Raw genomic sequence first — 288,358 nt, 5'->3', positions numbered from 1 at the left:
AGTCCTAGTAATAAATACAACGTCATGATGATATAGGAACAAATTCTTGTACACTGTCTGCTTCATAGCTGAGTTCAAATCAGTGAAACTGGGAACATTTTGAGCAGCTGAGAATTTACTCTGTGATGCATAGGATTGCATCTCATCCAGGGTTTCTGAGGGAACCCTTAGCTTTTGTTCAGTATGACACAGTGGTGTAAATTAGTGTCTGCTTATGGCAAGGAGGCACAGGAGGAAAAAGCAAACTCAGAGGATGTTTACAAGTGACTCAGTCTTGTGGCACTAAAAGCCAAAGAAGCAACTTTCACTAGCCTTTATTTCCCATTACTGGTTGTGAGCTGTGGTGTTGCAAACATTTGCTCTCATGCTCTTGCAAATCTCTTTTTGAATGAATTAACAGCATTTTTTGAGAGTTGTAACACCACAGACACAAGCATAGTCATCCTTTATGACTCTCATTAGGGAGTTCATATAGGCCTGAGCCTGTGCTTTTGATTTGTTTTTGTAAAATTGAATTGACCAGCCCTAGGTGAATTCTTAATGCTGACAAACAGGAGCTGAAGTCTCCTGAACAAAAATTGTCTCAATTTCAATTGATGAGGCTTTTAATTGAAACCAAGAGACAGGCAGTTTTAACTGTAGTAGAGAGGGGCTTGGGTCCACTAAAAATAGCCAGCTTTAAAATGACATGTCAGTATTTTGGTGTGAGAATTTTGTGAATGTAGCATTCTGCTTTCAGAAACAAAAAAATATTTGGTTGAGCCTCTGGTTTGCAAATGAACCACCAAATTTGCAAATGGTTTGGTCAATACCAAACCTGGAGACCATTTCATGAACATGTTGCTCTGCCCTTATTCTGTGCAAGGGTGTCTCAACTCCACAAGAGGTAAGGAGTGGGATCTGCTTGTGGCCCCTGCCTCAGAAGTCTCTGAGGGAAGGCATGACTTTTGCTATCAGGGATCTTGTCTTAATAGCTCTCCTAAACCCTATTGTATGTTTTGTTGCATTGCCCAGGCAGCTGCACCTTTTCTATAGCAATTTCTGGACTCCTGCAGTTGACAGGCTGGCTGTTTAAGGCCCATGGGTGCTGTAGCTTTCTTTCCACATTAGACAGCAAATGGCAGTTGTTTAGAGCCTAATTCACAGCTGGTTTTAGCCATCTTGGTACATATCCTTTTCACTTGCACAGTAAAGCCCCAGGATTTAGTAGAGGCCATGGACACAAGCTCTTCACATGCTATCTTTGAGTTACCCAGTTGCAGCTGCCTCTGACCACTGTGCACTTAGAACAGCTTGTTCATGTGTATGTAAGAGAGGCTGTACTTGTCCTCCCACAGTGCAGCACAGAACTGTTCTTTGAAGTGTTGGTGATAAAGGCTCTGTACTTGGAGGAAGGATGAGCAATAAACACATCAAGCTTAAACTTGTAGAAAATGTCACCAGGAAGTGGGAAGAAAAAAGAAGGAAGTAAAGTGGTGAGGGAGGGAATCAAAGTAGCTCTTCTTTAAATAATAAATAGATGCTGCAGACAGGCATGAGACAATCTGGATTCTTAAACAATTGTCCCCCTGGTTTCTGCCAGGGAGGCAGCACAGCCTTTTCTAGAGTTCGTGAGGGTGTTGCAGATCTTGTGGTTAATACACAAACAGGCACCACATCTTCAGTGCAGGCTGGCTGGTCTCCTGAGTCATGCCACAGAGCATGCTTGAGTATGGGCAGTGGCTTGGAGGGGTGGGAGAAGCACCTATTGTATCATGAGCACAAGGGACTGGAGTGGATTTTCAGCATACTGAAGAAGTAGCATGCATTAGTGCTGCAGATCAGTTTTGAGATGCTGGTTCAGAGCTCAGGAGCATCCCAAATTCCTCAGCTAAATTTGCACTTACACAGATGTTCCCAAAGTATTTCTGGACTTGGGTTGTTGCACTAGAAGTGTTCTTCCTATTTGCTTTGATGTGTAAGGGGAAAGCTACTTCTGCTGCAGTGGCATGCATTAAGCAGAACATTTCAGGAACACTTCTATAGGAGTCATTACACTTCTATAAATGCAGATTTTAATAGTAACATGATGGCTGTGGACTGCATTTGGTTGCCTTGCCAAGAGTGGCCTGCAGCCAGAGCACTATGTGTTTGAGGCACCAAAACAGTGAACAGAATTTTTTCAGAGGTAAAGATCATCTGGACACCCCTTTTGTGTTCTTAGGTTTTGCTAGCTTCTTTTCCCTCATTTCCTTTTCAATGCAAACATGAAGTATGCTAAATCTGTATAAAGTTGGACTTTTTTGAAACGTTTGTGTGAAACCGCTATTCATCAAATGTTGCATTTCCATTTTTCTACAATGCATTCAATGGACCAGTTGGGTATGGATTCCATTTGCTAATATTACTGTAGAGAGATCTCTGCCGGTATGTATGCCTAGCCAGAACCTGTGACGTTGTTACTGCTTGTTTGGTTTTGGATCCCCTTCCTCCCAGCCCTCACTCCTTCTCTCTTTTTTTTTGTATTTTGTTCTTAGTGTCTTGTGAATGTGTTTGTGACTCGTGGATTTCTTATGTTGACTTTGCTTAATTTTAAAGGCGCATGGATATTTTTTTTTTTATCCTTTAAAGTTTCATATTTCTATATCTATATTAGTGGGAAGTAAGTGTCCCACAACCACCATGCTTAATAATCACCATCATTCCCTTCCATCCTTCCTCCCTCAGGTGAGAAGCCATTCAAATGTGACCAGTGCAGCTACGTGGCCTCAAACCAGCACGAGGTGACTCGTCACGCGCGGCAGGTGCACAACGGGCCGAAGCCTCTGATCTGCCCGCACTGTAACTACAAAACCGCTGACCGCAGCAACTTCAAAAAGCACGTGGAGCTCCACATCAACCCGCGCCAGTTCCTCTGCCCTGTCTGTGACTACGCAGCGTCTAAAAAATGCAACCTGCAGTATCACATCAAGTCCAGGCATCCCGATTGTTCTGACATCACCATGGATGTCTCGAAGGTGAAGCTACGGACTAAAAAGAGCGAAGCTGACTTTTCTGAGAGCGGTAATGACAAAGTGGAGAAGGAACCGACAAAAGGGGATTCAGCTGCAAAGAAAACGGAGAAAATTGTGAAGGTGGAGAAAAAAGATAATTCGGCAAAGGAAAAGAAGTCAGCGAGCAATGTTTCTGCAGGCCAGGTGACAACCAGAAGTCGGAAATCGGCTTCAGAAAACAAGGAGGTGGATATTAAAACTGAGAAAAGTACTGAGAAAACATGTAAAACAAAGAAGGTCAAAAGAAAGGCAGAGACTGAGGCAACTTCCTCAAAACAAGAGCCTGCAAATGATACCTCAGTAGTAACAAAAAAGAAAAAGAAAGTGGAAGCTAAACCCAGAGACTGCCAGGAAGCTCAGAAAAGTGATGTTGCACCAGAGGAAGAGCCTAAAAAGCAAAATTCTTGCCTCAAGAAAAACAGAAAAAAGAAAGCTCTGAAAATTAAGCACAGTAAAAAAAGCAGCAAACCTGATCAGGAGAAGATTGAAGAAGAGGAGATGCCAGATGAGTATCCTGTCACAAAAGAAGATGGAGGCGTGAAGCTGGACACTGAGGGCAGTGACCAGAAGGAGCAGGATCCCACTGACACAGTGGCATTAAACAACAACAGCGTTCATGTTCTCAGCGGGGAGAGCACTGATCCCAAAGGAAACTGCATCCAGGATCCAGGGCAGCTTTGTCTGCCAGCTCAGGATGCAAACACTGAAGGTGAGGTAGAGGACCAAGAAATGCCTGCGGCAGTAGGAGAGAGTGAAGACACCGGTGGTGCAAAAGAGGAGGAGAGACAGGCGGACAAAGGGGAAGACGCTTGCTCTGAGGAATCTTCCCATGCAGCGTCTTCTGAAAAAAGCGTGGATGTAGTCATGGATGTGGTACCAGATCTGGCACCTGAGAAGGAGCCAGAGGAAACTGTGGCAGAAACTGAGACTAACTCCAGCCCGATGGACCTGACCAAGACATGCCTGCCAGCGACAGAGTCCACAGGAGATGCTGTGCCAGCGCCTGTGCCCGCAGCAGGGTGTACGCAAAGCCCTGAAGTGGCTCTGTCCTTACCTCGGGATAGCACAGCCGTGAATGAATCTCAGGAAATGGAGGAGGATGAGGGCATCCACAGCCACGAAGGCAGTGACATCAGTGACAACATATCGGAAGGGAGCGACGACTCGGGGTTAAACGGCGCTCGCTCTGTGCAAGAGGAAACGAGTCCAAAGATGTCACAAGGAGCTCCGGACCCCGCCGTGGCCGGGGAGAACTATGTGTGCATTTTTTGTGACCGCTCATTTAAAAAGGAGGGTGAATACAGCAAGCACCTCAACAGGCACTTAGTTAATGTGTATTATCTTGAGAAGGCAGCAAAAGGGCAGGAGTAGAAATAGCTGTGGTTTGGGGAATCTTCTTTTGTAAGATCTCACACAGCTTATGTAAAAATACTGTAGATTTTTTTTAAGCACGGTTTGCTTTAGTGTCTGCATTGGTTTCTTTTTTGGTTTAGTTTTTTTTTTAAAGTTGAAAATATTTTTGACAACTTTATGTGTCATGGTGAACTCATTAACTATTGGATCTCTTAATTAGAGGAAGCAGGTAGGGTGTATCAGGTTGTGTCCTATAAAGTCACTGTAAGCTTCTAGTCTATTAGCTTTACAGCTCTTTTATAAACTGAGTTTTAGGAACAAGACTGGAGCTAGCAATATACAAGTTGGATGTTTATAGAGCCACTGGCATAAGTTGCTTTTTGTTCTAGCAGCCAACTCTCTTTCTCTCCCTTTTTCCCTTTCCCTTTTTTTATTTTAGTTCTTTTCAATGTATCTTGATGTTCAAAGTGTTAAACTACTTGATGGTTTTTCTACCAGGAAGATAGCTTCTATTACATAAAGAGCACTTTGTAAAAGAAATCAAAGTTGGCTAGTGATGAACATAAATGTTTAAGCTAATTACAATTATGAACGTACATTTCAGGTCCCCTAAGCGTGAATGATGAGCCAAAATTTGAGAGCAGTCCTTCCAACTTTTGATTGGAGAACCTCTGTCTTGATTAATATCTTAATCACTGATCTGTAATTGGCTTTGTTGTGGGGGAGCAAGTTTGTTATTTTTAATTCCTGCTTTTTGTTTTTTGATTGTGCTTTAAAGGCTTAAAATGTTGCACTTGTTTTTGATTTTTACCTATGCAGTTTAATCTTCTAGGAATAGTGCTTGTGCAGTATATGTACACTTTATATATGCATGTTTGGTTTTGTATGTGTAAGTTTTTTTTATTTGGAAACGTTCAGACTTGTTGCTTACAGTGGGACAGTTTTCTGTGGCAGTTTTCTGTGATGCTCCTTACTGCAGATTTTTCTTGTTTTCCTGGGGTGTGATTAACTGTGCGTGAAGTTGCTGAAATTATGAACTGCTTGGCTATGTATTTTTTACTGTGTTTAGAATTGTAGTGTTCTTGAGCAAAACAATACCAATGCAGTTCCAGAACACTTTTACGGGATTTATTCTGTCATGGAAATGCCACTTCTGATACTTTGAATACACATGCAGAGTAATAAATTGTGATTTACAATTTGGGATCACCAGACAGGAAAATAATCTCTCTCAGTGGAAACAGTCTGCAGATTCTGCAAGTTTGGAATTTTTTTTCCCTTCCATTTTCATTTTTGTGGTGGACAGCAGTCAAATTTCATGAGCTTTAAAAAAATGAAATAGTAGCAGTGATATAATCTAACATCTCATACACAAAAAAACCCAGCAAACAAATAAAGATGAATCAACTGGTAAGCAACAAACCTGGCATTTAAAATCTGTAGGAATTTCTGCTCCATATTAATTCAAGTTGCATTTAATAAAACCATCCTGCTTCCATGCAGAGAGAAACAGGCAAGTTACCAGATTGTCATCTCAGGTCTGCATGTCATACGAGGAGTTTTTAATTCTAAACAGATTTAATTTCCAGCACACACAAATGCAAGAGAGATTGCATACCTGACTGCTTGTAGCCAACCAGCGGCAAAATGTAAACAAAACCCAAACCAGCAGTGAAGAAGCAAAACCCTCCCAGTCCCATCTGTGCACTCTTCTGACTGTCACTAGCTGCTTTTCCAGTGGGAGCAGTTAGGGACAGCTCCAAAGAAGCAAATTTGGAGTCAGGTGTTACTTGGGGAGTGGAGTTGAAGAGCTCAGACAGCATTTGTCAGAGCACTTTATTGCAAGTAACTCTCTCTGTGTAAGCTCTGGAATAAACCCCATTCTTCATGGTGTTGTCCCCACAGCATCTTCCCCTCCAAACAAACCCACTGCTGTGAATGAACTGAGAGCAACAATGCTACATTGCTTCTGCTTTTGGGAGAGATTGGTAATAGGAGGCCAAAGATTTGAGAGGGAAGGCATCCCTCATGGCAGACATAAGTTGTATAATGTATAGTGAGTTTCTGTTTGCATAGATAGTGTTCAATCCTTACCTTGGCTGTGACAATCATTGTCAACTCAAGATCAAGTTGCAACTATATTTATGTTAAACATTAAGAAAACAAACCTAGTTGAATTGTTTTCCTAAACTACCAGTTGTAATAGTTTTAGATGTATTTTTTTTCTTCATAATAGTGTTTCTTTATATATAAATGTTGCCACCATTTGTGAGTGATGTGAGCAGATGCTGGGCATTCCAGTGCTGTGTAGAGATTTAAAGCTCCCTTCCTATCCTTGCGAAGAGCCTTTGCCATTTTGTGAGAGACTTCAAGGACTTTAGCTATGTTCAAGTAAACTCATGGACTGGCCTGATAATTTTTTCCTGTTATTTTTTTAATGGAAATGATGCTGTTAACTGACTTTAAAGTTCTCTCTGTGAGACAAAAGCAAAGGTGATTCTCTGAAATACTGTGCTGCACATTTCTGTGAAGTGGTCAAGGTTTCAATGCTTGATCTGACAAGAACTCTTCAAAGACAACAGTTGGCTCCTCTTTGGTGGAGTTTCCTACCTTCCTACAAGATGAGAAACTGAAAATAAATTATTAACATATTAAGAAGAAGAAAAGTTGATTTTTTCTATCTGAGACCCATCAAGAACATCCTGAACTAGCTAATCTTGGTGCAGAACTGTGTTGGAATTCTCTGCAGGGTTTGGGATTATGTTACAGTAAAAAGGCAAGGATGTATGCATTATGTTTATCTCAAATGTTAGGCACTGCTAATATGAGTATTTGAGGGGAGTGTGGGTCATGTAGCCCACCATATATGGTGGTCTTACATTGCTGTCTCCCTTTAAACAACGCCTTTTTTTTTGTTTTTGGTCTTTTTCAATATTGTTAAATTATTTTGTGTTGGTTTTGCCAATGCTAGCATGTTTGTGTTGTTTGGGAATAATACCTGTATTTGTGTTCAACCTCCAATAAGTGGTTGGAAGGATTAGCATGCTGATATACCCCTACACTGCCAGCCCTTGGTTGAGTCATGTGTTTTGGGCTTTTTCTGTATGAATCTATACACTCAAACTAACTGCCCCGAAAAATGGTCCAGAAATGGCTAGCTAGGCACCTAAAATCCATGGTTTGCAATTGATATTTCTGGATTTAGATGATCTAGGCTGGAACTTCAGTCATTTAAAGAAGAATGTTTAACAGCTGACAAGCCAGTTAAGATACAGTAAAGTAATTGATTTCAACTGATTTAATGTAGCTGAAAAGTATTAAATCAAATTCAAGAATTTTCTTGAATGTCAGTTGTGTAGATATGTGGCGTGGATATGATATTAACAGAATCCAAATAGCTAAAGAAATTGTTTTATGTGTACATATATTTTCCCCCCTCTAAAATTACACTAGCTAACAAACTTTTGTAAGCTGGCATGGAAACATGTTTATGATGTTTAGTTGCACCATGTTTGATGCTTTTACAGTGCAATACTTGTATTCTCTGAATTAAACCAAAGGTAATTTTTTTCATGCTCTCTACTGTAGTGCATGACAGTCTTTTCTGCGTTTGTAATAGATGTAAAACGAGCCAGATCATACTTCCTGTTTTTACCTAAATCATGTATAAGAAGCCTTTTGTTCAAAATGTAGTATAAAGTTAAACTAAATTGCATTATATTAACCCTTACAAGTGTATTTTCCTAAGCATAGTTATGATTAAATAAACTTTATTAAAGTACCTTCATCTTCTATCTTCCACTTATTAATGGCTGTGGAAGCCATTTTTAATTAGAGGCAGGAGCAGTGCCAGTGTCATCGACAGAGCTCCTGAAGACCTCAAGCCAGGTGAGCCTGGGGGAGTCAGTACAGAGATGCCAGACTTGACTGCAGACAGGGACAGTGGCTCCAGAAATATGTTCTTTTTCCTTTTCAGCATATTGTTTTAATTTCTCTGCCTGCTTTAGTAAGATCAGGGCACAAGGTGGGGGCTGCACACAAATGGACAAGGTTCAAATGCAATGCTGAACCTGTTTGTGATTTGGAAGGATGGGCCCTATGGGCATGAAGGGCAATATTCTCTGCTACCAGAGAAGAAGTGCAGCTAGATGGAAGCTGTGGAATTTAAATTTGAGTTTCAGAGGTAATGCAGGTGACAGTGGAAAGGTGGGCTTGTGAGCCATGCAGTTGCTACCTAAGCAGCAAAGAGCAGGGTGCAGTGCTGCCACAGGACACGGCCTTGGGGGCTGCAGTGTGGTGGGGCTGGCAGTGCCCAGACAGGGGGCAGGCTTGCCTTGCTGCTCCTCTAGGCTGCCTGTGGGCAGTTCATGGTATGGACAGGGAACGGGAGTGGTGCCTGGGCCCGCCCTCAGGCTGCAAGGGGCATGTAAGAGTGTGGCACAGGGGTGGCAGGGGCTGGGTACCTGGGCGCCTCTTTGCCTGTGCTGAGTTAATGATTTCAAACTGGATCAACAGAGAAGGCCCTGCCCTTTGTACCACCAGCTAGTGCTGCCTCCCACCCTCAGGAAGGTGTTCCTGGGACAAGCTGCCTTATCTGGAGAACCCAAGTGGGTTGGCAACCTGAGAAATCATTTTCCCTAACACCTGCAGTCAGGTCATCCTGATCTTTGACTAGCTCCTTGCAGCCTGGCAAAAAACCTGCTATCTTTTTCCCTGTAGTAAACCAGGATAAAAGCTGCTAGGCTGAAAACATGCTAGGAACCTGCTTTGTGCCAAGTTGTTTTTTAACAGAACCAGGTAGCAAAGCACAAGTGCATGGCTCTGCAGTACCTGCCCCCAAAAGGTGACTTGGCTTGTGTGAGGGATGGCTTCGCTTCCTCATGGCCTGTATGGGGAGACAGCAAGCTCATCTCTTAATTCAGCTGCCTTATTCAGGCTTTGCTAATGCTCTGAAGGAGCTGAAATGCTAAGTTCCTGATTTTGGTTTGGTGGTTGTCTTTTGTTTGTTTTTAAAGCTTAGCCATGCCGACATAAATTGCTTTACCACAGTTCTTGTGTACAAGTGTATATATGTATAATACAAGCTACATGTAGGCAAGGTAGATCTAAAAGGAGAGATCCTTCCCTTGCCCAGGTTGTGTTGTTAACCTTAGGAAACTGAGCTCTCTGCATGTGCCCCTTAGCTGGGAGCACCAGACCTGCAGCAGTGCACTCTGCCTCAGGCCAGGCGGCTGCAGCTGTCCCTTGCCCCAGGGCTGAGCAAAGGAGCCCTCTTGGTCTCCTTTAGCCCTGTAGAGGTCAGAGTGCTCAAGCTGCTGTCATGGGCAGCACAGGCTGTGCTGCAGCTGAGGGACAGGTCAGGTTTATTGCTGGGTTCATTTCCATCAAAAACAGCCAAAGCAGAGTTATGGCAAAACGTTGGAAGGGTAGTGATGGTCCCTTGGTGGGGATGCAGGGACAGGGATGGTGACAGTGCCCTGAGTCATTGCAGAGTGCAGCTGTCAGCTCATATATGGATGCCACTCAGCAACTTAGCTCTTCATGTGAGACCTCTTTGGATAATTTTAATAAAAATTCGACTGTGAGTAGGTGCTTAGTCTCTGGGAACTCAATGTCAACCTCAGTTTTAGCACGGTAGCAGGAAAAATGGAGAGTACCACACTTCTGCTCTCATCCCTTCCTATCTTCTCTGCCCTCAAATTCAAAAGAAAAAATTAAAATCCCCATGAAGTTACCAATAGCCTTTAAGTTCATTTTTAGGTGAATAGCTTCCCTACTCCCCATGGCAAAACTAGAGACATGTTTGTGTTGGTTTTTTTACACAAATCCGCTCTTTCTCTGTTTTAATTCTAGCATCCTGAATTCTTTGTCACAGAATTTTCATTCAAAGGTTTCTATGCCTTTTTTCAAGCATTAGCCAGCAAACCCTGGAAATGCTCTGACAATTCAGGCAAGAATTGCCCCTATTTTACACAACAGTCTATGGAGACAGGCAATGTAATTGAAGTTAAAATAAGAGCTTAGTAACTTACAGAACAGATCCTGAGTGACTCCTATTTGCCACTTCTGATTAAAAAAGCAACCACCAAACCCTGTCTTTTCTAGCAGTGCTGGTCCCTACAAAGTGTGTGCATTCCTGGGCTGCTCCTCCCAGCACCACTCCGGGGGCTGGGGGTCTCCTGTCGGTTCCCTGACATAACCCTTAGCCCCAGGCAAGCTTTCTTGTCCCAGCATGAACTTGCAGGGTCTGTTTCCTTCCCTGGCAAGGGCTGAACTCCAGTGAAATGCTCCTGGGCTGGCTGGAGCTAAGCAAACCTCTATCTAGGGGTTGTACCTTGCTCTGCACTCCATGGGTGTGACCCAACTCCTGCCTGGGAGCTGAGGGCACAAGATGACCTCATTTGGAAACAGATACCTCTCTCTGCAGCCAGCTCTCTTCAGGAAAAGTCCCCTGTTTTATCCTTGGGTCTCTGCAACCTGATGATCTTCTGCCTTTCCTATGGTCTTTAGTGTGTCTCTCACTGCTATTACTGCAGTGATGTGGCACTAGAGATCACCAAAACTCAGATCGCTGCTTAAGAAGAAGGAGCACAGAGGAAAGGAAATGTTTTCTTTTCAAAGTAATCTTGTTTTCACCTCCAATATCTGCCAGTGGATGAAAACAATGGGAGAAAAATTTCTGGTCAGTCTCAACACTTAGTTTCAACTCTGAGCCTGTCATGCAGTGGCAGTTCTGCAGTATCTTATAAAGAAAAAATATTTTTAAACTACCACTGTCTTTCAATTCCTCTAGAATTTTTTTGCCTGATTTTGATATTATAGACCCTAAAATGATCTTTGGATACCTTGATTAATTTTCCTCTAAAGGAAAAAAATATAACAGACTGAAAAAAGGGGACAAAGTCACAAAACCATCTCCTCCTGACAATGGGCAGCAAGAAAGAAAAGATGTGCCCAGCTTTGTGGGTGATACCAGTCCTCTGAGGGCTGAGCACTGCACTGTTTCCCTTCTGGTTTGTGCCAGTATGGAAGCAGAAGAGCAGGCAGGAAAGGCAAGGGACCACTTCAGCAGGGAGGAGAGAAAGCCTGGTGTCACCATGATATTTTCTGAAAAGTCCTTTTTGCCCAGGAGTTTCTCCTGGGAAGCTGAGAGGCCTCAGAAAAGAATGAAAACAATAATTGTCTGATTGCTTGGGAATGTGGTCTGGACATCATTTAGCAACAGGTGCATCTTTGATTGGTTCTGTGTGAATTGTTTTTAATTAATGACCAATCACCATCAGCTTTGTCAGACTCTGAGGAGTCATGCTTGAGCTTTCATTATTATTCTTGTGAAGCCTTCTGATGTATCCTCTCTATTTCTATAGTATAGTTTTAGTATAGCAATATAATACAATATAATATAATATAATATAATATAATATAATATAATATAATATAAATCAGCCTTCTGAGTACATGGAGTCAAATTCTGATCTCTCACCTTGTCCTGGGGACCCTCACAACGCCACAGCCTGGGGGTTTGTCCAGGTCTTTTTTTTTTTAACTGAAAACTCTGAATTTACAGAAAAATACATGTGGAAATGTGGTTGACTCTTCCCACTGCATCTTGCTTTCTCCAGTAAATACCACTCTGTTGTGCCCTGTAAACCCTCTGTAGTTCATTAGATATCCACCCAAATGTGACGCAGACTCAGATGTGTGCTTAACTCAGTGTTACATGGTGTGCCAGGGGAAAAGCCACTTAAAAATGGCCATGACAAGGATCGTATTTGTAGTTTAGGTGTCGCCAGAGATCTCTGGCGTCCTGAGGCAGGATTCCCGGTGCTCCAGGCCGAGGGCGCTGTGCGAGCCCGCAGGCATCACTAGGTGGTGCCGCAGTCCGCGGCAGCTCCGGGCTCGGGTGCTGCTCTGGGCACCTCGGCTGAGAAGCCCGGGTTGCTTTTCCGGAGATGAGAACAAGAATCAACTGCATTTTTCACAATTTTCCTAGTTAGTGAATCGCTTCTAGGCAAAAATCGTGCCAGAAATATGATCACGTTTTCAAGCAGCTGTAAAATTTTACACATGAAGCGAACGAGCAGCTCTTGGGAAAGGAATGACAGCTGCAGCAGAACAGGTAAATGACAGGTTTATGTGACACTGAGCCCTACGAACCCTCTCTGTTACCCCACTGTGAGGAGTCACAACGTGGTGCAGAGCACTGATGGTGCTGGTTTCTGTGTCCCCAGATACTCTGAAAAGGAAATGCATCTGGAACCAGAAACACTTTCTCTGAACAGCATTCTTCCCAGAACATCCAGGAAAACAGAGGCTGTCAAAGCTGTGAGCCAAATGACAACTCAGTTGGTTCTTACCCAATGGGTTTACTTCCACCTGATGAGAATTTGGTTATCAAAAAAAAAAAAAATCTTAGGAAGAGCCAGAGTAAAAAGTCCAGAAAGTCTGGACTTTTTTTTTCTTTTTTTTCCACCCCCTTCCTCCTCCTAAGGAATATTTCAACCATTGAGCACTTGTCTATGACCTGAAGTAGGATTTGAAAATGTCGAAAACTGTTGAAATAACATAACTTCATTGCAATTTCTCCCCCTGTGGACTTGAAATAATTACTGTAAAAAATACAATTTGCCTTTTTGTTGAAGTTGTTTTCCATTAGGGAACCCTCTGATGGATAATTTCCAGCTGGCTCTTGAGGTTAGATTTGTATGCCCTGCTTTCCTTTATCTCTTCCCTTCTGGCCTTTGCTCTCTCCCCTGTGCCTAGTCATTAATGGGTTATTATGCTGCAGATCATGAGCTTGCATTTGCATTGTAGTTTTTATAGCCTTCAAAACCACAATGTGTATTTATTTCAGAAAGTGAACAGATAAAAGCCTTGGTCAATAAGTAATTTCTTTACTCCATTGTGTACTTACCCCCGTATTTGTAACAGTAAGACAAAGGAAGAAGTTTTCCAGAAGTCTGCTGGGGCTGGCCAAATGTTTTCACTGGAACACTTTCACAGACACAATGTTCTTCAGTTATTCTAAACCCCCACAACCTTAGCACAAACGGAATTTGGACTTCTAGTGAAAATCCAGCAATATGTTTTCATATTTTAAATAGTTTTTTGGTTGAGCATTTTTAGAAATAAAAACAGTCTTAAAAATTATTTTACAGATTAGTTGACTTAATCTTCTATTGCTTACCAGCTGTCATCAAAACTGATAAGCTTATAAATCTCTTGGCTAAGTTTTTAACAAAGTGCAGTTCAAAATGAGAGAAAGGCCAACAGTGATCATGTTGAGGATTCTGGGGTAGCTCACTGAGCCAGCCAGTTCCAAAATTTGAAAGTCATCAAGTACCTGTATTATATGAACACTTTAACCACCTGAACTACGTGGCTCAATATTTCATACAGATTAAACTCCAACAGATTTTTCCCTTAGTAGAGGATCTGCCAATAGCAATAATTCCAGTACGAATTTCAATTGCATTTGTCCTACTTAGTTATAGTGGAAATGAGTGAGTTGGAAAAAAAAACAAGAAGAAAGGCAGAAGAAGCTCTAGAAATGCTGCACACATTCCAGGCTTTCTCTGTGTGGGTTAATTTCCCAGACTCTGGAATGGGATGACACTGCTTTGGTCAGCTTAGGTCAGAGATCTGTTCCCAGAAGGTAGGGCCAAAGGTCACTAAAAGCAATTTCTGAACAGCTGCTGGATGAAGAAAAAAAGGAAAACAGGCCTTCCATGAACAGGATGCCCTTGTCTTCCTCTGTCCTGGATAAAATTTTATTTACATACATACGTGCCAGCTGTGGCAACATCAGTGCCTTCACACATACAAAGTGTGTTCTGTTCACAGGAACATTCTCAGGGCACAGTGCAAATTAACCCACCTCAAAGGTGAAGCTGAAAGGGGCTGGATGCTCCAATCAGCAGCTGTACAGGAGAAACAAAGCATTTTGGATTCCCATGCCCATACTCTCCTCCTCCTGAGATATGAAAGTATTCTTTGGAGACTAAAAAGGGAGGTGAAATACCTGAGAAATCATTTCTGGGTCAGAAAGAGGATATGGTGCTAACACTCATTTTACCCTAAGGAACAAAACAAAGAGTGGTAATTTTTTTCAAGTCTCAGTCCTTTAGAATGCAGACAGAAACTGCTCACAGATAAAAACCAGCTCCTTGATTGAGATGTTTCATTAACTATATGAAATGGGACAAGGAAGAAACACTTGGGAAACCAGTGAATTCAAAGAGATTATTTGAAGGTTATGTGGTAAAATGCTTAGTTTCTTCAACTAATTAGGGCTGCTGGGGAATGTGCAGTTTCTAGGTCACACTAAGTGTAAGAAGCTTCCTACTTTAGCCAATTGAAAAATGAAGCTTGGCTGAACTGTGTTTGCAATGTAGTTTCTTTCCCCCTTGGTCATCTCTCTTCGTTTATTCATGACGTATACTCAGCGACCAAATAAAGTGGAGGGGGCAACCAAAACCTCACCAGTTAATTAAAACCTACAGTTCATATTTGTGTCCCATCTGGAAGATCCCCCAAGTAGTTTTGAACTGTAAAACTTCATCTATGGTGCTTAAAATGTTCTTCTTCAGCTGCACCTGATGATGGTGGTTGTTGCTGCTCTGAAAATATGAACAAAAAGTGCAGATGGCCCAGTCCTGTTTATCTTGAGAAGCTTATTGTCTTGGTAGAGGATGTTACTCAATATTTCTAAATGGGAAGGTTTTGTTTATGTTTCTTTTCTCCTGCTGCAGCGCTACAGTTGGTTGTTCCAGTCTCAGGACAGACTCTGTAATCTCAGCAGATCTTGCCATCCTCATCTTACACAACCATCTAGTGCCGCTCTGAGCAACAAATAATTTTCTTTTGAGCTGCTGTCAAGGCTGGCTCAACCATTCACACCTCTCTGCTCCACTGAGTTCCTCTTTACTTATGTATCAGCATCATTTTCTGGTTTTTGCAGGCATGGGGAATAGCCTGCAGACAGAGAAACGTCTGAGACAAAAACAGTGAGAAAATCCATTCCTTTGTATAAAATGAGGAAACAGTATTTCAGTTGGTTTAAGGTTTTTTAAAGTCTATGAAAAATATCACTGTTCTTACCTTTGTTCCTTAATCAGGAAATGAGCAGGTTTTTTTTCTGACAGTGGAATCTTTATCATCAACTGCTTCTGCAGTTTGGCTATTAATTTCTTTTTCTTGGGGAAGTTCAAAGTAAAGCTGGCATTTTCACCTTCTGTTTGTGTTTCATGCTGGATTTTAATAAGCAAATGAAAAAAAATTGCTATTTCATAATGAAATGGAAATGTAAATTCAGCTTGTAAGCAGACTTTTTTGCATTATCTAAAAACTTTACTGAAGACTCAAAAATATTACGTCATATTATGTAAAACAAAGGTCTTTGGGCTTTCAACCATGTTTCAGACTACTTAAGTGGAATCAACTCTCTGAGCCCCTGATTTCAGTCTCATTCATTAAATTATTGACACCGTTTATAATTCCAAGCCTTTTATTTAAAATTGAGGCTTTCTACTTCTTCGAAGTTCATGATGCTCATTTTCTACAACATCTGATTTTGCAGGAGCAGTACCCCTACCTCAAATACCTCAGCAATGAAGGGTCTATTTACTGTCTATTCCTCCAGTTTCTGCAGCGCTGCCTCCTGTGGTCTGGTGGCAGGAGAGGAAAGTCTCCTTTGGAGCAGCCTGGGATGTGATACAGGTTTGCACACTGTCTTCACACGCTCTTCCAGAACCCAACCCCTCTTTTTCTCTGTGCTGTGTCTTGAGGCACCAGTGCAAGACAAGGCCTGTGCTTACAAGGGCTGCCCACATTCAGGACCCCGGAGAGCCAACTAACTGGTCAGTGCCACGGAGATCTGGCCAAGATTTAGCTCTGGATTTCTCTCCAGGAAAAAACTACACATTGGAAGAAAGGGACAGCCCCCACTGTTTTCCAGCCTTTTTCTTTTGTGCCACAATGCATGAAAGACAGTTATTCCTTTCAGACCTTTTCCTTTTTCTAATAAAAAGCCTCATTTCCAAGAAGACTGGAGTGCAAATTACCTTCTCTATTCAATTACAAAATCCGATCACTGCCTTTTCTTTTTTCACCACTAATAAAAGCTATTGAAGTAAAGCACCCATCTCTCGCTATGGAAAAACAGGCAGTAAGTCACCTTGAGATTAAAATATATACTGCTACACAATTTTCTGGGGAATATAGAGCAGTAATTGCTTAAGACAATGACAACTGAGACTAGAGGGAACAGTGTATTTTTGTGGAACATTTCCAGGGACAATGAGGGAAATCCTTCACTGATTTAAAGTTCCACAAAGTTGCTGGTCTGGCTGATGTAAATTATCACGTCTTCATTGAGGTCAGTGTCTCAGCTCCTCCAGCTCTCACAGCTTGGGATGTTTCCCTAAATATGAACTATGATCCACTCAGTTTAGAGGAGCATGACAAGGCAGGTGCATTAGATCAGTAACTGGTGTTCCAGGCTGCCTGATGGGATGTGCCCTTAGGACAATACAGGAATTTGGCACAGCCTCTGCTATCCACTTAACAGGCTGCAAAATAGCCAAGAAAAGATGTGCCACATCTTCAGGTTGTCTTGCTGCCTGTCATGGCTGAAGTGGCAAATACCAGCTAATTACACTTACACTTTCTGGAAAGAAATAGAGAGGGGGTTGGGGGGGAGTTTAAGAGCAGCAGGAACTTGAATTAACAAAAGCTTTTCTAGTCTTTATGGTTTTGCTGCCGTTCTGTTGTGATCAAAGAATTGGTGAAGCAAAAGCTGGTCCCAGTGCCGTGCTACTAAAGCTTGAAGAAAAAACCCTAAGACTTTGCCCCTACAGGTACAAGCTAGAGATTCATGATAATACAAAGCAGAATCCAAGAATAGGTTAGGGGTAAAGTGTTACAATCAGATAATATCTGAAAACTCAATAGAGCATCCTTCAAAGGTCAGGTTGTCTTATATTTTATGTTCAGGGGCAGGAAAGCTCAAAGTAAAGGTTGAATGTTTAACCTCTACCTTCAAAATGTTCTATAGGCACCTTACAAAAGCAGACAGAATATACACACTGGTATTTCTCATGTCATATATGAAGGGAATTTTTTGTTGGTTTTTGATCCATATTCACACATTTTTTGTAGGTGTCTTTAAATATGAGATGCTGCTCTGTTTTGGCAACGTGTGTTCTTCATTGTATTTTTATGTGCATGGAACTGTTAGCTTCCAGACCTTACAGATCAGAAATGGGAATGACTTTGATAATTGTAGCAGTGTTAGCACGAGCAAAAATTAAAAAAGTTTAGCTTGAAGTCTGAGATCAGCCCCCTAGATTCAAATCCAGCCCTCAAACCTTACCATGCATTAACCTTGTCACATAATGAATGACAGAAGAATGAGAACAATTTTACTTTTCATGCTTCACAATAAATTCAGGCTCCCCAGGGAAGACTGACAAAGCTCCAAAAGTGCTTGGACAATGCTCTCAGGGCCATGGTGTGATTCTTGGGGCTCCTGTGCAAGACCAGGAGTTAGGCTCTACGATCCTTGTGCGTCCCTTGCAACTCAGCATGTTCCACAATTCATGACAAGCTTCCCATAGCAAACTTAAAAACTGAAGAGATCAAGCACAAGATTTAAGGCAGGAATCCACGTTGAATTTCAGTGCAGAAACACATGTAGTCAGAGCGAAACCATGAAAATATTTATGAATGTTTAAGCTTACATTTGTTTCCTTGGACTCTGGAGGAAATGGCGGGACATGTTGAGAGACAGAAGAGAATTTTTTTCCATGATAGAGGAGGCCGCACCAAAAGAGATAATTCTGATGGGGACTCTGCCTCAGCTTCTTTTAATATCTACCCAGCATGATGGTAGAAACCAGTGTCCTGCTTCTGAACACTGGCCCTGACCACCTCTGTAAGTTCAAGATCCATTTGCAGGCCTTCATTTTTTATTTGTCTGGTTTTAGGCTATTGTGCAGAGTGAAAGGCAGCTTAGGCCAGTCTGAGCTGCCACACACTGCTCCCATGTTGTGGGCCCTCATTCTGAGAGGGCCAGCTGCTCACCCAATGTCTTCCCAAAGTCACATCCACACTCCATTGGCATTAACCCTTCAAGCAGGGTTGGTGACCCCACCTGATCTGTGTTGTGTGCCCACCCTTTGGACAGAGCTGTCTGATACAATGCACCTTTTCCTTGGGGAGTTTTAGCTGCCAGGATGGCTAGCACAGGTGGAAACATTCGTGCAGGTTATCCTGACCCTGTGAAGGGGTCTGCTCTAAACTGAGGGTGTGGCCAAGTTTCTGCTGCTCTTGGGAATGAAAACATCACCCTCTCCTTGCCCTTCTCCAGTTCAGCTTCCCTTTTCAGGTGTGTGTTCCCAGCCCAGGCAAGAGAGGGCTGTTTTCATTTTGTGTGCAAGGCAGAAACGGCTACAGTGAAAAGTACTGGTTCTGGAGAAGAAAACACACACTCTCCTCTACATCTCCATTGCATTCTCAGCCCTGCAAAACTGAGAGCTGCAGTCAATCACGTTTGCAATGCATTTCCTCTTTTTTCTTTCAACAAAAGAGTTTGTGATCTGTATCACAAAGCAGCTTATTTTGTACTGAAGCTAGAACAGGTTAATTTGTTAATGAGTCTTTCTCTCTCCCTACATTTATTGGTATATAGAAGGATATACCCCATTTTGCTTTCATTCTGACTGTGAAGGTGAAATTGAAGTAAGGGTGGTCAGCCTCTCTTCTGCTGAAAGAGTACATTCATTCCTAAACAAGCAAACATTGTAGTTGTATTAAAAGTGTATCCCGAGCTTTTTGGAGATTGTCTGCTACACCAGTGATTTGAGGAGCAAGTGGACCAGTGCTGATGTTAGCATGTCAAGGAGGCTGCCCCATTTTCGCAGTGAAAACTATTTAAAGTTCTGTGTTTAATGGCGTGAGACTCCATAGAGCCCAGATTGAATCCTGTTATTCCAGATGTGCATTGTCTCTATAGGAATGCAATTTCACAGTCATCAAACATTTTAAGTTCATCAAGTGCTAATTATAGCAGAGAGCATGGCAGCAGAATCTTCAAAGCCCTGTGGACAGAAAAGCCTATTGATCATACAATTGATTTTTATCACTTGGTATTGAGCGGCAGGCAGGGCTGCCTGCTGCTGTATAATCTGTTTTAAATTTTTTCTTTTTTTTTTTTTTTTTTTTTTTTTATTTTCTTTTTTGTTCTTCTACTAGACTAATGAAATAGTCTGGCTTGTCCTGATGCAGGGCATGGTTTGTGTGGCATATCACCTGGGGTATTGTACTGCATTACTGCAGCTCTCCAAAATTCCTGTCTGTGTTATTTTCTCTTTTAAAGAATGCGCTGCTTTTTCTAGACCTTTCCCTTGGAGCAATATGTCCAGTGATGATGTCTCTGAGACTGAAATGAGCCAGCCTCTAGCTTCTGGTGGGCTGATGTCACTCACTTCAGCTCCATCCCCTTGGTGGGTTTCTGGTGTGAGAAGGGAAAGAGAATTTGGCAGTGTGCTGAGACATAGTCACTCACTGCAGTTTTGGTGTTGCTTGTGGGATTTACTGCATGTGATCTGAGTATTGACTCTCCAGGAGCATCGATCCATCACAGGATCAAGCTACTTTTTCAATAGAATATAAGCTGAGAAATGGTGTTTGCTCTACTGACTGCCACAGAGCTGTCAGCTTTCTGCCAAGCTCCTGGGGGACAGGCAAAAGTGAACAAGGGGTCCTGCCACTCCTGTAAGCTGCTTCCTCTTGTGACTTGCTGTGGCTGATCTCTCCCCTCTCACATTCTTTTCCCCACCCTGTGTCTGTTAGCTGCTGCTTGCAATGGAAAGATAAGCACAGATACCTGCAAACCTGCCAGCTGAGGAGTCACATGCTCACCGTGAGTTTTGCTGTTAATGAGCCACGCAGAGCAGGTAACAGGCAGCCCCAGAGGATTCACCAGGGGCTGGTGCCAGATACCTGTTGAAATAATTGGAAAGATTTCCACTGACTTCAGTGAGCTCTGGTTCCGTTCCTAATTGCACCCCCCTGTGTTCCTCAGGGATTTGAATCCAGGAAGCTGTGTGCTGTGCTTGTGTACCCACAGCTCCCTAATGTCCTTTCTGTGCCAGGCCTTTGGAGAAACAGGCTGGACGCCAGCAGCACTTTGGTCTTCTGGGTACATTAGTCACGGACCTCAGGGCCTCAGTTTCCCCATGGGAAAAGATGTAGATAATGACAACTGCTTCTTGGAAAAAAAATGCCTGAGGACTTCTCATTTGTTGTATAGAGGAGCTGGTTGTTTCCATGGTCAGTCTGAGTGACTGCACAGTGAGATGAGCCAGACCCAAATGGGTATGTCTGCTTTCAGGGCAGCCACACCAATGAACCTCTGAGAGCCCACCTGTTGTGGCAGCCAGGATCAGACCTCTGTTGGGTGAGAAGGGGTTAAGTTTAGCTAAACTGCCTCTTTGGTGTGAACGGCCTGTATTTAGGATGAGATCCTAAGATCTCATCCCAAATAGATGATTGCTGCCAAGATTGACCAAGTATGGCCACATTTGAAATCAAGTGCCAAAAATCAGCTGCATTAGGGAGGAATGTAGAGTACTACTGCAGACCTTTCTGGTAAAGAAGGTCCTGAATGCACAATCACTCTTTGGTTTAAAGGATGTTTCTGCTAGCTCCTTCTGACAGTTGTTTTCTTTAAGGATTCAGGAGAAAGAAAGAGAAGAAGAAGAAGAAGGGGCATTTAGGATGCAAGGAGACAAAGCCATGTTAAGTCTCATTTACAGAGATGAATTGGGAACAGGTGCTTCACATAACTGAGGGCCACCATTCTGTGAGAGAGCCCTTGAGAGTCAAGAGAAACGAATTGCAAAATGCAACAGTACATTCAGAAAGATAACTATAATCAAGCCCTTTCTATATCTATTAAGGGGAAAAGACAACAACCACAAATGCAATGGAGACATTAAAATTGACTTTGTAAAAAGCCATTTTTAATATATTTCTTTGTTTCTTTGAAATAATTTCAAACCCGAAGGCAGGAATAATTGAAGCATTTACAGAATATATCAATAATACCTCATTATCCAGCTTTGCTTCAATCCACTGATTTCAATTTTCTTTTGAACAAGCTGCATTTATCAGAGGACTTAGCATATGAATGGGGAGGGGGGAGAAATGTAAAATGCATGCTCTAGATTTACATGTCTTAGGATGCCAAATAGCCATCAAAACTAATTGTTTCTAAAATGCTTTATAAACCTTATCTCATGTGTTGACCCTAATCAGTGCAATTAATTTCATAATGAATTCTTTCTACACACACCCAATCTTATTATTATCCTTAGTCCAAATTAATAACATCATGATAATAATTAGTAGATATGAAATTGTCTCTTCACTGCTTCTCATAGCATGTGGGCTTGATAGAAAAGAGCAACGAGGATGACAATTAGAGTAAAACGTCAGCTGTATTGATTGTTGAGCACCTTAACCCTAGCATCTGCAAAATAAGCTTTATTTAAATCTGAATATCTTTTTATACTCTCCCTCCATTCCTCCTTCTATTTTATTTCAACGTTTTCCTTTCTGCAAGAGGCAACATCTCCTCCTCAAAGCTCACGACAAAAGCATTAAAGTAGAATTTTAGAGCCTGATTCTCAGTGTGCTGATGCCAGATTTTGTAGCAAATGAGCAATGGGAGATTTAGGAGAGTGTCAGCACCTAGAGAACCATCGGTATCCTTCTTGAGGTTTCAGTCTTCCAGAAGCCTCAGGGAAGGTGGACAGCTTTCTGTTTTGGATTGTGATTTTATGGCCTTGTTAAGACAAATGGATTTGAAGAAGGTGTTGCTTTCATAGCTCCAGGTCCAATCCTTGCTCTGCCTCACTGCTTAACCATGGGACGGGAGTGTGAGAGGGGAGTGGAGCTGCCCGTGTTTGGAGGGGCACAAGACAGACATGAAAAACATCTTTAACCCTTAACCTTAATTGCCTTTACTGAATACATTACTGTGTTTCAATCAATTAGTGTGTTTCTGGAATAACTCTCCATTCTCTGAAGGCCAAAATCTCTTTCCATGGGCATGGCTGTAAGATGATACTCCCTGTCAGTCCACAGCCCTGCCTTTAGGTCCAGTGCTGTTACAGCCTTAGAATTTCCACCCTCCTTTATTCAAAGTCACTTTTCTAGCTTCTGCAGTCACAAGAAAACATGGCACACCTGCATTGACAAATTATTGCCTGAAGCCAACAACTTGAAAAGGGACTGAAACAGGACAAGGCAGAAGAAAAATTGCTTCATAATGTTTTATTCATGCACCTGACTGATGATGTATGGGCTACAGCTTTATGATGACTGGAAAAAAAAGAGGGAAATTTGTTGTATCTTTTGGAGTTTTCTTTTTTTGTTTGTTTTATGTCCTTTGCTTTGTTTTGTTTATTTATTTATTTTTTAAAATGGTAACGATGGAGACTGTGGTATATGAAGCACAAAAGGAGAATGTTCTCTGAAACAGAAGGTGTTAAGTCACTTGGGTTCTTCAGTGCAAGAAGAAGAGCTCAAACCTCAGCTTCTCATTTTGGAAACTGAAGTTAGAAAAGCACATTCCCTTGATGCCATTTCAAAAAGAGATAGCTAGCACTACCCCTGCAAAGGGAGGTATTTTGATGTTTGGCAAAGAAAGCCTGTGACAGAATCACACCGCTGACAGTCGAGATGAAGGCACAGCTATCAGGAAATAAAGTCCCTCGTGTGTCTCTTTTTTTTCCCCTAAATCAGCTGTGAACAGCTTTTAAACGATCTTTGTATTTTTGAAACTAGCATCTTGAAGAGCTGCCTCTATCGCAAAATCTGCAATTCCGTGTGCAGGCTAAAATGTTCAGCAGAAAATGCAGACTTGATATTCAGACAGAGAATGTTTCTTTGTTATTGGCAGTACTAGTGCGAATTCTAGATCACCAAACCAGATTCACAGTGCTGCACACACAGAGAGCAGGAAAAATTCAAAAGCTCTCTGCTGTGCTCATGACAAGGGCATATCTGAGATGCAATCATCAATCATGACTTGCCTGATGCACCTTTCATCCAAGAGATGAGAGCCTACCAGCAACAGAGACACAGCATAGATCACAAACTCCAGAGCCTTAGCACTTCTATAGCAAGTGGTCACACAGTCCATTTCTGATTCACATATTTTGTCCTGGATATTTTTTTCAGTCTGCAAAAATGAAAATAAGATCATGGGTAGCCCAAAATTTACCTCAGAAGGTCTTGAAGTACTTCATTTTACAAACACCAAGAGAAATGTTTCCTCAATTCTACTCCTCATGCCAAGAATATTTGGCAAATCCTTCTGAAATTTTGCATTTGTTTTGGAAGAAGAAACAAAGTTAATTTCCGCAGAGTTCACAAACTCCTCCTTAATCTGTGAACAGCAGATTCTTTGGCATCCTCACCTCTTCCCTGTGGCACAGCAGCCCAGAGTCCAGACCTGCTGGCCATGGCCATTGTTTTGTATGTTATGTTACATGGCCTTGTAACAGAAGATGGCAGCAAAACTTACAGTGCTATCTGTGCTTGTAAAGCCAAATTGATTTCAATGTATGTAATATTCAGCCATCAAATACGTTCCCTCCTGTATTTTTTAATAACTCTGCAGTAATTAGTAATTCTGCACCTGTGATGTTTGTACATCGGAATTAGTTTTTCTTATGCTTTTTTTTTCACCTATGGCTTTAGTTCAGAGCACAGAGTTCACACAAGTGAGACTAATACAACACACAGGGCTCCTTCTGGTTGCTATTGACTGCTATGTAGCAACCAAAAGCCCTTTAGTTCTAATCAATTTTCCTGTCAGGTGAGGTTTGGACATTTTCCAAGGCACATCTTGTATCCTTCAAACAACAGGGACTGATCTTAGCCTCACTTTAACTCACTGACTGGCAATAACTCCAGCTTTGGCTCTGCTACTTGACTTTTGTGTATCCACAGGGATTTAAGCAGCCTGAAGGTCTGGTGCTCTTGGGACATGTTATAAAGAACTCAAGTCCTATTGAGGCACTTAAAATCTCTGAAAATTTGACATAATACGACACCGGTGGTCGCTAAAAACAGAGAGAGGAAATATTTTGGGGAACTATTTTTGGGTCCACAGAGAGGAAATATTTTGGGGAAATAACCTGTCCATAATCTTGACAACCCCAGATGTTCTGGTGGTGTAATGATACAGCCCATGGAGACGCAGGGGCTGCACTGAGGTGAGCTGCAAACGGAGTGCAGACTTCCCTCTGAGCCATGGATCAGGTCTGCCCCTTGGGATGGTCTCAGTGCTCCATAAGGGCCCTCCAGACACACGGGACCCCTCAGCAGCAGAGCTGTGGTGAAGCAGAGGGGCTGAGGAGCTGTGCCTGGAGCGTGTTTCTGCCTCAGCTCCACTAGAGAGCAGCTTTGCCACAGCCACAGCTGAGAAAAGCAGCTCAGACCTCGAGCGCTGCACCGAGCTCTCTCAGCAAGCCTCATCCCAAATGCTGCTGCCTCAAGGATGCAGGCCCTGCTACTTGGCTGTGTACAAACCCATATTAATTGTCAAGCAGATCTTATACTAAGGAATAAGAAGTCCTGCTAAAAGACAGACTTTTTTTTTTTAGTCAAGTCAGAGATTTTGATTATACTCTGAAATCCAAGTACAGCACTCGGACCTAGATAAATGCTTAATGTTTGGCATATGCTTAGTTGTACATGTTTGAATTTACTTCCTACATCAGAATATTCTTTAATATATAATATAAAAGAGGTAGGAAATTTGCTAGAAATGGGTCAGATATGGTCAGCTTTTGAGAATGCACTGTACATTGAATTATATTTACACTTCAACACAGAAGGCACAGCTAAGTTATTCTACTATGTATCTGTTCAATGAGCTCAGAGAAAATTCCAAAATGAGATTAAACTTTCGAACTTTCTGCAAAGGAAGAAAACAAGAAGTGCTTACATTCTGATACTTTATTAAAGAGGTGGTTGCTTTCCAAATACTGAATAATCAATTCTTGTAATGCTTTTGTCATCTGTCAAAAAAACCTTTGCCTTTCCTCCTCCAAACTGTTTCAAGAGGAGTATCTTTAGCTGCCCGTTTCACTGAAACCCACTGATACGTGCAGCTGTACTGTTTAGATTATATTTAAATTTCCCCTCTGAAAAATTTATTTTATGAGCTAGCCTCCTGTGGCCTCTCCACAGTGGAAGCTGCAGATTCTCCTTCCCTACCTTATGCACCTGGCCCTCTTGCATCCTTTTTATGCAGCACTAAATACTCTGACAAGTTCCTGAGGAGCAGACCTGGGCATTCATACTCTGTATAGAAAACTTCTGCACAAAACTTAGCTGGTACACATAGCTGAGACAAGTTGGCCAGGAAAACAAAGGGAAAAAAATTATAACTTCACCTGTCTCTCTCAACTGCAGAAAAGAATGACTGGCCACAAAAGATAAATTTAAATTAACCCTGGCTGATAAGAAACATTAATTTATTTAAGGTGAGCCATGAGGTCTCACTTCAGTTCATCTGAACCTGTCAGGATATTTAAATAGCTGTAATAAACACTGAAATAACCAGTGTTTTTCCAGGTAAAAAAAAGCCTGTAACTTCCATAGAAGATACAAATGCTGTGCCTTTAACTAGCTCTAAAATATTGTAGCTTACAAATCCAATAGTTACCAATGATTATGAAAGTGCTTAGGGAAATTTTTTACAGCTGCTTCTACTGAGGGCCATTAGATTTGTGCTAGTATTAACCATACCTATGAAACAATTTTTTCTACAGGCACACTTTAAAGAGCTGGATATTTTGGGAAAGCATTTGGATTGTCCTCACTTGTATCACTGCCTTCTGATAGATTGTCTTGGAACAGTTCGGCCTGCCAGGCACGTGAGAGTCAAAATCCCTTTTTGTACCCCCCATCCCTGCTCTTTTAAAGCTGTGCTTCTTTAGAAGCTCTGCTGTAGAGCCAGGGACTCAGAACCAGCTGCCAGCTGCAAGAACTGGTCACGGGATGAGCCGAGCTCCCTGCTCATGGAGAGCAGAGCAGGGCCTGGCTGGGCACAGCCTGCAGCATCCTCAAGCTGCAAAGAACCTTGGACCAGCTCTTCAATATTCAGGCAGCCAGAAACTCTTCCAAAGGATTTCCTGCATCAGGAATGCTGCCTGTGCTGCTCACATAGTTTTGTTTGCCTCAAGATAGTACCTCTGCTGGTTGAGGCCATTGCTCCCCAGATCCTCCCAGAAAAACCCAGCCTTAAAAACTGGCAGGTGAAGACAGGAATACCCTGAGGTCTTTGTTCAACAGAATATCTGCCAATTGAAACAGAGCACCTGAAAGCAAAAGTGGCTTCTTTAATAAATAGTAGCTTTTGTTATGCCTTCTAAAATGTTTTGCCCTCACCAGGAAAGGACTGGTGACTGTGACATTCATGGTACCCCAGACATATTACTGCTGGGTTTAGTTTGTGTACCTAATTAAAGCTGGAATGTCTCATGGCTCACTGCAGCTTTCCATCACATGAGGCCTCTTGACATTATTTATGCAACTGCTAAGTGACACAGAAACACATCCAAGGGAGAAGCAGAGAGGAACAAATGGCTAAAGAAAGGTCAGGGTAATACCACGTGGCTGCTTGGCTGCTTCCTAGGAGTGGAAAGAGAAATTCTGCTCCTTTTGAACCCCTCCTTTTCTGTTCTTTGTTAGCAAAATTAGTTTATGGGTTGTGACATTGAGGGCTTAATTTTCCTTTTATTGCTTTTGAGGGCTACAAATACACACAAAGCAGTAAAGGAGAAATATTAATGTAGATGTTCACGGTTAAAGCTGCCAGCAACTGGCTGTCACACAGACAGCATCATTTCTCTTTGTGCTTTATGCTGCAGACACACTCAGATCAGGTTAAGACACTTAAACCTATTCTGTGTGTTTCAGGAATATCTGTTGGCAAATTGTCATCAGAGAACAAGTTTGCCAACCCCCATCAGAAATGCCTTTATTATGAGCTTATGTCAAGAGCCCAGGCGTGCAGCAGGACCTCAGTGTTGACTTGAAGCTTGTGGGTTTTTGGTCAGGGTATTCCAACCTCTGAAATCTGACATGCAGGAAAAGGTCTGCAGTCTGATCAGTGGAACAGAACAGGTTTTGTAAGAGGAGCAAGGTAATGGATGAGCAGGTTTGAAGGAAATATGAGGAAAAGCTTTCTAATACAACATGCACCTAATCTGTAGAGCTTGTTACCACTGGATGGTGTGGGTGCTAAGAGCTTACAAAGGCTCAAAAAGTGACTGAATAAATTCAAGAGAAATAGAAAAATCACTGGAGAGTGCTAATCACATCAACACATCACATTCACGGGGCCTTATGCCTTGGATTAGTGTAAGATTTAGTGTACCTGGGAAATACTGCTTTGATCTTGCTATAGTCTTATCCTTGTACATCTGCTACTGGCCACTCTCCAAAAAACCCAAAAACAAGTAGAGTTTTTTGCATGACGTAGAGGAATAAATTTCACAGATGCTTTTTTTTGCAGTTAGATCCTTAAGACTAAACAAACACTCATGCAATCATTTAACATCATTTCACATACAGTCAATCAGGAAGTTTCCATCTAAACTGCAAAAATTGACAAGTGGTCAGCCCAGGATGTTTTATTTCTTTCAACATAACATAGTGTTTCCTTTAAAATCAAACACTTTATATCTTGTGAATAAAAAAAAATGTTGCAATGCCACAAGGATTTTCTGATCTGCAGGAAATTCCACCCAAAATATTCTCCCTGTCCTAAAAGGCTTCTAGCCTGTAACCGTTTAGCTCTTCAGATCTTTGACTCTTATGTAAGTTGGCACATTTGCTCTAGGTTGATATTGAGCAAAGAAAGACTGTGACAAAAGAATCTTATTTCTAAGAAGTCTATCATGAAAATGTAGATCAAGAAAAAAACTACTCTGTGTCTTCAGCTAAGGGCAGAAACTAATTAAATGAGATATTGAAGGGCAAAGTGAGAGCATAAAAGAAAATGAGGAGAGTGCAGGGAAAGAGTTCAGATGAGGTTAGAGATTTTTGGAAGAAGAAAAAAAAGAAGAAACAATGCATTAAAATCATACCATGAAGAAAAGGCCAGTGGCCTTGCTGACAGAGTTGAGGGTTCTTTGGGGCAGAGGTGGAACTATGTTATGCTTCACAGCCCTGACATGACCTGGCTGATTGGCAGTCTTTCTTTCAAATTTCCCAACCATTAAGGTTTTAATTTTGTTCATACTGCCTCTCTTCTCTTCTAAGTGTTCATTTCTTCCTATTTAGAAAAATGCCACATATCCTGCAATGGTATAAGAAAAAAGCCTGTGTTCAATTTTGCTTTAAAACACCAAAAATCCAGATTCTGATTGTTCATCTGCATTTCTAATCTGCACAATGAGTGCATCTTTTCTAGCAGTGAACTGACTTTGGCATGCACATTTTTTGCAGGACAATAAATAGTTTTTAGCTGTTGAGGATGATGTTCCTCAGAGTGTTAGAAAATGTGTATTGTAGAAGCCAAGTGAAATTTGAAAACATTGTGCTTGATATTCGAGGTGTTTTGAGGTGTTTTGATGCTTTTTTGTGCTGTGTTGACTTGCAAAGGTTCCAAGCCAGAAGAGGGCTTCATTGGGATAAAATTACCTTGATATAATTTGTTTCCTGGATGGTGTTTAAACTTTAGCAAGAGCTCTGTAAATCTGATGCTGGGCCCAGATAAATCTGGTGTGTGAGATCTTCCAAAAGTAGCATTAAATTCTCATGGAATTGTGGTATCAGCTTATATCCAGCCATTTTTATTCGAGTTTGAGAATGCAAACAAAGAAAGAAAAGTACTTGATCAAACTCGCGGATTTAAATGGTTCTTCTTTTGTTCTGAAACACAAACATCAGGTTTTGGACACCTGGTTAGCCTCTGCCACAATCATCTGAAATTAATCGTTTTTAATCTAATAGGCACTGTGAAACCAAACAGCAGTGCCTTACCATGAAAGTAAGGGAAAAATCGTTCTGGGATTTCCCCAAGTCAGTCATCTTTGGTGCAGCCTTTCTGTGAATCATGTAAACAGAATTAACACTGACTGCAGTGGAGCAGACCTCTCCATTAGTGCCCAACAGTGACAACCCCTGCTGACCTGAGCAATGGCACACACAGCCTGGGCTCCTCCAGCAGGAGTTGTTGGTGCATGTAGCTGTCAGACACTACATCTCCTCGCCTGACAGTCTAGATTAATTCTTAGAAAGCAACAGAAGAAGAAAACAGTCCCCAAGCTGTGAATGAAGTTGTATGGCTCACTGGTATCACCAGGATTTGATTGATGTTTCAAAACATGTGTGCCTGTGTAGAATTTATGGGAGCCAGTCACCTCATACTTCTGAAGAGAGAGTGGGCACTGCTAGGGCTTCCTAGAGCAGAGGATCAGAAATGCTACCCTCTACTGACTGTCATAGGTGGGTGGTCACTTCAGCCTTTTATCCAATAGTTTATGAGGTCTTTTAAGTCTTAAAATGTGCTTATGTTATAGCAATACCCAGAAGGAAGGACTGACTGCACAAAATAAAATGGAAATCTAGCAAACCCTTGCCTTGGCATTACTGGTAATTTCTTTGACAACAAAGCCATTCATATTTTGCAGGCAATAAAATCTCATTGTGTTCCCTCCCACTTCCTTCCTCTTCATCCTGCATGTGCTTGTGAGGAAATCATCCATTTCTCCTACCAAGATGTCCCTCTCACTCTGTTTTGGGGGAAATGCAGAATTGATTATTATTTTGTTTCCAGACCTACCATCTTATAATCTATAGCATGTTCCTGTTACGACTCTGTGGCCAAGCCTCTGAAGAACTCCACGACACAAGAGCTCTGTGCACCTGGATGCTTTGCAGGGTGCAGGGGCTGGTTCAGAGCTGCACTGAGACCCAAAGTGTCACCAAGGGGTAAAGCTCTTGACAGGGCACAGCACACAGGCCTTCTACTCCTTGCTGGAGGGATGAGAGGGGGGCTTGGGAAAGACACTTAATTTTAAACCTACCTCTAAGACAAGTACTTTTGCTGTGAAGAACATTGACATCTCCTCCTGGAAAGAGCTAGGTATTAGTAGTATTAAATAAGGCTTAAAGCCTTTGGCTCTTTCTTGTTTCCAGTTGCTTGAGCAGTAATATGTTCATCTGATGGGAAACTCACCTGTGGTTTTCCCATATGAAACTTAATATTAAGTTCTCCTAGGTGGATTCATAAGACATTCCTCATAATCCCCATTTATTTCAAGCCATTTTGCAGCTCTGAATAGTACAGTGCCTCATAAAGAACGTTTCCTTTCATTCAAAAACCATTTGCATTTTATTTGTGCCTCAGAGGAAGAACAATCCAAGCTGATTACAATCCACAGACACTGTACGTAATGAAAAATTAATTGCATCAATCTTTTTGCTGTACTGGTCTTAACAACTCATTTTGAACCGGTCATTTCTCCACCTGCTCACCGGGGCCCAGGCAGCTGAAGCAAGCCCATCCCTGACACTGACTGAATACCAATGAAGCCAAGGTCACCTAAAGCCAGGAGAGTGGGAGAACAGCACCCAGAAAAAGATGTCACTCCTGGACCAGCACTGTGTGATGGAAACGAGTAAGTCACTGGGACACAAATCTTACCTAAAGCACATTGACAAACACACCCGTGCAGGAGGCAAGGCGCAAAGGAGAGAAGGAGGGCTGTGTTGAAATGAGAACAACAAACAGAGGTAGTTCTGGCTGCCTCCATCACAACTGTCACCTGGCAGGCATTGATGGTGGTTGTAAATCAAGATTTGCATGCTGGCTCCAATGCTAGTGATTTGTTCTGCCAGGTAGAGCGCCCTTGCAGAATGCATATTAATCAGGACATGGTTGCTGCTTTCCACAGTCAAAGTTGCTGAAATACAAAGGAAAAGTATCCATTAAAAATCCATACTTTACAAAGCAAGAAGAAAAAGCAGGGGGTGTGTGGGCAGGAATGACACCTGCTGCCTGCCTGCATCAATAACTCTGCAAAGCAGTAATTTTTATCCCCTGCTTGCGCTGAAAATGTTCTTTGGGTGCAATTTAATGCAAGCCATAGGTAAAGCATTTCATGTGCAAGAACTATTCTATGTTGAACTGTGAAAAATTACCAGAACTGGGAAAGGAGTGTAATTTCTTGATATTGGTTGAAACTGTTTGAGTATTGCAAATTCTCTTATGACTTGATCAGAGCCCTCAGATAGCTGAATTTCAGCCATCTTGTGGAGAGTTTAGTCATCATCCACTGCCTGAGGAAATGGTTGGTATCATATTTCACCAGAGTTTGAGAATATTTTAGGAAGAGAAGTGTGAAGCAGAGTAGCCAAGAGAAGGGTCTCAGCCAGGTGGGACAAGCAGGACGGATGATTAGGAGGGGATGCATTGCTAGCACAGTATCTAAATATTGATAATACAGTTTCTAAATAACAACTAATCTATTACAGGTTTGCTGTCTTTGGCCTTTCAGAAACGACAATTAAAAAGCAGCAAAGCACCTACAGAGCTATTTTTGGATGTTCTCTCTGTCTTTGAGCAGCTCTTAGGGCTTTTACTCACAGCCTGGAGAGACTACTTTATCCCACTGGCCCATCAGGTTTTTATACCCTTCTGCAGGCCAATGTGCACCCAGGTCCATCACAATCCTCTGCACTCCCCCATCTCTGGAAGCATTAATTACATGAACATAATTAATACACACCTGGTGTTCTTAGGACAAATGACATTGGCCCTCAGGGACAGGAAAGGGAGGGAGTGTGTAACACACACACATGCCAAAGACCAGAATATCTTTTGCTTCACTCACGTGGTGTCCCATATTTCTCCAGTCACTTTTTCTATTTCTGCTTTGATGCATGCACATTCTCCACAGTAAACAAACCTGTGTTTTTGAAGGAAGATATATTACCTATTGGGATTCCAATGTAACATGTAGGAACTTGAGAAAAAAAATGCAAGACAACATTTGAAAAATATGTTCAGGTTCCCCATGTAGCAGAATTTAAATTGAATTTTTTAAATTGATTGTAATCATTACTTTTAATTTTCCTCTAGAAAGTGCTTGCCACAGTTCAATAATGGAGGGAAGAAACAGCTGGTCTGTGCATTTGTGAGTGAGCAGCATTTAATAAGGTAATATGTTCATTTTCTAGGTGTCAGGAATTATGAATTTATGCCAGGTCAAATTAGTGCACATGTTTTCACACAGCACAGCGAAGAGCTCCATAGCAAGCACTGTGGTGTTTAGGATGCTTGTGGAACATCTACTTCTGGAATAAGAGGAGAGCCTCTGTGTTATGGAGATGTTATGGAGATGCAGCCTTTTAGAACAGAAGTGACAGGTCACATTGAACTCACACCTCAGTATTCCCCCCAAATAATTGAAACAAGCACAAAGCTGTTGGCTGTAAAAAATGTGACTGGTGCACAAGCCTCAGGCTCCTATAATTTTCCTGCTACAAAGTGCCCCATAGCATTTCAGTAATATGAATAAAAACTAATTTTCCTTCTTCTGCCAAGATAGCACTATGATATTGTGTTTGTAGTGTAGATAAAAAACAGACATCAAACTCTATTAAACTTTGGGCTAGATTTTTTTGCTTCTTCCCATAACCAAATAGTAAATATTGACTGAAGTAAGTTTATCAATATTTATTTTGAGGGAAAATAAATCTTCCTGTTTGCGAAAGTGTAGAGCCAATTTTGTCAGGGAAAGAGATGACTCAAATGGTAAATTTCCCAATAATAATCTCAGTGGCTTTCAGCAAACAGAGGACATACACTGGGGAACATTCAAAACTGACTTCCAGAGGTAACCAGGTGTTAATGCCAGACGGGTGCCCAACAACAACTGCTTTTAGACACAGTGTCATTTTCAGAGTGTTCAGTAAACTTCTCCATTTAGAAGGTGATGATGTGCTTGTGCCTGCAGGGAGACAGGAACTGCATGCTCTGGGCACCTACAGCCCAGCCAGGACAGAGGAGATGCCTTGGGTGCAGGGTGTGATGCCAGTCCTGCCTGGAAGATGTTTACTTCATGCGCCAAACACAAGGAGAACACAGGCTTGTGAGGGAGAGGGAGAATGGGGAAGCCAGAACTTAGGTGGGCAGTGAAAATAATTTACTCTCAGCCCAGAGAGATCACAGAGGGACAAAGAGGTGTGAGACATGAATAGAAGGCAGTCTGCACTACTGTCACTGGGGAGAAAGCAACTGACCGTATCAGCTAATGAGATGTGAGCCAGTGCTCCTGCCAGCACAGGAGGGAAGGGACATCCCTGATCCTGGGGCACACTGGCAGCAGCATGAGCAGAGCAGGAGGGACACAGTCCTGTGCCATGTGCTCTGGGATGACCCTTCTTGAGCAGGGAAGGTGGAGCAGATGACCCACTGTGGTCCCTTCCATCCTGACCCACTCTCTGATTCTGTCACACAAAGGGCTGGAGCTCTTTGGCCTGGCACACCGCAGTCTGTGGGCAGGAGGTTCAGAAACCTGGCCCAGATCCCAGTTTCACCTCTTGTATTCTATTCTTTCCTGCTCAGCTCTGCTCTTTACCTTGTTGCCTGTGCACAAAGTCTTTGTGGATCTGTACATGGCAGGGGAAGGTCTGAGTCAGTCCTGAGTTTGCTGACCCTTGGCTAGGGGCAGTAAGCTGTGGCACTGAGCTAGAGACAAGTGGTGCCTTGTGCTTACTGAGGCTGGACCAGGACTTTGCTATCACTTGTTTTTCAAGGCTCCATCCAAGAGTAGAACAGCTTTCCCCCTTTCTTCCACCCTCCCACTTCTCCTCTCTCCTTACTCCTCTACCCCTTTCACTAGGAAGGAGAGAAAAGGATTGTCTTGAGACCCATAAATGAAGAGTTCTGCCAACATGATTTAATACTGACAGTATAAAGTGTCAATTATTAAATGTTCCATACCCAGTGATAGGGAAAGAAGGAGATGGATTACCAGTTCAGTGACACATTGGAAAATATGCTTAGCTGATATGAATACCCAAATTGTCAGGTTAGAGATTACTCACTGGATAAGACAGGAGCACCTGAAAAGGTGCAAAACATAATCCTTCATGAGGCAGGAGGAATAATTTGCCTAAAAGTACATCAACTAATAGTTTTGACTGATTATAAACTGTGATCCTTGAATTATTTTCTGTTGACCTTCAGGAAAGTACCTGAGTATCAGGAGGATTTGGGAGACTCCAAAAGCAATACTGTCACTTGCTTTGTTTTCAGCACAAATAAGTAAGCCCTGATCCCTTGGATATTACTCATTACATTATGTGCATCTGGGAGAAATGGTTATAAGAGGGCAACTATTTCCTTAAGAAATATTTTGTCTTTCGAAATTTTCTTGACTGTTTATATGAGTATAAAAGGTGCCGTGCTTTAATGGTGAAATCACTGCCAGCTCCTGCAGGGTTAAAAAACAGTCTATCAAAATCCAGCCAGGGGTCATCATCCTAAGATGTTAAGGTGGGCTGGATAGCCATTGTTCCTCATTCTCTGTGTCATCAGGAGAATGATGACCATTCTCATGTCTCAGTCTCTTAGTGCCTGACTGCTTAGAAGCCTGTTTGCATGCACACATCTTGGTACTGGTGAGTTTGTGCCATTACAGAGCTGATGTGGATCACCTTTCCTTCCTATAAAGTCTCTTTCTGACCTTTCTCACATTGTTGCTACAATGCTACAACATTGCTTCCTACCTCTTACAGAGGTGTTTGGGGGTGTGTGCTGCATGGGTGATGAGACAAGTCTGCAGCTGTAACTCAGCTCAGTCTCTCGTGCTAGGACAGTATGCTGGCTGGAGCCATCCTGAGGATGATGTGCTGGCTGGAGACATCCTCCTGACTCCCTGAAAGGGGAGGCTTTCTGTTTGCAGAAATCAGGTCTCGTCCCCTCTGCCTTCTTTCTACAGTGGTTGTTAGGGAGGCAGCTGGGGTGACCTTTTCTCCCTGTATGCTGTTGAATTACAAGCTTTTGCTTTCCTCATTTTCTCTAGAGTTCTAGCCCAATTTTCCCTCCTAGAAACCACACTGATTTTCCAAAATGCTTCCATTTATCAAACAGTATCCTGAGGTTTTTCCTAAGAAGGCTATCCAAGCCCAGGAATAATGCCTCAGACATTTGTGCTCCACTTCTAAAGTAGAAAAAGAAAGCAACATCATCCAACTTGCTATCCTTGTGCCATGGTTACTCTGCATAAAGATTGAACTGGCAGGATCTGCCCAAATTACCACCAGAGTGAGGACCAAAGAATAGCTAGAAGAAAAAGTAAATAGCAAATTTAGAACTAATATTGCAGTAAAAGAGGTACCAACCAAAGGGGAGGACCTTTAAAAACCAATGTTATAGAATGAAATCCAATGTTAACATTCCATACTGTTCAGAGGAGTTTCCTTAAGGCCATGTTCTGCCATGGCAGGATTTATCTCTGTAGGTGAATGGAGAGGAAAGACAATTGCCAAGAAGAACAGCCACAAGTGAGTTATTCTCTCTTCCTGTTCCAGCAGTGACAAGTGGCAGAAGAAAAAAATCAATCATCACTCTCCACATTGCTCTCCAGGATTTGAAGCAGCTTCATGCAGGACCTGGAGGAAATGGAAGATGCTTGGAAAGGTGATTCTAACAGCTAAAGGTTGCACAGCTTTTCCCCAAATGGAGGAACTTGTTAAGGACCCTTGAGTTTGTGGTTATCTAGTTTTTCTGTATGATCTCTAGCCCAATCCTCCTCAACAAAGAGCAGCTCTTCTCTTCTCCAGACTTTCTCTCTTGCCTCTAGGGTTTGGGATTCCTGAGGGCTGACCTTAGCAGTAAAGACTGAAGCAAAGAAGCCATTTAGTAACTCCATCTTCTCTTATCTTTTGTCACCTGGGCACCAATGAGTCATCTGTGAGTTCTCCACAGTGTTGTCCAAGTCAATGCCAGGCTTAACCTGTGCCAAAGAACAAAGAGAACCTAATAGTGAATGAAAATATCTTTTTTTTTCCCAATAAAAGTGTGAGGATGGTGGTGGGAGTGTTGTGAAGAAAAGGCTCTGGGGAATTATTTAATGTCATGCTTGTAGATCGAGGGCTTTAATAAAATAAAAAAGAGCAAAGAGGAGACTATGTGCACCCTGATGATGAATGAATATGCCTGCTTGGTACTTCAGGGATGGATTAAGCTGTTGAAAAAGCATTCAACATTGGCTAAAGAACTGTAATATATGTGAAATTCCACAGTTAATGCATCATTAAATAATTTGCTGGAACTGATTTATAGGTGCAATATACTACACCATGTCAAGCCGTGCAGGATAATAAATGATATCACAAAAATATACTATTGAAACTTTTGTTCTAATCAGTCTTTTGAGTTTTAGTAGAACATAGTTCTGCAGAATTGTCCTATTGATCCTGATAGAGTAACATGTAAAAGCTTCATGCTACATATATTTTAAGACCTTTTCTTAAGCAATCTGGGTTGTGGTCCAGTGAATCAGGCACTGGATTGTGACTTGTGGGACCTACACTCTGGTCCTTGCTCTGTCATTGAAACTCTAAGCTGCTGACCTAAGTTTTTCCAGGCTGAGTGCTGTAATTCCCACTTTGAGACCTGTGCTCTCTCTTTCCATAGACACAATGCACAATCACCCACCTGCCTGTATTGGACACACAGGGGCAGGGAAGGGAGTGATAACCATTGACCTATGAATCCAACCTTCATGGGACTTGGGTGACTTACTGCTTCTGGGGAACATCTTATCACTCCCCATATTCAGTGTTTGAAAAAGAAATGCTTGTTTCTTCTCTTCCAGAAGGGAATATTCAGGGCAAAAAACAATCCACATGTCCTATCCTGTTAGGGCTTCTTTTCAGTGTTAAATTCTTTACAGAAGAAGGAAATGGTCTTGGTTTACTTTGGATCTTGCCCAAAATGTTCTTCCCCTTGTCCTTCCACCCTCCACTTTCCAGAATGTCCTTAACCTCAGGGTTCCAGGGTCTTGCTAAGCAAGATCCACAGTCACTCTTACTGAAGGAATATTCTCACTTGTAGAAAACAATGATTTACTAGGCCAGATAAGGAGAGGAGTAGTTTGAGCTTGGAAAACTGGTGGTGAGACATTCATTTGAAAGAGGTCCTCTCTTCTAGTCCCTATAGGATGATGTCTGTACTTTGAAATGTCTCTTTTGGGACCAGTGTAAAGGACCCTGATGCTTGCTGGTGAATTTAGATGCACCACTCTAATGGATGAGCTAATTGTAATTAATAATTTATTTGATTAATTTAACCCCTTTAAGATTTTCTACTGTTCAGTTTGCAAACAAGACTATTTTCCCCCCTTCTTTCTAAATTATTAAGCAAGCATTTTATTCAGCTATATTTCAGCCTACTGGAAATAATTGCTAAGTTTTATTTGAATCTGTTGTTCATACTGTGTGATTGGTCATGCTGTAATTAAGAACTGTATTCTTTCACATTTTGTTGGAGTCCAGAGTTTACCAATGATCTCTAATTACAGAATCACAGAATATGCTGAGTTCAGCTCCTGTCCCTGCACAGACCCATCCCCAAGAGTCACACCATAGGCCTGAGAGCATTGTCCAAATGATTCTTGAGCTCTGTCAGGCTTGGAGCTGTGACCACTTCCCTGGGGAGCTGTTCCAGTGCCCAAAGGGTGAAGAACCTTTTCCTGACATCGAACTTAAATTTGCCCTGACACAACTTCAGGCCATTCCCTCAGGTCCTGTCCCTGTCACCATAGAGAAGAGATCAGTGCCTGCCCCTCTCTTCCCCTCCCCAGGAAGTTGTGACTGCAGTGAGGTCTCCCCTCAGTCTCCTCTGCTCCAGGCTGAACAGCCCCAGTGACCTCAGCCACTCCTCACACAGCTTCCCCTCAAGGCCTTTGCCATCCTTGTTGCCATTCTTGGCTCAGTCTCTAAGAGTTTCAGTGTCTTTCTTATATTGTGGAACCCAAAACTGCGCACAGAACTTGAGGTGAGGCCACCCCAGTGCAGAGCAGAGCGGGGCAATCCCCACCCTTGACAAGACACTTCAGCAGGTTCCTCCATCCTCACTGGCTGCCTATCGTCCAGGAGCTCCATGCAATCTCAAGCCCAGATCTTCACTCTTGGTCTGATCAAAATTCTAAGTGTCTGCGTTTCAGTTCTGCTCCCAGATTGTTGCTGGGTTTCCTGGTGTGACAGCTGACCTGACTTGTTACTTTCCCTTATGGTTTCTGGACTGCTGAGAGAAGATGTCACTGCCTCTGCTCTGCCTGGGCTGCCCAGCTCACACAACTCAGGGCCATGCCCAGTCACTCAGGTCACCCTCAGGGCCATGCCCAGTCACTCAGGTCACCCTCAGAGCCATGCCCAGTCACTCAGGTCACAGCTCAGGGCCATGCCCAGTCACTCAGGTCACCCTCAGGGCCATGCCCAGTCACTCAGGTCACTGCCCTGGGTCAGACACCTCAGGGCCATGCCCAGTCACTCAGGTCACAGCTCAGGGCCATGCCCAGTCACTCAGGTCACTGTCCAGCTCATGCTGCTGCCATCCTCAGCTCCCAGCCTGCCTTCCCTTGTGAGGTCACTCCAATCTTGCGGCTCTCTGGTAAATGTTTTTTACTGGAGTAATCCTGAGGAGAGTGTTTAGTACCAAACATAAGAAAGAATCTCTCTCTCTGCCTTGATTCAAGGAAGAATTAAATTGTCTTTTAGCAGTGATTTTGGCATTTTAGAGGAGAAGCTGGTTCATATTTTGAATGAAACTTTAAATTTCTCTAAGTGCCTGACTGCAACAGTGTTTGTAAGCAGTGATAAGGGAGAGTCTCACTATCTAAGAGAAAGATTTCCAAATGCATTTGAGTTGCACAGCACCCCCCTCCCTATGGGAGCAGCTGCAAAAGATGTTAGGAAAAGATGGTATTCCACTGGGGAAGGCGAGGCAGACATTAAAATGTTTGTTTTGGCCAGACTGAGCGTGGCAGTGCCCTTTCCAGAATATGTGCTGTACTGAAGTTGATGGGAATGCTGATCTGAATTACAAGAGGACCAAGAAGAACCAGGCACTCTAGTGAATTCTAGAGCACACAGGACTATTAGCAAATTTTTATAACATAAGACCAGCTCTCTGCCAGTGCAAATCAGCTTACTCTTGCTGAAATACATGATCTCAGTTGAAGCAATCAGTTGCAGTTATGCTACTTTACAACATATTCCAACTGAAAATCTGTCTGAGAGCTTGTGCTAACCTCCCTAATTGACAGAAAATGTTCCCAAGATTAAAAACTGACCTAAACATCACCATCATCTCTTTAATACCCATCTTTACTGTACCATATGCCTGATAAAATACAGCTACTGCAAAATAAGAAAACTGCTGCCAAGATAGAGAATCTGTTATGGGAGTCACTTTTCTTTTAAGCCTTGGAAATACACTAACTCTAAGAAAACAGGCACTTGGAGAGGACCTTGGTGGGCTATGGTCCGTTGTCAGAAATGTTGCAGCTAATTAGCAGCCAGAGTTTCCAGAGAGAACAAACCCTGACATGATGGAAAGGCTCCTTGCAGTGTCTCAGCCCCCAAGAGTTTTGATGCTGGCACAGTTACTGATGCAACTTCTACATTAAATTAATCTAAAGAGGGAGCCACAACAAAGGACTTCTAAATGAAGTGAATGTTCTGTAGCTCACGCCTATTTGGTACTTGCTTACTGACCGCTGCTTTTTCAATTGTAGCATTTTCAGGAGATGCAGTCATCATGGAAAACAAAATTTTATGGCCCTTCTAGTTCTGTAAGTCACTTACTACTATTATGAGTATTCTGTAAATTGTGTAAGAGTTGATAATTTTATTTTTCAGCATAGAAGAACTTGTTCTTCTGTCATAAAAGTATTTGCACTGAGTTGCCATAGTTTTCTCCACATGTAGTGAATTACCCCACCAATTCCAAAAAGCTTCTGTATTGTCATCTTCAGGATATCTGCTGCTGGCTCTCAGTGAGTAAAGATTCCAAACCACTGCTGTAGCAGGCAGCCTGAAGGGTCCTTCAGATCCTTCTTTACTTTTAACTGTACAATTTTGATGCACTTTCCAGAGAACAAGATAAGGAATCATGTAACTTGCAGTGAATCTCAGTGATGAAGCTATCCAGCATGGAATGAATTAGCTGCCACTATCTGAAAATCACTTGTGTGAGGTAAAAGCATTTTAAGTGATGAATTAAATATCATGACTCGAGTTGCATGAATAAGCAAATAAGAAAGAATGGCATTGCCACACAGCTTGGTGAATTTCCCAATCTTTCCCGTGTACAGATGTGTCATCTCAACAAAGGCCTCTTTGTTTGCTTTCAGTTTCTAATTTGTATTTCATCCTTGGAAGTGTTATGTGTAGGCACAACAGCCTTCCTCCAGTAAATACTCCTTCAGTATTATCCAAGCTGGATGTGATTCAGACTAATGAAGCAAAAATCAGCTTCTCATATGTGGGCAGAATGAGCAGAATTGCTTCCTTCTCCTGGCACAGTCTACCTCATCAGAGGTGCTTTTGAAGAAACAATTTTTTGTTCTTTCATGTTTCAGTTATTTTTTCTGCATCCAGGTCAGTCTGCACAAAAGGTGGAAATTGGGAATTAATTATTGCTACCTGTGTTCCTTTGAAGCTTGTTTCTGCAAATATTGTTACAGTCTGGATTCCATCCCTGCAATTTAAATGAACAATTGGTACTTTACTGACCCCATTTCTTGTAGCTATTTCAGGAATTAGAGTGCTTAGCAAAGACCTTGCTGGCAATAACAGCTGATAGTGCACGGCAAAATGATTACCCTGTTCATTCCCTGCCTGTTCTCAAACTGCAACTGTGTTTAAAGGGGAAAGAAGCTCCCTGAAATGTATTCAGGTTGTGTGTGCTTGGCTCAAGGGCTCAAGTGCAGGCATGAGGCTCAGAAAACTTCAGTCCATAGGTTTACCTCTGGCGATTCTCTGTGGCTCTGCTTTCCCAGGGACTCTGGTCACCGTCATATTTTCTGAAAAATCCCTTCACCAGGATTTCTTCTCCTGGGAAGCTGAGAAGCCTCAGAAAAAAATGAAAACAATAATGATCTAATTTGCTTCTCCTGTGTTTTGCTGTTTTGGAATGTGGTTTGGACATTGTTTACCAACTAGTCAATGTTTTATTGGTTTCATGTGAATTGTTTTAACTTAATAACAAATATACAAATCAATAACAAATAACAAGTATACAAATATATAATATACAATAACAAATAACAAATAATTGTCCAGCTGTGTCAAGACTCTTTTAGCCTTTTGCCTGTATCCATTCTCTATTCTTTAGTATAGCTTAGTATAGCATAATATGATATGATATATTATAATATAATATATTACCATAAAATAATAAATTAGCCTGCTAAGAACATGGAGTCAGATTCATCTTTCCTCCCCACGATGGGGGACCCCAGAAAATACCACAGACTATGGTCACTAGATTTTCCTTTTGTGCAGCAGTTCTTGGCGTCCCTTTGCATGCCACAGGGCCCATGGGGGAATGGGAGTGTGCCATGAAACATTCTCCAGAGCTGCTCACTGCACCTCCACAGCATGGGAAGCGTCCTGCTTCCCACAGGGATTGCTTCTGCAGTGCAAGGCTGCACACAGCATCCCTGCCACACTGGCCGCAGGTCAGAGACCTGGAGCTGAGCCCAGCTCCCAGATTAGCTCTTCCTCTGTGACTGCTCTCACCAGCTCCTGCCTGCTGTGGGAAGCCCAGTCAGCCTCCCAGACTCGCTCAGACTCTCAATTTCTGGACTGAGATTTCTGTGTGCTGAGTTTAACCAATTTAGTGGGAAATAAACCTGTGGAAAGCAGCTTCCAAAGCACTCTTCTGACAGTGTGAGATCTCCCCCTGCATTTGAACAAGCATAACAGATGCAGAAAAACCCCCTGCGTGTATTCACAAGTTTTGGTTTGAATACTCCTCCCATGAAAGAGGACAGCTATTCCTTTATAGAACAATTTCCCACTGAAGGAAGTAAAATTTAACTACTCACCCAGCTCATAAATATTAATTTGCAGTTAATAAGTCTTTTTTTTTGTGCTGATAATTTGAAATTTTGCTACAAATGTCTGGCCTGTCAAAGCCTGCATATTAATTATAAATAAACGTGACTCCTCATCTTTATAATGAAATAATAGTTTAATCTCAGGACTGCCACTTTTCATTGGGAATGATGAATGACATCTTGGGAATGACATTGACAGCAGTGTCAAACAGCTTATACTTCAAAGTGTCTCAGGTTTGGCTAATGGTTGAAACAATAAAATAAGGAGATTGGCAAACTAGAGAACAACTCCCTAGTTGAATTTTTCCCATGCATAATAGTCCAGGCTACTTTATGGAAGAATTTCTAATTTGTGTAGTGGTATAATTGAGCAGTTCGTTGTGATCCCTGCTTTTGGAATAAAATTATGGGCAGGTTGATATTTTTGATCAGTGTGTACATAAATGCAGTTTTTCCCAAATGCAGTTTGATCTGGAGTGAGGTTTCAGGAAGATTAACTTTCTACTATTGTTACTAACAGGCAGGTCAGCAAAGGTCCCCAGCACATGGTAGGTGTCATTTTAGGCACCATGCCTAAATGCAATGGACTTCTAAAAACATGATCCAAAACAGGGAGGATTTTTTCTTGTTTTTCTCACAGTACCTTTCATTGCAAGTCCAGCCAAGTATGTCACAGTTGGAGCTGCAGGAACTTACTTTCAGCAGAGATGTTCTTGAAAATGTGTCCCTATGATATTGGTTGAAGCTGCCTCTCCAAGCTCTCCGGGGATATGTCTACAAAACGTACTACAAACAGATGCAAGTCACTCTGTCACTTGCTCCAAACTGGTATGAAGCTGTGTGAGCAATGTTCACATGGCCCCAAGTGGGCTTCTGCTTCCCACCTTGCGTGCTCTCCCTCTCATTGAGGCTTGTTATCTCAATACCCTGCTGTCAGCTCTGAGCCCACGTGTTGGCAAAATATTATGTATAGACATCTACTGCCTGAGAAACAGCCTCCACAGGTCCCTGAGCCCAGAGTTTCCCCAGACTCTCATCTCCAACATCAGACTTTTTGTTCTCCCTGGAGGTGGAATCTTGCAGGTTTCCCACACTAGACCAGGGTTTGACTACCAGAGGCAAAACAGGTCTGCTGTAACCATTCCCTAGTATTTGCTGAGGTTATCACATGTGGAAACCTGTGCCTGATCTTCTTAAAAACAAAGCATTTTTGTTTAATGAAGCTTGAACTGAACTAATTTTTAAAAAACTCTAGTTACATCTAATCTGACACTTCCTCAAAGGCAAAATTGAATAAACTTGCCTCCTCTGTGTATGACCAAGATGCTATTGAGAATAACTAAACAACTTCTGGTCCTTGTTAGGACCTGAAAGCCTCCCTAAGCCAAATGAAGTCCCCATTTCTGATTATGGATCCAGCTCTCATTTGAGCTGTGTAAGCTCAAATCACATGCTTCTGAAGTTAATTCAGTATTAGAACCAGCTTACAGAGTAGTGCTGAGAGGAGCACCAGAACATACATGAGTATGTATCAGATAAAAGCAGTCACATACAAATTGCAAGAGGAATTGCTTTGGCAATAGGATCTGCCAGAAGCTTCCAGATATAAATAGGAGTGTTTCAGGTATGTACTCACTGCACCTAAAAAGCAGTGCACCTATAAAGATATCCACTTAGATACCTGTTACTCTTTAACAAAAAGAAAACCACTTCACACCAGTTGGGTACCTTGGTAGGTCATCCTTAAATATACAATGCCTGGAGAGCAGAGGCACTGTGCTGGCACTTGCTGCCACAGCACTTTGCTGCTCCTCTCTGCTCACACTGACATCCATCCCTGTAGATGATTTTGTTGTGCAGAGCAGCTCTGGGTTTCAGCAATCAAATAGTTCTAAAATAAACCCTATATATATACATATATATATAAACATTGGTCATTCAATGACATTTCACTCTAATCTGCCCCAAGGGGTCTATTAACAAGAATTTCATTTACCTTGCCTTCAGGGGTGGGTCTTAACATGAGGTGCTACAGTGCTGCTCTCACTGGAAAAGTATCTGCATCCCAGGCTTTGCTGTCTCCATAAAACCCTCCTTTTACCCCGTGCACAAGCTGTACCTATTGCCTGTTTAAATTAGGAGTGGATGGGCAGCAGGCAACCCTGCTGGCACTGATAGATCTTTATTGTCTTGACCAGCCTCTCCTGGGACTCTTTCCCAGTGCCTCTGTCCATGGCTCCAGGAACTCCAGTTCAGCCCAGTGCTTGCATCCCATTCCTGAGTCATGCTCTGGGCGTACTTTTCTTTAGTCCTGTCTTTGGATTTATCTTCTGCCGCTCCTGTTTGATCCCCTGAGAGGTCCACAGGACTGATTTGTGACTTTGCCTGCTAGAGAAACCTGCTGCCAGCTCCCTGCTCTGCCTGCCCCATTTGGGGCTGCTCCCTGGCTGGTGAGGTTACTACTCTGCCTGTGCTGTGCTCACCCTTGGCCCCTGGCTTTGTTTCTTTCACACACTGGGCTTCTCCTGTCAAAAAAACAGCAGCAGGCAGGGCTAGCAAACTGTGGGTGCTGGTAATATATCTCCTGGGCAAGACTGATGCAGGGCATGCAGTGCTGCTCAGAGATCATTACTTTTATGACTGCGGGGTCTAGAAGCTCCTGTCACTTTGGTAGCTTCTTGTGTGAGGCACTGCCAGTGGAGAGTGTCAGGGAATCCCATAAAATTGCCCTGTCTCAAGAGCCAATGTGGATGTTAGGGGTGTGGAGAAGGAAACAGGGGAGTGATTTACCAGTGCTGCAAAGTGGGACTTCCTATGCAAAATGAAGAAATAAGAGTTCAGCTTGTCAGGGACCTTGTCCTTTTCCTCAATAATCATGACATTCAGGGTATATGCAAAACAGCACAAGGCACCTTGACAGATTTATCCTGTAGTTATTCCACAGAGTTTCTGCTTCCCTTCTGTGTCTCCATAGTTAGAAGTTACTTGTGAAATATGTGGGTGACTACAGTGTCAGGATGAATGAACTGTCATGAAATCAGTAGGTATGTAATGGGGCAAAACCATAATAGGCAAATATATGGAGAGCTACTTAAATATTTAAAAGAAGGGTTGTGCATCTTCAGGATGGGACTCTCTTTTCAGCTTCACCATCTAAAATGTATCTGCTAATGCCCTGCTAATATAATTAGACATAGGAAAATAGCTATAGGTAACAAACATGATATGGCTTTGGAAATTTCTTTGTGTGACTTGTGGATGGGAAATCAGATTAGTTATTCAGCACCAACCTGGCACACATCTGGAAAGGAGAAAGATTGAAGTGACTTTAGGCTTTGCCTGTTTTTTCGCCCTATCTGAACATGATATGAAAGGCTGCTTCTCCATTCTGCTGGCAGAGAAAACAAATGGATTGTCCAAGAGAGCAATTTCCAACACATTAATGGTAAATTGAAGAAAAAAAGCATCAAAACAGGAGGCTTCACGTCGGGAACATCAATTCCCTTCACTCCCCATTTGGCCTTGGACAGCCTTTGACTGAAAGCATTGCACTGAAGTGAATGACAAGTGGAGAAGGGAGGTGATGCATAAAAGTAGTGTGGGAAAAGAAGGCAACCAATATTGGACCCTCACCAGGAGCCCATGTGTCTTGTTGCTGGGATACAGTGGAGATGGATGGGAGAAGGCAGGAAGAAGTCATCTGCTTGAGGAAGTTGCTTAATAGACAAATAGCCTAAGCAAAGGGACAATTTAGAGGCCTAATAGAGAAATATAATCAGATTCCCATCAGCTTTTTCTGGACAATAACTCAGGTGTGTGTTCTGGTATAAACCTGATACCCAGTGCTTTACACCTCATTCTTTCAGCCACATTTTCAGAGGTCAGAGTGCCTCCACCAATGTTTGAGAGCAGCAACTGTGCTGCCTTAGGACCTGGATGCTGCAGTGTTCCACAGAGTTAAGTAATAGACAATGCTTTAAGGAGAGTCAGGGAGAATTCAGGGTGTGCATCATCTTTAATTATTGTTTGTTTGGGAGATGCACACAGAGGGCCTGAAACTGGGAGGTTTTACACACAGAAAAGGAGTCCAGCTCCAAGACCCAGAGCTGAGTTGGTTTTCCCAGCCATCCATTGGGATTCAATAGGGGAGACAAGAATTTAATCCTGAGTTTCAAACCTCAGATGAATATTTCACCAAAAAGAACACTTTTTTTTGGTGTTTTTTCCTGAGGTGGTCAGAACTTCACCAACTTGATCTTGACTTCAGACCACTGCAAAGCCAAGGCCAGCAGATGAACCCTACAGAGACCAAGAAAAGCTGCATGATGGATCTTTTCAATTTCTTCATGCATCAAGATGAAAGTCAAGACAGGGTGACATGAACATTGTAAAGGAACATGCTTTTAGCCTGCAGTCTAACCTCCTGTTCTGGTTGTTTCTACTGCCTTTGGCAATTCACTGGTACAAAAGAAAATATTGATTCAGAGATCTGGCATAGCATTGTATCTTCCCTATTAAATACAGTGGGGAAATTGAGAATTCTGAGTATTGAATTTCAGAAACGAAAAATTTATCAGCTACTGCAGCAGACTTTTCCAAACCATAGAAAATACTATCAAAACATAAACATAATATCAGAGCAGTCATGTAATTGATTGGTTTTCTTCACTGCCTTTCCCATGCTCCCACACTACAGTCAGCATTTGAGCTCTCTTGGCTCAGAAGATGCCTGCAGCATGGAAGAATGATGTGCACTTCCAGCGGTGCCCAGCTGCTCTCCAGCCAGCAAAGTGCTGTGGGGCAGAGCCATTTTTTCAGATTTCTACCAGCTCCAGTATTGGAGGGTGTTGGCTTTCTGATAGTGTGATGTGCAAGCTGTAAGTTTTTAATTTCACTTCACAGCAACCCAGCCAGCCACTCTCCTCACATGATTAAATGTTGGTTTTTGCCTGTTGAGCTCTGGCAGAGTGTTCCATGAGTGCACTCATACCGGGAAAGCTCTCAGAGCAGTTGGCTGGCTCTGTAAGCATCCTGCCAATGAGAACTGGAAAGGCTGCAGTATTTATCTTGCTGATTTGTGGGCATTTAATTTTTCAGATGGGAGCCTTTGGTTGCAAAAAGCCATTGACAAAGCTAAAGCAGCTGCTGTGAGACTTTCTCAAAGGAGCCTCTCTCCTGGACTTCTCAGGGTATTTTTAAAACTTGGTGCACATGTGAGTCATAAAATCTCCCTGTATTATACAGATGCCTAAAACAAAGAGGAAAAAGAAAAGCACCCCCAGACTTCAAGAAAAGTTCTTCCTTAGTCTGGAAGGGACTGAAGGCTCTGGGTGATCCTTCTACGGTAGCATACAAGAAGAAGGAGAAAAACCCCAACTTAGCTTTGTTTAGAAAATAAGGTGGGTAAGAATTTATAGGCATTTCTGGTTTATTTGTAAATCTAATGGTGGATGATATCTGCATCAAGGGTCTTGAGAGCATGAGGTGAGATTGGGATGTAAAATAGACTCAGAGTTTTGAGGAATTGGGTTCTTGGTGTTGAGGCAAATCCTGCAGCGCCCGAGCATGGCCAGGTCTTACCAGGTCAGGTTTACCCTCAGAGGTGGCTTCGTGCAGCTGGAGATCCAATACCTCGTTTCTGAACCTTTTTAGAGAAGCAGTGACTCAGCTGGAGCTCTTGCAGCTGCTTGTGCCTTGAAATACGGATGCACTGGTTAACTTTTCCCTAAAGACTAAGAGGAAGCTGCCTTTTTAGCCCGCCTAATCTTCCTTTCACTCCAGAAAGCTCAGATTGGGTATTTAGTCCTGCTCTGCAGGATTCAGCAGCAGAGGATCACTTGCCTCACATTTGAAGGAAAAATTAAAAAAAAATTGTTACTCATCTGTCATTGTTGAGATCTTCTTGTAGAAGATGTAATTAGGGTTACACAAGGCTAAAAAATAATATTCTGTGTCTGAAAATGGAAAAAAGCAATCAAGAAGATTATGGCAGGGAATTAACTTCTCCTGTAACATTTATGTTTTGGAAGGTCAGTAGATAAGACATGTGAAAAGATCACTTAGAGATCACTTAGTTCTTACTCAAGCTAAATAAATTTAGCTCCAAACAGTGCTTTCTCTAGAAGCCCCTTCTATGGCAGCAGTGCATGCCAAGGCTGCCTCTCCTAAATCTGTGCTTGTGGCACCCTGTTGTCTTCAGCAAGGCCCCCAAATGTAAACCAGTCACCACCCTTGGGATACCCCAGGCTGAGGAGACATACAAATGAGCAGGAGAGTAGGGTCCTTCTTCAAAAAAAGCTTCCTGCAGATGACTGAGGTCCACTAAAGTCCTGCTGAGGCGTAAACCTTTCCTACACTCAGCACCAAGAGAGGAATGAGAGCGAGCAGTGATGTCCAATCTCAACAGAACAGATGGCTCTTGGCTCCCTTCGAGCAGACCTCATGCTGCTGCGTCTCCATCTTTCCAAAGCTGTTATTGAGTCCATCCAACAGCAGGACAGCAGCCTGTGCTCCTCTGGGATGAATATTTTCCTTAAAAAAACCACAGCACAGCTGGCTTCAACTAAACCAAATGATTGCAGTGAAAGCCCACTTGGGGCTCATTTCACGGCCTGGTGCTGTTGTCCTTAGCTGAGGTGGCCAGATTGTCAGAGGTGCTGGGCACAGGCACCAGGGAGTCTTTTTTCATTGCCATTATTTTAATTGGGTGCCTTGCAGGCAAATTGCTTCACAGGCTGATTAAATTTATGAATAATAATTATTTCATTAAGGTATACTGTACAACTAAGAACTTACCTTCTTATATACATTTTTTTCCTTTTAATCTTGTCACTTCATGCAGTATCTACAGAATTAGCCACAATACTTCTGTTTAGGAATGATCAGAGGCAAGCTGAAAATTAAAGCTAGAAAATATTGCAATCCTTCTGCTCCTAGAATTAAACTTGCAAATTTGCAATATTAATTACATGTACAGGTGTTGTGGAGCCCTTGTTACATTTGGTATGCTGCCTTAAGAACTGAAGAATTGTAGTTCTTTTTTTGGTTTACACCTTTTTCTTCTTAAGGAAGGTGCACATTAATCCGACTTTAAAATGTACACCAGTTTGGACTTATGAGGATGAAGCATACTTGAGCTCACAGTAATTCAAGGTTTTCACACAGATGTTGAAAGTTTTTTAAGAAGGTGAAGAAGACGAGAGCCAGTGCATCTCTTTTTGGTGTGCAAGTGCCCTTGTGTCCTAGGATGGCTCTGAGCTCCAAGTTCTGTGGGTGAGAAGAACTCTGCTGGCACAAGCAGACCACTTCAACAAGGCCCTGGGAAAAACATGGATTCAGCTTCTTCTCTGCTGTCAACATGAAAGAAATCAAGCATATTGTAAATCTTCAAGTAATTGCTGGAAAAACTAGCTGACAAAACAGAAGCATTTCTGATTTGGAGGGTGGGATAAAGAAAGCCACATTGTTGGCCTGGTTTTGGCCAAAACACCAGCACAAGGAGAGCATTTTGCCCCACACTAACACGTCCTTGTTTCTTAAATGGTATTCTTTATGAAGCCTCACCTTCAGTCCAACAGCAGGTACATCAGATACTGCCCTATTTGTGACTGCACAGCAGGACTCCGAACTCCCTTACACTTCTCAGAGAGTCCTGGGGCAAGCCCTGCAGTGTACACCTCCCTCCCTGTTCAAACACCTTCTAAGTGAGGAAAAGCGACTGTGCCTAAATTCAGCTGTGACTGATTTTATTTCTAGCCTGTGTTTCAGCTGGTGTTGCAGGTCTGTGCACTAATTTGGATCCTAATAGCCCAGGATTGGTGAATGTGTTCTCTGCTTGGCTGCATGAATGAGGTCTGATGTAACATGGCAAAACTGAGATTCTCTGTGTCAGGATGTTCACCATCAGTGATGGATGGCTGGATCTGTGTATTAATCTAGGTCTGGTAAAAACAGGCACAGGACTATCTATAAAGATTTTTTCCCAAGGATTGCTATCAATACTATTTATCAGCTTGATAGCAGGCTATAGGGGGAGGTCTGCTTGAGGCCTCTGTTAACTTTCAGCTCAGTGAGGCCCACAGCAGTGGGTGCTGGGGAACTTCTCCCTCCTGCAGGAGAGGCAGAGCGTCCATGAGGTACACACAAGTTGGCAATTTCACTTCAAGCTTCCCGTAAATAAGGCTCAGCCTCCTGCTGTATATCAGGGTGATGAAGAGGCAAAAGGTGCAGCTCGATTCCCATGACAGCCATTTCTTTTTCCTTTTGACTTAAAGAAATGTCAGCCCACTCTTGACACATCTGAAATATCTGCACCGTGGCCTGAAAGATCTGTTTCAGGACTTGTTAGAAGACATATTTCATGTTCTTATTTACTTTCTTTTTTTTTTTTCTGAGTCTTGGATAAACTGTTTGCTAATGATTTGCTTTAATGTTTCAGACTATATTGTAGAAAACATTGTTCTTAGTCATACAAAGTAACTGCCAAGTTCCAACTCTAATATTAATTAGCAAGGCTATCCAAGTGAGAACAAAATAATAAAGATCCTCTTCCCAAGTCCCCCACTATTATTCCCACATCACTCAATTCCATCTTTCTTTACCAGAGTTCATTTCTAAAATATACCCAAAAAGCACATTCCAGCCATGTCTGTACACTGAGAAGCTGTTCTCTTTCTCCATTTGTTTTACTGGAATGACTCAGAATAAAGCAATTTGTACAGGAAAAACACCACTCAGTACCTCACCCGTTAATATCTTTTTTTTTTCCCCCACACATGTCGTGGTTGGGCTGTGGGAGATCTTTTCACATGAAGGTATTTGCTGCCAGGGAATGCAGAGGCAATGCTGTTGCCTTTCCAGGGTCTCAGGTGATGTGTTGCTGGCCCTGCCTTGCTCCAGCTTCTGCCTTGGGCCAGGGGAGGTGATGCCCTGGTCAGCAGCAAATTTGGGAGCTGCCATAACAGCACCCAACCATGTTCAGAACACCCTCCTTCTACCTCAAATAATATGAATTGAATAAGAAAAATGGTTTTCCTCAGCAATCTGAGTTTTTTTTGAGCCATTTGCAAGCTCTTGGTCCCTCCCAAGCTGCCACAGATCCTGAGGGCAGAGGCAGCCTTACCAGTAGAAGGATTTTTTCTTTCCAGACACTGCTCAAGCAGGTTTCCCAGGGCCAGTGACGGAGCAGGTGAGACACCAGCTAAGAAAGACACAGCACTTTCTCCTCCCATCCCCATGGTTTCAGCTTGAGCAGAACCAGTGTCGTACCACAGAAGAGATGTCAACTATATTATACAAATTTATTTTGAGAGGGTAGAAAGTATTTTAACCAGATTTCTCTTACCTGAAAATATTATTTTATTTGTTATTTTCCTTTACTACTAACGTGTTTTAGACTATTGATCTTTGCTAATTGGAACTAGTCAAGGATGGCTGTGCAGTAACATCTGGGATGACAATCCCTGGGGAGACTGAACTGGGGGGATGTCTGCTACCAGTGAGAAAGTCACTTATTGACTGTGCTAGGGTCTGAGTGTTTGCTGTGTCAGCTTGCAGAGGAGACTCGTGCAGAGCTGGGGCAGGAGGGTCACTGCAGCTTTTACCCTCGGGCAGCACACTGGGCAGGGCTGCTCAGACACAAACTCAGAGGCTGCCTCAGGCACAAGCCCAAGGCAGCTGTCCTGCTCCATCCCAGGAAAACGGAGAGCAGGAGAGAAGAGAGGAGCCAAGTGCCAGAGAAAGGGCTTGTGAGTAACAGTGTCCTTTGTGCTGTGCTCAAGGGAGTCATTGCCCATCAATCCTACCTGAGCCCAAACATTCCCTGCACGTGCCAGGGCAGAGCAGGAGCTTCTCCAACCCACACTGCGAGGGAGAAATTGCCAACCATCTGAGAGCAGGTGGAGTAGTGTAAAAGGGAGCTGGATAAGGTTTAACTGACCTGCAGCAAAGGGAGAGGAAGAGGAATTGTGCTCCCTGCCACTGCACACAACAAGGAGTGGAAGAAGCTAAATGCTGAACATCAACATCATCTGAGGAGTGGATGTGGGACATGAACTCTTGGCAAAGGAATTCAAGAGGAGCAGCAGCAGCAACTCTTACAGGGGGATTTTTGAAATGCCAGTGCTATTTTTCAGAGTGAAACAGTTTAATGATGTTTAGAATTAGGTCACTGGCTGCCTTGGGAACTGTACCTTAAACTTTGATAACCCTCATTTTGGGAAGTAAGTGTCAATTAGGGTTTATTTAAAGGTGGCTGACCTTTTTAACCTGCACTGCTGGGTGAGAGATGGTCATGATCTATGGAGAAACTTGGGAAATGTTCTTTATTTGCCAAGAGAAAAAAAATGCAGAGAAATTCTCTTCGTTTTTCTAAGAGTCATGAGCCAAGATAAGGCTGAATGTTCCATCCCTGGAAGTGTTCAAGGCCAGGCTGGATGGGAACAAGTGGAAGGTGTCCCTGCCCCTGGTAGGGAGGCTGGAGATCTTCAAGGTCCTTTCCAACCTTCTATGATAATATAATTCTGTGTCTCTATGATTCTATTTTACTCTGTTTGGCCTTCCCAAGGCCAGTGCAGGTTTATAAAAACAAAAGCCCTCCTGCCTCTGAAGGCCTGTCACGGTGCAGAGATAGAGCCAGATGAAGGGAGATCCTAAATCCAGGTCCAAGCTGGTGGCCACAGGAATGTTCATCTTGGTTCCCAAGCAGAGCAGAGAGCCATCAGGTCTAGTCAGTTCCTCTGTCTGTTTCTGGGAAATAATTCTTCAATATAATGTGTCTTATTTTTATCCTAATTTTTAGTGAAACTAGTTATTAATTAAAGGAGGTTTTTGTATCTGTAGCTTTCACTCTGTCTTCTGAGACATATCTGTCCTGGTTTCAGCTTCCTAGTAGCTGGTGAAGTGCTGTGTTTTGGATTCAATATGAGAATAGTGTGATAACACACTAATGTTTTAGTTGTTGCTCAGTAGTTCTCAACCTAAATCAAGGACATTTCAGTTTCCCACACTCTAGCAGTGAGAGTGGGAGGAAAGCTCATGTCTTTACAAACAATTTGCTGGGTGAAGGTATGGGGTTAATGTCTTTGAAATGGGTCTTAATGTCTGTACTAACTTTGGGCAGCAGGTTTGTGGCAGAGCCCAGACAGCTTGGCTCCTGGAACACACAAGTGCGTCTGCACAAGTCAGAGTTTCTGAGCTTTGGGCTTGAGCAGGGAGCCCAGTTAGCACAGATGCTGCCTTTGGACCTTGCTGTCCCTAACATCCAACCAGCATGGCAGAGACAGCAGCCAGGACAGCTGGGCACGGGTGGACCCATCACACGCGGGCCAAGGTCTCCAAAGCGCCAGAGATCTGGACTTCTCAATGGGAAGAAAAGGACGGGAGACCCTGATAACCACGGCCAAAGACCTCTAGTGATTAATGGACTAATGAGAATTAGTCCATTAATGAGAACTGGCTACTTTATTCTCTGTATTTACTTGCCAGGGCTCCCTGAGGCGCAGCACAGGCCAAGGGGGCCGCAGCCCCTCCAAACCCCGCTGCTTCCCGAGCACGGACAGCCTTCCTCGCCCTCTCCAGCGCTGCTGGCAGCACCTCCCTCGGGCCCTACATCCACATCCGGGGGGGCGGAGGAAACAGGGATGACACGCCAGAAAATCCCATTTCTCCAGGACAACGGGCGGGAGCCAGGGTGCGACTGAAAATCCACCCAGGACGCCACGGAGGGGCAGCACCGACCGAGGGATGGCCTGCAGTGCTGGGAATCCCGGCGGGAACGGGGCGGGGAGAAGGGAGGAGACGGCCCCGTTTGGCCCCGTTTTGCCCCGATTTGCCCCGTTTTGTCCCTGTTTTCTGGGGCCGGCCCCGGGCCAGCGGAGCGGTGGGAATTTCCATCCCGAAAGAAGCTTTGCTTTGCCAGGGCGCTGAGGCAAGCTGGGACACAGCCCAGGCTGCCTAGGAGCGAGGCGTGCTGCTAGGGCGGCTTCATTTCCACAGAGATGGCTCTGGATGTTTTGTTGGGCTGTAGGGAACTCCTGTGGATATCACTCCAAGGTGATATCCTTCTCCGTGCTCAGGTGGAAGGAACACACAAAAATAACACAGTGTTATTTTTCCTCATCAGCATTAATATCAACTCAATTACAGCTGCCTGACACTGCAGATGTTGCAAATCACAAGATCCTATGGAGAATAAATCCACATCATCTAGCTTTAAATACCAAACAGCATAAACCTGCCAGGACTTCTGGTTTTTTAGTTAAACTGTTTGGAGTGAGATGGCCAGCAGAGAAACAGCTCCAAAACATCCTGCCCAAATGTAATAACATTTAATCTGAAGGGAGCTTGAAAGCCCAAAATGGCTTTCTCCATGCCACAGAGCTGTCCTTTGCCATCCCAGGCACATGGGACAGAGAATTGGGATGCTCTGCACCCCACAGGGCTGCCATGTTCTCTGAACTCAGTGCTGTGGCAGGGAAATTCCCACTCTCAGCCTGCTCAGCTCTCCAGATCTCCTGCCCCTGGGCCCATCCAGTGTGGGCAAAGCAAGCAGTGCCTAAGCGAGCAGCGAGAGGTTTCTGATGTTTATTTACACGGTTGGCTCTGTCTCACTGTATGGTTTCCCATCTGTTTGGCCATGTACACGTTAATCCCAGTGAAAACCAGAACCTGGCACATCCCACATCCTCACAGGCCACCAGCCCCTGAAGTTTTCATTGAGCATGTATAGAGCTACAGGCAAAATCTAAGCCAAGAGGTGTTTTTCCACTTGGGAAATGCATGGGAGTTTTCAACTTTTCTGGGACGTCTCAGACCTCCTTCTCTAGTGAAAAAAATTATTTTATGGGGAAACAGCCAATCCCCCCAGCAGCCACAAGGCTGGATATCTGCTCAGGGGGGTGGTAATGCTCCCTTGTCCTCTCATACCTGGAAGCATCACCTGGGGGTCCTGTCATTCCCCTGGGGATCATCTGTGGGCAGCAACTGCGTACGCTGGCAAAAAGCTGTTTTTGAGGCTGTGTTCTCACCTGTGCTTCCTCTGCCTACCCCTTTCATGCTCACAAACCCTCTTTGGTCTTCATTTAGGAGGCCCCAGGAGCTCCTGTGTTACCAGCAATACCAGTAGCACACCTGTGCTAATAATACGGAGCAAGGGGGATTAAACCCATTTTGAGCATTTTCCACCCTAAGCAAGAAGCTTGCAGCAAAATATTCTCAGATCCTTTATCTAAATCCATCATCCTTTCTTATCTGGTGGCTTCTTATCTGCAGGTACCAACCGGGATCAGCCTGAATGATTTTTTGGACCCTGTGTTCTTTGCTCTGTGCCATTTTTCTGTTCCTCTTGTCTTTGCCTCTCTCTAAAGGAGCCTTCTAATGGCAGATAGGAGGCAAAAATATTCCTCCTGAACATTCCTCAGTTTTGCAGGGATTGCTCTGGCACAAATGCAAATGCTGCTAATGCCTCCTCCTTCTCCAGAGCTGACATTTCCTGAGCAGAGCTCTCTTCTTTGACCTCCCTCTGTAAATATTGACATTGCATTCACAAGGATAATAGATTTCTGTCTACACTTACCACAGCTGAATGTTTCCACCGGGACTGTCACTGCTCCTTATGGCTGGAAATGCACCTGCACCAGCTGTGAGGCCCAGCAGAGCCCCCCTGCCAGCCCCAAACCCCCAGGCTCTGTACAGACCACCACTGCCTCAGCACCGCAAAGCCCTGGCTCATCCTGGGACAGTGGGAAAGGAATATTCTCCCGACCCTTTCTTTTTACAGGGTAAAGACAAAAACCCCATGAATTTGACTATCTTCCTCCTAAATCACTTCCTCTGTCCAAAGCACATGATCCCAGGGCAGGCATCCAGCATGAAAAATGACTTGCCTGTCACACATGACCCATGCATCCCTCCAGAACAATCCCACAGTGATGCCTGAGCCTCTCAAGGAATATTCCTCCCAAGGAAGAATATTTCCAAGGAGGAATATTCTGAGGTTTTGGTTTTCCAGTAACAATCCAGCTATTTCTCCCCAAAATGAGATCATTCCCCATCCCCATCGCCCAGCGATGAGCCTCAGCACTTGCTCTAATGCTTTGCCTGCAGCAAAACTTCACTGCAAAGCACTGCTTTGCTCTTTCTGCTCAGGGTGGTCTGTCTTGCCATGCCAGAGGCCTCCTTTAAAAGCAAAATGATTTGGTGAAGCCTCAAAGCAGCTTTCTAAGTCTCTGCTTTCCATAACATGAACATTTGGCAGGCTCTTGGAGGGCAGCTTAAGGCAGGGCTTCAGGGAGGCAGCGCTGACTGGCATGCAAGCACTGAGCAGCCCACTTGAAGAAGAGTACTCAGGAGCTGGTTTTGCACAAATACCTGTTTTCCCCCATTGCCTCGGCCCCTTTTCTGTCATATTCAGACCTTTGTTTCCCCCCTCTCTCCCTAAATGCATCCTGCTGTGACACAGCCACTGCCTCTCACAGGTCAGCACAGCCCCCTCAGGAGGGGCTTGGTGTCCAGCACAAGGGTGGCCACATGAGCAAGGCAATTTCCCCCTGGCTTTCCCTTTCCCTTGCTCCATGCTCCCTCCCGTGTGGAGGTGGTGTGTTATGGATGTGCCAAAAGCATCCTTTCCTTGCTGCCAGCTCTGGCTCATACACAGCAATAACCATCCCCCCCCCCTCCCCCTTTTTTTTTAGACATCTGGCATGCAGTGAGCAGGAAAAATATGGCAAGCTGGAATTTCCTTCACTGGGAGAAGTGCACACACTGTTCTTTGGGCCAAACCTAAAGTTTCTCACTTATGATTTTTGCATATGAATGGGAATTCAGGCTTGGTCCCTGGAGGGACCATCATTATATGCATTAACAGACAGCTGGGCTTTAGAAAAAGGGGGAAAGCAGAAAAAAATAGATGTTTATTCTGTACTTAGGCAAATTCATACGAGGGGAATCATCTCCCATTCTCGCTGCAGCACACTTTACTCTCTATAGACTCTGAATATATTCACTCATCAAGGCATATTGAGTAGCTGCTTATTAGCACAAGTTTGGTTCCCTTTCTGCATCCCTCAGACAAACACACACAAATACAAGTCCTCAGTGTGGCCCATCTGGAGTTTCTGTAGCTTTCTCTTGTCTGGGGGAAGGACAGGATCATATTTCTAGAACATTAAATTTGTTTTGATAAAGGCTTTTACATTTTTCAGTTTTTATTACACATATATTTTATATATTTTTTATAAATGTCCTCATATATTTTTTATAACCTCCCTTCATGCTGTCTCCTCTCAAACATGGGAAATTTGCACTGCCCTGTGCCCTTCTGGTGAATGTAAAAGGGCTTTGCTGAGGGTCAGATTCTAATGAAGGTAATTCCAATCAAATCAAATCACAGGGCTAAGGAAACAAAAAAAAAAATTAATTCTTTCATTCAACTCCTGATTTATCAGCTCCTACAAAGTCACTGCTTCATCAGTGGGATGTTTCTGCAGTGAGCACAGTGCCCTTTGTTTTCATCTCTCCTTTAGACAGTAAGATCTCTCCTCCCCTTGAATAGGTGAATAATATTGAAAAAAGAGCTTATACTGAGATAACAGTGCCATCTTCGGGGACCAGATGCCCATACAATGCCATCACTGATGGAGGCGTTTCACCTTGCTGCCTTTTCCCTTTTTTTGCCTGTTTTTTTTTTTTTTTTGTCTGTTTGCTTTTGTCTTTTTATTTTAGCTCATGGGGAGCCCATTGTGGCTGCACAGAAAGCCACAACTGGGTTCTTCCCTTCCCAAGCTTACTCAGGCTTTCCAAATTTACAGCTAAGTATCCCGGGATCACCGGGATACTTATCTGGCTTTTTCAAGCCTTATTTTTGCACCCAAGCCTGCTTCCAGTGATCAGCTTTTATCTGTTTTGGTTTTTCCCTCCCCTTTTCAGCGTTATTGGGATGTGACTGTCGCCAGACCAGCTTGTGAAACCCTGGGGCGCTTAAATCCCCTCTATCACAAAGACCTAAACAGCGGCACTTTGAAATAAGCTGAGCTTTTCAAGGGAAGGTCTGGCTTTAAAGAGCTGGGGTGCGGTGCCAAGGGGCCTCACAGCGTCCCTGGCTGGTAGCTGGGGGTCTCAGCCACTCCTTACAGGAATGTTTCTGCTCCCGAGGAAGCAGAGCTGTTTATCAGCTGCTTATCAGTTACAGCCATGGGGATCCCTGGAGCGTGGATGATAAACTAGCGGGAGGCAGGGCTCCTTTCTGCCCTCCTACCCTCTGCAGCCCCAGCCTGGATCTGAATGCGCTCTCTTGCCATAATTTATTTCTCCATTAAATTTCTGACCAGGGCTCTGGCTTTGCAGCTATTGCTGTCAGCCTTTTGTCTTTCTGATTATGCTAACAGCAGCACTTGAATGCTAATTGCCTTCCCCGATGAAGCAGTCACACAAATTCGGGGTCCTAGGGAGGGATGGACAGTGCACCGGGGCTTTGACCCTGGTGCAGGGGATGCAAATGCAGGGGCCAAGGATTCATGGTCTCTTTGGCTGCTGCAGAAAATGGGAGGCAATGAAGCACAGCTGGCAGGGATGGGAGAGGGATGGTTTTTGCAGGACTGATTTCTGTGCCCTGAAGCAACTATTCATGTTGATTTGGGACACTGCATCTCTAGCACTCCCCTCCCAAGGGACAGCCCAACTTTGCCTCTGCCAGAGCCAACAACCTTTCCCTACACAGAATATTTACAATTATTTTATTTGTTCATTTTATTTGATTGTTTTCTCTGGGATATGTGTAGTTGTGGCCACAAAAAGATTTTGGCTGTACAGCCCTGTTCTCCAAACCCTGGGTTTCAATGGGATGAAGGGACCACTGATGCTTCCCTTTCCCCTTGCTGGGCCAAGGGAAGGACTCACATGGGCATGTTCAAACCTAAAGTCACCCAAGCCCAGGTTTTAGCAGCTGCTGAGCAAGGCAGTCCTCATGTAGGGCTCAGTGTGTACTCAGCTGCTCACAAACTCTGGCTGTGAAACCCTGGCTTTCCACTCCAAAATATTAAAACCCCCCAAAAGGGTCACTGTTTCCAAGCCAAGTAAACTTTTTTTTTCCCCACCTGGGCACCATGGATTCACCTTTAGGTCTGTGAGTGCCTTTCAAGCCCAAAAGCAATGTCCAAGCCAGGATGAAAGCCATGCCTGTGGCTCCCCTCCATCTAATTTCTGCTAATTTCTTGCCAAATGCATGTTCCCAGCCACTTTATCCAGCCCATTCAATCTGCCCTTCCCTGCTTTGATGGCTGGTGACTGCCCAGTGGGGTGGAACTTGGGGGATTTTAGCAGTAGTGAGGACACCCATCCCTTCTGCAGCCTCCCTAGCACTGCCTCCCTCCTCTCCCAGCTGGGCCATTAATTCCTCCTGGGACAGGAACATTAACGAAGGCCAAATCCTTTCCAGTGCCACGCCTTGATCATCTCCATCTATCCCCCCCTGCCTGGCTGAAAACACTCTCTTCTGCCCAATCCAGTCTCACTCCTTGGTTATTTGCTGCCATTCACCATTTATTGGCCATGCCCTAATTCTTGTCTTAATTAAGAGGTGATCACCCAGTGCTTCTGCATATGTGTGCACAGGTAGCCATGCATCTCTATATATATTCCATGTTCCAACACATCTCATGGAAAGGGACCACAGGATGCATTTTGCCCACTGGATGGGAGAGGCTGCTCCCTATCTTGTTTTTCTTTCTTTTTTTTTTTTTTTCCTTTTAAATGAACATGTAATTTCCCTACCTTCTTCCTTTTCTCCCAATGAAATATTTTTACCTTGCATGCCCTTTTTCTCAGCAGCTCCACACATCATATTTCTTGAGGAGCAAATGATTAAATTTTAGAGCCTGTGGTTTCATGTTTAAATGTCAAGCTTGAAACACAGACCTCAGAAGAGAAATCCATAGGGTTTCTATTTTCTTGTAATAAATATGGTCTTTAGTGGGAGCAAACCAAGAAAACGGCAGGCAGCCTATCTCACAGTTTTTCTGCTTTTTTCTTTTTTCAGCTTGAAAGATTTTTCCTTTGGTTTTGTAGTTAAAAAATAAGCTTTGAGAGAAATAAGTCATCTTCACCAGCACAAATGCGTCCGCTGGCCATTTAAGGGAGAGCTTGAAGAGTTCTGGGGTCAAAAAAACCTGGTTAGAGCTGTTAATGGGTTATGAAAGCAGCACACCAGTGTAAGAAAGCATCTCCTTTTCTTACACTCAATTTGCTGGATATTACCACAGCTGATGCTATGAGTAACTGAGCTGACCCCAGCTAGAAGTGAGGAAATGAAGGAGTAAGAAGTCACCTCCATGGCTGGCTCACAGGACTTTATGGGAGGAAAATAATGAGCCATATGTTAATGGGCTGTCAAAGGTCATTTATTGTTGGGGCCTGCAGCCACCAACATCCAGCGGCTCCCAAAGGAATTGCACCAGATTATCCTACAGGCAGTCATATTATAGAGACAGTGAGTGTGTTCAGTGGGCATTGCACGCTTCACACCTGTTTCTCCAAGACTTTTGTCCCCTGGAAATCCTATGGCATGCAGTAACTGCAAACATACCCTGGTCTGCTATCATGGCTGCAAAATGGCAAAGCTTTCTGCTGGCCCCCATGCTGCTCTGGCTCCCTTTTCCTCCCCAATCTCAGCCTGAGATTGTTTTGATACCTATCTTCATGTACATGAAATTTAAGCTCTGTCAGCAGATGCATTATTAAAACTGCACACTTGGAAGCACACATGCACCTGCTGAGGGAACTGCAACGGGGAACATCACATTTTCAGCACTCATCCCTGCACTGAGTCTTCCAGTGGCATCCTCTTTTTCCAGTGTTGCCTCACTCTGAGCTGTCTCTCTATGCCCCAGTGCCATTCACTTTCTACACTGACCCACCTGCTGGTACTACAGTTTGTCCTAGCATCTCCATAAGTCCCCCACCACATCTGAGGCATTGTGGATAAGGTAGTTTCTCTCCTACCACCCACACATTTTACCAAGCAGAATGATGTGTGCCCTTCTCCAGTCCTCGAGGTCCATGTCCCTCCACATACCAGCAAAGATGAATTGTTCTGGGATGAGGTTGTGCTGTTTTGGCTGCTTCTTAATGCACCTGAGGGTGACTTTGAGAAGGCCCCGTTGACTTGAATAAAGCTATCTCATTCTTTCATCTCTTCTGCTTGCTGGTTCCCACCTTTTTTTCTCTTTTTTTTTTTTTTTTTTTTTTTTTTTTTTTTGTGGAAGTATCCAGTCACAGTTTATGCATTGCATGCTATTTATGCAACTCAGCCCATGAAAAATACATGAAGAGTCCCTCGCTCTTTCTCCTCACAGCTTCATAAATCTTGCATTGCTTTCTGCATGGCAGCTCGGATTCATGGGGTGATGGGGAGCAGCCTCCCCGCTGCTCCTGCCCTGAGGCCACAGCATCCCCTGGGGATTCTGGCATTGCAGCCTTGAACCCTTCCAGGCTGGCACAGCAGGGGAGAGGTTCAGAGCCCCCTCAGCCCCATTTTTATATTACTGGATAGGAAAATAGGTCCAAGTTACTGTTTAGCTGCCCTGTAATGTCTCCAGCACAGCCATCATCTTGCCTTGCAGTTTGTTTCAGCTTTACTGCAAACAAGAGTGATGCAGAGAATATTACCCTGAGCACAGCTTGTTAAGCATTCACAAGAGCTGGTGCTTGCGACTCGAGATGCAGCTGTGCATTGATTCAGGGACCAGAACAGAGGCTGTGCACAAGAACCACCCAAAAACAAGCCTGGCATATGTTTAAGGACCCACTCTGAAGGTGAAGCACCTTACCTTTCTGTGCAGGTAAATTTACTAGCTGGTGGCCATGAAGTGCAAGTGCTTTTTCTCAGTCTGAGCCCAGCAGAGGAAAATCATAGGCAAATGCTGATCTGAAATTTGTTGAAGAGCTGGTCCCAAGCCAATCTGAGCACAAATACTCATGGAAATTGCCTAATTCCTCAATTCTCACTTAAGATGGAACATTGTGGAAGGAGTTTGCAGCCAACTCTGATTTTTAATGAAAGTTTCCCCATGTTTGTATTTTCCCCTTAGCAGGCTCTCTGCCTCCATGAAGCTATCAAGGATGCTGTCTGCATGGGCAAATTAACAGTTCTTCCCTCTGTCCTCTGATTCCTTACAGCTTCTGCCTCCGTTGTGGTCCAGCAGCAGACAACCTCAAGCTGAACAAGAGAACACAGAGTGGGGACTGGCACGTCAATCCAGAGGGATTTTATCCAAGCTGCTGACAACCTCAATTTGCTAACCCAATTGACCTTGTGCTCCCTTTAATATATAAGGCAGCATTCCCCTGCTGTCCCAGCCTGTCATGCCTTTCCTGGCCACTACCCATCATCTGCCACAGCTTCCTGTCATGTCAGGAGACAGTATCTTTATCTGCCCCTCTTCCCTTTGTCCTCTAGCAGTGGACAAGAAGATGGTGGCTGCCCATCACCACCTCCATTAAGACCTTTCCCAGGTCAGTCTTTCCCCCTTGGCCTTTCCCACCTGTGGCTTTTCTCACCTCTCTTTAGGGCTGGCCTGTGCCCCTCTGGAGCATGTGGATGCCCCCAAATCCATGGAGCAGGGGATGTGGTGGTGGGTGCTCCAGCTGGTCATGGGTTTGCTGGGGCCCCTCCAGGAAAAACTCAGAGAAAAATCACATCTTGGGACGAAAAAAAAAAATCACAAAAACCAGTTTTTTCTGAGGGATATATGGTGAGGGACTGATCTGGGGCTTTGGCAGGCCCTTTGCCCTAGAAACTAGCATAAAAAATGTGTTTTCCCCCCAAAACAGAGAAAAGTGGGAACAGCCTGTAACAAGGACAGATGCATTCATGTGGGTCTACATGTCTCACTCAACCCAAAGGCCTCTCTTTCCCTCAGGGACCACAAGAGTAGCACCAAATCTGCATTTAGGAGAGAAAAACACAGAGAATTTATTTCCTTTCCATGGGGAGAAATCCTGATGCTTTGTGGGAAGTCAAGGGGTCAAGTGTACGTGTTATCCACAACTGGATGTTGCTGTTAGCCAAAGGTTTTTATTTTTATGAAAAAATAGAAAATTTTGCATCTTACACTACAAAAAAACCCCATGTACACAAACAAAATGCACAGAGAGCATCCAAAGAGGGGGAAAGGGGAGGAATAAACACAGCAATGCTACAGCCTCCTATGAGTTAAAACACTGATGCAAGGAGCTGAGACAGAGACTGCAGCTCTGGCAGCGCTGGATGCACCAGCTCCTGCCCTACCTGCACTAAGGAATTACATTAAAGGATTGGCAACTAACTGTTAATCTTAAGACTGCTACTGATGTATTTTACACCTGCCTTAACATCTAATTTCAAGTCCACAGCAGTCCAAGGAGTCACAATTTCTTGCGCACTGGGACTTTCTACATTATATTCAACACTGAATAGACAAAAAATTTGACCTTTATTTTTTATTCTTCTCACTATTAACATATAGGAGGAACAAATAAAATTTTAAACTGATTTTTCTCCCTTTTATATCAGTCTTCCTTTTTAATGCTGAAGTAGTTTTTCCAAGTGGTTGCTACACAATGAAAAGGTGTCAGTCCACACAAGCCATTTCTTCTCCCAAAATGAAAAACTGTATCAATAAAAGCCTGTCCACCTTTTGGATCCTTTGAAATACCTCCCTCTCAATTATCAGCAAAATATGCTGGAAAAAATTGAATCCGTTGTCTCAGCTGCAGCAGTAGTGAGCTGGGAAAGCAAAGTGCTTGGACTTACCATGGGCAGGAAATCCACCTACAGCCCTTTCCAAGAACATAACCAGCCAAATGTTGCTGTCATCTCATTCTGCTGCACCCCAATACATAAAATCACGACCAACACACAAAGTTCTTGCAGCTTTTGGATGGGAACTGAAAACTTCCATTGTCTCTGTGATTTGCTCATGGACATAGAAGCTGTAACCTTTGGACCCTACACATTAAAACAACCTTTTATTTTTAGCCCCGAGAAAAGGTCCATTATACAGAGATGTGTAGCAAGAACAGCTCTTGAAATAAATAGAAAAAGTTATTTATTTATTTATTGGAGGAAGCAAGAAGAGGTTCCCAATTTACAAATGCAGTCTGGCTTAAGAACAGTTTTGTTTTCCACTGGTTTGTCATTTTGAACGTTACTCCAGAATCTGGTAGGTATTCCAGCAATACAAGTGATGAAAAGAGGATTTTGGTTTTAAGAGCCCAGGAAAAAAAAAGGACCAAGTTCAACTCCTCCCACAGAGCCAACAGGACAGGATTGAGTGGAGAAGATGGGCAGAAAGTGTCACATATTTGCACGCAGCATTTCAGTGCCAGCGATGGATGCAGGCAAACGAACGATTCCTCCTGGTGAAATGAGCTGTTTCTGTCTTCCTACATGTATTTTCCCAAGTGTTGCAGACAGGGAGGCACAAATAATCTCAAGACTCTTCTGCTGACAACTCTAATAATCTTATTTATTATATGACAAATCTCTTTTCCGCGCTGAAATTGTTATGTCTTGATACCCTCTTCCTCTTTTGTGGTCTGGTGGCTGCCAAAATGAAACAACGGGATGAGAAATGACACTATCAAGATTTGTTAGGCCTTGCTGTGGCTCTTTCCCCTCCTATTTCTCCTGATTCCTGAGGAACTCAGCAGTTGCAGAGGCGGAGGGGGCCATTTCAGGACAGGAAAATATTGCCTGAAGAAGCCCTGCTGCTAAGGAAAAAACCACTCAACCTCTTCTCCTAGGTGCTTCTCTTCTTTAAAAAAAAAACATTCTGTGTATCAAATCTCATCCAAGGGCTGGGGGAAATGAAAGAAATACTTTGAAACAGCTTCAGGTGCCTTGCAACACCTGTTTCTGTGAGACATGAAGGACACAGGCCTCCTTTTGGCTCTTTGAGCTCTTTGGGCTTGGCTCTGCAGCACTGGGGATGAAGGGAGCTACAGCAACTCTATATATTGATATTATTGCTAAGGAGGGATGCCACAAGATGCTATCCAAACTCTAAGGAAGCAATACATTTACAGAAACAACAAACCCTTGCAATCCACTGAGCTGTTTTAAAATCCTTATCAAAGTCTTCACAAAATAAAAGTCCAACCTATGAATACCAAATTAAGTGTGCTGTTTAATCCTATCTACAATAAAAATAGGAGGACAACCCCAAAATACTTCTTGGTGTGATTCCCAGGGGATTGGGTTGCGCTCAGGTCCCTCTGAAAGTGCCAGCCATGGGCTTTAATGGCTACTTTGAGCCCCAGCTACAGCCAAGTCCTGATCTGAGCTGTGCCAGCCCCAGGTGAATGGCATCTCCTTGCCCTCAGGATGCCATTGCTGTGACCATGTCGGGCTGCTCTGCTCTTCCCTCCCCTCTGTGCTCTGTCACAAAGTGGCCAGGTCCACAGCAAGCCTAGAATGCTGAGAGACAGCTTGGGACAGTACAGTTCCAAAAATAATCCCACTCCCACCACTGCGGGGGAAATACTACAAAATCTGCACACTGGATTCCAGCGGCTCATTTCCAAACTGTGCCCCAGGCCTTAACCAACATCATCAGAAAAGGAACAACAAAATTCTCTCCTTCCAGCTAAAACCACCTCATGCTTTCTCTCCTGGGCTTCGGGAACAGAGGTGATGGCTGCACTGGGTGATGGCTACTGGGCTGAAGCACCTGTGCAGAGGCAATCCCATGCCACCTTTGGCCAGGACACAGAAAAATCGATGCCATGTTGGTGCTGGAGGCCATCAAGAACCAGATATTTTACTTCTCTTCTTCTGGATGTCCTCAACCCATGGTGTAAAGGAAGGGGGCGGGGGCAACATCTTTTATTTAAGCAACTTCCTTCTACCTCATATACATAATGAAAACTCCTGAAGGCTTTATGTGTTGATCAAACCAAACTGCAGCAAAAATACAAAGCATGGGGGTAACACAAAAGGGAGACTGAGTAAAAGAGGGAGGAAAAAAGGAACAAACCAAGGAAAGAGTCCCAATCTTGTACCTGATGAGTAGCAAACTGTACAGTATATACATCTTCAACATGTATCATCCTCCCCAAAGAGCAAATGAAAAGAACTTGGTAACACAGAAGGAGGAAAACAAAATATACACCCTGTATTGTATTTGCCATGGAGCAAGCGACATGTTTATATGCTAGTCTTCTCTATAACTTAATGCTGTGTGACAGCATTATTTTTCTTTTCTTTAAATTTACAAAACAAAATATCTATCGAGAAATAATCTAATCATATTGCTCTTCAATACACTTCTGTAGACAAGTAAGACTCGAAGTTATACTTCAGCAAACTGCAGCTATTGGGAGTCCATGAACGGCCACAAAAATCTGCCATTCAAGTCAGTCCTTGGAAGCATTACCATGTGCTGCTGTAATTCAGTATATAAAGGTGCTATATATATATATGTACCTCCCATGTACAGACAACACGTGGTGGAAGGCTTGTCATCACCGCTGAAGCTCAAGAGACTGGTTAACCTCATGTACAGCAGATTCGTTTCCACGTTCCATGCATCTTACATTGACTTCATGAAAATGAGGACACAAATAGGAAGAAAAGCAAAACTTTAGTCAAACACTGCTTTAGAAATGCTGCAGCAGAGGCCAATGTCCTTCAGTAATAGAAACCACTGAATTTCCCTTTTTATCTTTTCTTGGTTTTTTTTTAGTCAAAATAAATCTCAGGGCTAGAGTACAAAGTGCAGGACCGACCCACTTGAGGAAGCAACTTTAAAAACTGTGTTACAACGGCACCATCCCATTCACCAACTGGACCTTCATCTCCTGAAGGCTGTTCATTATCTTCTTCTGGTGACCAACAAGTGTCACTCCCAGACGCCTCAAATCCCTGTGGGAGAAAGCAGACGTTGGTTCCATGGCACACGTCGCTGCGCACACCACGCGCCGCACGCGCTGCTGCTGCTGCTGCTGCCAGTGCCTACCTGTTATCACTGGCAACTGCCAGAGCCAAGTTTAGTTGGCAGGTTTCATTTTCCCCATTTGTAAATTTTTTTCTTTTCTTTTTTTTTTTTTTTTTTTTATGGCTGACAGCACCTCAGAGAGGTGATGTGATTTGAATGAGATCACCTCGCTGGCCAAGGAGAAAGGCCAGACAGTAAAGTGCCAGCATCAGTGCCAGCATCATGTTTGGCCAAGGATTCTGCTAGGCGTGAAAAGTCCTATTTCCAAGAGGAAAGCCAGGTAAGAAAGCCCATGTTGCTGTTTCCTCTTCTCATGGGAGAGGCTGGTATTTGATCTTGGATATGAGCAGTGAGGAGTGAGGTCAATCCGTGCTTTCTTCCTCTTCAGATGAGGGAAAGCCAAAGAAACACAAATGGCAAAAGCCTCGAGCGCGGCCACCATCCTGATGACTCCTTAAAGTCAACAAGAATTAGCAAAGCAGCTCCCCCTTGTGTCTTTGCAAATCTTCCCATAAACCCACATTTGGTTTTGCTTTGGAGAGGTGAATTCTAGATGCCAAGGGCATTTGTGTTGATCCTGCCTACTGGGCTACCACTACAGGAAAGCTGTAAAATAAGACAGTTAATGTAAAATGCAGGATCAGGAGGAAAGATTGTCATCAACTCGACCCTCCAAAATTCAGGTGTATAGATGAAGGTAATCACTTTCATGTGATTCACATGAATGGCATTAAGAGGCACCTCCAGGTTATACAGTTTATCCCATCCAAAGACAGGGGTGGGACAAATCATCTCCTGGAGATAGCACACCAGGATCTTGGGTTATCAATGACATCTCTAAGCCAGGTAAAGCCATCAGTTATGGCAGAGTGTAATTGCAGAAATTTCTTACTCGGTAGAAAAGCGTTAACAAAGAAATTGTAGGAATAAAAGCTCAGCAGAAGCATCAAGACAGTTGCATACATGTTTCCAGCCCAAGACACAGAAACTGTTAGAGAAGCAGGTTGACCATAAGAGATGTGGTGTTTTGTCTGAAGACTTCCACTGATAGAAAAATATCAGTCCCTCACTTTCTACCTCCACACTGGAGTGAATTAAAGATGTTTCTAAGTTGTGCCTTATGGTTCTGCCAATACACTTGTGAATCCCCAAGCTGCCGACACCCTGTGTGCAACTCTTTAGGAGAAAGTTCTGCACCAAAAGCCACAGAGATGTGTTCTTGATCACGCAGCTGCTTTTTAAAACCACACTGCTGCATTCATGCCAAGGCTGGAAATCCCCAGCAACACCTGGGAGCCCAACCATCACCTGAGACACAACTGCAAACCTGGCCTACAGTTCACTGCAGGGCTGCGTGCTGGGCTGCAGGAGAGCACAGGGTGCAAGGAGCACCAAAACATTTTCACACGAGCTACCCACGGAGGTGTGCCTCTCTCAGCAGCTTCACATTCTGGACAGAAACTCCTGTGCAAGTAACAACCAATCTTCCACATTCACAAATTACACAGATGAACGCTGCTTTGAATAAAAAGCAGTCTTGAGTGAAGGCTAATACATTAGCACATAAACTAGTTGGAGCCAAAAGCTACATCTGTACTTCTCCAAGGACTGTCATGTTTTCTGCCTTTTGATTTGGAAAATACCAAGTTTTTTGCTTCAGGCTAAACACATAATTTTATTATTGTACCTTTTTCAGCAATGCTTCTTGATGATGCAAAGGGAAATCATAACGTAAGGGGCACAGAGCAAAGGAGGTCAATGAGACACCTCAGCAGTGCTCCTTACCTGGCAGAGAAAAGGCTGCAGCACCTGCAAAAGGTGTCTACCTTCTCAGGGGGACATGCTTTCATTTCTGCCTCCACTGAATTGTGAAACTAGTTCAGCAAGCCATCTTAATAATGAAGGAAAATGAAGTAATGCTATTGTTACATGCAATTTATTTTATGTACACAGCACAGTTGGAAGTTCACACCAGAGATCAAAAAAAAAAAAAAAGAAACCAAAAAACAAACCAACCCTTGAAACCAACACAGTATAGGACCTGATTTTTAAAAGAGACAACATCCATCTTCCCCCTGCTGAGTCCTGCTCTGCTGGCACTTTTTGAAAAATCAGCTTTTTTTTTTTCCAGGTATCTAAAGTGCAAGCTGAGCTCTTTTGAAAATCCAGTACCACGTATTTCACAGATATATAATTTCTGACACTCTCGCATGTTATGCTGGAAAAAAACAGCCTCAAACTCGGAGAAAAGCATGCATGCCTTGGCCTTTCACACACAGCCCCATCAGTCCAATAAACCCCCCACCCAGTTCACTACACAGCCTTTTTTTCTCACCATATTGAATCCCCTTAACTCAATATCCTTGAGGAGTTTCTCATTGATTTACAAAAGAGAAAGAAGAAAAAAGAGTTTCTGGTTTCAATACATTAACTGCTCATCAGGGATTCAGTCTTTTTTTTTTTTTTTTTGAATATCAAATCCTCTCAAATGTGAAGCCACCAGCCAAAAGCATGGGGGACTCCTCAGAGAGGGGAAAAACACTTTTGTGGGGTCTTGCACCTCAGCAAAGATGAACCAGAAGACACAGCTCCTGAACCAGATGCTTGCCAAGTATAAAAATCAGCAGCTTTATTCAAAAGCCACCTTGCACATATCAAAGACAACTTTCTAAAAACTGCCTAGAGAATGCAGGAGCTTTAATTTTGATGTTTCAAGCATGGCTTACAGCACGTTGCATTCTCCCATGCATCCAGTGCTGAAGCACTTAAAGTAGTTTAAGGCAGAAGACAATTTTTAACAGAACTGGGTGCACAAACCAGCTGGTTTGGGGACAAAAAATCCCCAACAGCTTCTGTGCTGAAGGGCTGAAAGAACAACTGCCTTTAAGCTCCAGTCCAGAGCTCCTTGGCTCCTGTTACTGCAGCCAAATGGAAATTTCACTGGGCTCAGCTCTGCACAGGAGATGTGCAGACACCCTCTGGGGCTTTACAATAAAAATGTGCATTCCCTGCAGGAAAAGGCACAACTGAGACCCGCGGGCACAGGATCCAGGCTGCTCCTTGGTGTGGAAGTGACCTGACCCCTGGTGTTGGGTTCTGAGCGTGCCTCTGCAGTGGAGACCTGTGCACCCATGTGCTGGGTGCTCTCCCTGCTTCAAAATACTTGGCCTCCCCAGCCATGAGACGATTTTTATTCTTATTTTAGGGAGGAAGTTTATCTTTTCACTTCTTTCATTCATGTAGGACTGGAAATTAAAGCAGGCAGGAATTTGAATAACTTGCCAACAAGGTATTAAAAGGCTTTCCTAAGTTGACCAAAAAGCCGAGAAATAAAGGGGAAAATTGGTGTCAGCTCATCCCAAGCAGCCTGTGCACAGCTGCATGCATGCTGCTGTCTTACCACTGCCTTGCATGGAAGCCCATGACAATCCCCTTCCCTGCAATAGCCTCCATTTGCAAGGGTTGAATTCACAGTCTCCATGTTGTAAGAAATAGATTTAAAACATTTTATTTACAAATAGAACTACTTATACACCATGGACCAGTTTGCCAAACACAGTGTAGACTAGGACTGGATTGCCACACAAAATACAACCCCCTCACCAGCCAGTTTAGTCATGCAAGCAAAAGGGCCACAGTCCTGAAAGATCTCCGAGGTCAGCAGCCGCCAGCCTACCACAGGAATTTTGCATTTCCTCTCCCATCCAGGGCAGATCTCACCACTCTTCTGCATGTGGTGTAACTACTGCTGCCCATGCAGACTGGGACTACTCATGGAGTTAGTTAGTTGTCAGTTTGAATGAGGGGAAACAAGAAGAACCTCAAAGACCTTCAGACGATGCTAAAGAGAGAGGAATCCGCTTGCTAGGGACATTTGCATGAAATGAGGACTTAAAAAAATTTGTTTTAAGAGTTCATCTGCTCTTACTCATAATTCCCATTCTACTTGATTACAAGATGAGAATTTGTTAGGAAGCAGACACAGCATCAAAATGCCAGGACTGAGATTTTATGTTAAGAATAAGCATCTAGAGCAGGTGAACTCTTAAATGTTCTTCATCAAGTACAACTTTTAATAAATAATTTATTTTATTTTAGAAGAAAAATATATACAATGCAAAGCAACACAACACATATTATTACAAATATTCAGAGCTCTTCATCTAATAACAAACAACAGGGTGTCCTGAGATTCAGTGAGTACAGATCTTTCAAAAGGTGAAAATATGTAGTCCACATGGTTAGTAATTGGTCCAGTCAAGGGTCAGACTGAAACTCATGTCATGGATCTATCTATTGTTGAGTATTGTCCTGGTAAAGTTATTCTTGCAGTGGATTGAAAGAGCTCCAGACACACTCAAAGTCACTAGGTGGTCCACAAGATTAAAGAGCAGGTCTGGTCCACTGGAAAGGTTCCCTTCAAGTCTGATATCCAGTTGGAAAGAGAGGGTGGAGGGTGAGGCTCCACTTTTCACAAGGTGATTCATCCCTTTGCAAGAATTAGAGCTAAATGTAGAGATCACTCTTTGTTTGAACACATACATTTTCAGGTCTTTGCTTAAGCAGGCAGAGCTTAGGACTTGGGGTGATATCCATCCATCTTAGATTTTTAATCTTTTGCTTTCAGAAATTTGTCACAAATACTACTCTTTTCTGGAATAAATGCATCAAGCCATCAGTTTAAAAGAATCAGAATAGTAATCAGGATTTTGCTTTTCATGCCAGGGGAGGGAGGTTTTTTTTAAAAAAAAAAAAAAGCTGAACATCAACTATCGCAACCAGGTCCTGTAAAGAAGCCACAAGCTGGGCACCCACAATTACGAGTCCTGTCAGTGTCATGGCCAACTCCTCCTACAGCACTAGTAGGTTTTTTCAGTAGATTTTAGAAATTCTTTACATTTGTCATATGTTTTGTCCTGCTTCTTCTGGCAGCAGTTAACCACCTAATTTCTACATCTCTCTCCTGCATGGTTTGAATTTGGCAAAGATCATTTTGGATGATATTTGAAGGCAACCTCTTAAGTTGTAAAGACTGATTTACTGATGTCATTTGGGGAAAGCAAGCTACTTTCAGATGTTCAGATCATCTTTTCACCCAATCCCCCCAAGTCCCAGCTCTGGAATATACAGAACAGTTGCCTCTATTAAAAATGACAAGGAACATTTAACCTGAATTCTCCTTTGTAGAGTACAAAATGTTTTGTTGCTCCCTTTTACAGGGAGAAAAAAATTAAAACCTCCAGAAAACCAACCCCTCTCAGTATATCAACCTTTAAAGAACTTTGCTTGTTCTGGTGTTTATTTTCTGCAGAATCCATGAGAGTCTCAGCTGAGCCCACAGGAGCCATTTTTCTCCCTTACTTTATTTTTTAAGGGCAGGCTGCCAGTTTACATCAGACTGAATTCAGGACTTCATTACAAGACACTTTTCCTCTTAAGCTGCTATGATGGTTTCTCTTTATTCAACAGCTGAGAATCTGCTGTTTTTTTCTTTTTATACTGTTTCTTAGAGGGATGAGAGAAGTTTTGATTTGGATGGGTACTTGGCCTTTTGATTAGTCTTCCACAGGTTTTCCAAAAATAGACCTGAGTGGGGTCAAGCCTTTTTGCCAAGCCACCTCTGCAATGCAAAGGTGTGTGGGCTGACAGAGAAGAACCAAGCAGGCATCTCTGCAAGAATCTCTGTCCACAGGCAGCTGGGGTGAGCAGGGGGAATTTATCTGCTGACATGGATAGCTACCTGGAATAGGTTTCAACATTTTATCAGCTTCAACTGAGATGGAAGATGGATCCATGAAATGCCTCCTTCCAGTTTTAAAAAAAACCAACAAACCCAAAATCTCCCCCAGGCTGCCAGGCATCAGCTCCTTTGCACTGCTCTGCTGTTCTAAAAGCCCAGAAGAAAGCTGGAGCTGAGCAGCTCAGACATGTTGTCTCCACTGGGACCAGCGGGATGACATTTGTGCCAGAGAGGACATCCTGGGACATGGTGAGGGAGCTTTGCAGCTGGTGAGAGTCAGAGCATCTCTGGCAGCTATAATCTTATTTAAAGCCTTTCAAACCAACTTGCCTTTCTGGATAGAACTGTGCAGGTAATTGGTTTCTTGGTTCACTGCCAATCAGAAAAAAACATTTTAAAGCACTTTTTGCATCACCTGAAAAGATTTTGGGGGGACATTTTTAAAATTTCCAGAATACTAAAGAGTAAACATAGAAAAAAAGTTAAATTTTAAAGTCAAATTATGAAATTAACATTTCATAATCTGAAATGTTGCACATTAAGAATTTGAAGGTTAGGAATACTTTTGTCAGCAGCATAGCATGCTAAGAGAGTGCAGGAGGGATAGTAAGATCCCTCTTAAAGTTACACAAGTAAGTAAAATTCTAATTTGCTGTTGAAAATAGCCACTAATTTGGGTTTGAAGTCAACATTTTCTGTGACCCAAACAAAAGCATTTTACTTCTGAGCCTTTCATGTAGAGCTCTTCAAACCACAGAAAATTCTGAAGAGGAACATGGTAGAAGCCTAATTTTCTTCTTTGGCATGACATAATTAAGCCAAACAGCAATAAATCTGTGATGGATTTTAGACAACCTGCATTTTCTACCAGAAGTTGCTCTGGTAATCAGATTGGAGTAGTACTGTGGAGAGGAATGCTCCAATGTTTTTCTTTTCCATAAATTACTACTTCATCCTATCCCCCTTTTCCCCATTCAGCCTCTGGCTAGCTATTTCTGCCATGTGGGCTCTGACCAGCCTGGGGATGGATGCCCTCTTCCTTGGCCCATGTTTGTAGGTTATCAGTCTAAACTGTGGACTCCTCAGAAGCCCAAGTAAAGTGACACAGAATTGCAGGACAAGGCTGGGAAACAACATGTAAGGGTCCCAGGAGCTGTAAAGAGGCTCCAGGTAAGAATCCATGCACCCTGATTCCCCAGACAGCTGCTGGAGAGGACTTCATCCCTAGCTCAGGGTTTTCATGTGAATGTCTGAGAAAAGACTGGATGAGTCCAGGTGTAAGGGGCAAATACTGATGGTATGAGTGGAGCAAATAACATCAGAGTGAGAGCAGAGAGGCTCCTGCACTCCCTCTGTGTGTGTAATGGAAAACTGAACTCCATGGGGATGTCACTGACCTGCCCCACACTCCTGTGCTGTGCGGTGAGCTCCACAGCAAGCACTGTGGCAGACAGGAGGAAATGCTGCAGTTCTGTGGAGTAGGGGAATTTTTCTTGGTTTATTCTTAATCCTCAGAAGCAATTCTGTATGTGCAGTGGCAATCTGCATGTGGTCAGAGGAGACACAACCTTCTCCAAAGCAGCAGAGTGCAATTCTTCCCACTCTGCCTTAATGACTGCAGTAAGCTAAGCTCGAATTAACCCAGCTAGAAAGGCAGGCTTGGAGGGGAGTTTGAGACAGCACAGGCAGCAGCAGGAAAGTACTGACACAATTTCACAAGCAAGGCAGGCAATTAAAGGTGCAGCATAGCAAATTAGCAGCCCTGAGGCATTTACCAAGTCATTTGAAGGCTGTTGCCTCAGCTGCAGTCACACTCACTGCAAAAGCCACGGGCACATTCAGAAGAAAGGGTCTCGCTCAGGAAGCCTGTCCTCTAGAGCTGTGGGTTCCTGATGCTCTTGCACTGCCATCAGCTCTTACCTATTTCTGGTTATGCTGAGTACCATTTCCACACCTTACTGGGCTTCACTGTTCACTTGCTTATATCCAGATCAGCCGTGAATCCAGCTCATCTGCTGTGAAGCCAGGCTGTCTCAGCAGGGACTTGTGCATTTACTGGTAGGGTAGAGGGATTATTTTGTTGGTAATCCCAAATAATCAACTGCTAGTGTGTCAAGAGGATGGCCTGGCAATTACAGAAACTCATGCATTAATTTCTGTGAGTAAAGGAGACAAAATACTGGCTGCCAGTGTAGTAATTGTAAATTTTAGTCTTGCCTGCACTTGTTATCAATAGAGATGCTGTAAAGGAAACTGCTGACTGCAAACACAGGATAATGCTTTCCCTTTCTGCAGCCTCATCCTTACATATTCTTGGATGATTTGTCTTTCTCCTCCCTCCTCCCGTTGCAATTCCAAGAAATGAGGTGAAAATGATCTGGACACTACTCACTCTAGGGTCACCTGAGCCACTGCATCCATTGAGCTGTATCCATTCTCCATGAAGATCTCTGTGTACCGACCCATTTTGATGGCTTCCAGCCACTCACCCACCGACCTGTAGGCACCACTCCCGACTGGACTGTGCTCCACCAACAGGTTTGACACTCTAAAGGTAAGCAAAAACAAAGAAGCAAACAAAATCAGTATTGAGAGATACACGACATGACTCAAGTTGCAGTTTTTTATGGTAAAGATGATTCTTTTACTCCGTTTTCAGTGATTGCTGCAGCCTAAATCCTCCTAGCAGGCTTGATCTGCAATGTATCAAACACAGCACTTCACCTGCAACCTCACCCATTCTTGAGTTAGCTCCTGCCATTTCCAGTCCTCACCACAAGCAGAAAGAGGAGGAGAGGAGTGGCATCCACCCCAGTTACCTCCTGGCCACAAGTAGGCTCCCCCAGTCACTCCCAATTCAGAGTCTTCGCTTTGATGACTCCTGCTTTGCTCTCTTCCTCCACCTTTAAAGCTCATAATTAACTTAAGGCAGTGCAGAGCCTGGAAGCTGAAACCCAAATTACATTTCCCAGCAGCAGCATCGATGGCAGGCAGCTGTTCCCAGTCCAGGGAGCATTACACAGTCCAGGGGCTGCTCCTGCAGAGTCCCTGGGAGGGGGGCTTGGATGGAGACAGCATCCAAGGAGCCTGCAGAGAGCAGCAACGCTCCAGCCACGTTCCAGCCTGCAAACAAGGCACACTCCTGCTCCCCACCCTCCCTCAGAGCCTGCCAGGCAACTGCTCCCTGCTCGGCTATGCCACGCACGGAAGAAGCAATCCAGGCAAATAATAACCCTTCACCACAGCTGGAGCACTGACACAGTACCTGGCACAAGCAGGGCCCACCACCCCACTAATGATGTGCAGAGAGCAGAGAGGCCTTGTCCAAGGTCAGCCAGGAAAGAAACCAGATCTGTTCCCTGCTTTGTAAAAGGGGACACACAGCTAACACCAGCCCTGAGCAAAGATCTTTACCCACAGGTAAAAAAAACATTTTCCAGGTCAGCCTCTGATGGTGGCTATTACACTTAAAAGACTTTCAACTGGAAGGAGAGCTGGGATATTATATTATTATAGCACTTCAGGAGTCTTCATATATTTTATGAGCACATTAGTATTATTTGTTTATTTAATAGCAATGCTGAAGGGTCTAATAAAATGTGAATACTTGCAGTACCAAGAACATAATGGCTTCCCATAACATTTTATACACATGAGAAATTCAAAACTCCTAAGTAATCATAATGAGAAGTGGATTTTCATCACTAATGTCAGGAGGTACCTAGTGATATCATAGCACGCGCTGTAATGTAGAGAGTGACTTCCTCCCTTATTTGCATTAATGAGAATTTCCATAAAGAACACATTACATATATAAAAAAAATCCTTTACAGCTGCTCTATATTGAAATTATGATTCATTTGGAATTACTATGGTCTGGGCACAGCAATCTATGAGAATGGAAGCACAGCTCCAAAGCCTGACTGTTCAGGTGCTTCATCCATATCAAAAATATCCACAGCAGTTCTGAAAAGGAGAGGTTTGGAATTGCATGGACCCATTCATGGAATAAAACATCAGCAAAGCGCTTACCAGCTCAAGGAAATGGTTTCCTGCCTATTTTCCTCATCTGGCATAACAGTTTGGTATAAAAGAGTGCAGGAAACACCATGTAACAGGCCTGGAAAATAACTGTTCTGAGTTGAAAAAAGAGAAACCTCACATATTTTATGCTGTCATAAACCTTTTCCTGCAGGTTTGCTGGCACTGACATTACATCTAATTGCTAATAAGAATAATTTCTTCTTCAGATGGTAAATGGCACATGTAGAATAGCCTGAGGAACCAGATCTAGCTTGTATTTAAAAATTAACAGAAATTTCAGGTTCTTCTCTTTCAGTGCACGAAATGCCATGCACAGGGCCATGCCACCAGAGGGATGCCCAGCTGCAGCAGGGGAGATGTGCCACATGCAGCTGTGCAAGGCTCACTTGGAAGGTGTGGGGACAAATGACCACAAGCTCACAGCAGTACATCTCTTTTGGCCCATACCACCAGTCTAACCTAATTTTATCTCCCTCATTCCTGTTTAAAGAAAACACAACTTTTTTTATCCCTCCTCTGAGAAGAAACTTTCCTGAAGGGCCTTTTCCATGGTTAATCTGGGGAACTCCACTGCCGTCAATGAAACAGCAATAATATACATATATACATACATACATACATATATATATATATATATATTTATATATATATTTATATATAACTTCCTTATGACCTTGAAAGGGACTGTGTGATTAGCAACACTGATGGCTCGGAAGTAAATGTGTGCTCACAGTGAAAATAGAAAAAGCCTCTCCAAGCCTCTCCTTAGCTCTTTCTTCCCAAGTGCAGCTTTATTTCTTGATTGTGTTTATCTTACTTGTAGCTGTGTAGCTATTCAGATTCATGTTTAAATACAAACTGGCTGTTCTATTCACTTCATGTGGTTTTAGCAAAGGGTTTGTGTACAGTACTTTGGTAACCAGAGACCTGCTCTTCCAATTACCACAACTCTCACGACCTATACTGGTGGCTAGCATGCCTGGGAATAGTTGTGGAAGGATGTACCTGGACATCCATAAGCTTTGCACATCCTAAGAGTTTCCCCAAGAGGTGCTTTTCATTTGTATTACCAAGATAAAGTCAACAGGCAGATAATTGGAGCAGTATTTACTATCTAGCTCGTGCACTCGAGCCTTGCCTTCTCTAACCTTGCAGTAGAGCACAGATAGTTTTGTCACAGACAAAGTACTGCTGAAACTCCTGTTTCTGAAAGACAGACCACTGTAATTTTCTTTGTGGTAGCAGCACTGCATTTGGGGTGAGTGAATTGCTCATTTGGCTGCAACAGAAAAAGTTGATATGAGTCAACTCCCCTGGACATAACAAAGCTGCAGGAACATTCCCCCAAGAGCACACACTCAGGCCAAATAATCAGAGGGAATCCAGCCCTAGGGGTGGGTGCTCAGACAAGGAGCTTGCTCTGAGAAATGGTTCTGGGCTGAGTCTGTACCTGCTTGATGCATTAACCAAGGTCTTGAGGCTGCTGGGGTTCCGGATGAGCTTGTCCAACATGCTGACAATTTCGTCAAACTTGGGCCGGCTGTTGCGGTCCTTCTGCCAGCAGTCGAGCATCAGCTGGTAGAGAGCAGCGGGGCAGTCCATGGGACTTGGCAGGCGATAGCCTTCCTCCACGGCCTTAATCACCTGCAGGACACAAAACACAAGGCTTTTCTTCCCCTCATCTTTTGCCCAAATGCAAGCTGACTTTAACACAGAACTTTGGGATCAGCAATACGCTCACAAAAAATCCAGCCACCCCCCAGCTCTGCACACTCAGTAAGCAAACTCAGTGAGCCCCTCTGTCTTTCATATTTCCCATGGGATGTGTTGAATAACTTTATTTTTAGCCATTGCAAAATGAATCTAGATAGCCAAGGCACTGCTGCAACTGGGGGGCAGATTGCCTGGTTGCACTTGTTCAAAGCTCAGTTGTGGTCTCTATGTTATATACCAGGAAACTCCTGAAGCCTATGCTAAATCCATGAAAAAGAGCCTACAGGGCTTTCTGGCATCTTCTTGGAGTGCAGTGATTTTGTTTATTCAGATGTTGGCTTCTTTTTAAATGAAAAGGCATGTGCTAGACCACAAATTTGTATTACAGTAATAAAAGTCTGACTGTATTTCAAAAGAGACTTTGAATGCTAATTGATGGATGGATTCAAGGCAGAGGCAGAACAACCATCTCATATATCATTCAATACTGTCTGGGTCTAGTAGTTTCTTAGTGTGGCCACATTTCTGCCAGGAATTTAAAATGTCAGCCCAAGAGTATGTAAATTAAAACCAGGGGAGTTGTTGCACTGATTTCAAATACAAACCATCTATGGTTTTAAATCTAAAACAAGTGATATGCATGTGTGTTGCCTGCCCTCTTGAAAGGCAGAAATTAATAAATGAGGGCAGAATTGAGGAAGGCAACTTGTTTTCCCCAGTTTGGGGCAGATCTGTGGCAGGGCTTTAAGCCCACAGCTCCCATTTTGAACCATTACAATTTTCAGGAGAATGCAGCTTGTGTTTCAAGCCACAAGGTTTTGTGTCTGTGCCAAGGGAGTCATGGCAGCCCATCTTCACACCCTCCACTCCCAAGATTCCTTGATGAAAAGGAGCTGGAAGAAGGTATTTGCTATGACCACATGAAAACCACATGTGTTCACTGTCCACTCCAAAGACTACCTTAAATGCCATTCACTCATTTCACAATTTGAAAACATCCTGTGTTGAAAAAGAAGACTCTGTGATTAGCATGGGAATTGCTGTCTTAGTCTTTAGTGGCTAGATGAGTAGTACAGGATGAGCTGTGTCAGGCTAGCACTGCATTTCAGAAAGCTTCAAAATTCAAAATGGATTGGTTTTAAATTGTCCTCCTCCATTTTAGAGCATTTTTCTAAGTGTCAGAGCCGCAGGAATGAGCCAGACTGACTGAGCAGCAGTAGTAGGAACTTCAGCCTCTCTGAGGATGTACATAGCAGAGAAGCAGTTAGGTGAGGCTTCAGCATCTCCTCCAAGGGTAAAAAGCACAGCAGAAGATCTGCGCCACAACATGTGCAGTCCTTTTCTGCCCATCTGAGATTTTATCTTTCAGTGGAGCAGTTGTACCACTCTCCACCCAACCTACACTTGCAAGGAGATCTCTTCTATGGCCTGGCTGCTGCTCCCAGCTCCACCACATTGTGCTATTTATACTCTCTGTTCTTCACACCATGCTTTTCAGTTGGACCCTGATTCCAAATTTGCAGCTGCCCTATAAAGAAAAAAAGCTTCAGTGTGGCACAGCCATGAGAATGCTATTTGCTGTGTCCATGTCTGTATTTATAACAATAATGGGTCATCCTCCAACTGTAGCAGAAAGAAAATAGTAGCAAGACAGGGAGCAGACCATCTGGCACCAGATCAGAATATCTGAACTATATCTGCAGTGGGGTTATGCGTGCTGGATATTCCTGGCAGTAACATCACAATCAATAGCGTTAACTCAATTTACAGGATGTCATCCGTGCTGGTGATACAATGTAAATGGTATCAAAATGCTGCAAGAAGCTGGGATGCTGAAATAGAAAATAGACTCTTGCATCTGAAGGTGCCTTCAGGCCTCTAGCAGTAAGGGTAGCAAAAAAACCGAAACAAGAAAGACTGAGTCACTTGCAGCCACCACAGTGATTAGAAAATAAGAAAACAGGACATTTGCTGCTCCATTCATTGGTGTGCTTACTGATTTGTAAGACTTGCAGATTTAGAATTTGCACCTAAGGAGGCATTTTTGTCTCTCTTCCTCTTCTGGACGAGTACTATTCAGACTGGGGTGACTGAACTGGACGTTTAGGAGAGGACAATTTGGGATAGTCTATTCCAGTAAAGCAAAGCAACACTCAGTGGTGTTTTCATAGATTCACCAGTCTGAACACTAAAAATCAACCACCATGATTATTTAGCTTATCAACCTGTGCAACACAGGCCACAATATTCCTCTGCATAATTTCTGCATCAAAGCCTTATCTTGTGGTCAAGCCAAAGCATATTTTTAGAGGGCCATCCAGAAACTAGCATGACTTTAAAATGTGATTTGTATCCTTAAAACATTTTCTGCCCTTTTGCACTTCACCTCCTTTAAAGCAAGCCATCTGTAACAGGGTGAGAATAATTTTGCTCATCATGAGCTGTGCTTGAAAATGATGTGCTTTAATTACAAGCCATACAACAAGAAACTCTTGTGCAACAGAGTCCAGAATTTATGTGATCCCTTTTTTCTCTGCACAAAAGCCAGTGCTGTATCTAACACCACTGACTCTTCTGTCAACACAAGCAGAGGAGGAAAGAAGAGGAGGCCTTCAGGAGCTGAAGGAGGAAGAATTGCACGAGAAATATGTCACAGCGCTGAATTAAGTTCCTATGCCACTACCATCCAGGCACTTACCATCTGCACAAAGGGCAGAGGCAAGTAACAGAGAGGTTACACAAGCAAAGCCTAAGCAGGAACTGATGCTCATAAACATCTCAGTAATCTTTTGTTTTCTGCTTTCATTCCAGGCAAGTCTGTGCCCCACAGAACATGGAGGCATTTGGGCTTTTTGGAACAGTTCTGTAAAGTGTGGATGCTCACAGTGCTGTGATTCAGACAAGGGACTCCCCTGGCCACAGACCATTACCTCCCTGGCACCAGCCTCAATCTTAGCCTGGCATTTACGGAACAACATCTGTGCTGTGCCAGTACATCAGCATTAAAGACAGTTACAGCACTCAGTGTGAACGCAAAAGCTTGGCTCTCAACTCCTGCATTCTCTGCACAGACTATGGAAGCAAGTCCCTGTATTTGATTAAGATAAATCCCTGTGTAGGTACATGCTGCTTTACTGAACTTCTTGCAAATGTGACAGGCTCAGCAATGCAGGAGCAGTGGGGCATTCATGCCAAACAGTGTGTTCAGGTCCCTGGCAAGGAGCACGGCATGACCATCTCAAAGGTACCACTCGTTTCCACGCCTGGACTCAAAGTGAGATGAGACAGCAGCTCAGTGTGACAGGTAGTAACATCCACTGATGGCAAAGGCTTGCTAACAAAACTCAGGGAGAGCAGAACGCTCAGCCAGAGCTCTTGCTGCCAGTGAAACAGAAGAAAATTGCTGGAATAGGAACACTGCTCAAAAAAAGCAGAAAGGATGAAACACCCAGTGTTGTGACCAGAGGAAACCCTTCCAGCAGCAGGATCTCCACAGGTAGCAGGGCTGCCCCACATGCCCCGTTGGTGAATGTGACCTCACGACTAGCTGGCATTCTCAGAGACCTTTGCAAATCATTGTTCTCAGAGATGTGAAGAGGAAGGAAGGACCTAGAAAATCTGGCTACCCCAGGCTTAAATGTTTTTAGCCTTAGACAAAGACAGATGTTGATGGTGAGCTCAGGGTAGAATGCAGCCCTGCAGTAGGATCAAAAGATCCTTACCCAGGCCAGGACTGGAGCTGCAGTCAGGTGGGAGAGAGTATTCCCAGGCATCTCACTGTTTGGAGGTGCTTCAGAGGGTGGCCACGAGGTCAGAGACTCAAGGGGGCACTGGAACCGAGGAGCAAGGGGACACAACTCAAAGGGGACTGTACAAATGAATGAGAGCTGTGCTAGCACAGACTTACAAGATGTTCACAACTGGAGCAGAACTATTCTCTTGAGATCAGCAATGCAAGAACGACCAAGGCTCTTGGAACTCTGTGGACTGCTGTCACTAGATCAAATCACCCAGCTTTTCTGCCGAGAAACAAAGCCCTCACCAGGACTCTCTTGGGTTTCTGCTTTATGTGGCTGCAGGGGTTTGAACACACAACTGAAATGCTGCCAGTTTATCAGCATCTATCCCCTGGCAGGCCTTTGTCATTAAGCAGAGGAGGGACAGGCTCCAGCTCTAACAGCATTAGTGAAGCTCCAGCGGGCTGCTGGGGGAAGCAGGCTTGCCTCCGTGCAGACACATTTCCCTCTGTGCACAGCCTGTTCTGGGCTGCTGCAAAAAAGCCAGCATCAAAGGGGAGGGAGGATCATTCTGTCTGGCATGGGGCAGCAAAGCCATTCTTACAGCAGCTCTCCTCCTCCAGTCCCCATTCTGCCTCTCTGACAGCAGAATGAGTGCTGGGCCCCCAAAGTCCTGTCACACAGCAGCTCTGGCACGTGCTTACATCTTGGTTTGTCATCTCCCAGTAAGGCCTCTCGCCGTAGGACATCACCTCCCACATCACGATGCCGTAGCTCCAGACGTCGCTGGCAGATGTGAATTTGCGGAAGGCGATCGCTTCAGGCGCTGTCCATCGAATGGGGATCTTCCCTCCCTGAATGGAAAAGAAATGGAGAAAAATCCCAAAAAAATAGATTGCAGAGGAGGGCAGAGAACACGCGAAAAAAGTCGAAACAGCTCTTCTCAGAGCACCAAGGGATGTTATTTTCTCTCTAGAAAGAGACATCGAATTTTAAAGTAAATCTGTTTGACAGCATGGGGCCCCTTTCCACATTATCTCAGCCCATAAGCATTTGTAGGCTGCCTACTAATTGGCTGTCCTGAAGGTTTGTTGTTTGAATGTTGTTTGAATGCTGGGACATGTATAGGATCAACATCTCAATTATGTTGCACGGGTTGGTAAGGGAATACAGTTCCTCCATTTCTGAGAGCGAGCGGGGGAGGAATAGACAGTTCTGAGGCTGAGGAAGACTTTGATCTAACGAGGGCTTCATGCAAATTGCTGCGGAAGTAATTCCCTTTTTTTCTTTTTTCTTTTTTTTAATGCAGTCCTGGTCCTGCAGAGAGATCTGTGTAGCAGGCACAGAAATCTGTGTGCGCAAAGACCAGCCGGCTTAGCCGCTGCTGTGGGACTCAAAATGATGCCACAGCTGTCAAATGTGCTCTGCTGTTTCCTTTTCTCCTCTCTATCATTTTAGAAATCAAACTTCAGATCAGCTCTGAGAAGGGAAAGGGGAGGGAAAGGAGAGTCTGGATTAAGGAATACTTTTCTCATTGGGTTTAAAGAGCTGTCTCTCTTGATTTATATTAAAAAACATTTTGCTGTGAAGTCCCTTCCTCTACGTGTTGAGCTAAATATTGGAAGGTCTCCCTGAATGCCCCCTAACAGTGTTTGTTATTGGAAAAAGACAGGATTTGGAACACATTTTCAAAGCAACTTTTTAAAAGTCTCTTCTTCCCATAATTACTTATTCACAAGCTGAGCAGTGCATGCCTTAAGTGAAGGGCCAGATTCTCAGCAGTGCCAATTAGCACATGGCAGCACATGGGAGCCACAGCAGGGCTGGCCAAGAGCCCTTCAGCCTGCAGGGAAGTGCCAGTCCAGCTGTGCACTGGCTCCCATCATGGGGCCGTGACTGACAAAAGCTGGAAGGCCTTTCCAAGATGTCCACAGGAACAGGGAACATGACTCAAGAGAGCTCCCACCACCCTCAAAACAATACCCTTGGAAAAACACAGTAATAAGACATGCCCAAGGAGTGCCAATCACTGCCATTAATATTGGAGGCTCTCTCCAAGTCTGTGCTGTTGAAGGTGGGTCCTGCCCACTCCCTCTCTCCAGTGCCAGTGCCCTGTGGGCAGAGCAGGGGCAGAGCACCGAGGCTGGATTCTTGGGTTGGGAGAAATTACTCTCAGCAGGTAATGCTGAGGGCAGTGTGCATTATTTACAGTGGGCACTCATTACACACTTAACAATGTTTTAAAAGGGTGAAATTGTTCAGAAGACCATGGCTTACATCACAGGATGGGTGCCTGAGCAAAGCAATTGCTCTTTCTTCCCTTTGGTATTCACCAAAGAGGACAGAATAGAGCTTGGAAGCATGGCAACTTTGCAAAGTTTGCTACTTGACTCATGTACCCTACTTAAACTTCAGAGTTGTTAGTTAAACTCTGTGTTATTTAAACTCTGTGTTATATAAACCCCCACTATAAATTAAAGGTATTTGCAAAATTAATCTGGTGACAATTAACTGTTATCACCTGATCTAACCCTCTTGCTCAGTTTAGAGGCTCTGGATACGTAGAAACTCTTTGCTAGAGAGCCTGAACAGCAAAATTTGGCAAGAAATAAGTTTCTCTTGAGCTCAATCAGTTTGGCATCCCCATAACTGACCCTGGTTGTGTACGCCGCTTCAGGGTCATCCTCCAGGACTCTGGAGAGGCCGAAGTCTGACACCTTGCAGACCAAGTTGCTGTTGATCAGGATGTTCCTGGCAGCCAGATCTCTGTGCACGTAACCCATGTCAGACAGGTACTTCATCCCGGAGGCGATGCCTCGCAGCATCCCGACCAGCTGGATGACGGTGAACTGCCCATCATTCTTCTGCAAAAGGAAGGAGACTTTTGATGAGCTCAGAGCCTCTGCACCCACAGCATTGTGTGTGCAGGAATAAAAATGCAAAGGCAAGTCTCCAAGGAAGGGAACCAGGAAAATTAATAATTCATTACTCTCATGCTCTGACCATGAAGCTTTTCTAAGTTTCACTGTTTAGATTAAGATCTCTAGAGACAAAGCTAAGGAAATGTAGTTCTTTTAACTTGAGATCAAGGAATGAGCTGCATCTACTGGTGGCTGATAGAGAGACTGTGAGTGGATCAAACACATGTGTACAAGGTGTATAAGGGCACCAGGCTGGGCTGTTTCTCAGTCAGGCAACTGAACGGCACCAAGTTGCATGGAAGTCCTACCTGCAGGGGTTCATGAACACTTTGAGGGGGCAGGAGCCCTTCCCCATGTTGCCACATTGCATTTCTAACCACTTCCCTCACTCTCCCTTCTCCAGCTCTTACATTTCATGGAAAAACTCTGACAAGTCTGGGGTTTGCTATGCTGCAGTACGGGTCTGCTCCTGAACCACACCACATTTTGCAGGCTAAGTTAATACCTTCCACTGCCTTCTGAAATAAATGTAATATCCTCCAATTTATTCTTACCTGTTTCTATCATTGCATGCCCCAGGTCCTTCATGATGCTGTGTAAATGCAGATCAAAGAGACAACTGAGCTACTCCTGCCCCTGGACAGCACCAACACCCAGAAAACATTTTCATTGATATGAACCATCTACAAAGAACCCAAAACAAGTCCCCAGGTCCCCCTGGAAAAAGGATCTAAGAAATACCTTTAAAAATGTATCCAGAGAGCCATTCTCCATGTATTCAGTCACTATCATTACTGGTTTGCCTAGAATAAAAAAGTGCATGAGTTTTTTAGGAATTTATCTAAAAACCATGAGCAATAAAAAAGTCTTTTAATAGTATCTCTGCATCTGGATATACAGCCACGCAACACTAAATCTACACCAAGACACTGCTGTCCCAGCAGGACGACAGATGTTGTTCCCAGAATTTATAGAGAAGTAGGGAAATTGAGGAGGAGTGGATTAAAAACTAATACCATATTATAGGTGGGGTACCAAGCCCCAGACTGTTTAGATGATGATTGAGAAGGATGCTGTAGGCTGAAGCCAGGCAGTTCTTGTCTCCACCAACAAGCTTAAAGCTTGCAGAGGCCAAAATGCACACAGCAAATTCTTTGGATCCTTCCCTCAAGCTTCAACACCCTGAAGTAACAACAGGAGCCCAACAAGAGCAACAAGGATGATCTGAAGCTTGGGCTTGGTAGCCATCAAAACTGAGGAAAGGATGGGATTGCATTCCTTGTAATTCAAGTGACTACCCTTGCAAACACATCTGGAAGTAAGAGAAGGAATATTTACACTGCAGAACAAAAGCTCATTAAGTGTGGAATGAGTGCAAGTGGAAATCAAAGTAAAAGTTCTTAACAAAAGACCTGGTGTCCTATTGTTGACAGGAATAATAATGTTTTTCCAAATCTGTTTGATTAATTTTCATGCCCGAGTCATTTTAATGGTAATTATATATAGTTTTTGCTCAGTTTTTAAATCTAATTTCTCGCTAGCTTGCCACAATGGCGTAGCAATAATTAATGTGGTGTGCTCCAGCCCTTGTAAATTCAATGAAATCTTATAAGAACATGTAAATTATTTTTTATTTAAATCAATTTCCATTAGCTAGCACAAAGCACAGACAGAAGAGAAGCTGTCAGTTATTTGTAAAGTGCATTATAAATGTCTTTTATAGAAATGATCAACAGGAGCTGCTGTGTGTCATAACATGCACATGAAGGTAAATACTAAAAATCAGTGCATGTCCTACCCTTTAGATAGATCTTAATTTTCCCATTTTTGATTTCCTTAACTATTTTGCCTAATTTACTGCTTAATTATGTACATAACAAAGGTAATTGTGAACTTGTCAGTCAAAATATTCCTTGCTGTGCAAACATTACCTTTGCAGCAGGAAGGACCTGTGCTGCTACAATTCTTTTGCGTTACTCTCACAACTGTTGCCCAAGCTTGAAACTCACCCAAAATATGACTTTTGATATGAGAAATGCACCTTGGGACCATGAAAAATATTGCCGAATAATCCCAAATGAAAGATGGGCCCCACCTTTAAGGATGGTGGCCATCTGTCTACACACAGCATGGGCTGAACGTAGGAGGGAGGAGAGATCTCGGGGGCTGTTGCTGTTGGATGGCAAACATGTCAGTGACTTTGCAGGGAAGAAAACTCCAGGGATATCTCAAATGTTAATGTTTTGTTTTGATTTTAAAAGCCAAACACACAACTGTAGCATGAGGTCCCTTATCTCTGACACTTCAAGGCAGCGTTGCAGTGAGAATGGTGTCTTGTTATGCCACCACCCTGGGGAACCTCCTCCAGACTCCTGCCTTTGGATGCCACCAGAGAAAAAAACAGCAAGATTTCTGGCACTTATGTTTCATTATCTGACTGCTGCAGGTTGGCAGCAATCATGGAATAAATTAACCCCATCTCCAAGAGCATGGAAATAAGGACACAAATAGATAACTTTCAACAAAGGAAATTAAAAGTAAACATCAGCCCTTCCAAAGTGCTGGGCTGATTCTCTGTGCCACTAGGGCTTCCTTCTGCTGGCATTACATGGTCATAAAATATATGTGGATGGCACTCATGTCAGTGGTGTGCACATTGCATCAGTGCAACCAAATGGGATGCAAATGAAAACTGCCACTACCTTTGTAAAGCAGAAATAGCAAAGGGTTAGTCTGCAAGATGACAATGAGCATGATTAGTCCAAATTAACTAAGGTGTGCATTTGAACTATATCGGTTAAATACAATTATATTTTCATTAAGAATTAAAAATGGCCTAATTTAATTCAATTTAACCTAATTTGCTACCAAGGTAAATCACGATGCAGCAAAGACCCTAAAGATTTTACCCTAAAGATCTGATTCTACAAAAGGCCAATGACTGAGATACTGAAGGGTAAAAGAAGTTAAATACTTAGAGATTCATAAAAATTGCTTTGGTGCATGTAAAAGAAAAGGGAAAACCTATGAAGATGCTACAGATGTGTGCTGGAAAAAAAATTTGAGTGCAGTAAGCAAATATTTACTGAGCTAATGAGAAGCTCTGGGTGCACACTGAATCCAAACTCTAGATTCTCCAAGTCCAATTTAGAAGCAGGGCTCCCTGTGTTTCCACAGCTTTTGGAGCAGACAGCCACTTTATATAAAAGGCAGCTTGCTAGGGAGGCACATTCTCACTTAAAGTGGAATTTCCAACCATCCCCTGAGGCCCCAGCAGCCAGAAGGACTCAGGCCAATGCCAGTAGCAGCCGTCATGGATGTATAATCATCACTTGCTCTTTGCCCAGTATTCCACATTCCTGCAGGGCTACAAATTGGAGCTCTTACACAGGTTGTCCCCAAGAGATTTTGGTATTTATTAAAATTTTGGGAGAAATCCATTTTGGTTATTTTTTTCTTAAAAGTTTCAGGAAATGCAATTTCAAAGAAAAATGCAAGAGAAGGCTGCTGATTACAAAACAGCATTGATTTTGTGGAGATTACAAGGACAAACAGCTGGAGCCTCTGTACCTTCTCTATTGCAGCTCTGGAAAAGAGCTAATGTTGGAGATGCTTCCTCTGAGGAATGACAAATGGTACTGAGAGCAGCACGTGGCCCCAAATGCCACCATCGGAACAGCAGCAGCTCAGCAAGCTCTGACACTGCCAAGCATGAAGGCAAGAGGGGAGACAGCCATTCACACCTGTGAGGCTGGTGCTTCTACACTTAAAACACAACTTAAAATAAAGAAGTAGTTATTTATTTTAGAGTTTAGAATTAGCTAACAAAATAATCCTTGATGCAAATAATGTAGGTCCTCCAAGGCTCTAAAATGGATGAGCAACAACAACTCGACACATTTTCCACAGGCTCAGCACAGCACAAACAGCCTTGTGCTGGGCAATTTGGATGTGCTGTTGTTTTCCCTGCCCTTATCTTTAGTGCGTACCGTAATCTGGAGAAGAATTGGGCTGGAAAAGTTACAGAAGGCTGTTTTGCTAACTGAGCAGTCAGACCTCAGTAACTCTCAATCCCTCCCATATGCCAGCACCATGGGCAACTACTATCAGGGGCATCTCCAGCAGATTCCAGAGGGAGTTTGTTTTAATTGTGGTTTTATACATTCCTGACATCTTCACCTACAGTCCTGTTCTTCTTCCCTGCTTCTGGAAAGGAACACTTATTCTGGAGAAATGATGAGAAGTGCATTCAGAACAGGCATCACCTAAGGCTCTCTCCCTTAACCAACTCTCCCAAAGCCAGAGCTCACAGCGAGCAGCCCACAGCAAGTTGTACCTACTTTTTGTGACGACACCTTCCAGGTGGATGATGTTGGGGTGGTCAAATTGTCCCATGATGCTTGCTTCTCCCAAGAAATCTCTCCTCTGTTTCTCTGTGTAGCCCACCTTCAGGGTTTTGATAGCCACTGGAAACTCACGCTTCCCCTGCAGCTTCAGCCTCCCACTGCAGACTTCGCCAAATTCACCTGCAGAAGAAAATGAGGATACCAAAGGAACACATGATGTGCCTGTGTCTACAGGATGCAGCACAGCCTTGGCTGATGGAAAGCACAAACAGCTGCCCTGCATTCATGGATATGGACTGCTGAACATTGCAGTGATGACTATCTCCAGCAGCCACTGCACCACAAGCCAAGTAATTCATAAGCACAAGAAAACTTAGAGTAAAAACGAAATTTTCCTATATTTAAAGAGTTATGCTTTATATTCCACTGGGCTTTTTTCTCATTTAATATTCTTGTCTACTATATGAAAGAGTCCTGTCATTTCCTATACCACTGTCCTATGTGGATAGCTGTAAAACTCAAACCACTTGCCTCTTAACATTCCTTTGGTAAGTTACATGGATGGAAAGCTGTCAGCCTTCCACAGTAACATTTATTTTTATCGAGCTTTAAGAGTTTTATAAACTCTTTACAATTTTATTACTACCTTTTCCAAAAAGTAACCTAAATGGGTTTTTTTTCTGGTGAACATTAAATTACATCCAAACCCACAATTTCAGAAGATAGAAAATACTCCTAAGGTTGGATGCAAGTCCAAACAAACAGCTTTACTGGAAACAAAATGGGAGTTTCTTCTTCTAACCAAGGAAGTTTAAAGCTTTGGACTTTGGCTTGTGGTTTTTTAATGTCACAGGTGACCTCTTATTTTTAATTTTTGCTTCAAGAGTGACCTTAATATTGGGGGATAAAAAGGTTCAAATGGTAAAAAGAATGTGAAACTTAAGTGACTCCTTTCCCTCAGCATCCATTGAAATAGCCCAGCTGACCATTTTCTGGACCATTTTCTGAATTTTCAATTCAGCTCCTGAATTTCAAAACTGCAGTCAGTGACAGGTCTGTCCCAAACTTCAGCTGGAACACGCTCACCTTCCCTTGCAGGGTACCTAACAGCTCAAGTATTTCACAGCCCTTCCCAGATCTCTCATGTTAAGAAAGCCAACCCTTCGTGTTGCAAAAGGGTCATGGAATGCATCTCCATACCAGCTCCAATAACTCTTTCAATGGTAATGCATGAAGCTTCAATTTCCTTAGCAAACTCGTGGACAGCTTGATTAGGGTCCTCGTAGGTGTGGGGGTCCACATAGGTCCTCACTCCAGGCAGCTTAACTGCAAACACAAATTAAGCACACTTAATGGCATACATCATCACACAAAATGGTCATTACACACTCCTGTCCCTGGCACTCTGCTTTGCTGGAAATTTATTTCCATGGTGAAAATGAGTATCATTCTTGAAAATTGATATTTAGTTTATATGTGACATATGTGCGACTTCGGCATATTTAGCAAAGCACAGGAGTGCTCAGCTGGAATGACATGCAACTAAAAATCCCTTTTGGGGCTGTGTGATGGGTTCATCCAGCATCTGGCAGAAAAGGATTCCTTTCTGGAACTAGAGAGGGTACACCAGGAGGAAAAGTACAAATAGCAGAATGTTACAGGAGTAACTTGCAAAGCAAGCTGGAAGGATGGGGGTTGATGGAGAGCTGAAATAAATTATGCCCTACCAGTCACACATCAGCTAATCAATCGCCCACATTATTTCAGATGGAGTTACTGAGATTTAAAAGAACTGCATATTTGCAGTACAAAGCCTGTGGGTTGTATCAGTATGAATATAATCAATAGCGGGCTTTTTCTGCAGGACTTGAGAGGGGAAAAAGTATTTTCATTATCCATATTATAAGTTTGTTTTGACAATCATTAAGGCTACTCACATGAAGAATTGCTCATCAGTCTAATGAGACAGCCACATTACACTGTGGCTCTTAATTGATTTGCTTCCTGCTGCCTTCATTACATAGCACTAATGGAAATTTGACTTTCACTCACAATGTGTTTGCCTTTTCCACCCCAAAAGGCACCTCACTGTTACCCATCCCCAGATCCCACAGCTCTTGATGAAGGAAGGACTGATAGCAACCACAAGATGTACTTTTTAGTATCACTGCAGAGGGGTTTTCTATACAAGGGCATTAACACAACATTTCTGAAAGCTTCCTAGGTGCAGAAATAGGCGTTATTCCTCACACCTCTGCAGAAGCATCCAAGCTGAAGAGCAGCAGTGGGCTTGGTCCTCACAGCTGCCTGGGGTGAAGCAAAGGTTTCAAACAGGTATTTTGGACTGATGCATCCAGACCACAAAAATATTGGGTTGTTATGTGCTGAGCAGAAAAAATTAATAACATGTTGGCTCACACAGCAAAGACAGAGGAACAAACCAAAATGGCTCACTAGAATGATGTGGTGCAAACATACGGGTGTGAATAGCTCAGCACATATAAGGACTGTTCAAATCTTCAGTTCTCTGTGGGGCTTGCAGCAGGGGCAGGGGGGAACTTCTGCACAAACAATTCTTTTGTCAATTACCACCAAAAGCAGATTTTTTTTTTTTCCTCAGAAAACCACCTCTCAGTTGAATTTCTCATTACCACAGAAAGCCAAAACCACATATATATGCTTGCTCTTTACTCACTGTGGCCATTATGAAAATGCATCTTTTCTTCTTCTGGATCTTGCTTAGCCTTGCTATAGCCACATCGCCTGGGGAAAAAAAAACCAAACCACAACAGAAGAGTATTTTTGTCTCTGGTATGGCAGAACTCCATTCTCTACTTTGAATCACACAGTGCACAAAAACCCAGAGCAGTGACGAACCCAACCTCTCTGGTGGCTCTATTGCTGCTGTCCCAGTTTTAGCTCATCAAACTGGTTGCAATTTCCCAAATGGGATTCAGGGCTCAAGGCCCATGGATATTCAGTTGGACTTGTGTTTCCAAATCCCACAGATGCTTCTGAAAAACTCCACTCTACCTGACATATTAATGCAGCTATTTTTAAGAAGAGAAAGCGGGAACAGGAAGGACAATGAAAGGGGAATGGGATGAAACATTAGAATTGCAGAAACAAAATCTCCTGGACTGCAGAGCTTTTGCAGGCACTGTGGTGTATGTCTTGCATGCTCCCCTTCATCCACTGTGCATTTGGACAGAACTTTAAATTATGGTATTTTAGGAAATGGCCTTGTGTAAACATCAACATCTTATATACATGCAAAATAATGGCTTAAACCAAAGCAAAACCAAACCTGTTGCCTCACTGCCTTCAGGTGTCTCCTACATATTGTTGGCTCTGCACAGCATTTCATGCACATCTCCTGTCTTTCCACAGGGGAGCTGCCATTCATGGGATCCCCCCTGCCCAGCAGAAAAAAGATGGAAGAAGGAAAGCTGCCTGACCTATCCTGCTCCCACATTAGTGCCCGACAGTGCAAGGACAGTGCTGGACACTACCATGGAGTCGCAACTACAGTTGTATGCAAGTTGCATCTCCCCCAGGGAATCTCCTATTGTTTTTGGTTGCTCTTCTGTGACTCTTCATTCTTCTCGTTGGTTTTCTAGGTGATAGTTTTGCATTAGCATTAACTGTCTGCTTTGGTGGCATTTCTGAGATCTGCTTCACTTAGACAACCACATGGAAGCCCCAGGACAACTGCAGTGGCAAGAAAAATTGCTACATACACACACACACACACACACACACACACATTTAAAAATACAGGACAGGATGACCTATGTAGGATACACATACATATGCCTGTCCTTCCAAGGACCTAATAACACAACTGGAAACAGGAACTGGATCATCCTACAGAAAACTGCATGAATATGAGACTGAAGGACACTGCTTGGTAGAATGAAAAGCCTGGAACGGACACCTGCAAGCCAGCCAGCATGCACTAGCTGGCACACCTCAAAGAAAGCCTCAGGCCACTAAGAAGCCACTTAAAGCTGAGAAACCTCTCTTCCATTACTTCTGTGATTTTTGAGCTAGGGGCATGTGAGCACTCCAGCATCACTCACAGCAAGGAGGAGCATATGATTAGCAGGAACAAAACTGCAGTTAGGAGGAGGCAGTAACAGGAAACATGAAACATGCTGTCAGCATGAAGTCCTATTACAGGGAACTGCTGTCTGCCCAGATGCAAGGGGCCAAGCAGCCTTTTGGCTATAGGATTCTGGCACTGGGTTTGTGAAATGATCACAATTACAGACAAAAGCCTGGACACAATGAGACCCCAACACTGAGCTGGACTCAGCAGAGCTGGATGCTGGACAGTTGAGGAGGGGAAAAGCAACATGAGCTTCTGGGGCTATTCCAAGGAAGAGGAAGCTTACCTTGGGGACAAAGGAGACCTGTGCTACAAGGAGAGGAAGGAAAAAGAGATTGCAAAGGTTGTGCAAGCACAGGGGAATGGATCAAGAAGACAAGGGAAGGTTGGCAGGCAGTCTGGGGACACAGGCAGGGAGATAAAGAAGTTGCACTTGATAAACAGCCAGGCTATACATGCAGGGCATGATTTCAGCAGCAGCAACCAAGCTAAGACCATAACACTTTGAATGCAAACCCCACAAGAACAGCACTGAGGTGCCCAGAGACGTGGCTCAGTTATCTGCATGCTGGTGCTCATTGCCTTGCTCTAAAAGCAGCAGTGTCATTTCCTGAGATGGGGTCCTGCATCATTAACTCAAAACCTAGGTACTAGGTATACATGGAGACTCTGGGTCATTTCAAGGCACATTCTGGTCTTCACAAACCCTTGGTGAAAATGGGTTCTTCGTTTTCATCATATGACCTCCCCTTTAACTGAATAGAGAGATGAGTCTCTGTATCAAGTCTCACTTCTGGCAATCCCATTTTTTTCTGCTGCAAGTTGCCGAAGTCACATCAGCTTTCTGCAGAGCTAACTTTTCTGGATGGAGGCATATGACTCAGTTTGCCTTTTAAAAATACACAAATAACTCAGTTCATCCTTCTACCAAAAGCACGTATACGATACTTCTGTTTTGCCTTTTGGAGCAAATGCCCTTATCTCTTCCTCAGGCTTGGAGCACTTTGCCTGTAAAAATGCTTTTCTAACATCATCCTTTCTATGACCTACATCTCCTGACTCCTTGACCGTAAATATGGGAGACAGAGAGACGCCATCCCCTGCACAGAGTGATCCAAGCACACCTTGCTGCACAACAGTCCATGTTTTACTGCCCAGGGATGCACTCCAAGGGCCAACACAAACCAGTTGGCTGCAGCTGCCCTCTTCTCTTGAGCTGGGTAACACATACAGCAGCACATCACATTAGCATACAAAATCAGGCTCTGGGACGCCTGAAGCATCGTTAAAACAAGCCTTGACAAGACACATCAAAGTGAAATGGACTGTGACTGTCAAGCAACAGTTGGGTGTCACTAATAAAGCTTGCTGCAAAACCTGCCATCCCTTGTGCCCTTCACACACTTTCTCAAACTACCCAGGGTCCACACTGACTGGGGCCAAACTGTGCTTCTTCCATTCTTGACCTTCAGATGCTTTAAATAACACACACAAGCAGTTTTTTCTCCTGTCTTCTCCAACTAAATCCCATAAAAATCTGTAATTTTGGGTTAACAGTCCAGAGTAACTTTGTGAATCTTACTGGCAGATCAAAGTATCTAAATATTGTAGCTTTGCAATATATTTTGGGAAAAAAAAAAAAAAAAGCTCTCAATTGTTTGTGAAATAATCCATTTCTGCATGTGCATTTGCTCTTAATATTTATTGGCTAAGCTGTGAGTCAAAAGCTCTGATGGAAGACTCATTCTCTACTTTATTATCACTGTACAAACCATAGATTTCCTATATATTTTCTGTATCATGCACAGCAAAAGCATAAAGATCCTGACACTCGCTTCATCTCCCACTGAGCTGGAGACGCTCAGCCAAAGAGGTAACATAATTCAGCAGCACACCTGAATCTCAATTCATTTACTCCTGTTGTGGGTTTGTCCCAGTTTCTCTATGTGGAAAGCAGATGCCTTCCTTGCACAGCTCTGTGTTTTTCCATAAAAGTATCAGAGGTAAAAAGAAAAGTGAGACTTTAAATATTCTTAAGGCGTCATGTCTTATTTAAAAACTACTTGCAGATTGGCAGGCAGCTCATAAAATATTTATGGAGCAGATTATAAAAGTGAAGTTATAAAATGATCCCTCTATAGGTTTATAAAATATAAAATGGACAGGTAGAAAGATGAACAATCCAGCTGGGAAACCAATGCCCACTACCTTGCATGACAGAAGCCAATTCACAGAGAAAAATCCTTCACAAAGTGAAGCAGAAAGATGCTTGCTCTCCCTGGATTGATAGAGATTCTTTTGTTTCTGCCCTGTGTTTCAGGATACCCTTGATGGGTTGTGTGTGGCCCTTTGGCCAGTCGGGGCATTCCCCTGAAAAGCACAGAATGCCCAAGGGAAAGAGTTTCATCTCCCTAGCCAGGGCCACCATTCTGGTCACAGCCCAGGCAAGACACAGCCAGGGGACTCTGAACCTGGACCTTGGGTGTCAAGCTCTAGGTAGCGATATGAAAAATCTTGATTTACTTTTTTTACAGGCATTGGCCAAAGCATTTCAGCACACAGCCAAGGCATTACTGGAAGTGCAGGTGGGGACGGCATTGAGACATCCCTGATGAGGAAAGGGACTTCACCTTGCCAGGTGCAGTCAGTACTATCGAACAGGTTGTGCCCTGAAGCAGCATGCAATCCCTCATCCCAGTCTTGCAGAGACCTACACATGTATTTAATCTCTCAAATATGAGATAAACGAAGCATAGGCACTTCTCTGAAACAGAGACAAAACACTTTTTTCAGGGGTGAGACCTTCACTCAGAAGCATGTCTTTTACAATAAATCAACTTAGAAGGATGCTTCCAACCCATCTCAAGCTGTCACTTTACAGGAGGTTTGCAAGGACTGCAAGGTTATTTTTTACAAGGGGTTAGTGCTTATTTCAGACTATTTGTTCCAAGATGTTAAAGCAATAGAGCTGCATACGTGTTGCAGCGCAGGATCGTGTTCCATGCAGAGGAACAAACAAACATGGATCTCTCCATCTGGCCAAGATCCTGTCGCCTCAGCTCATGTGCGGAGACAATAACTTGTTCAGTGAATAGCTTTATCCTTGATAAACAATGCTGATACTGAGCCAGAGGCAGAAGACTACCACTAGTGATGTTAGTTGGTGTTCAACATTTGCCTTTGCTGCTTGCAATCCTAGGATAAATTCAGTATCAAAAAACCAGGGAATACTCAAGGGACTGGTGTAAACTGAACAGCTTCTATATTGGAAGTTGCTTTCCATTTTTCTGTTCACTTTCCTCTTGCACAAGACCAAAAGAGCAGTAAAAGGTCTGCTGATGACAAGCCAAGACCTTTAGCTCAGTTCAGGAGATCCAGGAGATGGCTGGCCTGAGAGGAACCGGGCAGATTCCCTTCCAAAGGGCTGCAGGCTCACAATCTTCTCAGCTGCTTTCCCAGCACTGCTGTCCCCCTCTACACTTGTGTGACCCTGTGTTTGACCTCTGATTAACTTGGATGCCTTACAAAGGAAGTTTCACAAATCCAGCAGTGGTATTTTTAGCCTTTAGTCCTTCCCTGCCTTTGCGCTGAATGACTCCCTGCTTTCCTAAACCACCACCAGAACAATTAAAAATAATTTAAACAAGATATCGTTTTCCCCTCTTGCAGGAAGCTCCCTCTGAAGTGATTTCCATAAATCTCTCTAAAGAGGTTGTCGTGCCTTTCCATAGCACAGCCAGTGGCATCCGTGCCTTGAAGAAACTTCTCCCATTTCCCCCTCCCAGCCTGCTCCTACATTGGTCTCCCTGCACCTCAGGAGGAAACCTGCAGAGGGTGTTTTCCAGGTCAGCCAAGTTTTCCTTGTGCGTCTTTCTTCTTCATAGCCATGCACTCCAGTCCTGGTCCTCTCTGAGAACTATTTTCCATTGCTGTCATCCTCCATTGGGGGCCCTGCTTGAGGACATTTGAAGCATGACTTGCAGCCAGGGACTGCCTCGTGCACTGGTACCTCGTGCACTGTCTGCATGACAGACAGTAGAAGTACTGCAAGGTTTTCTTTCAGAGCAATCATTGCCAAAACAGTGGTCCACATACCAGAACAACTTTTTACAGGCACACGCTTTGAGCTGAGCATCGTTGCCTGCTAAATCTGCTCTTAAGCACTGAAAAGTCACAAAAAACCAAGTAAAAAATGCTCCACCAGGGGGAAAAACCAAAACCAAAACCCAAACTCCTTCTCTATCAAAACAAAAAATACAGCACCAGAAGACCGAAAATGGTCCACCTTAGTGACTGCTGTGCCCCACAGCAAGGAAATGCACCATGACACAGCTACCACCATGCAAAGTCTCAGCATCTCCCAGAAAACACAGCAGATCTCACCAGCTATGCTGGGAAAACTTCCCAGCTTAACAATGCATGTGGGATGTCTCAGAAATTCTGTGGTCTCAAGCAGCTATCTGATGGGGATGGTGATTACATGTGTCTCTTAGGAGGCTTAGGAAAATCTCTGTCCACACAAATATTACAGCTGATTCTTCTTTGGGAAGCAACTCATCCAGTCAAACCAACAGAAATTAAAATCACCCCTCCTTTGAGCAATTAGAAAAGAGGGGAGTACAAGAGAGCAGAAGGTGGTGAGGCAGCCCAGGTGGTGGCAGAACTGGACAGCATGCAGCATGGACACGCACCTCAGGACACCCGCAGGGATATGCCCACTGCTGCTGGAGCATATCGGGGGCAAGCAGCACCATGGCATTGCTGTGTATGTCATACACTGCCCTCTGTGTCCATGACATACACTCCATTCCACTGGCATGCATGTCACATGCCACCAAATAAACACTTTCCTGCTCCCGCCTACCCCCTGCCTCCTCTGGGGACACATTTCCTCCCCCCAGCCCCTTTGGATGACAAGAAGCAGGACTGGATGGGTGTCCAGCATCCATGGTGTTTTATCAGACACCTACTGCAGTGTCTGGATTGACCATGGCATAACACAGCAGGTTTTTGCCCCTGAGATCCCTGCTCTTGCTGAAGATACACTCTGCTTCAGGTCACAATATTTCCAGTTGTTGAGATAGACAAGCTGGGTACAGAGACCAGATGAGAAAGTGATTTCCAGGCCAGTACAAGAAAGGAAGGGAGAGGCAGACTGTGCACAGAGAACACGGACGGAGGACACGGAGTAGGAGCCAGCACGGGTGGGAACACTGACCATGTTAGGCTCGGATAGGCAACAGCACGCAGAGAAGAAGCCCACCCACAGCCATGATCGCAGCAACTGAAAAGCAAACAAAAAGGCCCAGGATAAGGAATAATCCCACCGCCCTGGCAAGGTGCAAATACATTCACAACATTTCTATATGTATTTTCTTCCTTCTTATTGCATTTATTGTTTGGACCTGAACACCCTGGGCTCCAAAAGTTTCATGGCATGGGCTACTGTTGGTGAAACATGCCTTGGGGAGAGTGTCTAGATCCTGGTGCTGTAACGCAATTAACCATGTGCTTCCTGTCCTGGAGTACCACCATCAGGATTAATGGGGCCACCCATGTGCTTAAACTTAAGCACCTGCCTTGAAGCAGGCAAAGTGACTTTTTTTCCACAAGCGTGCATGTGGTACAATTACAATTGCCTTTAAAAAAGGAAAAGCACTGGATGAATACAAGCCCTGCTTTTGCAGATCCTTATGCATGTACTCACAGAGCCCCTTCTGCACCTCCTTGCATCAGGGGAGCTTTGCACATGTTAGGTATCTGCAGAAGCAGGACCTTGTGAGAGCATTCAGCCTAAATAAACTCGAAATATGGTGAGCTGAAAGGCACTCCATGCAGCCACAGCTTGCCTTTGAAGGCTGCTCAGCCATTACTTTAATCAGACTATGGGTTTGCCTGGCATCAGTTCTCAACCCAATGCTGGCTGCTGCACCTCAGTATTTGCCCTTTATCCCTTGTCAGAGAACTTGTACGCACAATTTTTCTGTTACCAAATCTATTAAGATAGTTCATCCTGGAAAAGAACATAGTGCAGAAGAGACAACAGGAAGGACTTCAGTAGAAGCAGGAGCCCAGTGGTGCAGGTAAACTCCAATTAAAGTCAGCTGAAGATCTCTTCACTTCATTTCTCCTCAGTCATCACAAGAAGTCATTCTTGAAAAAAATCCTGTGCACATCAGATTTTTATACAGTATGACTTACAATGTCTAAATACATTAAAATCGTTTATTTAGACAAAATTAACATTCTACAACTGCATTGCCTTAAATTATGATGCAAAATAACTTCAGGCATGCAATGATTTACAGAATTATACACTGGATTATGTGCTTACTTAAATTAAAACTGGTGAAGAATGTCTTCTAAGCTCCTTTTGCATCAGCAAAATAACTTGCTAACATTTTCTAAACAGCAATGCCAATATCTCTAACTATAATTAACAATATTTTCTATTTTCATAATGCCCCAGCTTGTTCAGTCATACTAATATGGAAGGAGATCAGCCTTCATTAACCCACTCTGTAGATCCAAGTTAAAACCAGAGATCTAAAACTCAAAGGTACACAAAGGGAACCCAAGCACTAAATATCTTGAGTCAATTTTGCCATTTTCTTCCTTTAACCCTGCAGGATCTGACTGCAGAGAACTGGTGCATCTCCAGAAGATGAGTTTGGCTGTGACCCTTTAGATTATGTTTCAGCCTGGAGGTCCCTTTCCCCCTGGCATTTTCTAATGCTGCTGCCACCAGACCTTCCCACACCTCCACACCACTCAGCATGCCAAGTCAAAGTTTTCCAAACAACTGTTCAATTAACATGAAAAGCAACCACTTCCTTAAAACGAAAAGAGCTCAACGCTTCCCTGAACAAAGAAAACTCTTTAAGAGCTCATCAGCAACAGGGCTGCTGTGAGACTAAATCAGTTCCCTGTGCTGAATCCAGATCTCACTCTTTTTATACAGAGTAAAAACGAAATGTTCAGGTGCAAGAGAAATGTACTTCAGTGTAGCCTTGCTCCTACAAACCCATCAGCTGTGCACTTGTGGTCAAAATACTCTGAGGTTTAGCATTAGGGGAAATCTAAAGTGCTTAGAAACAAACTAAACAGGATCAGCAGACAGTAAAATTCACTTTCCGGTCCACGAAGCACTTGGTTAGGTAAGTGAACTTACTAATTGCTCTCAACAGTCAGGACAAAGGAAGATTTATTACTACTTGAGTTAAAAGGATGGCTTGATTTGGCAGATAAACTTCAAAATATAAAAATCCTGAGGCGAATAAAACCAATGTTAAACTCAAGCAAAGCCATCATGCATCTTGTGGCCACTGGATTTGGGTGCCTGATGGCTTCTAGCAGGGGCCCAGCTCCCATCTCCTTTCCTGCAGGGCTTTCTTAGTCTAAAAACTGAGGAGCTGAAAGCAAAAGCCTTCCAGACAAGATCAAATGCTATGGGTATGACTGAAATGCTTTTTAATGAAATACAGCCGGTCTTCTCCAGGGTTTTAGATCTTTAGCCATCAAGCTGACCTATACTGGAGAGCAGAGTTGAACCAAGCACTGCATACATCAATTTTATCTGCAAAGTCTCCTCCAACCTCACTGAATCAACCAACAAACTATGAGGAGAGCTAGTGGGGGCTGCTACTGGTCAGGAGCCCCTCTGATCTGCTGCAGGAAAACAGATGACATGTCCATGTAACAGCAAAAGTTACTGAGAAAACACCTGCAGTGTTAAATCCCCTTGGCTGGGAAAGAACAGGCTCTGAGGCAACACCATCTCCAAAAGCCAAGCTTGCTTGAAACGAGGTGTGACACCTGCTTCTAGCCCTGGCTTCAAGGAAAGGGCTGCAGATGGGAAAGGAAACAGCAGAGGAGCCTGCAGCCGCAGTGACACCTCCAGGAGCTCTGTGCTCTGCTGGCACTGCCCTGCTCCCTGGCCAGCCCAGCTCTGCTGTTTTCAGCTATCTCAGGCACACAGAGACAACACTCCCCCTCTTCTAGATAAGGTGACCCCCACAAAGCTTATGTGCTTTGCCAACCCAACTGTCCAGAGCACAAACTTTAATAAACCTGTGCGAGGAGCACTTCTCAACACCCTTGGCATTGTTTCAAACCCTGGGCTTGGTTAATGAAATGTATATATATCATGAGCCCCAGCAACTGTGCCTGCAATTAATGTAATTAATTTACCACAAGTCTGCAGATGACCCAGAGAGCATTTGGAATTAAACTACATTTTTAATGGCTAGATAGAATTCAGAGAGGCTCTGCCATATATAGATGTGGCTTTTAAGAGTTATAAGCTGAAGTCTTGGAATCATGATAAATGGAAGTCTCATTTGTTGCTTTTAATAAGCTGTTCTAATGGGATGTTCTTCAGAGGTTTGCAATTAGAGACTGAAATACTTGAGGGTGCCTGGGAAGATTTTTCTAATCCTTCATGCAGCCTTGAGTGATGGTAATGATTACTTCCTGCATCTCCAGGTCAGGAGGCCAGCTCTACACCTAGCAATTCCTGAGTCAACATGCTTGCTCTAAACATCAGAGAAGTGCCATTACACACTGTGAGCTGCTAGGAATATATTCCCACTTTGTCCCAAAATGTACGAATGTTTAAGGAGTCACCTGCTCTTCCTGCTGAGCTATCCTGGCTCATACATTAAAGCGTGTCTCTGCACTGTTTGAGAGAAACTGAGAATGCAGCAGGCCAAGCAGATGACAGCTATGCAGTCACTATAGGGAAGGAAAACAATGTCTTCAGGGAAAGGAACTGCACTTGGAAAGACCTCTGGCATTATACTTTCCTATTTCTAAGACATAAAAAAGCAGAGATGACCTTTTTTCTAGGTAAGAGGCCAAATGCTGCTAATGGTGAAGACCCAGGGGAGGTCACACTTCTGATTTCAAAGCAAAGTGAAACATCCACATATTCAGAAGTGCAGAAGGACAAGAGTCTGACTTCCTTCTTCATTCTCTACCTGCTCCACAGTCAAGAGAAGACACTGTAAAACCCCACTTTCAAAGACTACATACACAAGGGGTGCTTGCAGAAGCCTCAAGCTGCTACAAATTCCAGCTTGAAGGGCAGCCCAGCTCCCTTCTCCACGTGGAAACAGGACTTGCACAATGCCATCAAACACATCCCCTGCAAGAAGGCGAGGAGGTTTCATCACTTACTGCTGCACTACGCCCCATTCTCCCTGCTCAGACAAAGCTTATGCTGGTTGCTTATCTGCTCATCACAGTCCTTCCAGCCCATTCCCTTGGCTGCTGCCACAGGAACTCAGAAATAACTTGGAGCTTAGTTACAGATTAGTTTTAGATTTGGTCAACTCTCACCTTCTGTCTGGGCCAAAGTCATCCAAAGGCAGATTAGCCTGGATCCTTAAACCCATCTCGAAACTGCAGACCAGACTGCCTTGTGGAGCTTGGTGAGTCTGCACTAAGCAAAAAGTGTTAAGAATAGAAGAGGAATGAGGTGTTGGAGCAGCCACATTGGACAAGCTGACCTTGACAGGATGTTAGAGATGGGCGCTACAGGCAGCAGAGTTCCACACAGGCCCCAGGAAGGCCTGACCCCGTGCAGAGGGGCACTGGAGCACTCTCCCTTCAGAGAGCTGGACTGTGCACCAGTGCTGCTCCTCCCTGGGAACACGTCCCGGCAAACAGGCTGCTAATAGGATGGAAGTAGCGAAAACCTTGACCCCAACAGAAGCAGGACCAGATCCTGCCTGCTGTTGGGTGGATGGGAATTTTGACTTGGCAGAGCAGTAGCTTCCTCAACAAAATCCTTCCTCTTGTCAGGTGAATCGTGGGGAATATTTGGCAGTAGCAGCATAATAAAGTGGCTATAAATCACAGGAGACAATGTCCTGCAGGAAGAAGGAAGAGCAGGCAAGAATGCAGAGATAAAAATCCTTTAAAATGTCCCAACGAACAAAAATTGTGACTCATGCTGGAAAAATTCTCTATGAAAACCATTATCTATAGACTGTCTCCCATTTCCTACGGAAATATTGAAAAAGCAAACTATTTTAAGCCCTGACACAACCTGGAAAATAGGATGGGGGGAGGCTGTGGAAAATTTCATCCATTTTGACCTTCCACATCACAGAAGGTTGTAAACACTCTCTCAGGACCTGGGATATAAACCACAATCTTTCACCCTCTCTATTCCCTGAAAGCCACTTTTTAACAAGATGCACATATTTGTGTCCAGAAAGTAGCCCTCTGCCACCACAGGCACAGATATTTAAAAGTCTAAATCAGCCAAGGTCAAGGATGGATACGCTGGTGTAAGAGCCTCTAATTGCCAATACCCAGGTGGCAAGATTTGTCTTTGCTTTGTCTTTCAGAGGCTAGCTCCTTGCCAGAAGGAGACTTTCTATATATGCACGACACAGGGTGAGGACGAGTTTTTTGCTGCTTCAATTTTTTTTTCCCTAAGTTCTATGAAAAACTCCCTCTGGTTCTTTGGAAGATCACTTGAGATGGAAAGGTCATCCATAATGGGTAGTTGGCTATAAATGCAGATGCACAGTTGACTTGGCTGTTTTGAACAGCTTTTTCAAACATGCACAGCATTGACCTAATATCTTCCCCACTTTACTCTGTAAAAGCTCATGCTTTTGTTCAGTGCTATGAAGTTTGAAAGCTTGAGGGACTGGAGGGACCAGCAGTCTCTTAACACTGACCCTAAGACCTTGTCTGTTTTGCAAAGAGGGCTGGGTTTGAAGGACAAAAGAGAGGTACTGCTCTGGAGCAGTTGTCTCCTCCCCAGACTGCTGAAAACCTGGCTCTTGACCTCAGTTTGTAGGGAGAAGGATACTGATACCACACAGCAAAAACTGAGGCACTTTACTGCTCCCTGTGAGATGGAGTGCAAAGATCTTGGTCACTGGACTGTCTGACACAGACTTTAAAACAAAAGTCAGTAATGATTTTAGATTAATACATACTTCAGTCAGGAACTGTAATGGTAACAGACATCTAATTCATGCATTGCTAGGAAAGCAAAATTTATAGATTTGCTCTATCTGTAAAATGCACAGCACTTCTGAGAACACACAACCCCAACAAAACAGAGATAATAACAACTCTGTGTTCTTTAATGAAATACTTGTAGCTGGTTTAATAATAGATTTTCAATCCACTTTTTTTTATGCTGAGACAACTACAGTCTGATTTAGTGAATCTCTTTGATTTGTAATCCCAATTGTTATATTATTAATATGTCCTCGATGCAAGGAGCAGGATAACTTAAAAAAGTGATCAGCTATTTGGCTTGGCATTTATGACCTCGGTCAGAGGACGTGTTATTTACAGGAAGTTTTCTGGAGCATCTGCAAGTGAATCAGCTCTGAAATGCAGCTTAATTGTTTAGGGCAAAGCACATTTAGTTTCAAATTCCCAGGAATCTCCAGCTTCAGACGCAAAGTGCATTTCCACAGATGGACGCTGACATGTGGAAATGCCACCACGGCTACTGTTCAGCTGACCTTTGGTTAGGGCCAGCTGCCAACGGGAAATGCCAAGCTGTTACTTACATTCATTCAAAAGAAGCCAGAAAACTGCAGAGACCTGAAAGCAAAGAAAAGAGGACAGAGGTGTGGCCCTGCCTTTGGGAACCTAGCAATAACTAAAAAGCCTGCAGACTCCAGCAAACTCCTCAGCCCTGTGACTGAAACTCCTCACGGAACTGCGAAGAGCAGGACAATATTCACCTCACGCTGCAGAGCTGCTCTCAAGCCTCTGCTTGCTGCAGCCTGGGACTGGGGAGGAGAGGTGCAAAGAGGTGCCATACAGCATCCTAGGGAGGAGAATCCTGAGGTGTCCAGGGCTTCTCAGGAACCTGGGAGCACCCTGAAGCCAGCACAAAGTAGCCTGTTTTGAAGAGCAGGCCAGGTTATGTCTTCAGTGCTGCAGAGCAAGATGGTTTTTCTCCTTCTCCTGCTCTCGTACATCAACAGAAAAGACAGAGCCTGGGCTTTGCACAGCTTGCTTGGTGTGGCAAGCAGTAGCGATTCCAGCTGGAGTTCAAAATAGCTGTTTTCCTAATAGCAAATACAGGAAAGAATTAGGAAAGAAAATGCACCCCCCCCTGGAACCAGGCACTGGAACAACACAACCACTCCAAAGGTTTAATAGGAAAACATCTCCCAGAAACAGGTTAACTGCTTCAGAAAGGGATTATCCCATGACTTGGAACATGTTTATTGTCCCTGCTGTCACAGCAGGAGAGTTAGTCCACAAATTGTCTTGAATCCCTGTCCAAGGCAAAGCAGCATGAGTAACACATCTCCCTGGCATCTCTGCTTTCTTCCAAACCAGAGCAATTTCTTTGTTTTTTTTAATTTCAAATTGTCTGTCATCTTTCTGGATTTTTTGGGGTTTATTTTGCTGTTTTCACAAGTCACTCAATGTACTAGATGGGCTTTAAAATTCATGGGAAGTCAAATTGGCAGAGAAGTCCTGTGGTTTCGAAGCCAATTTTCTGATAATGGACCAAACCTTCGTGTGGGAGGCTTCTCCACCAGTTCCAAATGAAGGACTGTGGTCTTTTCAGTTAGGGGAAGGGTTGAAAAGATAAAAATGGATGAGAAGTTCAGCTCCTTGTGCCTACCCTTTCCAGACATCCAGCGTAGCACCATGGAGAATGTTCCAGAAACTTGCAGCTGCCCTGGGTTCCACAGAGGGAAGTGTGGGTACAAGGCAGGAGGATTAAGGTAGCAGCAGAGGCAGCAATAAAACTCTAGCCAAAGGACACAAGGGCTTTCATAAGCATGCCAAGAGATAAAGAGCTAAAAGGAAGCACATCCTGGAAAGCACATTAGGCAAGAGAACAGAAAGATGTAACTAATGAGAACTGCTGACAAATGGCTCAGGGTTTGCAACTGCTTGCTGAGACCAGAGAGAGTAGCAGAGAAAAGGAGACTTGCAAAGGTACACCCTCCTCAGAGGGGTACTGAACCCTTGCCAGCGACTGTGGGAGAGCAGGAGCTACTGGCAGCCACACAGTTCTGATTCCCTATGGCCACAGAGGGATGTACATTCCTCCCCCTGTCACTCACCCCCCAGACTCTTCCTTGCAGAGGAGCCAGGTTACATCCACAGCTTCCCTACAGTCACACACGCATTCTCCTGTTGCACCAATACGAGCACACACCCAGGCTGGGGGAAGCCAAGGTTCACATCCACCTGCTCTGACTGAAGAGGAACTTCAATCACAACCTCTAGGCTTTAAGGAGAGACTTGAATCCTGTCTAGAGTGTTCAGAGCCAAGTCTTCTGACTACAGCTTTCCTGTAGGCCCTGGTGTGAATTGCCCATTGACTCACCCCCCTCCCTCTCTGCTGCTGCATGCCTCTCATGCAGACAGGAGCATTTACTTTTCCATTTTTAAGCCCAACAAGTCACTCAAAGCAGACAACAGGAGCTTGAACAGCTGAGCTGGAAGAGACTGTCAGTCTCTGACCTTGACTGGAGATGAGTCTGGCAGCACACTTACCTTTCAAGACAGGAAATAACTGTGTCCATGTCCTTCCACGGATGCCTTATGCCTGGGGACAGAGTTGCTCAGCCTGGCAGGATTTCACTGCTCTGCATTTGCCGACTACCTTATCTCCTCGGGGAAATAAGACCCTCAACTAACTCAACCAAACTCAGTGCAGTTCCTTTGCATCTGTAACATCTCTTAATGTTTACAATATGCTATAAATTAGAGACACCTTGCTAGACCTGAGCTTAGGACAGACTTGTATCATAAAAGCAACTGTGAGCTGATGGGTACCTTAGAAGCATAAATGTTTATTTTGCACTGAAAACAAATTCAGCCTTATCAGTAGATGTACTTCACAAAGCTTTTTGGAGTACTTCACATATGCACGGAGGATGTTGCATTGTTTGACTACTGCCACTAAAAGAAGGTACTAATATACATGTAGAATATGAAAAAAGTGCCTTCCATGCTGGCTGCCAAACAAGTTTTATGTTGCAGTACAAACTTTTCCTGATACAAGCCAGATTTTGCCCCAGTACCACAATCTCTTGTTCATCAAAAAATTCCATCAACTTCCATTAGAGTTGTCAAAGATGGCATAGTCCAGGCTTTCATCACTTGCCTATGTTTAAGCACATGAGAAGTCAATGGGATGGTTTGAGGCAGTGTCTCCCTCTGTGGGGGAAGCTCTCTGTATGATTTACTAATGCTCGGGGGACACATTAGTATCGTACACATGAGAAATGAAATCCAGATCTGACCAAAATATGGGGCATTTGGCCATTTCAGTGGCTTTATTCTCATTTTCTTTACAAGCATTTTCCTGAAGTTTTCTCCATGAGCAAAGTCCATTGCAAGTTCTGAGTACAAACATATGGGGGTGAAGATATTTTACCTGTAATAAAACGTTCTGCTTATTTTTAAAGGAATGTGAAAACAGTCCTGGGAGAATCAAGTAAAATAATCAGGGCCAGCCCATACACAGATGAAAATCATTGGGAAGTGAACTACATCTGTGAGAGCGCCTTTGTCATTCCTGCTTGTCCAAACAGATCAATCAGCCCACCCTTGTGCTTGTTTTACAGTGCTACTGCTTGACAGCTTTGTTCACATGCTGCTTTTGCCTAAATCACACTAATCAGCTGGTCAGATAAAAGTTATTGCAAAAGTTGAAGAAGTAAAATACACAGCTTCTTCTCTTACCTTCCGCTGAGAAGGAAACCGATAACAACAGCCAGCAGAATGACCCCCACTGTTACAGACACAACAATTATAGGAATCTGGCTCTGGTCGCTGGATGCAGCTACTGCTGAGATGAGAAACAGAAAATGGAGATTAGGGTTAAAATGACAGTCAGCACTCATATGAGTCTTTCTAGTGAGGCTGCCAGCAAGTTTTCAAGTCTTACCAGTTCATTTATTCTTTTACGGTTTGTGTTTTCCCCCTTTTGCTGTCTGTTTCTAGTTTGGAAAGGATATGTGTGGAAAGGAAACAAAACCACATGCAACACTAAGCCAAAAACCCAACAAGATTCCATCTCATTGCTCAATTCAGAAACCAAAGCATTGCAGGATGCAGCCTTTGAGTTTGTGAACTCAAGTTTTCTCCCTGAGTTAGCTGCATTAGAAATCAGAAATAAAAGATGAAAACCCAACAGGCTCTCATTTGGATGAAAACCCCAAAGTCAGACAGAACATTTATGGAATGTTATTGTTGACAGACACAAGAAAAATCCATAAGATAAAAAGAATTACCTGCACTTCAAGAAACTATAAAAAATTATAAACTAACTCTTTGTGGCATCTCTATCACATGGCCATAAAGTGCCCTCTGTAAAACAGGAATCTGCTAAGACACATACAGTGGTTGGTCTTTTTATTGGCCAAAACTTGGGGAAGCAAAACTCTTCCAGTCTGTGCCTTGTAAGGAGCCCTCCTGCCAAAAGGCAGGAGACTAAACTGGTGATAAAGATGCCAGCAGAAAGGTCAGGAGATCTGATTGAGAACTGACTTTTGACATGGGTCAAATAAGAGCAAGTGGCCAAGCTCCTGTAGGCTGTAAAATGGAAACACTAACACCACTTGTATCTTGTTTATCTGCCCTACTTGGCAGGGGAAGGAGCCCATTTCCCCCAGGGGTTTGTATGTGGGGCTCCCCAAGCACAAACCAAAGTGTCCTCACCTTGCCCTCTTTGCTGCCAGCTTATTTAGCTGCAAGCATATAACCACCCCAGGGTACAAACCTCACATCCTCCCAGCAAAACCAGCTCCCTGGCACAGGAACCACTGCTCTGTGGGGGAAAACATCATTATAGCTCTTAACCTCGTGCCAGCCCAGGATGAAGCTCCATCCACCCCAGAGAGCAGCAGGAATTGATTGCGTACTGAAGAAGCCTTTAACTAAATGATTGAACTAAAAAAGGGTCCTTAGCACAGGATTAACGTTATGAAGGCTATAAAATAACTGAATATAGTCCCATATTAATTGTTAAAGGAAAGGAAAGACAGAAAGGTATGACATTAAACATTGATCTGCACTGGGCTTCAAGCAGCTCTTCATATGGGAGCTCTCTGGTGCTTAACCATTGGCAGGGTGGACCTGTTACAGCAGAGTAAGTGATTTCAGAAGGACTGGTCCTGACACATTAAATATTTCATGCTAACTGCTCCAATCCCCTGCCATCATCCAGAGATTTTATTAGCCTCACAAAGTTATGGGGGCTCCTTAAGATGGTGTTTTACTGCTTTCTTGAAAAAATAATTAAAAAGAAAAACATTTAAAGGAGAACATTAAGCAGTGATTGGTGTTTTTTTGCACAGCTCAAGGGATGGGGAAATGAGATAAATTCCACTCTGATCTATGGCAGATGAAAAGCCTGAACCCATAAGCCATGCTGGGGCTTGCTGCCATTCAAAGTCAGGGACACACACACACATCCCCCCTGCATTACCCCTTCTCAGTTTGGTAATATGTTCCTACTCCTGCCCAGCAGGACCAGCTAGATTGGCACACCAATCCAACCAAAACACAGCTCTTTGCAAAGTTAGTTTTTGGGGCTAGATGAGCTTGGTGGCATTTGGAAAGGATGAAGCAACAAGTGGATACACCCAGCAGCACCTTCTACTCAAATAAAAAAAAAATTCTGCTGAAAATTGAAGCCCTGGCTGCTTCTTGGTGCTTTGCAGAATTGCACAAGCAGGGCAATGTAAAAATTCCCAGAACCTGGAAAAAGAGGGAAGTCCAAAACAGCTTATGGCTTTCCTCCATTGCATTTCTAGGGCTGTTGTTGTATAATTCCTCCAAACATATTGAAGATAACTACAGAAACCTTGCGAACTGGAAACAAAACCTGTTGTTCAGTCCAAACAACTTGGAAATTGTTTTTGTTTCTCAGAACAGCCACTGAAAGGTTTTCATCTGTGCTTGAATAAAAATCATTTGCTTTGGCTCTAACAGAAAGTTCAGACACGTACTCTGATCTAGCAGTGAGATTTCGATCTGTGCTTGCTTTCAAAATCTCCAGGATGTGCAGGAAAGCAGTGGGAGTCTGGTCACACTCCTGACACTAATATTGACTTTATATAGGGCTTTGGGGAAAAAAATGCTTTTTATAAGGTTTTAAATGTCAAACAGAGCTGCATTTTGCAAGATACTGAGGCTTACATTGTATTTCAATCCTATTAAGTGTTAAAGAATCTGGTTAAGTCTGGCCTCAGCCAGAGCTTGAGCCCAACAGAAGAACAATTCCCATTCCCAAACTTGGGACAATGTAGTAGGTATTCCTCTGACTATCCCAGCAACTCCTCAATATCAGAGAAGTACGTATTCCTCTGCCTTTAAAATGTGAAAAAGACTGGGATGTGGGTATGACTAAATGACCCATAGAATTTCTAGTGTTTAAAAGTATTTCCACGTGATATCCTTCAAAAGTCCTGATTAACACAGATACTTACATGATGGGTTTGATGAAAGTGCCATTATTTTTGGACTAGGATCATAGGTAATAGATCAAATGTGCCTATATTTCATGTATTACTCATTAATAGACCAGAGCACTATTACTCAAATAACTCTAAGCTAGAAACTTTCCAACTGAGAAAAACTATACAGAATAATTTTTTGGCATAACATGATTTGGTTGCTACTTACAGAGCACAATTAATGGTTAATACAACAAGAAATACATTAAATACACTGTCCTTGCTGCATTAATGTTTGCAGTGTGATGCAATTTTCACTGTATTAGCCTAATCTCTGGCTCCACAGCTACATTTGCACATGTATAATGACTCCTTGAAAATCTATTAGGACTTCAAAGGCAGCATGCACTGAAAAGACAACTTGGCATCTTCTCCTCAAAGATGATGAATTTTAAATAAACTGGAGTAACAGTAATCAAAGTATTTATGAATTTAAATTTCCAAGGAAAACACAGCAAACAGTCCCTTTCCCACAGGAATGATCAGAGTATTTCCACCATAAAATTCCTCTTCCATGCACACAGTATAAAAATTAATAAATGACAGCTGTACAAACTAATAGAGAGAAGACATATTTTCTGGTGGACAAAATCGTACTTGACACCTTGGCAAAATTCTGTATTTGGGACAAAAAGAATTTCCCCACAGCTGTGCCTAAACACAGAAGAAAGAGCAGCTGAGCCTTCATGTGCCTCAGGAGTTCACCCTGCCACAGAATCTATTCCAGAATCTAGCCCTGGATAAGTTTCATTAAAAAAAAATTAAAGAAAATTTAAAAACCCACAAATGTAACAGGCCAAGAAGAAGTCCTGCACCTGCAGTGCACATTTTTTACGATTTCTGATTACGAGTCAACCTCTTTTTCTTGAGGCTGTGGCCTTGGCAGCCAACAGAAACAATCTTTTAACATGACAGGAACTTTCCCCCAAAAACAAAAAAGACACTAATGCTGGTTCAACCCTTCTCCTTGCAGAGAAGCAGCATTTCATGTTTTTTTCCCCCAGATGGGGAAGACAGCTAAGCATCCTCCGCAGCCTGCCTTTAAGGAGCAGCTCCCATCCCCTCTGTCCCTCCTGAGAGGAACAACTCTCTTACACCAGGCTCCTGTAAACACAGGATTTTTCTAAGCATAGAAAGTCATGAATCTCTGGAGCCTGAAGATCTCCTGCCCCACCATGAGGAAGCAAAAGGCAGATAAGCCAAGTGCAGAGTCACGACATGCCCGGCGTTTCCAAAGTCAAGGGATGAAGCAATCAAAGGAAGGGTTCTGTGCAGAGGTATCGATCCCTGACATGTTTCAGGGCAGCCTTTTGGGGACAGGGGCTGGCAGCAATGAGAAGCACTTACACACTGGGCTGGTCTCGAACTCGAAGCGGCGGCTGAAGCCCCCGTAGCCGGCGGCTGTCCGCGCCCGGATCTGGAAGACGTACGCCGAGCCGGGCTTCAATCCATCCGCCGTGATCGCCGTCTCCTTGGACTTGATGATGGTGTAGCTTGTCTCCTGGTCCTTTTCCCAACACCCCCCCGAAAACCACAAAGTTCAAACACACACAGAATGGCTCTCAGAGAAGACAGACTCTTGACAACCCCCAGAGAAACACAACAAAAGATGACTGAAGTATGCATTTTTGAGGATTTCTGCCTCAAAACTCCCTCCCTCTCTGAAGGTCTTTTCTGCAATACAAAATCTGAGACCTGATTTTCTCTTTTTGTAATCAATGATTCTGGGAGGCACACAACCAACATCTGCAGTAGAAGCAGCTTTCCCCTGCTCGGGATGAACATGGCCTGGGGCAATGGAAAGGTGTATCATACAGAGATCAATCCCAAGGCACAGGGAAGATAAAATAAGTCCCATCGCCTTAAAAAAGGATTTTGATTTACACCAAAACGGCTTCCCAGCAGTGTAAGTAGGCCTAAAAGAGAATAATATATTACACACTATACAACTTTATGCCTGCATTTCTAGAACCACGAATTAGACCTTGGGAAGAGAATAATAAACTGAAACTCCAGGAAAATACCTAATTTTTGCATGGTTCTTTTGAAGCAATGAACTTGAAGAAAAATTGCTGAAATAAATCTTCATCTACATCAGTTTCTAATGTGAAACAGTTCCAGTTCTTTGATTAAAGTTTTGTTGAAATGCTAAGTAATTACTCTTAGAATTATTTACTGTAACACATAATCTAGACAAGAGCTCATAAATTAAGGTCTACAAATTTGGAGACTGCTTTTTATTCACCATATCTTCTCAGATCCAAATTATTATGAGTTAAACCAGAGTTTTTAGTAGTTCCTTACCAAGATTTCTGGATAGCTCTTAGAATCTGAGCTAATTTTTCTTTTTTTAAAATTTAATAGCCAACTTCCCATTGACAGCAATATGCCTGGCTAAGGTGCGAGGAATTTCTTAAATGTAAGATTAAAAAATTTCTCAATTGATGCCTGTTTTGGAGAAATGTGTATGCACACACACACACACACACACACACATATAAATATAAATATATGTGCCCTTTTATTTCTTATTAAGGAGTGATCCCTCTTACAGGAATGCAATCTGAAAAAAACTCAGTTTTCTGAAACATTTAATATAAATGTTCTTGTCCTTTGGAAATGAATGTGAATTTCCCCTTATGAAGGACTGAAAACTGAAAGAATATAAATTATAGTAGCAACAAAGAAAAAGGATTAAGGGCAATATCCCCAGCCTATCTCAACTACTGGTTAAAAGCAGTAAGTGAATATTAGGTCATATCTTTGCCTGTATGTCAGCCAATTAACTTTTCAATACATTGTTGGCTTCTGCAAACACTTGGACTCTCAAGCTTTTCTATGGAAAATACAAAGCTTAACTCTCAGCTTGAAGAAAATAAATCAAGATAGCATAAACTTGGACTGGCTGGAACTATCTCTCCACAAAGGACTCACTCTTGAAGAACTATTTGCTGAAGCTATTTGAGACTAGTTCTGGACTGCAAATACAACATTTCAAATCCTCTCTCCTGCCAACTTGTTTGAAAACAAACTAAGGACAATGAAGAAATACACTTTTTTTTCATTTTAATTATTTACTTTATCTTTTTTTTTTTAGTTTCTAAAAGCTGTTCTTCCCAAGCCATTCCATGGTAAGGATTCAATGTACCCCAACAGCCATTCAAACAAGTTAATAAATAATTAGTGATGGATTATTTCCAGAAACAAAATAATTCTTGCATGTACCTTAATATTCAGCCCTATTTAAGTCACTCACATATCTATTTCACAAGCTCCCTCATCTGCAAAAATAATGTTAATTTTATTTTGATGGAGAAGATTTATGAAATTCTTTCCCCTGTTTGCATGGACTGCTTGGGCAGGTCCTTCCCACGGTCAGAGAAAGAAGATAGAAGGAGTAAGGATCTAATCCTGGTCCATGTTGAACAATTTCACCTGGATCACAGATAGACCTAATGGAATATCTTCTTTAAAACAGAAATTCAACCCCCCTTAAAAGTGAATTGTGACTCAATTTCATTATTTCCCTCTTGTTTTCATACAGAAAGCCTGGATGTTTCTGAGGAAAAAAGGACACCTTACAATTCCAGCTAAGGTAAAAAAAATGCTATTCAGTCAAATCCTGAAAACTTGATTTTTGGAAATCTAAGATTTCTAGAGATTTAAGGCCATATCACTCAAAATACAAATACCCAAAATATTTGATAAAGTGCATTTGGAACCCTTTTCATTTAAACAACATTAATTTTGCAGAAAAATAACAAGTCACCATTTGAAATGAAGACTAGGAGGGGCAAGTTTTGTGGGGAGACGGCTTCTCTTTAAACTGAGGGAAAGAGCTGGAAAACCCAGGCAAGTTTTCAAGCCAAGATGACCTTCTTCATATCAGAGCACATGCAGTCTCTCTCCAGAAGCCCCTTCTCCTCTCCTTTCACAGTGGATGGAAAATCAAGTGAGAAATTGAAATACCAAAGGCAAAATATTTTGCCTGATGTTTCTGGGAGGAGACAGATGCTCAGTCCCCATCCCCTTCTATTTTTAACAAATGAGCAGGCTCTATCTTAATGTGATAATGCTGGAGAGGAATCTGACACGCGGATTTAATGTATTTGTTCAAGAGAAGTGGCACACTAATGGAAAACAACACCCTCATTTCAAGTCTTCCTAATCATTTACTGCAAAATCAATCTGACATTGATTTATGCATAAAATCTCTCCATTCCCTTCCATGACTCAAATAATAATAACTAAAAGAAGAAAACAATAAAGAGAAGGTACTTGGGAAGCTGAGCAATCAGTTCATCACACCTTTTCAAAATATTTGATTTCGTATTCCAGGATGATGCCATTGGGTCGATCTGGCTCCTGCCAGGAAAGGGAGATGCTATTTTTAGTTATCTTCCCTTTTTTCACAGTACTGACTGGAGAAGGTGCTGCAAGACAGGAGAAAAACAGAACAGACGAAAACCACGGTTAGTAAGATGGTCTGCCTCAGCCAAAGTCAAACTCATCAGTGCATGCTCAAACACAAGGCAATTCTGAGCTACTGCAGATCAGTGGAGTCTGTTTTCACCTTGGTGGCATTTGCCCATTTTTAACAACTGGACTTGCACAGATTTGTGGTAGCATGACCACCAAGGCAAAGTAATAACATGAACTTCTAGCACAGCTTACACATCGACCCCATCTTTTCAAGCAATTTTCAAGCACATCAAACCCACACCTTCTCTTTTCAAATGTGTCAGGAGTCTATGTTATCAGAATTACATCCTGATTGTGCTTTGCTTTCTTTTGCCTGCTTTCAAGCCATATATTTTTCAGAAGACCTTAGATTACATGGGCTCCTTAACTATTTTTGGATTTTAAGTAGTTTAAGCCCAGGCATCTTTCAGCCCCTTCTTTTCAGAAGTAAGGAATATTACAACGTTTATAATTCAATTGCTCTCTATAAATATCACTGGGGTGTTGCAGGCTCACATAGTGATGCTAATTCCTTGCAAATGGCAAAAGATTTTAATGGCAATCACAGTTTGGAAGTTCTCAGTGTGCTTGGGGAAGCCACAGCATGAGAGCAGCCATACAAACCCTGCTCATTATTTTAAGATGCAGCCCTGAAAGGTTATCTGCCCTTTGCAGCACACATGAGCATCAGAAACAGGCTTGATCCTTTGTATGCAGTCTGAGGTCTGCAGAGACTTTCTAAGTTGTGGTTGCTGCCCCCCCTGCCAGCTCTCCAGCAGAAGCTGCTGTGGGCAATGCAGCCCTAACACCCCAGGTGTTTCATGCCAGTGATTGGGAAACAGCACTGAGTGAAAAGAAAAGGGGATGGGAGAAACTCATGGTCTCCCATTTGCAGGGCCAAGAGCAGCTTCTCCAGGGACAAAAACAGGCCATGCCTGGATGAGGGATTTTAACTCGCCCTTCTGCAAGGATGACAGGGGGCCTGAGGAGACACATGCCAAAGACTTTTGTGGCCATATGGGGAATGGCATGGAAAGAGCAACAACCACATTTCATCTTCCAAAATGTATTTGGAACTATAGAAAACAATTTCTTCAATATGCAGGACTAGCTAATTATCTTAACACTATAAAAAACCCCAACCCATTAAGTAGAATAAAGACAACAAATACAATAATTTCTCCAGGTCTGATTTTAAGCCAAAAAGTAAGGGAAGAGCTCCAGACAATTGTTCTTGGACTGAAGGCTAGCATCAAGACTTCTCTGTTATAGCAAATTGCCACATCTCAGTCTTGCATCAGCCCTAGCTTTTTACACTCCTGTTCTACTACTCCCCCCACTTGGCTCTTGAAGGATTCTGAAAGGTGTTGGCTATTTCCATACTGTTTTCTGCCGGAGAGCTGGCATCAAGCTGTACAGACCCTGTTTGCTTTTTAACTGTGCATCCACCACTGTGCTCACAACTGCTCCACTGAGCGAGTAAAATCCACCTTGATCTGAACCACGACCACAATGTTTATGCAGGGCCTGCACGGTGATCACCAACTATTTTTCAACTGCGAAAGTCACCTTACCCCTCCCTGACTGATGTCCTCTACAAGTTTTTGGGCTATGTGAGGGCAAATAACAACCTAAACACAAACTGCTAATCTGGTAAAGGAATTTCTGTTACTCAGCCCAGGTGCCTAAATAGGCTCTGTGTGTTCACGTGCACAGCAAACTGAGTTGTGCATCTGAGATACAAGATCTGTGAACACATGTACAGTCAGATATATTAGCTCAGAGAAGATAGAGGGAGTAGGGAGCTCCATCAAAATAGAATGAAGCGCCTTCTAATGCAAGGCTACATAATTTTCAGGGCCATTGGATAACAAGCCTTGCTGTGTGGCGATGGTGCCAAGTAAAAGGAGATTGTACAATCCTCGTTAAACAGATGATACTGCTCACTTATCATGAGCCACTCAGATGCTACCATATACAGGGAGGAGCCACCAAAATAATCAAAAAAGGGACCTATGCCCTCTGGGACTGATCTCCAATGTCTCCAAATCCCTGCAATGCCTCTCCCATGTTTACAGAGCTGGCAGCAGAGGTCTGGCAGGTTAGAGAACATCAATACTGAGCATTAAACCATTTTAACCTCCTATTAGCAAAAGTAAACTTGAGAAGAGCAGTGAGGGGAGACCTCAGTTCTCCCTGCTACTGAATGCCTCTCAGGAAGGTGAAAATCATGCAATTCCCAGTATCAAAATCACCTGATCAAACAGTGGATTTTTCATCCACTTTATTGAGGTTTCCGGAAGTGTTTATAGGACTGAGGCTCACAGGTGCTTTACAGCCAAGAAAACAATGCTAGCGCTCCCAAATGCTGCTGCAAAACCTTTCCCTAGGAGGTTCAGGGCAGTTTAGCTCTCCTTTACGTGCACCTGCATAGTACAAGACAAAATGCACCCCCAGCCAACCCAAACACACCCATCAAACTTCCTACTCCCCTAAATCAGAGCATTCCCTTTAAAAAGTATGTGCAAAAAGCTTGGCTAGTGAGCAGCTACATGGACTTAAATCTCTGGGTGTGCAAGTCTCTAAAATGCTCAATTGTGGCTCACAGAATGCTCTGCTCTACCAGGAAATGGATGGAAGATAAGAAAATGAGTAACCCGACTCTCCAAGTAAATTAGAAGAGGAGTAACCGTATCCTTTTTGAATCTCCTTCAAAAGAAGTGTTAAAGTGTAACCGTGAGATAAAGTCCAATTAAGTAAATTCAATAAATCCCAGCGGTGCTGGCGTGATACAGCAACCACTCTGCATCCTCAATGCACAGAGATTACGATGCTCTGAAGTGAAGGAAGGAAGGTACAAGTATTTTAGAGTTTTCTTTGTCAAACAAAATGTAATTCAATCCAGGCAAGTGGACAAAGTCTGCAATCATTCCATCTTAAAAGCCTGCAACTGGATACTGTGCTATATGATCTCAGAAAAATAAAAGGATTACTTAAGACTTGCTTTTCAAAGGTCACTGCTTCTGCAAGGGCAGCATCCTCTTTGTAGAAAGAAGTCAAACCACAGAGCCCTTCCATTTGGAGTGCAACATGCAAAAAAATAAATTCACATAAGAGTCAAGATATATAAAGCTGTAATATCCCGACTTTCTTATGTAAGCAGACAGAAGTCTTGTTCAAATCCCTGCCTTGACACAACAAAAGGTGGGTGTACATTGTGAATTGTTCATGTTCTGTGCCTATGCATTAATTTTTCAGCCACACAGTCAAGATCAAAGAGGGATACTACATCATTTATGTTTATGTTTGCCATTTATGAAAACAGCCATGCATGTGATAAAAGCAAACAGAAGATGTAACAAGGTGTGAAATTGCCAATGTACATTTTTGCTTTCCTGAGACCAAAAATTAATCAGGAAGCAAAGAAAAGCATAGAAAACTGATTCTTCCTTTTTTGTGTGTGTGTGTTCTGTTTCTAACATTTCTTAAGAAGAGTAAGGGGACATACCAAATAAACAAATAAAAGTTTCTGCAGAAGACACACCATTAGTCACATCTGAATAACTACAGGAAATTATTTCACGAGGAACAGACTTTTTAGGACATTTGTTCCCCTGCACCCTTTGATAATGACATTAGCACTGAATTAGCCATCTAGGCACAAAAGGCCATATTTACAACATACTGTGCTGTGTCCCACTAATAACTGACATACAGTAATGCTTAGTAGAATAAAATGCTAATTATAGTTGAAGAGAAACCAATGTTATCAGGTGAACAACCACTGTACCAAGACAAAACAAATAATCCAGTTTCTACTTTTTATGGTCTATCTAATGCTCTCTGCAGGCCAATTACTTTTGCCTTGGTATTTTTCACTCTGGCAGAAACAACAGCTAATGGCTCCCCACCTTACTCAGTCCCAAAGCCATAACCTTTATCTGTTATTACATAACCAAACAAAATGTTATAATTAATGCACTTAATAAAACCAGGTAAAATTGAAGAAAAGAAACCTGTATTAGAAGAGTAGTCACAAGACAAGTAACTCTGGTTACACTTCAAAAGCCTCGTAAATTGTAATTTTTCACTCAGTTTCTAATTTCTTTCTCAGGCCTTTGGTGACTTCAGCATTTGAAGCAAGACTTGTCTTATTCACCAAGTCACACTAAAGGCATTGCAAAAATTGCAGGTGGCTTCAAGCAGTAGGTTAATTTAAAAAATATAGATATGTTAGGTTAATTTAAAAAATATAGATATGTTAGTTAAAAGAGAAACACTGAAAGGAGAAGGAAGAAAAATGCTTTCACTGTATTATCTCTTCATTTCTACATAGGAACTTTTAGGGCAACACCCAGTGGCTCTCTTAAGGGCACTTTTACTGTGAACATTACACCTGGGTCAGAACTTAGGATTTAAGTTATAACTTGTCTTTCATGCTGCAATTTTTCATATCCCAAAGTGCACTCAAGTTTGTCTGATGATGGATTTCAAAACTCTTTGTCCCTTGAGAACAAAGAGTTGCAAACCATGCCTGGCTAGTTAGGCAAACAGGCTGGGCCCCAAGTTTGCAGGTGTTTGCAAGTGTTTTTGAAAACTGAGTCCAGGCAATGAAAGGTCCTTGTACTAAGTAGCATTAAATGCTATTTATATTCTATCTGAGATCTTTTGTAGGACTTCAATCCTGCACAGACCCTAAATAAAGCAAAGAGGTAAATTTTAGCCCCAGGATTAGATTAAATCCAAACACCTTGCCAAGTAGGAGCCAAACCCTAAAACATCGTTCATATATGGAGATCATTTTCTTTTGAATGATTCTTCAAAGCATTTCTTGTGTAGATGGGGACTTCATGTTGGTCCTTTTCACACACCAAATATCAAAATGAGAACGCAATCTTCAAACTGCTTTGGCAATGATGTATAATATTTCTTCACAACATCTACGTTCCAAGATGAGCCCCTGAGGTGCCAGGTCTTAGATCTCTTTGCAGTCTGAATTGACATTTTGAATGCCTCTGAAACCTGAAGTGCCCTGACCTGCACCTTGAAACAAAACAGGTCAAACAAGAGAGAGGAACCCAAATGAAGCACTCCATGGCGCTGACAGAAGGCAGGGCCCCATTTCTGTAAAACGAATCCATGACCAACCCAAGCAACCAGATCGGTCTCATTTGAAAAGGGGTGATCTTGCAGGTGGCTCCCATCCTGGTTCCTCTAAGATTCAACACAGCTCCTTAAGCTCGACACCAGGACATGACTTGACACCCAAGCTGGTCATGGCCAAGGCGGTCCCAAGACCTTGCTGCCTCCCAGCTGGACAGAAGGTTGAGTTCATGAAAAGTGAAACCCCATCTGGTGCCTAGTTGTGTTGAAGAGCCTGTTCTCTCTTTGACAAAGCTTTTCTCAGAGAACTTCTCTCTAGGCTTCTAATCCTTGGACCTAAGACACCAGAAAAATCCCTTTGCTAAAGGCAAAGAGAGCAGTGGGGATGCTGTGGTTTTCCGGATGCTATGAACCAATGCCTTAAATTACTAGCATTCCTTTCAAATGCTAGTAATTTGAAAACACTTTCAATTCATACTCACATTAGAGAAATAACAGAAGTAATCTGCATGCAATTTGCATTAGCACAGGGGTGATGGCTCATCTCACTTCTGATCTCTGTTAACAGCTCAGGAGATCTGTGTGGCTATGCATCAATGTGGTCTAAGGCCTCAAGACCTACTGTGCCCCAAAACGCAGTATTCTTGCAGTAACTGAAGTGTGTTTAGGGGAAGGAGAGGTGTGTGCACACTAAATTCAATAATTCAAGGCTTTCTTTTCTCTGAGTGTTTCCTAAAGGAGCTTGCAAGAGAATCAGCAAAAAGAAAAAACAGAGGAAACCACAGCAACAAGCTAACGTCAACTGACCCACCCATAAGGACCTACTGCTTCTTATGGTAAATCTTGAGATGAGCACTTGATATTTTGCTACTCCTGTAAAATGGTTTTAAAAGAACAAATAGCAACAAGTGACTTGCTGTATGTGAAAAATCACTACTGAAATCCTTCCTGCAATAATATGTTATAAAAATGTGTCTGCAAAATATTCTTTGTTATTAAGACCAAGTACTGATTATTGACACATAAATGATGAAAACAAATCCATAGTTTTAAATGTCTGAATGCAGTCTTTTAATCAAAATATGTTGTTAATTGTGAGACAGCAGGACTCAACACATATTCCTTGAAGGACAGTGGATGCAACTAGTGAAAGCTTTGCCATTCACAAAGTATTTTACTGTTAGAGAATATTTCTAAGACTCACCTACCTAAGTGCCTACTTTTGTGGAAGCAACCCAGGAAAGCGTAGCAACAGCTCACCTCTGGCACTCCTCTCTCTTGCTGACTACATGAGAGTTTCCAAAATTCACCGCTTACACAAAAAAACCCCAAATAATTTCTACAAAATCTACCATAAGGAAGTTACTTTTTTTCAGGGCTATCATATATTAACACTGCAACAGGATTACAAACAAAGCCCAAAGACACCACAAAATCTAGGCGCTAAACTACAGAGCCTTTGGGGTAAGACTGCCTTGTTATTCCTCATGTGCACACCACCCCATATAGAACAGAGCCAGAATAGTTAATGATACCTATCATATATCACTGCCATCTCAAAGAAACACATAACCTTTGGCAAAGCTCTTAAAAGCACACGGTTTCAAAAAATAAATTGGATTCTTGCCATTTGCCTTCTGTTTACAGAGTTGCACGGACACGCTCTCGGCTCCTGCCAATCATGAATGGGAGATGTGAACTCTTGAAGAACGGAAGCTGCCTGCAGATCCACAAAACTGGCAGGCACGAGGCCTGAGGAAAACATGACCAGATATCACAAGAGAAAACTGTGTAATATTGAGCCCACTCATCTCAAAGGAGAGGAAGTATTTCCTCCAGCTTGTTCATCAACAAACACATTCAAGTCCTTAGCAGGAATATTGGTACACAACAGTTTTAAGGAATTTTAAGGACTCTGTATAATGAAGGCTACAAAGAGCACCATGATCTGTAACAACAATCAAGGTAATTTTTTTCTCTTGAAACCTGGAGGCTTGCAAACACTCACCTGTATTTTGCAGGATGCAAAGTCCCTTTCATACAGGTACAGGATTTTTAGAAAAAATAATTCAAAAAATTGGCCTGACAAGACTGGCCCTGACCATAGCTCATTGTTTGAGAAACTTTTTTTCAATTGTCAGGCCTAACATACATTCATTTGTATTTACAGCAGCATCAGCCCTGTGTCCTGCAGAGCCAGCTCCTATTAAGCTGCAATTCACTGTGATCCTCAGAAGGCAGAGGGAGACATTAGGGCATCACAGGTTGCCTGGGCTCAGGAAAAAAAGGCATCCCTGATATCCCTAGCAGGTACTTGCACTCAAGGCCAATGTGTATCTGAGACAAATATTTGTTGGAGCGGGGAAAAGAGCATGAAGAAATATCTTCCTATAGGGTGCAGATCCACAGGAAATTCCAATACTTGATTTTGTTTTTCTAGCGCCTCTGGAAATCAAGATAGTAAGGTTTTCTGAAAGCTGGAGAACAGACTGTGGTTAAGACCAGAGCCAGATTTCTTCACACCACAGAAAAGCTGTAATTTCCCTATATTCCATTAGTGGTTTAGTTGTGAAGCCTAAGAATAAATACTATTGACTTACAAGACTCTCATAAATTCACTCCTAGCAAGGTGATAAGGACTCCCGCTCTGATCCATCAAAGCATTTTTGGAAAATGCTTAATTTTAAGTGCATGAGCGCTACCACTACTGTCAGCATTTTGCTGGATCCTAGCCACAGGGCTCAGCATTTTGCCATAGAATTCTCATTATTGAGTACATTTATCAGACTAGCTTCCACCACACTAACCAAGGAGTGCCTTCCCTATCTTTAGTACCCTCATATCTGATTTGCATTTAAGGAAAAACTTCCTTTTAAAAACCACATGCCATTAAGAGCAAAACAAAGCCAAACCACAGCTACTGAATTAAATGTAAAATGTGCAGGTTCCTGCTCTCTACCATCTCACCTTCTTAATTCCTAAATTGGCTCCTTCCTTTGTACAAGACTTGCTGCGTCCTTTTTCTAGCTGTTACCAAACTCTAAACCCAGCAAATTCATAAACCATTTTTAAATTGTGTGGGAAATTTCCGTCTCTGCCAAGGCTGCCACTCTGTATGATACAGCAATCAGTCTTGCTGATGAATTCTAACATTAAAGCCAAATTACTGAACACTCTAGTGAAATTAGGGGCAGCCAAATTAATTCCTTATGTTTCCACTTGAAGAACAGCTACTGAAGAGGTGCATCAGGTCAGAGTGAAGAATAGCCAAAGTGCTTAACTCCCACTGTAGCTTGTTTTTGACTTCCTGTGGTGTTTGGTCCCTCTGAATACCACCACTGTTCATATCTCACCTCTCATTCAGAAATGGGAGAACAGCATGAGCCTACCACTTGTCACAGGACCCTGAGCTGGTCATAGCTTTGCAGAACCACAATCCAGACCTCTTCCATAAGTGATTTCCCCAATGAAGACTGGAAGGCTTGAAATATAATTCTTAAAAACAAATTAAAATATATCAAACAGGTAATAATAGACCACACCCCTAAATCAGTAAAATCTCAAAATTTATAGGGCTGAAATGGAAAGGTTTATGTACCTGTGATTATATAAAACCTTTGGTTTGAGACTGACAGTGGCTTTTCTGGATCAGAGCAAATGCTGCCTAGGCTTCTACCGTTTCTAAGGGAAATGGCAGACAAATAAAAAAATCTAACAGATCTCACTGTTGCTGCCAGCTGGGACATCCTACCCAGTCTTTTGGCACTTAAGTGCAATCATGGGCAGTGTTAGTCCTAAAATCTCAGGTTCCAAACATTGAGATGAAGCTAACTACCCAAGTCAGCACAAATCCAAGTTTTACTACAGGTGCTTGGGAAAACACCTCTTCATACTATCAAGTGAAATTTGTGTACCTTCAGCTTCGTAAAGCTTTTCCTTCACACCCCTGCAGTGTGAAACATGGGAGCATGTAATGCCCCTTTGGAAGGAAGGAAGAAGATGCAGCTTCACAGATGGTCTGAGTTGGAAGAGACCTTAAAGATCACCTAGTTCCAAGCCCAATGCTGTGGGCAGGGACACTTTCCAATAGACCAGGTTACCCAGAGCCTCATCCAGCCTGGCCTTGAACACTGCTGGGGAGGTCACAACCACTTCTCTGGGCAGCTGGTGCCAGTGCCTCAACACCCTCACTGTAAATTTTTTTCCTTATATCTAGTCTGAACCTACCCTCTCATAGTCTTAAGGCATTATCCCTTGTCCTATCCTTAAAGTCCCCTGTAAAAGTGCCTCTCCAGCTTTCTTGCAGGCCCCCTTTGGGCCCTGGATGGGGCTGTAAGGTCTTCCCAGAGGTTTTCTCTCGCTGGCTCTGACATCAGACTGGTAGGAATGGGATGAGCTGAGTTTCTTCTCCCCTTCAAGTCAGCAGACTGTGACCTCCTGTGCACCCTCCCACACAGAGGGTCCTGCCAGGCCCTGCTCCCTCCTGGTCACTCGCAGTTTTCCCTGGGGCTGCTCTTTTTGGCAGTGGCTGTTCCTGGCCCCACCGACTCATCAGCTGCTCCTGTACACGCTGTGGGATTCTGGTGGGTCTTGGCAATCCTCAGGGGCGTCCCTGGCTCAGCAGACCTTCCTGTACATCCTGATGCCCTGCTCTGCTGTGGAATGCACCCTGTCCGTGCTGTTTGCTTTGGCAAGTCCTCGACTCACGGCTTCCCAGCAGGTGAAATGATTTACCAGGTCCTTGGGGAGAAGGAGGGAGCACTTGAGGGAGCTCCAGACCGTGCCCCATTCTGGATGTCAGGAAAAACACAGTGCATTTTTATGGAATCCAAGAGGGAACTGGAGAAAACCCGCAAGTTAGGAAGGCTGCGAACAGAGACTGTTCTGTCCTGGGGAAAAGGAGACTGAAAGAGAATATGAGTCTCCAAATAAGTAAAAGGCAGCTCTCTCTGGAGCAAGACCAGCACAGTAATGAAGCACTGGAAAAATATCACCCAGTGAACCTGTGGCCTCTGTGGAGGTTTTAAAGCAGGTTAGATGAGCATATCCTGAGATCCTTCCAGACACAAGGCTCTACACAGACACCTGGCTATCACAAGGTAAGTGATAAAAATAAAAAAGATCTTGAGAGGCAGAGATCCAAGAGACATATATGTAGTGCCATTTACTAGCTAGCTTGTTTGTGCCAGGAGACGTGATGGAAAAATCTAAATTGCTGAAAATGGCCAGTCACACAAAAGGATGGCACTGGGATAAAAGCATCAGACCAGAGGAAACAATACTCTGCTTTCTGGCTCTGCCAGAGACTCCTAGTATGACCATGGGCAAGTCACTTCATCTTTCTGTGCTGTTATTTGTGCAATGAAGATAATGATAATTCCTTTATCTGTACAGACTTGAGGGGCAGCAACTATTCAGGTGCTGCCAGCACAATCTTTGCTTTGGCCTGCAGGCACTGCCGTAAGGCAAATAAAGAAAAGAAGGAATACCTGCAAGCATTACTCCTGACAGCTGGTTTCTTCTATTTAAATCACAAGCAACTTGGTGATGTCACACTGAGCTCAAACACAGAACAAAACCCCTACGTGAGTGACAAAGAGGAAAATTGTGGGGAAATTTGTGGCAAAGGCTTGTTTCCATAATTTAATAACTCTCTCCACCTTCTGTTTCCAAGTGGAGGCACTAGTTCTGTGCTTAAAGACAAGCACTGTGCAAAATTGCTTTGCTGAGGGAGAACTGCAGAGTTCACGACCGAGCAACACAAGCTCAGGATGAACACCAACCTTTAGAATGGGATAAATGTAGCTGCATATGAAAGCATGGCTTTTGACTCTCCTACCCTGCAGAGGCATCACTTTTCTGCAGGAAGCAAATACGGACTCTTCTCACAAAATACAGCAGGCTTTTTCAGTCCAGTTAGTTTCTGAACATGTTGATTTAGAGACAAACTCAAGAATATGCCAGAATGTTTTTAACATGAAAACCCAATTTAGGGACTCTCTAGTCCAATTTTTCCCCTCACTGCTGACAGGATATGTCCTAAGCCCTTGTCTACTTAACTGGGTGTCTACTTAACTGGGTTACCACAGGCTGTGGAGGTCAGTGCAATGCAATGGTACCAGGAGAACAGCCTGGACATCTGAGGGGGGTGGGATTGCCACCCAGAAGCTAATGGTCCCAGCAGAGATTCTGGCTGTTTCATTTGGTAGCTGCACATGCACTCTCTAATGAATCCCGAGGCTTCGGTGACATCGTCTCATTCGGCATTCCCATGACATTGTAGAAAGATGGAGGAAAGACAGGTTTCACTGCATCCAGATTCCTCTCTGGGTTCACAACCACTCTAACAGGATTTGGTTTTGGCAAGTTCTCCTTATGCTGCTCACTTGCTTCCCCTCAGCTTTGTGACTGTCAGAAGAGAAAAGGGCATTTTAACATCAGTCACTGTGGGTTCCTCCTTCTGAGGAGTTTCTTGGCTCTCTTCTCCAACTTGGACCAGGGAATGATCTGGATAGATGTAAGGAAGTGCCCTGGTCCTTCCAATTTTCTCATCTTCATCTTTATTCAGTGAGTGGACTAGACCACCAAAAGACTTACTGAGAATTAAAGTACATAGATGTACATCTTCATAGATGCAATGCATAAAACACTTCCCTGTTTGGTAGCACCCTAGACATTTGTGACTCTCCTTTGACCAAGCTTTATGCTGCAAGTGTTGACTGCATCTAGTGGCTGGCTGAAATTGTGCCTTGAAGACGTCTGAAAGTAGTCCAAACAGCAGATGACAGGATGGCATGGATACTAGAGCTCACTGCACCAACACCAGCTGCTCACAGGCATTTGCCTGTCGCCTTCACAGGACTGTGATGACGTTAGCTGCCACTTGCTCTTGGAAAAAAGCAGCTTCCAGCACCACTGAGAATTACCCACCCAGTACAGATAGGAGCTCATGAAGGTTTTCCTTCAGTCGATGCCTTGAGTCATCTGCAGGGGTATCATCTCAAGATCTCAAGATCAGACATGTACAATAGTTTGCAGGGGTCCAGGGCTCAGGCTGCTGAGATTGAGCAGACAGAAATCAAACCATACGGGTTCCCCAGTATTCTGTTCCCCAGGTTGTTGCCTATTACCGTGGCTCTCTCTCCCTAAATGTTCCCTGCATAAATGTGAGACTATAACAGTAAGTGGCATTAAAAACGTGAATGATGAATGCCATGCATCAGGCAGGATGATTAAATAACTATGTGTAGATTCTGGGGCATATTAGCTTCTCCGCCTTCTGACATGATAATTGATCATTCCTAATCTATAGCAGAAACAAAACAGAGATTACCTCCTCTCAAAAAATTCAGCTTCTATTCTCCTTTGTTCATTCCCCCAGCCCCTCCCTCCCACAAGGGGGAAGCCCATTAACTAGCTCTAACTGTTTTTAATTCTGTGGTATTGAAAATGGGATCCTAGCAATGCACGTAATTGATCCCATTTCACAGGACTGCCTTCCAAGGAGCAGCAAAGGTGAAGCATTCACATTATCAAGGTCACTGCAGTGAATGCAAGAATAACAAAGACTTGGATTTGCATCAGGATTCAATTACAGTGAAGTATACAAATGTTGCTAGACTGCCCCCCCAAAATGACGAGTTCTCTAGGAGAGCTATACACGGCTAAGCAGAATTAATAAAAAGAATAACATTTTAAATGGTTTTGTTAAAACCCTGTACAAATACAGTGGACTCAAACAGAATGTGTTTTATGTTCATTTAACTTGAATTTGTAAATTTATAGGCAGCAGGTAAAGCAAGATAATTTTAAATCAATATACCTAGATCTTAAGGCCAAAAGAGATCATTTAGCCCTCCCACAAAACACCACTGACCTTTCATCTTCCTTTAAATCAATAACAATTCACTCCTGAGGGCAGATTACCAAACTTCACCACACAGTAACTTGCTGCTCCATCATGCCACTTGGTTAAAAGAATAAAACATTTTAAGACAAAACTGAACTTTGTTCTAGAAATTAGTACTAAAGAAAAAATTGGTTTAAAAAAATCAATATAACAGTTACTAAGAGCAAGAGAAAAACAAAAGAGAAAAGGACAATTTTAAATACAGATGTACACACATGCACACTTCCATAAGCCTTTAGGGAAAAAAAAATCAAGGAGAGCCTGAAGAAAGGATGCATGCTTCAAGTGCAGTTTTTAAATCTTGAAGTCTGCCAGTAAATTTCCAAGCAATTTGGCAACATTTATCAGTTCATAAAAATTACAAAAAAGCCTGATTTTACAAGGCCTGCAGATACTGAACTATCACATCTGATCCGCAGGAACTGCCCACATGCATTTTTATGCTCTATAGCACTGCAGTGTACAGAATTCAGCTCTGTGGATTACCCTCCTATGGGCCTGTTTCTGTCAGTGAAGAACGCATCTGATGAAAGAAATAAATTTTGCCCAGTGTTATCATCCACTTGAACTATCACATAGCTAAGAAAACAGAAAAAAAAATAAATTCCATCCAGTCATTCAACTGCCAAGCAACTGCTTGCAGAGACTGCTTGCTTTGTGTGGTATTCAATCACTTCATTACCTGTACTCCAACCAAAATTACTCAAAAGCCACTAATGCCAGTCTAACTTCTTGTGCATCACTCTGATAAGAAGTTCATATTACTTACTTCCTTCTGCAGCTAAATGGAAAGAATGCTGACCACACAGGCACATCTTACCTTGTATCTCAAGAAAGACACTGCTATCACCCTTGCATGGTTTCCAGTGGCTGGTTAGTCTAGTGTCTGCTGCATAAATATGGACCACAAGTTCCCTCTGGATCACCAGGATGCTGCTCATTTTAAAGCTGCTTCAGCTAGCTGCATTCTCTTTTGTTTATTCTAAGACTATGGCCTTTAAAGTCTGGATGTGACATTTAAAAGGCCCAGTAAATGCCATATCCTCTCTCAGCCATGAACCTTGTCTAAGACAGCAGTGTATTATGATCTCAGTGATCTAATTCTTGAGATAATCTCTTTACTAACAAGACCCAGGATGGCCACTATGATAAAGCTCTAGGAACTCAAAAAATATCTCAGTCAGTGACCCAATAATAAATCTGGTGTTCTGCTTCATCTTTTCCTCAGTAAGGCATGTCAAATCATATACTACAACTATATACTGACTGACCTGGGTAAAAGGATCTTCAGAATGTGGGGAAGACTCTGCATTGATAAAACAACAAAAATCAGAATGATGGCACTTTCATGCACAAGATAATCTTGCTTCCTCAATACCCTGGGGAAAAAATTATGTTTAGAGCCAAAATTTCTAGAGCCCAAACAGAAACACAAGAGCAGCTGTGAAGACATCCAGAGAAAGAAGTATGGTGATCAAACCTACCTGAGACATCAGGCCCTTCCTTGCATTTATCTATTTGAGAAGCTACTCACTTCATCAAAAGTAGCTTCCACACAAGCAAGACAAGAATTTGATCCACTATAGGAAGGCAAAATAAAATACATCCCTCCAAAGTACGGAATTAGCCAAAGAAATGAATGAAACAGAAGACCACTTGGACCTATGGTCAGCTGCAGGTTAACACAGAGAAAATCTGCCCTTCCCTTTTGGAAGAGATCCTATTTATGGTCTTGTACTTCAGTCCTTCATCAGGAAGGACTTGAATGTACACCAGGATTCAATCTCTAACCCTGTATTCCTGTGTAGAGCTCTAAAATCAGTCAAGATCCATGGGGACTAAAGGAAGGACACAATAAATACGTTACATTTATGTCTCCACCTCGAATCCAGCAAAGCAGAGTGCCACTAGACCCTGGTGATTTCGGTCTCTCCCTGGCCCTGCTCATGAACTGATGGGTGACCTTGGGAAATCACTTCACTCTCTTTTGCAGCCTATAAATGCAAGTGCAGCAGGGACACTCCTGCTGCTCACAAAGCACTACCAGGCTTGCAGTTAACATCTTCCACTGCAGCATGTACACTCTCATCTTTGGTGGCAGCCTTAAGCCTGTGGTTGAAAGAATCTCTCCCCTGAGATCTTATTTGCCCATTCCTTCCCAAACATTTAATTAAAAAGCCCCGAGTGATGAGTTTCTAGCTATGATCTTTTGTTGAAAATCATCTTCCCTTGGCAAGTTGTTCCTATCTTATTCCTAGACAAAACTTCCAGGCTTATGTCTGCAATATGCTGCTTCTACCTAGACTTTCTTTGATGGGCTGACAAGGGAACATGTTTAATTCCCTACAACAATATTTTTTTCCATTCAAGGTGGCAGAGCCCTGTACCTGTGATATGTATCTGGGGTTACTTCACAGGCCTTTTCTCAGGGGCTCCCAAGAGTCGAGGTTTCCCTCCTACAATGCTGCCATGCAGAAATACCCTGCACAACAGAGCACAAATGCAACACTCCTCCCTCCTGACCACTTTATTTGTGTATTTTTTTAATGTGTGTACATAAAGCAGGCAGAGGTGAATATTGCAGCCAGCAAGAGGTACACCTCTGTAAATGCACAAATATCAGGAACCCACAAAATTATTGCAGCAGGGCTATGGAAACCATCTGGTGCCTCTCCAAGTGTTCTACAGCACCTGATGTTACAACTGCTTGGATGATGGGAGCATCTCTGACAGGCTCTTAAGTCTCCTAAACTAGATTAATCTATATGCAGCATACAGCAAAGCTACAGATACTTCCTAATGGTCTGAAGTGCCAACTTCCATGATAAATATATGCATCCTATGTGCAATTATGCCTGCATCTTAACAGCGTTGAGATGACTGCAAGATACTAATTACCAAATAAGAATTTGGCAATTATACTCCATCATACCTTCCTCCTGACACAGCTACTTTTAAATAAACAAGGATTTGTTTTCAACATCACCAAAGAAAGAGGAGTTTTCTCCTTTGCTTTGTTCTAGCTTACCAAGTGTGATCATGGAATTAAAGAAGAGAAAAAAAATTCCATTTGCTGAAGTACTGCCACTGCTTCACTGAAGCCGTTTCACCGCTGTTTAAGAAACACTGTTAACCCTTTTAGGAATCAGGGGGAGGCACAATGTTACCTGAAACAAAAGTAATCTCACTAGCCAATCCCTCCTATTCTCCAGCCAGAATTTCAGTGTTTGTCATGAACTGTCTGCACACTTACCTTTACTTTAATTACCAATACCACCAGATCCAAAGTATTGCCCGTTTCTCTAACGCTGCTGTTGTTAGACAAAACCTCTTACCTGCACCATCTATGGAGATACTGGCAAGCAGCTTACACCACAAGTAAAGAGTACAGAGAAGCTTCTTTCTGAGGGGTGTAATGAGAGAATTGTGCCAGTGCCACTCAGACAGGGAGGCACTGTCCTTGCAGTGAAGTCAGTGGCAAAGTCCCTGGTTTACTACAGTGCAGAGGGAATTAAGCCAGAGCTGAGCAATTGATGTATCTCCCCTTTGAGTGTTACCTCCTGACATAAAAATAAATGGGCATCATGGTCATCTGCATAAAAGGCTGTTTAGCTGAGATTATAGCAAGGATAACTCAAACCAGTCCAAACCATTCTATGATTCTAAATGTGAGAATCTGCGGCAATGTGAAAGGATGCGCTGATGACAGCAATATTTTCCCACTATTCATGCAGCATGGAGACAAATATTGTGATCTGTCTCTGTCTGCCTTTTCTGGAGTGCCATTTTATGACACAGTTAATGAATTAGCAAAAAAAAAAAAAAAAAAAAAAGGAAAAGTAACAGCTCTGTATCGCAGCAATTGCAAATGATCTTTGACTTTCATCTTGTAAGAGGAGTACCAGAGGCCTGTGTTTGACCCCTTTTTATGTGATGGGGGGAGGTGGAAGGGAACTTAGAGTAACCATCTAAAAATAAAAGTGTGCAAATGATGCCATGATGTACAACTATTTTGTTTACCATAATCCTTAGCCAAAGATTTATCACCGTGCTCTTAAAACACGCTGTACATCTTTTTGTTCATCTTCTCACCCCTACTTTCCCTTCTAATTGGAAGTCAGTCTGTGAAATGTAATTAAAGCTCTCATAAATACTGCCAGCAAGTGCACCCTTTTTCATCCAAGCAACTACTAACATCTTGGAGAAGACCTCATCAGCCTCTGCTAGAATACAGACTGATGAATCTTCTCACACACCCCACTCAGGATAGGGAAGTCAATCTTCCCACCTTCCACATAATTAAAGTCATCCACATTATGTACTTTTCCTTCACCACTCCCTCCCCTTCTCTGACACATGTATTACCTTGTCATCAGCTGCTTTCTTTTCATTTAATTTATTCTGTTTCTACTCACTGAGCAAAATCCAGTATTTTTGAGAAGACCTGGAGCAGTCCTAGGCATCTGCTCAGTACCAGGTCTCTTCTATTAGAAGACAGCACTTTCAACTCTCCTTTAAGAGGGATTATTTCCTGCAATCTACAGAGTTTATTCATGCCTGGGAGTGAAAAAAACCGACCCTTTTCCATTCACAGTAAATGACTGTGACATTAACAATGAAATTCAATGGTACTTCAAAGACTCCTATGGGCCCTAAAGGTTGTGCAAGGCAGCCTGGGGACTGAATAAAGCCCAGTTAACCCAACAGGTGGCTTCATTTGCTCTGTGAAAAATAGCTGCTGCTTCTCTTGGAGAGGAAAACACTCCTCTACTCAGCCAAACAGCAGCTGTAAAATTGTCTGACTTGCGGCATCTCTGAAGTTTTCAAGCACCCTCATGGCAAAGGGAGAAGGTGGCTGGTAAGTGTGCCAAAGCTCTCCTCCTGCTAGGGCAAAGTGCACAGAACTTCCATGGGCCACTGGATCATGAGCCATGTGCATACCTCGTCCCCAGGATCATCACTTCTGTGAGGCAGAGTAGCTGGAGATGGAGACAGGGAGGCAGGAGACCTGATAGTTCCATACCCCTGATATTTGGATGTTCTCCCATCCATCTCCCAGGGCATCTGCTTGGGGCTCAGCCCTGGGCACCAGGGAGCAGAGGGCAGTGTGACCCCAGAGCCTGACACAGCCCCTGGCTGGGAGGCAGCACCTCACCAGTCCCTGGCAGATGGGCTCCTGATCCAGGCTGAAAAGTCGAAGAGAGGAAGAGAAACCGGGAGGAGCCCCTGAAATCTCTGCTAAAGCACTTAAGTGGATAAACACAGTGCCAGTGTCTTTAGCAGTTTATTCCTGCTATCACTTGATTTTGTTAAGTGCTTTTTTTGGACCCTCATCAGTGAACAGCTGCCAAGCCACTCTAAATACTACTACTGTCAGAGGCCAAATAAAACCCAACTGTATTTACTGAACAGGTAGCAATTGCTCTCTTGCTAGATACCAAATCAAAACGAGCAGGATTTTAGTTACATTTAATCGCCTGGGCACTGGAATTTGTAACAGCTTGGAATGGACACTGTCACATTATTAACAGCTCCCTTTCTAGAAGACAAAGCACAGTTCACCGAGCAGATGTATTGAAGGCAACACCTTGCACTCAGCTGGACTTGGATCAAAGATTGTCTCTCCTGACAGAAGTTGCAAAAGAGGAAAGGAGGAAATTTTCACTATTGCAAGCAATTAAGACTGGGAGCAAAGGGGCCCCCTGCCACACATTTCCCCAAGCTATTCAGCACACTTTAGCTCACTAAATGCTTTGGATAAATACACTGTTGTCTGACATTTCTATCTCTAATGCTGCAGTGAAACTGAAACCACATTCAGAAAAAGCAATCCCAAACCCAACAGCCCATCTCCAATGGACTCTGGCCAGCCTCTTTTTTCTGCTCTTAAGTTAGTTTGGCAAACAGGTTAGGAAACATTACCAATGCATCTTAGTGCTCCAGCCCTACGGGAAGAGTTCAGCAGGGGCAAGGAGCAGCAAGTCCCAGTCCTGGTGTGTGTCCTCTGGCCTGTCACACCACACCTCCATGCCCATTTCCCCCATTAATGAACCAGATGCCTGAAAAACCTCGCTGATGAAGGCAATGCATAAAGTTTTAGGCATCGAAATAGCAGTTTACTGACATTAGGTATCCCTTCCTATGATGCTGTATCCATCAGGTCTGCATACAAGAGAGCTGAGCCAACTTGCATTAATTTGCATAATGACTATGTACTTAACTTCCCCATTTTGCCCTTAATGAAGAACAGGACACTGTACAAACTGAATTTAAAATAGCAGTTCTCATTCACTGACCAATATCAGAAGACAGAGGAAGAGTGTGAGGCCACAACAGATGCACAATTGTTACTAGAGCACAAACATCAATATCAACTGACTACTTTATGGGGGATTTGTTTTGCTCTATAGAGATGTTCTGCAGGGGTTGCAAATAGCACTTAAAGCCCTCAGGGCTATTTAACTCTGGCAGAAGACCCCCTTGAAGCTTCAGCCAACATATAGCAGAGGGTTTGGTGCAACACCTCTGTGCAAGGCACCGGGCATTTTGTCCTTCATGCACACCCAGCTTTGCTAGTTGCTGTCTGCAGTTTTGGAAAAGGTGGAGATAGGTCTGTGCCCTCATGTGCATCCTTACCCAGTCACCCTCCAGTTCCTTTCCATGTCCTTGCAGGGGCTGAGTTGCAGCTGGGACAGAGGGATGTACAATAAATTAAATAACCCAGTCATTTCTGCAGTGATAGTCTTCCAGTTTACTGAACTGGGTGAGAGCACCTCTCTGTGGAAACTGTCCTTGCATGGCCAGGTGTTTAAAGGCTCAGGCCATAAGTCTCCAACAAGGACAGCAAACAATTTCATGCTCTTGGTGGCACCCCTCAGGAGAACAAGGCAGAATCATGGAGTTTCATGGCTTAATGATCCAAGCAGGAGCCCATTGTGGGGAAGGCAGAGCTCTGGAGATGACAGGATAATGTGTGGTGCAGATCAGCCCCCCTGTAATAAGCCACACTAATGCTGAACTGTGTGCAAGGCAACTCAGGAAACAGAATAATTAATAATCTACTTGGCTGAGCAGCACTTTCTCTCCTTGGATTGAGGCAGACTGCAGAAAGTTGGAAAGAAGCTACAAAGAAATGGCACATAGGGTCCCATAAACCCTTGCAAACCTAAGGAGGGAGGGAAAGCCCAGTTTTGTGCTTTTACCTGATTCAACTTTGCTTCCTTGTGCCTCCTGTAGGGGCAGAGAGCAAAGCTGCACAAGATTTGCACAAGCACGGTGGGCAATTGTGCTGTGTATTCCTGGGAAAGCAGTGAGCAGTGCTGGTGCCCTCCACTGGCATTTTCCACCTAATTCTCCATATTTGCTTTTGAGTTATTGTTCTCCCTCTGCAGAGCCCGGGGGCCAGATGCAAAAGGCTCCTTGTACCACCCTGCACACCCACCACCTCTGGCCAAAACCCACAGGGCAGATTTGGTCAGATGCATAAGAGAATTTGTTATTTTTTCCATCAATTTCCCCACACTCTCTCCATGGCTTGCCAAAGCACTTAGAGGATCAGCCCAGCGTGGTTGGCCCCTCTGCACAAAGAGCAGTGGCTCAGCGCAGTTTCCTGCACTGCAGCAGAAAAACCCTCACCCAGCACCACCATAGCCCGTGGGTGCTCCACATCGATTTGTGCAGGGCCTTTTGATCAGAGCTTGTATTCTTAGAAATTGCCAAGCCCGAAAAAAGAGGAAAATAAATAAATAATAACACTTCCCTTCTGGTGATTTCTATTGTACTGATCTAGCTGGAAATCCCATTAGTTACTTGCTTTTGATCAGGACTGCTCCTCCAGGACCAGGAGATGCAGCAAGCATTCCATCACGCTGGCAAAAGAGCACATCAGAAGTGTGTTTTAATTAAAACCTTCCAGCTCTTGAGCTTTTTGTAGTATTTGCATGCAGCTGAACTTTGGCCCAGCTGCTGTGGAAGAAATATCATTTATTGCTGGGTTGTGTGTCACCTGAGTGCTATTCTTGGCTCTTCAGATAGAGCTCTCCCCTCCCTGTCCCCACAGTGGGGAAAGAAAGGGCAGTAATCTGGAAAAAAGTACTAGCCAGTCCTACTACTTCTATTACATTAGCCCTTTGCAAGAAATACAAGTGTCAGAAGTAGCATTTTGGAAATCTTTCAAGGAATGAGCAAGGGATTTGCTGTCGAAATATATTGTAATAGCAACCACAACAGAAAATGTGGAAAAAACATTCCAAGCCACACTGAAACAACACCTCTCCAGTGAGAAGCAATCCAGGGGAGAAAAGCATTTCAGCCTGATACTATAAACACTAACTGGGAACCTGTAATTCATGCACACTGAGAGCTGGAGCTCGGTTCTGATGCAGCAAAATCCTTCCTGGGATACTGAAGCCAGCTTGCTGTGTGGGTGCAGACACCAGGAACAGCAGCCAAGGGAAAAAAATCTAGCCATATGAACAAATAAATATTACAAACTGCTTACTAAAGAAGGGTCATGCTCATGGCAAAAGAAATCAGACAGAAAGAAGAAGGGACCAGAGAACTGCCGGGTGGCCTTGCAGCACAGAGAGCCACCCTCTTCAAATGTGGGCCCGTTAGGCAGCAATTTGGCACAAGGACACGAAGAGTGAAAGGCACCTGAAGTGTCTGAGCTTTACCAAGCTCTCACAGATACCCACAAGGGTGGGTAACCTCTGTGTCCTGTCCAGCACGTGTCCTGCTTGTTCATCACAATGCACAGAATCACAGAACCACGAGGTTGGAAGAGACCTTCAAGATCATTGAGTCCAACCCATGCCCTAAAACCTCAAATAAACCACGGCACCCACGCTGCCATGTATGTACTCACACCTTCACACTCCTACAAATTCATTTGATTAGCATGATGGGTCCATGGGAGAGGAGAAATGCCCTGTGAAGCTGCCATACCCTGAGCAGCTATACCTTCTATTGCCCAGCTCTTCAATGCGCAACCACTGAAACACAAATGTCCAAACTCCTGTTTCCTCCATTGTTATATTTAACATTTGAGGGAGACTACCATAAAGAGCTTACTTGTTTTGCTACTGCAGACAGAGAACAAGTGGGTTGTTTTATTAAATGCCTGCAAGTCCACTGCTATTTCTCTAACAGCACTGAAAGTATTTTTACATTCTTTTTTGGCTATTTTGGAGCCCCGATGTCTTAAGAGTGCTCTCCACAGTATCATTTATGCAGACTGTTTAAAATGTAAAACTACTTTTAATGCTAAAATCAGAGAAATAACATAGGAGACAATGGAATTACCAGCTTGCAGACTGAGATTAAAGAGCTGAATGGGACTTTATCAGCAGAGAAATTTAAAAGCAACATTCATGGGGGAAAAAAAAATCTATAAATTGATGTCATCTGGGCAGTGGAACCATTTCAGATACTTTACTTTTGGTCTCTGCCAGGTACTGTGCTCAGCACAATACAAAGAAAACTCCCTGGCCTTGAAGAACGTGTTTTAAGGGGGTTGAAATTAGATTAGTATAAGATTACTCGGCAATGCTTTAAAAATATGCCAGTAAAATGGGAAATAAGATTTTAAACCAGCTCTATCACTCTCGTAATGTAACATGAGTAATGCCCTGCAAAAGCACAAGTTTCTTAAAGCTCTGACCTTGTGAAGTTCTTACTACACATGATTGCAGCATGGCCTGCTGTATGCTTTTTGGAAAAAAAGTCAGTATTTGCTACTCATACAACTCTAAAGACCTGGTCTTAGATTGCCCAAGATTGCCCAATGTCTGCTATTTTACCCCAAGCCTGAGGTGATGCTGCTGCTGGGAATTCTGGTGGCTCGGGGATGTTACAGAGCAGTGTCAATCCTGCTGGTCACAGCCTCTCAAGCCAAATATTTGGGCAGCTCTTTCTCCCTCACACCCATCTGCATGGCACCATGTGGGTGCAGGCCATGGATTCATTTTCCTCAGGTACAACCCAGGATTTACCTTTTGTATCTCATGCCTCACACATAGCTCATTTTGAAGAGGACTAATTGCTTCACCATAAAGATGTTTGTCTCACCGCCACTGAAAGATAGCAAAACCTGCACCCTTCTGCACAATAGACAATGGTTGTCACCAGCTGAAGCTCATAATGAGATCTTCAGCATCCTTCTTTTTCCCTTTTTCAGGAGGAGGGTGGATAGGGACAACTACTTCTTACTATTTTTATTTTCATATATAAATAAGATGTTTTAATTTCATGTCAAAATTGAAATGATGCAGGAAAATGGTTTTTATTTCATCTTTTAATGTCCTTATATATCAACCACAGGGTTGTCTCACATACGTCCAGAAAAAAATGACCTCTAACTAAAAGTCATATTGTAATTTGGGGATTTTTTTTTCATATTCCAAAGACTTGCCTCAGTATTCAAGCATGTATTTCTAATATGTGAAGTATAACAAAAAGACTTATAACAACTATGAAAAAGTAGCAATTTCCAGTAGGGGAGTTGTAAATAAAAGTGTAAAATATTTATTTGATCTATAATTCATTTGGTAGCAGACATCCAGCCATCTGGGCTGGGGTGAACTCATGAGTCCGGAATAGGACGCTGGATGAAGATTTTGCATTCAGTATAAATGCAGCCATCACCAAAAAACAACAACAACAAAAAATTTAAACAACTAATCTTTTGTACAGCCCCATCTTTCAGGTTTTACTTTGCAAGGGTGTTTGCTTTTTCACAGCCTGCGATTGCATGCTCAGATTGCATGAGATTGTGCTTCAAAAATATACCTAAATACTTCTTGAAGCTGATTACCAGCATATGCGTGGAACTTCACAACTGAAATTATTCTCTTTCTGGCTGAACCTTCACTGGCAGATCAACACTAATTTTCACATCTCCCTGAACATGAAGGGTGTTCACAGCCAGCAGAAAGATCTTGGTGCAAGGGGCAGTGCAGGGTGCACTCAGCTTTAAATAGAGACTGTGGTCTCTGAGGCAGTACAGTTTACCTGCACATATTAAAATACCCCTGTATTCACCCATCCTGGTATGGAAGACATTCTTTCCTTTAGGATAACATTGTTCTAGGTTAAATGCTGCAATACCTGGGTTAACACACTGGAAGCCAGAGCTGCATCTCTAAATGGCAGTGCTTTCCACAGAGATGGGCAATTGCAAACCTTAAAACCTCTATTTATGCCACTAATAGCTCCTCTCTGGCCAGTGCCAATCTAAAGCAGAGTTTAAACTACCAGGCATACCAAATTCATAAAGGATTGCCTGCAGCCGTTAGAATTTTCTCAGAGTCCATAAAATAATTAGACAAATTCATGTGAGAAAAATCCATTAAGGGCTATAAAGCACAAAGAGGTGTTCCCTGGAGGTTGGAGAAAGCTCTAAGGAAGCCCGGGATGTGTGCACATCCTGCTCTTAGCCCTTCTATGGTTCCACTAGTGACCATTGCTGGGAAGGTGGAGCAGCCCTGTGGATCAGGTATGGTTACAATGGATGTTTAAAGGCAAGCCCTGCCTAACATGCTGGCTGTGGAAAGGCAATTTTTCAGAAGCAAGCATCTGCTTAAGCTTTTGCAGACCCTGGGCTAGCAGTTCTGGCTGAAAAGTAGAGCTGCAAGACCATCTTGCTTCTTGTGTGAGATGATGGAACATGATGCCTCTACTGCAGCATCCCCTTGGAAATTTTCTGCTATTCCTGAAGAAAATAAGTAAATTGCTTCCTTCCCCATGCCAAACCAAACAAATCCGTGAAGACTTCAGAGTTGGAAGAATCAGACCCTGAATGTTACAGGACTTGAACCCATCAGTTCCCAAAGGCAATCTCTGGAAATGTGGGTCCCATCTCTTGCCTCATTTTCTTCTGTCTTCTTCCCAGACTGTGCAGGGCTGCAGTCTCTTGGTTTCAAGAGCATGCAGATACTGATGCAAGATTGCAGCAAGCTCTATGTTGCAGGTTTCCCTTTCCAAATAGCCTTGGCTGCTTTTCAAAGAATGTACACCTCCTGACTGCTATGGAAAACACCTTCTCCCTTGCTGCCCTCCACTGCAGCATCCCAGCCCGTGCAATCAAAGGAAGGACCATGATTTTCAGCACACTTCCCCACTCCAAGAGCCTTCTAGCTGCTCCAAGCATCTAGTGGTTTTTGGTCAAGCAGGAACCTAGGCATGCCTCCCAGACAGCACTACAGGTTGCCAGGTTCTGTCCTCCAACACCTTTGCTTAAAAAGCACTGCTGCTCCACAGGATGCAACTTCTATCTCTGGTATGGCCTCAGAAACGCAGACTGCTTGAGGCATTAGACATATTAACTCCTCCTCTGTTAGCAGACACATCTGTACCTTTCTTCTCCTCTTTGCCCAGAAGGAGGGCAAAAATATGATACAGGTCACAGAAGGGGTTTGAACAGTGGCTTCTGACTTTTCAAACAGAAAGCAGGCAGGAGGTTTATCTAAAAACACACACAGAGAAGGTCTTTAAGTGCAAAGGAGTCTGTGGCATCTGGGATGCCGGCAGAAGAACTGCCCCACTCGCATACCCCCCACCTCCAGGCCAGCTCTGTGCCTGAAGCCATTCCCAGCATGGGACTTGCTGACATCAAAAGCAAAGAAAATTGCTTGGTTGTTTAAGCTGGCTTAAAGTGAATACTCCTGGCAGGTTTTAAGCCCAGAAAGGTTTTAAATGTTGCATCTTTCCAGTGTGCTCCTGCAATGATACAATGGGTGAGCAGGCAACCGTGAATCAAAACTGCTTGCTCCCTATGGACCCATCAGGAGACACGCCTCTGACCAGGACGTCATGGTGGGGGCTTGCTGTACACAGGGCAGATAAGGTGAGAGACCTCAAGGGAGATGCTCATCTCTGTCCAGAGTGACAGCACACCTTAATCATCCAGCCTGGTGAAAGTGCTGAGAAAAAAAAAAAAAAAAAGTCATGCAGTTATCACTTGAAAAGCAAACTTCAGTATTAGCAGTACACACAGACTGCTCTGTGGGAGCCATTTAAATAGGACAAGGTTTCAAAAATATGAAAACTTGAGCAAAACCGTGAGCAAGGGAAGGATGGCTAGCTCCATCCCATCATTGGCACTTATGAATTATTCACTGTGCTCCAGCCCACGTGCACGAGGCACACTTTTTAACACACTGTGAGACTGCATTACAGATGGCTCCCTGCCACCTGTGCTGGGAAGTCCCTTGGACACAGATTTTGCAGCAATGCCATAGGGGAAAAGCATGCTTGGTTCAACTCCTGTCCCTACAAAGGGAAGAAGGTCCTCTGTCTGCCTGCTGCACCTCTTGGGTAGCCCCAAAAGAGGCCAACACAATTTCTGTGTCTCATGGCTTGTGGCATTGCTCATCCTTTCTAGACACATGTTTTCCAGCAGAAAAACACCAGCAAAATCCCACAGAAACAACAGAGGTTTGCAGTTTGCAAGAGGTTACAGGAAAACCAGTCCTGTATTTGCAGCTTAAGGCCACTGCATCCTGCATGGATCAGCCCCATCCCAAGTACTGCCAGGTCTCCAAGGCCTGGGGGATCAGAAGAATGCTGGGGTCACCAATGGAGATTAGCAATCAGCCTCTTCTTGTGCACAAAAGTTTACTGTTCTCTCTCTGTATTTCCAAATCTGATCTCAAAAGTTTGGAGTAAAATTACATCAGTCTGAAAATGCCAGATGGATTGCGAGCACCAATTCTTTTACTCATTATTTAAATACAGGAGAGAAGAATGGGGACAAACTATTTTGGAGAGAACCACCATTTTTTTTCAGGAAGGAATCCCTTTGAGAGCCTAACCCAGAGGTGGTCTCTGCTGCCAAAAGCTGCCATACCCAGAAGAGGTGGTGCACATGAAGACTCACTGCCTGCACATTCTTTGCAGCTCTGAAATGAGCATGGTCTTCTTGAGATGGACAAAAGCCAAACCAACAAAACAGACCCTGGCATTTCTCTGCAGTGCTGGGTTACTGAATATGTGCCAGCAGGACTCCAGCAGCCAGACCTATCCCATGGCATGCAATTTTTCAATTTCCTGCAGCCAACAGATCTTGTAGCAGGATTTCTCCTACTGCTGCAGTTGGCCTTGTGTCACTGATTCAACTTCATTAAGCAGCCTCTGTGAAAATATAATCACCATCAGAAAACCTGTGCAAGGGAAAAGATGAGACACAAGAGCTGCACCTCTTAGAGATAATTCCAGGGGGAAGGTGAGTGGCTTGAGACACACTGAAGCCAGATGTGCCCTGCCTACTCTTAACTGTTGAAGTCAGTCTTTATATCCAGAATCACTGGGCATGGAGCACTCCATTACTTGCCTCAAAGGACATTTTTTGGAGGCACCTTAAAAAACCAGATTCTCACTTTCCATGCTTGGCAGTTAGTCAGGTTTGCAAAGTCCCTCTTTCCATCTGCTTTATTTCTGGCATGGGCACACCGATGATGGCCCAGGGGAGCGCTGACAGAGCACATCACTGGGAAGCCCATTTGATGCTACAGCTCCAGCAGGTAGGCCTGGCTCACCTCATAAATGTATGTTGGGACCAGCCAGAGAGACAAGGAAACGCAGTCACCACGGCTTTTTTTTACACTGCAGTTTGGTAGAACCTCCTGTTGAACCAACCATGAGAGCACAAAGGTGCAATTTCAACATCCCACAGTGTATCAAACACCCACAGCTTGATCTGCTAATATCTCCTGTGATTGTGGCTCCACTAAAATAAACAGGGAGACTTAATAAGAAGCTACACTCACCTACTTGTCCTTAGCACGGGACACATTTGTCACAGGCTTCCCATTTCCTCTAAGAGACCTCCCAATACAAAGCTGCAGGTGATAACTGTGCAAGGGGGTGATTCTTGGCCTGATGCACAGAGATGCAGCTACGTGGATAAATTCTGCTGCAGCTATGGAGAGTTTGGGACATAAGTCACAAACCAGGACCTTTTCCTCACTGATCAGCGAGGTATCATCTCCTCATGCACAGCTACATTTACTGAGATTTATGTGGATTTAATGCCACAAATCAGGGAAAATCCAGTGGCAGCAATGAAGTACCAAGCAAACCCACTAACAGGAAAATATACTTCTTCCAACAGCAGAGTTACTGGCAGCAGCCTTCACAACAGGAAAACAGTAAACAGCATTAGGACCGTGACACCCACTGATCTGCACCAAACAGGTGCCTTTAATGGGTGTCATACTGCTGTCCTCTAATATTCCTCCAGCAGATTCCATGCCACATCTATCAGCAGCACTCCCAGCATGCCTCTATTTCCTCTCCTCAAGAAACATATGAATGATCTGTCCAACACTTCAACAATCCAGTTTAATTACCAGGACAGGTATCTGCACCTCCTTGCTGCTGGCTGCCAAGCCTGTGCACGCACACCTGGGTGGCAGGAATGAGATGCAGCCCTGCTCCAGCTAGTGTTTTTCTGTTCCACAGCGAGGATCTGCCAATCTGCATCCAGCTGTCACACTGAATTGCCCACTGGGTTTCCTGGCTGAACCTTGTCTGGAGAAGGCAGGGGGTGGCTTCAGTGATCTGGCAGCACAGTCCTCACAGTCTCTAATGCCACCTGTTAGCAGTCCTGGAAAGGCTTCATGATGATAAATGCCACTAAATTAAATGGCAGGAAATAAGCCAGATAGGAAAAGGAAGAGACCCTAAAACACAGAGCATGAGGGACCAGAGAAGGATAGGTCAGTCTCCAGAGCTTTACAGAAGTTGTGTGATGTGTCTGGTGTGTTGATGCACACAGAAGAAGTAAAAATGTTCTTGCCTCCCATCATACCTCCAAGTGACAGGGGACAATGGCAACTCTGTGCCTGTTTCCAGAGTGACAGGTCATTTCAACTCCTGGGCAAAGGAAGGGCAGACAGATCAGAGCCCTGGACAAAGGAATAAACCAGTCTACCTGATGTCTGTCTGTACAGTGCAAAACCAAGAATAACACAGTATGAGTGAAATCCTAGCCCTACTTGGTCAGGGAAGCAATGACAATGTACCATATCTCATCAGCCTGAACCCAGTCACTTTAGCATCACAGTGTAGAAGAAGGATTAAATTTCCTGAAGTCACTAAAACCAATTTTCTTAGGGTAACTGTTTGTAAAGTTTAGATGTTTTAGCCATTTTTAATCAAAATGGCCTCTTAGAAATTTCCCTTTCCCAACAGGAAAGACAGCCTTTTTTTCCTGATTTAGTGGATGGATACACCAACATGCGAAAAAGCGGAGGTACCTCCAAATAGCCTAGTGTAAAAGGAAAAGTCACAAATCCCAAAAATGTTTCCTGCTGAAAGGAAACATACTGAAGACTGCAGTAATTATAACCTATGAGACAAGCACTGCCCACCTCCCACCGCCCATATTTGAAGAGGCCATAGTCCAGCCCTCCATCCTGGAGACTTCCACCCATTCCAAAGGGAGGTCTGCACTGGGTCTGACTGGCTCAGGCTCCCACCCCAGACATTGCCCCAGGTTGAAGGTCCACTTACCTGCCTGGTTTGTGGTTACATTTACAGACACAAACTGCCGGGCTCCGGGGTTCTGGTCGGACACTCCGTTCACTGCCTCAATTTCAAAGGTATAGTTTGTATGAGCAAGCAGATCCACCATCATGACAGAGGTGTTTTTCAGGCCGGTTTGCTGGGGGAGGTACCTGACATGACCGCCACACGCCTCACACAGACCTGAGTGTGAGCTGCACTTCTTGCATGCAATATAATAAGACACATCTTTCCTTCCACCAGAATCAGCAGGGGGAATCCATTCCAGAAAGACACTAGTCTCGTTAACATTTGAGATGGCACTCCGAGGAGCAGAGGGGGGTCCTGGTTTGCAAAGTGAGAAAAACACATGGTAAAAACAGTATCATCAGTCATCGTGCTCGCTACTACTCTCTAGGCTGAAAAGAGATGCCCCCCTTGCTCATGGGGACCATTTGCAACAACACCTGAAGAACTGGGAAAACAGGGATTTGTTTTGAGCACCTTGCTCAAGAGATCTGTGTTGGGATGCAGTCACCTGAGTGGGAGGACAGGACACAGGGCTGGCTGAAACCCAAGAGGAGGAGCACTGCACCCTGGGGCATTGTCTCCGGTGCTCTCCTTGCTCTTCCTGCAAAGGGATTAGCAAGCCTTTGCCCTGTTCAAGTTTCTGTTGGCTTCACTAGGGGCAAGATTCCTCCTCCTCACCCTGCTGTACCACTAACCCCTAGCTCCTTAATAAAAGACACACACTGGGGTTTTCACACCACCCAGGTATTCAACTCAGATGCCAAATGTTTCCTCTGTATGCAGCTGCCTCTTCCCATCAGCCATTTGGCAGCAATGAAACCAAAGCTTAGCTATCCAAATCGCACTTAAGCGAGATGCTCAATGTAGCCCAAAGCAGATGGTGATCTACACGGGCCACTGGAGGCACAGCTGTGTCCAGCCACTCCATGGCAGCCCTCCTGGTCCTGCCAGGCTGGTTACCCACGCCACACTTGCTTACTTTGCCAAGCCGCCCTGCTCAGGATGCCAGCATGGCACTTGGCAAGGCTGTCCGAGCAGGAGCACCAGAGCACCTGCACAAAGTGGGCTGCTTCTCCTCATCCTGGTGGGAAAGGCCACAGCTGGGCACGCAAAGCCCACCTGGAGGCACCTTCTCAAGACTTGCTTCCTCACAGAAGGTTTTTGTTTTGAACAGCCTTGTGTTGCAATGAAGGGCAAGTTGCAGATACACCCTGAAGACAATGTGAAAGGACAAGCAAGAGTCTCATGCAAGATATCCTCGTGTTAAGTACTCAGGGAATGCTAATGAATGAGGAAGAAAGAGGAAATTTATCAAAGCAAGCCAGGATGGATTTTAGTCACAGCACCACCAGTAACTATGCAGCAAGGGCTGGGATTTTTGCGAGGGAAGGCAACACAGCACACTCCTCAACAGTTTGAATGAAGTTGTCAAAACCCATGAGCAGTTCCTTGAAAAGGGTCCAACGAGTAGCATCACTAGCTAGACATCCATATGAATCCTAACAGGCTGACTTAGGCTGTCATCTTCTCGTTTTGTTGTGATAACTAAACTCAATTCGTTATTTAAAACAGGCAGTGTTGCAAAAATGAAATCACCTTATAAACCAGAAGCATTCTCCTCCATTTCCTTTTTCTATTTCCCTCTCTGAGTCTATAAAATTTGCAACACTGGTAAAGTGAAACACTGTAATGATTTCGACTCAAGCTGTTCTGATTCAATGAGAAACTCGCTGCCAGAGGAAATAAATAATCCTGATGCATTTTTTTCTTTTGTTTTTCAGAGGAAAAGCAGTTGATGAAAAAAAGCTAAGTTGGCTTAGGAAAAGCCAGATCATCTTTGTTTTGTTCTGTGATCCCTTCAGATCCCTACAAACAGGGAGCAATCCACTCCCAAGCTGCACCCCAGGGATGCAGCACTATTGAGCTAATGACACCAACACAGAGCCCAAGTCAGGACCGTTTTCTGCAGTGTCATACTTGTACTGATATAACAGAAACTATGGAATTCATCACTGGAGCTGTATGGAGTTGTATGTGCTGCACTTGAGGATTTTTTATATGTTTTTTACTGCTAAAATTGCCCTATTTTTTCTTCCACTGGATGAATGCCCTTTTGCTGATGCCAGTACTCAAGGAAAAAATAGAGAGCTCGGGCACAAGAAACACTTACTGGACAATGTGTCTTTAGCAGGGGATAAATTATTACTTTTGTAAAGTCACCAGAGATTTTTACTTGCTTTGTACAGAAAAGTCAGCTACTCTTCCTGAAGGCTTAAAAACATCAGCTTCAGTGGAAATGCTTTAAAACTGGCTTTTGTAACCTATGAAATTAGTGTTCTCCCAAGGCCTCAGAGAAAGGTCTTTAGTAGAATCCTGAAGCTGTACCTGAATAAAACTTGGCTAAATCCCAGCTGGGACAACAAAAAGGTGTTTTACCTTCAGAATAGGGGGGCCCTAGATCTGCTAAAGTGGTTTAATTTCCAAACTCATGTTGTCAAGGGCACAGATATTAGTCTACTCAGTTTTAAAAAGATCTATGTAATTTTTGAATTTGCAACTTTATACCCTCAGATTCACTCCTTTTGCACCACAGTTTTCTGACAAGAGGCAAATGCTTTCCGAAAACAAAAATATTTCAAAACAAATGTATTTTCTTGATGGACAGCAAACCTGTTGTTTACTGATGCGCATATTTTAAAAATATGACCTAAGAGAGAAATTACTCTGAAGATAGAAATATATGTATGTAAACACTCAAAGTTAACTGTAAAGTTTTTGAAAGTAGTTTTTTTACTATTACAGTAAATACAATAAAGTCTTCAATTAGTCCCATGATTCATAATGCTACAAATATTTCCTCAACATGCACTGAGCAACAATAAAGCTACTTGTAAGACACTTGAGGAGAAAAGGAAAAGGTGAAACTGTTTTGGTTTTAAAGAGATGTTGTGCAAGGAACTGAAGCTAGGATTACTTAGTTGAGAAGAAACAAAATGCAATTACTTACTGGAAGATGCATAATAATATTAAAATAATTCTCAAATATCCATCAGGACCAAAATTCTTTCTTTTTTTGTTTGAGAGCACTAATTATTTCAGACTGCATCACAGCACAATCAGTTTCAAAATTACCAACCATTACTTATAAGACATACTTAAAAAACTGGAAAAATTGAACAAAAATGTATTCCTCCCTCTCCCTGTACTTAACTGAGCAAGTGACAGTGATACAGCAGCTAGTTTTGTTTAGTGATGCTGGTGGTGGTGGTGGTGGGGAGACTCATGCAGTCGGAACTGAAAAACTCTCACTTTAAATTAAGAAAACGTGATTTTACAGCTATACTGAGTGGCAAGGGGACTTTGCAGGTGCAGACGTGAAAACAAACATTGATGTATACTCTAAAATTAACTGCATTTCTTATTGAAGGAATCCTATGAATATTATTAACTTCTGTGGCAATAAATAATAAAAACATTAAAAAAACCTCATGCAGTATTTTCCTGCCACTCATGACTCAAGTCTCTCTCACTTTGGTTTTAGCTCATGATGAGCTGTTGCCTTGCAGATGTAACTGGACTGGTTTAGAACACCAGTGTTGCTACCTACTCTTTCCTGCCCCTGCCAAAATCCTCTACCCCTGCTGCTGAGCTGGCACAGCACATGGAGCCCTCCTCATCACCTCCAGCACAAACAGAGCAGTATTAGGACAAAATCCTAAGAAAAGATGCATGGGGAAGGTGAGGGTGACAGAGGCACATGGAGAAGGCTCAGATATTCCACCCTGCTTTTGGGGTGGTAGAGTGAATGCCAGCAGAGGTGCTGCCATGTCCTCAGCTGTGGCTCTGGGGTTTGCAGTGGCAAGCAGAAGTTGAGCTGCACCTTGATGGGTATTAAACTTCTCATCTGCCCCAGAAGGACTCTGTACCCTACCAAGCCATATCCTAACACAGCTTCAGGCACCACATCTGGGCTTTAAACTAGCTTACAGTAAGCTCTCAAAACAAAAGTAAAACCCACACTGAAAGAAAACCACCCAAACAGTAAAAGCCAACAAACTTAGACAGTCACCAACAATAAATAAGCACAAAATCCCGAAACAAACATAAAAAGAAAATCCCATGGCATTTGCAGAGTTGGAAATTACAGCCTTCACCTAAGGATTTCAACTGCACTAGAAACCTGGGAGAGACAGGCTCTTGAACTTCATTTCTTTTTAACAGGAGCTGTGCACCTCACTTGCCTGTGCCTCTCTGAACCCTGCTGATGCTGCTCAGGCCACAGGCATGCATAAACATCCTCCTCTGGGATGGCAGCTCCTTCCCTGGCTAAAGCAGCAGCAGGGCAGACTGCATGTGCACCTTTCCTTTCTGGGAAGGGCAGAGAGCAGCACCACTGATGGTGAGCAGGAGGCACAGCACACACCAGTCTGGCATAACTCTCTCCCAGTTGCTGGCTTTGGCTCTGTCTGCACAGAAAAGCCTACTTTGTGAGTGTTCCAGAGCTCAGTGTGTTTCCCAATACCATGCTGGACCGCATTTATCTGAGGTTTTTTAAGTCGGGCCAAGGGGTAAAATGAACATCAAGAAATGCTGCTATCAGATTTTTCATGCTATAACCCACCCTGGCTATGCCTCCAAGAGACTCTGGCACACCTATTTAATAAACCTGGAAGTGCTTGCCTGACTCACCCCCCAGACCTCTTTGATCTGACAGCACCAGTGACTCCAATGCTGCCTAAGGCTGCCTTCTCCTTCCCCGCAGCACAGCTTCCAACAGCCATGCTCCTTTGCCTGGTGAAAATCAAAGGCAGAGTTCAAGGGGCCCAATTCTGCTCCAAGTGCTTCCTGCAGGCAAGCAGAGAGCTGCCAAGGGCAGTTTCCTTTGAGAGAGTGTGTTGCCAACAGGAACAGACTTTTTCTTCCTCTTTTTGAAGTGGAAAGATGGGGAGACAGGAGGGACATTTGTATTCACTGGGAAAGGCACAAAAGTCACTACCATCTCTACATGATGCAAAGTATTTCCCTACAGTATGGAAGTCACCACTGCACCATTGTCCAGTGGCTCTGAGTATGTATGGAGTCATAAATCTACTTTTTCCTCCATTGTTTAGGTTTCTTGGAAGGCCCAACTGCTCCTACACCAGAAGTTCAACTCCATTTCAGTAATTTTCAATCACTTCTGCACCACAAAGGTTACATTTGGAGCGTGACAGCCCCAGCTCAGATCTGTGCTATACTCAGCAGGACTAGGTGGGGGCATGGAAATTGTGGCCTTAAGTATCTGAAGCATAAACTGAACAAGGGACTTTCAAGGTACAGCTGACAGGACAGCTCATGGATGGCAGGAGAAGGGTAAAATTAGTGATTCTCATTACACCAGCTCCACCCTGGAGTCCCAGTAGCCCAATGTGCCTGTTACACTACCCACCCCCTACACCCAGGGGATAACTTCTACATTTTGCAGAAGCAGTTTCCCTCACAGAGTTTTGAGAAGAACAGCCATCTCCAGGCAGACTGGAAAGATAGGGCTCTCTCCCAGCTTGTTCAGTGAAAATGAGCTACGGGATGACACCAAGCAGGGCCATGGAGATTCCATCCATGCCCACTTCTGGCAGGGACTACCCACAGTTAATTCCGTGTGTGTCCCATGCTGGCACCCAAGCACAGACCAACAGGGATGGCTGGTGCCATGCTAATGGCTGAGCCCCTCAGCAGTGCAGGGAGCAGACAGAGCATTTGCTCATTACAAAATCTCTTCCTGGCTTGGATGGCAGCTTTCAAAGCAAAAAGCACTGAGAAGCCTCTTCTCGTGTAACCCAAAGCACGGTGGACAATGACAGTGACATTACAAGTGTGTCAAGACTAGCTCAGACTCCAGTGCAGAGCCTGAAAAAGCACATTAGTTAGTACCATAATGTCTAGTCACAGTACAGGAACAGCTTGAAAGGATTAAAAACAACCCTATAAGCACATGCTTACTTGTACAGGCCATTGTAGGTGGGTCTGATTCCTTCCTAAAATAGTGTTCTTCACACAGGCAAGATGTGGATGCTTCATCAAGTGTGTAGCTGTGAGGGGGACATTTGCTGCAGGATGGACTGTGGGGTGAAGCTTTGAAGAACCCAGGTCTGCATACTGTGAAAAGAAGAACCACAGGCTAAGCTCTCCCATCATAAAATTAGTCTCTTCACATTTCCTTTAAAAAAAACCAAACCCATATCTTCAGCTATAAAACAGACAAATACTCATGAGCTATTTAGTTTGCATATTTTAAAACAGTCTATGCCACCAGCAGATAGTGCATACTTAAATATCTGCATGAAAAGAGAATGTGAATTTGTTGATTATTTCTTTCTGCTAGCATCTGCCATTGCTGGATATTTATTTTCCTTGTTGAATGCCTTAGAGGTAACATCATCTGGGCTCTGCTTTAGAAAACATTACTGTGATTTCTTTTTTTCGTTCAGTCTTAGGAAAACAGGTAAAATACATTCCATGTTTTTTTGTTTAAGATGTTCTACACCCAGAAATCAATGTCTCAGCAAACAAATAGCAACACAGTGGTGGAGGGGATCTCAAGATCGACATCTTTAAGACATTGTGATAAGGCTACTTCCCTAGGGTCTTTCCCCCAGCAAACCTGTGAGGAATTTTAAAGTGCTCCATATGACAGGCTGTTCTGGGTATAGTCTGAACCAGGCATGCTAACCATACAAGATATTTCTTCCAGCTCCAATACATATGCATGACGAAGGACAAGGACTTGATATGAGAGCTGCTTTTTTTCTTACAAATCCACGGCTATGGGTAGCTGGGGATTTTTTTTTTTTTTTAAGTAGTTTGAAATGAATACAGTAATATCTTGTTTCCATCCTCCTGAAACAGGTGCTTTTTCAGCTATGCAAAGCTCTCTGAGCTTCACCTGTGTGTGCACACTCTGCCAGAAGCAGTGATAGCCACAGTTTTGCAAGTGTTTTCTTTTAGGGAAAAAACCCAGCTGGCTCTGTATCATACCATTATATACAGAATTACAAATGCACTGTTAGCAAAAGGAGGAAATGTTGATTTTCTGTTTGTCTCAAAAAACAGAGGCATAGGGACATGTTTAAGCAGCTCCAAAGCGCTGTTACCTTTCTTCCTTCTGAATTGCTTTAAAATATTTCTGCCCAGTATGATATTAATGATGCACAGATCTGCTAGCAGACTTGAAGAAGTTACCTGTAAATCCCAGAGCCTTTCCATCTGCATTCAAACTCTCCCAGCTGTAATTAGCTTGCAAAGGAAATGAGTTCACAGCGAAAGCATTAATATTATCCCATCAGGAATGTCCCAGACAATCACAGCATGTGCTAAAACTCAGCAAGTGATGACAGAATTCATCTTCACTGTAGGTAAAGTATAGGTTTTTACCAGTGCTCCCTTTCCTCTGATGGACCAACTAGGACAACTGCTTCTAAAGTTGGCTCTGCTCCCTGCAGTACCAGAGAAACTCCCTTGACATCTTCCCTTTTACGTCAGTAGTTTCTCCACCAAAGGTGAGACCCTTGCACATCAATTCCCAACTCCCAGAGCTGAACTCTAGGTCTTTGGTGATGAAGATCACTCATGCATCAAATGTGTGATTCAAGAGCATCCAACACACCTCACCCAGACCCACCTCCACAGCCTTGCCTGGACTGTGCACCTCTCAGAGCAGGCACCACGCAGCCCTGAGCAGGTCCCAGGCTCAGCACAGGCTGCCAGGTGACCCCCATGGATCCCAGGCTCCGCACAGGCTGCCAGGTGATCCCCATGGATCCCAGGCTCAGCACAGGCTGCCAGGGCACCCCCATGGATCCCAGGCTCCGCACAGGCTGCCAGGTGACCCCCATGGATCCCAGGCTCCGCACAGGCTGCCAGGTGATCCCCATGGATCCCAGGCTCAGCACAGGCTGCCAGGGCACCCCCATGGATCCCAGGCTCAGCACAGGCTGCCAGGTGACCCCCATGGATCCCAGGCTCCGCACAGGCTGCCAGGTGATCCCCATGGATCCCAGGCTCAGCACAAGCTGCCAGGTGATCCCCATGGATCCCAGGCTCAGCACAGGCTGCCAGGGCACCCCCATGGATCCCAGGCTCAGCACAAGCTGCCAGGTCACCCCATGGATCTGCAGCCTCTCTGCCCTGTTGCATGGGGTGATCAGCTCCCTTCTCACCTCCCCAAACCAACACCTTCCCACTCTATTCCACAGCTTCCTTTCTTCCCATAGCACAGGCAGAGAACAACTGGTTGGACTGGAGGGATTTACAGGTTCTAAAAACGCATTTTCCAAAATTGCTCATCATCCAACTAGTGTTCCATTCCTAGGCTGTGGTATCCATCTGCAGTGCACACTTGTTCTGCTTGGTGCCCAGACACCAGGACCAGTGAACAGATCTAGGGCTGAATCTGTGCTTGATGGCTTTCAGCAGACTTGCCACAAGCTGCCCTCGTGATTTATGGCACATCCCTCAGTTTCCAGCACACACTTAAATTCCTTTATTTACTTTACAGTCACCTTCACATGCTGCCCTACCTACAGCAAGGACTGTTACAGAGTCTCTGGAGAGTCTTCTGGGAGAGCAGATCACCAAATGGTTCCTCTCTAGCTCACAGTTTGTATTTCAAGGCCAAATCAAAGACCCTTGCACACGCAGACAACAGAGGTGGGGAAATGAAAGCACGAAAATGTGCAACATGTCATGACAGCAGTGCACATCTATTGTGTACTCAACGTAATTAGCCCTCAAAAAAGGACCTGAATTTATTTCATTATGTTCTATCAAGACAGACAGAAAATCATTACAGCACAAGAGTTTACTAGGCTTCTATTTTGTGCAAAGCAGCAAATGCAAAATAAGTCAGTTTTCCTTGACAGATTTGAAACGAGGTGTAGCTTGTTGATGATGGTACAATACTAGCTCAGCTCAAAGGGAATGTGTGGTTTTCATGAATAAATATGGAGCCAAGAGATGCACAAGGCAAATAACCCATGTCTTAATGAGAGATGTGAAATAGAACTGAACTAGACTAATTTTTGTATAAACTGCAGGCTCTCATGGGTCAGGTAAGTCTCATTTGTATTCAAAAAGTATTAGGAGGAATGCTCAAGAGCATTACGTTACACTGAAGATTTCAGCATGAGTTCTCAAAACAAACAGGCAGCAGAGCAGCATCCTGTTGGACTGAGGTGAAATATTCCTGTTTCAGTTAGAAAGGAAGAATTCAGGGATAGGAGATGGGCTATTCAAAAAAGGGAAGTACAGGAAATCAAAATCAATGCAAGAAGGGCCACAGTGAATGGTGTTGGCTGAATCCACACACCTGAAACAGATGCTTTGGAGAGGACAGGGGGATTTTCAGGGCTCCCCAGCACAGTCTTCCAGGCTCTCACAACCAGCAGCTCCTGATGGAAGCCATGCTTGCACTGCCACACTCAAGAACAGAAGCAGCTGTATCTGCATGGGTGTCTCAGGCACAACTTGTATCTACTACAACACCTCCCTCTGTATCCTTTCCTGTGTTTGCTTTGCACCCAACACAGAGGAGAGGACAGCCTCTGAGATGGCTCCAGCAGCAATTGTTTAACAGACAGAGATGCTGTGATGGAATGGACCCTGCTTAGATGGAAGCTGACCCAGGGGCACCCTACGCCTCCACGCTGCAGAGCAATATCAGAGCAGGTGGATGAGCAGTGTCTCTGCTGGGCTGAACAGCCAAAAGCAGCAGCTGGTACCCTCCCCATGTTCTGCCATTGGTGGCAATGTCTCAGACATTTTGCAAATTTGTTTCAGAGCAGAACAGGGCCAAAACTTACCTTGCATGTACCTTGGGTTTTGGTCTCTTATCTTACCATCCTTCTTCTGACAGCCAATGTTATAATCTCTTCATGAAGTATAGATGGCTTTATTTAAAATTACATGGGTGTCTGGTGTTTAATTCCTAATTAAATCTTATTTTAGTCTTCTTATATTTTTATCTCAGTATTTCCAATTCACCAGCGATTCAAAGGATACACAGAACTCGCACAGTACAGTCATAAGATAATGGTGCTATCTATCTTTTAAAGGGGATAGGAAAGCAGGAGAAATAAGATGAGCTTAAGGCTCCCCATAATCTGCTGCAAGCCAGCTGAAAAGAAATGAAATCAAGTTTGAAGCTGTTGATGAGATCTGCTTCTTTCTTCTTAATATTAAAACTCTTTAACTGATTAACAGTCAGTGATGTGTGAAAATAGTCTTTAAATTAAATCGGTTGCTAGAAAAAAAATGATTATTTTTAGAGTCAGCAAATACCCCATAAACAACCTGCTAGTGTTAGGTACAAGTGGGATGTGTTTCTGTTAGTAGCACATCCATTATTAGCAAATCAATTTCACTCTTCTTATTTTTAATAGCAACCACAAAATGTGGCATGCACAGAGCATTAACATCTGTGCAGCTTCTTGCTGCACTCTTTAAAGGGGCCAGAGAGAGATGGCTGTGGTGAAGGATGGCAGCAAGAGCATCTTGGGATTGCAATGGCATGGGCTGATCCCCTAAACCAACAGCAATTGGATTAGAAACTGTCTCTGTACCTTGCAGAGCAGAGCCCACAAGAGCCATGCTGAAGGACACTGGCTCCTGGAAGGAATGTGGGTGGATGGAGGTAGAACCACTGGTCCTTTTGCAATGAAAACTGGCCTCCCAACAACATGCTGAATGTGCTATAGGTATATAATGTGCCATACCACTGCTAGAGACAGTGAGTACTGGTGAGGAGACAAAGCAAAAAGAGGGGAGAACAAACCAGTAACACCACCCAGCTGGGACTACTTGCCAGATTATTTTCTACAAGCCTTAACATCAGTGGTTTGCAGCTCACCCCTGTAACCATGCCTTCCCTGAGCTTTGGCTGAGGACTGCAGCCAACAGGCAGGGCTGCTCTCCTCCCCAGCTCCCCATGCCTCCGCTGCACGCTGACCCAAGGCAACACATGCTGGAAGCAAGGACCACATCCAAGGCTTTCCAAACTCACATGACCATGGCAGCAAAACCACCCAACTATCACTGAATTATTAAGGCTGGAAAATACCTCCAAGATCACAGAGTCCAATTTGTGACTGAACACCAGCATGTCAACTAAACCACAGCACCAAGTGCCATATCCAGTCATTTCTTGAACACTCTTAGGGATGGTGATGCCATCGCTTCCCTGGGAAGCCTATTTTAATGCTTGAAAACCCTTCCAGTGAAGAAATTCTTCCTGATGTCCAACCTGAATCTTGCCTGGTGCAGCGTGAAGCCATTTCCCCTCATCCTGTCACCAGCTGCCACTCAGATGTTTTCCTTCCTAAAGTACGTCCAGCCTTTCTGGACCCTTTTTTTATTAAGGACTGTATCTGAACCAGTGTTCTGAACAGGCCAAAGTCTGCCCTTTGGAAGTCCAAGGCAGGTTTTGTAGACCCCTTTCATTGCCTCACCAAGAACTGAACACTTTATAATTCCTTGGTCACAACACCCAAGGCGGCCCTTGACCCCCACATCTCCCACCAGCCCCACTGTATTCATAAGCAGCAGGTCCAGCAGGGCACTGCCCCTGGTAGGCTCACTCACCAGGTGTGTCAGGAAGTCAATATTCCACACACTCCAGGAACCTCCTAGGCAGCCTCCTCGCCACTGTGCTGAGTTTCTAGCAGACATCCAGGAAGTTGAAGTGTCCCACAAGAACAAGGGATAACGTGAAACATCAGCCAGCTGCTTGTAGGATACTCTATCAGTCTCTTTATCCTATAATTAGTATTAGTGTGAATTCCAGTTTTGTCCCTGTAGAGAGAGAAGCTAGGAAACATGACCCTATAAGCCTTGAAACCCCAGGAGATATAAAAAAGGTCCAACTTATTACTCTTTCACACTCTTGTGATGCTGGGAGGATAAGCTCGCAGTACTTAAGTGCTTAGGATCAGTAAAGTGACCTTTCATATGTCCCAGAACATAAAACTCAAACAGGAATTACACTGTCTCCCTTGCAGAGCACCAAATTAGTCTCCACAGTAATCAGAAACCACAAGTGTAACTCATAAGGTAGTGCCACTAATCCATAAATAAAGCTAAAGGACTAAATCTGACAAAAATTAATGAGAATAAGGACGCCTACCCTAGATGGAGCACAGGTTATCTGGCTGAGGTTTCCTGAGCCTGGAAAGACCCCTGGCTTCTCCTTCACATCCTCAGTCCCATTTACCTTTCCAGACTGCCAACTTCTTCAGGCAGGGACACACAGCTCAAATTGTCACAGCTTTTAAAAGTAAGCACAGTGGAAAACTCTCTGCCCCATGGACAGACCCATAGCCCACAACAAGGCAGCTCTCAGCAGAAACATGAGCAGGATATGGAGGGATGTGCATGTATATGTGTGTATGTTTTCAGCTCTGTAGCTCATCAGCTCTGCTTTCATTAGCACATTGCTCCAGTGGAGGGAATATGCCCTGAGAGTTGAAGGATCTGAGCAAAAACAAGCTACAAATAAATCAACCCCTGTTCTCTGGAGCTGCCATACCTTGAAGTGTTTGCACTGAGAAGAGGGTGCTGCTGCCTCTTAGATGCGTCCAAAACCTATAAAAGGGTTTAGCGAGGTACAGTCTTTACAATGTGGAATCAATTAAAATGCTGAGAGGCTCCAAGCCTCAGCTTGTGCTCCTGACACGCTCTTTTACTTACAAGAAAAAACAAAACAGAAAACCACAATGGACTGTCTTCGTGTCTCCCAACAAGCATAAACATATGAATGCCAAGCTCTTCTAAAAAGTGTTTCAAGAACTACAGCAACCCACCACAGAGCATCCTTCTGCAGAATTTACAAGCAGGCTCCCAAGAGCTAATCCAGCCCTCCCTATAAGCTTTCCTGAACTGCAGGCTGACACTGAAATTGCTACCAAAGCTGCAAAGCTACAGAAAAATGTGTAAAATGCCCAGATTATATCTCTTTTAGGCTTGGTCTCTTCTATTTGCAATAGTGCAATGTTGCTTCCTGTAGCATGCCTTGGGGATTTGAAGGGAATTAAATAAATACCCACTAATAAAACAGTGTAATTTGAAGCTGCCGGTTCACTTCAATCCAGCAGACTTGCCAGCATCTTTCAGGAAGCCCAGCACCCAGTGCTGCAGTCCAAGAGCTGCTAAAGGTCCTTTTAAATGATGCCCTGGAGCTTGCTGGACAAGTGAGGCATCTACAGGCTCTGCACTGTGAAAAATAGAGACTCGGCCTCTAGCTTGAATCTCAACCAATTCATGCATCTCAAATGGGAAATATTCTTTAAAGCTTTTTTTCTTCTGTTCTAAGAAAACATTGTCTTTTGATGCTGTCCTGCCCAACCCCACACTAACTCAGGCTGAATTATTTCCACTCTGCGTTGAAATCAGCTCTAGCTCTGAATACAAAAACAACCTTAAAAACTGGAATATAAATAAGTTAGTGCTTTCAGTTCCTTCCTCTGAAATACCACTTTTTTCTATCACGTGGCTCGCTAAATTGTCACACAATAATTTATGACATAACCGTAGTCGCTAGAAAACTAAAAATTAACTGCCACTAATGACATTAATGTCTTTCTTGTAAATGGTACAAAACTTTATCACATGGCATCGCTCTGAAAAATTCATCAAATTCCCAAGTAATTCAAGACATAAAAATACCTAGAACACAACACATTTGAAAACGCTCATGCTTTCATTAGTATCTTAATGGGCTATATTTCTGCACATTCTGACTTTGCTCTAAAGAAGATTTTAAAGCAATCAATGAGGCAAAACCTGAGTCAAGCCTAAATTCTCAGCAGCATGATGGAGGAGCAGGGAAAGAGATTTATACCGGCATATATGCAAACCCACACTATCATTTGGGTTGATTTCACAGAAGGAAAGCAAGCTACGGAAAATAAATGGTCTTAGGGGAAACAGAAGATTTTTCAAAAGCATTTAGCACAGCACAGGCTCGCTCCCTGTGCCAACTGCAGGGCTAGGCAGCTGTGCTTTGGTTTTGTGGGGTCTTCCTTTTTGCCAAACTTACCTGTCCAAAAAAAACCTGAGAGAAACCAGTACACTTCTAGAGAAAGCACTTAGGGTGATGTGTCATTTCCTAGCAAACCCAAAATTTCTGTGACCAGCAGCTGCATGCTTTTGCAAGCATGTACAAGGGCTCCTTCAGCTCTCAGCACAGGCAGCACCTGCAGTCTGCCTTGCTCTCTGGCTACAAGGGACAGATCCAGGTTGATCTCACTGAACCCCAACTATCGGGCTTACAATAAAAAAAGGAAGTCCACATCCTGTTGCTGTAGCTTTTCTGCCCATCGTATTCATAAATTATGTATCTTCACAAATCTCTACGTCCACAAAAATCTATCTGTGTATCTTCAGTTTGTTCTCTGGGGTGTGGGACAAAGACACACTTAAATTACTCCTAAATTACTGTCTCAGTTTTTTTAATGAAGACAAACTGAAATTATTTGACTCCCTTAAATAGAGGAAGCCATGATTTACAGTGCTGCACCTAAAGGAAAAATACAATTTAAGACACAGAAGGCAGCACAGACACATTTGTTTCCTCATGCTCATAAACATAACTTAAGATGCCCGGCTCCACACATAATCCAAGAGGCACAGGAGTCTATTTTGGGGGTTTGTGCACACAAAGGCACACACACACCCGGGTTATCCTTTGTTATGTGAATGGCGACTTCAACATTCAAGCTGCAGTGTCTGCAAAGCGAGGGGAGGATTGATGGACAGGGCACACAGCTCCCTCGAGTTCCACAGCAGCATTGACTGAATAACAATAACAAGCATCGTCCCTAAAGGCAGCTGGGGGGACAGGATCAAACTTGAAAATGATGCAGCCAAAACCCCCGTGTCCATCTGCACACACCTATTAGAGACAGTAATGCAAAGATCAGTTGGCAAAATCTCCTGGAAAACAGGGCTCTTCAAAGAGCCCTGTGTTTGCTGGCACAATACTACAATGGAAGGGTTTTAGTCTCATGGTTCAGTCTGCCATAAGGATCTGGAGCCCAACCGGCAAAGAACTAAACATTCTTTAATTATGCTGTGGTTTGGACAGCTGCAAGCCACTGTGGTTAAGAAATATGATGATTGGGAGGATTTATTTTGATGATTAATGCCATGTGTGTTTACTCTACCAACATTTTAAGGTTTTAGCCTGAACTAATAAACTGTACATATGCAGACAGTAAAGAGAATTAAAAATTCTTATAATGTTTCTCTCCAATTGGCTCTACCTTGCTTAACTTCGTTTGTGTGAACAAGATTTCTTGCTGGTATATAACCAGCATTTTCTCTGATGACTATCTGGTCCAAAATAGGCAGCATCCCACCTATCTACAGTGATGCTAACACCTACTCAAAAGGATCCTTTCAAAGCTGGTGTCAAATGTTTAAGGGCTTGTTTGCTTCTAGCTTTATGATCATCTGTCTCAGGAGGTAAATTCGGCAGGATTGGCTGTAGACAATTTGGTTTAAAATTGTTCCTCTGTAATTTATGGCTGAACATATGTCACTCCAGACACAGCTATTCAGATTCCATCAGAGGGCGACGGAGATGGATCTTTTATAGTCCCGACCAAAAAAAGATAGGAAGGATTTATCCAGAGTTGACAGAGCTAAGTGTGCCAAATGGGTTTATACACAGAACAATGACTTTGGGGAAGTGATGTTTCTTGGTGTGTGGGTTTTGTTGGGGCATTTTGTTGTCATTGCAAATTTAAGGTGCAGGTGGTGCTAGCCAATTTTGCCAGTGGGCAGGCAGCTGAGAGGGGCACAGAAAGAAACATGGACATATCTCTTGGGGAACACCTCCCTTCAGTCTGTTTCCTTCCACAGAACCTCATGGACTTTTGCACTGGAGCACGTTGATTGGAATTACAAAGGGAGGTCTCACTGAGCTAAATTCTGCCCTGATATGCATACCACAAGATGCTATGGCCTGTTAGAAGGCCACAAATCAAGGAGGGTGTGCAAGGAAGACATGGCAAATATTAATACCTTGAGAAATTTAACCAGGAGAGCTGAGCAAGCTCTAAACACACAACCAAGTGCAGAAACATCAGTTATCCTGTCACATGCAGATAGAATGCTTCATCATTTCAGTTTAATTAACCAGACTGACTGGTTAATTAGAACCAGGCTTAAAAATACTGAGATTATTTGTTAAATTGATTAAACTACCCCTTTGGGTCAGATGAACACTGCACCACTTTACAGCTCATCTGCCTTGCCAAGTAACTTCACCAAACAGCTCCTCTTTAGCAACAAGTTCAACAAAGGGCAACCTGAGGCACTGCTGACTCTTCCCATGCTTTTCTTCTGTGCTGCAATCCATCAGAGAATTTATTTCAGTACCATTTCTCCTGTTTCTGGAGGAAGACTTGCCGCATATAAAACATGCTCAAACACAAGATAAAACAATGTAACTTGACACTTTAAACCCCCTGGTTTTGAAGCCAATCTCAGTACTATTTGGGCAGGGAGCCTAATGGGTTTTGGATGCTGGAGTTGGGTCATCCTTGCCATGAACTGCTAGAACTGCCATGACTCTAGCCCAGTCAGAAAAAACCCAAAAGCCCAGAGGGGAAAAAAAATGCAGTTATATGCCCAGATGATGTTTTATCAGACATATAAACATTACTTTCCATGTAACATAAACATTACTTTGCATACAAACAGTGCTTTCCTAAGACAAAAGCATCTATTGGGAGGAGACATCCTGCTAACAGCCCTGTCCATTGCCTCTTCTCAAAGGCTTTGCCCCAGAAATGGCTGTTTGGCATACACAACTGTTCCAGAAATCCACATATGAAGCAAAAAGTAAAGCAAGCAAACAATGCCTTCCCTCCTGCTACATGAAGCCTTACCATGATGTCCTTCCTGCCAAATCCATTTCTCCATACTGTAAAGCACTAGCCTGAAGCACACTATGCAGCATCAATGCTGGCATTCTCACAGGCTTTTTATTTAAGGTTGGGAGCTGCCAAAGCTTGATTTATGGAGATTTAATTCTCAAACTATTATAAAGGAATACTGTTGCTCACATGTAGCTCACATGGCTCTCCAGCTATATCTAAAGAAATAAGCATTGCCTTTATGAGCTTGTTTGCTCTGGAAATCCAGCACTGCATTAATTTGTAATTTTTGCTGCATCTCTGCATCCTTGCATTGCATCAACTTGAACAGTCTTTCTAAGGCAGCTTGGGGAAAAAAAAAACCCAACCCAAACCTTCTGCTTTAGAGAAACCCATTCATGTTGGATTTCTTCAAGAGAAGACTGGAAGACACCAGGAGAGGAGAAAAGGGAGCAGTTGGCACGGGCACAAGTGCACTGCACCCTTGGTTTGGCGGATCTATGTCTTGCAAGAAAAAAGATTGCAACCTGCTGGTCTGATGTCTCATGCACCACCACCCCCACCACCTTGCACACCTCATCGCCAGCTCCAGCTCCACACCTTGTTTCCCAAAGCCTTGTCAAGGGCTGTGGCATCTGCCCTGTGATCCCCAGCAGGAAAGGGAGGCACAGGGAGGTGCTGCCTGTCCCCTCAGCAGCCCTGAAATGTACAGACTGCAGGACAACACGAAGAATCAGTCTCGTCATGAGGAAGAGAAGGCCCAAAAAACCCAAGAGGGAAAAAGAGGCTACTAGTCTTTTTGAGAAAAAAGCCTGAAAAGAGAAAATCACCAGCAAAGCCAGCAAAAGGCAAATGCAAAATGTCGATTATTAGTTATTTTATTTGAAGAGGAACACTCTGCACTGAAAGACCAAATAGGAGTTTCTGGACTCAGGTATGGACTGGTAATATTCTCCTGCCTGTAATCTCTCGGCCTCCCCAATATCTAGCATCCATTCCATATGGATGCACTTTTGGATGGTGGTTTCTTTTTAGATCCACTAGAGAGCTGCCAGAAACTTCTGTGGCTCTGACACTTAGCCCAAATACCATCTACAATTTATTTTTTTTCAAATTTGTGCAAGTGGTAAAAATACAAGGTTCATTATTCCACGCAGAAATTCTCTCATCATCCAGCCAAATTTAAAAATAAATAGTTGCAATTAAATGTGTCGCTACATTATTTATGTAGATGCATTCAATTTGCAGAAAGCTGCTATAAAAATACTCCCCTTCAATCCACAGGAAATTTATTGCACTTTTATTGTATATTTTCTTCTCCCTGCTTAAATGTATGTTGCTCCCTGCCTTTTTTTTCACCCGTGTTACTTAACACATTATTTTCCAGCCACTGTTTCTCCTACATTTGTCTTGAAAGAATGAGGGATGTAATCTAAATCCAAATGTTTCTTGATTATTTGTGAACAAGGCTGCTAAATGATTACTAGACAGATAATTCCAGTATTTCCCTTGAAATCAAGCACCACTCCTTGTCTCTGCATTTGGCTCTTACAGCTGTTGGGTAAATGATATGCACAAGGCTGCCCAAGGCTTCTGCGTGCATATTAATTCTGTCAGAAACTCCAGACACTAAAGAATTGCTAATTTAACAACAGACTGTGAAATTATTTTTTCTTTCTTTATTAATTACTGTGCTATTTGAAAGTGACTTCACTGCCCCGACTGTATCTGGCGTGAAGAACAGGGGGAATTTCATCCTGTGAGGAAATAACTGAAAGCTTTCTTCCCAGCAGTCCCTATACTCATAACCAAATATAAATATGGGAAACAACAGCTAATAAAACCAGGTTAACTTGCTGCAGGTGTTCCTCTGTCAATTTAGCCAGGTGATATTAGCAAAATCTGACAGGGAAGCACAGTGATATATTTCATTTGTGCCTTGACATTTTGATTCTGTTTGTTAGAGTGTATGTGCAGGGATCTGGCTTTTTCTCCAAGACCTCTATAGCTGTCAGTCTGTACAAACAGGATTTGATAAGATGTCCATTCAGCAGGATGGGAGGGCAAAGGAAAAAGAAAAAAAGAGATGGAGAAACCAGGTATCTGGGTGAAGCTGCACTGCAGTGCAAAAATGGATGCTTTTCACATACAGAGCAACTCAAAAAAAAAAAAAAAAGAGCAGCTTGATATGCAGGATCTGAGACAGTTTGCATCCTTTAATCAATAGCTCCTTCGAGAAAGGTGGCCAAGAATAACACAAATAGATGGCAGAGGAGAAAGAAGACAAAAGGCGAGAGCTGGAGAAGGCACAGGATCACTGAACACTCATCCACACAAGGATTTTTGGTGAGTCTTAATTATTTTTTAAAAAGAGAGATAAAAAAAAGGATGCTTTCATTTCCTCGAGAGAAATTAGATTTAAGAATAAATCTAAACAGGAAGTTTTGCTTTCCAAGGCTGCCTTTTTCCAGCCTGAGGAAAGAAGCAGAAGGTGATGAAGCTGTCTCTTCCAGGGATAATGTAGGAATTTAGAAGCCTTCAGCTTGTTTCTTCCTGCAAAGAAACTTGGACCAGAAGCAAGCAAATGATTTACAATGAAACAGAGTACAAAATAGCTACAAAGATGAAACAACAGAAAATGAATGCAGCATTAAAAAAGACAGTACCCAGAGTTTAGAGATTTATGGTTACTGGCTGGTGTATAAAGATAAGAAAGGGAGTTTGATAGTCTGGGTGATTCCTGCATCTCTGCAAGCATGGTTTAAAAGAAACACTGAATACACAAACGTCGTGTTAAAACTCAGAAATAAAAGCATTAATTTGTGGGGTTGTAACCATACCTTACCTTTCAAAATGTACCTCTACAGAGCACCAGGCACAGCAGTGCTGCCCACAGGCTGCACAGCCAGCAAGGGCTTGCCCCTTCCTCCTCCAGAATGCACGGCAGCTGCTCCTGCCACATCCGCACCAGGCTGCAGAGAGGCATCTCCCTCCTGCCCCGTCCTCTCCAGGCCATGCAGCTGAACACACAGCTCCCATGGCCCAGCACACACGAGAGATCACAGCACGAGTCCAGCACCCAGCCCAGCTCACACAGGAGCAGCTGGGTGCTGTCTGCCGCACAGGAGAGCTGGGCACCCCACGGCTATGGGGGGGCACATACCATACCACCACACACACAGCAACCTACAGCTCAGCCTGGGAGCAGGACCAAGCCACAACATCCACAGCAGGGCCCGACACCTCCAAAGCCACCAAACCTGGTCCCAGACATCAGGCACGTCTGCAAATGACCTGCCACTCCCACAAAGGGATAGCGTGAAATAAGTTTGTGTCAAAAAAACCCCATGACAGACATCCCTGAGTAGTTTTGCACCTTCACAGCGCTCCTGTATATCACCTCTGGCATGAAGTCATGAAAGGAGATCTCAGTTGAGCAGAGCCAGTCGTGTCCTCCTTACCTTGCTGCTCCACCGAGGTAGAAAATATGTATTACTGAAGCCTTAAAGTGCTTACAATTATTGCTGCAAACCCAGTAATCTCCACTGATGTAGGTAAATTGCTGATCTCTCTATCACTGTTACTTACAATGCAAAAAAACCTTGGGTTTTCTCTGCAGCTTAATAAAACCTGCGGGGAATTGGGCAAGGCTTTCATTCCTTATAGCCAGCCTTTAATGTAGAAGTCTAGATTTCCTGGAGGGGAGCTGAATAGTTTAGGATAATTAGTGATTTACATATAGAGCTGTCAACAAAGATACATGGTATTAAGTTACCATGATGAAGGGTTCCACCTTCTCAGTTGCTACGTTGGATTTGATTTTATTTAAAAATTCTGTATTTTAATTCTGCTCACATTCTGCAATCGCTAGTAAAGTGGCCTGAAGCGGACAGCAAGAGGAGAGCACTAAATCGAAGGCTTAAATCACTTCTTCCTCAGTTCCCCCTGGCAGATTTAAAGAGCAACCTGGCACTAATGCTTTCAAATAATATACTGCTGGACCTGACACAGCAGAGAAACTCTGCTTCAAATCACACAATGGTCCAGATGACCATGCAATTACAATTAACCTCCTGCCCGCTGTGCCTAATGACAAATGATCATGTGAATGATAGACTCGGGAAAGGACCCAGGTATCAGAAAAATTATTTCTGATTCTTACATATTTAAAAAGCCATTTTCAGTTAGGAAAAAGCCAAGGGACACTAATTTTAGTTTTGCATCCAAAAGAAATGAATAACCCTTGATAATACACATGCAGGCATAAGCACAGGCTGTCAGCCTCCTAGCAGCAAGAGGGATGCATGGAAGTCTCCTTCTGCCAGAGCTCTGTAATCGGAAAAGTACCAATATCCTCCACTGCTATAAATCTCAGCCCAGAACTGAGAGCATGAATTTTGTCCATGTTGGATAAAAAAAGGTAATATAACCTCAAAATAGCATGCAATATTTTTTGGCACGCTTGCTGGGCCCATGGGGTTCGCATTACAAGGTCAATAAGTAGGGAGTTATCCTGTGTTGTTCCGTCAGGTTTTGTGCTTCTCCTGCTTTATGTCCCTCATCTCATACTTACCTTGAGACCTCTCTTTACCAGGGAGCAGCCTCCTCTCTGTGGTCACACAGCATCTTCAGAAGAAAGCAGAGCTATTTTCCAATCTGCTCCCTCTGCAGATGAGGGAAGCACAAAGATCACACCATCCTGGGAAGTGCTGGGGGCACCCAATTCCTTTCCTGTACTCTGCTCTAATGGGGTAAGAGTTTATTTGCCCCAGTTGTGCTCCTGGTCAGATGATCTGTCAGCAAAGCACCTGGAGCGATCACTCCCTCAATTGTTTCACTGAAGCAAGCTCATTAATTTAAATAATTTTTTAAGGTTTTTGAGAAGACACTCATTCTAATTACTGTCCAGAACTGATGGGGCAGAAACCTCCAGCTCAGGAGCAGCAGGATGTGTGTGTGTATATGTATTTTTACATTTATATGTATAGGACATGCCTATGCAAATTCTGTCTCCCATTCTTCCTAAATCTGGCATTTCCCACATCTCCCAAGAATGGCAGAAGCAATATGGATATGGCCACTCACAATTTGAAAGCATCAAATCACTTGCAGGCACTGCCAGGACCTCTCCTGAAGCCAGAGCAGGCCCTTAGGCCCTCCTTGCTCCCAAGTCAAAGGATGCAGCCCCACCAGACACCTTGGGGCTGTACCCCCAGCCAAGATAAATGGGCAGCACCAAGCTTGGGCAGGCCCCTCCTGCAGAGCCTGTTGTGGCAAGTATTTATGAAGTTGTATGCTGAGCTGTTTTATAGCAGCTAATCACAGGCATAACACAATTAGGAGATAAGCCTTGCAATGCAGACCATTATGTATAAGGGGTTCTACATATATTTATAGCACCTGTTTCAGCATGCCTTCAGACAGAATCTTCTCATGTAAAAGAAATATACTGTAGTCTGGCAATTTATTCTGATACTTGATTAGGGAAACATTGCTTCATGAATTCTAAGCCATGACATTTCCACTAATCTTTCCATTTCAACAGCACAGAAAGGAATGTCTTTCATATCTCCATGCTTATCATTTTCAAGCTGAGTATATTATCTGCTCGTCTCTGGATTTACTTGATAGCTCTTAAAAAAACTAAAACAGACTACCACAGTCTGTGAAACTTATGTGTGGCTTACTTGGAGAGCTGTTTGTCAATCCAAAGATGAACAAATGTAGAAACTAGCTCTCATCTTTATTCTAAAGTATGTCAAATAAATAAAAAATCCAGATTGCTATCTGTTATTTCCCTTCAATGAGACTGCTGCTTGAAAGGTTACAAATGATGATGTTTTTGCTTTTGCAAAAGGCCACACATTAATCTTCTCCTATTGCCTTGCAGGGATCAAACAGAGTCTGTTTGTTGTCAGATTTCCTAACCTTGCTCTTCTGCCACGCCCGCCATGCAAAGCCCCCCTGCCCCGCACACCAGTGTGTCCCTGAGAGACCTCACCCTGCCATCCTTGCAGCCCCCTCCTTCTGACCCCCAGCCCCACAGGCATCTGAACACCTAAACAAATAGTCACGAGCTCCTCAGCTCCTGGAGTTTCCAAGTTAATAGATTTAACTTTGTGTCGCTTGTCAGGTCCCTCAGCAGCGTGAGCTGTTCCTGTGTGCCACAATACCTTGTCCCCTCACAGTTTTACCTGGGACTGCTCTCTAACCACGATGCACCGTATGGACCTGTAACCTAGAACACAACCTATCACCTTTGAGGGGATAGAACTCGACCTGGAGATGTGTCCTGGGAGTGCACTGCTGCTCACAGTGTCTGCTCTACGTTCCTCAAAGGGGCCAAGCTACAGCCAGCACAAATCAGGGGCCTTGAAAGATGCACAGCACTCTGCTTCAGCCTATGAATCCATTCCTAAAGCATCATCCCACCTGCTAATGTAGAAAGAGCCTCTGCTATCATTAACTACAACAACAGTGCCTTTTGTTCTGCCATAATACACACCTATAGCAGCCTTTATTATATATTCAGACTCAACCTGTCTTTGGAATTTGCTTTACCAATAGCTGTCATGCTCCAACACTTGTCAGTTGACTCAGATAACAAAATATTACTCTGATATTCACAGCACAACTTGGAAATTCCCTACACAAACCACAGGGAATTCTGCCAGTTCTGAGATAAATTAACTGCTTATCAAAGGCAAAACTGACAAGGGTTGTTGGTTTGATTTTTTTTTTTTTTGCATGAATCCATGGTTTATTACTTCCCAGCCCCGTAACGCTACTTAGCTCTTTCATGATCCATGCATGAAGACATTTCGATATATCACCTTGGATTAATAACAACACAATTACAGCCACTTAATGTGTTTAAGGGAACAGTCCCAGCTTAATTTCCGGTAGGAGCATGCTCTGCTAGCAAGGCAAAACCCATCAGCCTGTGCTCAAACCTTCCTTTAGCCGCTTAGCCAGAAACTTCCCTGCCCACCAGCACTGGGATGAGAGCTCAGTCCCTGATCCCAGCTCCTCAGGGCAAACCCCACGTGGCTTCTTTCAGGGTTTGACTGCAGCTCTTCCTTTCCTCACACCAGAATCAATACCACCACAGCTCCTCCTGAGGTTATGCTAAACTCTGGCAGAGTATCCTTATTTTTCCTCATGAAATCAGCCTTCTGGGTCACATTTTGGAGGCTGTCTTCTAAAAAGCCCCAAACTGAGTCTGGCAGCAATTGAGTCCCAAGCCCCAGAGTTTTCTCAGGACTTAAATGCCAAAGCATTTTGGCTTTCCATGCCCCAGGACAAGAAACTTATTCCAGAGACCTCGTGGGCACAAGGATGCCAAGTCCTCTTGGCCTGAAGGACGTAAGAAAGCTACCAGCAGGTTACCAAAATCAGCCCTACACATACAGCAGCCCAGGCCTGTGCTCAGCAGCCTGCCTACAGAGAAGCTGGCACCCCACCACTAAATAACCCATTCCTTTCTATCACACACAGTCCATTATCCTTCCATCCAATTTCCAAACCTCTCCTTCTGGGGTGTGTGTGGGGAAAAGTATAATGTTTCCAACATGGAACAAAAGGGTGGGCATATTTCAGTGCCAGAGCAGAATTGATACTGCCCACACAACCTGGGGTTTGGAAATAATGTATTTATAGAAGTACATTAAGACCAATTTAGAAAAGGTTGATTAGATAAAGTAATGCTCATTCAGGCAAGCCTAAACAATTTTCTTATTTCATTGAATCAGCAATAATGTACTCCTACAAATGCAATAAATATATATCTAATCACCTCCTCCTTCAGTGACTTCTCCCCTTGCTCCTTTCGGTTGGCAGCATTTGGTTTGGGTTGTTTTCAGAAAGGGAAAAAACCCCAGTAACTCATTTATAAAACCTTCCCTTCCTGGTAATTTTATTTTATCTCTGTAGCATAAGGCAATCTAGCAGAAGCAAACATTGTTTACTTGTTAATACCAAGCCAGAACTCTTAAAGAGAGTCGATGAGACCACAGAGGAAAACTATTGTTTTCTTTGTTATTCTGCTGGAAGACCTGCGGTAACATGTCAGACATTGGTGGAGTCTTTTGGGGAAAATAGGAATAGTTCCTCTGTTTCATCCATATGCATGGGAAATCGTGCTGGTCTACAAGCACTGCAACATTTTCTGTTGCTGCTCCAGCTACATCTTCTCACACCGTAAGAACACATGCTTTAAATAAAAAATCGCTGCAATTTCCAATTCAGAAACCAAGGTATTTTTTTAAATCCCGACTGTTTGATTGTGTTACTGATTTAGTGATCATCACAAGGTACATCTCAGGAGTTACACAGCGCTAACTGCAGACCAGGCTTCTGTGCCTGAGTGCTGGCACCCCACAGCCCCTGGGTGAGCCCCAAAGCCAGGATCCAACCCACTGGCACTCAGATGAACTGAGAAACTGAGGGGCTGAGAAACTGAGGGTCCTAGCCAGACATATGCATACAACATTCTTTTGTTTTTGTTGCGTGGTGACAACATCTGTTACTAGCATAGTGGCTGTTTACCTGTGGGTTTCATGGCTTTTCTGTCTTAAGAGTGTCTTCAGCTCAACATCACATTTGGATCTCAGGCTCCCTCTAGCCTTTCCCTTCTCTTTTCACCCTCTCCATTATTTGCCTCTAGCTCTAGGAGGAATTAATATTTCTTTAAAGCACCCTGGCAGGGGTGGAAGAATTGTTTTTGTCACCTCCTTTCTATGCAAGCATTTGCTGCTGAGGTATAAGGGCACATATATGTTCCTGCAACAATTGCATGAAACACAGACATGGGGAAATTTCTGCTGCTGGGCAGAATTTTTGCAGCTGTGTTTGTGCCCAAACTAAATTCCCAAGTATACACTCTGAATAAAACCTCTATCAACCACCAGCACAGAGAATTGATTCATCAAGTATACCCCCATATGAAGAGAGACATCTTTTTATCCCATGCTAAAAACTCAAATTTAATCAAGGATACTGCTTAAGCAGGCTTTTTATTTTCCATATCCAAGTCCAGCAAATTTCTCTGGATCCTTTTGATTTGTGAGGGGATGTTATTGGGCTGCTTGCAGAGCTTACACCCTCCTGGCCAGAAAATGGCACCATTTGGCCTCTAAAAACAAAAAAGGTTCAAATTTAGCAAATACTTAGCATCCTCTGCAAACAATAATCTACTCCAGCAAGATGCTAGGTGAAAACTTTTGAAGCCAGAACTGGGTTTTCAAAAGTCCTGTGTGTACACTCATAAAAGCCCAATCTTTAACAATTTGGTGAGCAACATCCAAATCACTCCCAGTACCACTGTTTTGAAAAGTCCTACACTGAAGCAAGAAATGCATGTGGGGTTTTGTCTTGTGCTGTAAGTGCCTAGTCTCTTCTGGGGACTTAACAAATGCTCTCAGAAAACCAGGAATGATTAAAGCCTCACCGTCAGCTTCAATGGGATAGAGGTTTTACTCCACATCTTTCACTTATGTGCCTGGATATAGCTTTAGAAACCTAACTTTAATTTGCTTCTCTTGGAAATCAAACTCTAAAAATTCAAAACAACCAACAAGGGCCTAATGAGGAAAACAAAATTAGTCAGACTTGCACAGCTATACAGCAATGCAGACAGCTGAGAGGCCACTTCCATGGAGTCAGCATGAAAGCCTGCAAGATGATTTGCCCATTTAAGGCTTGCACTATAATTTTGTTTGACTCAGGATTAATTCTGCTCAAAACTGAATTGAAAACAGATGAATATTTACATGTTTTGCGCTACAGCCAACGCCCAAAGCAAGGAGTACATTTGCTCAGCTCATCCTGACGGTGGATGTAGCTCAAAGACCCCACTAGTGGTCTCTCAGCAGCATGGGAAATAACCTGTTCTTTAATTTGTCCAGCAATGAAAAGCAGGAAAAGTAAACAAAATCCTACTGATAAGAGAGATTCAGTCAGGAAAATTTCAGCGGATCCTCCAACTCCAGACCCAAGAATAATTCCTGTTGAAAATGTCTGGATGCATTTTCTTTATATAGTTGCACAATTTTTCTGAACCATCCCTGGTGAGCTTTTCTCTACTATGTGCACTTTACATCCTTAGTGGAATACTCTTTCCTTGATGTTTTCCCCTGGAGCATCACCCCATCCTGAGCAACAATGCTCAGCACACCCACCCTTGCTGTCACCAGGACGAAAGTCAGCTATGGTACTCCCAGGCAAGGAGCCACTGAAGAGAGCAAAAAATCCATAGTGAGAGAGAATGAAAGTCGTGATGAAAAGGTGTGAAGCTTTTGCTTGAGAGAGCCAAAAGAACTTTCCACAAAGAAAACTAGGGAAAAAAATTAAGCGGAGAAGAAAAAGAATGTAGGGCCAGGAACTTGCTGGCAGTGCTGTTCTCTAGAACTCTACTGGCCGTGTCAGACAAATTAAGATATTTCTGCTTACTACCTAGCTTTTTCCCCCTGCTTTTTAAGGCTTCTATTACAATAATAACCCCAGAATACCTTGCAGCACTCGCTCTCACATGCATGCATAGATTAGGTCTAATATAATGCACTTCCCATTACTGAGCGAAGGTGTGAGTGCACCTGCTCCGCATTGCTTCAGGCAGACAATTGCCCTGTCCTAACCCCTTCTGCAGCCAACATGGCAAGCAATTTATCACCATCATCTAACTTCATTCACTTCCCTGCTGAGTGACAGCCATCAAAAGTCTCATTACTGGCGTGCTACTAGGTGGAAAGGCAATCACATCACCTAACAAGGTCTTAAAGAGGACAGAAACTTCCCAAATCCCATTACCTAGAGGCCCTCCCTCCCCCAAGATGAAGATTTGAGCATGTTTGTGCCACAGATGTCAAATACATTTCTGACCCTTTTTAATCTTTCAACCTTGCTTCCAGGTGAATGAAGCAGGAGAGTCCTCCTGTAGATGCCTGGATTTGCTTCATGGAGTTTAAAACCATCAACAGTTGAATTTGCTGGATGTTTTCAAGGCAAATCCACTTACCTGACTAATAAGTAACCCTTCTGGGCAGGGAAAAGTCATGCAGTGATTTACCCTTGGAAACTCCAGCACGGTGGTAGGAGTGTACTTCTCTACAATGCAGGACATTTTTGTGTATTTGACCCTATTACTGGAAGCAAAGACAAAACCCATCCAAATCTACCTATTCCATTAATTTCTGCGAGTGAAACGGCAAGGGACACTTGTGGCAATGAAAATCACACAATAAGATTAATAATGACAGCAATGACAATCAGCAGTCTGTAACTCAGTGACTCACACCATCAGGCAATGCTATCAAGTCTGGTGGGGCAGCAGCTAAGCACAAGGGTTATTCTGGGTTCATGGCATGGTTCTGCTGCAGCCATGTCCGTCTGAAACACCACCTGCAGACTCCTCCTGACTTCTCCATGCTAGGACCTGGAAGGGCTGTGCGTTTTAACAGCTGCACATCAGGGAGAGACAAGACAGAGACAACAAACCAAAGCAAACAAATTCAGGACATCAGTTTTTGGCCAACTCCCATGAGTGCAATGCAGTGAGAAAGGCTGGCTTGGTCACTTGAGCCTGTGTAGTTCAGCTTCCAGTCTGAATGCCAATATATGGGCCACCTCTGTGTCACACTTGCATTGAACAGGGTCCTGCTGAGTAGGTCAGATCTCCTGGCCTTTAGTGTATGCTGCTTTACAGAAAAACCTTGCCTTTGAGGTAAATTCATTTACCTTTCAGGAGCAAGCACACATGCCTGCATCTCCAGGCAAGCTGCAGTTTGCATGCATTCTGCACGTCTCCAAGCATCAGGACTCAGACTTACTGATGATTTCACTTACTATCACAAACCAGAGGCTCTCTTGATGCTGTTCATGTGTGGGAAGATGTGAGCAACTGTCCCCATGAACAGGAGAGGAGCAATTGCTGTCTGCCATGGGCTGCAAAAACTGCCAGAAATGTGCATCCTGCTATCTTTGGTATCCAAGGGAGAGCTGCTGAAGCATTTTCATCATTTTCATGCAGGGACTATTTAAAAATATTTTTCTTCTTTTTTTTTTTTTTTTTTTTTTTACAGAGGGTTTAGAATGGAGTAGTCTGGTGCACTATGCTGACTTCACAAAGCAAAAGCATCACTTTCAAACTTGAGGACTCATAACACAGATTTATATTTAGACAGTCCAATGAGCCAGTCCAATGTAAGATAAAAGAATCAAAAAACCCCTGTTTTATTTTTTTTCCAGAGTTCATTTCACCTTCAGGATTCCTCCCTGTGAAAATCAGAATACCCACACAAGTGCACATGTGTACATACATGTATATATGCACATGTAAAAAAAAATGCAACAGATACCATTCCTTTCCCATTCAAGATGTTGGTTACATCTTTCTGTATCTCATGCTGGAAGAGGAGGTTTTGTTTTCTGCTTTTTGTTCCTGGCTTTGGTATGACAAGAAGCTCAGACTGACTATTTTTCATAATGCAACACTTGGAAAAAACAACCTGCTTAACACAGAGGGACTTTCCATGTGTGGAAAAGGCAGGCATAAATGGCTCCAACATATCTATGAAATTGCTAGACTTCTATTTAATAGTTACTAGATCCCAAGAGTTTATTTTGCTAAGAGGGACAATGGGCACTGGGGGAACTTGGACACACTCCAGTTACTCATCATCTGGATTCTTTTACAGCAAAGCAGTCTGATGCACCTATAATTATGGTTGCTAAAAACTTTTCACTAGAAATTATTTTTTTCTAAATGATCTTTCCTCTAAGAATTTCTAGATAATTAACATGTTTAAATAATTTCCACTTCTTGTCCAAAGCTCAAGTATTTTCATGCTGCAAAAGGTTCTCTTAGTCAAAGTTATGAGAAGAATTTTAAAAGGCTTTAATTCCATTCAGAAACATTCATGGAAAACACTTAGTAGTTGCTGTAATAACTACGTCCACAGCATTAAACCTTGCTGATGATGCATGTACCTCATATACCCTCAAAAAATTCAGTTACATTCTTCCCATACAGCACCATGGCTGCTTCTTTAGGTTAATTTACAGCAGCATCTGGGACTTTTGGTCAAAATTCCTCTGGAGAACAGATCAGAAGGGAGAATGGGACAAGGGCTGAAACAAAGCCAGATCATAAGAACAGCTTACAAGGCATAAATTAACCTTTTTACTTCATAAAAAGTACAATATCCTCCAACTGACTCTGCTACAACTGGCCATCAAACTGAAGCAGCTACCAGGGCAAATTAATGATTATTTTTGTGCAAGCGTGCTAATGAGGTTCACTCCCTTTGTTAGCCAAGGTGATCTAAACTGAGACTGGCAGATTTTTCTCCTTAGTCCTGAGAGGTTTCCTGCCTGCAGTTGGGCCTGCAGAAATGGCCAAGAGAACAGAACATACCCCAGCACAGGAATCCACCAGGTCTGGCCCTCGGGTCTGAAATCCCCCTCCTCTACCCACAGCAGTAAATCCATGGTACACCTGCAGAGCACCACTCCACAGCACCTGCTTATCAGCCAGGTATTTGTATTTAGATCTTTATCTCCTCGCCCAGTTGTGAAACATTATTCAGAGGTCATGTCCTAAATATATATAGATGGCTTCACAGACACACCCATACCTAAACACACATCCATCCACAGCCCAAATGTGCTGGGATATTTTTGTAGGGGTTTTTTTGTGGGTTGTTTTCAAGGATATTCAAAGTTCTGCTTCTGCCAATTCGGTTCTTTATCTCCTCTTTTTTAAAATCAAACTGCATTTCAACTACAGATCATCTCTACAGGAGTCAGTTCTTATTATCAGTGGACTTCTTAATTAATGTTCACCCTGTCTTTTTCTGTTGCTATATTGAATTTGAGTGCATATGGCTTAATAGACACACCAGATGCTGCTTCCCTAGGTTGTTTAGAAGCTAATGCTTCATCATTTGAAGGTTTCTAAAAAAAAGAGAGGCTCATTATTTAGTAGATTAGCCATCAGTTCAGAAGAGGAGACAACCTGAAGGAACTACCTTGCCTGGCTGGAAACCAAAGTCCAGACCTCAGGAGGGGCTGTGCTGCTGCTTCACTGCAGAAGGAAGTGGGCAGCCTGGGTGCCTTCTTTTTTTCAAAGCCTACTGACAGTGAAATAATGTCTTCCAGAAATAGCATCATTCCCTCCCCCCCTTCTCCATGCAGGTAAGGGCTGAACCCAGTGGATTCTTGACTTCTCCCAAGGCTGGAGACTTCTTCTGCTCCATTCATTTACTTCCTGTTTCACCCTTCCTTATGGTTTAGAAGGTGAATAGAGATATAAAACCACTGCCTTTAACAGCTGCCTTGCCACCCACAGAGATACCAGCAGTGACATCTCAGACTCAGGCATGTGACAGCTTGAATCACTGAGTATGGTGATACCTATCCTCAACTCTCCTCCCCCCTGATCCCAACAGGTCAGATAGAAATGTAAGCAATTCTTGCTCTCTGTTACTGATAATCCCAGAAATTTCTCCCATGTGTCACTTTAAATGTATGAGGTCACATGTATTCATTTAGGAAGTAGACCTAGAGTCCAAGTATCTCTGTCTGCAAGAAACATGGGTGATGCAGTAAACCACGTGAATGAAAGGCTGAAGTTTATAAAATGTTTTATAAACCAGAGCTGCATTGGTAAAAGCATACAGTGCAATCTAAGTGCCAGAAAGAAGCTTGAAGTAAATGCTGGTGGATATGGTTTTAACTATGCAGTCAGACAACCCACTTGTGAAATGCACTGAAACAACAACCACGTTTGTAGCATCTTTAGGCTGAGCCAACTCTGAACAATTTTTATGTTCAAGAAGACAAATATGGAGGATCTGACAAGTCTACATCCAATGTTGTCATAGATTACAGCTAAATACAGCCTTGTTGCAAATACCATCAATAACCTTGTGATGGGTTAAGAAAAAAAACCAAATAAAACCAGAAAAAGAACCCAAAAGTCACTCCGCCCTCCCATCCCATATTGAATCCTAAAAAGCCCAGCCATGGCCCAATGCCTTGCCACATCATGGCTGCGGGTAGCAGCACTCCTAATATCAGAAGCTGTTCAGGCTGCTCCCCAAAAAGAGCTTTTCTCTGTCTCTCTCAGTCTCCTTAGAAAGCCTCAACATGGCTGGAGGAGCTGGTAGGGATGGGCTGCAAAGACACACTCTGAGACTGCTTTATTTTCCTATTACAAGTAGGTGACATGGCCTCCAAGAGCAGAGGCCCAAGTTGTGCACATGCACAATTTCTCTGTAAAAATCTTCTCCTTTTGGCATGCTGGCAGCAGTTCATAATTATGAATTCATGGTTCACAATTATGGCTCATAATTCTTCCAAAATGGAGAGGGCTAGTGAGACAGGAATCTAGAGAAAGAGCTGAATCAGCATTTCCCTTGATTTTCCTTCATTTCATGAGGAGTCTCCATATGGAGAAAGTCTAAACTTCAGCTTTTTGTTTCCAAATGAGTTTAAACCATACCCCTGGTTTATTTGGAGCAGGTGGTGCAATAAAAATGCTAAAATGAGTTTATGGACAGGATTATATGACTTAGTGCTTCTGGCAGACAAGGACTAGCACGAACACAATGAAGTCCTCTCTGCTCTTCAGCCCTCTGCTTTCTAAGCTTTCTTGCTCAAACCAGAAGAGAAATACTAACTCATAACCTTTATTTAGTTCAAGCCAGCCACCTCCTGGCCCTTGCTGCCAGGCAGAAGCCTGTGCTGGAGCATTTGTTCACTCCCACCCAGCAAGAGAGGGTTTCACTCACCCAAATGCTCATTGCCTGCATCAGGCAGCCCGTGGCACAAATGGGCTGTCCTTGAAAGACCAGAGCTCATTACTCCACATGAGCATGCCAGGCTCCAGTCTCTCTCTGGAGAGTGTTAAATATAAGCTGCTTTAGACTTCAGCTTCTGGAAACATGACATGCTGACAACAACATGAGGAGAGACAAGAAATTTGTGCAAAAATAGCTTATTGCAGCCCAGCCAACCCCCAACATATTTTGCCTCTCCAGTGCTATCACACAGGAATCTTCACTTTTAAAAGGCAAGAGTTAAAGCCAGCTAAGAGAAAAGGACACACAGAACCTTGAGTCTTACAATGGTAGAAATACAGAGGGGAGAAAACATAATGACAGAGTCTTTACAAAGCATACACTGGTCCTGAAGAGGTCCCTAGGTGTGCTTCACACAGGCCAGGACTAACCCTTCAATGGCAGCTTATAAATATGCTGTCAAAGAGATAAGGCCTAACATTCCCACCCCCAGCTCAAGAGCAACTGGGGAAATTTCCCACTAATGCCAGCTGATTAAGAGCCACAGCCTTAACCAACAGCAACCAAGAGCTTGATCCCTGCAGCCCCATTTAGGTGCTCAAAGGACCTCAGCTGCAAAGGGGCTGGTCCTGCATCAGGAGGAGCCATCATCTCAGGCCTCACAGAAAGGACTACCATAATCAGAACTTTGGGCACCTGCCCAAAATCAATGGCAATTTCTGCCCAGAGCCTTTTAGAGACAACCCATCAACCACAGAACAGCTGCAGCCTGTCCCAAACTGCCTTCATCCAAGCTCAGGCACACCCTGGAGCCACAGGAAGAGAGAAATATCCTCATGCTGTAGGCAGTTCTCCTTCTGGGTGTGTTTCTCTAAGGGCTGTCATGACCTCTGCAGAGCTCCTGCAGTCCCAGCAGAGCCTCCTGCTGCTGCAGCACCTTGGCTGCCCAGCCATCTCTGGTGGGGTGGGTCTGTCACTGCACGGGGCTGGGACGGTCCCTGTGCATTCCCTGTGTAAGATGGCAAGTGCCACCTCTGCTGCCAGCGAGGGGAGGTCTGACAACACAGATTTACAGGGGGGACTGGAGCCCTCATCCAGTCCATGGTATGAGTGCTCCATTGCGCTGGGATTGGAAGGCTGGCTGATGATTTATAGAAGGCATGCAGTGACCTTTGGCTCATTTAATATCTGCTTAGATAATAGTCTGCCTTTGATGTACAAACTCATTCAACAGAGTATTCCTCCAAGGTGTCTTTCTACCTCTAGTGCAAATCAGCCCAGAGATAATGTCAGAAACATGAACATATGCTTCCTTTCAATCTGCTCCTTCAACACATCCTGATACACATCACCTCCCAGCTCCCATCCCAGGGACAGGCATGGATTGTGCCTCATGTATTGCATCAGTGAGGTATTTCCAGAGAATAAAGCTGTGCACAGGCACAGCTCAGGGGAGGGGGGCAGGCACCCATGCACAGGCATGAGAAGCATGTGTGTCCAAGAAGCAAAAGCAGAACAGCACTTAGAACAAGAAAAAATACATCATCTTTTAAGTGCAGCCATCTAATTTTTTTTTTTTTCAGGTCTGTGAGGCACAAGATCGCATTGATAACACCATCTTATCAAGTCACCAACCAACACTACATAGTGTTGTTGCTACTTTTTTTGTTCTCAGAGAAAAAAAAAATCTCGTTAATGAAGCTGTTCAGCCTTATGTTTGAAAAGCAAAAGCAGGAGCCAACCTCATCAGTGTTTAAGACTTACAGGGGCTGAGAGTGTTTTCTCACCAAGCATCAATTCCAGCTCTTTGAACCAATTGCCATAGATTCCAGGAGCTTGCCCACACTACAATTTTCACACTTAGCAACTGTAAAATTGTTAAAGCGATATCTTTCCACACGGTTGCTCTGTTATTAGTGCTTAGTTTGGCATGCCACCTTAGTTACGGGCTTTAAATGCCACTTTCCGGGGTAACCTTGGCCATGAAATCGGAAAATCAGATCATTTTCTGGTCTTTTTTTTTCTTTTTCTCTGGATAAGATTAGATTTTGCTACGCCTGACTGACAAATCTCATTTGGGATTCCAGAGGAGGCTGAAGCCCTGACCTCCTTAAGAAGTAGGAGGCAAAGATGTCTCAAGCTATGATAAGAAAGAAAGAGCTAATTTCAACACATCACCTAACAGGCAATTAGTAATTAATTTGCACTGAGAGACAAACATGCTTGCAAAATATGTTCAGAGAGTGCTTCCCTGTCAAGTCAGGCTGCTTAGTTTTATTTCTCTAAAATGATGCTAAAACAAGAGATTTTCTTTTTTCTTTGTGTTATCTACATCTGTTATGTTTACCTCAGAAAAACAGAAGGATAGGAGTTAGGGGTTTTCTTTAAATATTTTAACTAAATGCAATGAAGAAGCAGCCCACCAGCATTTTTAAGAATTATATTTTAACCATGTTTAAGTGATTATTTGACCTTTCTGTAGCTACAATCTTTTGACAGCTCATTATGTTCCAAGCATGTTATCTGTGCTAGATGCAGTGTTACTTAAAAAGGATGACAAACTGCACATCAACCATAATGAACAACAGACAAATGTCAAGAAATTTCATTTCTAGTGTTTAGTCATGTTCCCATTGAAAGTTAACATCACATTAAATACTACTATGGAATATCATTCAAAATGACAGGGCAAAAGCTCAGCTGCTTCATCAAGTAATATACTTTAAACTGCAGGACTTCAATGGTTGGACCACAGAGCTGTAATAACTGATGATATGCAGGACCACCCACTGACACCCTGAGACTTACTGCTGATTAACTAGGAATAAAAAACCATATCAATTCAGCAGAGATGCCCTGTACTAAGATTTTCATTCTGATTATTATCCTTAACATCCCCAAAGAAGAAAAGAAATCAATCAATATGCAGAGGCTGGAAATATTATGGATTAGAAGGATTAAAATACAAGGCTCTCCAGAGAGACTGTAATCTTTGCCAGGAGTTATTCTGAAAGCTACATCTTCAACTAGAAAGGCTGCAGTAAAATTTAAGTACTCCCAAGAAGCAAGGGCTCACAGGGAGGAGGAAAACGTCCTGGGACTCCATTCAAACTTTAGTGCAAGTGCAAGCTGAGGAACCACCTGGAAAATTTACACAAATGGACTTACTTCAGAGCCATAAGCCCCAAGAAGGCTTCTTCCCTGAGTAGCACTTCCAGCTCTTTGAACTGACTTTCATAGCAAGCTGTTTAAGACAGGTTTGCAGAGCTGGAAAAAAAGGATGGGTTGTCCCAGAGAACAATTCAGAGAGGGGAGGCTTTTCCCAGCAAGAATTAGCTTGCAATGGGAACCACCCCTCCAAACCCACCTTCAAAACCCTCACAGAGCTGACATGCCCATGTCATGATAGGAATGCCTGTTTTGTGCCTTTGCAACCTTGCTGACAGTTGGAGGCTGCTAAACTTTTCCACTGGTGCCAATTATCCCCAGGCACTTGAAGCAGGGTAAATGAGGCACACTGACAAGTGACAGTAATTGATTTTTCAGCATGCATTTTTTATATTTAGACAGGGAGTGCCAAGCTAATGAAATGAACTACCAAAGTACAAAAGTGGATTACAGCATGTCAAATAGTCTGTGAAAAGCACCCATCTCAATGTCCTTCAGTCTTTCACTGCCACCCTGCCTTGCAACTACTCCTTGACTTTGACTTCAGTGGTCTTACCAAAGCAGGCAAGAGTTCCTTCAAACACAGCCAAGAGTTCCTTCAAACCCGGTTAATCAGGCCAGGACCAGCCACCCCTGACAAGGTGACCATAAGGAGCCCCAGGGGACAGGGAGAATCAGTTCTGGAAAAACCCTGATGAGGCAAAACCTCACAAACACATTACAGACAGACAACAAAAAAAGACTTCCTCAGCCATGACCTGCCAATATTAAATGCCAGAAGCCACAATAGCCATCAGTAACCCCCTCCAGTGTCTTGAGCAAAGTTCTGAATTTATTAAATAAGCCAATGCTACTTTAAAAAGCCTGAAATCCCTTTGTTTTAGTGGTTACTGCACAAAATGTAGATTTGAGGATTAAGGCTTAAGGGCTTCCTATCAAAAGTCTGTGCAAGTGTCACTAAATGCAGATATGTGAGTAATAATATGGCTTAGTCTTTCTTGTCACTACCGAATCTCCACGAATTTTGTGCTCCAGGATCACATCACAACTCAGAGAGAAGCAGGAATTTGGAGACTTATTTCACATCATTGCTGTCCAGCTCACAAGTGCTCTGTGCAATGCAAAACCGTAACAATTTACTTTCTCATGAGACGTTCACAGCTTTCCCTCAGACAAAAACAATTCATGCCATGTTTCAAGCCCATCCTAATGTTGATGTTCAAACTGGGCTACAGCTTGGCTTCCCCACCTACATCACAGACTGGCACCCATTTGGACAAAACATGAGCTGGCAGTTTCATATGCACACCTTGCACAGAGGGCATTCCTTATGGAATATTATTTATGGGCGAGGAATGAGACAGGGTGGTTTGTGAACCTTGTCCAGCCAACACTCCAGTCTCCCAGACCTGCAGCAGGAAACCAGGAGACCAAACTCCTCAGGCATTTGTTTCTTAAAAAGGAAAAGGTTTATTCGACTGTTATCCCGACAGTTAACAAACAGGATAAAGGATTTCCATAGTGAAGATAAATGTCAGTAAATTTCATCATTCCCAGCTATTTTGCTGCTTAAAGGACAATCACATGATTCAGACTCTTTTTCCAGGAAGAAGAATCCTTTCCAAGCCTGGTGCTTATCCCACATCTTTTTGATTTGTCTCCCCCTGACTGACTCACCCTACCTGCTTCCCATGTGATTGAATATTAATAGCATGAAATTTCCTATTTAATGTGACAAAGTTCTTTATCCGTTGGCAGTCTTGTATTTGATCTTCATCTTTTCTGCTTATCCTATGTTTTTGTTATGAGTAAAATAAAAATTAAAACGAGTAAGGTAATAAAATGAAATGAGATCATATAATGAATATCTTGGGTATTGCACATAGAAGGAAATTAGAAGAAGTTCTATAGAGCTGCATTTTTATTCAACAGGATATTAACACACACATGTGTCTTCAAGACTTAAATCAGAGCATCTTTTTATCGCTTGCACTGACACAGGGGACTGGCAGGAGAAAGAGGATGTGGACAGTGTTGTAAATAAACTGTTCAGCAATGGAAAATATAAACAGGTAATAAATACCAATTTGATAAAGCCCAAGTTTCTGCCTGTTCTCAGATCAGACATGGAAATCTAAGAAATCTTACTCTGGTATGGCATGATGTTCATTCCTATTGCAATGCAGCAAGAGAAGTGTTGGGAGCAACTCTTACAGCATGGAAAGATACAGTCATTTTGTCACCATGGGGTTTGCTTTTAATCAAGAACTTTGCTCTGTTTTTTTAATGACAGAATTTCTGCTAAAAAAAAGATTCAGTATTTCTATCATGAGGAGGATGAATTGCAAAGGAGAGATTTGCACAAAGCACTGCTGTGTACAGAATGAATTGGTTTGAGCTCATCTTTCCCTCTTAGATCTGAAAACGCTACAGTTGAGGGGAAAATTCATTAAAGGTTGAGATGACACCTCTTTGCTCCTAGCTTAACGCTGTCTTGGAGAACAGAGACACGAGGAAGACCCTGTCCTTCAGGTCCTCCTCCACAACACAGGCACTCTTCCTCCTGGGATCTACTATGTCCTTTTGCTCATTTCTGGCATCTCACGGGATTCATCACAAGCAGAGCTGTATTCCTTCTTCTTTGCTTAATTTTCTTTCCACAAAAACATTCAAGATCTTTTTCTTCAACTCTCCCTGCTTCTGTGAGAAATGCCACAACTCAGTCAAGGCTTTATGCTCTCAAAACCAACCCTCAGAGATATTAGTCGTGCAGCAAAGAGGGGAGTTCGTGTTATTAGTTATATTGCTCTCCACCATTCATGTAAATGAATCCAATGGATAATAAAGGGTATTTTCTTATACTAAAGATGTTTGTAAAAAATTTGGAATCCACAAGGCTCAGAAGTGTCTGAATTGTTGCAATCCATCATGCCTGGAGCTTTCAGGGCCAAGAGGTGATCCTCCCTTCAGCTGCAACTTAATAAGAACTTCAGGTTTTGGAAATGAATTACAGTACTACTCACCATGGACCCACTATCTTTACCTTCAAAGGGACTCTATAAAAAATGAACCAAGTAACCTGCACTTAACCTTTTTATCTACTGAACTTTTATTTTAAAAGCTAATAAAACTAAACCTATGTGCTGCCTGTAGTACAGTGCTGTATTTTCTTAGCATAATAAACAGCCTATTTTACAAGCTACATAATTTATGTATATGGTAAACCCAGCAGAGAAAACTTACCATGATTAATAAGTTTAACATTTTTACTTAGGTCACGTAGTCACTTTCCAAAGACATCAATAAAATGTTTTAGAGTTAAATAACAAATCAGTCACTGACAAGATAAATCACTGTAATGGGCAACTACTTTCCAATTACACTTTATTTCTGCAGAAGTCATTTTGGGGAAACAGCATTAATTGCCATTTGGAATTGATAGGGCATTACCACCAGGCAGGGAGAGAGGCATCTCAGCTCAAAACTGTAAATGTCCTGTGTGATGCCAGCATGATACTTAAGTTGAAAATAAATCACAAGCAGCATGAAGATAGCAGGAGTAATAGTTCCCCCACTCCCCATAACAGATGACCTAAATAAATGAGAAACACAGCTCCGTAAAAGGTAAAATGCTTCATCTTCTTTTTTTTCTTTTTTTTTTTAACAAGCTATTCTTTCATCCAGTAGCTCAGCTGCAGACTTTCTATGGCACTCGCTGACTGCAAATATGCAAAGGTATTGGTTACCTACAATGTGCTTTATAATGGACACAGACTTTTTCCAAGGACAGGCAAAAACACACAAAATATCAATGCTTCCTGGGCAGTTACTGGTACAAAATGGCCAAAAGGAGCCAAACATTTCCAGAAAAAACTTCTTGTATCAAAATAACCAAAAGAGGGAAAAAGCCAGTATTGGTAAAGCAGATCTCTAAAAGGTATTACAACTACCCACAGTTCTAGAAATTCCCACAGTCCTACAATTCAGAGTGACTTGCTATTTAGACAGCACAGGAGAGGGAGCTATTTTTGGGACAAACCTAACACCAGATTGAAAAATATTAATTGCAAAATAGATAAATTTTAAGCATATAAGAAATCCCAACATATTAAGGAGAGAAACACAATTAGTGAGCCCAAGTTCCTTTGACTGTGCCCCCCACATGCATTTCCATTCTCCCATCAGTTTCAGTCAGAAGTATCTAACAAGGTCTGGTTCTTCCAGAGTATGACAGTGCCACATGGACAAAGTGTAGGGAATAGTGGATAGTCTTCTAGGGCTGAAATCCAAGTCCCTTTGTAGATGGTGACATCCATTTTTTGATTTGACTCCCATCTGCCAACAGACTCCAGAATGCACTGGCACCACAGGCTGGCAATCAGACTGATAACCACAGCTCAGGTCAGCACAGCTACCTGCTGTGGCTTATAAACTCTCAAACTCAAGTATCTCATGAGGATTAGGGAAAAAATTGCTTGATTTCCAGTTCAGCTAAGGCTTTATCAACAAATCAAAAAATGCCCAGTTTCAAACTATTCCTTTTTTGTCTATTATACCTCTTTTAAATTATTGAAACAAAACAAATTTCTGGACTGCACTAAATCTGAGGAAGTTGGAATCATTCCTTTTCCCTGAGTTTTGATCTATAAATATTGTAAAATTCAGCATTAGGGACAGGTCAGAAGCCGTGAAATTCAGGTCATTGTGGCTGTCCATAATACAGTTAAGCACAACTATCAATTCACCGATTTGGCACTTGGCAGCACCTGGACATCCTGCTGCAAGAGCTCCAAGGGGAAGCATTAAGTGGTCAGCACTGCTCTGCTGCAGCACCAGCAGCCAGCGCAGTGGACTGTCCTGCCTGGGCAGCACTGAGGGCATGCTCCACAAACAAGGCAGGCAGCTCTTCGGCAGAAAATCACCCATTTCCAAAGGAGCATCTGTGATCCATTGTCCCAACAGCTGCCCTCGGGTCTCTCCACGGTCTTTCCACAATGCAGTGTTTCCAGAGCAATTTCACAGGCTGCTCATTTCCAATAAATATTAGCCACCCAGGCTGCCCGTGCTGCACATGTTTGTGTGCTCTGCATGGCAAGCACGTGTGTGAGGGCAGGTCAGACCATCTCCTAGGAGTTTCAGCAAATTCCAGCTTTACCTACTAATTTCAAACCTTCTTTTCCAACAGCTCATCCCCTTTCCGTTCTCATCACTAATTCTTTCTAATGGATATAAACATCCAGGATGTGGCAGAAATGCTCTTGGACTCTCAGCTGATAGCTAGCATTAGTAAGGGCAAACAGATGGGTATGCAAAAACCAAGTGCCAAGCACACAATTATGTGTAATATAGCAGTGCTGATGTGCCCCAGAGAAATATCTGTGCCATTTAGAATATACTTTACTCCAAAAGATAGTAAAATCTGGCTGAACTGACAAGAAGGTGGAAAACAACAAGAAAAAAAAAGACTTCCCAAGGTCAGAAGCGCTGCTTTAAATATCCCAGCTTCTACTCCTCGTGCAGAGATGGATATGTTCACAGGACACTGCAATGCCTTCCCCAGATTGACATCAATCCCATGCACTTCCTATTTAGTCCTCAGAAATCAGGCTGTGCATCTTCCTAACAATGCAGGCTCAACAACACATTTGAGTCATAAGTCTTCAGAACAAGCCTGAACTTTCAGAGGAAGAGGCAGTTTTGTCCCCAACACTGCCTTTTGCATGACTCACTTGAAATTAGTCTTCTCAACACTTATTTGGGAACCTGCATAAGTCACCTAAGTAGAAAAAGTCCTTGTGCTCTCTCAACTACTACTCATTTTAATACCAAGTCTGACTGTCAGGGCAATTGTACAGGAGCTGAAACATGGATATAGGTGTCTCAGAGCAGCCACTGTTTAATGATTTGCCCTGATGGTGATTAGTGTTTCTTCTCCAGCTATTTCTCTAGTTTCTTGTCATGAAGATGAGAAAAGATCAGAATTTTTAATTCGTCCCAAACAGCACTACTTAAATTTTCTTTGATAACTAACAGGATTTCAGCATATGGAAACAATGTGTAAGTAACCACAGAAATAGATGATGATCTGCCTCCTTCCTCTCCCCTTTTTCACATAACGATTCCCCTTCCCTGACAAGCCTAGCAGGGAACAAGGTGGCTTAGGTTCCCTTTAGTGAAAAGGGAGAACATCTCTGCTTTTATCAAATTTAATGGACAAGATGAGGCTCTCTGAGTACCCAGCCCAGGCTTTATCTGTTCAGACAGATAAAGCACCCAAGTACAGCCAGAGGACCCACTGCCCTGCCCAGTCCCAATCTGTGCTTACAAAGCACACAGATGATTTAGTATAGACAATATAAACCTCTACCCAGGTATTCAAAGACCGCCCTGCAGCACAGTGAGGTTATCTCCCAAGGCCTAATGCACATCCTGAAACAAGCTCTTCAACTCCATGAGCATTACAAAATACTGAGAAGTTTCTAACATGTAGATTGCAGTTTTTGAATTACCCTTAGCTTCCTTTGGGTGCAGAGAGAGGGAACAACTTGGTAATTTCTAGCCAGAAAAGAACAAAGGAAAAAATGTTGAGGTTTTATGGGCTGAATTGGAAGAGGCAACGTTTGCAGAAACTGTGAACTTTGTCTTTTAGAGGCCAACCTAAGGACCTGAGAACAGTTCCAATTTTTTGATTATGGGGATTTTGCTTGCAATAGCAGACTGGTCACATGGAAGAACCCTCCAGCTGGGATCCTGAAGAGCTCTCAAAGGTTTGGGTCCACTGTGATTTCTCTCAAAACACAGAGCATAAAGTTCAAATATATGAACAGATGTAAGGCTCCAAATTGTTGCACTACACTTTCAGAACACAGACAGAGGATTATTACATCTATGAGCAAAAAAAAGCCCCAACCCACATTCATCCAGGAAGAAACTAATTACAATATGAAAAATAATATAATATCCTAACACGCTTTGGGCATTGCAATAGAAAATAAGCACACAGGGACAAGAAGAATATGGTGATATCTGTGGTCTTGAGCCTTATACATAATTTCCCTAAAGCAGGTTATTGGAAAAAGAACGAGTAGTAGAGCACACTAAGCATGAAAAAAAGAGAGAGAACAAAGGGCATTTCAAGGACATACTTTCTGAACACAATTCATAGTTGTATTGCTAGCACTGAAGCAATGGAAACAATTTCCACACTAACCTAGAAAAATCATGGGGTTTACACATTACTATGAGCAACACTGCAAGAAAGTAGATGTCCTATCTAAACTCAGTGATAGCCATAACATTCCTATAAGACTGTACTCTTATATACTTAAAAACACTACTGGAGTGAACTAAATCCAGCCATGGGTACTCAAAATGAAATGTTTTAACAGGTAAAATGGTGTTCTAGCTTCATTCTTAGGTAGTGAGTTTATTTTGTTTTATAAAAGTGGCTTTACAAAACTTTCTTAACTCTCACCATACCAGACACTATTTCTCATGCTTTTTCCCTAACAGTCCTGAAATTTCAACTAAAAATACCTAAAAGGTAGCTTTCTACTGGTTTCTTAAGGTGACTTGAGACTGTTCCACCTCTTGTCCTAAAATTGCCTCCTCAAAATGTACTTCCATTTGGCTTGCAATTGTGGTTCAGCTCCCACACTCTCCCCTTCTCCTCTTTTTGCCCCTTTTTCTTCACAAAACGACTCAAAAACCCTGAGAGAGAGCAAAAGCATGTTGCTGGAATTAGACTAACAGTGTTTTACAAGTATGACTGAATCAGACAGCTAAAGCAAAGAAGACTTCATAGTTCAGCTTTTGCATTCACACATAGGAAGTTCAGAACGAATGGATAAGGTGATTGCTAATGCCCAGCGACACAACCACCATGCACTTCAACACACCAACTCCCAAGTCCTTTCACCATAAAAACATCAAGTATTGACTTGAAGGAAGAGGCTGGAGATAGTCTCAGATGGCTCTTCCCTTCCAAGGTCTACATCTGTCCTGCAAGCCCAGAGAAAATGAGAAAAACATGTCAGGAGCATATCACCTCCAGGACATAGGGCTGACTGCTGACAGAGCATCCAAGAGCAGAGCCATCAGCATGGGGACCCTTCAACAGCATTAAGGAGCAGGCAAAACTGTCAAAACTGCAATTCACTGAGCTTGGGTGACAGCTGTCAGGGCTTCAGGAAGTCCTCACAGAAACACAGGTCTTGGGACAGTGAAGGTGTGAAGACAAAGAACAGAAGCCATCATCCCCCACCGTTTGCAAGATCAATTTAACACAATTACCAGTTTGTTCTTCTGAGCAAAATCAGTCAGACAGCACAACGCTGCTCCAAATTAATTCACAGCAGTGCAGGAGCAACTAGGAAAGACCATGGCACAGGAATGGCCAGAGGCATCTGCTGGTTAGTCATGCCCACTCCCACAAGCACCACATTGCCCTGTGCTGCTCATGCCACAAGCTTGGCTCCTCATCACCTTATGGTCCTCCTGCGCATCACTGAGCACTGCATGCCTCTCACTCTCCTTCATCCCAGCACGATGCTCCAGCAAAATCTGCTGGGTTCCTCTTAGAAAGAGAATTTACTGCAGAGGATCTCTCTAGGTCACGTCACAACCAGCCTTAAGACCGATTTGGGTAGCCTCCAAGATCACTGAGGCATCCAGCATCCTTTGTTGTGAAAGACATGAAGAATTCAGGCATTTTAAACAATCTATACAGTAAACTGAATCTGGAGATTAAGGTCATTACAGTCACAAATGCTTTTAACTGGTATTCTCACTTAAATAAGAAGTGTTTATCATACAAAATTCCTATTTTAGAGTTCTTTACATGAGCATTTGCTGGCCATACCCTACCACCTAAAGATAGGTATTCCATGATTTTACCTATGCCAGCTCAGTACCAGATCCAACCACTCTCAGTTTTTTCAGGACTTCAAGTAAGTTCTGAATCTATTTAAAGTAAAGAAAATAATTCTCCCAATACCCACTGGATGCCATCACATTAACTACCAGGTTCAAGAGAACACAAAAAGCAGAAACAGCCCTAGGTTCACTTTTTGGAGAAAACTTTGCAAACAACCCCCACCAAATAAAAGACTGATGAGAGAGAGGGTTTCAAGCTGATGAAGTGTCTGCAGCACCCCATCAGCTGCAGTGCACCATCATGCAGATGGTGCAGGAGAGACTGTGCTGCAGACCTCTGGAACAGTTGGCATCCCCAGAGTTTGGCATCGGTGAGCTTTGAGAAGCTTTTGGTCAGAGACCACCCCTGCCCCAGTATAAGGTCTTAAAGCTGCAATTTTCAATAAAGGAGGAAAGTGGTCAAACATTTATATATCAGAGCTCAGGAAAGAGCTACAGCTATAAAGAAATACTACCAGTTGTGTCAGGACTTGCATCTGCTCCAAAGAAAGGCCACACAGGATTGTTATAATTCACAAATGCTCATCACTCCCTAAAATAATGAGATGTTTCATACTGTTATTTACAGAAAGCAGAAAAACACTTCTAAGCCAAGGCCAAATCAGGTAAAGTATATATGAGACATGCCATATATGATATAAATAAGTATACTGACTGCTTGCAGTCTGAAATAGATGAAGAGTACCTCAGCACATAAATAATAGTACTACAACTAGGAGGCAGCTTTCAGCTTCTCATGAGCAGGTTCTAACCTGGGCTGAGTTTGGAGTTTCATGTAGACAGCTTTAGTAACTAATACAATAGATATAAAAAACCCTAAGAGTTTCCTTCTAGGCACATCATTACACAGGCATTAAGGCCTGTGCTCAGCTTAGAGGTGCATGTCCCCATTCAGAAAATTTCAGTTGCTCCCAGTTGTTTTTAAAGCTGAACATTAGTTTCTGCACTTTGGTCATTTGATACTCTCAATAAGGTAAAGAGAAAAAAATGCATCAGCCTTAAGGTTTTCTACAACATCTAAGTATTCACTTCACCTACACTGGCCTTGCAATACTATTTTCCACTACCACATCTGCTTTAGTTATCCTTCATGGCTAGCTACCTGGCCCTGGTAAAAAAAATCTGCTATTTTCATGAGGCAGCACTAGCTGACAAAATAATTGACTCCTGGGAGCTGCATAGATACAAAGACCCGTAATGTATTATTAGGTATGATGTCATCTGTGAGGCACAATTTAAAGACTATTTATCATGTATGAAACACTTCGTTTGGAAACATGCAGCATAATTTTTCATCTTCAGCCTACTGGACAAGATAAGAACTCGCCAAGTGTATTGATCTTAAATAATTTACTACATCATGGGTAATATCTTAATTTGCTGGGAAAGAGAAGTGACAGAATGGCAGCACCAGGGACTAACGTTTGTTTTTTTCCAACAGATAAAAGCAGTATGTATTCCCAAAACTCACCTCTATTATTTCAAGTCCTCTCAGAGCCTATTTACATTACAGTCTCTGATACAGACAGCAAGACTGATGTTCAGATGGGTATGGCTGTTTGCCCCTCTGATGAAAAAGACATTAGAGGCAAAGCACTGAGACGTTAAAGGCAAATGGGTTTCATTACACTAATCTCACCTCACCTAGGAGAGAATTCAAGTCAGAAAACCCAGTTATTCCTGGAGCCACCCCCTCAGTTAGAGCTCTGAGCAATTGGTACCAGCTGCAAAAGGTTTGTTTATATTTTGCTGCCACTCTTGACAGGACTCTCATCTTCATCCTGTTTTGTATTTTACATTAAATGACCCATCTGAATCACAATCTGCATCCTTCCTTCTTTTTCTAATTAGCTTTGCAGGCTTCGCATTTGCCAAGCAAAGATTTAAAATGAAAACGAGAGGCTCAAAATCTCTGAGGCAAATCAAAGAATTCAATAAATAAGTAGGATTTAAAATTCATGATTTTTCAAGCAAACTGCACAACTTGTGCATGCATACATTTGTAATACTGTGATGCTGATAACTGCAAGAAGCAACAACACACAGCCAATACTCTACACATATCCTCATATCTCCCTCTTTTCCCACACTCCCACATCTACATACAGCCATCATATGGTAATTACATCTGGTCACTCTTGGCTTGAGACAAACTGGGACTTATCAACTGGAAATGAATACCAACCCCCTAAAACCACACCATTTCATAGACTGCATTCTGTGAAACCACTGACATAAAAAGGTTAGGTGAGGAAAAGTCTCAAGTTGCTAAATCTCAAGGATTCTCCCACTTTTTTCCCCCTGAACTGAAGGAATACATAGTCTAAAACTTACTCTTTTCCAAGATGAACCTATATTTAACATGTCTAAGCCCATGTCTGGAGTCATGTCTCTCACCAAGCATGGATGTTGCTGTCTCCCTTTTGGCTGCTTGACCCACACACCAACCCTTCCCCAGTCACTATGTCCACCTTTCTCCAGGGAGACTGGGAAAACCCACTGAACTATGTGTTTACTGACCACTTTTGACAAATACTTCTTGTTAAAAATTTATCAGGTTTGCTCTACTAAGTACCACACACATTTTTAGGGATGTGAACATCTTCCTCTCCTGCCAACATCCCTTCGACCAGAAGAAAGATAAAGCCAGAGCATGGGTTAACACAAAAACTGCAAGCTATATGTAACTCAGGCTTATAACATTTTCAGCATGAATTCTTTATGTCCCTAGTTAATAAGGTAGGCTTTCTTGAAACAAATCAGCCTGTATTCAGTTTGTTATTTTCCATGAAAACAAAGAAAAAAAAATTACTGCTTTTAAAAATAGACCAGAAAATTCTGGTCAATCAAAGCCTGCAGAGAAGATAAACTCAAAGATACTTTAAAGTAATTATACACTGCAGCTAGCAACCTCCTGGTTTTCAACACTTACTCTCGATTCTCCTGTGTTATATCTTATTTCACCTCCAGCAGGATCCTGCAGTAGTGTATTATTCAAAGCAGTATCATGACTGTTGTTTTCAATGCACTAGGTGGATCTGGTTATTTCACAGACTCTTCTTTTTGCACTGACTCACAGTCATAGTGGATACCAACATCTCCCAAGGGAGTTTTCCAAGCCTAGTTAACAAATCATATAGCCTTCCCCTTCCTTTCCACAAACTTACCAAGAAATAAGGAAAACAGTTTCTACTTCAAGGCTGTTTTACCAATTTTATTGCTGTGAAAGGTGAAAAGAAGGTTTGTGTATTTCTTCCAAGGTGAAGGGCTCTTGCTGATGACATGAAAGAACTGATTGAAAATAAATTAATGCACAGAATATGTTTAACTTCTCTCTAAAAGGGTTGGCCTCAGAGACTGACCAGTTATCACTGGAAGGAGAACACCCAGTAAGTAAAAAGTTTGTTACGATCTTGCAAGCAACCTGGTAATATTTCCCAAAGCCCAGGCACCAACAAAAATAGCTTCCTCCAAGAGGCTTTTTCAAGGGTACAAATGGATACTTCCTCAACTCCAGGAAAAATTACAAGCAACATCTCCTGTAAAAAAGCAGAAGACAGGGCATCCTCAGAGGCCCAGACCACACCCACACTCCTCACTCGCAAAAGAGCTCTGGAAAAACAAACTCACATGCTTTATAATATAATCCATCCCTCATGCAACTCAAGCTGTCCCTTCCCTCCATCACTCTCAGGGCCTCATATCATCATGCACCTCCTCCTCAGCAGCTGGAAGAGTGGAGTTTTCTCCAGTCCCACTCACTCAGCTGCTCACGGCAGGGCGCCCAGATGCTGGGTCCTGCCACTCCACCCATCCGAGCTGCCTGGATGCTGCTGGGAGCAGGAAGGGTGTTACATCTCCTTTCTGCCTGCACACACAGAACAAAACTGCCTGTTGCAAAAAAAAAAAAAAAAAAAAAGAAAAAAAAAAGGCATTGATTCCACTTGCCAGGGAGCCTGGTGACACTGCAAACCTGATCCCAAGGCAAAAGGCAATCTGCATCCCAGCACATTAGGTTCTCCTGATGTGGATACCACAGAAAAACTTCAGCCCTGGTGAGGGCTCAGAAGTGCACAGGAAGGGCTGTGGTGTGCAGAAGGGGGTTTATCACACACCCTGGTGCATCAGGGAAGAGGGAGAGGGGCAGTGGAAATGCTAGGAATGACTGGAGGGGTTTCAGGAAAAAGCAGAGCCTGGCACAAGGTACCAGAGGGTGAGTGGGAGGGAATGAGAGCAGACATGTACTCGACAATTATAGCTGCATTTCGAGCAGCTCCGGCAAAACGCAATGGTGTGTGTGACAGCAGAGAGGAGAGCCAGAGGCACTGAGGAAGCTGAGCTTCATTCCACCTCGGATCTCAAGGGGGACAGGGGCAGGAGGCGGACACGGGAAGCCAAGGGAGGTGGTGAAAATGAAGAATCCTATTTTTGTACCTTAAGAGGCGCTACGGGTAATTCACTCCAACATGCACTTTTGGTGCAGAGCTCTTCACACACCATCTGGGGGAGGAGCTGCGTGGTCTCCACTCCTCTATCACCATCCCCAAAGCAGAAAACCTCCCTGAAACATCATCCCCTCTCTTGTGCCTCAGCATTGCTCTGCTCCAGCAGCACCACAGCACTTTGTAGCCAGTTTTTTCCTTCCCAGACCAGAGTTTTTATAGAGGAGGTCACCAGAACCAGCAGAAAACGTGCTGGTTGACAGAGGCCAAGCACCACAAAGCAACAGAACATTTGCCACAGATAATTTATCACAGCTACACAGTGGCACTGCTGAGAGAACGCACACACCGACTTTTACAGTCTCTGTCTTTTGATTATTAAAAGGGCCAATTAGCACATAAATTGAGCTGTGAATACTGAAAGGGATTTGGAAACAGTAATTATTAAAGAGCAGGACAGTAACTGGGCTCTGAGCTGCCCCCTCATCTGCCCTGGCCTGCTTGCCAAGCTGCTCACACACGGATGGAAGAAAAGCAGCAGTACTCATTAACTGTGCTGTGGTGCTCGGGAGCATCCGTGCCCTGCCAGCCCCGAGCCTGCAAGCACACAGGCTCTCTGCCCTTGCTGGGAGACAGTGTTTATTTGCACTTCTCTAACTCCACACAGCACTCAGTCCCCAAGGAAACTCCTCACCTCCACCCCCCCAAACACCTTAGGATCCACAGGTATTCCCTCATGTCAGCTAGATGGTGGGACAAAACCCCAAAAGGGAAGGGGTGATAATGCCAGGAAGAGGAAAAATGCCAAAGCTCAGCACCCCACCCAGCCTTCCCTGTGTCAGCCACTGACTAATGAGGAGTATCTAATGGCAAACGATGTTCTCAGTCCTTAAGCTGCTCCCCAAGGAAACTGTCAGCATCTTTTATTTACAGACTGACGACAGTCCCTGGGGAAAACAGTGCCGACTCCTCCTTGGAGCACGGGAAATGTATATCTCTTTAATCACCGCAGCACTGATTCATCTTCAAGGCTGGTGCAGCTTCCGCTCTTTGTTGCTCTGAAGCGACTGCAGTGATACAGCTCCCCTGTGAATACCACTGCCTCTCAACTACAATATTTACTATTAGGATGGCTAAATACACTCACTGACATGCAGGCAGCTCCATCCTGACTCCAGGGGCAAGGTCCCCTCGGCTCTCCCATACAAGGAAGCTTAGCAAGGAAGGGAGGAGGAGGAGGATGGACCTGCTGTGCACTGAGTATAAATGGTGACAGGTCCACAGAAGTTGAATGAGTAAAGTTTGATAAAGAAGTCACCATGACTTCCATGCATGTTTCATATATATAAATTAGAACACCCATCAAGCAATGTTCTCCCTTCCTCATTTGAAACCCATCAATCTGATTACTTGCTATAAAAACTACCTTTGGCTAAAAACAGGGAAAACTAAAATAACACAGGAAAAAAAAATAGACTGGAACTTATTTAAGAATTAACATTTGTAATCATGAAAGCAATGACATATTTCTACTCCATTTAGCACTGCATGATATCTCTATGTGCCAGGCTGATGCAGCTACAAAGCTCCATCTCCCAATGCCTTGCAACCAGCAATATCATGTAGGGGCATGGATACACCCTTGCTGACAAGATCAAAAAGGATATAGACAAGTCCACCAAAACAGGAGCCAAAACCACACAGGTAAGGCTTAAAAGAGAGTAAGAGTCAAACCCAAGAACTTTTTCACACAGGCTGTAGGTGTCTAGAGCCCAACAGAAAGGCTGGGGTTTTTCTGGGGTCCTACAGAAAACTCAGGGCAATTAATGCCATGTGTAGACCCTGTCACATCAGTTTCCTGGTCACCTCTGATGTTAACAACTTTTAACAATAAAAGTGAGAGTCCATCAAATTCATGCAGGCAATAAACAGCTTTGCAATTAGTGTGAGCCAAGCTCCCTTGAAAAGAGGTACATGCTTGAGAGAGACAGAGGAGCCAAGCAGATTTATATTGGCTGTTTTAGCATTAAATCTCTTCAGAGCTTTTAAAAACATTAAACTGAGACCTTATTAAAAACTCGGTATTTTTATTTCAGCAGATTAATGACACTTACAGTACTAAATTCAATCTGCAGTTTCAAACACCACCAACAAACACAGCTCTATCTAAGTGTAATTAAAGAACTAGTCATCATTTTGGAGAAAATTTCTGGAGGCACACCAGCAAGCTCGATAAATGAAAGGAACTCAGCCTCATATGGGAATTTGAGAACGTATATTTCATTATTTTTTTCCTTTCTGTGTACAATGAAATATCTTGATAGCATTACATTATAAAACAGTTTAACTGAAGGGACGGAAGGCTCACAGCAGGATTCACTTCTACCCGCTAATTAATTATCACTTATTGGAGACTTTGCACTTGTATGTTTTGGCTGCAGAAGCTGCAAGTCTGAGAGGTTTTGTCTAAACAGCAGATTGCCAGTTTTGCACTAAGTTAGGACGAGCTTTTGTTTTAATTTTTACTTGAAGGGAAGAGATCTAGTTCTGTTGTCACAGAGGCAACATGCACGGATTCACTTGCGCTCTCTTTTCAAGAGATAATTAAATATGTAGAAACACCATGCACAGCGGCATGCTATTTTAAAGCAAACACTGGAACATGTATTCAGATTGGTGCTTCAGCAAAACAGAAAAGGCCACAAATTACCCTTTTTAGTAAGTCAGCAAACAGCAAAATATTCAATCCAGCCTGATCCAGGAGAGAAGATACTGATAACTCAGTAATGTACTTTGTAGTGGAATTTATACATTTTAAAGATCTCTTATTTCTCCAGCCTAGGACATGACAAAGTAAATACTCAGATATTGATGATGTTGTCCCGCCTCTAGCTTTCCTAACCTAGTTGAGAAAATCCTGTAGACTGTAAGAACATCTAATACAAAATGTAATCAAGTGTTTGACGAGCTACAGTTGAAATCCTGGCCTACATATATGGAAAAAAAACCCCCTCAACTGTAAATGACAAATCACATCACTGAAGCTATTGCCAGGAAAGCAAGTCACTTAAGATCAGCTAAAATACAGAAGACACATGCCTACACTCACTAATGAGAAGGAATAGCAGTCATGTATCTGCACAGGCATGCACTTTAGAAAGTACACTATGAGATTGGGAAGCCTGATTTTCCACTGAATGATCCATGATTTTGGCAATTCCTTTCTTTGTTTTGCTCCCCATTACCAAATGAAGATAATGACACCCCCAAAGTACAACAGATATCTGATCTGGTGACAAAAGCCCTGGAAATTCCACCTCAGAAAGGCAAGTGTACAAGAAGCATAACTGAGACTGACTGCTCAGTCCCTTTTTCTTCATCATCACCCACAAAACTCCCTTGTGTTTGAAGAAGCCTTGTGTTAGTGCTACTAACATTAATGTTGCTGCTGTTTTAAAGCCCGGGAAAACCTACATTTCCTTATTGCCTTTTGCAAAACACAAACAAGCTATTTACAGCAAAACCTGATACTTTTTCCTTAAGAAATGAAGATTCAAAATATTTCCAAACATAGTCATTTTAAAAGCATCTAGGGGACTTTGATTTCTTGCTGCCATTAGAAAACAAACTATCAAAGCAGAGTCCAAAACAAAAAAAACCCAACAACAACAAAAAAAAGAGGATAAACCTGAGTTTATGGGGTCATTTTCATTAGCACCAGCACCATATCCTTCTTTAACAAGAAGATGTAATAAATTTATGAGATATAAATACAAAGGAAAGATACAACAGAGTATCCACAACGCCTACCAAATGCCACATCAGTAGGTTCCTGGGGTGGAACAGGAACAGGCTCCTTTGGGCACAGCCTCAGGTACACATGTTGTTTGCATGTTTAAGGACATCTGAAAAAGGCAAACAGGCTGGTTATATCTGTGTGGCTGAAGCAAAGATGATGGGCTTTTTCCCTTCCTATGCACACTCTCTGATTCCATTGTTCTTTCTTTACTCATGGTGTCAGACAGCTGTGGCAATAAATAGCTTTTTCTTGCCTTCCGACTTGCACGCATATAGACCCACTGCTCCAAAACAGAAATATAACTTTTCTCTGGAAAAACTATGGCTTTTGTTCCATTCTGGTACAGACTTAATGGCACTTTTCCCAAGCAGTGCTCATGTCATGTAAACCTAAGGAAAAGGAGAGGAGGAGGAGGAGAGGGAATGAAACTCTTCTATTATTTATCAGCCACATAGTCTAGTGTTTGCCCCCACAAGCTATTTCAGAGATCTACGGATGCAGCATCTGCAGAAGATTTTCTCTCATTAATACTTTTAGCCATGATGATTTACAACACAACACAAAATTCACACACCACTGAATGCTGTGAATTTTTTGGGTTTGTCCTCAGAAATTATCTGAAAAATTATATTCCTTTGTCATTATGTTGTAACAGTGTGCTACAAAGTAGGATCTATACACTGCACATTTATCAAAGCTCATAAGTTATTGATGTGATTCTTAAAGACTAAGCTGATTAAGCCATTCCACTTTTGGTGATTTACATAATTATACTTTATGTACGTTTTACTTATTATTCTGTTGCCTACAACCAACTTTTAAGGAAACATTGCGTGTATTCCTTTTTAACTGGAAGCAATCAGAATTACTCTACAAATGCACTTTTACACAAGAGCAGAGGTCTTGACAAGAATCTCAACTACTTGTTTCAAAGCAGTGGGTAATAATCAGGAGAAAAGAATAATACTCATCATCACCGCTTTACAGTCCTGTGACTGCTCATTTGTTTATATCACAACAGCATCTAAATCAAAGACCACAGACATTTGCCAGTTGTTTGACAGATAAGTGTAATTTGGGCACTTATCTACCTGCCTGTTCTCCCTAAAAAGCTGTTTCCAAACTGCCCCAGAAAGCCACGGACACACCAGGGGTACTCACTTTCAAAGCATTTGTTTCTTTTCTGTTATCTGACACAAATCAAACATTGTGTTCTGCATTCCACTGTGAAAATCCTGCCCTTGGAATTCCCCTCAATGCCAGCTGGGAGGAGGAAAGCAGAAAAGCAGCCACCTAAGCTGGCTCCTCCTAAAGGGAGAGTCCGGAGGAGAGAACAATGCACATACAAAACAAGAGGGGCAGAAGGGAAGTGAGTCAGGGTGCCGGAAAATATTTACTTGCAGATGTGAACACAAAGGAATCTCAAGCATTCCTTGCCTGAACAGTGGATTTGTTGCCACAGGCTATTTAATGTAGAAATATGCCATATTTATCCTCCAGCCATGTCAGTTCAAGCTACTCCCCCAGGGCCCTGACAGCACAACATCACTTTGCAAGACTCACCCAGCTGTCCAGGGAGGCCAACCCATCTCATGTTAGAAAGGAAGTTCATGCCTAAATCCTTTTCAGGACAGCAAGAGAGATGAGAAAAATTGCTAATGATCTTGAAGCAAGGAAGGCAGAAGCAGGAAGCCTAAGCCTTCTAGCTCCATCAAAATTATCAAAATTGGTTTGTGTGATCTTCAGCAAGTCACCCAGTTTTGTGTCTCAGTTTTGCCGCCTAATACCCATCCCACACACTTTAACGCACATGTGTACAGCTGACAGAAGCCTGGAAAACTCTTCCAGAAGTGTGAAGAAAGGGTAGCCAGGGTGAAACATCAGAGCTTGAAAGCAGCAGTGAAACAAGTTTCAGATATCTTTCAGACTAACACCATTCTTTCAGTAGGTGTGGTGCAGAGAGGGATCACCGTGTTTTCCAAGTGCTGCTCCGGTAGCTATGCCAGGCATCTTCAACACAGTAATCTCCGGATATGGGATTGACTCAGACTCCTGAATGCTGGACAAAGAGGGCAGCAGGACCCCAGGGGTGAAAATGAGCAAGGATCAGATGAATCACTTCACTGTGTAACTCCTCCTCCTGCATGGGTCTTCTCAGTGGACACACTGCCAGCTGAGGATGAGGCAGTGCTGGTTTCTCGAAGTGAGAAAGAAAGGCCAAACCCTCTGCACCACAAACACACCTTGCAAGTGGAAAACCACACTTGCTAGACCTTGTGCAAACCTGCCAGCCAGTGCTGACAGCTGCAGCCCACATGGTACCTACCCTGGAGCAAGGCAGGGACCCTGGCTCTGCAAAGGAGCCAAGAGCACCTCACATTTAGCCCTCCTGCTTGAAGGAGCCCTGCTGCAAAGAGCCTTCCCCTGCCACAAATGTCAGGGTGGGAATCGAGATGCTTGAGATCTGTGCTGGAGTATTGCAAGCAGCCACAGTACCATAGCAGCAACACAAGTTCAGCACTGCACACCTGCAACAAAATACTGCTGATAATTAGCACTGAAAACACTACTATAAACAACTGCACTACTTGTGTCACCAGTGCTGTCCCCAGTTTGGGGCAGGTTGAAGATAGGCATTAATAAAATTATCTTGTAGCTCCCATGGTCCTTCAGGTTTATGCCCAAACAAGCCAGGAGTTAAACATTAAAATTATGGTACTTTTGACACCTGAAGTATTTTTTCATCAGTATCAGAGTGCCCAGATAATTTATATATCACAAATATGATTTGGCAGGATTAAATTTGAAAATGATATATCAAGAATTTGTTAATGGAAGGGAAAACATTTGCAGCATACAACAGACCAATAGAAGAAAAGCCTGATTGCTGTGATGAATAATGCATATTGCCTATGGTACTAATTAACCTTGTACTCCAGTAAGATATTATGGAACAATAAGGCTAATCTGAATGTGGCCTGACACTCTTCCCAATGGCATCTAGAAATCAGTCTTTGAAACATTTAAAATTTGAATTGTTAAACCAGAAGCCTTTTCCCAATAAACTTTCAGGAGTATTTTTGTTTCTCTGTGTTCACAGCCCACACTGTTTTCATGCACGCAGGCAGTGCAAAACACTGAGGGTGACTCCACAACCAGAGACGTTCTAGCTTGGCTTTCCATGGGCCCTCACCCACCTGCCAGCAGCACACAAGCAGTAACAGGGTGTCTCTCACTAAATCCCTCAATGCACACTCAGTCCTACAGACAGAGCTGCAGTGCGACTGTTGGGCTGCCTCTGCTTCTTCCCAACCTGAGTGGCAAAATACTTACAGTGAGTTCAGAGGAAGTGAACACTACAACTTTAAGCTGGTGCTTTTATGCTTCCAACCTAAGAGCAAATGCTTTCACCTGAAAGCATTCATTCTAGTTTGGGCTAGTTTGTCTTTTCTTGTAAAATACTCATTTTTCTTCTTAGCACAGAGCTTCACAAGGTACTGAACACAGATGCCACATTGGAGGCATTGTGTTTTTAGTTGTGTACACAGTGCCCACAAAGTACAGCAAAATGACTTGCACACATCTGAATGGCTGAAGACACAGGAGGAGTCATGCACAGGGATCTTGATAAACAATAAACACTTTTTGTGTCAGTTTACAGAGTCATGGAATCAAGCCGCCAGACAACACTGGCCAGAGTTTTACACACCAAGGTCTGATCTAGCATAGTTTTTTATCGGGAAAAAGACAACAAAAAATGAAAACTACAACAAAAAAAAAACCAAAAAACAAACAAAACCACCCCAAACAAAACCCGAGCCAAAGAAACAAAACAGGAGAAAAGAAGAGGCCACCAAATCAAATCAAACAGTCCCACAATATTTCGGAGGGGCAGGATTTGGCAGGGAGCACTTCCCCCATCTACCAGTGCACTTAACATGCTGCATTTCAGAGCCAGTGCATGACCCAATGCCTTCACCATCAGGATGACACAACTCGCCAATGCCATTAGCCACGGTCAGAGCCCCGTCAATAACAGACTCACACAACGATTCCACTAGACCCTGAGCACCAGATTTCTAGCTGGCAGCCATCCCACACACCCCAGCAAAAACACACCAGGAGATGTCTGACCTGACTGCTGAGTGTTACTGATGCATCCAGGAGACAAGAGCATGAAGACATCAATGATGAGGATGCCAAGTGCAGAGCTCTTGCTCAGTTGAGCACACAGCAGCACCTTAGGGAAGGCTTCCTACAATGCACCATGTCCTGCAGCCAGGCTCAAGGGCTGCTATGCCATTTTAAACTAATTAGAGTGAGAAGCAACTCAAAATTTCTTCCTTACTCTCCTCAATGGAGAAGAGTGCAGAAACCAGTGGATGAACTTCAGCCTGTGTCCTCCTGCATTACATGAGAAAAAGACAACCACAAAATGACAGAAACTGATATTTGGGAAGCTTGGAGGAGATCAGGATCAGACCACTTGCTGACAAATAGTTCCGAGTTATACCAATTATCATGAACTAAATTTCCTTCCTATAGGCTGTGTTCTGCTGGCAGTCAGCACGACACTTAATAAAGATCTAGGCCAGGAAATAATTTCGTTAACATATCATAAAGGATTATCATCTCCCTCCCACCAAAATCAATGATAAAATCCCCACTGACTACAAAATGCAAAAGATCATGCTGCAATTCATTTCTGCCAGGAAACCTGCAACCAGATGTATCAGTCTGGCAGCACTACCCTGCAGCAAGGTCTCTCAGTGTTATTCCTGCCAGGCTCACTAGTGCAGGCACCAACAGGATGTTTTCTTTCTCTCTAGTACTAGCTAGACTCTCAATCTGGACCAGAATGCCTGTGCACATGAATGATCGATGAAGTCTCCCGAGCATAAGCGTGTCTCCACATCTGCCTGTGTGGGCCCACGCTGCCCTGACCCAAGCCATATCTGTAGGCATTATCCCTGTCTAAATTCCCTGCTGATGGCTTTGTTGAAGGATGCTGCTGCTGTCACAACACAAGAGCAGGTCCTAGCTGCTGTGACACTTCATTTGTCTGGGCAGCAGCAGTGCCTGGAAGGATGATTGCCCTGTTTTAGTGGAAGTATGCAAGATAATCAAGGCCAGCTAAGCAAACTAGTTTTGACACATTAAATCATGCTTGAACTGTGAAAGCAAAGAAAAATAATGTAAAAGCTCTTCTAAAAAAAAATTACAAATAAATAAATAAATAATATGGGCCAGTCTTGTGCCCAGGGAGGGGAAAAAAGCTTTTATCTGAGCCTGACTGAGGACATCAGATGGGCAGAGAGGGAAATATTATTTTGCAAGACAGACACCTGCCTTTTTCTTCATAAGTTTGTGGCGTTTCACTTCTATAAAGAGTCTCTTGCTGATCATCTACTCTGGCAGTAAAAGAACGTCAATTGCTCAAGCAAAAAGCAGACTCAAAATCAGGTAGGACAGGAAGAGTAAAATCACATCAACCTTCTGCTTACCCCTTATCAGCACACTGATGTGCCTACAAATGCCCCGACCAACATCTGACTTGGGACTGGAGGGTCCCATGATTATTTTTGCTACAGTACTCTGTGAGCCTTAAGCTATTTTTGCCTCATATTCCCTCTGCAGGCACTTTGCTCTAGACATTGCAGCCTGCAATGACAACACTCAGTCTGCTGCCAGTCAAGCATTGCAATGCAGGAAATCCCAGCAGCACAGGGTCACAGGGCATCTGTGGACCTTGGCAATTACATATGGCATCTCCCCATCATCCTGGACCTCTTCCTCCCTGCTGTGAATTCCTTCCAGTAATTAACATGCCCAATTGCCTTGGATTTATACTAATAAAACACTGGCTCCTGTCCCAAGATTCCAACATTGCTGTCACTTCTTGAACCTGCCAGAGCCCCAGCAGTGGTGAAGCCCACACTCCTAGCTCTATTACTGCCTGGGCTGCAAGCTCTCTGAGAAGCAGTTTGGAGCTGGGAAGCTGCAGCCTGCAGGTTGCTTCCACCAAATTACAAATTAGCACATTCCCCATGCTCTGCAGTAATTAAAAACCTTCCTTTCCAGGCAGCTTTCGAAGGCAGCACTGTGATCCCTGTCACCACTGCAATGGGATGACAGACTGTCCAATTTGGTGTAAGCCCTCTAATGTGTAATTTGTGGAATTAGTGCTGTACCAGAGCAACTCCCAGCCCAGGCAGGAGACAGTGATTTCACCTGGGTAGCAACCATCACTTGGAGTTCAACAAAGATCATGTTGGCTCCCTAGACAGGCTCCCTTTATTACAGTAATACCAGTCACACACATGCAGAGGGACTGGACAGTCTGCTGGGGCGGGGGATGCTTTTTTATATATATGCAGAGTGTCTGGTAGTCAGCAATGCTGATGTTTTGGTAGTGAAATGAACCCCTGGGTAGAGATGGATTCCTTGGCACAGCTGCCACACTAGGCAGAGCATCTAGGTGATATGAGAGTCCTGTTCAGAAAATGTACCTCCAGGTCAAGTGGTTTTTCGAAAGAAAGCACCTAACTGAGGTACAAAAGCAAGCATTTTGAAATGACAATTTCTGTCCAAATTCCATCTCTAGAGGAATGTTAATTTCATTGTTATTTCCCAATGAATCCACCTGGAGAGGAATGATCTTAAAAGGGCTTTAGGTTAGTCTAAGGGCATGAAAAGAGCACATGAGATCAAGCACAGCACTGATACCCAAAATCCTGGTTCAGGCTCTAGTCTCTGAATGGCATTGACTGACTCAGTCTCCAGCCCAAGGCTGTTGTTTGTAAAACCAGGAATAGTGACTCTGACCTATTTCACAAAGTTGGTAGTTATAGATCCAACAGAGGAAAGCCCTCCACATGACCTGGGAGGTGTTTTAATAGTCTGCATTAACTGTTTCTTTCCTCACAGTGAAAAAACTCACTGCTCAAGTGGCAGCAAAACTACTCATAAGCTAGTCAAAGCCTACTGTGAGGACTTGGCTCAGGATACCCCTCCAAGTGTCACCCCAAGAATGGGTCACATCTCAAGCCAGCACCACCCCAGTGCCGCACTGGTCAGGCAAACCTGTCAGGGAGGCTGAGTCCACACCATCACTGCCACAGTGGGCTCTGTGAGGAGCATGAAGATGCAGATGAAGGTGCTCTGCTGATGTGTATCCTCTCCCACCCATCCTGCATCCAGGAAAGTAACTGTGGGTGGCATGAGGAGGCATGCAGGCAGGGATAGTCTTCTTTCAAACCCCCCAGCCAGGGAGCTTGTCCTGATACTGCCACTTACTACGGCTCTTAAAGCCTGAATTTTCAGGAGAAGGGAAGTAGAATTTTTCTTGGCATTAAATTGATTGACTGTCATTTACAGTGAGAAGAAAGTTGTCATCTCAAATCCCAGTTCTTCAAACTTCAGCTGTATTTTTAAGGACATAAATTTATAAAGATAGGTGTATGAAAGAAATAAGGGACATCCACAAGCCTTGAATTGCCGCTTTTGTCTTGGTTTGTTTGGGGTTTTTTTCTCTAATCTGTTTTGTGTATACATTTTGGCGTTTATGTAACGCCTACCCCTCTGAGTTTGCTCCAGTATTAAAAACCTCTTAACCACCCTGAGGGAAATCAAAAATGGAAGCTCATCAGAACCATGTTCAATACAACCTTAACCCTGTGTTGTTCATACATAAAATTCTGTCTATACTAGATTAAGTTCTTCAGTGATAAAAAATGAACAATCTTCCAGCAAAATGAATGGGTATCTCTTTTATCATGAAGAGCAGATTCAACTCTTTCTACAGATATATGTATTGCAGTTTCATTGCTCTTACTTCATTCTACTGAACACTTACCTTGTAAAGGATACAAGTTTATTCAGCTAAAGAAATAAAATAAAATATAAGTTGTGAATCTGTCCATACAAGGCACAATTGTAGCCTGCTTTTGTGGAGCCTGGATTTCAACCTCAATTTTAACCCAGAGCAAGTGAAAATGGTCAAGATGTAAAGCATGCAGAGAGGAAAGCTTATTATTGAAATGTCAACACATCATTAACTACTGCTAAGTGTTTCTAAATGAGAAATACAAAACCGAAAACCCAAATTATGAGCAAAACAATAGTACCACTTCATTTTAATGCCCCATATAAATTAGGTGGAATGAGGGTTCTGACAAACGAGCTCTAGCAGACCCTTGGCAGTTCAAGTGGTTGCAGCGACCCTTCTGCCACAGATCACCATCTAGGGAGAGTGCCCCCAGGCCAGGACATCAGGACAAGCACTCCACTGATTACATCAGTCATGGGCAAGCGGTCCAGTTTTACAGAGCCAGCAGCAGCTTCCAGCGCTGGGACAGAGTGGGCAGCTGGGCACAGCTGTATCTTAAATCAAGGCAATTAAATTCACTGCATTGCCAACAAGCATTCATGCACTTTATCCGTAGTGGTTTTCCAGAGTCCTTAATTGTTTCAAAAAACCACAATTAATAAGTGAGCTGTTTCCAAGCCATTCAAAGTCAAAGCTGGCAATCAAAGGAATCTAACCACACCAAGGCTAACACTCCTTTTGTCCTACAACACCTCTGCCATCCCATAATTTAACAAATTCCCTAATCTACCAATGGATACAGTATCTTCAGGAATGATCAAACTAAACAAAGGCAGCACTCAAGTAAATAAAATTTAGTTATCTAGGACCAAACTAAAAAGCATACCCTAAGATCTGTCCCAAAATATCTTATGGTAAAGAAGCAAACATGACCTTCACAGTTTACACTTCTGAAGCCATTTCCAAACCTTATTTTGTTTGCAAACCTTATTTTGTCTGCTCAATCTACACTTGGTGAAGGGAATAAAGTACTTCTTAACTGTCCTTCTGAAAGGTGACTGCACAGCAGCTAGACTGCAAGGAGCAGGAAGGTTAAGTTGGTCAAAGCAGCAGCCTGAAAGCATCGCTGCAGAACAAGGGAAAGATCTTCAGTCCTTGGGGTTATGAGTATACCAGGTAGTGCAGAAAGTTACAGCTCATTAGTAAAGCACAAACCATTGCACATAGATGGACACTGTGCCTCCTATGCAAAGGAGGGCAAATATACCCACACAAACCAAAACAAAGACAGTAATATTTAATCAGTCCTGCTGCAACAGTTTTGATCTGTGCAAAACATTTCCCTGCTCTTGTTAATTATTTCAGCTGCAGAACAAAACACCTAAATATATACATGCACACACCTCTCTACAGAATGAAGCCCATTCTCCCTTCAGTGACACCTGCATTTTGCATTCAAGTGACTTTCTTTACATTTGAAAAGAGAATACACATTGTGTGGCCAAAAAATTCACTGGCTGGGTTTGTGACTAATTAAAATTAACTAGGTACTTCAGTTCATAATTATATAAACACGTAGCATGCTATATTCCCAGCCAATTTGGTTTTAATCAGAAAAACGCACAAGAAGTATGAGTGATGGGCAAAGAACTCCCTGGAGGGGCAACTGTACTTCCAGATTTAGTATTCTCCATATACCAAATATTTACATCACTGTTTTTCTTGCCATGTAATCACCTCCCAGTAGAACAATTAAAAAGAGATTTTTTTTTCTTTCTTTTTATCATCCCTGGACTTAGCTTGCTTTCCACTCCCCTGCAAAGCTAAAAGCACACTTGCCTTATCCACCTGAGTCCCAGCTGGGAAGTCTCCCACAAGACAGGCAGGATTTAGCAGTAGGCTGCCTTTCCAGCATAGGTAACAAGGAGGAGAGGGCTGAAGAGAGAGAATTCAGCCAACATGAGGCAGAGAGGCAGGCAAGCTGTGGAATGGACTGAAGAGAAGTTGCCCCCCTACTGCAGCTGTATCAGGCGTAAAACCAGAAACACTGTCTGCTCTGGAGCAAAAGATCAAGTTTCAGAATAAGATTACCCGTGCAGCAGCATGTTTCCATTTCTAGAAATAAGGGGATAGGGAAGGCAATGGCTGAGGTCCTGCACTGTGTCACCTGAAAAAAACACACATAATATGCAAATACACAGGGTTTTCTTTATTGTGGTATCAGCTGTCTGTTTCATTCACAAACCAGGCCTCTGTCATCACTCCACTTTAAGTCCTCAGTTGTCTCCCAGCCCTCCACAGCTGGTACCTTCTGCTCCTCACCAGCCAAGGGTCACTACCTCTGCCTGCTCGCTCCTGCACAGCTGTAAATAAACAATTGCCTCTGAGTGTTCTTGGAGTGGCTCATCAACGGGATGGCAATCACTGCTCTGGGAAAGTGCCTTCAAACAGCCTGCACTGATTGCTCTGTTTTGGGAGGAAGATGAGTAGCTCTGCTTCACCCCCAATCAGCCAGCAACAAAATCATCCAGGAACTGATTCAGCAGGTAAACTTCTAAACTACATAAGCTAGGTGTCAATTAGTTTTAATTACGTCCAAAATAAATGACCTTGAACACAACATTTTTCTGCAGCCCTTGTTTTCTGTAAGAAACTCATTTCTCTTGGCAAGGGCTCACCTAAATCACAACACAAGTAATGAACAATCAGCAAAAATAAATATGGTTTTGTAAATGCATTGAGGTATGTTCAGCAAAGTTGATTAAGGGAAAAATAATCAAACAAACATCAATATTTAAGACAGCAGAAGGACTTGAACATTCTAGACATGTTTTACAAAAAAAAAAAAAAAAAAAAATCCAGGTATTTTTTCTGGCAGCAGCTCCTTTCCAAAACCGCAAACTATACCCCAACCCATCTTTCCTCCAGCCCTCAGTTTCAATGTTCTTCCTCAGAAGACATCAAGGGTGAAGAAAGATATCACTGAGTTTTCCCCCATTATTTTGTCCACCTCTAACATCTTTAAGCTTGTCTATATACCTGCTAGCTGGCTAAAACCAGCTGTACTCCTTTTTGATGTCTCTTCAAGTGGCAGCATGCACTGATTCTCGGAAAGGAGAGTGTCATGACCTCCTGACCTCATTACTCACCTTTTCACTTTGGTTCTCCTTCTGCAGAGTTTTCTTTTCTTCCATTTTTTCTTTACTCAAATATTTAATTTATTTGTGCTTCAGCTCTTTAAAAAGTCCAGGCTCTGCAAAATCAATTACATTTGCAGCCCACTGGACACTACCAGGACCTCACCACTGCAAATGTTTTTGGCTCTCATTAGCTTAACGTGTCAACATCCCCTCTCTTCCAATTGCACGGGCTCAACTGTCTTTAAAGGCATAAAAATAAATACTTCTTGCTGCTCACTGAAAACATATTGGGCTGAAGGTGAGGATGAATGCAAAGAGAAGTGCCAGAAGGTGCCCTTGTCACACTATTCATTTCCTACACAAACCCCAATGGTTTGAGTACTGATATTTACAGTAAGCAACTAAAACTAAAGTTACAACAAAACTCACCCATGCCAGGAAGAAGGACAGCAGAGATTGGGCAGATTTCTTTTTTTGTCAAACCCCTAAACGGGTAAAGGGAGAAATGTCAGTGGCACTACACCAATTTTTACAGCATTTTTGGATCTGTCCCTCAGCTTTGGTTGAGTATTGCCGGCTAGGGCAGAGACCACCATTAGGAAACTTGAAACTGGCCAAGCAGAGTTTAAAGCAGGCATTTTCCTCAAGGGTCCATTCAGAAAGCACCATCTGAACTGAGGCAAAGCCCATAACCATCAGTTCTTTAGTGCTACCAAGCCACCACTGGAAACCAGTACAGAAATTCACAGAGCAACTGCTTAAATTTCTCTTATTAACTAGCACAGCAATATATTCCTGTGAATAATGAACCTCAACACTGGTCTTTTACAAGCATGTCCTAACACAGTCATAATTTACCTCTAGCTGTCCCTAGCAGTTGCTGATAAATGTGCCATGTTGCCAAAAGAGGTGTAAAACTCCAAATAGTTTGAGTTTTTTACAGTAACTACTACCTAGCTGCCTATACTAATTGACAGAGTGAGCACATTATATAAGGAGATTAGACCATGTCATATTTACAACCTCAGAGTCCCCAGTGAGAGAAATTGCTCAGCTGTTACTGTCAGTGCCTTCTTCAAACAGGAACCCTGCTGACAAGATGATGAATTCAGAACATCATTGCCAATTAATGATTTGTAGGCAGAAGGGATTTCAATAGTTCCCATATGTTTGTGAGGATGACTGGGATTTACATCACCTCTAATAAAAGAGTGTAGTGCGCTCTGTCCAGACGTGACACTAGAGATTGGAAAATGTCATCTTTGCAGGAGAAATTTTAATAAACAAAGCCAGGCTCTTCTGGGTTGAAAATGTTTCCCAAAGCACGGTGATGAAAAAGCTGCTTACTGAGTGAAAGCAAACTGGGAGACCGCTTGCAAGATGCACCCAAGTGATTTACAAACCAAAGGCCAGAAGTTATTTAGGTGTTTGTGAAAGCTACACAGCAGAGTGCCAAGACCACCATTATGTCAGCCAGGAGCATGGAGTGCATTTCCTTAGCATCAATCAGACTGTGAAAAAAAAAGTTGAGCGTTTACAAATACATAGGACCTTTCTTGGTGTTACTTACTCTGCTCAGGGATGCAAAGTTTAACCTCACTGCCCTAGAAGACAGTCTCATCTTTGTGAATGTAACAATAACCAAACCAGAAAGTGTTTTATTCACATGGGATATCGACGTGAACTCCCATACATGCTGGATACAGACCTCCTGAACTGCCTGAGGCTGAATGCCTCCTATTAACAGAGCATCCTGGAGCCAAGCAGCAGGGAAAGCAGGGCGGCACAATGACCTGGGGTAAACACAGGACACCCAAATGGGGCCCTCAAACAGAATTTGCCATAGGCACTCAAGTCCCGTTGATTTGGTGATGGAATTTAGGGCTACCCCACACAAAATAAAAGAATTACTGGTTTTAACACCTCTAGAGCAATAAAGTGATAAAAATCCTGTCTGTAGGTGAGATAAAGAGCAGTTTATGTGAATATACCTTAGGAACAGGGCAGGGATAAACCACCACAAAGCATCTTTACACTTCTTAATTATGATCACAGTCCTACCCAACACAGTCATAAATTGAGAGGCCACATACTGCCCTCTTAAGAAAAACAAATTAAAAGAAAAACCAACCTAGACCCAAAACCAGAAAGCACAGCTTTTAATCACTAAGGTCCTCTGAAAGCACATCCCAGACTGCCATCTCAACACTGCAATCCTTCTACAGGCAGCCCAGCTTCTTCAATGATAGTCTCAGGTTTCTGGTTTAAATCTGTATTTTTTTGGGTTTGCTGTTTTGGTTCATAGTTGTTTTTTTTAAGAGTGGGGTTTTTTTGGGGGAAGGGGGCTATTTTTTTGGTTGGGTTTTTTTTTGGTTTTTGCTGTTTTCTTATGAGACCTCTAAGTGTGCTTTGAGAAATGTAGCATCAGAGGACAGGACTTGAAGGGTGACTAATAGAGGACTCCTTTCCTCCAAAAAGTCTAGACCTAGCACCTGATCTGTGTCTTGTCATTTTGTGACGTGGTATTTTCTGCCATAATTAAGCAAAACCTTGCTGATCTATCAACCAACATCCCTCGTCTGTGGCAGTCTGTATTTCCTCAACTTGGAATAATGTTGATCTTAGCTCCTCCATTGTACAGTATCAAACATGGAGTCAAGTCTCTTCTCCCCCCCGCAAAAGGAGAAATATCTTTATTAGCACAGGAAAAGCAAAATCAAGACAGATTTTGCTGCATTGACTACATCTGTTGAAAAAGGATACTATTCTGGTTAAAAATACCACTCCACATGCTGTTTAGTAGAGGTTTCTCCAACACAAACATTTCTCTCAAACATTACATTTTCTCTCCATGTCAACCTTTGAAGAGATTTGAACTATCTTCAGGGTCACAAGCTTGTGACCAAGGACTAAAGGATCAAGACCACAGTTTGCTGTGGATATGCACTGATCTATTCTTTGTACTGCACTACAAACAGTAATCAGTGTCTGGAGTGAGGTGAAGAGAAAATGCAACACAGACTTCAGCTGAAGTGGAATTCCTCTGCCTTCCCCACAGTATCTATTACAATCCATTATTAAGTGGCTGCAAAGACAAGCCAATTGAGATAGAACTGATAACCAATACATATTAATTTTGCAAAGAGCAAACTGTATTGAAATCGTTGTTTACCTTCTCTTTTGCAAGCAAATTAGTTTTGGGCTACCTGCTACATTTTTACAACAGAAGGGCAAATTTCATAAACAAGCATGTAATACAGCAAACCACAAAATGATATTGTGCACTCAGAGTACACTATTGTTCTTTGTAAATATTCTTTTTTAGGTCTTGAGCTTTAGATACCCGAGATCTCTTGCACAAGGCCTCTGATGATGCAGGAGACTATGCTGAGCAGCAATCTGGGAACTTCAGCCAGCTACTTGTGGGAAAACTTCAGCACATATGGAAGCATTTTTATCAGTGGGGCTGTAAGTTTAACTCTGAACAGCTGAGCAGCTTTGTATTAAATTATTTACCAGAGAGGAAAATCAATCAACTCACACCACATCAAATACCCAGCCCCCCATAGAGTGATAAAGACAGAAAAACACACTCCTCCAAATACAAAAACAAAATGCATCTTCTATAGAGAGATTAACTTCCTGGGTTACAAACATTCCTGGGTACAGTCCAGAAAAAAAAAGAAACCGGGCTTCTAAGACTCATAAGGAAAACCTGATACTGAGGAAAAATAACATAAATCTCTAAATGACAGATAAGACTACAACTGCCTCGTGGACCCAATAGTACAGTGCTCCAAGGGTAATAGAAGAATGTCAGATTCTCCTTGTTGGCAGCACCAGAAGCACCTGCACATGGGGTGTCAAGTGCCACGACATCCAGCCCAGGCCTCTGTCTTCCTGCTGCAACTCTTGCTCAAAGGACCTCAGTGGAAGTGAGAACCTGACCCACCACTGCCAACTCAACCAGGCACAGAAGCCATGGAAGAGAAGAAAGCCCAGCTGCCTGCCCCCTTGGAAGCTCAGCACAGTGCCCTCCCTGCAAACCCTTACCTTGGCAGGTGTTGTTCTTCTCCTCGTAGCCTGCCTTGCACAAGCACTTCCCGATGGGCACCAGCCATTCCCCCTCGGCACTGCAGTGCATCTTGGGTGCCTCCTCGGTCACCGAGTGGTTGATGCAGACACCCGACACCTCCAGGAGCTGCGAGGAATCCGCCCCCGTGATGGTGTCGGGGAAGCGCGCCAGGTTGCGGATCACCGACGGGCACTTCTTGTAGTACACGCGCACGGAGACCAGGGCAATGCAGGCGCCCACGTCCTGGAAAGCCAGGTAAAATCCCTTCTTTGTCAGGGGCCCAACGTCCCGCACCTCCGTGTTGAGCTTCATCACTCTGTCGCCGAGGTCTAACTCTGTGAAGCTCTCGTCAGCAGCAATGGTGTCAATCTTGATGTACTGGTTTTCTTTGATGTTCCTCCCATCTTGATCATCGGATTCAAAGTAATACATGTTGAAAGTCTCCTTGCAGGTCCCAAGTCCTCCTGGAAGGCTGTTACAGTCCCTCAGGGTGAATTTGAGCTCGATGAAGATGCGGGATGCCCCCTCATTAGAGATCCAGCTGGTCAGAAGCCAGTTGTTCTGATTCTGTTCCATTACCTTGCATACTTGGTATGTGTGTATCGGAGCGTAGTTTTCATCCACCTCACCAATCTCTTCCCACTGTATAAAAAGGAAAAGTACTTTTTAAAACAGTCACAACTCTCAGCTTTCCCATCTAAAGAGCATCTTGGGCTTCAGAACTCAGGACTTTCAGGGGAAAAAATGTTTTAATTGCCAAGCTTTCTGTACTAGAGGCTTGATACATTCCTGGTAAAGTCAGATAAATGATCCTTTATAAATAGAAAAGGATGCTAGTTAAAACCCTTTGTTTTAGACAGTTCAAAAGTGGGAAAACGTATTGCTGGGTTTGTCCACTACTATTAAGTCAGGAAACAAAACAAAAGCAGATGGGGCCATTTCCGTGAGCTTTTCCAATGCATCCACAGTTCGTCTGTCCCCATGCCCCCAGGCTCCTTTCTACCACATCCTCAAATCACTGCCCCACATAACGAAAAACACACTTCTACAAGCTATTCTCCCCCACCAAACAGCATGCCAGAAAATCAGTGGAGTGATACACTAAATAAATGAGCCTTTGCTATCCCCAAGTACACTAGTCAGTGTAGTTCTTGCTCATGCAAAGAGAAGATTACTTCCAATACAGGTTACAGGGATCTGCAAATCTTGAGCTGTTTATGTGCTACACAGGTTTTTAATCAGAGCTTCAGGCAACTTTTTTGCAGTTTTGTGGGAATTGCAGCAACTGTTTGTTCATTTTATTTTAGCCACGCTCTGAAGGGCATCACTTGGAAAAAACGTTTTTCCTGGTGCAGCTCAGAGTCAGTTGCATCACAACTGTGCCTACCACAGATACACATCAGAGTTTCCTCTGCTTTTGACGATCTTAGTGTTGCATTAAGAGATTAGATTAACCATCTAAGTGCAGCAAAGAACCCAGGAGAGCCAGTGCTGGTTTCAGTTTTGTTCCCTTCTACTTTTGACCCACTCATCTGCCACCCAACACCTGCTCCATCCCTCTGCTCAGCATTGCTGCACACACCTGGTCACAGCTGCAGATGCAGCACAAAGGAAATGCACAGAGCATAATTCAAAGGTACTCCTGTTTCAGGCTGCATATCTTCTAAGGGTTAGAGGCCAAACTTTTTCTGTGGAAATACATCCTGAGATACTGTTAAGAGTGTTCTCAGCCCAGATGCCATTACTGAAGAGCTGAGATAGAACACCCTCAGAGTCAATGTAACAACAAGATATGTTTTTAAAATGAAATGTTGTTCTCACATTTTAAATTAAAACAGCAGCAAGAAGTGACATGAGAACGTAACCTGATGGTACAGTCAGAAATGAATTACAAACACCACCATCAGAAAAACATTTCTTCTCCTCCCTAGCCAGGGATGTGAAAGTGGGGACTTGTGCAGGGACATCCCCATTGTGATGTGCAGAGTCCACATGCACCACCAGTCTTCCAAGTAAGGAACCTAACCCAAAGACATTTTTTCCATGGCAAGCAGTACTTTCATTTGCAAGCCTTTTTTGTATCTCTGGGCTTAAACAAGCCACAACACTGATTAAGATGTAATTGTCACTGGGCAGCACCACAGAATTGGACAAAGATGTGTCTGCAGTGAAAGCCACGCAGATCTGTGCAAGATTCATGCCTGACTTCAGGAGAGGCAATTAACAATTACCAGGAGAGTGACTGAGAAAAAATAAAAGTATGCAACACAGAATAATTCAGCAGCTAGATTTTCTATGTTCCAGTAAATAGGAAGGGTTTGATATATGAAATAAGCAGAAAAACACCATCCATCAACTAGCATGGTTAATTTGAGTAATAAATATACTGTACATATATACTTCCAAGTGAATTTGTCTAACATTGTACTAGTTTCAGCCAGGATAGAGTTAACCCTCTTCATAGCAGCTCATATGGAGCTACCTTTGGGATTGTGCTAGAAACACTGTTGATGACACAGAGATGTTTCAGTGACTGCTGAGCAGCACTTACACCAGTCAAGGCCTTTTCTGCCTCACAGCCCATCCCACCACCAAGGAGGCTGGGGGTGCACAAGAAGCTGGGAGAGGACACACCTGGGACAGCTGATCCACATGGCCAAGGGATATTCCAGGCCATATGGTGTCATGCTCAGCACATAAAAGTGGGGCAAGAAAGAACTGGGGGCAGGAAGAATCATGGCATTTGCTTTTGCAAGTCACCATTATATATGAGGAAGCCTTGCTTTCATGGGGATAGCTGAACACCTGCCTGCCCATGGGAAGTGGTGTTACCAAGGAATATTTTGGTTTACTTCACTTGTGTGTGTGGCTGTTGCTTTGCCTGTTTTAGTGTCTTTCTCTCAACCCATGAGTTGTCTCACTTTTACCCTTCTGATTTCTCCCTCATTCTCTGTGGGGAAAGTGAAGGAGTGGCTCTGTGGTGCTTAGCTGACAGCAGGGGTTAAACCACAACAGTCCTTTTGATGGCCAGTGTGGGGCTGGAAGGGTTTGAGATAATGACAGGTTTGATCTGAAGGTGCTAGATTGAAGTTATAGCTGTTATCGTTGTTGAGCTATTCATTGACTGGCTCCTGGGCTTGCCATGGGGCTTGATTGCCTCACTGCACACCAAAGCCTGGTTAGTGCCTGCTCCTTGGTTCTGCTCCTTGCTGAACTGCTGACCATCTTACTCTGCCAGGCCTGGCCACATCCTGATGTCAGCAGTGAGAGAGCACCAGGCTGGCAAATGCCCAGGCCATCCCTGATGTTTCTGTGATGCCACACTGGATGTGCTGCAGCTGCAGTGTGAGCTCAAGTTGACAGGAATGTGACCTGGGATTAGTCCAGGTGGGAGAGCAGCCCTAAGCAGCTGTGGATCCATTCCTGCTGGAGCAGGTGCATCTCAAAGCATCTGTGGCTGTGGTTATGTTGGTGTTGCAGCAGGTACACCCCTGAAGAGACTGTGACACACAGACAAGGCTCCACTTTGAGCAGGTAAAATCCTAAGGGACTCAAGTCTGTGGCTAAGTCCAAAAAAGGAGCAGGAGCAAAGAGAGGAGTTCATTGCAACATTACCCCATATGGTCTGGTCCATGAATAGGGACTGTAATGAGAATTCCACCCTGCTTACCTGGAAATGGCTGAACACCAGCCAGCCCATGGGAGAGGTAAATTAATTCCTTAGTTTGCTTTGCTTGTGCATGCAGCTTTTACTTTACCTATTGTAGTATCTTTATCCCAAGTCATGAGTTCTCACTTTTACCATTCTGATTTGCTCACTCACTGGGGGGAGTGAGAGAGTGGCTGTGGGTGCTTAGCTGCCAGCTGGGGTTAAAGCATAATACTACATAAAGGTGAAGTCCTATTTTTATAAAGGTGGTGGTGACTTTCCTTTTGGTGAAAAGGGAGAGTAACCCTCCACTTCCACCAATCAGCAGAGGGGTCCCTGCCAAACCAGCCCAGGGGACACATGAGCACATCCCAGTATCACCCAGGAAAGACATAATGACTTTAACTTTGCTTTTTTTCTGGCTGAAGGTCGGAGGATCACTCAACCAACTCCTCACACCAACAAGCATACACGAGTAAGTGTTAACTTCCAGCAGGAAGCATCTCAGCACTGGAAATGGCTCAGACCAGTTTCATCACATGGAGACGTTTATGGATGGCTGCAAGGTACACAGTAAAACGCTGTGTACCATCTAAAGAGCATTAAAGTGTATTTCTTTAACAGAACTGACATTTACAATGACTGTGATGTTGCAGTAATATCATTAGTGACCTAACTTGAAGGCATGCTTAAAAACATCACTTGACTTTTTTCATACTTGCCAGGTCAGTTTTCAAGGACCCAACGGTGATGCTCCCCAGAGTTATGCACTTAAGCTCATTTCCACTGCTGCTTCAGGAGTTGTGCTTTTGGGAGCGAGCACAAAGTTCATTTGTTGAAAAATGAAGTGCTGGGATTCTAATGGTTGCATTCATGCACTGACAGCACTAAACACGATGTGGATAAAGGTCCAAGCATAAATACATCAATGAACTGTGCTAGAGTCTTATCTCAGCTGCAAGAAATGGCACACGGCCTAACATCTCAGGCTTCAAGATTTGCTACACTCCCAGTACTGCTCCCCAGATCAGAGCAAATCCTGCCATCACCACCTGCCATCAAACCTAAAGCAATCATCAGAGCATGAGAAAGGGGAGGTGCTAATGAGCTAAGGCTGCTTATCTCGGTATAATCCTCAAGGGAAAGTCAACTAGATTTTATCAGAGCAGCCAGTATTGTGCAAAATCTCTGCTCTATCATTTAATCTTCTTCTCCCCTATCTGCATGTAGGACTACACCCTTTCTTTCTCTTCAGCTGGATCTGCCTGCCCCCAGAGACTGCAGGCAAGCTGCCACCCTTCTGTTTTTACATCCCTCCACAAGATGGAGATGCCAGTAAGAGCCCCTGCACCTTCTGCCTGGTCCCAGCCTCCTAGTCACTACAGACCTCAGAAAAATATTTCAGCCAACGAAGAAATACAAACCACAGGATGACATGCAGTGCCTTACAGTTAATGAGAAAAAAATCCCACCACATTAAAGAGACAGCATCTAGATGAAAATTATTGGCATGAAAAAAAATTAAGTACAACTGAAAAATTGTGTAATGTTATAATTCCTCTCTGCAGCACATATTTTTTGATATATAAATCAACCCCATCTGCAGGATTAAAACAAAAGTGCAACCATTAATTTGGTGGTAAATGTTTTCTCTACATCTTTAATGGCCCTAAGAAGGAAAACACAAATGCATTTCAACGGCCTGATGTTAAATCATTTATAGAAGACCTATTTCTGAATCAGAAATTTCCAGCACGCTACTGCTGGCAAGTGAAAATGCAGCTCCATCAATAGGAAACACACAGTTCATACAGGCTGCCTGTCTAGGGAAAGGCCAAAGATATCACACATCTAACTAAAGATATAAGAGTTAAAAAAGCATTCAGTGGAGCAGCCTTGGGTTAAATGGACAATTTTAAAACACATTCACCAGCTGTCTGCTACTCAGGCTTGTTTCTAATCTCGGAGATTCCAGGAGTGCAATTTGCTACCACAGCACAGCGAAAGGCTGCTGCCCCAAAACCAAATACTGACAGCAGGGATGAACATTTCAGAGCTTTTGTTTATTTGGTTTTGGGGGGAGGGAGGGTTGCAGTACTAATTTTTGTTACTGGTCTTCACTGACTCATTCACTTTCTTTAGCATCCACTAAAGGCAGTACAGACATTTCAAGCCTTGTTCCTAGTTCCACACATCCTTGCACTGCTGAAAAAGAAATTAGGCATTTAGCAAAATCCTAGCTAACTTAAGAGGGAAAGGAAGCTTAAGATCATTAAACAAAGGTGTTCCTAAGACTTACCTGAAACATTCCCATCAGGACTCCCTCACTCCAAGGGTGGTGAATCTGCCTCTCTTCACACTACATATTTCACAGGCTCCATGCTACAAGAAACCTCATCCTCTCCTATTTAATTTTTCCACCCTGCCACACAGAACTCTGCAACATATGCATGTTAACTCAGGTATCTGCTGGCACAAAGATGTAAAACTAGAAAAGGATTTATGTATTTTATCTTTTTCCTTTTGGAAAAAAGCAAGCCTGGCACAGATCTCTGATCTCAGGCTTTGAATGTGTGAAAGCATCAGACATACTCTATGTGCTTTGCCCACAGAAGGGCAGTTTCACCTCAAAATGCTGCTGTCAAGGCTACCCTGAGCACATACTGGTGCAGAGGACAGTGTGGTGTGGTGCTCTGCAATCCCTATGCCAAGTGAAAAGGGGACACCTGACGCCCTTTCAGAAGGGCAAACCAGCCTGGTGTTCAGCTCAGCACCATTTATCCTGCCTTTCATCCTGGTAACATTTGGGCAGACTCTTCGATTTCCTTTTATGCAGCTGATGTTAAGACCTGGCTGCCAATCAATAGCCTCCAGCTTAGCTCCCTCACAAATGTTCCCTCCTGCTACTCAACTTTATCTTGCAACCTGCTTCTTCCCTCCCATCACAAAACCCAAAAACTTGTGGGTTTGTTATTTTTTTTTAGCTACCTGCTGGTTTCCACTTGCTATCGTATTACACAGCTAAAGCAAACAAGCAGCAGGCTTTCCTCTGCGCAGTTTCAGTGACTTCAGTGAGGTCACATAAGGCTAAATCTCTAGTGAAAGCCAGGCAGAGCACTACACATCTTTTCTTCTGCACTGCAGAAGGTTTTGCAGGGCTGTGCTAGTTGTAAAATAGGGCTGACTTTGTCACTATCTTGCCTATCGCAAAACAGCACTTACAAACAGGCCAGTCCCTGTTTCAGGGACTTCAAATCCTGCCACCAAATATTGACAGTGTTATCAACAGAAGCTGATATGTGGCATTGCCCAGATTTTCAGCTCAGGAGGTGTAGGATTAAGCAAGAGCCTGATTTTGCTGGAAGTGTTTCAGTCTTCATTAAATGGGTTTTGCTTGCTCAAAGAACAAGAACACAAAAGACACAGCACCCAAAAAGTCACGTTACTTGTAGCTCCCTCTACAACAGTGACTGGCAGGAGCAAGAGTTCAGTCTTGAACACTGGCATTGGCAAGAGGTGCATGCATAACCTCTGTGACCTACTGATCATGGCAGAATCCACCAGCACCTGGATGAGGAGCTTGAGAAGCCTGGTGGTACCCCTCACAGCAAGGCACAGTGATCCAAACCACTCTCAAGCAGCAGAAAAATGCAGTAACCTGGAACAATGCTGCATGTCTGTTTGCAACCCTGCTCTTTGCAATGGGTGAGCAGCGCAGAGACATCAAAATAACATTGCCCAGCTTTTTCCACCAGTACCAGTGCTTAAAACAGCACTCTTGGGCAACAGCTTTTAAGCCTTTCTGCCAGGGTAACCACACAGGTTTAAAACCCAAATTCTGCCTTGGGGCAGGGTGCCTGCTCACTGGGACAGCTCAGCAGCTTCTCCTCTGCTGCCCTGCACCAAATGGTGGAAGGACACCAACTAGAGCCACATCACTTTTTCCAGTAAATCACAAACTTGAAATACAAATAATCAGGAAACCAGAGCAATTCATGTACTTGAATCAAGTCAGGAAAGAAGGGGAGGGAGCAAAAAAAAATTTAGTAAAAGAGAAACCAGTTATTTTGAGAGCCTCACAAACCATGTCTTTACCATCTTCTCGTCTTGAATTTAAACAAAATAGAGGCCAGATAAAAAATTTATGAAAAAACTGTTCTGGAGTAATACAAAGTACTTCTTTCAGCCTCAAACACAATTTTAAATTTCGGCTACCAAACCACAAAAAAATTATTACTTGTGCAAACTTTTCCAATACCAAAATCCACTTTTATAATGCAAAAGGTAAAGTTTTTTTTACACTTCCTCAGCCTGGTTTTAGGGGCTTTGGAGCTCATTTTCAGGCAGGAGTCCATGTCAAAAAGAAACTGCATTGAGTTCAATGCAAACAACATTTGGCAAGAGTTTACTAAAACCTTTAAATACCAGAAGCAGTTGCAACTGTCTGGGATCTTGCTATTTCCATACATCTGACAGTGCCCCCACCCGAGGCTCAAGCCTCATTTGGATGGCAATTTTACAACTGAGACATTTATACATACAGATATATATTCCTACTGACAGCAGTTACCAGTCAAGCAAAAAGCGTAATGGATAACAGAGGACAGAAAGCATCTGATTAATCTCCCTACTCAGGCGGAAATCTGGCCTAATGAAAGCTGAGTCTCTGAAGAAGGATCTTAACGTTTGCTGGTGGCTTGGCACATTCCCAATTTCTCCAACCAGGAAAATAAAACAAAAAATAAGAATGATATGGGCTACTTTTGGGCTACTCTTCTTATTTTACTACTGGATTGCAGTTTCCTGCTGTTTCTTACAATGCCACTCTGGTCACTAAGCTGCATAGTCCGGTTAACACACAGCTTCAGAATATCCTGAGGTTAATTAGCTGAAGTAAATATGAGTTTCCTCACTCATTACTGGAGATTTCCCAGCAAGAAGCTAAGGATCATTTTTCATACACTTAAACATAAGTGGAGGAAGCAAATAGCAAAGAGGTATGAACTGGAAATTTAAAGCATGATTTTGAGATGTGCCACATCAGACTAGTGAATTTTCTTTTTCCATTTCTATATTAGCCAAACACATATTCCCTAGCCCACGTGTGATAGTTACCTAGCAGAAAGCAAACTTAGAAAGTCACTTCCATTACCACCCCCTCCAACCACCTCCCACTGAAAGGGCAAATCCTCACCTCAGCAGAGTCACAGGAACTGCCAGATGTGCTTCTGGATGACCCCTTGCCATGTGTGGGCAGCAAAAATGCCAAGAGGAGAAAAAGGGCCTTGCTTCATGTTAAAGGCTACCCCCCACTGCATCAAGAGTTAACAAGACTCAATTTCACTTGGTGCCAAGGTTTCACATTTGGCTTTGCACTCTGACAAAGGGCAGGGGAGTGAATAGCGAAGATGGGGAGATAATTGATGTTTCATCTCCACTGTAAAAAAAAAAACTACACTGAAAATGAGCTGGGTGAATGTTCACAGCACCACCACGCTCCATCCTAACTCCACTGCTGCCAACTGCACATTCCAATACTCAGAACAGCTCATCAGCAGACATCAGTTTTCAAAAAATGCAATTTTTAGAACTGAGAGCTTAAGCATCTGGGTGGATACTTCGGTATCTTATAGTGTTTTGGATATTTTTAATTCAATCCAGGTCAACCTTTCATCATCCTGTGTGCAATCAGGACTGCTAGAAATCCTCCTCCTGCATTGAGTAATGCCAAGAAAGGTTCTCACACCATCACACTGCTCAGAGCTGAGGGAAAACACCAAACAGGAGAGCCCCACACTGAAACCACAAAGCAAAGCATGACTGCTCCTCCCAAGAAGAGCTACATGTGAAGACATTATCAGTCACCTAAGTTTACATGGAGAACTCCATAATCATCAACTCCTGTTGTGTAAACATTTGAGTTTACTGCTTGAACAAATATTTCAACGTTATTTTTTATTTGCAGTATGCATGTAAGGTTTGCTGCTACACCTTCCATTTCTGCAGCAGTCTGTGCAGGAGACTTCTCAGTGAAACTCCCTATAAGGCAAAAGTGTTGACAATTCCTGGATTGCTCTGCACCACTAACTAGCTGAGAAACAATGGAGATTTCTGGAAAGCTGTGATAGCATCTCAAAACACAAACAGCAATTTGCTACACAAAGTACCACCCAAGAATATGGATAAGAAAGAACAATTAAAACCTTAAAAAATTACTTTCAGTACATGCTTATGAAACATGTTTTCTGTTCAGAAACCTGCACAATTCAAGCTGTTGAAAAATAGAGAAACATCAGGACAAAGTCACCTAGACTTTTCAGTCTGCACGCCAAGATACTTGGGGGGAAAAAAAAGAAAATGGGACTGAAGTTTAGCTCAGACTTTGACAATTTGCATGATCAATGAAAGATGTCAGCACCAGAATCCAAATGGAATGAGAACCCAGCTGGAGGCTAGCGGAACTGGAATGAAAAGGAGCACCAGCCCCTCCTCAGCATGCCTAATCAGGCACTGCGCCGACCCCCTTCCCAGAACAAAGCAGTGTGCTGGCTGGAAACCCCCCTCCCCTCACACAGGTTTATTTTTTTAAAGGTTTGAAATCCTCTGTACATCTGAATTAAAACATCCATTTCACATCACAGACCGGCAATTGAGGGGAAGACAATGGAGACGAGCGTGAAAGAAGCAATGAAGAAACACAATACCATTAAATCATTTTTCACTGCCTAATGTTACACTCATTGCAGAGCAATTTAACAAAGGCCAGAACAAACAGTATTGACACCACATGGTTTAACACTGGGAGGCTGACAGAGCCAGATTTTCAGAAGGATTCAGAGCAGGACATAAATTTTAGGTTTATGACCAAATGCTTGGATTTTCAAAGCTTTTGGGATATTATTCACATTACTCATCATCTGATGATACCAAGAGGTTTACAGAACAACTTCGAAAAGCAGGAAGAAAGGAAGTTTTCCTTATTACTTTAATGTTGACCTAGTATTTAAATAAATTAAAATCTATGTGGTGACTCTGTTTACTGCAACTGAAATAACACAAACCATTTGGTTTCTTCTTAACGCACAGAACAGCAGAACTTAGCCAAAACTAAACTAAAATCTTAATCTTTATGATGGTCATCGGCTTTTTCTAATTCCTTGCAAGTGCATACACATTTAAGAGTTTCCAGTAAAAGAGAAAAAATACTTGATCTAAAAGTGCATTTAATGAAAGCAAAACAGATTAAACTTCCTGGTTTTCTAGTATTTCAGGAAAGTGATACAATTATCCACGTGCTGCACTGGCAAAGCCTAACCTCTCAGGCGTACATGAATTTGAACAGACTACAGAGGGCCCATACACCATATCAGACCCTCCAGCAAATGCATTATTTTGCCACTGCTCCCTGGTCTCTAATCTACCCAAAGCTTTTCAGAGTGATAATATTACATTCATGGCTTAGGCCTTGACAACTGCACCCATAAATCAATTTTAAACCTCACATTAATCATCTTTCTGTAATCAGTGGCTATTCAGCACAAATTTACATCTCATTTCTGTTGGCCAAACAGCCACATTAGAGCTTTGAAGCTTATTCAGGCTTAAATGATTATATTCCCCTAATAAACACTGAAGTCCTCTCAGTCCAGCTGCTGTGAGCTGCATTAATGACATGCCGTGGCAGCAGGGGCCATCTGAAGCCAGCCCTGTGCAATGCTATGAGCAGCAGCCCCCTTGCCAAACACATTTCCTGCATTTCCAATACTCTCAGAAGAAACGAGGAGGCTGCTCTGCCTGTGCAGACCCTCCTATGGGAACTGGCATGTGCAGCAGACACACACAACACGAAATTTACTTCACTTCCCCTTAGCAGCTTCATTTGCCACCTCCTGAATACAGGGGGCTACGAGTAAAATGCCCAAACCCAGATTTCCTGATTCCCCCCATGCTGAGCACCTTAGCTTACTTTGAGTTCGATGACAGTCCTTTTGAATCTGAACCATCTACAAAACCCACTTTTCCCACTTGTCAGACAGCTCTAACTTTGTTCACAGCACCACCAAACTGTACCTTAGCGTGCTTTTCTTTGATCACCTCAGAATTAGATATTACATTTTTAATATCTGACTGCGACTTTCTTCCCTGTTTTATTGGGTGACAGATTATCACTCAGGATTACAGTAAGCAGCTAAAACATGATCAGTTCAGGGTAGATCTTGCATGTACTTGCCTGCAATCCCTATAGTGAAACAATCTATTTTGATTGAACAATGAATAATTATTTAATTAAAGAACCTTGGCAGGCCTACATTATTAAACCTGCATAAAAAGCTTGACATTGATTGTATATTCACTTTCAGTTAAGGTCTGAATCAGTATGCTAAGATCTAAAAATGAATGAACAGAATGGGTTTATTATAACTGTTGTTAAGTACTTACCCCACTATAGGTAATAAATTATACATGTGGATGCCTAGTATGCTTATTCCACAACATAATGAAACTTTTAGTTACTTTTTATTCTATGGGATTTAATTCCCATTGTGTCAGGTTGATGTTACTATTTAAATAAGGCACCAGAATTACACGGGTGTAAATCTGCTGGACAAAGATGCAACCCAGACCTCAATGTTCCTTTTAATCTGGAATTGAAGAAACACAGATGTGCTCAATTGTTTGTGACAGATGTCCTGTGTCCTAACCATTTCACAAAGAACATGTTTCATGTAACACAACATACAATGCAACCTCCACACTCTCCTGGTGTCTGGCAACCACTGAAGAAGCACTTGAACATCAGCATGCCATGGCTAGGAAAGCAAATACAATCATGTGCTAAATCCCCAGCTGGGACCTCTGCAATGCAAAAATAAATGCTGTTTCAGCAATCAGCTGTGATAATGCAAAGTCTAGGAAAGCTGCTGAAGTTTTCAGAAGAAACTGAAAAAATTTGCTCTTAACCAAGAGGTAAAACATGGCTTAACTTGATGGTAAATACTGCAACACATACAGAGAGAAAAAAATTTCTGTTACCAGCTTGCTTTTGCTTAACCAACAAAAGCTCCCAGAACTTAAATTGAATGCTTTTGAAGAGAAGGGAAGATATCTTGTTGGGGGGCAGGGCATAATCAACCACAATGAGAACTTGCCACGGGAGTCAAACCATCATTCATCATCATAAGGGGGATCCAAGGAAGTTTCAGAAGAAAGTATCTGATCAGGTAGCCAACCCCACAATGAGCCACATATATTCATCACAGAAGTACGGTGGGTTAAAGCTAGCACCAACATGCCTGTACCATGTGGGAGTAGAGTCTCACTACTGCTATTTTCTATCCAGGGTACACTGGGATTAATGGCAGGTTAGAAGTTGGAGAGGCAGAGTAGAAAGAGGAAGCAAAAATATGGACATGGGAAGGGGCTACATTTCCTTATGAGAACCCAGATTGCCACCAACCACCCCTTCCTCCAGCAGGTTTGGGCTAAGGCGGGAGATTGCAGTTTGTAAACACCTGGTGGCAATGGACCTGCTGGATTTTGGCCACCTTGAACGTTCTGATCTGCCATCCTGCACAGCTCCAGGCTTTGGTGTTTCCTTTCAGCGCTTCTTCTCCCCTGCCAGCCCAGCAGGCCAGTCAGAAAGGCACAGGCAAGGGCCTTGGCTTTGGACTTGCTTATCAAAGAGACATTCTCACAGTGGGCTCATCCTTGAGTGAAACCATCTCAATTTTGCCCAGCTTATGGACAGAACTCAAGTTAAATTGCAGCAACAGCATTTTATTGCTAGGCAAGATAATTCTTGTCTTAAGCCTGACTTTTTGGTAAAAAGTTTTACATAATCTTCAGGAGTCCCTGAAAGGCACCACTTGACTCAGAAACTACAGATGCGTATTTATCCAGCCCTATCCTAGGCCTTGCTCTCACTCTACAAAATGGGTTGATTGGCCATTTCCCACTAACAGGAAATTACAGCCACAGTTTCATCATTATTTAGCAATTAAACCACTGAATCACCCCCCTTTCAATTTTTGTCTCGTCAGCTTCAGCGCCTTTCAGCAAACCTGGATGCATATTTCACCAAGTGTTGAAGTTTGAAAGAAAAAGGATGAGTGAATGTACTTTGAAAAATAAATTGAAAGTACAGTTCTCAGAGGAAGAGCTAATTACCACAGGAAACAGCACTTTTACAGGTTATGTGGTTAATTGACATAATTCTTCTTACCAATCCACACACTCACTGCAAAGAAGACTGCTGAGGAAATGGTACTCTGATGCTGAAATGTTGTCCCCATAGTGCACAACACATAAAGCTTTCTAATAATGTTTGCTCTCATCCATAAATTATTGTGCACAAAGAAACTTAAAACAGTAAGCAGTGAAAGAAATTTTGGACCAAGTAAAGGGATTAGCCATTTAGGGGAAGGACACAAAAACCTCTTGTTGCTTCTCAATAGCTTCCTCTTGCCTTGCGAGCAAGTGACATTGGACCTGGCCCAAAAAAACTCTTCCACTCATACACACAAAAGGGGAATTTTCATATTTGTGCCAACTGAAGCAATCAGACAGGCCATCCAAGCACTCAGGTGATTTTGGTTCTGTCTTCTCTGCTCAGGGATGCACAGTCCTGAGATGCTGCAAAGTTTTTGGCTTTACTTGCACAGCAGCTGGTGCTGAGCCAGGACTGAATCCCACCTTTCCTAAGGCTTTAAGAGGCTACAAGGTTGTATCTTCCACTGTAACAGGAACCTGTCTTCCAACCAAAACCTGTGTAGGTGCACTCATTTAGTATCACATCCACCTCCTAGGGACTCCCCTTACCACATAACCATCCACAGGTTCTCTAATGACAGTCTTCAGCACAGCTCTACCCCACATTTTCATGTCATAGAGCATCTTGCACTGTTCTGCAATTTCTACTTGCCACAGCAACCAGCTGAGCAGGCACTAAGATTTCCTTTTCACTTTTACCTGGTTTCCATCACAAGGATGATTTTCTTCCCAATTGCCTCACAGAGCAAACAAGATACTAATTTACTTTCAGAATTAATTTAGCAACAATTTACTAATATCACTTTCAGAAAGCCATTTTCTTTTCAAATGGCATCACTTCAGCTAGAATAAATTGCAAAGATCCCACAAGAGAGTCCACAGCTACTCAAGAGATCAAAGCCCTACTTCACAGCACAAAAACCTATTAAAAAATTAGAGAAGGCTGGGAGGTAGCTAACTTGCCTATGGCCTCTTTGCCTGAAAAGGGTTGTTGGGAGAAGAAAGAGAGGAGTAGCATGTACCAGTAAAGTTAGCAAGAGGAGGCATGGAAAGACCCATTGACTGAGAACTGAAGTCTGACCAATTTCAGCTAGAAAGATTAATTGTCTTACATTAAGGACAGATGGATGTTGGTACAAGCTACAAAGGGATATGGACTTATCACAAGAGAGTAACTCACTCAAAGAAATCTCTCTCCAGAAGATGCACTGTGGGCCAGATCAAGGTTACAGACCTGCTCCAAGGACTGCTGAACAAGTTTCTGCACCGTATGTGCCACAAGAGATTCAACTATGTAATGTTAACAGAGCCTGTGGCCTTAAATCCTATGAAAGTACACCACCATTACCTTCAGCCCACACCTTAGCGTGCTTTTCTCTTTGTGCTTTCTCCCAACCAATTGTTTTACCCCACCAGCACTGAAACTGTGACTCGCTAACAAACAGAAATAGCATGTCTAGAATGTCAATGATTTGCAATCAACATATTTGAACAGCAGGGTGTTGCCCAACTTTCTTCCTTAATACCCTTTTGATTCCTTATGTATTTACTGCAATACAGGAAAAACAACAGTTCTCAGTTTTAAAACTCTGCAGTGCAAAGAAGGAAGGAAATTTGCCAAGTAGTCTCTTTGGTCGCAGCATTGTGTGTAAAAAAATTGTTCACACTCTATTTTGTCTCTTTGCTGCTTTATTTTTAAATAAACAAAACAAAGGTTGAAAAAAAGAAAGGGGACAATCTGTTTTTTAAAGGTAGTTTAAATCAAGACTTGGCTAACTTAAGTCATTCCCAGTTCAGTAAAACACAGGACACCTACAGCATTAGCCCCCATTTTGGATTTAGTTGCTTTCTTTACCCTTGATCAATGGGGTCTCTATGGAGTCTTCCAGCAGGGTCAGAGGCACCAGGAAACTCATTTGGGAAAAGCTCCCCACATACCAAAAAAGCTCAGCATAGATTCTGGCTTCTGACAAGGACCCTCTGCAACACCTGGAGAGATGCACAGGAACTTCTGCATATCCAGCTTCAGCAAGGTCAGCCTCTGCAAACTGCAGTGCTGAGAAACACCCCAAGTTAGCACTGGAGCAGGACAGTCCTGCAAGCAAAAATCAACTCTCCAAAGTGCTTTGCTCAAAAGGGGCAGAGAGCAGAGAAGTCCAAAAGGTTTACCTGGGCTATTGGTATCAAACAAAACAGCTTTGCAAACACCAAGCAAGGGCTGCTTAAAATTCCCTGCTTTCTCTTCAACACCTTCACCACAGCAAAAGTCTTTTACAAATATTACACAGGCAGCATCATAACCAAATCCCCTGGGGGCTAAAGACATTTGCCAGGTCAATACACTTATGCAGCTCTGAGAAACAGGCTCTGCCAGACTGACTTACTGAGACTCCAAAGGACACAGACTCCTGCCTATCTGTACTGCCTGTCCACACTGAGACCACCCCTCTGACTTAAATACGCCAGACTCTGAAGAAGCAGTGCTTTGAAATTGAATATACAGGGCTCGGGAAGCTGAGCTTACAGCCTGAGTAATCGACATGGATATTCAATTATCATTAAAATTAATAAGTAGGACAACAACCAAATCCCTGGATGGGTTTTGATTATCTCAGTCTGGGTATTTATCAGAATTACTCTGACACACTGAGCCACTGGGCTCTGGCTGACAGGCACAAGTCTCTCCTTAGCCCACTGGAGTTTCCTCTGCACTGGAAGCATCAGGACATCCAACAACAGGAACAGACAAGTACCACACGGGAAATGAGATGGGTACCTGAAACTGTACAAATAGTTTTGATTTGGTCTGAAATCCATTCCTGAGCGAACTATTAATTTTGTTCCTGTTCAGCAGCTGTCTTCTGCCTCACTACATTTCTGCAGACTGACAGCAGTCATTGCTTTTGCAGGAAAGCACCAACCTCCTTCCAGTCACCTACCCAACAATGTACCAGTGATCACAAATCACATATTTCCTGACCATGTGACAAGACTGATCTAGTGATGGACATAACTAGCAATTCTTTTCTAAAACTTCATCATTTTAAAGTTGGTTTTCTCATTACTAGAGTGAAAATCAAGGCTTTGGCTAATTACTGCATTAATCAATATCAATAAATTTAAGAACGCAAAGTTAACTCCAGAATTGGCAGACATATTTAAAGTATGTGTGTTGCCATTTAATTTAACTACACAGAAAAATTCAGTTACTCAATCTGTCATCAAAATAAAAAGCAAACAGTAAACCAGACAGAGATTGTGTAATGAAGTAACTTTATCTTCCAGGATTGTATTTGTGGTTATGACTTTAATTGTGTAGTCTAGAAGGATTTTTGACAAACTGAATAATCTTGCATTATTGTAATGATTTGTAATCACAACACTGGCTACAATTTATGGGCTGACTTTACATTCGCACTGCAATCAACTAAGAAAGTCAGCACATGCCCTACAGTTCTAACCACTTAAAATTATGTCTTGTAAGGAGCCCCAACAGCCCCCCAGTTTGGAGGTTTGAGGCCAAGGCAAAGCTCTCAAGTGTATCTTTCAATTTCTGAAGCAAATAAAGCTAAAAATAAAACAAACCTCAACACCCCCAAGGCTTCTGAACAGAAGACCAAAGGTTATATTTTTGCTGTCCCTTACTGTTGACTGAACTGGGAGCAAGCCACCCTGAGCAGGCATCATACAGAGCACAAGTTATTTTGATGACCCTCAGCTTTAAGTGACAAACTGTGAGGACGTCCAGGCTGCAGGAGGAAACCAGGAGAATCACATCAGTGCTGTACCTGGAGTCTGCAGGCTGACCCCCTGCCCTTGTCCCATCCCCACCCCCCCAAATTAAAACATCAGGTCCCAATGAAAACGGCAGCCAACACAGACAGAAAGTGCTAGTTTTTCTGAACAGCTGGAGGAAAAAACCCCAAAATTCTTAAATCCTCTTTTTCAAAACCAGACAATTTCACCCCCACACTTGGTATCTGCTGAGTACAATTAGGTCTTGGGGTTATCATCCAAGAAGGAGTGGTACCTGTGCATCACAGAAAAACTCAAACACCTCAAAAAATTAATTCTAAAGAGCACTTTCAATAAATAAATATTTTAAGAAGTCCTGTCATCACCTCCTCTCCCACCCTGCGCTCACTCACCTGTTCTTGGTCTAGCTCACAGCCTAAGCGAAGCACTGACTTGCACTAGAGGAGCACCAAGTAGCTCCTTCTCACAACTGATACCAAACTGAAAATGGATTAATGATACCTCAAATCACAGCAAGAAACACCCAGTGCCATCTTCTCCTGAATACTGTCAATATCATGGGAAGAATCACTGGGGTTATAGGAAGATCTCTGAAGGCAAGGATCAGGTCACTTGTCCCAAAATATTTTTGCTGAAATCAAATGCAAAATTCTGCAGCATGAAAGTTCAGTCCTCCCCCGCCACTTCAGAGCCAGAAGTTCTGATCTTTGCAAGAAAGCATCCCAAGGAGAGCAATTATCCACAGAAAACACATATCATTACATGATTCTAGTTTATCTTAGTGCAGCAAAAGTAACAGATCTACAGGACAGTATATGCTTCAATATATAGGTAGCTCATATACATGGAAAACTATGAGATTCAGGCCTTAGTAATGGGGAACCTCTCTAAAAATTTAAATGCATCTACTTTTTTGACAAGGTTTTTTGAACTTGATTTTTTTTTGAATCCTCATTTTGTAAAGTCAAGAATTAAATATAATCAAAGGAGTTGCCTGGCACTTGCTTGAATAACGATGACAAAGAGAAAGAAATAAGAGAACATTAAGCTAAATGCTTATCAAAGCATTTTGGCAAGAACCAAGTACCTGATAATACTTTCCTTGGAAAGCAGCAAAAGGAAGCAAATAAAGGACTGTGTGGAGGTTTCAGCCTGATCTGACAGATCCAGGCTTTAGAAAGCCACCAGCAATTTTACTCTTTGCCATCATCAGCCTTCTCTGAGCTGTCCCAGGCATGCCCAGCTCAGCAGGCAATTTCTTCTACACCTCTTCCATCACACCATGCTGATCCACAGTCCCCACTCTTCTCAGGGGAGCTTTCATCCTTACCAACCCAAGGGCTCAATGCTGCCTCCTCCCTGCAGCCTACTGGCAACTCATCCATGGATTGTTCCTTACTAAGGCCACTAAGATCACACAGGGGTAGGTGAGGGTCAGACTAACATGCAAGATGTCAACCACTCCTAAATATAGATCACTTCTACATCACAGATGTGTCTTCATTAAATCATCTTGAAACAGAATTAAGAATCGGTGGTGCCCCATTACACATGGAAGAAATAATTTCTCTGTACCCTAAATACTCACAACTCCCCTCAGGATGGCACAATCTTTATATTTTTAGACTATTTCGGTAGATTCCCTCCCCCCCCCGCCCAAAATCCTCTGCCCTGGCAGAGGAAGCAGCAGCCAAACCATGTTCTGCAATTGTTTTCTACTCACTGTTCATCCCATGGGGTGCAGACCATCAGTCACAGTGGCCTGACAGCATACAATATCCCAGTGGTATCTCAGAGATGACTGATAGCCAGGTGTCACCCACACTCTCCTCAACAGGGCTTCGTCACTCATGTTGAAGAGCCTAAAGGCTGGAGAGAAGGAGCTACCACTTTTCTTTGGAGCAGAGTTAACACAAAAGCCTCCAAAGCATGATTTGCATCCACGTGTACTGCTCATACCTAATCTCCAATCTGTTTTGCTACAGTACTTTCAGTATTAAACCAACAGACCTCATGGTTACTGTTTTACTTGTACACACTAAATCCTAGAGTTCAGTATGCCTTTTCCCTCAAAACGAAGATGCCTGAAGATAAATTAAGACTATCAACCCAAAATATACTGGGACAAGAAGAGCTTTGAAATAAAACACCGTCATTTTCTTTCAATAGCCAAGAACCCAGTCCCACCTTCCACTTTCCTATGTGCATGTAGCCTTCAGCAACTGAAAAACACCCTGTTTTTCTGATCAGGACAAGCAAACAGAAAATAGTGAATGACTTCCATTAATAACTTGAAAAATGGATGGAAGTTTGTTCTAACAATCCCAGATGTTCAGCTGCTGAACTGTTTCTTAATAGTAGGATAACCACATTGCAGGACTTTGCAGCAACACAACAATCAATTGGAAAGCTCTTCTTCCAGGTTTCCAGCTAGGTGAAGGGTCTTCAAATTAGCTCTCTATTTTTATTGTCCTCATTCACTGTGTATACACAAGGCAGTGGCTTGCCATGAAGACAAAATATCAGCTTCCATCTTAACACTATTTTCAGGAATTTTGCATTTCAAATGTTCTCCTTCTGAATACACCTACTAGGTGTTTACCTTTTTGAAGCTAGCATTCTTTCTTTTTAATGTCTTTTTTTTGGGGCTGGCTTTCCTGAATAAGTAGCATTAAAAAAAAAAAAAAAAACCAAACAGGACTGCATTCTTGAATTTAGTTACCTAAAAAGAGTGCCATTAACCTGAGGAAAAATATATGCTGTCAAATGGGGCCAGTGCATTTGAAGTCTTATAAAATGATTATGCAATTAATTGATAAGTAACCCAGTGATATATATATTTGGCACATGAACCATTAAGAAACATACTTCAAAAATTCATAAAATAAGCTATAAAATCCTAATGCATGTTTTGAAAACCCTGGGCTGTTGCATATGCATTCTGTAATGGTAATATTTTATTCTGTATAGTTTCAGATTTTCCATGAATGCACTGCATTAATACATTTTAATTGTATGGTTACTAACTGTTGGATACCAGTATTTCTGAAATTGGCACAAAAGCAACAAAGAAAACAATGGTTTTAGAAGATAAAGCTCTTCAAAGCTCTTTTATCCCCCAATGTAATTCCTAGACACTAGAGAAAAAATAAGACATTTTAGCATGAAAGGAGATTATTGTTTGCCCAATGAGCCTGTATGGAGGAACCTAATGCTGACAACAGTATTTACAAAATGATATACTGGAGGATCAACCTTTATTTTTCCCCATGTAGAATATATTATTCCAGTAATACAGTTCCAGCCAAGATAAAGATTTGCTTTATTCCTAATCTCACTAGTATTAATTTATTTTACAATACCTTAGAGTACTCTAGGCATTTTAGATCTCCTTTAATAAGACCTACACCTCGCCAGATGCTGCTCCCAAATAAATGTTGATTTATGTCAACAGCACACAAACCAAAGGGCAGCCAGCTGAGAGGACAGGACAACAAGAGCAGTCTCAAATGGAGTGAAAAGATTAGACTTCAGATACAAAAGGAGATACGAGAAAGGACATGAATTAAATGGTAAGGCTATACAATGAGAACTCCTGTCTAGCATGAGTGTCTTTAAAAGCAGATACATATTGCAGCTCATATGTTGCAGGTATCAAGAGTGGATCTTAAATGCAGGTTAATGGAGTAGTAGCAGTAACCTGATTTTAGTCAGGCCAATATTAAAAAAATAAGAAAAGACAAACAAATAGTAACAAAAAACACTCAATACCCACCAATACCCTCCCCCCCCCCCCCGCAAAAAAAAAAAAAAAAAAAAAAGGGCACACCAAATTTCAGAGGGAAACAAAAACAGATCTCACCCTAGACAGTCAGGACAGGCTTTCAGACAGAAGGGCTTCAGACTCAGGGTTGCAATAGGTCAGAGCAGACCACCTGGTTTGTTCCTTCAGAAGAGATGAACTCAGCTTGACCAGAGCAGCAGGGATAGTCCAACCTGCTGTCAGAAACCTCCTGTGACAGAAATCCCACACCTGCCCCACAGACTAACCATTAGAAGCTACATTTCATCAAATCTCACCTGAACCAGCCTAGATAAAACAAATTCTGCTTCTCTTGTCCTACCCATCGCAACCCTCAATGCAAGCTTTTTCCCTTCCTCTCTGGTGGCTGTGGGCCAGCCCAAGAATCTGTGCTACAGCCAACTCCATCAGCCTTCTCCCACAGGATGCAATTCCCCATTGCAAAGCTGATCTCTTTAGATTTGAATTGGTATAATAAAACTTTGTGAAACAAATGCAGCTCTATGAGCATCACCAACTCATCAGGGAAACCCACCCATGTGGACAGTAGTCTGCTGGCCAAATTCACCTCTCATGGCAGTGCCCTACTCCCACTGAACTCCAGCATCTTCTTTCTCCCTCTGGGGCTTTCAGAGTTGGAAACATGAAGCCAGTTCTACTTTAAACACAGTTTAGTTAAATACCACAAGGGTCTCATACAGTTGCATTATTAACCTCTGGTTAATGACCTCCTTCCCAACCCCAAGCTCAAGCTCTTTTGTTGGAGTTATGCTATACAAAAAAAGCATGCATGACTCTGGCACACTAAGCAGGCAGCACAACCAAAAGAAGACACATCATCATGGATGAATAAAAATGACCATGGACATGAAGTACCAGAAAGAGAGTCACAGAGGACAGATCTGTAACTATATATATATACACACATATATATAGATACTGCATATTACCTTAATAAATCATAGAGGGGAAAAAACACCCCATATGTTTCAAATCTTGAGCTCAACATCACCCCACACACGGTTTGTGTAAACTTCCTTTATTTGGTATATAACAGAAAACATTAGGTACTACTGCTCGGGCTTGGATTACACAGTTTACTTCAAACCCTTACACATGCAGTATTGTTTCTTACTAAAGTGTGCATGTACAAAAATGTGTACATATAAACAAAGCAACCAAATTGCAGGCTTTTAGGGTGCCATTTACAGTTTTTCAGCTGGTCAGTATTATTTACTTCCATCATGCTCCCTGCTAACGTTTAAATTGCATTCTTGTATGTTAGCATATGTGTTGGTTTTGGCTGGGACAGAGTTAATTTTCTTGGTGGTAACTGGTGTGGGCTATGTTTTGGATTTGTGCTGGAAAGAGTGCTGGTAATTCAGGGATGTTTTCCTCAGGGAGGTTACACAGAGTCACAGCCTTTTGTGGCTCTCACCCCATCCTACAGCAGGAAGGCTGAGGGTGCACAAGGAGTTAGGAGGGGACACGGCTGGGACAGCTGATCCCAGCTGACCCCAGGGATATTCCCCACACCATATGGAGCATAGAGAGCTGGGGAGAAGAAGGAAGGGAGGGACATTCAGAGTGATGGCATTTGAGTTCCCAAGTCACAGTTATGTGTGATGGAGCCCTGCTTTCCTGGAGATGACTGAACACCTGCTGGCCCTTGGGAAGAGGGGAAGGAATTCCTTGTTTTGCTTTGCTTGCACACATGGCTTTTGCTTTACTGATTAAACTGCCTTGATCTCAGCCCATGAGTTTTCCCACTTTTACCCTTCTGATTTTCTCCCCCATCCCACTGGGGAGAGGGACAGGAACAAGCAGCCGTGTGGGACTTAGCTGTTGGCAGGGGTTAAACCACAGAGCTGATCCTCTGAATTCCTCTTCTACGCTGGTCACAGACGAGCAGCAGCATTTGCAGGAAAAAAAAACCACAGGCTGCCAAAAGTGCTGCCCTGAAAATGCCAATTATAATCATAACTACATGACACAGCTCAATGGTGCCAAGAATCCTCCTTCTCCTTTCACTAACCCCCATCCCTCCCCCTTTATTTTATTTCTATCCCTGAGGGCAAGCACTGCCTCCAATCCAGGATTCCTGTGTTAAATCTCTATCTGAACTAGGATTGACAGAGAGCAACAGAATCTATTCCCAAATCATGCTGAGTAATCTAAAACTGCTGTTATTTTTAACTTTAAAGAGGCACCCTAGGGTACCTATCCTCAAAAAAATAAGCCACAAATGCTGCTTGAGGAAAAAAAAAACCTTATCCAAACCAAACAGAAAAAAAAAAACCCAAACCAACCAAAGAAAAAATAATCAAGACCATCAATATCCTACATAAATTAGAAACAACTTATGGAATCAGTCTAGCTCAGTTTACCCAAGTTTCAGTATTTAGCCTTACTAACCCCCCAAAGGAGGGGCAATTGCTTTCCTTCTTGCTGTCCACATGCAAGAAATCACCTAGCTCCCTCACAACTCTATTCATTGCAGAAAATTAACATCTCCTCAGGACCAGGTTCTTCAGTACATGTTTATTTTCCAGTTTGAGCCTAAAGAAAAAAAAAAGCCATCACATGGAGCTGTGCAGTGAGCCACAGCACAGAAGCAATACCCCAAGGACCACAGAGACTTTCCTGTTCTGTGCTGCAGGAAGTTCAGGGAAATCAATGTGAGGTGGAGGAGATGGAAGAGAACCCTTTGTGCAAAAGCAAAGCAGGTGTGCAGCACTCTGATTTGGACAGAAAAAGAGTACTTCTAATCTATAAATAAAGAAGTTTTAAAGTAACAGTGAAAGGAGGGAGGGTCAAACAAGTAAATCAGCCCTATAAGGGCTGCTGGAACAAAAATCAGATCTAATTGCTCAATAAATCAAACCGGTAAAAAAAAATTTTAATCACCAACTTTGTTTTTACTTGGCCAGAACAAGTAAAACTGCACAGCATGGGTTTGCTCTGTAGCCCCTGCTATGGCTTTGCAGCAAGCTGAAATGCACGACCCAGCCTCCTGCCCAGTCAAGGGAGGAAGAGGATGCAATACAGCCCACAAACACTGCCTGACCTCACCTGACTACTTCTGTCACAGCACTTACTCTTGTTCCTACCACTGTGAGTTTGCATAGGATAAAAATGTATGCTTAGTACAGAGAAGCACAGGCCCTTCCTGCAGGCCAGAGCTGTCCAGTGTCACAGCCACGTGCAATGCACACACAAACCTCTGACGTGCCCACTTTGGGCAATCCTAAGCACTGCCCCAGGAGTCAATCCAGAGGGAAAAGACTTTGCAGACCTGCTGTACAAGCCTTTAATAGAAAACCTGACTGGTTTTGTTCATGTGCTTGGAGGGCTTCCTACTGCACAAGAGGGACCAGACTTTCCTGATATAGCCTCTGGTAATTAGAGTAACCTCCTTCAAGTTAAAACAAACTTACAAGAGCTGCAGAAATAAATCAAAATTGTCCCTTTGGCATGTAATAAGAGGATCAATTCCTAACCTGAGCACAAAAAGGACAGCATTTTCCATGCTGACCATGCTGTTTTGTCAGGAAGAGAGTCCCTTTTCTGAGCTCCATGGCCATGAGGGCCTCACAAAGCTCCTGCTTTTAACAGATAAAATGCAAGTTTAAGAGCTGACTGCACAACTGCTGCAAGCTGCTGGACCCACACAGGGCAGCCAGGAAGCCAGACTACTGCCATTTATTTATCCTTCGGGGAAAACCAGCAGAAATAAGGAATCCCTTTCTCCTGCTCAGCAGCTGGTTCTTCACACCAGAAGGCATTGTTTCAAAGCCCAACTTGGCCATAGCACATTTCAGTCATCTCATTCCCATGCATGCCTCAGTACTCCAAGGAAGAGGGGGATTTTTTTTACCTTCTAAGTGCATGGGGAATATGAAGGCCAACCAGGATGCAAGGATAATGGCCACCACCCAAACCAGTACCAAGTAAGTGCCCTGTCAGACACAGAGCTTCAGAGGACAGCCTTGGCTGAAGTGCTCATCTCCCTTTCCACACAACCCACTTCTCACAAGGTGAGCCAGCACACACTGCTCAGCAGTGCATCAAGGTCTGATCTTGTGGGGACTGCAGCTGCTACAGTGCTTCTTCATTTGAGATGAGAGCACAAAACAGGCCTACCTTTTATTCCTGATCTGTTCCCAGGCTGGAGAGTCAGCCTCCTTCCCATACAATGCTGCTTTCATTTCCCACATTAGATCACATTTTCCCGTTGTGTTCAGAAAAAATAAGGTGAACAAGAGACTAAACAAGGGCAACTGGACCTTTCTGGAGCATGAAATGTTTTAAACATTCAATATACAAAAATTAACACAGCACACAGCTGTAATAGAAGTTTAGACTATGACATCTACAAAGGATCTGCCAAAAGCAAGTTCATTTGGCTTGCCTGGACCTCTTATCCCAATTGTCGCAGTAGGGGCTTTTTGTGGGATTTTGTTTGTTTGTTTTACATGTGGAAATCTGTTTTCAAAACCTACCAGCTTGAGCCTTTGTGGTACAAAGATAATTTCTCGCAAGCACTCCCATACAATGCCAAATACTAAACACTTGTTTTCTTTAACAGCAACTGTGCCCCGCTACAGTCTCCTACTTCCAGCACTTACAGTTCTAAGAAAAGTATTTATGTTCTGCTAAGATTATAATAAAAATCAAGTGGAGAAGCAGCAACACTGGAAGAAAACCAATGTATCTTCAGCTGGAACTGCACCACTGTTGAATAGTGACTGCACTCCACAGGATATTGTTCACAGCAACAGCGAAACACCATGCCTCAAAAAGCTTACTTCAGAACGTGGTTTGTATCTACACACTCTGGCACAGCAAAGTGTGACACATCCTGACATTCTTGCTCCTTTTCTTCAGGGGGTACTGTGCAGACAGATACAGGGACCTTGAAAATTTTCCCTAGGAGAACATCCTGAGGTAACAAATTCGTATGAGACTGCCCCAAAACACACGAGAACGCCTATATCAGATGACAGTTAAAGCTCCCTCCTTTTCCAAATTCAAATCCTGAAGAAAGAGTGACTTTAAATACTAATATTTGGTAGATAAAAAAAAATTAAGCAAAGAGTGTGTAACTGCAGCGTGGCTGACTGCAGAGCAGAAATAGCAATTAGAGAAGTAACTCTGGAAAGACCTTTTTCAGTGCTCGTAAAATACTGCAAATATATTAGACAAAAAAATAAAGACAGTTGGACTAACCTCCTGGATTTTTATAATGTCCCATGAAAACAAAGAAGATTAAGATAAGATTTCTGGAAATTTGAAAACCAACTGCCTAATTCACTTTTAAACACAAAGCAGAACTTAATTAAGGTAAAAAAAAAAAATCTCCCTATTGAGTCAGTAACCTTTAATTTGGCATTCCTGAGTGTACTTTGATGTGCTCTTTGGAAACTGAGCTTGTAAATATAGAAAGGTTTCCCTAAATAATGAAAAGATACAGTTGTGGCTTATGTATAGGATAGTTAGCTTTTGATTTACTCATCTACACATACAGACTCAGAAGTATTCTGAACTTCTCAGCCCCGTTTTCCTACGGATATTCTTTTAGGGGCATTGGGATACACCAGAACTGGGCTTTATACCGCAGGAAAAATACCAGAAGATGTTAAAAAAGTTTAAAAACAAATAAAACCATCCCTTAAGAATATTGGGTACTGGATATTGGGATCCTTATGGTGCACCATGGCACCAAAATATTGCTCTGCCAGCATATCTGGCACCAGCCATTCTGATGGCCACACAAGCAAGTGGAGTAAGTTTTATTCTCAGCTTTAAATCAATAGATTAAAAAAAAAAAAAAAAGGCTATAAACTAACCCTAACAGGATTAGATCTTGGAATGAATTGAAAATAAAATCAGATCCCTGTGTAGCTTTCACATTCCTGCTGTAACCAGTGCCTGTAAACATGCAGCTTGTCCAAGTGAGGCTGCCATTTCCACAACCTTTCATCCACACAGAATATATGGAAAGCCAGACTTTAATTTACTGTCTAATATATATTTTTTTTTCCAAGGTTGGCTGAATTTTATACAAACACCATCTATATAACAATCCAACTGGAATCCAAGACAATTATGCAGTCTGTTTCATCTGGTGACTAAAACTGGAATAACACATTCCTGAGACTTGCTCTGTTGGAGGGCTCAGTCATGCAGCATTTCTAACTTAGGATGCTTTCTAACCTCACACAGTGCTCATGGCTTTCAGGAACTGACAGGAATACCCAGCATGGTGCAGAAATCAATCTTTCAAGACTGCACCAAATCTCTGTCACAGTACAGCATTGCACAGCATTGCCCCAAACCAAAGACCCAAAGTCACAGCCAAGACTGCTCGTGTGATGCAGTCAGGTCAAGCAGATACACTGGAGGGTATTAATGCATTTAAACTCTACTATTTACTTCAAGTATAAAATTAGGCCAGGTTCTTTCAGCTACAGAATCACAAGAATGGGTAAGGTTGGAAAGGACCACAGTGGGTCATCTGGTCCCACCTCCCTACTCAAGCAGAGCCACCCCAGAGCACATGGCACAGGGTTGTGTTTAGAGGGTTCTTGAGTATCTTCAGTGAGGGAGATTCCACAACTTTTCTGGGCAACCTGTTATTCACACAATAACCCATGATCACCCACACAATAACCAACTTGTTCTTCACATTCAGGTGAAGCTTCCTGTGCATCAGTTTCTGCCCTCTGCCTCTTGTTCTATCGCTTGGCAGCAGTGAGTGAAGCCTGGCTCCATCCTCTTGGCACCCTCCCTGCACTCACAGACATTGTTGTTTCAGTTGTCTCCTCTTGAGGCTGAACAGCTCTTAATATAGGAAATGGTAAGGGACAGAGGCTCTTCAAGGTGCTTAGAACTCAGCTCCTGTTCCAGTGTTATCAGGTCCCAGAACTCTACCGATGCATTTGTGAACAGCCTTGTTCATTTAAAGCTAACAATGATCTTCCACATCTTGCTCTTCAGAAGCTAACTTCCAAAAAATTGTTTTCCACATTTACTGCAAAGGCTCAAGAAAAAACCCAAGAATTTATAATTGAAGAGAAATTTAAATAACCTCGTGGATTTTCTTGGTGAGGAGGGAGGAGTGTGGAGGCTGACTCATGATTATTTTTTTAATACTTGTGGTTGGCTCTGCTGCATAAATAAATCAATTCCCTAGCCGTACAGCTCCATTTCTTCAGTCACAGCTTGTTGTTGTATTTATTTTTTTCCCTCCATTGCCGACAAATCACTCTAGAGAGTTTTTAAACCCAGTTGTCTACTTTCCTAATGGAAACGATTAGTATAATCTGGGAGAGAGAAAGAAAACAACAGCAGAGACTTACCCCATTTTTTGGGTAGGCTATCCATCCTAGGTCCCCCATTACTGTACGTGAGTCCAGCAAATTCACTGAAAATAAAAGAAAAAAACTGTTAAAGAACATGGATTGATTACAAACTTCAGCAGATATTTCAAGGTATGGATGGCTCTGGTAAACAAACTGTTTATAATTAACCAAGGAAGTTGAATTTCTGTAAAGCAAAATAACAATGCAATAACTCCTCTAACAATGAGGTCATACAATGAAAACAATTCTCTCTATCCATTAGCTTATTCCTTTGAGATCTGCCACAGAAACCAAGTTGCAAATGCACTGAACTTCTGCAAAATCCAGATCCTGCACATTCTTAGGACCTTGACCTGCCAGGGGAATAAGTACATCACGCACACTCTGTGTTTACATGTATATGTCAGACATACAGTATATAGGTAAAAATATACACTCACAAACATCTTTGCAAGTTTATACACACATTTCTTCTAAGGTGGCATGTATTTTTTGGCACAATCAGGCCCTCAGGACAAAAATGAAACAAGAATTTTTTAAGTATTAAATGTGCAATTATTAATTTCATCAGCAATCTATAATTTTCTTCCTCTTCCACATTTCCTCCAAGTCTTTGACATCTTCATTATAAGCTATGCAAGGGATCTTTTGTCTTCTACACACAAAAACCAACAATTTACCTTAAAGAGCAAAAAAACCACTATTGCCAAGTTTGTAACATTTTTTTACTCTCTTATTACCGGAAATATTGGGTAAAAAGTGAGAAGTGACTAAATCCACTCAAACTTAAGTCAGCTAAGAAAAACAGTGGCAGCTTCTGGTGCTGAGCTCTTACCTCCTGCACCCAGGGCTCTAAATCTCCTAGGTAGAAGATTGAATCATCAATTGTCATCCAAAATCTCAATTTAGGAGTAACTTTTGTCTACCTTAATAGCACACTTCATCTGATTACAACACTCACTTCTCTCAGTATATTTGTTTGCATAAGACCTCACTTTTTGTACTCATGTTCTTCCTGAAAAGGAAGGGACTTCCCCGGGTCTTCAATTCCTGACCTCCACCCTGTGTGCTCTTTAAAAATCTCACTGGAAGTTTTGGTAATTGGACTTTCAAGACTATCCAGCACGTGATTATCTAGACCAAGAACAAGTTTGAAATGGGTGCTGAGGTTTTGTGCTCTTTTCTTTAGAATTGCAATGATGTAGGTACTTAAAGATTGCTATAGAGAAAAAACCAAACAGGTTGTAAGCACAAATTTGAAGGCATGTATCATAACTAACCCTCAGGGTTACACCATTTATGGAGGCATACTAAGAAAATCCAGAAGTACTATACTGCAAAGCTTGCTCCTTCAAAATATTAAGGAATATTTAAAAACAAAGGAAGGCTAAGCAACTGATTTCTTTTGGAAAAAAACCCAAAGTTCTCTAAATCAATTTGGTCTTGATCATTGTACTGCACTGAAGGCTGACTGCTGTAGTCCTTTGTACACAACATCAGGCCAAAACACAAAAAATAAAACACAGTTCTCAGATTGGGCAAACACTTATCTTAAAAGTGATTTGCCTATCCAGGTATTTTCACAATGTATACAAGTATTATTGCAGGACACTACCACAAGGCATAACATGTTCTGCCTGGTCAAGTATATTTTTGTGATGTTGAGCAAAGAACACATTTGGTGGCTCAGGGTTTTCATTTCTGGATTGCTTTTTCCTGCCAAAAGCAGAAACAGTTGGAAGCTGTCAGTGCTACCAAACTACAGGACATGTGGTGGAAGCAATACTCAGAGACTACACTGGACTGTATTCACAGTAAGTAAACATACAATCAGGTGGCTTTCCACCCCAGAGTCTGTGCAAAATAAAGCTACTGCTATCACCTAGCACTAGATACATCACCCAGTCATGCCCAGCATTTCCCCTTATGAAGTCTTCAGGTAAAATGGCCATTAATTTCTTCTGCTTCAGCTGAAGCCAAGCACTGCCATCTAAGTGCTCCTGAGCTACACTATATTTTCTTAGGATAAAAAGAATGACCTCAAAATATTCTTCAAGATAAGACACACATAAACAACACGTCCCATATTATAACTGTATACTATTTATAAAGCAAGAGACAGCAGTGAAGTTGCTAAAATGGCAGGTTTGCTCAAATTCCTTCTATTACAATCACTGTAATTAAACTGTGCAGAACAGTATATTCCTGTCGTTAAGTTGCAATGGATGCAAAACAAGTATTGATCTACATTGTACAACTTAATTAAAAGTTGTCCTGGAGATGCTACTAATGAATGTAATTAGATGCTGTGTTTGATGTCACAAGCTTCTTCATGACACACTAATTAAGGAAAAAGCAGAAAAACTGCTTTATTCGAACATCAGATCATAAAAAGAACATGATACAACTAAATATTGTATTATCTTTCTATCAATGACAATTTTTAAATTGCTGTTATTAACTTCCAATTCAAAATAATTTTCTGCATATGAAAAGATAATACAGCCCATTCAACTCTAAGTCAAGTCAGTGGGAATCTTCTGACTAGTGAGTCAGCTAGCAGAGACGAATACCAAATCCCCAGCTAGAAAAGACTCAATTCCTCTTGTATCCTCTTGCATTCTGCATAAATAAATAGGATGGACTACACCTTTTGATGGGCACCATGCAGTAACTCAAAACTCATGTGCCAGGAAGGCAAAAGTGACAAGTGACTTGAAGCTGTCCCTGGCTCTGGGCTGCTGTGGAGAGCAGAGGGGCTCCTAGCACAGCTCAGAAAGGCTCTGAGGGGCTGTAAGGACAGCAGGCACTGACTGCCCCATGAGCAGCTATCACCTGCCCTGCTCAGGGCTGCTTCCACACTGCAGCATCTGAACCACGGCACTGCATCCATCTACTCTGATGAATATATGTAGCCAGTAACCTAAACCACCTCCAAGGACCACCTCCAAGAGATGTTTTGCTTTGAGAAGCCCCAAAATTCTAGCATATAAACACAAATTGTCACTTCCTCTGTTGAGATACAAGGTGTCTGCACCTTCTCCATCAGCATCAGCCTCCCAAAATGTCACTGGGAATGTCTGTCCTTCACTTGCAGCATTTGCAGGTCACTACCCCACCCCAATGCAGCCCCAAAACAGGGCCCCAGCATCCCCCACTCCAAGGGGGGGGGGGTGTTTCCTCCCACAGCCCAGGTGCAGGAGTTTCCCATGGCAGGGATGCTATGCACGCTTTGGGAATGCTCTCTCAGGCAGCCTTCCTGTCCTGCCCTGCCCAGAGGTCACTGGAACACACACACTGGTCCCACTGCACGAGCCCAGACAGGCTCAGCACCACCTCTCTTCCCACCACCTTCCAGCCTGGCAGGAACATGATTTTTGCTGAAATTGTTTTTATAAAAAAAAATGCTACTTGGCCAGGCTGGGGGAAAAAAATCGGTGAGCAAGCAGGTAAAATAGACACCTGGAACAGAGGAAAACAGGAACAGAACCATTCCTCCCTATTCAACCTGTGATGACTGTCAGCATGTATTTGGCTGTGGCTGTTGAATAACCAAGTAATCCAAACACTCAGGACACCAAAGGAGGTAATTCAGGAACACCATCAGCTATGTGTGCAAGGCTTGCACGCTTCAAAAGGTCTAGGGCCAGCTCCTGTGTGACTCCTGGACTTGCCCCAGCACTGCCTACTCCATGGGCATAACCCAGAGCTGTACCCAGGAGCACTTGGGATACTGCAGAGCTAATCATGCTCAAGAAAAAAAAATCTATTCAGAAATTAGTAACAATTTTGATTGGCCCATAACTGTAAAAAGCTCCAAAATAACCGAAGTCCTTTATCCCCACTTCCTTTCTATCAGCACCAGCTAGTTTTACCTCAACAAAAAAGCAAGAGACCTCAGACCCCATAAGCACACACTTAGCACCTGTATCTTTGCCAGCAAACTTGGAAGTTAATATATATTATTTTTTGCTCATCTCCACCATCAGCGCATCCATCCCACAAGCCCTAATTATTTCTAATGCTCAGTCAAGGGGAACACAAAACCACACAGATCTATATCATCATTAACTTCCATGCCTTCAGGGTAGGATAAATGATGATTAAGTCTAAAGTCATACCACAGCTCCTTTTTTTTTTTTTTTAATACAGAATAATAGCCTGGGGAGTTTGCATACACTCTTGTTCTCTGACAGGCTGGTTACTACAGGTGAGCAATCAAGTTAGAGTAAAAACAGACGTGATCTAAACCTTTGCCCTGAACTCTAGCTAGTGAATTAATAGTGGTTTTTCACTTGGGAATCTCTGTCAGGGAGCCTGGATATAGCTTTTTACTCAGATGTCCTTGTCATGGTCATACAACTGGCATTGAGCAGCTTAACCATGGCTACACAGGGACTGGGTCTGAGAGGAAGCACATGAAATTCAACACTGATCTAAACCAACTCTCCCCAGCACAGCAGAGCTCCCCACTGGCACAGCCACCTAAAACATGTGGCAGCAGTAACTTGCCCAGGAGAAAGCAGGACAGGCTTAAAATGATGGTACAATGCCTGAAGTAGGAGCCACCAATTCATGGACCACTGAAGTGACATGGCTCTTCTGGCTCTAGGCTAGAGCAGGATCATCTGGAGTGTTGGGGTTTTTTTTCCTTCACTCCAATTTCAAGTGGGAAAAAAATGCCCAAGCTAAAAATCAAAAATGCCCCACCAACAGTCTAGAACATTGAGTATTTCTGATCCTACCAGCTACACATCCTCCTGCCATTTCAGTATCTAAAGATCTTCCAGGAAATCCTTCACTGCTCACCTCTGTAGGCATACAAAAACTGAATTCTCCAGAGTTGACATGGTCTTTGAGCTAATTTCCAATACATCATAGACTAGAATAATACTGCTCTTCAGTAGCACCATTTGCAAGCTAAGGTTTCCCACAAGGCATCCTCTACCAAAGTATACCCTAACTAAGAGCTCTAGAATAAGCAAAATGGTTGGGGTAGCAAAAGCTGATGGAATTTCTATCATGATAAAGCTGTATGTAAAACCATAAGAATCTCTTTTTATTTTATCCCACTGAAATGTACCTAAAACAGGAGGGAAATAAAATCCTCTTTGACCCTAAAAACCACCTTCCATCACAAAACAAATAGGAGTAAAGAAACCTTCCTGAATGCCTGCATAGATATTTCAAGACATCACATGAGTTCTAAAGTAGCACATTTCTAAACAACTAACACTAACTAAACTGAAACAAAAGTTAACACTTAAATAAAAATGTCTGGTTTTCAACAATTGAAGGACAACTCTTCTTTAATAAAATTGTTACAAATTGAACAGGAATGTGAATGTTATTTTCAGTAGCCTGAAGCTGAAGTCTCTTGTGAAAGAAGGCCATGCTCCTACATCCTCCTCCAGGCTCCTGGCCCCTTGGCACACACGCTGCAGGACACAATGTACCTCCAACCTTTCTGTGGGCGGTCAAGGCAGCCCCAGCTCTGACCCAACGCTCACAGCTCGTGGGAGCAACTGCATTTAAAGAAACTTCTCACAGGAACACTCACTGACAATTAAGCACGAGGTGAAACCTTCTGCGGGATGGGGGTCAAGGTGCAGGACAAGATGTGACAGCAGCGCTTTGCACTCCATCAGAAGGTCTCAGAAGAGCCCTTGTGAGGTCTTCATCTGACCTGAGACTTCATCTCAGGTCATCAGAAGAACAGCATCACAGACTTTCCACCAAGCTTCATGCCTTTACTCCCCTCCACCCAAAGGAGGGGGCACAGCTGGCAGCATCATCGTTAACAGGGCTCGTTTCCCCTTACAATGCTTACACCCCCGTCCTTCCTCCAGTACTTCCAGGGCTCACAGCGCTAGCAAGACACATAGACAGCAGAGGACTCATCCATCATCATCATAATGGGTCAAAGTTTTCCTGCTTCATAAATCTTTGCTGATTTTATTGCAGTTCATTCCTGCAGTTCGTTCATTGTCCAACAGTTTTCCCTGTTGTGCCAAGTGTTTCTCTAAAAAGTATATATCCAAGGTACTCCAAGAAGTGAAAGTCGAAAATAACCCATGAAAGCAAAAACAAATTAAAAAAAAATCTAACTCTTGAAAGAAATCAAGGTCATGAGGGAGTAGATGCCTTGAATTAATTAGCTACATTGAGTAGGGACAAAACACACAGAAGCAAGAGCCTCTGAAATATTTCCATCAGTGGAAATAAGCTACATCAGAGTACAAGCTGTAGCAGAACCTATTATTTATAGCCCACTGGAGGAGGAAAGTATACACTACTTAATGAACTTGCAAACTAATATTAACTGCAGATTTATATTTTATTATGTTGGCTTCATTCTGATCCAAGTTATCATGATTCCCTTTTATAGCAAGAGCCAAAATGAATCTGCATCACAGATTCATAGATTTTTAAGGCCAGATGGACAATTGCAATCATAACACCAACTAGAGAATTAATCCAGTAATTTCTGCATTACGTCTGTAATTTGCTTGAACACACTGTTTACAAGGAAATAATATTGCCCTTTGACAAAGTTCTTCAGGTTGGCTGCATTTTTTCCCCACGTGCATAGAACCAGCTGTAGCACCAGGGAGGGAGACCCAAAGCTCACTTTGATAACCTGACCCACTAAAACAACCAGAAAACTGCAGAGTTTTTCCTTACAAAAATTTCCAGTCAAAACAAGAGGCAGTCATTTGTTCTTCCCACCATACATTACTTAATGGAAGAAAGTGGTTGGATTAGCCTGACACCAAAGTACCCGGAAACTTAAAAACTTCAGGAATGTTTTGCTTTTCTTTAATGGTAGACACTCCTATTCCCACCAAAATCACCATTTAACTGAAAAGGGTTTATTCACTGTGAAGAAAGCCAGGAAAATGCTTCCATTCTCACTCATCAAATTCACTGGAAACAACACTGTACCAACACAAGAGCAGATTTCTGAGCTGGCTGCAGCACCACGTTTTTGAGTAACCATCTGGGCAAGTATCACTTTACCACGAAGAAAGAAAAAGAAGCTTCCACTGAAAGCAACATGCAACCAGCACCTGCAACCTGACAACCAGCCCGCATGGAGAAACAAAATACCAGTGCTGTCCTGCAGATCAGGGCCTCCAACCACTGTCAAAGCATCTGCAGCCATTGAAGGAGGCAATTTCTTCAAGTCCCTGCTTAAAGCTAGCACCTCATCAAGCACACACAGAGTCAAGCTGAATGTTAGCACCCCAACACCTTCTCAGCACAATCAAAACACCTGCTAGCAGGGCTGAGATGGAATCTCACCTCCTTCCCTAAATTAACAACTAAAAGCCATACAGTCTCTGTGGTGTCTGTTCCTAAAAGGTGTCCTAAAAGACATTGAGATCAATTTCTGTTATGCATACATCTAAACTGAAGAAATTTGGCACAGGTAGATCCAGGCCTGGCAAGGCTGTCAGCTTTCAGCACCAGTGGACTTGCAAGACATCACTGTCCACCACCAATAAAGCCTTCCTGTTAAAAATAATGACTACTCTGCTGCCACTGAATTCATTCAAGTAGAAAATAAGAGGAACTGACATAATGCTTAGCAAGCATTTGGGAGGAAAAAAATGTTTAAAATGATCTACTGGCTTTGCAGGGGGGTTGACAGTTTATCCCTTCTATTTCTGTGGAGGGAAGAGGGTGGAGGTAGCTAGTGGGAACAGCACATTGTCAACACATTTTAGTAAGAATTTGCTTTTGAGTATTAGTAAAGCAAGGATGGATAAGCCAAAATGACTGCGTTATTTTTAGAAATTATCTTTAAAAAGCAGGTATGTAGATAATTTCCCCAAGTAGTTTCACTGTTTTGGGACAAACAGTTTAAGAAGTGATGCAAGTCCACTCAGAAGCATCAAGAAATGCTCATTACTGATGATGAATAATTGATTTTCTCTCAGGTGTTCCTCTATCCCCTCTGGGAATTACAGAATTGGTTGTTCTGATCTCTTTCTAACTTGAAGTGATCCAAGCTAGAGAACCCAGTAGTTAACACCTTGGCAAAACACTTCAATACTGCCCCCTGCACCAAAATGACATGAAAACCTGCAAGCCCAGGGTTCTATCCCCTCTCCTACAAGTTCAATACCTGCTACACAGCCACCTACACCGAGGAGCTCTCAGCTTCTGAGGGTGCTGTTTGCTGTCCATGCACAGTTTGCTGAACAGATTCTCAGGAGCTTGCCAGCGGGAAGACAAGGAGCAGGGATCCCCTTCCTCCTCAGGGATGCCAGATCAGCTCACAGGGGAATTCCCAGACCTGTTGTCATAGCATCACCTTCTCCAGGAGGCATCACTCATCCTTCCAGCCAGTGGTCATCTGAGCACCTCTACCTGGTCAGAGTGCTCCTAACACACCTGCTGCACAACTCAAATGCCAGGCAAGAGGGAGAGAAAAGGAGCATGTTTTCATACCAACCCCACTCCCGGTGAAACAGCACCCACTGAAATGTTCCTATGGCAATTATTGTGGCCCAAAGCATCTTCAGCCCTCTCTGTAAAGCAGAAGCAGCATCCTTGCCCACAGCAGGCAATATGCTCTGCATCTCTGCAAACAGCCACCCACCTATCACCTACTACACCCAGCAGCAGCCAGGTGCCATGGATCACAGTGCTCGCATCTCCTCCTCCTGATTGCCTGCTCTGGAGCAGCTTCCTTGCAGGAGACAGGGATAATTGCTTTCCACCTCCAAGAGGATATGTGCATTAAACCTTCGGAGAGGTTCAGATAATGCACTGACCAAAGAGATAGCAAATACCAAAACTGAGACTGTGAGAGATATAATAGGTCAAAGAGACAACTCAAAGGGTAACAAATCCCTGGAGAGAGCTTAAGCTACTGAAGGCCAGTGCTCAGGTTTGCCAATACAGCTGGCTGTGAAAGCAGCTGGGGCAGGAAATGCTTTCACCTGTCACTTCAATGTCCAGCTAGTCACAGAGCCGAGTGAGGGACAGGCACAACAAAGGACAATCCAGCTCTCCATTCTGCCTGTGCCAAAAAACAGGCACACCTTGAAAATAAAATATATTTTCAGAGGAAAGAGAATTCTCTACAAGCTTTTTAAATACACATCAGTTTTTCTAGCAGAGATCAAAGAAAACCAATTTAGTGAAGAGAAAGTTGAAAAAAATTTGTTCGTTCCAATGCAATAAATAACATAGTATTTCTGCACCACTGTCTGAGTGAAGAAAAATACCCAGTCAAGTCCATTGGGTTGAAATGAGGCCTCATCTCTCAGCAGCACTTATGGTTACTCAGAAAGGTGCATTTGTGACAGGTTTCAATTCTGCGTTTACATGTTTTACTAGAAGAACAACATTCTTTTTTAAACCTTTTTAATGGACAGTAATAGGCTGAGTACCTACTGAAGAGCTGAGTGAGTACTTTTTCCTCCATAAAAGCAAGCACTTAACTAAGAAATTCCGTGCCTCTACAAAGTGACCAATCTGTGTGTGTTTGGGGTTTCTCTCATTTTGCCCTTATTCCATATAAAGACTTCAATTTATTCCTGAAGAGGAAGTGAGAATATTTTTTTAAATTGCAAAAAGAGCTTGTTTTCTTCTTATTTTGGGGCAGGGCTTAATTTCCCTGACATCCCTGAGCAATGTTTAAAGCTCATCTCCACTCAAGTACATGCACACTCACACTTACAGGAAGGGACCTGGAGAAACGCAGCTCCAAGTCAGAAAGACTCGGGGATCTAACAGACCCGTGGCTGCTCGAGACCCTAAAGCCAACAGGGTCCAACACCATCACTGAGCTGAGCTAATTCAGATGGACTTTCCCAGGTCAAGGGCTCTGAGCTTGCTCAGCACATGCTGGACACCAGGATCCGTGCAGAAGCAGCATGGAAATCCTTGGAACAATAAAGGATAAAACCAGCAGGAACAGAGCGCAGGGCACCACATCAAAAGCTGTCCCACCTTCTCAACTTCTGCCAGATTTTATGAAATCCTGCTCTTGCCTCACCACCCGTGCCTCCCTCAAGCCTGCTGCAAAAAGCTTTGCAATTTTTAGTGTGGGCAAGATTCTGTTTTCTTATTTAGCAGAAAGAGAGCAGCAGATATGGAACTGGACTGTATACTGGAGCTAAAAAATGAGGCAGTGGTGGGAGAGTTAACAGTGGAGGGGGAAGAATCTGTCACACAAGCCAAATAAATTCCCTTCCTTCCATGGAATTAACCCCTCTGTATATTGATGTGCAAATAGCTGCTTTATACATCAAATTATAGTATCAAAATTTACCACATTATAAGCAGTCAGTTACTGTTTGAGACAGTTTGACTGTTTTCTACTATTTATCACAATTTTTAAGATGAGCTTTGAAAGGAAACAGGCACTATCTTGGAGTCAATCTTTGCCATTGTTTATTTCCATTTTTAAAACGTGTCATTAGGCAGCAATGCTTTTAGTCATATACTTAAAAGTGCTGAGTTTCAAATGTTGTTTTACTGTCAAAAGGATAGTAGTTCCATTTTAAAGCCACGACTGAGTCATTCTAAACCCCTTGAAAAGCCATAAATCACACATCAGACAGATCCCAAAAAGACCATTAGACATGAGCTGTCCTTCCTCATACCAGCAATTCCACTGCAGTAAATTTAAAAGTTAATGGGACTACTCCAGTGAGTAAAATAAACACATGGCACTGAGGCTATGCCCTGCTCTCGTGGAAAGCACACAGGGAACCATTGCAATACACCAAATACAGAGCTGATAACTCCTTACAGCCTCCTTAAGGCACTGTGAGCACACTGAAATGTGTCCACCTGCTCTGCATGCACAAGGCAAATGCATGCCAGCAGCACTCAACACCTACAGAATGACACAAAATCCTATAGCTGTGTGAATGCACGACATACTAAGCCAAGCAGTACAACCTAATAAGCAGAATGTTCTCATAGTGTGTATTTTTATCTGAAGCATTAGACTAATTCATATACATTGATATGAAAATTAAGACTATTTTCCCACCTGCTTTTACTACACCAAAAAAAAAAAACCTCCTGAAAAAGACTTAATTCACTAATTAAAGATAAACATTGTGATGTTATAGCTAAATATGCATTTATCTGTGTGCTATGAGACAGAAATTATATACCACTATGAGACAACACATGCACACACAAATCAACACACTGAGAACAGGTAGGCTCATTTCAGGCTCTGGCACGAATAACTTGCAAATTACAACCTTCCTTTATTTTTGCCAGCACCAGACCCACCCCTTTAATTGTACTCATTTATTCATTCATTGAAATAACAAATGATACATTGAGATAAAGCAAGCTTCAAAAAGCCCTGAAACAATTAAGAGGGAAAGGAGCAAAGCAGGAGTTCATAAAAAATAATAATATCCTTCTGGTCTTAAAACAAACACAACACACTCCAAAGATCCATTTTGCCTTTCTCACCTCTGTCTATTTAAGTCAATGTTATTCTTGCAAACTGCATTTCTTTTGATTTGCTTAACAGTACACTTCATTGTTAAGCACTGCCTCATCAGCACTTCTGCTGAAAAGCCCAAAAATGAAATATACTTTGTATTTAATTACAATTATGCAAATATCTTGTGGAATTACTTTGTTACAAGCAATCAGATATAACACACTCCATTATTTTAATAATTTGCCCACATGACACTTTTTAAGGTCATCTAAGTGACGACCAAATGTGATTTGCAAACCTCTTCAAATCCATGGGCGATGTGCAACAAATCGTATAGTTTAGGGTGAAGGGGGGGAGTCTTCAACCAAATCAGTCATTCATTGTGTTTCACATAAATAATTTATACAAGGCACTTCCCAAACCCTGGTACTTACAACAGAAAGATTTAAAACACGTGCATTTTTAAACCAAAGGCAGTGCAGGAAGCCCAGTGGCATATTGCAGGGCTGCCTCTCAGACCCTATGATCATAGGGAGTGCATTTTACAGCAATCATGCACTTCTGGAATACCAGCACTTCACAAAATTGCACTATGCTTTCAGGGCACTCTTTGGAATATTTTCATCAGGACTAATTTCTGAATTTTAAACATTACTCAAAGCAAAAAGCAAGTATCTGGTTTTAACAATGAGCTCTGCTAAAGAGTTAAAAATAATGGCTAAACAATACTTGAAAATGCATGAAATGGTATTGAGCCTTCTTCTTTCACTACATGTTTTGCTTTTAACACATAAACTGAGGAAAGGTGATTAAAATAAGAATCTGTTTTATTTTGCTATTGCAGGAAAGACTGGAGAAAAATTAATTCATTTTTCCCAATTATATTCTTCAATCCATTTTTGGATAGATCTATGAAGGTGACTAGATTTGTGATAGAGGTCTCGCTACTTCTCCACAAAAATGGCAGGAGCTTCTGAAACTCATGGAAAAAGCTACTTCCATGATAAGGAACTAAAACAATGAATTTACTTTTTTTCCCCCTCTGAATCATAACTTAGATTTTTTTAAAGCATTTTCCCCTAACTTCCCTCCACTAGAGGGTAAAATAGAGCATCACATACTGTGAATTGTTAACTGCATGTATTTTATTTCACGAAGTCATTGTGAGTTACAGTCAGATTTAGAGAAACAAAAAACACAATGCAGGAGTAAAGAAAGAAATTATCCTGACAATTTGTCATCATCTATGCAACTACTGATGTGCTCCATGCCTACACAGCACAGGTTATTGGCTAGCTGTTTACCCACGCTGAGTAGGATGAGTGATAATAAATCAAAGATAAACCCAGAAAACCTGATACCACCAACTTTTGAAAACATTATTCACTGGTCTAAGATGGCTACCTCCATCTCAGCAAAGGTAAAGTTCTGAGCCAGCCGAGGAACCAACCCAGGGATGGGAGAAGCTCTCCCATCAGAGCCCAGAAGCAGCCAAGTTCAAACCAAACTGGGGACAAGTGTCAGCTCGCACAGGAGGGCTTCCCTGCCCGAGGCTGCTCATGCGCTGGGCTCCAGGCGCTGCAGGCAGTATGGAATGGCAGGGTGAGCCATTCCCAGGCACCGAGCTGCTCCCTGGCAATTGGCAAAGGAGGCACGCTGCGAGAAGCACTTGTCAAATAACGCTTGTTTACAAATAAATCTCCTCGCAGCGAAGGACAGCGCTCACTGAAAAAAAGTTCAGGTCCACAGCCAGACCCCTCCTAGCAGCAGCTTTTTAGCTTTGCATTTACTGAGGAGATGGAAATTAGAGAGCAGCAGTGAGAAAAGTAGCAGCAGAGACACCGTGAAGCAAGCGCTCACGCTGCTCGTCATTACCGTAATATTCCCTCGCAACCTCCCTGTAAAGATGCCACTAAAGCCATTTGCAGGCAGCTTCATTAATCCTTTCCAGTAGTTTCCTATCGTGTAAAAGTCCTATTCTGCAGCTGCCTGTTCACGCAGAGGCACCTCTGTGCTCGGCAAATGGTCCCGTTGACTCAGTCAGTAATATCCAGCTTTTCCGAGAGCTGGCAGGGATGCCTGAGAGGGGCTCGGAGCATCTGTTGGTCTCTCAGCACAGTACCATGGCAGACAGGCTCACACAGGACAGCATGCTTCCTAAAACGAAGGTAAGGAACAGGGAAAGCCCTTCCCAATCAGCCACGCCATCTCAGCATCATTGCTCCCATGAGTGAAATCATCTGAAATTGCATGGGGGCAGAAGGATTGGGCCCACTGTTATCTAACCAAGGCAAAGCCAAACCAATTCAATCATCTCCCAAACCAATGCACTTCCTGAACATTAGATATCTTTGTACACAGAGGAACAGCATCTCCCCCTTCCTCTGCACTTTTTTTTTTTTTTTTAAGAAAACTGCAATTCACATTATTCTCGCTCTCGAAAATAAATTACAGCTAGCTGGTTACCTCAGGCCACATCTTTGAAATTCTGGTACGGTTTTCCTTTACAAACCCCTGTATACCTCCTCCTCCTTCTAAAGGAGTTTCACAAATAATTACGGTGCATCACGACGCCAGCCTGCTTCGAGCCGCTGGCATCCCCTGCAGATGCTGAACTTCTCCACCCATTGCTTTCACATTACAGCCTGCCCGCGGATCCAAAAATATAAGAAAGCCCCAAGCAGCGTCCACACCACGCACGGAGAAAAAAATCCCAGTCAATTTCAAAGACTGGAAGCATCCTGCTATACAAGAAGCCCGGACGCGTTTTTGGCCATTGGCCTCACAGAGATCAAAGGCATAAAAAAATCCGTCCCCAGCGGCCGCGCTCCGCTGCGGGTTACACACCGCCACCGCCGCGGCTTCATCTCCTTTTTATACGTGTGTTTTAAGGCACGAAGTAAGCGCACTGCGGCCAGCGCTCGCAGGGCTCCGCACCGGGAGCCTCCCCTGCCCCGTGCGAACTCCCCGGCGCCAGCCCCGGCTCCGATGCACCTGTGCAACTCCCGGGGCACACGGGGAGCCGGCACCTCCGTGCGCACCGCCCGCACACATCCATCCCCGCAGAGGGCAACACCCGCTGCCGTGCCCGGGCATCTGCGCACACCCACCCGTGCCAGCCTGCCCGCCGGGAGCCCCCTGCCCCACCGGCATCCCCGCCGCGGCACCCGCCTCCCGTGGGCACAGCCCCACTTTCCCCACAATGTCCCAGAATTGAATCCGCCGAGTGCGAAGCCGCGCACGGCCGGGCGGCCGCCCTCCCGGGTGGGCGCTGCCCCGACGGCCCGGCCGCCCGTGTCCGCTCACCCTCGCTGCCGGGGCTGGCCCGCAGGCTCCGGAGCGCGGCGCACAGCAGCAGCAGCAGCAGCGGCAGGAGGCACGTCCGAGCGGGAGCCGGCGCCCCGGCGCGGCCGGCCCAGCCCCGCGGCCCCATCCCGCCGCCGCTCAGCGCATGGGGCGGCGGCTCCCCCAGCGCTGCCCGCTCGGGCCGGCTCCGGACGGGACGGGACGGGGCGGGCTGGCAGCGCGATGCACTCGCTCCCTCCGCTCCCGTCCAGCCGCCGCCGCGACTGGGGAGGCAGGGGGCGGGGATGGGGAGGTGGCCCCGCGCCGCCGCGGAGACGCCCCCGACGGGGCGGACCCGCCGCCGCTGCCGTGTGCGGGGGACGGCGCCCCCCGAGCCTCCGGAGCCGGGGAGCAGCGGGGACCCCACCGCCGGTGTCCGCTCTGGCAGCCCGCGGTGCCCGTGCGAGGCAGCGGCGGCAGCGCTGTCCCTGCCCGGCGCCCCTGGAGCCCGCTCGGGGGACGGGGAACACCAGAGCTCCCCGCAGCAGCCACGGGTTACGGTGCCAAAACTACACACCCAGCCCAGCACACCACAGCCCAGGGCCGGGAAAGCCGTGATCTCGCAAGGGTGGCGACCCCGAGAGGAAGGCTAACCCCTGGCCAGGTAAGCAAAAATGCCACAAACTCCGTAATGGAGCCGACAGAAAGATGAGTTTCAGGTGTATTTTACCCCAAGCCACCACCACAGCACAGCTCTGAATCCAGCACAGCTAGTTTTAGAGAATCACAGAATGTGCTGAATTGGAAGAGACCCACAAGGATAATCAAATCCAACTCCTAGCGCTGCTCAGGACCATTCCCAAGAATTACACTATGTGCCCATGAGTATTGTTCAAACACTTCTACACTGAGATGTTTTTACCTTTCAGAACCCTAGTTGTCAGCCAGGCCATCTCTCTAAAAAAAAAAAAAAAAAAAAAAAATCCTCCAAAGTAATTAATTCTGGGAGGTTTATTCACTCATATTGGTTCCTCGCTTGAGGAAACTTTTTCCAGATGAGCCAATAAAGACCAAACTCAGCCTTGCAGGTGCATAAGCAGCGAGACAAGGTTAGCCAGAGCCCTGCTCACCTCGTGCTGCCTTGTCCATTTCACCCCTGTTGATTTATATTATAAAAAGCTTAACCAAAAGTTGAGCACCTGCAAAAGGCTCCCTCTCTCTCCAAGGTGCAACATTCAAGACTAGGGTTCCAAGCAAGTTGCAATTGAAATGTACAATCCCCAAAGCCAGTTTGAAGAGGACAAGTAGTTTTCAGCTGGAGAATTTCAGATAACAGCTCTCTACACTGACATTACTCATCTTTAATTCCTTATTAGCCAGACAGCGTGTTTCTCTGTGTCTTTACACCACATATGCACCTCTGCTACTTCCATAAACATATGGAATGTGTTCATGCATATTATTTTCAGAAGTGTTTCCTCCTGTTGCAAGAGGATTCTCTACCTTAGGCTATTCAACATTTTTACTGCCACCAGGAGGACAAGGCAAGGACTGTTACTTTACATGAGGTACGGCGGTAGAGTTACCAGCCAGATGAATAGTGCGGCATGCATCTGTTCGCAGCACTGCCTCAGATCTTCACTGTTTGAATACCTTTAAAGTTCAAAGTTTGAAAGGAGGTTTGCTATCACTCAGCCCCTCTAAATAGAACATGACTGGATCCTCAGCTGGAATAAATCACAGCTGAGAATGTCTGACCCCAGCCCTGCATCAGGTTAAGGAGGGGAGTAGCACCATGGGGTGTACTTATTTCTAGGGACTTGTCATCTGCAAAAGCAATGGTTAAGTTTTGCCATCCAGAAATTGGGACAATGTGGGAAAAAAAAGACATCAGAAAAAACACTTTGCTAGCACAGTAAAAAAGATCAGATGACAAAGAACAAGTAAAATGGCAAGCTGGATGGGCACCTCTGCTGGACGAGGGGCAAGGCTGCTGTAGCTAGACAAGTTTCTTAACAGAATCTCATGTCAAATTGCTGTGTGCTCCCGATTTTCAATGCTGTTTGACAGTCACTAACTGCTGTTTGGACTGCCAGACTTATAATTTAGAGGCATTTCAGATGATATGTTAGCGACATCTTAATTTTCTAGGAAACAGTGAGATGAGCTTCATATGATTCATAAGCTATTTAAGAATAGCCACCATGCTTTAGATTTCATTCTAGCTGCCTCTTTTCTTCCTACAGGAAACAAGCTCCTAGTCCACGACATTTGTTTTGTTCCCCACCCTGCTTGTCACACAGCTAGAGCATTCCACCCATCTCACTGGACATCATGGAACACTGATAAAAAAGGAAATGCTGCCTTATGAAGGGGTATTGCCTTGTTCCAAAATGCAGGATATTGCAATTTTATGCACCTTATAGTGAATCCTGCTGGAGGCTTTCTAAAACTCTCTTTGCCACCATCTTATTAGTAATTTGCAGCAGGCAACTGTCCCCCCCATCCCCCTAGATTTTGCCTCATCAGTGCACCTAGCAGGCTCTTAAAGACAGGAAAGAAATTCCAGCAAAATGCTGCAGCATCCCAGGTAGCCTTGATGGGTAATCAGAGAGAAGCTGGACAATCACATGGGATCCCTTCCTATTTCACATTGAAGGATTTATCTTCTATTGCTTTGAGCAAATTTACTATGGAAATCACAAGGGATTGGTCACCTTGCAAACTATTCAGGAACCTAAACCATTGCAGAATCATGCCTTTTCTCCCATATCTAGCCTGTATTTTGTCTTAGTTTCAATTTTTTCTTTCTGCATCTCTTTAACTGTTTCCTTCCCCTTACATTTGTGCCTTTACATCTATGTAAACAGCATTTCCTCTTAATCATCACTCAGTTAAGATCTATATTTCTTCCTTTATATCTTTTTCTCATGAGTCATTCCTGTAGTGATAGTAATGCTGTCATACTACAAAGTCCCTCCAGTTTTACCAACATCTCCATCACAACATTTTGCTCAGAAGTGTAATCATACTAGTGCCATAATAAACAACTGTCTCTAAAATGCTCTTGAACATAGTGTCTGAAACTGAAATGACAGCTTTGCCCTGTGTAACTTGCCACTTCACATACAATCTGCTGTCAGCTATTACATGTGCTTTAAACTATTTATTAAACCAGACATCTTTGGAGTTAGTGCATTTCTGGTTATTTCCACTTAGATATGCAAAAGCTCATTTTTCCCAAGTTTATTTTCTCTCCTGTGTAGGTAGTTCCCTTCATGTAATTTCTGTATTCTGACTGGCTTCTAATTCTGCATTGCCAATTCATTTCATTAGCGTGCTGTTTATCCTATCATCAACAGGATACACTTGAAAAATAAATGAGTCTATCCTTCAGATTATTTCAGCAACCAAAAACTGCCAGCAAAATCTATTCCCTATATCATTATCCTTTACTGAAGTGTAAGGACAAAATACTTATTACATCTCCATATTCAACATGGCCTTCATCTGAGAAAAGATTCAATTTCATACTTTAAATTTAAGTGTAAACAGTGTCTCTAAAGCCATGTCTTCATTGCAATAATGGAATAGAAGACCCACTGTAATGCAGCAAACTGTTTAATTAGTTAGGCGTATAAGCATTTCCATTTTCCTTTGAAAAGTCCTTTGCTTTCAAGAGTCTGAGAAGATGACACCTTTAAGAAATACCCTAATGAAATTTAGTAATTTGGTTTTTTTTTGTTTTTCACCACAAGCCCTTTTAAACAGAAGAATTCTGTTCAAAAACTAGATGCATATTAAAAGAAAAAAGCAATCCTGGAGCAGCTAAGCAGCTTTGCATAGTAGATATATTTGGATTAGTACCATGACTGCAACTAGAATTTAAGCACAAAATGGCTGTTGTTCAACTCCCACCACAGCAGCCTTTTCGGGCTGCAGAAAGCAATCGCCAGGGCCCCAGTGGACAGCAGACAAATCAGTGCCCGAGCCAGCGGGGACAGGAGGGCTGCAGAGCCAGTGCAGGTGGGCCACCGCTTGGCCAGGGGAGGTATGTCCATCCCTGTGCCCCTCGGGCTGCTGGAATCTTCACTCTGCAGTGCAGAGAAAGATGCTCACCAACGAGCTCAGAATTTGCATGAAGAAAAATGAGCAAGTGGTAAATAAAGCAAGTGCAAGTTCACAACCCAGTCACTTGCATGGTCTCAGCACCGATTTATCTTTTGCCACCCCCACAAGACACAGGAGCTATTGGCAACTGTGCACTAAGGAAAATCTGCTCACTTCATTTACAGCCTGAAATTAGATCCAAACCCGTGAAAATACATGGGAAAAACATGTGAATATTTGTTTCACTCAGAAAAGGCTTGGAGAAAGCATGACATTTCAGCATGGCATTTTCTTTCAGAGTGCTTCATCACCAGCCCTCGGTCCTGATAAGAGTCCTTGCAAAAGCCCATGACCTGGCAGCACACTCTCCCCTTTGCAAATGCTGTGTCACTGCTTCCCTCCCACTGCCTTACAGTGACCCCCATGGAGCCAGACCCCAGGTGTTAGCAGGCCACTGCAGGCAGAGCAATGTTCCCTGGCCCCGAGGGGACAGCGTACATCGCTTCGCGTGCCAGTGTGGATTAGACTGATCAGCAAAATAATCCAGGTCAGATGTGGAAGGGCACACTTGTGAGCACCACAGCTGGCACCACTTGCAGCCCACTCACTACTTAGCAAGTATTGAGGTGTTTCTTTGCATCACACCAAAGGAGAGCATTACAGGGAACAAATGAAATGGCTTTGCAGAGATTTATGGAGATTTTCTAATGCAGAAAGTGGAGCACAGGAGAAAGTGCAAAGGCTAATTTGATTACACTGTTAGCCCTGTATAAATTTAATAATGGACTTGCTTCCACATTTCTCATCATAACCTATTTACATGCATCCACTAACTGCAGTAGCTCTGCACCTCACACTCCTGAGCCAGTCTTCCAACCCACTCCTGTGAGGAAGAGGAACACAGATAGACAGAAACAAAGGAGAGGTTAAAGATTCAGATAAACATTACTGAATTGATTATGTCTTCTCTAGATCTGGGACTATGTTCTCTAAATACTAATGAAGTTATCTTATTCTTCTATCAGAATAAGAATCAGCAGATATTAAAGGGAACAGGGCTGTCTCCTCAGGACACTCAGCCATGAGCTATAGCAGACACTGCACAAGCTTGTGCCAGTGACTTGGGTGCATTTACAAGTACCAAAGTGCTCTGTGAAAGTCTAGCCCTTGAATAATTTGCTCAAGGTCACACAGAAGGTGTGTGGCAGTCCTGAATCAAGTTGAAAAGGTATTAGAACATCCATTTGCTTTTCATTCTCACTTTTCCAGCATGGCATTTTTGATCAGGATCTATGCTATCAAATGTAGACATTACTGTAGGGCTCACATTCAGCACTTCACTCATTAAATGCACATTCTTTCAAGGTATAAATACAATAATGGATATAATGATGAAATTCAGTATATCATTTAATAGTGAACTACATTAATCTCCTGCATACAGTACTGTCCAGAACTCAGTTCCTTTTGGAACTATGTTTCATAAGGTCAGTAATGCCTTCCTTAATTTCTAATAGCAGGCTGGATAGCTACCCTGAATTTTTTTATTATAGGCAGACTAGTTTCATTAGCTTGAGCCACTGCCATGCATTCAACATTGAGGCCAACTATATCTATTTTCCTCTTGTTTGAGGAAAGCAAATCCTTTTCATCTCATCTCACCTCACTCTTCCAAGCAGAACTGATACTGGCTTCTTTATTTCAATCTAACCCTAATAATTTCCAAAATAAATCACATCATTGTCAATCACATCATATCTCAAATACTTGCAAATGCTTAACAATTTCAGCTGCCAACACACTAATTTATGTTCTTTGGAGATGCCATCTGAATCACAGCTATCGTCTTTGAGTCCTTTCCATCATTTAATTGCAACTGTTAGTGAAATGCAGGAGCATATTTATTTTTCTCCTTCCTCTGCAGTGCTCAAGTTGCACCTTTAGGTAAGTCTTCCATTCCAAACTCAGAAATACTTCACTTGCAAAACTCCAGTGTCTCCTCAGAGAACTACTTCAGTAAGTATAAATAATTTTCTGGCATGTGGTCTGATAAGTAATTTTTAAACAGCAGAATGATAAAGTAGGATCAATGCCACCTTTCTGGGACAGACTGCTTCATGTGACAAATTCTGACACAAATATTGCACAGTGACATACCATGTGTTTCCTACTGTCACTCTTAGCTTTCAGTGTTTCTTTCTTTATCCCACCCAAGAATCATGAACAAAATACTGCTGAAAAGAGCTAGATTTTTAAAAATGGAAATAAAAAGGAAGAAATCCAGCCATCAGCTCCAGACATGAAGTTCCCAAATTGAGGGTTTATCTACCTTAAAGGACCAAGTCTTCCAGACAGACTTCTGCTCATTATGAGATAAAGTGTCCACACCAGAACTGGAGCAATTAGGTGGTATTGCAGTCAAGATATAAGACTCTGGTGCATTGATATAAGTTTTGCTTCCAACACAGACACCGTGCACTATCCCAAGGAAGCTATTTCTCAGCTGAGAATAACCCTTTCCTCAATGCTCAGTGCCATGGTGTCAAGATGCAAATAATACCCTGTTAAAAGACATGTGCTTTAAAGGGTCATTAGACCGGAGGTGGGGCTGAAGGGGATCATCAGCCAGCCTGGCTCTTGGACCATGACTATTCCAGTAGCATTTTTTCATTAATGTTTGTTGTCAATGTGGTTTAACAAGCCAGGCACTGATCTCTCCTCTCTGTGTCCCAGTGACAGGGCACAAGGGAATGGCCTGAAGTTGTGTCAGGGGAGATTAAAGTTAGATGTTAAGCAAAAATTCTTCACCCAGAGGGTGGTTGGACACTGGAACATCTCCCCAGAGATGTGGTCATGGCACCAAGCCTAGACAACTCTGTCAGGCATGTTGTGTGATTCTTGGCATTGTCCTCTGCAGGGTGTTAAGGAAACTTTCCTGCCTGACTATTCATGGGACTCTGGCAGTCACCCTCCTACTACCAGACATTTTAAATGCTGAGACCAAAGCCTTTTCATAGTGGGTGGCTCCAGTGATCCACCAGGTGCCCCCTGTGACTCCCTGCACACCCCACTCACACACAGTCAGACCAGGTTTCCTTACTGGCTCCATCCCAGGTTTCCCACAGCAATCCCAAATATCCTATTCCATAAAGCCATTTACTCGTGGCACAGTAACACAGAGACACCTGGAGCTGGTGCCTTTGAGGAGGACTCCCAACAGTGGAATCCCTGAGCTTTTATACCCTCACAGTCTCTGCTCTTGCTGCTCAGACACCAGCTCCTGCTGTGTCTCTGAGCGTTGGTCACCTGGCTGAGCCACAGGTCCCTGTGCCCTTTGTTATCCAAAGGGTTGGCACCAGCTCAGGACCTCTTTCCTGGGGCTCCTGCCCACCCTGAGCTCAATCTGCAGCTGGTACTGTAGCTTACAAACCAAGCTTTCTGGACCAAAAGTATGCTTCAATAAGGGCCAGGAGTTGGACTTGAATGATCCTTCTGGCCCCTTGCAGCTCAGAATATTCTATGATTCTAAGCAGCATCCTGACAAGCCAAATCCAATGCTTGCTGGTGTGCCTCAAATACCTCCCCATTCTTTTGAGTACACCATTCCCTTGCCACACACCCTTTGCCTCCCCTTTCATTCACAACTGCCCTTCAAGATAACCATTGTCCATCCCTACTTGTCACCCAGGTCCTCAGAGAAGCCAGCCCTTCTTGTGACCTCTGATATCCCTTGCTAGATCCAATTCCTGTAGGACATTGGCTTTTCTCACATCATCTCTGCATGCTCAGACAATGTTTGTATTCCTCACAGATTTCACTGAGGTATTACTGGACAGTACACTGAGGTGTAAATACACCATGCATCATGACATGCCTATAAATGAGAACTGGCAGCTTATTTCCTGTTATTTCTCTTTTATAGCCACTTCTCCTTGCTCTCTAAACATTACTCCCCTTTCTGTCTCTGGTGAGATCTGGGCTGTGGCCCCTTTGCTCAATCTCCACTCAGCTCACCCTGCATGTGCTGTCCCAGACAATTCTGGCTGCCTCCATTTTCTGCCTCTAATTCTGCCCCCAGCTAAACAGAAGAGTAGGTGATTACAATTTCATTCAATCAGGAGGTGAAGGAGATGGGACACATGCACAGCAAGCCGAGAAAGGAGTGGCAATCAGATTACAGCTGTAGCCTAAAGCACAATTCTTCATAATGTGAATTTATAATGGGTCTCTGGTCTAGGGCACATAATAGACATTTTACCCAGAGTGCCATAGTCACCCAAAGACATTTACTTCAGAAAATACTAAGCCTGGTATAAACATTTAAACTTTAATAAAACAATTACAGATGCACTGATTGCATAGCTCCCTTAGACAGTGAAGACTTTAGACATAGGGAAGTGAGCAGAAGACAGTATCAGGCCACTTACATAAAGATTTACTGAGAACTCACCCTTGGTGAGCTCAATGCCTTATCCATATCCAAGAAGTACTCACTGAGCAAAAGCCATCTCAAAACATATCCCATCTCAGACACACATTGTCCTTTGCAGTGTATTTAAAGATGTTAAATCAAGAACCAGTGTATTCACTGCCATTTTGTATTCACAGTATCCAGACTCCTTACACATCCCAATATAACATTAAATTTAAAAAATAACATGATATCTTTGGGGGCTTCTTGCTGTTTCTGCTCAGAAACACTTAGACAGTAACAAACAAGTTGTGCTTAAGTAGGACAAGTTAGCTTGTCATGTTTCAAGTGACAAGTGTTATTCTGTCCACAGAATAGAAAGATAAATAAGCATTTACAGGAAAGAGAATAGTCCAGTCAGAAGGAGATGCAAATCTACCTCTCTGTCTTGTTAACCTAACTAGTTGACCATTTACGTTTCATGTTTCTGAACCAATTCAAATAGAATTATTCCAAACAAACATTTCAATACTAAATAAGCTTTTTCTGTGTTTTGAGGGAAGCATCAAATCCACAGCCCCTCCTTTCTGGCCAAGTCCTCCTAACCAAATGACAATTATTCAGAAAATAGGAGCATCTCAGAACTACAGGGATTTGCACCAGTCATTATCCCCTGGCCAGCACGAGCATCTGCACAAAGGCTGAGTATATGCTAAAATTCTGTGCACAGAACAGCAGATAAACCTCTGTTCTCTTCTGCTTTGTTGCTGGTGGGTGTTGCATATTAATTTCCTCCATACCAGGCTCTCCCCATTTTGTTTACAGCAAACTCCATCCCATTAACTCTTTGCACAACCACATCCCCAGGAGCTGGGCACCTCTATGTTGGGTACCCACTCTGTGTCTGAGCTAGCCCCCAGTCCAGAAGGTGGGAGCACATTCACATCGTGTCACATAGACAGAGAAAAGGATGCTGCAGGGATGCCCACACCTCCAGGAGAATGGAACAGGCTTAGTGTATTTTTGGATTAGTAGCTACTTTTTCAGTATTTGGGTTTTACCATTTCACACACCCTGGAGGCAGAAAAAGACACTGAGTGGTACAGGAGAGCTATACCAGCCATAAGATCTCACTTGGGCACTGTTGAGCACAAGAGTGTTCCTAGGCTGCATTTATACATCAATACAGCTCTCTCCATTCTGCAACTGACCTGTTTCCTAGGACTGATTCAAAACCTTACATGAGCTTCTAAACCCAAAAGCCCTCAACACCTCAAAAAAATAAAAATTCAATGCTGATTCCCTTATTTCTTTCTCTAGCACCTCTATCTGAATCATCCCTTAGTGCTCTGCTGGAAAAAAAGCTAATGGCAACAAGCACAAAAAAAAAATAAAAATCCAAGACACTCAAAGGAACTGTGTTTACACTAGAAAAACAGTAAAAGATGCCAAGGTCACTTAACATGGTAACATCATAACTTACTGTATTGCATCCAACTATTCAGCTTTTACCTAGGTCTCTTCTTTGTCCTGAGACCAAAGCAAGCTGGACTTCCTGTGGCATTGCTACTGATTTGTCATGGTCTTAAATTATACCTTGCTAAAACCAGATAGCTGGAGAATCTATTGGCAAACTGCAGGTCATAGTTATGTTTTATTTTCTCCACTGAGAACAAAGGTTTGTATTTATGTATATATCCAGCTCCTTGCACAAGTGTCCCTCCCTGCTTTCACTGTGGTCTGCTCTCTCCTGATACTCATACCCAACTGTGTTATAGCTGGGTTCCACAATATCAATCTTAGTTCAATTGCATTCAGCTAGAAATTCAGTCATGTCATCTCAGTCAAGTTTTATTCACAAAAAACTTCATCTTTCATTCAGAACAGAAATCCACTGCTCTGATAGCTATCATATTTCCTGGCCTTCTATTAGGAAAGCGTGTGCTTGCTCACAATGCTGAGCAGAACTGCGCTCAGAGCGAAGGTTTCAAAGACATTCAGAAAACAGTGTCCTTGAATTGACTCAAGAAGCCCATTTCTAGAAACTCTGTCCCAGGAGAAAGTCTTATTCAGCCCCTGTTTTCCACCACATACCTCCTTTTAGAAGGGGTATCAGCTTTATCACTCGCTCCCCAGCTCCATGCAAGCACTAAGGTAAGGGCAACATGCAGAAGAACAGATGCTGTGGCAGGAGTGTGTTTACATGAAGCTGCTGACAGCAGATGCCAGCTTGTAAAATTAGCCAATAAAAATACCAGCATCACTGTTTACAGCCACTCTGAGCAAGACAGGCTGCCAGCAAACTGGAAAGCACATTGCACAGGCATACCAGGTTAAAGTTACACAATGTGGAAAAGCATCACCATTTTTAGGCTAGCAGAAGTGTGATTCTCATTCAAGTACAGGGAGTAAACCATGAGATGCCAAACAGTTTCAGTCTTTCTCCCTTTTGCGTTCGAAGAAAGTCCTATTTAGTGTTAAAATGTCAAAGAACCAGAAACACCGTAAATACAAAAGCACGTGTATTGCTCACTATTGAAAGTTTTTGTGTGCTATTGATGCCTTTTCCTGATCTTAAAAGTTGAGAGCCAGACATGGTTAAGGGATAAGGGGTTTCTGCCTTGGCATTTTCATAAGGATCCTTGTGGTGCACCGTTTTGCCAAGGTGGGATGCACCACAATGCACAGACACGATAAATCATGTGTACAATTCATAGCCCTTACAAATTAGCACATCTAACAAGGATGCCCTAATGAGAGGCTTGAATGAATTGAGTCATCTCCCTAGGAATTTTCCCCTGGATGGGCCAAATCTCTAGTTTACAGGATATGTTCTAGGAAGGACCTTGGTTTCTCAAGGTAGCATAGGGCTTTCCAGCCTTCAGCTGTGAGGCCTTTAGGGTGTTTGGTCTCCTGGCCTAACAAAATGCTAGGACAATTAAGTTGTCAGATTTAAGGAATTACAAGTATGCATGCTAGGACTACTGAGGACACACAAAAGGTATATAAAAGAACAGGGAAAAAAATCATCTTGGCATCACTATGACTCTGGTCAAACCTAAAATTTAGTGACACGTGCACTGCAAATGTGTTATAGAGCAGGAAGCTGTTACTTGAACTTAAACCTCCTCTAGTACTCTTTGCAATCACAAATACAATTTTAAAAAAGTCCTGATTTTTGTACAAAATTGTTGTCTGCATCTTACCCATGCAGATCTGGAGATACTCAGACTGATCCTTTAAGAATGCTAAAACAGTACTAAAATTTTTCACCACTTAATTATCATTAATTCTTCTGAGTAATTTAAAATACCTCTAAGACTAGAATCTAGACTAAAATAAAGACCCTCAAGAAAATGATTAAAAGTATATTTTTGAAAATAACAGTCTACCACATAAGTTTTAGAACATTTTTTTTCCTGTTCATTGATTTTCCTACATTGGAAAATATCAACCTTCATTAAAATTTCAATTAATACATTCTGTAATACTCTTAATTAGAAAACTAGAACTATAAAAGGAAATGTTAAAGTAACTGAGCTATTTCAGAGATTAAATTTGAGAACAAGTTTTGACGGCTTTTACTTTCTTTTAAACAAACACTCAGTCCTCTGAAAAAAAATTTCACATTATGAATGTTTAATAAGCTATTAATGACTTCTGTAAGCCTGTTGGAGGTATAAGCAAGAAGTTTAAAAAAAGGTAAGTAAAATTTCTAGAAGAATTAAACATATTATACATAACACATATTCAAAAGTAGCTTAATTTTCCTCTATAATCAAAAGCTAATATCAGTTAATAACATAACATACCTTTGAGATGCACCCATGAAGTTGCAGTACTGGATGAACCATATGCCTGCAATGCCTTTTCCACAAGAAACAGTCAACAGCTTCAGTCTTCTGCCTTATGGAGAAATACAAGAGAAATTAAATGAAAAGAATAAAATCAAAGTGCTGAAATCCTGTTGTCAACAAAATTCAAAGACTTGAGTTTCAACCAGCACTTTCCTTCTAGACACTGTAAAAGCTAACAAATGCAATCTATCCCAACATTAAATGAATAAAAAAAAAAGGCAACAAATCACCTACTCTACTCCTCCCTTGCAAAAATAAGAAATAAATAGTAGGCTATATCTATTTTATGATTTTAGGCAGTAGGGAGACCTTTGCAAGAGGTCTGTAGTTGATGGCAATGGTGTTAATAAGCCCTTTGGTTTCTTTGTCAACAAAATAATTGGGCTTTTTCCGTAAGCAGCTGTTGTTCATGAGTAGCCTGGGGCTTCTCACCTGTGTAGGTGGGCTCTGATACTAGAGCATATTTAAACATAAAGTGGACAATAAGGATTCTCAGTTTTGGGACCTGAAGAAATCTTTCTTTCATGTTCTAGTAAGTAGAGATGTTTTTTTCTCTCTTCAGTTTATTCTTCAGAAGTAGCACAGTACCTTTTTCTTCTTAAGGCCCTCTTTATCCTATATATGTATTTTTCTAATGAGTAACAGGGTTGGGGTTTTTTTTGCTTTTTTTTTTTTTTTTTCCCCTGGGAAAGTAGAGGGGGAGAGGGTAGTTGCTGCAACTGTTGTTTCAGAAAAGGATTTAAAACTTTGTGTCTTCCTTGGCAGTCTGATTGTTACCCTAATTGTTAGTTAAGCATTGCCTGCTAGGTACAGCAATCTTTGCCTGCTCAATGCAGGCAGCTTCTATCCAGAGCTGCTAATATATTGATCAAGGTTTGTTTCTCTACCTAAACATACACAGAACTTCATGCTGAGGAGAATTTTAGAGATGTATTGGTGCTGGTTCAGCTGCATAAAATGAGGATTTGTGCAAGAAACCATAGGAAAGAGACTTGTTTCTTGGTGAGTGCAGAAGAAATGTGGTCTGTTGATAATGCTTGATGTGATTAGCTTAATTGATGTATATTTTTGTTCCTGTGAAGTTCCAGAGATTTGATTCAGACTGCTTCTCATATTGTGATATGACCTAGGGACTTCATTCACGCTCTGTGTTTGTGAGCTGGTGTTTTATAGCAGAACTAAGGAGTCTTAAGATGCATGTGGTCATAACCATGAGCCTGAAAGGATTGTTTGAATCTTTGATGGTCTGTGTATCAGCTTTCACTTTCCTGGGGTTTATTATGTGTAAAGCAGGAGCTGACACCAGGACTTCATATATGGTCTTCCCTAAATAAAATTTTGGAAAAGGTCTCTCACAGATGCTGTTGCACAGAACTGAATGGCTTTCCTTTCGCTACTAGTGTGCTATTTTTATAAACCTGTTCAATAACACTTAGCCCTTTCACTTAATTTCATTCTGGTTTTGATCTGTTTATAGCAAGTTCTCCATCTAGATGTGTGTAGAGGCATTTGACAAAGTCTCTGGTGATTGATTCCTTGCTCCTGTTATGTGGTATGTGTGATAAGGTGCTTTCTTGCCAGGATCCCTAAGGACTTGTGCTGTGCTAACAATAATTGATAAGTGCTTTAAACTGCTCCATGAGTTATATTCTCCTGGATGAGGAGGGTGAGTGTTATGTATGTGGGAAGGATAGGTCTCATAACTCCCCAGCAGGGAAAACTTTTTCTTAGCCAAATGTGGGGTTTATGAGTCTGTCTGTCTCAGCAGTGGTAAATAGGATTATATGCAGGTTGTAGGATAGCAAGGATGAACTCTTTCTGCTTAACTGCACATATTCATGTTAAATGAGACCAAAGAGCACAGAAAGCGACTGTCATGCACTTCTGAAGAGTTATTGTCTCTTTAGCTGTTGAGTCTAAAATTAAAATTAGGTGAAATTAAGTCCTCCCAAATGGGAAACTTCTCTGAAACTTGCAAAGGACAAACATGGATCTACCTGAAGGATTTTAAAAGGTAACACATACAAGCTACATTGGACATCTTAAAAGTGATTCTTCGTGCCTTTGTCTCTGTAATGTGCGGCATTTGAGGAAAGTTTCACTTCACTAGAAGTGCTTGTTCTTGCTGTAAAACTCAGCCCCTTCACAGGTTTAACTTCAAGAAACTGAGCTCGTGCCTGGGTTTTCCTTTGACAATTTTACTTTCTTTGTTGCTAATGTTTTCATAGTATTTCTTAAATTAGTAATTAATACCTGAAAAAAATTCTCTTACATAGAAGCTACTCTAATGAAAAAAATGATTGATTGAATAATGTTCCTTTAGCACATAGCTGTAATGGCCAGTTGATTTTTATGATCTCACCATTTTGTACTGGTCCTAGGGGTTCAACATTTTTTCTTCCTCATACTAATGCTGTATCTCCTAGAATAAATGTGGTGTGTCGACAGGCAAATAATTAAAAAATAAGCATTTAATTCCTGCAGTGTGCTGATAAGGTCTACCTTATGTCTTATTAATCAAAGTAAGGAATACTGATTTGGGAGTTAACTCATCACATCAGGCACAGCACAGACCATGGAAATGCCTCATAGCCTGTGAAGGTGAAGTCTGAGCTTGGATGTAAATGACCACTTAAGTCAATATCTTCTATTTAGACCTGAGTGTATAAAAGGGCAAAGGAGTAGTATTTCCATCTCAGATGTCTAGTAAATTAAAAAAATCATCAGGTGATACTTGTCAAGCAAACTTGATACATCCACCTGTCATATGTGGATGGGAAACTGCATCCTTCAGCTGAAGTCCTGCTCTTCATTTTAATATGACTGTTGGGCTCTACTTCATCTGCTTTTACGTTATATTTAACTGTCCTTTAAGAGACAAGGTGGTGTGACTGCAACTAGGGAGGGAGCAGGTAGTTAAGCAGCAGCATGATTGAGGTTGGTGTATATGTCCAGGTATGATAGGTGTTTTCAACTGCTTTCTGGAAGTGGGATGAATATTTAGGTAGTATTGGCTTCCCTGTTTTATGACTAAGAAGAACAGAAGTTGCTGTCGTGGTATCTGTGATGTACAGGGTTCTTTTTAAAAGAACTAGCTGCAAGTATTTTCTCCTGTCAAGTTTCTGATTTTTCTCTTGCTTCTATAGCACTTTGCAGTCTGGCTTCAGGGCAAAATATTCAGCAGCTTTCATCTCAGATGGTGAGAATGCTCATGGGTTTTCCCCGAACTATATGCTCCAGCATGAGGGAAATTGCACTGCTAGTGGCTAACTGTACAATATGTTTCTTGGTGAAGTGGGGAGGTTAGCCTTGGCTTAGGAGGTTTGCCTGATGTAAACATTAGCTTGGCAAGTCATTGCACTGACACTCTTACTCTAATTGGTCAATGGTTGACCCAAACACCCATGGGGTTTTCCAGAATGAAAACTGACTGAAACTGCTTGTAGTGAAATGCATGACTTAAACCAAAGCCAAAATATCTTCTTCCGGGTTTAATTGAAGTGACTTCTTTTTTATCTCTTTGGAATTCTAGATATGGTGAGCTAAAAGTTTTTTTGAGCTTTACTCACAGCAGGAAGCCCGAGTCATGTGTGCTATGGTAGGCAGTTCAGGGACATCCAGAGTGCAGGACCTGGGTTTATAATTAGAGTAAGTGAGTGGCCTTTGGTTTAGCCAGCAGGTGGCTTGGGTTGTGTAGTAGAGGGTGGCTTCTGTGATAAGGGAGTATCAGCTTCCCCCATATCTGATAGGCCCAATGCCAGCCGGCTCCAAGATGGAACTGCTGCTCTCCAGGGCTGAGCCCATCAGTGCTGGTGGTAACACCTCTGGGATAACAGAGTTAAGAATGGGGAAATAGCTGTGCAAGAGCAAATGCAGCCAGAGAGAGCAGTAAGAACACATGAGGGGAACAGCCCTGCAGACACACAGGTCAAGGAAGGAGGGGCAGGAGGTGCTCTGGGCATCGGAGCAGGATCCCCCTGCAGCCCATGGGGAAGACAATGGTGAGGCAGCTGTGCCCCTGGAGGTCCACAGTGGAGCAGGTGGATGCCCAAAGGAGATTGTTACCCCATTGGAAGCAGCCTCCTTGGCAGGAGAGAGGAGGCTCCTGTGGCTCTGAGAAGAGAGAGCCTCACGCTGGAGCTGGTTTGCTGCCAGGACTGGTGACCCTCACAAGAGTCATGGCAGGGCAGCCTGTTCTTGAAGGAGTGCATCCCATGGAAGGGACACATGCTGGAGCAGTAGCTTTCTTTGAATTTCATTGTATGAATGAGGTGCCAGACACAGTCTTCTTCTATGGTAGCTTCTCTGGTAGTTTGCAAGCAGGTGCTCTACAAAAGCAGTATCTGCAGTATCCAGAAACTTAAAAAAAACCCCTCTTAAATGTACTTCTGTCTTGCTGTGCAGTTCATTCAGACCTTGGTCATAGAAGGTGAGTTAAGGTGAGTGCAAGGGTCCAGCTCTTAGCTGGGAACTGTAGAAGGCATTGAAATCTTGTATGCAAAAAACTACTTTGCAGGAGTACAAGATAAATGCGGTTAGAGTGCAGGCAAGCTGCCAGCAGCCTGCCACAGGCTGTTGTGTGACTGCAGGACAGTTACAAATAAAATCAAGTCCTTTGTATGCTTTTTCTCATTCAAGGTAGATGTTAATCCCTTAATATCTTAAGGCAATGACTCATCAGGTGTTAGGTTCTGTATGTGGGTTATCAAAAAGCATCTTGAGCAACTTTGTTGTTAACTATTCTCAAACAAGCAATGTTGCTCAACTTTGATTTTACTCCAAGATATCCAGCTACTGTAGCTTATGAAAAGCCTTGTGTTGTATTAGTAGTGATCCTGTTCCTCATCTTAAACATATTGGAAGCATCTCTAACATATGATATAATCAGAACAGATTGTGACCCTCATACCCCCTGATTTGAATTGGATTCTGGCAAAATTCAGTTCTATCCAGGGTCTTATAATTGTGTTCTTAGCAATCATGTATACTAATTATCTATAATCATGCTGTGTAGAAAAAAATTTTGTGCAATATGTAACTTTCCTCAAATGAATGGCTCTCCTAGCCACTTGGTAATGTTCCTTTTTTGATGGTGGCTGGAGAGAAATCTTGCTGACTTTTCTCCTACTAGTTTATTTCTCTTCTAAAAATGAATTGTAAGATATCTGTGTTTCATTGCAAAGCTACTGAGCTGACAGCTGAAGAAATTCAAGAGGATGATGAGAAAGTTTTGTGCCTTGGGCATTTGATAGCTTAATCTGTTTGTCCATGAGTGAATAGGTCTGTCTTGTAGGAATTTATCTGTGGAGGCCTGTGTCTTTGGTAGTATATGGAGACAGGATAATTCACCTTTGTTCATTAAATCAGTGTGAGAATGTATTCAAAATAGGTTGGCACGGCAAACACTGTGATCTGGGTGGTTTGATTCAGTAGTGGAATAATTGTAGAATTGTTAAGGCTGGAAAAGACCTCTAAAGTAGAGTTCAACCATTAACATTAGCACTGCTGGGTCCACCACTCAACTTTGTCCCTCAGTGCCATATCCACACTCTTCTGACTAGAGATTGGGATTTCACTGCTTTCCTGGGCACCTGTTCCAATGCCTGACCACCCTTTCCTTGAAGAAATTTTCCCTAATTTCCAATCTAAATGCTCACTGCTGCAACTTGGGTCCATTTCCTCTTGTCCTACCATTTCTTACTGGTGAGAAGGGGCTGAGCACACCTTGATACAAGCTGCTGTCAGATAGTTGTACAGAATGAGAACATCTCCCCTGACCCTTCTTTTCTCCAGGCTAAACAACCCCCAGGTCTCTCAGCTGCTCCTCATCAGACTTATGATCCAGACCCTTCTGGGGCTCTGTTGCCCTTCTCTTGATAAGTTCCAGCCCCTCAATGTCCTTCTTGTTGTGAGACACCCAGAACTGAGCACAGGATTCGAGGTGCAGCCTCACCAGTGCTGAAGGGCAGGGGGACAGTCACTGCCCTGCTCCTGCTGGCCACACCATTGCTGATCCAGGCCAGGGTCCATTGGCCTTCTTGGCCACGTGGGCACTGCTGGCTCATGTTCAGCTGCTGTCGACCCAGGTCCTTTTCTGCTGGGTAGCTTTTCAGCCACTCTGACCAAGCCTGTAGCAATACCTGGGGTAGCTGTGGCCAAAGGCCAGGACCTGGCACTTGGGCTTGTTGAAACTCCCTGCAATTGCAGGACACAGTTCAAATGTTGTGTCTGGTCTTATCTTTGGCTGGGAATGCTATGTGAGCTTATTGGCATTAAAAATTACATGGAAGTCATTGTGGGACAGATGGAGATTGATCATGGCCCAGTGTTTCTTTCTACAGAATATTTGAGAACTACCACAATTCCTTCTCTGACAACATAACTTTTATTTTAGACCTTTGTCCCTATAAATAAATGTAATTTATCCATCTCTCCGGATGATTTATTCTGTATTTTGTCTGGTTGGCACCATTGGAAGCTGAAAGTAAACTGTGGTAGCTTTCCTTGCTCATTTTTTTCAGCTATTCAAGAAGATCTAAACACTTCAACCAAACTCTGAAAACAACCCTTTTTGATTAAAAATTTGAGATTGAAAAAAGAAACAAGACAAATAACTGGGAAAGCGTGCTCTGCTTTTTCAATAAGACAGTAGTTAAGTCTCCCCAGACCCTTTCCTTTGGCTAATTTTTGCAAATGAAGTTTGCCCAATTATCTAAATGCAGGCTGGTTTTTGCTGTGAGGTCCGAAGTGTACCAAGATACGAAGAGGACTCTCTCTGGGGCTTGATCAAGAAAAGACAGCTGGGAATACTTTTACTTTGCTGGCCTGGAAACAGGTTCCTCATTTTCTATATTCTGTATTGGAGGTCTGTGTGTTTCACTCTCGTGTTGACGTTGAAGTCGATGGGAGTTATCTTAATTAGACTGTATCATCACATATGCACAGACTAAGTGCTCACTTTTGTGCCTATAGTCAGTCTAGTCTTCTGAAAGCAAACCAGATTGAGTCAGTGGCATTTGGATGTGAGGTTTTGATCAGTCTGGAATTTGACTGCAGCAGTTCATTGTCCAGTTCCTGGCAGTAGTGTTATTGCTTGTAGTATGTCTTGGCCCCAAAGAGCAATGGGCCTTTTGGCCTGGCTGAAGGTTTCACAGGGGGTTACTGAGAGTGACCTGAAGGGTGACCTGATCTTTCCTTTCCATTCCAGGCCCAGAAACAAAATGTTTTTCCCATGGTCAACCATTTTACTGTAAACTTGGGCACGTTAGGTTTGAGTGGTCAAGCTCTGCTGTGTCCTGGCCAGCCCCTTTTCAGGATGATCAGTCCTGTTCTTGCTGGCAGGCAATTATTCTAACATCACTTGCTTCTGCAGAGAGACTCCTTACGTCTGGTCCAGCCTATTTGACAATTTTGAACTAATGTCTGATTTAAAACTATTTTCAGCCTGTAATTACTACAATGAAAATACCAAAGAAATTGATTTCTTATATTCCTCCTGTTATACTACTCTGGATTCCTGTCTAAATGCCGAGGGGTTAAATATGATTCATGTAATCTACTTTCCCACTAATCATTTATTCAATTACCTATTAGAACTCAGGCAAGAAAGACCAAAAAAGGAAAGGGGAGAGACCAACCTGGAGTATGTATTCAATAAAATGCTACAAAAAACAACCAATCATTAATTATCTAATCAGCATTCTGCGAGTCTTTTAGCCATGATCTCATTACTGTAATTAATTGCAAGAATCATTTTGTAAACAGAGCACAATAAAAGTATATGCAACATAACAGCATCCAAATTAAATCTAAATCCCAGAATGAATAACAGAGAAAGTTGGAAGATATTACTAAGGGAGGGCGTCATTAAAGGAGATCATATTTCAATGTCAAAATCTGGTGGGCTACTTGTGCTGCAGGAGTAAATCAATAGTGTTGCATTGAAAGGACTGGGCCAGATCCACTTTGGTGCAATTAATCACTACTCCATTAAAGCTTGGAGAAGTAGGAGTGGCTTCTTAGCCAGTAAAATTGGATTTTCTTTTTGTAGCTTCTGGGACTGGCATGTTGGCAAAGCTTCTGTGCTTGGCTACTGTTTTTGCACCAAATAGGTAACATTGTTCATGCACTTGAAGGATTTAGGAAATCTGGTCCCTTTCTTTTTAGAAGTGGAGAGGTTCTTGAAGGATTTCACATGTCAAATGTCTTCCATTTGGCTAACTTTCTGTAGTCCTTCACTTCTGATAGTGGTAGCCCTACTCTATTTTTTAAGACTGTTTCTACAATAAATAATTAAACTATGCAGACAGATCCCACAAACACCTGCCGGGCTTCCAGCAAAGTTATTTTATGATACTTTCAGGATTCTACATTTAATATTCCAGCAGTGTAATATGTTACTGTCCTTGGCCTTACCAGCCTTTTGGCTGCACTATTTTGTCATCTTTTTCTCCTTTTCATTTAATTTTTCATTATTTTTTCTGAGGATCAATGTCAGGATTCATTTAAAAGCTATAAAGCAATATATATAAAACAGTCCCAACAACCATAGGCTTGGTTATGCCATTGATTTCTATTCTGAGCAGAATTCCCTGCTGTCTGCAGTAGTGAGTTGCTCAAAGATATTGATAGTGTGTATCCCTCTACAGGGACTTTAGATTTAAAACATGATACCTTCTGGCTGAAAAGGTCTGTGACGAGTGCATTAACTTTGGGGTAAAAGCTGTATTGTACAAAACCCCCCACCAATCTCCCCACCTCCACCCCAGCAGACTCTAAACTTTCCCTGACAGTAGGAAAGAGTGCTCCGGCTGTAATGTCAGGGAAACCCCTCATTAATGCTTCCACCTCTCCCTGCTGAGACCTGACAAAGAACTGGGCTGTGCTCCAATCTGAGCTTCTTGGGACAGGGTGGGAGGCAAACGTGCCTGATGGTTTTCTGTGTGGAGGTTTCCCCTTGTCTGTTGCTCCAAGCCATGTTTGTTTTATCCAGACAGATTGGCCAAGATCCAGATTTTGAGGAACTTTAGGACCTTGTCTTGCAATGTCCTGCTCCTTGCCAGCAAGTGCTACTTGCCTGCCTTGGAGTGGTGCTGGGCCAATGTGTGGGTCAGGATGTGCTTTGGAAGGTTTGCCGTGACACTGCAATGTATTTATTGAGCTACTGCGTTCAGAGCACCCCTTAAATCCTCCCTCAAAGAAAATTCTTCAGAGGAAATGCAGAATGCCTTGTTAATTCAGTTTTTAATGGTGAATGCCCCATGGATTTCCCTTTGATAATCACAGTTTGCTTCCATGGGCAGGCGAGCAGGTCATATCTTCTTAAGTCTGCAAATTCCTTCAGGTAAAACTGAGTGTTAGCCCGTTCTGTAGATGAGGGGAATAATAAAAAGTGGAACTTTGGCCTCTGCCTGTTTTGCAGGTATATAAATAGTGGAAATACAGCTGAGCCAGAGAACTGCATTTTTTTGTGACGAAGAGAAGACATTTTGAGTCACTGACTAATTTTGTTTTTAAAGACTTAAATGTCCTTAAAGCATTTTTTGCTTTGGAAGGGTGATTCTGATGTTTTATAGAGTCAGCCTCATGTTTAAATTCATTTGTCCTCAACAATGCACTGCTGCTGCATTTAACAAGCGTATTTTAATGGTAGGGTTAAAATGAATGCCTTTTTTTTCCCCAGTAAAAATAAAAGTGCACCATCTATATGAATTAATAATTTCCAAAGTAATAAATATTATGAACCTATTCTAAGACACACTGGGATAATATTTTCCTGGTTTTAGACCATTAGCCAATTTTTACATATGCTCTGGCATGCTGGAGACATGCCATAGAGGGGTCTGCCTTTTTTTCTAGTGCAGCTGTTAGATCAGTTGCATTGCTTGATTGATGTCAGCAAGCCCTGGGGAATATGCCCCCTTCCCTGGCTAGATTAAGGATGCCAGGACCCTTCACAGGACACAGGCATGACTCCACCTGTGCTGAGTCCTTGTGAAGGCTGGGCACAGAATGTGTTTGGTTTCTTGTCCTGGGAAAGCTTTGGCATGTGCAGAAGTTCTTCATTCACTTCTGAGTTTTGGCAGACTGGGTGTCCAAGTCCTGCTTTAGGTACTTAGAATTTGAAAGAGAGGTAATGCCCTTCATGTAAGGGCGTCTCTTTATTTGGATTATATTGCATGGAAAGTATTTGTGGTTATATTGACCTTTACTTGTTTGCTGCTTCTGTGCAGTGTCTGAAATTATATTATTTTTTAAAGTTTAGCTGCTTAGGAAGGTTTGGGAAAATGTTAGCTGTCATAAAATGTGGAGTGTTTTGTATTGGAAATAGATATTACCTTCCAGGTAGCAGTAATAGCTATTTTTCCTCAAAGAATTACATGGTACTTTCCATTGGCTTTAATCCTGACCCTCAAAGAATAGATTTTACCATCTGCATGATAACCAAGTTTGGGAAATAAGCTTCTGAGAGAATAGGAGATGCATCGTCTGTCCATGTGGGATTATTAAACTGGAACAGCTACATGGTATTTTGTCAGTTGTCTCCCATCTTCAATTTGAAACACAGACAGCTCAGTTTCTCCATTTACAGCTTTGAATATACTTGAGAAACTAATAAACTGAAATGACAGATACAGAGGGATTACAGGATATCAAGCAGTATTTTCCAAATGGGGTAACAACTGCTATGAAAAAGCATTCTATTGTAATAATGAAAGTTATCTTCTTACATCTTCTGCTTGCTGGTCTGGAATCACCAAAGAGATGGAAATTTCTCTGGCAGCAGAATACTCGGCAAGCCTGCTGTGGGTGGTTTGCCAGTGGTTACTGCTCTGAATAACTAATGTAAATAAGCCCCTCACCATTACACTGGGAAAGATCAGATGAAGCACTCTCTGCTGCTTAGGCTGACATGAATCTTTCAATTCTCTCTTTTGCTCTGTGAAACTAGTGGGAGTGATTCTGGGGGCATCTCACCAGGCTCTGGGACAGTGATGCAAACCATTGGAATCACTGTCCCAATTCTTTCAAACCATGTGTCCCTCTGAGGTGTGTGCAAAAACTAGAGAGTAGATTTGATGGCTGTGCAGAACAGTCCCTTCCAAAGCTTCCATGGGATCTGGGAACATGGCCTCTCTGACTGATGAGGCCTTACTGAAAACAAGTGAATACTGAGGCCAGGGCTACCTGAATTGAGTTGCTGTGAGTCCAAGGATATTGGTGCAAAAGGTGCTAGCAATAGCCCTGTGCCAAGTGTGCAAAAATGAACATCTTAGCAGTGAATTGTATTTGGAGGAAGTACTCTAAATTTACACTAGAAAGTTTTCCCTTGTAGGACACTTTAAACTTTGCTGGGTCTTGCTATACTTAGAATCTCAGGACAAGAGTGCTGTTTTTTTCTTTTTTGATTGGATTTTGATCTAGAAAATGATTATTTGAAGGGAATCTTCAGATGTAACTGTAAGTACTTGCTTAGCAACCTTGTGTTTATGGCCTTTCTGAAAAAAGGTGACCCTGAGTACATGAGTATTTTTCTTTCTCCATTGTAGTTGTATGACTCAGCTAGGGATGAAATTTAACCCAGTTTGCATAGAATTGCATAAGTGCATTACAGGGACACTCCACAATACATAAAAAAAAAATAAATTTAACAAGGGCTAGTGCTGGATTCTGCACTGGGATGGGGAAACTCTGGATGTGTGTACAGACTGGGGAACGAGATGATGGAGAGCAGTACTGGGAAAAGGGACCTGGGGCTCCTGATCAATGGCAAGTTGAATATGGGAATTTTCAGGGCAATCATGTTCCTTTATATTTCTCCATTGCCCCTGCTACCTGCCCTGTAGCCTCTCTTCCTCCTGAGAAAACAGACATAAGCAAGAAGGAGATACCCCAACTGGCTGGAGCAAATGGGTTTTGGAGCTTCCTAGGGCTCTAAATTTTTGGTAGAGTTATTGAGGAACTGGGTGTGGTGGGGAGATTTGTGCCCTGGCAGTGGAGAAGGCCACTGGCATCTTGAGCTGTTGTGACTGCAGGCAAGGAAAGGTGGTCAGGTCTTCTCTTGTATCCTGCCCCACATATTCATATTCACAGCCCCCTCTCCCTTTCCTGCCCCTGATGGGCAGGGTGCATAAATAATAAATGCATTGCATAGATGGGGAAGCTGTGGGGGTTGCAATCGACTTTGGTACACATCACCCTTCCAAAGGGTGTAAAATGCTGCTGGAGACTGGGCTAACTGTGCAAACTGGCCTTCCAAGGTCACAGGCAGCTTCCAGGTGTATTCCCTATGCTGACAGGGATGCCTGCAGGGTACATCCGGACTGAAGATGGGTATAACACTCATGAGGATGAGGAACACTCACCTTTGGGTGCACGAGTAAGATTGATCACACACAGAGATCAAATTCTAAAGTAGCTCCATAGGTGCTTTGTTATTTTGACTTCTGCAGGGCCAAAGAGTGTGGATGCCAGCCTGGCCAGAGAGAGAGAAGTGGCAATTTTTTCTCACAGTGGCTTGTGAGAATTTTAGGGAGTTGTAGGAATGTGATAACTTGTTAGTATAAACAATCTTCAAGTGGTGTTTTTCCACTTTGTTTTCTTGTTCTTCTCAAGGACAGTGTGTGAGAAAGATGTTTTTTATTAACTAGCCAATCAAGTAGAATGTATCGTATTGGTTTATATAAACCAGAGACTCCTTTGTAATAAAGTTTCTTTTTCTCCTCTTGCAATTGGGTCTCTTGTCTGTTCTTGTGTCATTCTTGGCCCAAGGGTGATGAAAGACTGCAAATCTGTACATTTCTAGCCAAACCTACTTTACAATATAAACCTTTAGAGTATTATATACAGCATTGGAAATATTTAGATACTGTTATTAGCCATAAGTCTTGTCATAATCCTCCTCCCAATCAGTATCATTTTTCTTGCACCCTGCCTGAGAGCCTCCTCTCTATATCTCTGCTGTCACTGTGTAAGAGCAGGTGAAGTGAAGTGATATCCCCCTCTCCTACCTGATGGGCCATAGCACCTGTGATAAGGTTATCAGGAACTTTCCTGTTTAGGTAAAACTTCTTTGTGTCAAGTCTTCAGAGGCAGCTATCCTGGAGGAGAAAATTCACTTCCAGATCAAGTCATTGTGACTTGTTCCCATTGCTGCTCTTAAATTAATCTTTTCAGGGATACAAGTAACAAATTGGAGAATTGCTAGTATTATACTTGTGGCAAATATATTAATTTCCATTTTGTGATTTCAGTATCTGTCTTCCCCCCCCAAACAGTGCCAGCATGAAGTTGAAGCTCTTTCTATCATTCAGCTTTATTTAATGCACTCCTGAAATAAAGCTTTTAGAGCATAGTATCAATGCATTTATGGTGACTCCTCAGACACCTCTTATCCATCAGTTTTAGTAGTATGGCACAGTCTGTGCTATAAAGCACATGTAACAAACATGTACATTTCAGCTCTGCTACAAAAAAAAATCTGAAGCAATATCCATAGGTTTTTAATGCATTGCAGATCTGAAAATGTTAAATTCAAATATAAGGAAAGGGTCTGCTGGTTTGGTTTTTTATTTTTAGGGAAAATTGTTCATTACTTGACTCTGAATATCAGATAAGACTAATTTCTGGCACAGGACTTTTTGAAGGTTTTGTACTGCAGAAAATCTTGCAATCCCCAATACCCTCTCCATTCTCTGCAAACATTTAGAACAGCTATTTTCTCCTTCAGATGACAATTTTCATTTCAAGCAGGCTACAAGAGGTCATTTAGCTAATTTATGTGGAGATGAGGGAGGGTTGGTGGCACAAGCTTGAGAAATCAGGGAGATATGCAGCAAATAAGACTGCAAAAATAGTTGATGAAGTGCCATTGCTGTCAGCATTTGCAACTGTAGATTAAGGTGTTCACATCCTAATTTAGCCTCGTGCTTGAGGCACACCATTAACCTCCTGACAGCTAGCAAAGTGCATGCACTATGGATCACCTGATCCATTTTTTTTCTTCCAAATGTTGACTGTTTAAGTGCTGCAGAAGTGTTAAAACTCCCTGGCCACAGGCTCCTGTTCTAATTTTAAACTGGAATGATTATATGGAGATATGGAGCTGATGCTATTGAAGGGGACAGCATGTTTTCTCTGAAATACAGACAATGTTCCCAACTATTGTCACACACATCAACAGCCTGGCTTCTCCTCTCCAAGCTGTGTGTTTCAGCAAATTCCAGAATAATAAAAATTCAGACCATGTTATCTTCTATGAGTAATTCTCCTGCTTATGCAATGTTATTCCAGGAACTGTACTCTGCCAATGCCAACAATTGGCAGAGATTTTTGTTCCAACTCTTGCCCTGCTTTCAAGCAGATTTTAGCTATCGCAGTAGATTATGCTGTGTGGGCTATTTGTTTTTCTGTGACAGTTATGTGTTAAATTTGATATTTGAAAGATAGCTCCTGTTACAAACCTTACATGCATTCATCTTGATATGGGGTGAATAAAAATAGAATAATTTTCTCATGCTGTGCATCAGTCACACAGATTCCCTGAAATGTTTTAGGTATGTCCAAATTTAGCAAATAAATTGCTTTCATAAAAGTTAGCCTAAATCCTTGGATTTGAAGGGAAGTCAATGTGAGATCCCAAAGTCTGGTTCAGTAAGGCACAATGGAGAAATAGCAGCTCTGGGCTGTTTTGCACCCAGGTGGCCATAGCAGCACCTTCCCTCCTCTTCAGCTTGTTATAAGTTGATCCCAGAACAGGTGTATAGTTTAAAATGGCCAGAAAAACACTTCCAGTAAGATTTGCTATATGAGCAGGTTAGCTTCAAACTGTTCTGGATTTTCTTTTTTTCCCCTCTAAGGTGCAGAGGTTTTCATTATACTTTGATCCTGTCAGTATTTTTCTCGGTGGGAAGAAAATATCGTCTTGAACTTGCTGAAGTTTTTAGCAGCCTCCCGCTGTGGAAGAGGGTTTTCGTGGAGGTGCAAACCGGTACAGATCTGTTCAGTGTAACATTGCTTCCTGCTCTTCTGGCAGCCCTTTTCCCTGTGCTCCAGATGATACATGTTTGCAAGTGCATAAAACTTTTCACTTCCATGAAGCTTCTGCTTTTTTTATTTGGGAACTTGCTTTCTCTAAAAGAGAACAAGCTAACAGGTGTATGCCTTGGATTCCTTGATCCTTGGTGTTTGAGTAGTGACTAGTGAGTTCCAGGAGGGTGGATGAAAATCAAAGTACTCGTACTGCTGAGTTATTTTCAGTTTGTGAGTTGTGCTCAGGATGGATGCTAAAGGCTTGCTGTAGATTTTGGGGTCCGTGAGGGAGTTAAATCACTGCCCTCATGGAATGAGTCACCCCCTAATTGTGTGAGTCACCCAAAACCAGTGAGTGTTTGAGTCATCCCCCAACTGGATACTGACTACTGTACCATGAGGAGATGGTCCCTGCCAGAATACCAGTGCTACAGTTCACAGGCTGAACCTCTTAGAGCCTGGGTTTTTACAAAGGACACTGGGAGCCTGGATATTTCTCCATGTGAAAGAAGTATGGTTACATGTCAGCTCTTGGAACTGTGTGTATAAATACATGGAAAAAGAAGAAAAACCTTCCACAGGTTCCACTCTTGGAGAATGACTCAGGAGTTAGCATAATGGAATGACTCTTCCATGACAGGGAACAGGGGGAAACAGTGTTATTGCTGCCTTTCCAATATATTTTCTTTACCATGATCGTCTCCTTCAGACATCTGGGCTGTTAAGGATGCTTGAGAAGAGACTGGCAGTCTCTGAGTGTGCTTTGGCTCATTCTCAAGCTGTGCTATTCACAGTGCCCTTATCCTGAGCCGGGCTAGGGTCATGCCTTACTTTGCAATAAAGTATTATTTCTGGTGATCTCTGCACAGAGATGGCCTCAAGGCAAGATTTTTCTTCCAGTCCTTTACAAGACTACAGTGGCCTGATGAAGGACCAAGTCAGTATTCTAATATCACGTTTGTGTCTCTGCTTTCTGCAGAGACAGGTTTTTTCTGCAGTGGAAGGGTTTTGTGCTCTTAAGAAACATGAAGATAAAGAGAAGGGATACATTTATTTGAGTGTTCCTTGATATTGAACCATCATTGAAAGCCACTTTGAATAAAAATGCAAATAAATAGTATTGTTAGTGCATGATCCAGAGTGTGAGAGAGTGCTAGTCTTTTACTATTGCAGTGACTTTTGGTTTGAGATGGAGATCAAAAAGTCCCAAACTCTTGTACTAACTTAACTGATTGTAACAGATGGCTTCTAATGGCTGGGCACAAAGGGTTAGAGTGAATGGGGAAACATCAGGCTGTGACCAGTCACTAGTCAGGTTCTGCAGGGCTCCAACCTCACCACAGTTCTCTTCAACACCTTCACTGATAACTTGGATGCAGTCCCACAGACAGGGACTGGGGTTCTGGTCAATGGCAAGCTGAATGTGAATCATTGTGCCTGGCAGCCAGGAGGGCCAAGCGTGTCCTGGGGAGCATCAGGCATAGCCTCACTGATGCCTTGAGAAGGCTGACCTAGAAGAGAAGCTAGATGGAATAAAAGAATAAAGTAGGTGTTTATTAAAAGGCCTCAATGGCTCCACCTTGGGCCGTGCCGGAGCCCAGCCAGGGCTGCACCCAAGATGAACCCAAAATGGTCACAAGGTGGATGACCAGTCACGAGGCCTCTCACTTCTGTAAGTTTTGATCCATTAGCATATTGGAGTTAATTGTCCAGGTACAGCTTCAGATGATGAAGTACCATCCTTCCTTTTTCTCTCTTCAGTCCACTGTTTATGCTCTTGTGTCTGACACTTGTGTCAATTGTCCTTGGTCCCAAGCTAGAAAAGGAATTGTTTTGTCTATCTGCTTTATGAAGAGAGCTTACCAACACTTAATATGAAGCTCAGAACTACACACCAAAGCAGCACAGAATCTGAAAAGTATAAAAGCTAAAACTTGAGGACCCAGCTGTGCAAGGGAGGGGATTGTCCTGCTCTGCTCTGCACTGGGGCAGCCTCACCTCCAGTGCTGGGGCCACTTCTGGCTGCCACAATATAAAAAGGAAATTGAGCTGTTAGAGAGTGTCCAGAGGAGGGCTGTGAGGATGATGAAGGGTCTGGAGAAGAAGATTTATGGGTACTAAAATGTATTATTTAAGAAACTGTCTATGCATAGACAACTCATTCTCAGTCCCACCTGTGGGCCAGCATTTCTTATTAAAACTTCATGCACAGTCTCCTTCAGGTTGACAACCTCTTCTTAGAAGTAACAGACATTACTGTGAGTTTCTGCAGGCACTTTTTCAGGAGAGTTCCACCTTGCACATTCCAATTGGAAAACAAAACTGTGCAAGAGCAGTTCTAAAGAAGCATGGCCATGGCTGAGATTGTAGACTAGAAGGAAGATTTCTGTCAGTATTTCCCAATGGATCCTTTCTGAGAAAAAAAAAAAAAATCCCAATTTATCTAGAATGCTGTGACTTTATTATGCTTCTAGCTCTGTCACATGGATTTCTGCTCTTCTTTTGTGGAGCACTCTTAGAGGTGTTTACTGAGGAGGTGGTGTTAGGAATTCTTCAGGCTGTGATGTGTCAGGTAACAGTTTCTATAGTGGTTTTGAGCCACCGTCCAGAATTGTTTTTTCTGATCATGTAGGCAAACAGAATCTTAGATTAAAATTAGGTAACTATAAAGAGAATATTGCTAAGTTTTTGAACAGCAGGGTTTGTTAGTCTTCCCTTTAGTGATCCCCTCATAAATCCATAAGGCTAATGTGGATGTTCTTGGTCCCCATTAACTTGTCAATGCATCAGTTTCAAGCTAAGAAAAGCCTCTCCACTATTTCTGACCCTACTGTATAGTGCTGCCTCTCTCAAGCCTTTATGGTCTTGTGTCACTGTCATATTTTCTGAAAAATCCCTTTGCCAGGATTTCTTCTCCTGGGAAGCTGAGAAGCCTCAGAGAAAAATGAAAACAATCATTATCTGATCCACTTGTCCTGTTTTGTTGCTTTGGAATGTGGTTTGGACATTGTTTACCAACTGGTCATTGTTGGATTGGTTTCATGTGAATTAATGACCAATCATGCACAGTCCAGCCGTGTTGGGACTCTGGAGAGTCAAGAGTTTTTAATTAAGATCTTGTTAAGCCTTCTACATGTATCCTTTCTCTATTCTTTAGTATAGTTTTAGTATAGCATTCTTTTATATATTTATCATAAAATAATAAATTAGCTTTCTAAGAACATGGAGTCAGATTCATCATTTCCTTCCTGCCACGGGGGGCCCTGAAAATACCACAGTCTTGCATTAAGAGGCAGTGAAGAAAGATGTTTTTTAATAAGGATTTTGTCCAGCCTACATGGTACAAAATACTGCTGTCTGTATGTATGCCAGTTATGTGTGCATATGTATTTAAGTGCAGCTGACCTGAAACATCTAAATGGCACAAGCCATTTCCGTGCCACTTTACAAAATATGCTTGTGTCCTTTCCTTCACTTATCACCATCCTAATGTTTGTTTTAGCATACCTGAAAACCCACAACTACAAGTGTTTATTCTCTTTAAATGCCTATCTGGCCCTGTTTTACCTATTTGAGCTATTTATTAATTATTTGTTTGAATAACACCCCTGGGTCCTAGATAAGGCAAGGTCCCACTGAGACAAGTGTAAATATGTGGTAAACATCCCTGCATTGAAGAGTT

The 288,358-nt window shown here is 43.0% G+C and overlaps 2 protein-coding genes across 9 annotated transcripts in view; one reads left to right on the top strand and one right to left on the bottom strand.

The window, feature by feature from the left end:
* REST (RE1 silencing transcription factor) overlaps nt 1–8,158 on the top strand; it is a 16,644-nt gene extending 8,486 nt beyond the window's left edge. For both annotated transcript variants that reach the window (XM_054295177.1, XM_054295185.1), the window contains exon 4: nt 2,707–8,158. In XM_054295177.1, coding sequence (XP_054151152.1) covers nt 2,707–4,403 — 1,697 coding nt within the window. In that variant the 3' untranslated portion in view covers nt 4,404–8,158. The remainder of the gene's footprint in view (nt 1–2,706) is intronic.
* A 56,378-nt stretch (nt 8,159–64,536) lies between these two features.
* Nucleotides 64,537–257,403, bottom strand: EPHA5 (EPH receptor A5). Of its 7 annotated transcripts, none has more exons than XM_054295779.1 (18): nt 257,290–257,403; nt 242,550–242,614; nt 213,691–214,354; nt 151,599–151,754; nt 145,599–145,934; nt 115,922–116,046; nt 112,961–113,120; nt 108,837–108,942; nt 99,355–99,420; nt 92,721–92,788; nt 91,226–91,351; nt 90,020–90,205; nt 86,421–86,482; nt 85,413–85,622; nt 83,463–83,612; nt 78,759–78,952; nt 75,657–75,812; nt 64,537–67,451 (listed from the first exon to the last, which is right to left on the bottom strand). In XM_054295779.1, the coding sequence occupies exons 2-18, from the start codon at nt 242,586–242,588 to the stop codon at nt 67,346–67,348; spliced, it is 2,910 nt and encodes a 969-aa protein (XP_054151754.1). In that variant the 5' UTR covers nt 242,589–242,614; nt 257,290–257,403; the 3' UTR covers nt 64,537–67,345. The 7 variants fall into 7 exon arrangements, with proteins under 7 accessions (XP_054151754.1, XP_054151755.1, XP_054151756.1 ...); XM_054295780.1 differs by having other exon boundaries at nt 108,837–108,939; XM_054295775.1 differs by lacking the exon at nt 64,537–67,451 and adding an exon at nt 71,017–72,013 and having other exon boundaries at nt 257,290–257,373.
* Nucleotides 257,404–288,358: the final 30,955 nt, after the last annotated feature.

Source organism: Melozone crissalis, unplaced genomic scaffold, assembly GCF_028551555.1.
Source record: "Melozone crissalis strain CALT ecotype California unplaced genomic scaffold, PUWL_Pcris_2 ptg000006l_1, whole genome shotgun sequence".
NCBI lineage: Eukaryota > Metazoa > Chordata > Aves > Passeriformes > Passerellidae > Melozone > Melozone crissalis.
The sequence above is the reverse complement of the archived record's forward strand: the minus strand, read 5'-3'. Positions and strand labels throughout refer to the sequence as shown.

Excerpts from the sequence above, each read along its gene's own strand:
- EPHA5 (XM_054295779.1), bottom strand. The coding sequence starts at position 242,588 with ATGGGGGACCTAGGATGGATAGCCTACCCAAAAAATGGG. Across the intron at positions 151,755-213,690 it reads GAAGAACAACACCTGCCAAG|TATGCAGACCTGGGTTCTTC; the intron begins GTAAGGGTTTGC and ends TTCTTTTCACAG. Across the intron at positions 85,623-86,420 it reads CTCTGGATACATTTTTAAAG|AAGAATGATGGGCAGTTCAC; the intron begins GTATTTCTTAGA and ends TTCCTTTTGCAG.